This window comes from Nomascus leucogenys, chromosome 6 (genome assembly GCF_006542625.1).
Source record: "Nomascus leucogenys isolate Asia chromosome 6, Asia_NLE_v1, whole genome shotgun sequence".
Taxonomy (NCBI): Eukaryota; Metazoa; Chordata; class Mammalia; order Primates; family Hylobatidae; genus Nomascus; species Nomascus leucogenys.
Genome location: NC_044386.1, coordinates 88,501,112 through 88,721,365, shown reverse-complemented (window position 1 = coordinate 88,721,365; position 220,254 = coordinate 88,501,112). Strand labels below are relative to the sequence as shown.

Genomic DNA, 220,254 nt, shown 5'->3' with positions numbered 1-220,254 from the left:
CTTTGAAACCTTAAGCTAAGTGAAGTGAGCCACTTACAAAAGAACGAATATTGTACAATTCCACATGTACAAGGCACCCGGAGTAGTCAAATTCCTAGAAATAGAAAGCTGAAAGCTGGATGGTAGTTACCAGGGGCTGGGCGTAGAGAATGGGGAGTTAGTGTTTAAAGGACACAGAGTTTCTGTTTGGGATGATAAAAATGTTCTGAAGATGGATGATGGCAATGGTTGCACAACAATATCAATGTACTTAATCCCACTGAGCTATACACTTAAAAATGGTTAAAATGCTAAATGTTATGTATATTTTATACCAGTGAAATAGTGACATACGATTTCAAATAGAATAATAAAGAAAATAACGTTTTAAAGCTCACCTACATTTTGCCCAGGCTAAAAAATAAAAGTTAATACTTTGCAAAAAATACAACACTGATGTAAATGAGCCATGGTACACTTAGTTTTTCATGGCCAAATCACCAAGCCTTGCACACTCACAGAAGCACCACTAATTCACCTAATGGCAGGACAAGAGGCAAAAGTCCAGTACTAGGGAAACTCAAACACACCAGAGAAGACTCAGACAACAATAGAAATCAAGACTGGGTCTCCACAGACCTGCCTACCTAGGTCCCCTAGTTCTCTCTGGCTATGACTCAATATCATGGGAAGGAAAAGAAAGACACAGTCTCTACTCTCACACTATTTAGGTAGGATGACCATACTAGCCATGCAAAAATAAGGGGTAATACAAAGTAGTGTAGGATTCATTAATTTCTTCATTCGTTCACTGCTTACTGCGTTTTAATCAGGGATAAGTGAATAGCTTAAGAAAGAAAGGGTAAGGGATAAGTGAATAGCTGATTATTCTCTGTGGGCTGCTGCAGATTTAAGGAAAAGCTGAGAATTTAACTGATATAAAAATTGTTTAAGTTTGTGATACGCACAATAGAGGGGAGTAGTCATACTTTATATCATTCTATTCCTTCATTGCACAGGGGAAAAAAGATGAATAAGACCATCCTTGTCTCCAAGAAATGTATAAAAAAGAAATAAAGAAATAGGACAGGCCAGGCACAGTGCCTCACACCTGTAATCCCAGCACTTTGGGAGGCTGAGGCAGGTGGATCACCTGAGGTCAGGAGTTTGAGACCAGCCTGACCAACATGGTGAAACCCTGTTTTTACTAAAAATACAAAAATTAGCTGGGCGTGGTGGTGAACACCTGTAATCCCTGCTACTTGGGAGGCTGAGAAGGGAATCTGTTGAACCCAGGAGACAGAGGTTGCAGTGAGCCGAGATCTCGCCACTACATTCCAGCCTGGGCAGCAGAGTGAGACTCTGTCTCAAGAGAAAAAAAAGAAAAAGAAAAAGAAAAAAAGAAAGAAGGAAAGAAAGAGAGAGAGAGAGAGAGAAAGAAAGAAAGAAAGAAAGAAGGAAGGAAGGAAGGAAGGAAGGAAGGAAGGAAGGAAGGAAGGAAGGAAAGAAAGACAAATATACTCCTGTATTAGAGTTCTCCAGAGAGGCAGAACCAAGTAGATAGGTAGATAGGTATGTGGATAGATGATAGATAGATAGATAGATAGATAGATAGATAGATAGATAGATAGATAGATAGAGATGGGTGACAGGGGATTTATTAGGGGAATTGGCTCACGTGATAATGGAAGCCAAGAATTCCCACAACAGGCTCTCTAACAAGCTGGAGACACTGGGATGCCCACAGTGTGGCTCAGTCCAAGTCCTGCAGCCTCAGAATAAGGGAAGCTGATGGTTTAACTTGGGCTGAGGCAAAAGGCTCTGAGAACTCTGTGGGGTGGAGGTGAAAGTCCTAGAGTCCAAGGGCCAGAAAGCCTGGAATTCTGATGCCCAAGGGAAGGAGAAGAAGGGTGCCCCAGCTCCAGGAGAAAAAGAGAGAGAATTTGAATTTCCCCTTTTTGTTCTCTCTGGGCCCTTGTTGATTGGATGGTGTCTGCCCCCACTGAGGGCGGATCTTCCCCACTTGGTCCATGGACTCACAACCCAGTCTCCTCTGGAAACATCCTCACAGACAAACCCAGAAATCATGCTTAGCAGTTCTCTAGGTATTCCCTAATCCAGTCAAGTGGACACCTAAAATTAACCATCACAAGTCTACCCCCTGTCAACTTGGCACCCATCTGCATCTCCTAAATCATATTTAATCTCCAAATAAAAACAATAACAATAAGATCGTTCTGCAAAACATGATACAATTATCCTGCATACAACCCAAAATGCACTCATCCCTTCCACAGAAGAGGAGGTAAAGTTCTTGGGTAATGTTTACTCTTCTCTTGATATCTCATAACTTAAATACTACGATATAACATTAATAATACTTAACTACGGATACAAGGTCAATAAATCTTATATTACATGATGAAGAAATAAGAGAAGCACAAAAACAAAGATATTTGTTAATATATGTATATATACATGCAAACATATTCTTAGCAAAACAGGGAGGAAATACTCATGACAATTACAGTCCTTGGTTCTGTAACTGATCATGTTTGTAGCTGGTATTGATAACTATCTTCTTCTACTACCCATTCTGCATTCTCTTTGCCTTCAGTAAGCACCTTAGTTGGTCATGGTTCTTTACTTAGTGGGTTGGCCTAAACCTTAACTCCTGAAGGGTCTGGGCCATTTGTTAGTACTGCCTAGATTGGGTTGTTATAGTTTCCCATTGACCTTAATCACAGAGCAGGATAATTCTAAGAGAGGCCCAAAGAGCTTTCCTGTATTCCAGACATACTCTTCCTCACTCCCATTGTCAGGTAGGAGTGCAATTTCCTCCTGGTCATCCACATCAATCATCCCAGCCCAAACCATCACTCCCTTCTTAGCCTGTTGATTCAGAGGCACAAGAAGCCCAAAGTGGCTGGGTGGCAGTCTTAACTTCCAGCTCAGTGGAATCATTGTTGTGTCTCTTGGTGGAAGCATTCTTCCGTCTGGAACTAAGACCATTAGACCAGCAGAGCATCAAGTCTTCTTGGAAACAGGAAGCAAAAATTTGTTTGTGGGTCGCTAGGGATAATAGTGATGCCCCCCACCCCCCTCCATTTCTACCCCTTGATTCCTGCACCTGTGAATCCTGGTTGTGGGAGAAATAGTACCATATATTGAACACTGATTCAGAGCATGTACAGCCTTCTGGACAACCTTGCCCCAGCCCCGCAAGGTATTGCCACCTAGCTGGCTCTGTAATTATGACTTCAAAAGGCCATTCTACTGTTCTGTCAAGCTAGCTGCTTTGGAATAACGGGAACATGGTAAGACCAGTGAATTCCATGAGCATGGGCCCGCTGTCACACTCTGGCTGTAAAATGAGTTTCTTGGTCAAAAACAATATTGTGTGAACACCGTGGCAATGGATAAAGCATTCTATGAGTCCATGGATGGTAGTTTTGACAGAAGTATCACATTTAGGGGAGACAAATCCATATCCAGATTAAATATGTATTCCAGTAAGGAAAAAACACTGCCTCTTCCATGATGGAAGGGGTCCAGTGTAAGCAACTTGCCACGAGGTAGCTGGCTGATCACCCCAGGGAATGGTGCCACATCAGGGACCCAGTGTTGGTCTCTGCTTCTGGCAGATTGGGCACTCAGCAGTGGCTGTAGCCAGGTTGGCCTCAGTGAGTGGAAGTCAATGTTGCTGAGCCAGTGCATAACCTCTATCCCTGCCACCATGGCCACTTAATTCATGAGACTCTGGGATGATGACAGGGATGGGTGGCGAAAGAGGCTGACTGGCATCTACAGAACAGGTCATTCTATCCACTTGACTATTAAAGTCCTCCTCTGACGAGGTCACTCTTTGGTGACTATTAACATGAGACACAAATATCTTCACCTCCTTTGCCCAATCAGAGAGGTCCATCCACATAACTCTTCCCCAAATTTCCTTGTCACAAATTTTCCAGTCATGTTTCTTCCATATTCCTGACCATCCAGCCAAACCACTGGCTATAGCCCATGAATCAGTATACTATATACGTCTGGCCATTTCTGCTTCCAAGCAAAGTGCATGACCAGGTGCCCTGCTCGAAGTTCTGCCAACTGAGAAGAGTTCCCTTCACTACTGTCCTTAAAGGATGCCTCATAGAAGGGCCACAGCACTGCAGCTGTTCATTTTCAGGTGGCCTGCATATCATGCAGATCCATCTGGACAGCAGGCCCTGGTTTTCTCTTCCTCTGTCAACTGATCATAGGGCACTTCCCATGAGGTCATAGGTGCAGGATGGAAAAGAGAAGGCAGAGTAGCAGGAGTAGAAACCATGGGCATTTGTGTCACTTCTTCATATAACTTACTTGTGTCTTCAGGATCTGTTCAGGCCTGATCATGTATAAACCACTTCCATTTGATGATGGAATGCTGCTGTGCATGCCCAACTTTATGGCTTGGTGGGTCAGATAACACTCAGTTCATGATAGGCAGCTCAGGTCATATGGTAAATTGGTGGTCCATGGTCAAGCGTTCAGTTTCTACTAAGGCCTAGTCCTACTAAGGCCAAGAGCTGCCTTGGGTATTTATCTGTGGTATTTATCTGTGGATAAATAAAGGAGGGTATTTATCTGTGGATGATGGCAAGGCCTTGCTCCAAAAGGCCCTCTAAGGGCCTCTGCTGCAGTTCACTTATAGGGGCCTGCCAAAGGCTCCAGACAGCATCCTTATCTGCCACTGACACATCAAGCACCAATGGATCTGCTGGGTCATATGACCCAAGTGGCAGAGCAGCTTGCATAGCAGCCTGGACCTGTTGCAGAGTCTTCTTCTGTTCTGGGCTCCACTCCCAGCTAGCAGCTTTTCAGGTCACTTGGTAGATGGGCTAGAGTAACACACCCAAATGAGGAATGTGTGTCCCTAAAATCCAAACAAGCCCAAGGTGTTCACACACTTCTTTCTTGGTTGTAGGAGGGGCTAAATGCAACAACTTACCCCTTGTCTTATAGAAGGGATATCTCAAGATACCCTACCCACACCACTGGATCCCTAGAGATTACACTGAGGTAGAAGGCCCCTGAATTTTGTCAGATTTCTCACCCTCTATGTAAGCAGATGTCTTACAAATAAGCCCAGAGTGGTTGCTACTTCACTAGGTCCAATCAGCATAAGACCATCAATGTAATGGGCCAGCATGATTTCTTGTGGAAAGATAAGGTGATCAAGTGCCCTGCAAACTAAATCGAGACAGAGGGCCGGACAGTTTATATACCCCTGAGGTAGGACGGTGAAGGTGTATTGTTGGCCTTGCCAGCTGAGAGCAAGTTGCTTCTGGTAGGCTTTATAGACAAGGTTAGAGAAAAATTTGCCTGATCAATGGCAGCATACCAGGTACTAGAAGATGTGTTATTTTGCTCAAGCAATGAAACCACATCTGGACAGCAGCTGCAATTAGAGTCACCACTTGGTTAAGCTTGTGATAATCCACTGTCTTCTGGATTCTTCAGAATCCATCTGTCTTTGGCACAGGCCAAATACATAAGCCGAATAGGGATGTGGTAGGAATCTCCACCCCTGTGTCTTCAAGTCCTTGATAGTAGCGCTAATCTCTGCAATCCCTTCAGGGATGCAATATTGTTTTTGATTTATTATGTTTCTAGGTAGAGACAGATCTAATGGCTTTCATTTGGCCATTTCCACCATAATAGCCCTCACTTCACAGGTTAGGGAAACAATGTGGGGATTCTGCCAGCCTCTAAGTATGTCTATTCCCTTGGACCCACTGTGAGTCAGACCCAAGCTAAAACTCCACCAATCAGCTCACCTCTATGAGCCTCGCCTCTGACTAAAGGGCCACAGTAACATTTCGGGCCTCCTGGAATCAGTGTCAGCACAGAGCCGGTGTCTAGCAGTCCATGAAACCTCTGATTACTTCCTTTTCCTAATGCACAGTTATCCTGGGTCACAGATCCCTTTGGCGAAGGCTGGGAGAAAGAGTAATAGTATAAATTTTCAGTAGTGTCCCCCTCCCTGAGGGAACTCAGCCTCTCCTATATTCAAGGGTTTTTGGGTCTATAAACTAGCTCATGTCTGGGAATTGATTGAGGGACTGTGAGTCTGTGTTCTTACACTCTGGTTTTTTTTGTTTGGGGTGTGTGCGTGTGTGTGTGTGTGTGTGATTTTTTTATTTTTTATTTTTTTGAGACAGGGTCTCACTCTGTTGCCCAGACTGGAGTGCAGTGGCTCGATCTCGGCTCACTGCAGCCTCTGCCTCCTGAGTTCAAGCGATTCTTGTGCCTCAGCCTCCCAAGTAGCTGGGACTACAGGCGTGCACCATCACACCTGGCTAAATTTTGTATTTTTAGCAGAGACAGGGTTTCACCATGTTGGCCAGGCTGATCTCGAACTCCTGACCTCAAGTTATCTGCCTGCATCAGCCTCCCAAAGTGCTGGGATTACAGGTGTGAGCCGCCATGTCCAGCCTGTTCTTACACTCTGAATTAGGCCTTTGTTGACTTGATCTGGAAGTTGTCTGCTTATACAGATCAAGTAAGATTGTAGTAGACTTTCTATTTCACTTCTAGACCAGCCAATGCCATAGATCTGCATGAAACAGACAATTCTGATTGGTTCTTTGCCTCTGCTGTCCACGACCATAACTATACCCACTTTGCCGTTGGAGCTGAGTGCCGCCACGTGGCCCCTGCTACCCTGGGATCCAGTTATTCCCACTGCATTTAACTTTTCCAATTGAGCGACTGCTTTTCCCATTGTAAAGTCTAGCCTACAGAAATGAGCAGTCAGAGCTCTTTAGGATGAGTAAGTCTTAAGTGAAAAATCCACTCAAGCCTTCCAATCTCCCTAAGCCTGTGGATCCCTTCCTCTGCTTGAAACTAAGGGAAGGCCGAGTGCCGTGGCTCATGCCTGTAATCCCAGGACTTTGGGAGGCCAAGGCGGGCCGATCACTTGAGGTCAGGAGTTCAAGACCAGCCTGGCCAACATGGTGAAACCCCGTCTCTTCTAAAAATACAAAAATTAGCCAGGCGTGGTGGTGGGCACCTGTAATCCCAGCTACTTGGGAGGCTGAGGCAGGAGAATCGCCTGAACCCAGGAGGCAGAGGTTTCAGTGAGCTGAGACCACGCCATTGCACTCCAGCCTGGGCAACAAGAGTGAAACTCCGTCTCAAAAAATAAAAAATAAATAAATAAACTAAGGGAGATTGAACACCTCCAACTTGTTAATAGTGGCCCATGTTTTGATTCATGTTTCAGCCAACCAACCAAAGTGTTAGTGCTTTTCCTAACTCCCCACGCTGGAACATTACATGCAGAATCTCTGTTTAGTGTGCCCACAGCAATAAATTCGGCCTGATCCAACTTGATGTTCCTTCCACATTATCCCACACCCTGATAGCCATCCCCACACATGTTCCCTGGATTTGGTTCTTGTGGAGGTTAGTGCAACTCCTTGTGGGTCACATTTTGGGCTTCACCTTCAGGGGCCTGCTGGGACTCACGTCTGGTTGCAGGTCTAGAAGCAAAGAGGAGTGATATGTGTGGGTCCTGAGGAGAATCAGAATTATCTTTCTTGGCAACTGCCTTGGAGAGGCCATTTCCGGTTCCTTGGGCGAGCAGAGTTTACCCGCAGACAGAGGTGGGAAGGCTATACCACTGTGGGTGGGGATGCCAATTGGATGGTGCCCACCCACATTACGGGCAAATTTTCCCCACGCAGTCCACCTACTCACAAGCCAATCTCCCCTGAAAACACCCACCCAGGTGTACCCCAAAATAATGCTTTACCAGTTCTCAAGGTAGAGTGCTCCCCACATCATCCAAGGTTTTGCCTTCCATGGTTTTAGTTACCTGAAGTCAATGGCAGTCTAAAAATATTAAATAGAAAATTCCAGAAAGAATTCATAAGTTTTAAATAGTGCATAGTTCGAGTGGCACAGTGAAATCTCACACCATCCCAATCCATCGGGCCTGGGCAGTGAATTCCTGTGCATCACCCTTTGCCTAGTGTATTCACTAAGTACAGCTACCTGCCCCTCTGGTCACCTAGTAGCTATCTTGGGTATCAGATCGGAAAAACCTACCATCTCTGGGGTCTAGTACTATATGCAGTTCAGGCCTTCGCTTGGAATGTCTTGGAACATGTCCCCTGCCAAGTTGACACCTAAAATTAACCCTCACAGTACCCAACTAACACATGCAAACCCTGAGAAGCAGGGAAACTCTCCCCTACTCTGAACCAAACCTATGCTGGTCACCTCGCCTGCCTGCCCCATCTCATTCACCCTCACCACAGCCATCTGAGAAATCCCAGCAAAGCGGGTAAGGGCCCAAGTGCTGGGTTCAAACCACCTGCGTTCAAAGACTGCTTCGCCATTTTCTATGCAACCTTAGGTAACTTACTTAACACCTTGTGCCTCAGTTTCCCTATTTGTAAAATTAAAATCGCAGTACTTTCTTCATAGGGTCCTTCTTATACTTAAGAGACATAACCCATGTAAAGGGACTGCTGTAAAAGTAAGAGTTCAACAAACACTTGCTATGATTAATTTTCAGGCAGGAAAATTAATTTTATGTTTTATTGAGAGGAAAACAGAGGTGTCCCAAAGTTGGGGACCTTGCCCGAGATCACACAGCCAGTAGGCAGTCTTTGGTTTCTGGTTTGCCTGAAGGTCTGTGGAGGGAGTCAGGGACAGGAGGGATGTTGGTGGTGCATGGAGCCCTGCCCTTTGAGCTGAGGACTGTTGGCTAAAGAGACTCAAGAGATTGGAAGCTTTGAAACTGTCCTCTGTGAGGCCCTTGGTTATGCTCCTGTGCTATAGGTTGAATGTTTGTGTCACCCTAAAAATTCATACGCTGAAGCTTAATTCCTGATGTTATGGTATTTAGAAGTGAGGTCTTTGGGAGGTAGTTAGGTCACGAGGGCAGAGTCTTCATGAAAGGGACTTACGCCCTGATAAAAGAGGCCCCAGAGAACTCACCTGCCCTTCAGCCATAGGAAGACACAGCAAAAAGACACAGTGTCTATGGACCAAAAGCACCGAATCTACTGAAGTTCCAGCCTCCAGAAATGTGAGAAATTTCTGTTGTCTATGAGTCACTCGTCTATGATATTTTGTTACAGCCGCTCGAACAAACTAAGATACCCAGAGACCACTTTTGGAGGGGTGGGGATTGTATTGGTGACCAGGGAGAAAGAGAGGTCACTTCTGTCCCTATTTTAACCAGAAGATGCCCACTTTTTTCTGGATTATAGTGAAAACATAATATAAAGCCCTCCCTTTGAGAAAGAAAATATGAGGTGTAAGTTTCCTTTTAAGAAGAGAATTGACTTTAATTAAAGGGACTTAAACCCTAGCAGATACTAGGACTTAATTTCTCTTTCCGACTGAGAGAATATGGAAAATACAGAATGTTTTCAATGATGTTTATAACTTAGATGCTAAACAATGAACCTCTTTGCCAATTAATTAGCTTGAGACAAACTATCAGGTAAGACCCAACTTGACCCTCCTGTTTCAAAAGTGAGAGATTTCTTGTGTCATGTTTTCTTGCCATCTGGATACATAAGAACTCTCTTGCTAATGCATGATTATTTTGCATTTAAAATGTAAATCTTTCAGTTTGTCAAAAATTGCAGCTGGAGGCCTGGCGTGGTGGCTGACACCTGTAATCCCAGCACTTTGGGAGGCCGAGGCAGGTGGATCACCTGAGGTCAGGAGTTTGAGACCAGCCTGGCCAACATGGTGAAACCTCATCTCTACTAAAAATACACACAAAAAATTAGCCTGGCATGGTGGTGGGAGCCTGTAATCCCAGCTACTCGGGAGGCTGAAGCAGGAGAATTGCTTGAATCCAGGAGGCAGAGTTTGCAGTGAGTGGAGATTACACCACTGCACTCCAGCCTGGGCGACAGAGACTCCATCTTAAAAAAATAAAAAATATAAATAAATAAATAAATAAATACAAACACAAAAATTAGCCAGTTGTGGTTGTGCATGCCTGTAGTCCCAGCTACTCAGGAGGCTGAGGCAGGAGAATTGCTTGAACCTGGGAGGCAGAGGTTGCAGTGAGCCAAAATCACACCACTGCACTTCAGCTTGGGTGACAGAGTGAAACTGTACTCAAAAAAAAAAAAAAAAAATTGCAGCCAGAAGTGGTGGCTCATGCTTGTAATTATATAAAAGGTGGCACTTTGGAAGGCCAAGGCAAGAGGATCACTTGAGCCCAAAAGTTTAAGACCAGCCTAGGTAACATAGTGATACCTCCTCCCTACAAAAAATATTAGCTGGGCGTGGTGGCACGTGCCTGTGGTCCCAGCTACTTGGGAGGCTAAGGTGGGAGAATGGCGTGGGCCCAGGAGGTGGAGGCTGCAGTGAGCTATGATTGTATCACTGCATTCCAGCCTGAGTGACAGAGTGAGACCCTGTCTCAAAAAAAAAAAAAAATTACAAAACATCCATGGCCCATCAAAGGAAGTAATCATGTGTGGCCACTGATTCCTATGTGGTTAATCATTTCAGTTATGATTGACCATAAAATGAACTCACTGGTCTTTTTAGCTTCTTTCCACCATAATCCAAGCTCTTAATTTCACCAATGCTAAAAAATCCAGATTGTAATTTCTAGTATTTCAAACAGCAGCTTGGCTTGTTATCTCTTTCTGCAGAGGTCTAGAAACATCTTGAATGAAACAAAAGGGCCTCTAAGAAGTCTGAAATCAAAACATAACTGTAAACCTCTACCAATGTTTTAACAGTGTATTTGTGTTCCATATAAGATTTCATTTGTTTTATTTTGTTTTTAAAGAAAGGGTCTATGTTGCCCAGGCTTCAGTGCAGTGGCTATTCACAGGTGCGATCACAGCACACTGCAGCCTCGAACTCCTGGCATCAAGCATTTTCCCGCCTCAGCTTCCCAAGTACCTGGGACTACAGGCACTCCCAGCTATACAAGATTTCTTTTTTTACCTAGGATACAGATCCTGAATGTAAGATTTCATTTAAAAGAGAGTTCCAAAGCTTTAAAATAAGTTTTAAACAGCTTCAAAAAAATCAAAACAAAAAGAGGGTGTGTGTTTAATACACTCTCCAGGACATGCTGAGTTCCCCTAAAATAGCCTTAAAAAAGAAAACAAAACAGGCAAATCAACAGCAAAACCACCATCAGGAGGTTTCAGGCTAAAACCTTTCCATTCAAGACCAAGCAAAATTACTAAAAGGTGAAATTTGCACTTGGCTATCTCATTCCTCTCAGGCTAGGGACCCATCCATAAAGATCCCCCAACCGTGAACTTTGGCCTACACTCTGTGGATCCTAGGCTTTGAAGGACACAGTTGGCAAATCTCATAACCTATCAAATATGTTTACATAAAAGGTGGCCAAATTATAAGCCTATGGACTATTTTCCCAGTGAGAGGGTCCAAAAACTTAATAACTTCTAGTAATACAAATGAACTAATAAAGTCTCTTCACAGTATTAATTTATTAATTTACTTAGGCATACTTATTCAGAACCCCTAAATATATTCAATATCTTAATTTTAAAATAGCTTTTCCACTCATATTTCCCTCCCTTCCTCCCTCCCTCCCTCTCTTTCTTTCTTTCTCTTTCTTTTTTTATTTCTTTCTTTCTTTCTCTTTCCTTTCTTCTTTCTCTTTTTTCTTTTTCTTTTTCTTTTCTTTTGAGACAGAGTCTCACTCTGTACCCAGGCTGGAGTACAGTGGTGTGATCTCAGCTCACTGCAACCTCCGCCTCTTGGATTCAAGAGTTTCTCCCACCTCAGCCTCCCAAGTAGCTAGGACTATAGCACACCACCATGCCCAGCTAATTTCCGTATTTTTTGGTAGAAGCAAGGTTTCACCATGTTGACCAGACTGGTCTCTAACTCCTGAGCTCAAGTGATCCACCTGCCTCAACCTTCCAAAATGCAGGGATTACAGGTATGAGCCACCGTGCCCAGCCTCCATTCATATTTCACAGAAATAACTGTATTCAAAATCAAAAGAGCATCTTCACAACTACAGCCACTCTTCTGAGTCACCTCACACAGTTTACTTGAAAAATACTCTCACCGCCAACAAAGTTATTTGAAATCTATACTTTTTAAAGCTGTGTTTAATGCTAATTGCCGAAAAGTGTGTCTGAAGTCACAAGTACTCATTTGCTATTATCATGCTGTTTGCAATTTGCTTTCAAATACTCCACTCAGATAACATGATATGAAAATGTTAGTTTTAATCCATACCCCTGGTGGGGGTGGTTAGTTAGCATTTGAAAGACAAATCATAAACTTATACACACATTCCGGAGAGTACAGCTTTGATTCAGTTGAGGTTATTTTTAATCAACACCAGAGGGCTTGCTAATTAGCAGAGTGAATGCTGTTTCTTTGGAGAAATGAGTGGAATTAGAGATATGTGAATTAGTGAGAAGGTTTCCTCTCTCTGGCGTGACAGCTATGGTATACCCCAAAGAGGCCACTCCTCTGAATGAGCCCAGGTAAACCCTTTAGGGAAGAGTCAATGGTTTGAATACAACTAGAAGTTCAGCTGAAGCATGCCACAAGACACCTGTCACATCAGCCATGCATGAACTTTCAAGCAAGGTGTGACTAAGAGTTCCTAAAAGAGTAGCTTGCTGTAGCCGGGCACGGTGGCCCACGCCTATAATCTCAGCACTTTGGGAGGCCGAGGCAGGTGGATTGCTTGAGTCCAGGAGTTCAAAACCAGCCTGGGCAACATGGTGAAACCCCATCTCTACCAAAAATACAAAAATAAGCCAGGCATGGTGGCATGTGCCTGTGGTCCCAGCCACTCAGGAGGAAGAGCAGCTTGTTGGTGTTTGCTGGGTCATTATACTATTTCTCTGTCTGCTTGCTCAGCCTGAATCTTCCACTGTGCTGTGCCACCTGGTGCTGAGATTGTGGGGGTCCTTCTAGTTCTCAGGTACCTGCAGATACTGAATGAGCCTAGGATTGTATTTCAATCAACTTCAGACACTGTCTATCAGCTGGAAGTCATGCCGCTATTTTTGCCTACCACTAACACACACACACACAAATGCTGCCAATTTTATCATGAGGCACCACTGATGGGAAATGAATCCTGATTTCAGAGCTGTTAAAATGTCACAAAAAAGTGCATGTTGAAATTGATTGATGAAATACAGTCATTGTGAATAAGCAATTGGCTTAAGTTCATCTGCAATGATTACTTTCTCCAAACTCACTACTCTGCTCTTTAAAGGGGTCTTTAAAGTCTCTTTTACCACAAAACGAGGACTTGCAACTGGAAGACCATGTTCCTGGAAAAAAAATCTCAATCTGTGTTACATTTTTTTGCCTCTATTTCTTTCCCTCTCTCGTGTCAGGTGCCTTCTGAAAGGATCCCAAATAAGAATTCACTGGGAAAGTCCAGGGTTGCCTGGCGTTCCCCAGAAAGCCTATTATCCTAATAAAGGAACACAGTGACCCTGAATATGAAAAGCTCTGGATAGACCCAGCTGTAATGCCACTTCCTTGTTCCTGAAAAATATATTGGAAAACAAAATACTCAACTCATAGTCAGGTACCGCATAGCAAAGGCAAAGAATACTGTTTGGTAGGAAATTTCTCCATGCTTGCTTTAGAATGGAAACATGAGACCAGGAAGCTTCTGAGAAGCCATCCAGTCTAAATCACCACTGGATGTCTCGATTTTGCTGAAGGCATTTCAGACAAGTGGTCATACATTTGACCCAAAGAAGCAAGGTTAACAGAGGGGTTTCAGGTTCTGTGAGAAGGAAGCAAGGAGATGTCAGGAGAGGGAAGCCAGCATCACCTTTCTGCTTATCCTCAGAGTGGTCTGAATGCCTCCTGCGTGTGGTAGGAGGAGCTGGCTTCTTTAGCCAGTGCTGCAAGGTGCGGGGTCTGAGCGTGGCTGGAGAAGAACAGAGAGTGAGAGGTGAAGGGGAGGTCCTGCGTTTAGGCAGGCTCTGGGTGGCTGAGCCACACTTCTGATCCTCTCCTTCCCCTGGGGCTCCTGTCTAATCTCCTTCATGTGGACAGAAAACAGCACAGAGCCCAGGAGGTGAATGAGGCCAAGTCTTGATCCCATCACTGTGCCAGAAGGCCCCGGCAGTCCTCACCACCTCCAAGGACTGCATAGCACCCTGGGGGAGGATGGAGGGAGGCAGAGCCTAGGAGCAGGGGCCCCAGCTGCTTTCAGACCACCGTTTTACCTGAAGACATGTGATCAAAATTGAAAACCTGTATGCATCAAAGGACGCTATCAAGAGAGTGAAAGACAGACCACAGAATGGGAGATTTGCAAATCAGATGTCTATAAGAGACTAATATCCAGAATATATAAAGAATTCCCAGAACTTGACAAAAAAAATTCCAAACAAGCCAATTCAAAAATGGGCAAATGGCTTGAATAGATATTTTTCCCCAAATATACAAACAACCAATATAAAAGAAAAAATAACAATAATAAAAAAAGAACAAATAACCAATAGGCACATGAAAAGATTCTCAGCACCACTAGTCATTAGAGAAGCACAATTCAAAACCATAATGGGATACCGCTTCATAGCCATTAGGATGGCTGCTAGCAAAAAACCAAACAAAAAACACAGAAGGCAAGTATTGGCAAGGGTGTGGAGAAATAGAAACTAACGCATTTCTGGTGGTACTGTAATGTGGTGCAATAGCTGTGGAAAACAGTATGACAGTTTCTCAAAAAGTTAAGCACAATTACCATATAATCCAGCAATTTCACTTCTACGTATATACCCAAAAGACGTGAAAGGGGCTGAAACAGATTTTTTTTTTTTTTTGAGACAGGGTCTCACTCTATTGCCCACGCTGGAGTGCCTCACTGCAGCCTTGACCTCCTGGGATTAAGTGATCCTCCCACCTCAGCCTCCTAAGTAGCTGGGACCACAGACACATGCCACCATGGCATCTAATTTTTGTATTTTTTGTAGAGATGAGGCCTCCCTATATTGTCCAGGCTGGTCTCAAACTCCTGGGCTCAAGTGATCCACCCACCTTGGCCTCCCAAAGTACTGAGATTACAGGCATGAGCCACTGTGCACGGCCTGAAGCAGGTATTTCTAAACCAATTTTCATAGCAGCATTATTCACAACAACCAAAATGCCCAAATGCTCATCAGCAGATGAATGGATAAACAAAATGTGGTATATCTATACTACAGGATATTACTCAGCCTTAAGGAAGAATAAAAGGCCCAATGTGGTGGTTCATGCCTGTAATCTCAGCTACTCTGGAGGCTGAGGTGGGAGGATTACTTGAGCTGGGGAGAACAAGGCCACAGTGAGCTGTGATCACACCACTGCACTCCAGCCTGGGCAACAGAGCAAGACGCTATTTCTTAAAAAAAAAAAAAAAAAAAAAAAGGAATAGAATTCTAATACATGTTTCAACATGGGTGAGGCTTGAAAACATTAAGTCAAATATGCCAGACACAAAGGGACAAATATTGTATGATTCCACTAAGATGACATGTCTGGAATAGGCAAACTTATAGAGACATTTATGTAAAGACAGTCTGGCAGGGGGGCCAGGTGGGCAGGTAGGGGGGATGGGGAATTAGTGTTTAAGGGATACGTAGTTTCTATTTGGGAAGATGAAAAAGCTGTGGAGATGGATGGTGGTCATAGTTGCACAACAATGTGAATGTACTCAATACCAATGAATTATACATTTTTAAGTGCTTAGCATGATAAATTTTATGTTATGTATATTTTACCACAATAAAAATGTATCATAAAAAAGCATGTGCTTTTTGTAGTCTGCTCCATAATTTATAGTTGTTTTAATACAAAAATTTATTTTCTCCAAATCTTCCAGAAAAAAAATACATATTATACACATCCTGTTGCTGCAAACTGCCTCCCCCTCTACTGTGAGAAGCGCAGACTAGTTCAATCCACCCTTCTTCCTATTTTAGAGACAGGTTCGACTCCCTATGATTTCATGCCTGAGCAATCACCACTCCTGGCTCACTGGCTACCCCTGACCCCCACCCACCAAGTTATCCTTCAAAACTCTGCTCCTCGAATGCTCAGGGAGACTGATTTGAGTAATAATAAAACTCCAGTCTCCTGCACAGCCGGCTTTGTGTGAATTACTCAAGGGGGGACTATTTTATATCTGAGAACCTCAGACAAGAAATGACTTGTTTGAGGTCACTCAGTGAGGGCCTGGCAAAGTCAAAAATAAGGAAGATCTCTAACGAGCAGTGGGAACATGTGCATGGGTCCTAGAGTTGGAAGGACCAGAAGCCCATGCTGCCATGCCAACGCCTGAATCCACCATGGGGAGAAAAGGGCCAAATCACAGGGCAGGGAGCTGGGGGAAAGCTGAGGTCACGCATCAGCTGAATGACACGTGCCTGAACTTTAGCCTCCTTGCAGCATGGGTCAAATGCCCACCTCAGCAAGATTATAAACAACTCCCAAGTAGTTTGCCATTCATTAAAGCCATGATTATGTCTCCTCACGCAGTGCTTTCCAAACTGCAGGTCACAACCTCTCAATGGATCGTGAAATCTATTTAGTGAATCATGATTAACATTTAAAGATAGAATCGTATGGAAAAGAATAGACAGAAAATATCAGTGTATTGCAGAGTAAAGGTAAGTACTGTTTCGTGATATTTGTTACATATGTTTATAGATATTGCTTGCTATGTTATGTATGACTGTATGCGTGTACTAGATTATGACAAAAGGTATTGCTTACTAAAAGCCGTAATCAAAAAAGCTTGAAAAGAAAAGGTGTCAATGTGAGGCCGGGCACAGTGGCTCATGTCTGTAATCCCAGCACTTTGGGAGGCCCAGGTGAGTGGATCACTTGAGGTCAGGAGTTCAAGATCAGCCTGGACAACACGGTGAAATGCTGTCTCTAATAAAAAATACAAAAATTGCCAGGTGTGGTGGTGTGCACCTGTGGTCCCAGTCACTTGGGAAGCTGAGGCACGAGAATTGCTTGAACCTGGGAGGCAGAGGCTGGAGGCTGCAGTGAGCTGAGATTGCACCACTGTACTCCAGCTTGGGTGACAGAGAAAGACTCTGTCTCAAAAAACAAACAAACAAACAAAAAAAACAAAAAAAACCCCAGAAACAACAAAAAAATTGTTGTGTGGGGGGACTAAGGCCGTCAGGTACCCAGACAGATGCATGTTTGGACAAGAAGCCTCTCCTAATGTAACCGCCCAAGGGGTTCACCTTGTCCGCTGCCCAGACAGAGCCAATTCATCAAGACAGGGGAATTGTAATAGAGAAAGAGTAATTCACACAGAGCCGGCTGTGCAGGAGACTGGAGTTTTATTATTACTCAAATCAGTCTCCCTGAGCATTCGAGGAGCAGAGTTTTGAAGGATAACTTGGTGGGTGGGGGTCAGGGGTAGCCAGTGAGCCAGGAGTGGTGATTGGTCAGGCATGAAATCATAGGGAGTCGAACCTGTCTTCTTGCACTGACTCAGTTCCTGGGTGGGGCCCACAAGATCAGAGGAGAGAGATTACTGATCTGAGTGGTGCCTGCTGATCCGTCAAATGCAGGGTCTGCAAAATTGCCCAAGCACTGATCTCAGGAGCAGTCTAGGGAAGGTCAGAATCTTGATGCCTCCAACTGCAAGATTCCTAAATCGTAATTTCCAATCCTTTGGCTAATGTTAGTCTAGTCCCCAGGCAAGAAGGAGGTCTGCTTTGGGAAAGGGCTGTTACCATTTTTGTTTAAACTATAAACTACAAACTAAGTTTCTCCCAGAGTTAGTTCAGCCTATGCCCAGAAATGAAAAAGACAGCTTGGAGGTTAGACGCAAGATGGAGTTGGTGAAGTTAGATCTCTTTCATTGTCTCAGTCATAATTTTGCAAAGGCGGTCTCAATCACTCCCTTAATCTTAAGGTGTAGGCTATGAAGATGGGAAAAGGTTGTCAATCGCTCTGGCTTCTTCCTGCTGATAGGGGAGGTAGTGGGAATGGGAGTGAATCCCAAGGTGAGAAGAGTGGCACCGCTTTGTAACTGTCTGAGTGTACTCATGCAGGCCTGGCTGGGCTTCCAAGGCTTGTGTGGGAAAAGCATTAGTGTTCTCATCTATAGTTTTACTACAGCGTTTAAGTGAACAGCCTACTATAAGGTAAATTACGAGTTCTACAATGAGGAGTACGATTCCCGATTTTAAAAGCAAAGATTTGAAAGTGTTAGCTTGGGGACTTCTCACCCACAAGGAATTTGGAATTCAGTCTAAACTGCAGGAAAAAACCTCGAGAACAGCTAACAACAGTATACTATAGTTTTCTTTTGGAGTATAATTTTGCCACTAGACAGTGGATAAGGTGAACCCCTTGGGCAGTTGGGGCTTCTTGTCCAGACATGTATCTGTCTGGGTACCTGGTAGCCTTAGTCCTCCCACAACAATCTTTTTGTTGTTGTTGTTGTTTCTGGTTTGTTTGTTTGTTGTTTTGAGACAGAGTCTTGCTCTGTCACCCAGGCTGGAGTGCAGTGGTGCAGTCTCAGCTCACTGCAGCCTCTGCCTCCCGGGTTCAAGCAAGGCTCGTGCCTCAGCTTCCCAAGTAACTGAGACCACAGGTGCACAACACTATGCCTGGCTAATTTTTGTATTTTTTTTTAACAGAGACAGGGTTTCACCATGTTGGCCAGGCTGGTCTTGAACTCCTGACCTCAAGCGATCCACCCACCTGGACCTCCCAAAGTGCTGGGATTTCAGTCCCCATTTTTTTAAAAGCAAATCATGATAGAACTGATTTGCAGTTTACAAAATAAATTTTAGTCTTACTCTACTTGGCCTGATTATTTGCATAAAGTGCAGCAAGAATAATTATTTTTCACTTAGGCTTTTTAAGTTGGCTTTGATAGAACTCTGTTCCATGAAGAATCTCAGATAAAATTTTTTAAAAGCTAAGCCCAGCCATGGGTTTGTACCCTCAAATACCTATGAGTTGAGCAAAATCCTCTCCTCTTGAGGTCCCAAGATAACTTGGGGTTCCTGGGCCTGTTAGAAAGTGACATTCTTTACTTACCACAGGTCAGGAAACTTGTGCAGGAACTCTGTGGACAAGGTATGAGGCCAGATTCCCCAAAGGGCTTTAATTGGCTGTATAAGTCAACTTTAATTCTTTAAAGGAAGCATGCCATTCCAGTCAAATCCTTGGTAAAATGACCAGTTTCTCCAATGGCGTCCTGTGACAAAAGAAAACAGATTCTTACTGCACTTATACAATTAACTATACTGCCATAAATTGAGAATACACACAAATGGTTTCCAAATTCTAGAGCAATCAGGTAGAGAGAAACAAATATGCTCCAAAATTTTCCACAGGAGTATATTTTACTCACTTGTTAAAAGTTGCAAATAGCTCTAAAGAAATAAGTAATCTTGACTCTGAAAACAAAAGGATTAGCAATGTTTAACACACCAGCTCTCCATGAGAGTCCTAAAAGTTTCCTTTTTTCCTCTATTCCAATAGCACAATTTTTAAAGTTGTCTGAGACCTGCACTCAGAGTCTTATATCTGATTATAAATTGCCTTTTGTAAAGGACCAAAGCAAGACAAAATGTCTATGGATGACAAAAGTCTATAGCCACTATTAAAGCTACAATTGACTAGGAATTTTGGTTCTTCCACTTCTGTGGCATACAACAATTTTACATAACAATTATAATTATTAATAATGTACACTAAATCATATCAGAATTATAGAAGTTTCCCATAATTTTTGGAACACATACTAATAACATATTTATACAAATGCAGTCCAAAGAAAACCAAACACCATTCTCTCTTTCTTTTGAAAGTTTTCTGTCTTTTGTAATGTCACAATCTCCAGAGTTATTAATTAGAAATCTGCATTTAAGAGCACCTGTTAAACTTTACAGCTGATTATAAAACCAACTTTTAGGAGGACCAAAATGAGACAACAATTTTCTGTGGATGACAAAAACATTTTAGGGTAGCCACAGTTAAAGACACGATCGACAAGGAAATTTGTTACCTCTGTGGCACACAGCCATTTAACATAATTATAATTATTACTGATAACATATATGAAGTCATATTAGAATTTTAGGAGTTTTACATAATTTTGGAACTTATGCCAATAATACATTTACACAAATATAGCTCAAAGAAAGCCAAAGACCATTTCATACTTGACAAGCCTTCCTGTATGATTTTTATGTCAAATAAGCCAAATGTCATTTTTGGACTTTAGAGGACATAATATCTAAAATATTAGGTTAGAAAGAGACATAATTTATAATTTGATTTTGGAAAGTTTGTCAAATATCCAAGATTGAAAACACTGGATATCACAAAATAGAATCTCAGGTCACCATAAGTCATTCATTTAGCCAAAATGAAAACTCCAAAAAAAATTTTTAAAAAGAAAACCTTTACTCTGATAGAGGAGACTTAGCTTTCCAAACAAGGCTCAATGAAGATAGCAGGAAGCCAATTGAATCTGTCTCTTTTCTCTCTCCTCCTTTTTTTTCCTGCCATTTACCCAAAGGAAAAAGCCAAATCGCTTTCATTATCTTTTAACATTACGTAAAAATCGTCTTCAAAAGAGAAAACCAAATTTCAGGCTTGCATTAGTGCATCTTTAATGTTAAAGCTAGTTTTTTAAATAAAATTTTACATCTCTATCCAGTTGTAATTAGTTTGACCATAAGGTAAGATTTTCTTAAACTTTTTAGAACTGTTTACAATTTTCCATCCAACAGCAGATCAGTTTTCTAAGAAAACCATGTTAATTGGACACACAGCCCCATATTCTGGCCCCACATCAGTATGATTTTAATGTTTTAACCTAAGGGTGGCATGCATCTGTAATCCCAGCTACTCGGGAGGCTGAGGTAAGGAGAATGGCTTGAACCTGGGAGGCAGAGGTTGCAGTGAGCCGAGATCGTGCCACTGCACTCCAACCTGGGCGACAGAGTGAGACTCTGTCTCAAAAAAAAAAAGAAGCTGGATGTGATGGCTCATACCTGTAATCCTAGTACTTTGGGAGGCCGAGGCAGGCGGATCATCTGAGGTGGGGAGTTCAAGACCAGCCTGACCAACATGGAGAAACCCCATCTCTACTAAAAATACAAAATTAGCCAGGTGTGGTGGTGCATGCCTGTAATCCCAGCTACTTGGGCAGCTGAGGAAGGAGAATCATTTGAACCCAGGAGGCAGAGGTTGCGGTGAGCCGAGATCGTGCCATTGCACTCCAGCCTGGGCAACAAGAGCAAAACTCCGTTTCCAAAAAAAAAAAAAAAGCTAAAATTTCTTTTAAATCTTTTTTTTTGGTTTGTTTGTTTGTTTGTTTTTTGAGACATGGTCTCACTCTGTTGCCCAGGCTTGAGCACAATCTCAGCTCACTACAACCTCCACCTCCTGGGTTCAAGCGATTCTCCTGCCTCAGCCTCCCGAGTAGCTGGGATTGCAGGCACCTGCCATCACGCCCAGCTAATTTTTGTATTTTTTCAGTAGAGTTGGGGTTTCACCATGTTGGCCAGGCTGGTCGTGAATTCCTGACCTCAAGGGATCCCCACTCCTCGGCCTCCCAAAGTGCTGGGATTACAGGCATGAGCCACTGCGCCCAGCCATTTTCTTTTAAATCTTAGCCAACTTGTTTATACCCACAGAATTTTTTTATAAGGTCAACCCTTTACAAACCCTTTTCCCTTTGCTTAAACCTTCAGTTTTGTTCCATTACTCTTTTAGGTTAAGACAATCTTTAAAACCCTCTGAAGTAGACAAAATTACATTCCCTTTAACAAAAGCCATGTTCCCATGCCTTCTTATCATCTTTTACCAAAAACACACTCCCTACACACCTACTATGTAAAACTCTTTCTCCAGTGGTCTCAACTACATATTACAATGTTAAATCTTAGCAACTTTTATTTTTAGTGAAAAACCTGGTAAGTAAGCAATTTTAATTATGTACTGGGGTGGAGCCTAGGACATCAATCAGAAATGAAGATAAGGTCTGACTCTTAGCATAGCTGGCGGGCCTGGCTCTCCATATGTCCCCAGGACTTACCTATCATCTAATGCTCCAAAGTAGGGAAACTGAACAATTTTCAAAAGTCAAAGAAACAGTTTGACCTTAAAGCGTTTAGCAAATCTGATACCTGACCTTAATTTAGACCAAATGTCTACATTTTCAAGACATTTTATTTTACCAATAATCTTTAAAACTGTCTTTATTTCCAAGGTCGGGTGCAGTGGCTCATGCCTGTAATCCCAGCACTTTGGAAGGCCGAGGTGGGTGGATCACGAGGTCAAGAGCTGGAGACCATCCTGGCTAACACGGTCTCTACTAAACCCCGTCTCTACTAAAAATACAAAAAAATTAGCCAGGCGTGGTGGTGGGCGCCTGTAGTCCCAGCAAATTGGGAGGCTGAGGCAGGAGAATCACTTGAACCTGGGAGGCGGAGGTTGCAGTGAGCCGAGACTGCGCCACTGCCCTCCAGCCTGGTGAGAGAGCGAGACTCCGTCTCAAAGAAAAAACAAAAAAACCGTCTTTATTTCCAAAAGACTACTAAAGTCATGTGAACAAAAAGGTATTACAGTTTCTATTTTTCTGATAAAATATTTGATTTAAATGCTTATATTTCTAAGCCAATTAACCAGAGCTCTTTTATACAAACATCACACACACACACACACACACACACACACACTCACAACACATATGAATACAGACGGACAGAAGATTCAGCACTTGTAAGATTTTTCATTTGCCAGTTTCTTAATTGGATGTCTGGCTTCAGGGTGGAGCCCTTGGAGGAACAGGGCCGGGAAAGCATGCATTTCTAGGGCCAAATAAGCAGCTGAAAGCAAAGACAGATCCCCAAAATTAAGGGTGCCATTTTATACTGGATCCTGGATCCCCAAAAAGAGGGAAACACTGTGGGAGAGGACCATGCAGTGCTTCTACCCTGCATTCCATTCAGGGCAACCCAAAGCCAGTCAGCCCAGTTTGTAATCGGCCCATCTCTCACGGGAGTCTCATCTCCCAGTGGGCGGCGGGGAAGCCTCCTTATCTTCCAGGTGGCCAAGAGCATGTGTCTCTGATCCAGGTGTGCAGAGTCGAGTATCCCTCCATAACTACTATTGGCCATCCCCTAAAGTGTATTTCCTACCTAGTTATTACACACCAAAGCTCTCTCATAATGAGAAGTAATTTCTGATACCCCTAAAACTCAAAACTGTCAGGTAACACAATGAAAAACAGAACAGAGCCTTTGATTTTGAGAGGGATCTATCTGCTTTTAATTCCTGGGGCTCCATGAGGAAAACAGAGCTTTTTCCAAAACGGGGTCCATGGTGCCTCCTCTGTTTTTCCCAAGGAGTCCCAGCCTACCAGAAGTTATCTTAGGGCCTCTCATGTGTGTATTAAGATTGGCAAGATGAAAAAAAATGGAAAAAAATAATTCAGTCAACTGAGAAGAAAAAACCTTTCTCCAGGACAAAAAGAAGATCCAAAAAGAGAAAAACATAAAGGCCTTTTAAATATACTTATTGCTTGTTTATCCACTTTTAATTAAGCTGACTTTTAACCATAGCGCTCTTTAAAAAATATCCTTTTAAAGTTTTTATTACCCGACTTTAACCACACTAAGCGACCAGTATTTTTGGCTTTTAAATTCTACCACAGTTAACTTCCCACATGAAATTAATAAGTTTTAGCTAAGGTTATAACTTAACCATGGACACATGCATGTCTCAAGGAGATGGTAAGCAGTTTCTTTTTTTTTTTTTTTTTTTTTTTACAAGATTTAGAATCTCCCCCAGGGTAGTTTAGAGAAAGGAAAATTCAAGACAGGAAATCAGAAGCTATCCATGGGTTGGCCGCGGTGGGGGTGGGGTGGGGAACCTCAATAAATGGCAAAGTTTCATAAATAAAACCCAGAAAGGAATCATTCCGGAAGCCAAGACTAAAACCCAGGCTGCCATTGTCAAAAGGCAAAGCCTCAGCTACTGAGTTACAGCATTGAGCAGTTTCTATTGCTCTCCCCAGAAGGAGCCTAGAGAAGCCAATTTCAAGCTTGCATAGGCTTTTAACTGCTCAAGAAAAACATTTTAGGACTATGACATGAACCCCAAAATTCCTGTCCTCTGGATGGCAGAAACCAAGAGAAAGTATCCCCACATGGTCAAAAGCTCTTAAGGACACAAAGCAAGACAGAGAAATTTCATCCAGTATTGGTTTCAGGGAACTGTAGCAAGGTTTGGAACTGACCAGCCTGCCAAGCTGGCTTGAAAAGCGGGCTTATAGGGCTCCTAAACCCACATTCTATCCTGTGATACCCCTCTCTCCATTACAGAACACAGAAAGACAAATTCTTAGCACAAAGTACACCAGATTTGCTACAGCCGAAGATTAGTCTCACAAACCCTTTTTTCTATTAATCAAACCCTTGCAGAGGAGACCAATAGTTTACTGTTTTACCCAGACAGAGAAAGAGAGACCAGAAACTTGGCTGGTAAGAATTTCTTACCCTTTTTGCTGGCATACGAGGCTTCTGGGTTCCCTTTCTCTGCAGCTTCCAGAAGAACGGAGTGGCTTCTGATGACCCTGCTTGCTTGTGCTATAGCTGTGGGGTTCAAGCCACTTTACAAGAAAAAAAAAAGCCACTTTACTGTTTTATGGAACCATAGGCAAGATTCTTAATTTGCAAGATGCTAACCAACGGGTTGCATGGGGAACCAAATTAACGTTTTCCATCCCAGCAAAATACACATAACAAAACAAACATTAGTCACCTCATTCAGCACCCAATATCAGTCTGGTAAAGCTCAAACTTTTTCCTGTTGCTCCCTGTTTCTGATGCACTCCAGGTGGGGAGGGACGACCTCCAAATGGTAATTCACAATGGGGTCTCTGGGCAAGGCGAAGATCAGATAATCACCCCGAGAGACAGGTCCTGTTTAGGGCTCACCAAATGTAACCAGACAAATAAGGAGGGATCTCTGAGTTAGACCTGCTGGACTTCCATTAGCAACCCCTCCTGAGATCCCTTCCACATATACAAACACACACAAAGATGAGATGGACAGAAGGCCTTCCAAATCAGATCTCTAACCAAGAACTCCAAGAGTATCCCTTCCAAACTATCCTCCTATTCTCCATCTGAGAAACCTCCTCAAAATCTTCCTGATTGACAATAAGTCTCTCAAACCAAGACTCTTCTTACTAGTTAGAAAGAGCGAACCGAGACCCCACAGTGGCTGAACAGACACCCTGCAATGGGGCTAGAGACACAAGACACCCCATGGTGAAGCTACAGACACCACACCATAGGGCTACAGAACCAGTGGGGAGAAGGAAGGAGGTGTTGACAGCACCTAGGATACTCACCAATCCAGACACCCCACAATGGGGCTACAGTCACCCCATCATGGGCTATACAGACACCCTGTGATAGGGCTACAGTTAAGGGATGTCGCCCCAGGACTATTTCTCCATTGCAATTAGATCCATGCACACTGGGTTGGCAGTGCTCCACCAGTAGAGAGAGTACCAGAGTCAGCCCCCAGTCCAAGAGAACTAGGTGGCTTCTTGGGCTGGCTTCTGGATCCATCACTGGAGTGGGGCCACTGAACCGTGGGCAGGTAGCCACAAGGGCAATCCTGGATGAGCCACCAAATTTGTAAGTGCCCAAGGGGTTAACCTTGCCCGCTGCCTAGACAGAGCCGATTCATCAAGACAGGGGAATTGCAATAGAGAAAGAGTAATTCATGCAGAGCCTGCTGTGTGGGAGACTGGCGTTTTATTATTACTCAAATCACTCTCCCCAAGCATTCCTGGAGCAGAGTTTTTAAGGATAACTTGGTTAATGGTTGGGGGGTGGATAACCAATGAGCCAGGAGTGGTGGTCAGGGATGAAATCATAGGCAGTCGAAGCTGTCTTCTTGCACTGACTCAGTTCCTGGGAGGGGGCCACAAGATCAGAGGAACCAGTTCATTGATCTGGGTGGTGCCTGCTGATCCATCAAATGCAGGGTCTGCAAAATATCCCAAGCACTGATCTTAGGAGCAGTCTAGGGAGGGTCAGAATCTTGTGGCCTCCAACTGCATGACTCCTAAACCATAATTTCTAATCCTGTGGCTAATGTTAATCTAGTCCCCAGGCAAGAAGTAGGTCTCCTTTGGGAAAGAGCTGTTACCATTTTTGTTTAAACTATAAACTACAAACCAAGTTTCTCCCAGAGTAAGTTCGGCCTATGCCCAGGAATGAAAAAAGACAGCTTGGGGTTAGAAGCAAGATGGAATCAGTTAAGTTAGATCTCTTTCACTGTCTCAGCCATAATTTTGCAAAGGTAGTTTCACTAACATTCCCTGGTGTATTGTAACAAGTACCCTGGACTGCCTAAGCTTGGAGAATGTTCTGTGAAGATGGGGAGAGGCACATAGAGCTTGGGATTTTGGGTCACCAAGGTCAGGTCTCCTCCCTACCATCTCCTAGATATGAATTTGGCTGGGCTTGTTCCAAATGACTTTCATTCTTATCATCTGTGAAATAAAAATATTAATACCTACCTGGCCAGGGCTATGGGGGAGCTAAAATGAAATAATAATAGATGTGAACAAATTTTGTTAACTACAAAACACTGAATCAATGCCAGTGGTATTTACCACTATGGCTACTATTGTGGCTACTATTACTACAAAGAACATATTCAGGAGAGTGAGCCATCAGTGGCAAAAACTTTTAGGATGATTTAAAAACCAAAAATTGAGGCTGTTTGCAGTGGCTCATTCCTATAATCCTAGTACCTTGGGAGGCCGAGGTAGGCAGATTGCCTGAGCTCAGGAGTTCAAGACCAGCCTGGACAACATGATGAAACCCTGTCTCTACTAAAATACAAAATATTAGCCGGGTGTGGTGGCATACACCTGTAGTCCCAGCCACTCAGGAGACTGAGGCACAAGAATTCCTTGAACCTGGGAGGCAGAGGTTGCAGTGAGCTGAGACTGCACAACTGCACTGGTAACAATCACACAGAGCAAGGTGACAGGGCAAGGCTCTCTCTCCAAAAAAAAAAAAAAAAGAAAGAAAAAAGAACTTTAGGTAAAATATACAGATATAATTTACCATCTAGTTCAGTGATTGTAAATACATTTATATTCCTCTTTTTTTCCCCCTTCATTCCCCACCTCCTTCCCAGCCTCTGATAACCACCAATCTACTCTCTATATTCAAGGATGGGGGTTTTTAACCTGAGGTCCATGAAAATCCACGGATAGGCCTCAGGGAGTTTATCAAATTATAGGTTAAATTATGTGTGGGTGAGTGTATATGTGTGTGTGTGTGTCACTGGGGACAGGGGCCATGGCTTTCAACAAAGTTTCAACAGTTTCAGTGGCATCTGTGAGCCAGGAAAGGTTCAGAACCACCAGCCCCCTGCAGTGCCTGGTGAACAAGGGCAAAGCCACATTCCCAGAGTAACCTGGAGTCCAGACGGAATCCCCAGTCCAGGGCAGGATTTGTTGGCATGGCTCCAAGTGGTGGGACAAAGTCATGCTACCAGTCAGTGAATGAAGGGAGTGTCACTTCACAGAAACCTGTTTCTGCCTGACTGCCCCACCCTGGAAACTGGAAACTGGTCTGGTGGCTGGGAGAGACATTCCCTCAGCAGGCATGATCCAGGGAGAAGCGGCTCTGCAGGCTGCACTGGCCTTGCCCTCTGACTTGGGTAAAGTCCACACCCAAGGCAACCAACCCACACCAGAGGCAATGGGCCTGGATCTCATCTGCAGACCCAGGGGGATGGGTGACAGAGGGAAAGGCAACGGGAACCTGGCAGGGCCCTAAGGAGGGGTTGCCATCCATGTCACTGTGGGCCACTCAGGGTAAGCACAGGCTGGGATAATGGCCACCCCCACCCCCATCCCGTGCAACTCCCTGTGAGTCTTTCCAGGCTGGCCAGGCTTCAGGCCTGCCCCCAAGCCTCGAATACCCTCTAGCTGGCCACTTCCTTGGCAGCCTTTCAGGCCCAGCCCACAGTCGGCCTCCTCCAGGAGGGACACGGGCTCCAGTGACTCCTCTCCTGCTGCTCTCCTCCTCCCTGAACGCTCTAGCTGTAGGGAAGTGGCTGAGACCAGACTTCAGGGTCACAGTGATCTGGGTTTCAGACCTGGCTTCTCTATTCACTAACTGGTGCCCTTGAACATGTTGCTTAACTTTCTCAGCCTTGGTCTTAGCTTTCTCAGCCTTGGTCTTAGCTTTCTCAGCCTTGGTCTTAGCTTTCTCAGCCTTGGTCTTAGCTTTCTCAGCCTCTCTGTCTTTAGCTTATAAACTGCATGAAGATTAAATGAAATAATGTACATAAGGTTCTTTGCATAGAGTGTGGCTGGCAGCAAACAGCTCAATCAAAGGTCATTATTATTATTAGCTTGATTTATATCATTCTCTGATTCTTTCAAGTGTTGTCATTTTGGTAGCCACAATTTAGATTCCTGAAAGACAGGACCTGGATCTATTTTCATTATAGAAGAAGAGACTTGGCTAGGCGCGGTGGCTCACACGTGTAATCCCAGCACTTTGGGAGGCTGAGGCTGGCAGATCACCTGAGGTCAGGAATTTGAGACCAGCCTGGCCAACATGGTGAAACCCTGTCTCTACTAAAAATACAAAAAATAGCCAGGTGTGGTGGCAAGAGCCTATAATCCCAACTGCTTGGGAAGCTGAGGCAGGAGAATTGCTTGACTCTGGTAGGTGAGGGCCCTGGGAGTCTGAGATCCCAACTTGGGCGGGCATTCTATGGGGCAGCTCCCAAGGATTCAAGCATCCTCCCACCCAAAGCTGTTTGTCCCCTCACCTCTCCTTTCTCTAAAACTGTTCTTGCTGGAAAACCTCCTCTCTCCTCCCTGCAGCCACTGCCACTGGAGATGTACCCAAGTCTTCATCCCTTGCCACATGCTCTCACTTTCTCTGTTGTCAACAGGACCTAAAGCATCTTCCTGGAAGCCTCAGAGCCAACACACCTGCAGGCACTTGCTCAATATGCCTGCAGGTGAATGTTAGTGAATCTCAAAAGCACCCTAGGCACTGGGGAGACTGAGACTTCTAAATTAAACCTCCAAATGCCTCCAGGAGCTTAGAGTTTGGTAGAAAGATGACACAAATGAAAAGCTGACCATGTATAGGGACAGGAGGCTCTAAGGAGTGGAGAGAGGGGGAAAGAGCTGAATACTGTGGGGTAGATACAATGAGAAGGAGGGGCACACTAGGATGAAAGAGCGTAGAAAGCAGAGACTTTTGATGCCTAAAGTGTTTAAAAGATGCCTAAAGTGTTTAAAAGACCCACAGGTGGGCCCAGTGGCTCACACCTGTAAGCACTTTGGGAGGCTGAGGTGGGAAGATCACTTGAATCCAGGAGTTCAAGACCAGCCTGGGCAACATAGTGAGACTCCATCTCTAAAAAAATTAACAATAATAATAAAGAAATTAGCCAAGTGTGGTGGCGCATGCCTGTAGCCCCAGCTACTAGGGAGGCTGAGGCAGGAGAATCACATGAGCCTGAGGTCGAGGTTGCAGTGAGCCATGTTACTGCCTCTGCACTCAAGCCCAGGCAACAGAGCAACACCTTGTCTAAAAAAAAAACCCAGCATGATACTGTAATGGTGGAAACATGACATTAAGCATTTGTCAAAGTCCATAGAATGCACAACATAAAGCATGAGCCCTAATGTAAAGGAGGGACAATAGTTAATAATAATGCATCCATGTTGGTTCATCATACACACTAATATAAGATGTTAATAACAGGGGGTGGGGAGGGAGAGAATGGAAACTACCTTCTGCACAATTTTTCTATAAACCTACATCTGCTCTAAAACATAAAGTCTACTAAGAAAACAAAAGCCCAGGTGTGGTGGCTCACGCCTGTAATCCCAGCACTTTGGGAGGCCAAGGCAGGCAGATCACCTGAGGTCAGGAGTTTGAGACCAGCCTGGCCAACGTGGTGGCAAAACCCCGTCTCCACTAAAAATACAAAAATTGGACGGATGTGGTGGCGGGCACCTGTAATCCCAGCTAATCAGGAGTCTGAGGCAGGGAGAATTGCTTGAACCTGGGAGGCAGAGGTTGCAGCGAGCCAAGATTATGCCATTGCACTCCAGACTGTGCAAGAGAGTGAGAGTCTTATCTCAAAAAAAAAAAAAAAAAAAAAAAGACCAAGAGCTGTCAACATAAAAATCCTGCTCCCAGTTTCTTTTGATAACTCTGAAGATCTACAGCCCTGGGCTGAATTTGCACATGGAAAGAACGGGCTGCAGCCCAGGAGACACAGCTTCTTCACATAGGTACTCACCCTTGGGTTTGCTGAGGCCTCACTACTCTTGCCAGGCTTGGCTGGGAGCTTTGGGGAGTTTGGGGCCCTGGTGATAAAAGTCAGGTGTCTGATCACAGAGAAACAGACAGGCAAATTTGGCTGGCATCTTTGGAGCGCCATTTCCCAGGCACTGGAAAATGATGACATCAACGGGAAACGATGAAGAAAGTGAGGAAAACCAGGACAGTTTTCAGACAAGTTGAGTTTGATTTGCACGTATTTGCAGTTAAAAAAAAATGTGACTGCATCTTGGAGGAGAAGTTGAGGCTGCAGACACATTTCAGAGGGAGAGAAAAGTGAGTTTCAAAGCCCCAGGGAATACTTGAGGTCCCACCAAGGAGAGGAACACAGACAGGGGAGCCCAAGGGATAAGAAAAAGCCAGGTTCATGGGATGATGTGGTAGAGGTGATGATACGCGTTCACCCAGAACCTTAGTTTCCCGGACAATGGCTGTGAGTAGAAACTGCGGTGGGTGGAGAGGTAGATGAGGCTTAAGGAGACAGGAGGGGTCAGGTGTTTGGGGAGTGGTCAGGAACCAGCCAGGTGAGAGGCATCGAACTTGATAGGCTGCTTGGTTTAATGTAGTTCCGAGTTTGCACCTGCCCTGGGGCTGGTAGCAGAAATGGAGAGTGGGCAGGAATATGCTTGATCATTCATTCATTCATTCATTCATTCAGTACACATTTCCTGAATACCTACTATATGTCCAAAGCTATGGTAGGAAAGATATGGGGATGAAGAAGCAGACACAACAGTTCTAGCCCTTAGAGCTCACATTCTAGTGTAGATCTGCACTCACAATTGCCACACGGCACATCTAATAGTAAAGCAGTGGTTATTGCAGACTCACTGTGCACCTGGCTGCAGGCCCAGGTGTGTGCTCGTTCTCTCTGCAAGAGAAACAAACATTCCAGGGTGCTGTGGCCGCCTGACCTATAAGGGTGATGCAGCTGCCTGGGGATAGACAGTGCTTAAAAAATAGTGATTATGCCTCTAGGGGAACACAGAGGAGGGCATTATGCTAAGGAGTCAGGGGAGACTTCTTGAAGAAATGAAGCTTGGGGCCAGGCGCGGTGGCTCACGCCTGTAAGCCCAGCACACTGGGAGGCTGAGCTGGGTGGATCACCTGAGGTCAGGAGTTCGAGACCAGCCTGGCCAACATGGCAAAACCCTGTCTCTACTAAAAATACAAAAATTAGCCAGACATGGTGGTGGGCACCTGTAGTCCCAGCTACTTGGGAGGCTGAAGCAGGAGAATCACTTGAGCCTGGGAGGCAGAGATTGCAATGAGCCGAGATTGCCCCACTGCACTCCAGCCTGGGCAACAGAGCAAGACTCTACCTCAGAAAAAAAGAAATGAAGCTTGGGATAAGTCTTGAAGAGTCAACAGGAGTGCCACAGCTATGGGGGAGAGCTGAGGGTATAGCAGGACAGGGCCATGGAGGTAGGAAGAGGGTGTGCCATTCGAGGACCCGTCTGTAGTTCAGCGCGGAAGTACGCAGGGTATGGAGTGGCAGGAGGTCAGAGTGGAGCCCAGAAAACAGAGGCCAGATGAAGAATTGGTGTGAGCTGCATATGAATGGGGCGAGAATGAATGCTCTAGTGGGACTGGGAAAAGAGGACCTGAGCCTCAGGGATGGTGATGAGACAGAGGCTGGCCACCCCAATTGTGGTGGCAAGGAGAATGCTGAAGAGTGAATGCAGACTAATTTCAAACCCTGGCTCCATCATTTACTGTGTGCCCTTGGACAGATTCCTTAATCTCTAAGTTTCTAATCACTTGAATGAGGATCATAAAAGTTTCAACGGCTCTGGTGAGGATGAATACCCATGGTATCTACCAGATGACAAGGACTCAATAAAAAGCTATTATCACCATTGCATTTTAAGCTGTCTCAGGTCTGCATTAATGCTCTCTCCGGTGCCTTCTGGCCTTGGTTTATAAAACTGCTTGAAAACAGACTGTTTCTCCTCCAGCTCTGACCCACCTCCCTGGCTGAAGCCGTGGCAAATGGGCACTCCCTGTGTGAGGATGGCAGGGGGTTGCCATGGTGACCTCCCAGCTTGGCTTAGGACTCTGAGTGTACTGAGCCTTTTTTCTTTTTTCTTTTTTTTCTTTTTGCCCTAGCTATCCCAGCTATTGTAAATATTTACTGCTAGGCGATTATTACATATCTGAAAAAGCTGAATGATATTTCCTAGCACATTGCAGAGAAAAATGGAAAACAATCCACATTTCTGGCAACAGAGAACTGGCTGGGTAACTTACGGCACATCCATGCAAAACTGTACCGTGGGGCTATTAAAAATGGTACAGATCTGTGGTAACTGACAGGTAACAGTGTCATGACAAGTTGTTAAATGAAAAAAAGCAGGTTATAGAACAGCCTAAATCTCATAATACTGTCTATATAAAATGGTGCTACATTTAACTGCTCTGTATTTATGAACAGAAGAAGATTTAGAAGGCTATTCATTGTGGCTCTCTCTAGATGGTAGTGGTAGATCAGCAAATCTAGGGATTTGCTTTACTCTTTCTCCTTTTCTGTAACAACAGGGTTTGCCCACAATGAGCATGTATATTCTTTTTTCTTTTTCTTTCTTTCTTTTAACCCAATGCTATTAGAAGAAAATAAATGAATGAGTCCTCTAACTCTTGGCCAGTCTTAAAGGGATTAATTGTGTCAGCCAGCCCATGGGTTGCAAATGCTGGCATTTGCTTGTACACCCACCTGAGAAGGTCACAGGTGAGCCTTACCCTATGTGCCCCCATCCTGCCTGCTGGCCCAGGAGCACCACTGGCCATTCAGGGGAGCTGGGGACCAAGTCCTAAAGCCTAACAGCTCATGCATTTGGAAAAGCCACCCCATTTCCCGGAGCCAAAGGCGTAAAGAGGAGGATCCCTCCCTCACCACCATAGGTGAAGGTGGAGGCCAGTGGGAGCACTCTCACTGGGAGCATGGCAGAGGCCATCTGTTAGTAGACCTATATCAAGCACTCACTGTGAGCCAGCCTCTGTGTTATCCCTGGAGACTCATGGAGATCCAGGCAGACTCTTGGCCTAGTGGACAGAGGGCTCCAGGAAGGGCTTGGAAATCCAAATCCTCCTCATTGTTCCTGCAAGGTTCTGTTCTCCTGCCCCATGGTCCACACTTTATGTTCAAACAAGAAAATAGTGCAGTCCCCAGCAGTAGGTCCTGGAAAACTCCACTCCTTAACATATCCCCAAGCCCTCGGCAGTCCCCCAGCCCCACCTCCCACCAGCCTTGCCATATGCCTGCCCACCTCTCATCTCGGTCCTTAGTGCACCAGGAACTTCCCACCCCCATGCGCTCTTTGTGCTTGCTATTTGCACTAGATGAGACATCTCTTCCTCCATCTTCTCTTCTTGATGAAATAATTCCTCCTCCTCTTCTTCTTCTTCTTCTTCTTCTTCTGCTTCTGCTTCTGCTTCTTCCTCTCCTCTTCCTCTTCTTCTTCTTCCTCTTCTCCTTCTTTTTTTTTTTTTTTTTTGAGACAAGGTCTCACTCTGTCACCCAGCCTGGAGTGCAGTGGTGCAAACACAGCTCACTGCAGCCTCGACACCCTGGGCTGAAATGATCCTCTCACCACAGCCTCCCTCCTGAGTAGCTTGGACCACAGGCAGACGCCACAATGCCTGGCTAGGCTTTTTTTGTTTTTTATTTTTGTTTTTTTTTTTTTGAGATGGAGTCTCCCTCTGTCACCCAGGCTGGAGTGCAGTGGTGCGATCTCAGCTCATTGCAGCCTCCGCCTCCTGGGTTCAAGCAATTCTCCTGTCTCAGCCTCCCGAGTAGCTGGGATTACAGGTGCCTGCCACCGTGCCCAGCTGATTTTTGTATTTGTAGTAGAGACGGGGTTTCACCATGTTAGCCAAGGTTGGCCAGGCTGGTCTCGAACTCCTGACCTCAGGTGATCTGCCTGTCTTGGCCTCCCAAAGTGCTGGGATTACAGACATGAGCCATCGCACCCAGCCCTGACTAGTTTTTAATTTTTTTTTTTTGTAGAAATGGGGTCTCGCTATGTTGCCCAGGCTGGTCTTGGAACTCCTGGGCTCAAGTGACCCTCCCACCTTGGCCTCCAAAAGTGCTGGGATTATAGGCATGAGCCACCAGTCTTCTTGACAAAATTCTTCCTTTCCTTATGACTAAACGCAAATGTCACTTGTTCTATAATGCTTTCTAGGGCAAAATCAGCTTCCACTCTCTTCTGGGTTCCACTACAAGGATATCTATCATTTCATTTGCAAACTTCAGTTAGATGCCAGTGTCCTGGTTTTCATCAGGTCAAGACAGACCGAGCATGTCTTGGTCATTGCTGTGCCCATGGTGCCCAGCCCAGGAACACTGTCCAGTGTTCCTGTTCAATGAATGACTGTTTGCTGAGCCACTGAATGACTTCTGCTGTCCACTGCACTCTGAGCCCTAGAGGCAGGGTCTGGCCCGGTTGTCTGGCATCTTCTACACAGTGGTTGCCACGCTGTGTTCACGAAAACTGCACTTCACTGCCAAAATTATACATCTGTTTGGTCCGAAGATATTTATTTCAGAAGCTTAAACATCAGAAATCTCAAACAAACTAATTGTAAAACAAAATGTAGGAGACAACTGGGAAAATGTGAACATTTGCTCTTTTATGATAATGAGGAATTATCCATTCTTAAGGTACAGTAATAGCACTGTGGTTATGTGTTTTATTGGGCCATTTTCCTTTGGAGATGTATACTGAAGTAATTGCAGATAAAATGATATGATATCTCAGATCGGCTGTAACAGAATCTGGTGGGGATCCAGGGGACTGAGTAAGAGTACAGATGAAAAACACTGGCCATGAGTTGATAATTGCTGGAGCCAGGCATGGAAATTAATCTACTAATCTCCCAATCTTTGTATATGTTTTGAAAAAGAGAGAATAACAATGTCAGAAAAAACCCTGAAATATGAAATATGCCTTTTGAGTCCTACTCAGACGTTGCATGCGTATAGACAAAGCAAAACTCTGCTGCAAGAATAATTATCACTCTATTCACAGACTTTCCTAACATGTGGGATATCAACATGACAGTTTTGAAACTGATACAGGAAGTGTGCATCAGAATCTCCATCTGAACAAGATAAAACCAAAGAACTTAAAGGCAAATCGGAAATGCTTTAGAAACAAAAATCGTGGCTCCTTATAAATAAAAGACGGCAGTCTCTGAAAAAAAGCCAAAAGGCCTTCTCAGCAGAAAATATTCGAAGATATCACACAAATATATCTTCTCACTATTCCCCAACTAGGGTAGAGTCAGGAAAAGCTTTTTCTAGGAAATTTTACAGGGAAAAAAACATACTTGTGACATAATGATATTGCCAACATCCTTTGATTTTAAATTTCTGCTTTAAAAGGGATCAAATAGTATCCCTTCTTGAACTTTCCATGACTGAATTTTGAGTTTTTGAGGTGGATAGGTTTTAATGTTTTGAATATTTCATTTTTGTTTATTTTATCTGCTAACATAGACCAGAATGAGAATGTGTATTTTTCTAAGTCAACCTTTATTGGAATTCTAAAGCATTTTTATATTTAAAATTATTAAATATTTGGGTTTCCTGTTTTACATTTTTTAAATACCTTTTTGTAAAATGCAAATACTGATTTCAGCATTATATGATATGCATATTATCGGCCCTGGTGATCTTACTCCAGCATGTAATAACTATTTCCATGTATTGTCAGAGCTGGAAGGGGATGCTAGGCACCTCTCTGGATGGACATCAGAACCACCCAGTAAGTAAAAAAATACTAGTGCCCAGGCCCAACCCTAGCTCATTTAAATCCAGCTCACCAAGGGTCGGGGAGGGGAAGTGGGACCCACGTCAGTGACTGTAAAGCTGGTCCCAGGTAAGAGGAGCAGAGCCCACCTGGAGCCAGTCTGCTGCTGAGCCCTGTAGATCTAGCACCAGGGTGCCGAACGCCAGCCTGGGCTCTTTCTGGCTCTATGCTACCCAGCTAGTTGGCCTCCAGGGTGGGTGCAGCAGGCGGGGTCCTCCCCCAAGGCTGGGAAAGGGCGAAGCCCCTGCCAGGCTGATGGAAGGTGACTCCAGGCCCTGACTGTTGGGTTCCCCTCACCCCAACAGGGAAGCCTCTGGCCGCTGGGGAAGGCGAGATCCTATCTCCACCCTGCTCTCAAGCTTCTAATCTGATCAGAAATTTGAAGTCTGAGATAGAGCTGCCAGCTTGTGGAAGCCAGCCCAGACCGCAGAGGAAGGAAAGGAAGGAGACCCAGAGAAGACCTGGGCCGAGGGTGAGTGCCTTCACACGTCCAGGGGCAGCAGGCTGGGAACCTGGAGGAGGCCATGCAACCCCTGAGAGCAGACCCAAGACCCCCAGACAAGAGCTTTTAGGAGATAGGCTTCATTCAGCTCAACCCACAGAGGCAAGGCACCGCTCCCACCCGCATGCTGCTCCATGGGCACTGAGCTCCCTGCTCCAAAAACGTCCAGATCGAGTCTAAGGTTCTAACCCTGGGAAGAGGTGAGGACTGGTTAAAGCTAGGGTAGAGACAGGAGCCTGGAAACCTCTCGGCAGCAAGTGCCAAGCCCGGCTGTGTTTCCAAATAACCTAGAGGCTTGTCAGAACCCAGAGCCGCCAAGGTGGGCCTACCTCCAACCTTCTGAATGAGGGTCCCTTGGGGTGCTGCCTGGGGGTCACCCTGTTATCAAGCTCCAGTGGTGAGTCCCACGCTCAGCCCAGGGAGGGAACAGCTGCTCTGAGCTGTGCTCGTTCGGGTCACATGGCCTAGAATCCGTTTGGGAGACAAGACACTCACTACCAAAAGCAAGCAGAAGTACAAGGAGCTGGGGACCCACAGAGCAGTCCCCCTTATCCATGGCTTCAGTTTTTGGGGTTTCAGTCACCTGCAGTCAACGGTGGTCCAAAAATAGGTATTACAGTACAATAGGATATTTTGAGAGAGTCAGAGGAGAGACCGCATTCATATATATATATATATATACTTTTTTTTTTTTTTTTTTAATGGAGTCTCGCTCTGTCGCCCAGGCTGGAGTGCAGTGGCACGATCTCGGCTCACTGCAACCTCCGCCTCCCGGCTTCAAGCTTTTCTCACACCTCAGCCTCCCAGGTAGCTGGGATTAAAGGTGTCTCCCACCACACCTAGCTAACTTTTGTATTTTTATTAAAGACAGGGTTTCCCCATGTTGGGCAGGCTGGTCTCAAACTCCCAACCTTAGGTGGTGATCCCTAAATTCAATACCACATCTCTGCAGTGAGTGTGTGCTCAGTGCTGGGATCCGAGCTGGGCAGAGTGTCAGAAATGTTGGCTGCCCTCAAAGAGAACCCCATCTTTCTGAGGAGACAGACATACCCAGTGGACCACGAGCAGGTAACAGGAGAGAGGGAGACAGACATCTCTGAGGGATCACCTCCCTCCACCTGGCTGTTAAACAGGTGTCTCAAACATGACATGGCTGCAGCTGAGTCATTATCTGACACCAAATCCTGCCTTGTGCTTCGAACAAGCTACCCACTCTGCTTCGAGATGCATTCCTTGCCTGCCTAGACAATTCCACCACACCATCTGTCCCAGCCCGAGCCCCACTTCATCAGCCTCCAGTGCACCCCTCTTCTTTGAGCCCCTGCTGCAGCTCAGGCTGGCTGGGTGCTCCCAGAGCACACCAGTGGCCCTCTGGATGGCAGGGCTCCTGCCTTGCTCACTGCTGGGTCCTCGCAATTAAACATTGCCCAACGTATGGGATAGCACTCAGAAAAGATCTGCCTGGTGGCTCGGAGAAGTTCAGAGAAGAAAGCCTGAGCAAGGATGCTGGTGCAGTCAGGGCAGGCTCCTGGTGGAGGCAGTGCTTTAGGTGGATACCAAAGCGGCTGAGGACTTGCTTTGGCAGAGGAGGGAACGATGTCCCCAGGGACAGCAGAGGTGCAAGGCAGGGAGGCAGGCGGCAGAAGGCAAGCAGGGAGGCCTGCTGGTGCTAAGCTCGGAGAGGCAAGAGGTGGGAGCGCAGCATGGGGAGAAGGGGAAAGGAGGGTGGGCACGTGGAGAAGGCCATGACATAGCACTCCGGGTGCATTTCAATGCCAGGCCAGTGAGGGACCGTCCAGGGAGCCACTGCACCTCCCTAGATGATTTGCATTTGTGGGAAGCTTTTCTAGCAATCATTAACTCTGAGCTTCACCCGCTGGGACCAGGGGGATTGTAAATCTATAAAGCTGTAGGTGAGCCATTTCACGTAATCATTACCCAAAGAGCACACCTCACAGGTGAGGGGAAAATGGTCAGGGCAGCCAAGCAGCCAGGGAGATGTGAACTGGCAGAGGGAAGAAGGCTGCATGGACCTGGGTAGGGCGGTGGACCGGCATGGGCCCAGACCCTCAGCAGAGACTGGAGGGTACTAGAGGTCAGAGAAGGACGCAGGGCCCAGATGGGAAAGGGCGTGTCTTGTAAGTGGCCCCACAGCCAGTGGGGAGCTTAGATGGGGTGGGGGAGCCTGGGCGGATGCCCCTGCCTGCATAATGTCCAACCAATCCCCCTGGTGTGTATGGCATTTGGGCTCCAGAGTCAGCTCACCCGGGCTTTGAGTCCCGAAGCCCCTCTGGGCCTCACTTTCCTCCCTTGTGAAATGGAGATGATGATGTTTGATTTGAAACACCACTACTGAGCGCTCAGTCTATTCTCAACCCCTTATGGGCTGGGCGCAGTGGCTCACGCCTGTAATCCCAGCACTTTGGGGGCTGAGGCGAGCGGATCACCTGAGGTCAAGAGCTCCAGACGAGCCTGGCCAACATGGTGAAACCCCGTCTCTACTAAAAATACAAAAATTAGCCAGGCCTAGTGGCGTGCACCTGTAATCCCAGCTACTTGGGAGACTGAGGCAGGAGAATTGCTTGAACCCAGGAGGCGGGCATTGCAGTGAGCCGAAATCCCACCACTGCGCCCAGCCTGGGCGACAGAGCAAGACTTCATCTCAAAATAAATAAATAAATAAACCCCTTATGGGCATTTTACACCCCACTTAATTTTCACAGCATCTCTTTAGGTGGACACTTTTATAATCCCCAGAGCAACTACTTCTTTGGGGTGTTTCAAGCATTAGTAAGTGTAAGCCCCATGTGTAAGCCCTTGATGCATAGCCGGGACTCAAAAAGAGCAACTGTCATTCTAACTTATGACCAGGGACATGCCTTCTCTGGCCTGTCCCAGGCTACAAGATAAAACGGAAAATGTATTCTCCTTCCTTCTTGCTAGGACATTATTTTTCCTGCTAACCCAATATCATAAGTAACACATTTCACAACATTCGAATGCAGTGGTGGATTAAAAGCCCCAGTGGCTGAAATGTGACACAAGGCATGTGTCACATTTTTAATTCTAGCATTAAAATAATTCTGGCATTATTAAGCACAGGCTTTTTTTAAAAGGGTTGAGGCAAAATGCATTATTTAAAACCTTATGGCTAGGCGCGGTGGCTCATGCCTGTAATCCCAGAACCTTGGGAGACCGAGGCAGGCGGATCACCTGTGGTCAGGAACTCCAGATCAGCCTGGCCAACATGGCAAAACTCCATCTCTACTGAAAATACAAAAACTAGCTGGGCGTGGTGGAGCACACCTATAATTCCAGCTATTCTGGAGACTGAGGCTTGAGAATCACTTGAACCCAGGAGGCAGAGGTTGCAGAGAGCCAAGGTCACACCATTGCACTCCAACCTGGCAACAGACAGAGACTCTGTCTCAAAAAAATAAAAAAATAAAAAACTCTATGAATAATGAGATTAACAGTTCATCTAAATCAGCCCCCGAGAACGTGCAGCCTGAGCTCAGAAGGTGTAAATAGTAAGCCCTCCGCCTTCCCTGAGCCTTCACTGCCCAGGACCACCTCTGAGGCTCCAGGCTGGCCTTGAGCTCCTGACCCAAGGACTGCCCCGAGCCCAAGGGGAAGGAAGCGGCATGGGACTGGCAAGTGCATGACAGTGGAGGGGCTGGAGGGGAAGACTCTTACTACAGCTGTCCCTAAACCCAGGTAGTCCCTGCCCCCCAGAGCTCCAACTGCCATTGCTTGTCATGGGAAATGATTCACTTTGCCCAGGGAGAAAACGCAGGGCCTCTATATGAAAAGTGAGAAGAAAAGAAATCACTTCCATAGTTTAGACACCTCTCCCAAACACGTGTCCCTGGGTATGTGAGGTGGAAAGTGCCGGTCAAGGTGAAACACACTTGGAGATAGGTCCTTGTATTTCTTGGCACAGGAATGTCACTCAGGGCTGGCTGTGGTAAGAAAGTAAGGCTGGGTAAAAAGGTGGAAAAGCCGTCACCTCTGCAGTGTGAGTCAGGGGCCAGCCCCTATGCCCTGAGACTGGAGATTTCCCCATTCGAGACCCATTTCCTTGGGTCTTCAAGGATGCTGGAAAACCTGAAGATGTGCTGATGCTTTGGGGAGAGGGGAGGTGTTGTGGGGATTCACTGGAATTATTAGAGCAAACTTTTCTTTTCTTTTATTATTCATGCAAAGACCCAGATCTTCCTCCCCGAACAAAGCGAATTCATTTCCTCAATAATTGGCAACCATTGATGCTGCAGGGGACACATGAGAGCAGAAGGGGTGGAGTGGAAGGGCAGAGAACGCAGTAGCAGTCGTGTGTGAAAGCCCATCGTAAACAGTCTGTGGGGAAAGGAGCTCTGGGCAAGGATTCCTAAGACGTGGTTCAAGTCTGACTTGAGCTGTCCCCTGAGAAGCCCAAGGGATTCTGCACAAGCTGCACACCCTTCAGTTTCCTCATCCCAGGCTGAGAAAATAGATATGACCACTCCTGCTCTGCTCTCCAGAGTGGTCCCTAAGATCACATTTAATAGAGCGCCCGGCACCAGCAGGTGCCCAGACAGCGATGCTGAAGGCACAACCAGGCACAGCCCAGGCACATGAAACCCTTCGGCTCCCCCAAAGCCGGAGTTGTCTAACCCCCTAGAGACCCGATGCAGCCTCTGTTCTTCTCATACCTGCAGGACACTGGAACAAAGCCATCTTTCATAGAACAAGACCCACCTTATCAGGAGAGCTGTTTTCCCTTTGAAAGTCAAATCTGAGGCCTTGAGACAATGCGGGGTGTTTCCAGGACACCAGGCCTGGTGGAGGAGGCCCAGCCAGAGGCTCCCTCTCCTCCCCAGCACACTGCCCAGCCAGCCTGCAAGAGCATGGCTGGAATTCACCTCCTCAGACTCCTCCTCTGTTCTTTTCAGGCCTTTAAGGTAATCCTGAGGGTGTGAAGCAAAGACTTTATCATCCATGGGAGGGAATGGTCCAGATACCTAAAGGCAAAAATGATGCATCCAGAAGAGAGGCCAGGTAGGAATCCAAGGCCCAGAGATGTTGAGTGGCTGCTCAGGACCACACAGCGAGCTGATCACGGGTCCAGAGGCCATGGTCTTGCTAAGCTACACCCAGAAGTAATGTTCCAGCAACTGGGCATCTGGAACTGCCTCTAGGACAAAGGGAAGATTAAACCAAACCAGACTAGGAGGGACAGGAGGGAGAAGGGCCACTGGGCCAGTCACTTTCCCTTCCTGCTTGGTTAAGCCCATGCTTAAGCCAAATTTTCATCCTCCTGCACAAAATTTCCTTTTGTTTTCCACTTACAATTTGTAAAAAATGATTAGTCAGGTTCTAGAAAGGATGTGTACCAAAAACACCGAAGAAATGAACTATTGACATCCTCTATTTCAGAAACGGAAGCCCTCCTCTCGGAACTCCCTGCTCCTTATCACTCCCTTTCAGCAAGCCAGGATTCCAGGCAGGAGGCATTGGTGAGCCCTGATCTGGGAGAACGGTTGTTCCCTGCCATGGGGTGCTTGGGGAGGCGGCTGTGAAGGAACTTCAGTCCCTCACAGAAAAGCAAGGTCCCTGAGTCCACCCACTCCCCACCCTGCCCATCTAGTTTGCAGCCCCCCCCAGGACTCCCCAGCAGGCAGAGTGGGGGCGACATTCACAGACCCCCACCATCACTGTTGGCAGGAACTCCATTGCCTCCTGTCCCTTTCCTTCTTAGGTGGCTCACCTGCTCACCTGTCACCCCGCAACCCCAGGGTGACCAGTCGCCATCCACTGGCCACCCTGAAGGGCTGACACTCAATCTCCCCTTGGGGACACCTGGCTCTGTAGAGTGCCGGAAATGGGGCCTCCTTGGTGGACTTCCTTTTCTCTTCCTTCCCCTTTCCTACCTTTTCTAGAGGTACTGTCTGCTCGAGCTCTTCCTTTTTTCAAGAAATCTTCTCTGCCAACCACAGCCCATCTAGGTTCCCTTTATTTATTTATTTATTTATTTATTTATTTGGTTGTTGTTGCTGCTGTTTTTGAGACAGAGTCTCACTCTGTTGCCCAGGCTGGAGTGCAGTGGTGCAATCACAGCTCACTGCAGCTTCAGCTCCCTGGGCCCAAGTGATCCTTCCACCTCAGCCCCCTTGAGTAGCTGGAACTACAGGCACACACCACCATGCCCAGCTAATTTTTAAAATTTTGTAAAAATGGGGGTCTCACTATGTTGCCCAGGCTGGTCTCAAACGCTTCAGCTCAAGGGATCCTCCCTCCTTGGCCTCTGAAAGTGTTTGGATTTTACAGGCTTGAGACACTGTGCCTGGCTGGGTTCCCTTATTCTCTGCTTTGGCAATGGGGACTATAAGCCATATCAGGGAGTCATGACAGGGTCTTTACTGGGGAGGTAAAACACATACAACAAAGGTTTAAGATCCATGCCGCCTGGCCCAGTTCAGGGTTCGTGAGAACTAGGCAAGCACTTGCTGAATATGAGATGACTTCCCCACAAATTCCACTCTCAAAAAGGTAAATAACTGTGTAAGCAACAATACAAGAGAAATTCCAAGGTAGCACGAGGAATTGCCAAGTAGGTGCATGCGTTTGTGAACTTCCCATGGATTTACTGATTTATAGCACATAGGACTGTGACCTAGGCCAGCATTATTAGAACGGGCAAATCCCCACCCCCCAAAAAGAGTCTCTGCCATTTGAGACAGTGTGGAACAAGGCCTCAAGTTTCAGTACAGCAATGCCAACACCCATCATCCAACCAGTGTTGCTCGAGTCTTCATGCTTTAAAGACTTTTTGGTCTTCCAGTTTCTTTTTTTTTTTTCTCAAGTCAAATGCCCCTGGAAAGTCAGAAGCAGTCACCAAGTATGGGCAGCTGATCCTGGGGGAGGGTGGGGGACTGGGCGGGAGAAGGAGGGTTTTCATGGGGCGGAAGAAGGCACCAAGAGGGCTGAGGCTCACTTCAGATAGGAGGGAAGTTCCCCTGCTGCTGTAACAAGCAGAAGAGAGAGAAGAGGATGACTTTTTCCAGGGTTGAAGGGCAAAGTCAGATGATTGAGCTCAGCCAGGAATGGGGTTTTGTTAATGTGGTAACCAAAAGGTAGCAGGGTAAGGGGTTTACTGTATAGCAAGAGTCAAGTTGGACCTAATGCAAGGTTGGAACACACATCTAGGTCCTTCATCATAGGCATCTTCAAGCCCCACTCTGAGCCCCCAGAAGGAGTTACCACAAAATCAATCATTCTTGGAAAGAAAGATTCTGTTTTCAAAAAGCATCTGCAGGCTCCACCCTACCTCTTGGACCCTATCGCCCCTGCCTCCTCTATACACCATCAGATTAACCTCCTCATTGTAGATTTTCTTCCAGCCTCCTTCAGTTCTGATTGCTGTCCTCCTGGACACCCAAACACACCCACACACTTCCCTGCACCCCCCAGCTTGCTCCTGCCATTCCCACTACAAGGCATCTCCTCATCTCCATTCTTCAAAATCCATCTGCCCAGCCCACCTCCTCCAGGAAGTCTTCCTGGAGAGCTTGATTTTTTAACCACTCATGCTCTGATGGCTCTGGAGCATCACTGGGCCTGCAGTTTATTGACCCTTACATTCTATTCCTGTTTGAGGGTCCTTTGTGGTCTCAATTGTACCTGCAGGATTTTAACTGATGGAGGCAACTGAGTGATAACAGAGAGAGGCAGTGCTGCTGAAAGAAGAATGTATTACCTGCATTTCCTAAGAGGAAGGGCCACACCAAACCCAGTGTGTGGATGCAGGGGAATCACCAGGCTTTGGTCAGTGAGCGGGAAGCCTCGGTCAGATCCTTTATTGGGTTTCAAGGGGAAAAGCACAGCAGGGCAGGTTGAGCAGGTTAGGAATGGCTAGTTTAAATAACCCCTGTGGGCACTGGGGCATAGAGGCTGTCCCAACTCATTTGGTACCTCGGCCTGGGTGACTAAGGGCAGGGAAAGATTGGCAGGGTGCAACAGAGTTAGATAAGGAAGTGATTCAGAGCATGGATTTTAAGTTGCAGGGGAGATGGAAACAACTTGGGCTGATTGTTTGGCCCTGTGACTAACAAATGCCATACAAACAAATACAAAATCTAAGCAAACGTCAGAACACCATCCACTCACTTCCCTCATCTAACTCAGGTTCCAGGCTTCATCAGTCCAATCACTCTCGCTACATCAGTGAACTCTCTCACCCCTCTAACTTTTGCTCTCTCGTGAACACAGCCCCTTCCCTAGATGAACTCACGATCTCCTTCACTCTTTCAATGTGTAGCCATCCAATTCCTGGCACACAGCTGCCTCTTCCCTCCTTTCTACCTGTCATGACAGCGAGGTATCTCCCTTCCTGCCTAAGGACAAGCCCTGGTTCATTCTGGAACTCACCTAAATGCTTCCTCAGGGACCTCCGTATCAGAGATCCCCTCTCTAGTGAATCTCTTCCATCAATACTCATAATTCTTAAAAAACAGCAGTAACAGCAATAATAATAATAATAATAATATAATAATGAATCGCTGACCAGATGGGTAAGGGGAAAATGTATAATGTATATTCCAAAGACTAGTTTCCCCAATACATCAAGATTCCCTCTGATTCCTCCGATAAGAAAAAGATCAACAACTTCAAATAAAATTGATAAAACATATAGACAGTTCACAGAAAAGGAAATTCAAATGACTTTTATATCTGTGATAATATATTTAACCTTATTCAAAAATGCAGGTTAAAACTATATCAAGAAATCATTTTTTGTCTTCCAGATTGGCAAATATTGGTGCGTTTGGTAACACTCTCTGTTGGAGGGTGTGGTAAATGAGTATCCTCATCCACTGCTGGTAGGCAGGTACATACTTACAAACTCGATGGAGAGCACATTGCCGATATCTTTCCAAATATAAACGCACATACCCTTGAACCACCAATTCCACTTCTAGGACTTTATCCTACCTATAGCCACCTACATTTGCAAAATGACTGAAGTACAAGGGGATTCTGTGGGAAATCATTTGTGGTAGCAAAAGGCTCAAAACCACCTCCATGTCCAAAAAACAGATTAGTTAAATAAGTTCTGTGACATCCATAAGCAAGGAAGAAGCAGCTTTCTTTTGTTGTTGTTGTTTTTTTGTTTTTTGTTTTTTTTTTAGACGGAGTCTCACTCTGTCACCCAGGCTGGAGTGCAGTGGAGCAATCTCAGCTCACTGTGACCTCCACCTCCCAGGTTCAAGTGATTCTCCCACCTCAGCCTCCCGAGTAGCTGGGATTACAGACACCTACCATCATGCCCGGCTAATTTTTGTATTTTTGTAGAGACGGCATTTCACCTTGTTGGCCAGGCTGGTCTCAAACTCCTGACCTCAGGTGATCAGCCGCCTCAGCCTCCCAAAGTGCTGGGATTACAGGTGTGAGCCATTGCACCTGGCCAAGAAGCAGCTTTCTATGTACTGATATGGAAAAACCTCACAGTAGGTAGCTAGGTGGAAAAATTAAGACTCAGGGGCAGAGTGCATGCATGTGCCACCATCCGGGGGAAATAATCTGTATACATCTTTTCTAACACATGCGTGGAACTGGTAACGTTGCCTCCAAGGAGGGAGGGAACCGGGAGATCGGAGGAGATAGGAGGATGAAAACTCTTCCCAGTGAGATCCTAAACCCACATCCCTTTCTGGCTTCTTCACTCTCTCCTCACATCTACTGACACATTTTTGGAAAAACTGTCTTCCAGCTGCCTCTCTTCCCACCTGCTGCCCATTCCTCAACCATCTCAGTCTGGTTCCTCCTCGTAGCACTTCAAAATCCCCAGCCACTTCTCAGTCCTCATCCACTTGCTCGGGCTCCACAGGCTTCACAGTGGCCCATGCCCTGCGCCTGGAGCACTCTTCCATGGGCCTCCACAGCACCATTCTCCATACGGTCTTCCACTATCTCTCTTGGAACTCGTTCTCCATCTCTAAATGTTGGAGCTCCTGCTGCTTCCTGCCAGGCCCTCTTCTCCATGCTCCACTTCTCAGTCTGCAGGCTCTCCCGGGGCTTCTCTCATCACCTGTATGCATGTAGCTTCCAACTGTGTAGCTCCAACCAGACCTCTCTTCTGAGCTCAGGACCCCACCTGCTGTCTCCCAGGTATCTCCAACCCAGCATGCTCCAAATGTAATTCACCAGCTTCTAGTCGGTTTCATTCTCTGCACCTGGAGGATTTCCTTAGCACTCTCATGTCTCATCAGAACCTAGAGTGTTCCCTCCGGAAGATCCCCGGAATCTGATCCTTCTCTCCCACCTTCACCACTGCTTGCCTAATCAAAGCCTTCCCCATTCATTCAGTGAGGAAGCTACACCAGGTTCCTCACTGCTGCCTCCATGCTTTCTCTCACCTCAGGGCCTTTGCACTTGCTGGAACCTGTGCCTTGAATACTCTCCTCCACTCTCCATCCCTGCTGTATCCTAACTAATTCTTATCTATCTTCTGGAATTCAGATTAATATAACTACCTCAAAGAAACCTTTTTTGACCCTTAGGCCAATGGATCTCACTGGGGGGTGGTTTTGCTCCCCAGTGGACATTTGGCAATGTTTGGAGATATTTTTGGTTGTCACAAGCAGGGAGGGGTTGTGTGTGGCTACTGGCATCTGTTGCATAGAAGCCAGGGATGCTGCTAAACATCCTGCAGTGCACAGGACAGTCCCACACGACAAAGAATTATCTGGCCCAATATGTCAGCAGGGCCAAGGTGAGAAATCCTGCTCTAGCCTGTCATGTGCCCATGATACATTTCCATAACACACTCCATTTCTCCTGCAGACATTCAGTCTTTAGCTGTGCAAAGGTATGGGCCAGATTCCATTCTCTGAGCTTTATGGGATGAATAAATAAATTAAAGTCACTAGGTCATGTTGATCTCTGGGTCTCTACCCACAGTGCCCAAACCAAGCATGCAGCCCCGAGCTTGGCAGTGAAAATTTGTGGATTGATATGACATGCCCAGGGCAGGGATTGAGCCACACTGAGCAGAGGCCACCCTGTGTCCTGGCTTTCAACTCTGCAGGGCCCTCCAGGTCATCTGATGGCAGTCCTCGCCCTGGCCCTTGACTGGCTTCTCACCCTGTACTCAGCAACTATCTCTGCAATGCCTTTTCACACTTGTCAATGCCTCGTCTCTAAGTTCATCTCCTGGTGGTTCTGTGGGCCCCTCAAAGTCACCAGGCCCAAGTTTATCCACTCCTCATGTTGTCAAGCTGGCTGCTCCTCCAGTGAGCTTACCCAGCTGCCTGCACCACCATCAACCCAGCCAGCAAACCAGAATCCTGGGCACCCTTGTGTGGCACAGCACCCTTCAGACTTGCTCCCTCTACCTCCCCACCAACAGCCACAGGGTCCCCCAGTTTTCTCCCACTTGGTCTTCTTGTCTGAAGCCTCTTTCCCTCTCAGTCCACCTGGGACATCCCTCCCAACTATGTCCTTCTAAGTTGGCCATCGGCCTCACTTCCTGATGAAAACTCATTCGACACCTCTCACTGTCCACAGGGCAAAGCCCAAGTTCCCCAGCCTGGCGGGGGATGAAGGGTGCAAGACCTTCCATACTCTCCCCAGCCCCTCCTACCCTCATGGCTTCATCTCCAGCCCCAGGCACAAACACCTCGGTGCCACTTTCTTCATGCAACCTGGGCTTTTTCCTTCCCTCCTCTTCCCTCCCCTTCCCTCTGAGCTGCCCAGAGATCCCACGCTCATCCTTAAAACCTAATTCAAACACCTCTTCCTTAATACTCTGATGATTCCTCGAGAACTTAAACATAGAACCACCATATGACCCAGAAACTCCACTTCTAGGCATGCATCCAAAGGAAGTGAGAGCAGGGACACAAACAGATATTTGCATTTCCATGTTCATAGCAACATTATTCACAGCAGACAAAAGGTGAAGCAACCAAAGTCAGTAACAAATGATAAACAAAATGTGGTATATACTGGGAGGTGGAGGATGCAACGAGCCGAGATCGTGCCACTGCACTCCAGCCTGGGTGACAGAGCGAGACTATCTCTCAAAAAAGAAAAAAATGTGGTGTATACATAATGGAATATTATGCAGCCTTAAAAAGGAAGGAAATTCTGTCACATGCCACAACATGGATGAAACTTGAAGACACTATGCTAAGTGTAATTAGCCGGTCACAAAAAGACAAGTGCAGCATGATTTCACTTACAGGAGGTATCTAGAGTACTCAAGTTCATAAAAAGACAGAAAGGAGAATGGTGGTTGCCAGGGGCTGGGGGAGGGGGAATGGGAAATTATTGTTTATTGGGTACAGAGTTTCAATTGAGAGACGATAAAAAAGGTGTGGAGATGGATGGTAGTGATGGTTGCAAAACAATGTGAATGTGAATGTACTTAAGGACGATGAATTGCAGACTTAAAAAATGGTTAAATGGGCTGGGCACGGTGGCTCACGCCTGTAATCTCAGCACTTTGGGAGGCCGAGGCGGGCGGATCATGAGGTCAAGAGATCGAGACCATCATGGCCAACATGGTGAAACCCTGTCTCTACTAAAAATACAAAAATTAGCCGGGCGTGGTGGCACGCGCCTGTAATCCCAGCTACTGGGGAGGTTGAGGCAGGAGAATTGCTTGAACCCAGGAGGCAGAGGTTGCGCTGAGCCGAGATGGTGCCATTGCACTCCAGCCTGGGCAACAGATCAAGACGCCGTATCCAAAAAAAAAAAAAGGTTAAATGGTAAATGTTATGTTTTGTATGTTTTACCGCAATAACAAAAGGTAACAACAAAATAACACAACAAAAATTCCACCTCTTCCTCTCGGGAAGCTGCCTGAACATTCCCACCACCTCCCCAAGCACATGTGTTGCCCCAGCTGCCCACCCCCAATTCCCCGCAACACAGCTGGGTGGAGCTGCCCACACCCCACTCCATGCCTTCCATGTACATTCCCAGTACCCTGCAGGGACAGTCTGACAGCCATATCTGCCCTCCGAGACTGAGGGGTTCTGCAGGCAGGCACTATGTCTCATTCCCTTCTCCTGCCCCACATCTAGCCCACAGTCCAGAGCACAGTTTCTTCAATGAAGGAATGAATTCCCCAAACCAGTAGCTCTGGGTTAGTACTATCCCAAACCTCACAGCCTGTTATTCCCAGAACAGTGATTTACTTCTAATATTCATCAACAAACCCCTCCCCCTGCCAAAGATTGTCTGCCCTTCCATTAAGCAACAAGGTCAGAAGGAGGTTTCCGTGGACGAAGTTAATAAACAGCTAACTTGGAAGGAATAAACAAAATAAAACCCAGGGTAGGCCGGCGCAGGCGTGCCCTTGCATCTAACAACACCACACTCCACCCTCTCTCCCTCCTCTGCTTGGTGGGTGGGCTGATTCACTTCCTATGTCCCCTCCCAGGGCAGCGTGAGAGGGGAAAGTGGGTGGAATGCTGAGTCCTCGGACATGGATAGATGATTAGTCACCACGCTGCCCCGCGCTGGAAGGCCACTGACCTTAGTGTGCGGGCCCGAACCACAGGCCTCTCTCCCCCTCACCCCGAGCCTCGCCCCACCCACCCCGACTTATGTAACCCAAGGTCTGGAAGGCGAAGAGAACTGGCCTTGGCTCTCAGCATGAGGTCCAAGGGGCCCCTCCACCCATAAGTCCTTGCACACCCCACCTGTTGACTCTTCATTCACACCCAGTCCACATTCATGAAACAGGAGCTGGAAAGAGAAAACGGTCTCCCCTGTCCTGAGGATGACTGTTGGGAGGGTCTTTATAGATCATTGAACCCAGGGGTCTCACCCAGAGATTGGGCATCCCCAAGAGGACATTTGGCAACGTCTGGAGACAGTTTTGTTTGCCAGGAAGGGAAGGGAAGGTGATGGTGCAGTGTCTGGTGGGTAGAAGCCAGGGTTACTGCTAACCTCCCACAATGCACAGCACATCCCTCCTCTCCACCGCCCACCACAAACAAAGAATTATCCGGTCCCGAAAGTCAATAGTGCTGAGGTTGAGACACCATGATGAATCCAAGCTGTACAGAAGAGGAAACTGAGGCAGAGGAAGTGACAGGATCAAAGTCACACTATGCATTAGATAATGTCTGAATTAGAATCCAGGGCTCTCTACCAACCACACTAGCCTTCAGCTCCCAGGAGTGCAGTGATCAACTCCAAGACAAGTGGCAAGCTAGTGAAGTGGCTGAATTTGGGACTCTGGGGTCTAGAAGCTATCATAGTTGGGCTCTGTGTCTCTGGCAGGCTCCAAATGAATCCCACCAAGGTGAACCTGACCATCTTGGTCACAGGGTTCCCAGATAATCAGAGGAAGACTGTCTGAAGGGGCTGTGGTGTGTCTTGGCAGAAAGACCCTCTCTGAGGCTTGGGCAAAACTCACCCCTTAAGTCCATAGCATGCTGGGGGTGGCCCTGGCTGAGGTCAAGGTCAGAAGAGAGGATGACTATGTAAGGCAAAACCTGGATCGGAGGACAGGGCATGTGTCAGAATTAAACCTTGGATCACTGCTTTGGGGGCACTATCTTTTTTCCTAGATGCCAAAAATGATTGTGTCTCTCGCACCTGCTTGATCCTCACTGCCATACTGTGCAATTTCAAACTGACGTCTAGAGTCACCCTTACCCTTTTCTCCAAGGAGCCAACACCATGTCTCCAACTATGGGCCAGACACCAGGGCATCAGAGCTGACGGTGCAATCCCATTATTTATGAACAACTGACTCACATCGTGTTGCAACAGGCGTACTTTTCCATCCACTGTGGCTGAAAGTCAGCAAACTTGTAGTAACAGTGGTAATAAAGAGAAGGCCAGGGCAGCAGTGCATGAAGCTCTGTCTTAGGTCAGGGACTCACCCTCTTCGGAGCAGGGAGCCCATAGAGGGTGGTTGGGGACAAGGATGGTGGGGTAGGGAAGGGCCTACAATGGCCTCAGTCACAGAAAAAGGCTCCATTACAGATTCGCTTCTTCAGGCAAAGCATTATCACTGCTCCCTCACCTGCCTGTCCCCTTCCTCCCTAACTTTTCCGACAAGCTCGAAAACTCCTATATATCCTTCAAGGCCTAATTTCTGGAGTCCTTCCCCCAGCTCCAAGGTTCAGGTGCATTCCAACCCTGAATTTGGCAAACCACAATCACGATGGGAAAAGATGTTTGGGGTCAATAGCTGGGCTTGGGGATAAAAGCCAAAACTCCCCATGGACGGAATGTAGAGGCCTGCACAAGATCTGCTCCTCTGTGGGGGGCATGCTGAGCACTGTGGCCTCTAGGCTCTCTTGCCAGATTCCCAAGTGAGGCCTCAGAACCCCAAGGCTTCCCTGGGCCTCTGGCTGCACTTCTCAGACGGGTCAGTTATCCCTAGCCCAAGTCCATGGGAATGCCACTCCTTTTTCCATGGCTGCCTGGAGCCTGGCTTTGGACTTCCTTAGTTCTCCAGTGCACTGGAGAATTAATTAATATATTAATTAATATATTAATTAATTTGCTTATTTAATTTATTTATTATTTTTATTTATTTATTTATTTATTTATTTTATTGCACTGGGGAATTGTAAAAGGCTGCCTGCAGAGGGCACTATTTTCACCAAGAGAGAACTCACTAGCAGAGGAACTGGCTGCCTTGGGAGAGCAGCCCTGGGAGGTTTTCTTTGAGGATGGAGGTCTGATGGGGATAACTCCTTTCTGGAACTCTCCAGTCGCCTCATGTGGCAGCTGTCCGTTCAGTCTGGGAGCTGCCCCTTTGGGTAACTCTGGAGGCAGCTGGCCTGAAGGTTCTCGCCAAGGGCCTCTTAAGCACCCCTAGCAACCAAGGTAATTCAGAGTGGGGGACAGAGACCCAACTTTGAATTAACTTGAGTCTAATTAGGAAAAGCTCCAGCTCTGCCTCCAAGAGTCACTCCTCGCCTCTGGGTCTCAGTCTCCCCATCTGTATACTGAGAAATGGTGCATTGGATGTGTTCATCTACTCAGCACATGTTAACTGAGCACCTACTACACTCTGATCTCTGGGGAGAGACCATGGAATGAGAGAGACAAAAGGCCTTGCCCTCACAGAGCTGCTATTCTAACAGGGAGGACAGATGGCAAACAACATTAAGGAGTGAAATCTATAGGCCATCAGAAGGGGATGCGAGCCATGGAAAATGAAGCAGAGAAGGAGCAGGGGGACATGGCTGCTAAGGATTAGTCCAGCTTAGAGACTCTGGGTCTAAAGCTCTTACTCTGCTGGATCCTTGTTAGGAGTCAAGAATGGTGGCAGAAAACTGGGCAGGGCCATGCGTGAGTACAGGGACAGCTCTCAGGGGTGGTGGGGATGATGGGCTTGTTCACGGGCTTGAGCCCCAGTCAGTCTCTCAGCGGCTTCCTCCAGAAACAGAACTGACCAACTCCGGGTGTGCTGGCCTGTTCTCAGGTAAAGGCAGACACCTGGGTCTGCTGAGGAGTCCAGGGGTCACAGAGGGTTCCTGGCAGGGCCCCAAAAGTCCTGACTGAGGGGAGGATTTCTTCAAAGCAAGGTGGGCGGCATCCTCAGGGCACTGCCAGGGACTCTTCTACATCCCTCACTCTGCCCTGACCATCGATGAGCAAGACACTGGCCACCTCCAACTACAGGGCCTCTCAGACCCTTCCTTCCCTCCTACTGATCCTCCCCTGCATGGTAGGATGTCCCCTCCCCTTACATGGGGAGGGAGGGAGAGGAATTTGAAAGTCCCCATTTCTGGCTGGGCATGGTGGATCACACCTGTAATCTCAGCACTTTGGGAGGTAGAGGCAGACAGATCGCTTGAACTCAGGAGCTCGAGAGCAGCCTGGGCAACATAGTGAGACCCCACCTCTACAAAAAATACAAAAATTAGCCAGGCATGGTGGTGCATGCCTATAGTCCCAGCTACTAAGGAGGCTGAGGTGAGGAGGATAGCTCGAGATGGGGAGGCGGAGGTTGCAGTGAGCTGAGATCATGCTACTGCACTCCAGCCTGCTCTGTTGAGACAGAGCAACACCCTGTCTCAAATATATATATCTGACCAACCCGGAGTTGGTCAGTTTTGTTTCCTGGAGGAAGCCACTGAGAGACTGACTGGGGCTCAAGCCCATGCACAAACCTACCACCCCCACCACCCCTGAGAGCTGTCCCTGTACTCACACATGGCCCTGCCCAGTTTCCTGCCACCATTCTTGACTCCTAACACTGGACTTAAAAAAAAAAAAAAAAAAACTCCCCCCATTTCTTATGAATTCACAATTTTTCTCTTCCTGTAGGGATCATATTTGAAAATATGTCTCGCAAACCTTCTGTGTACTCAGGATGAGTGAGGCATACCAAGATGCTGAGAAAGGACTTACCACCAACCAGGGAGGCCAGGCTAACACACAGGAGAAAATAACAATCTGCTCTTACAGTTTGCTTTGCAGCCCACAGAGTCCTTTGGAACAACTTATTATCTCCTAAAACCACACAGGGTCTGTTGTTCTCATTTTACAGATGAGGAAATTGAGGCCCAGAGAAGCACCTTCTCTTCGCCCAATACATAGCTGCCCCGTGGAGTGGTAAGGAGAGAGAGGAGACAATGAAGATTAAAGTTTCCAAATAATTCCAGTTCCAATTCTTACCCCTGGAGGGATGCGTAAGAATTCCATGTAAAGGGACAAAGTTGCTCTGTCTCCAATCTAAGGTAGGGCCAAGCTGGGCATGGAACCCACCAGCCCCGGCCTCTCCTTGGCGGGACAAGGGTAAAGCGAAAGTCCCCTGTCTCTCTGGAAAAGCACATGGGGGCTGGGCGAGGTAGCTCACGCCTGTAATCCCAGCACTTTGGGAGGCCAACGTGGGTGGATCATCTGAGGTCAGGAGTTTGAGACCAACCTGGCCAACATGGTGAAACCCTGTCTCTACTAAAAATACAAAAATTAGCCAGGCGTGGTGGCAGGTGCCTGTAATCCCAGCTACTCGGGAGGCTGAGGCAAGAGAATTGCTTGAACCTGGGAGGCGGAGGTTGCCGTAAGCTGAGATCTCGCCCTTGCACTCCAGCCTGGGTAATAGAGCGAGACAAAGAAAGAAAGAAAGAGAGAGAGAGAGGGAGAGAGAGAAAGAAAGAAAGAAAGAGAAAGAAAGAAAGAAAGAAAGAAAGAAAGAAAGAAAGAGAGAGAAAGAGAGAAAGAAAGAAGGAAAGGAAGGAAGGAAGAGAAAGAAAGAGAAAGAAAGAAAAGAAAGAAAAAAGAAAGAAAGAAAAAGAAAAAAAGAGAGAAAGAGAGAAAGAAGGGAAGGAAGGAAGGAAAGAGAAAGAGAAAGAGAGAAAGAAAGAAAGAAAAGAAAGAGAGAAAGAAAGAAAGAAAAAAGAAAAAGAAAAGAAAGAGAAAGAAAGAAAGAAAGAAAGAGAGAGAAAGGAAAGAAAGAAAAGCACACAAGATTAAGGATGTGCCCTTGGTGTAAGGGGAAAATGTTGCCCCACGTGGGTAAGGGTTTCAAAGGATCTCAGTGGTGGGGCTGGACACCTTTCTGATCCAACTTTTCAGAGTGCCCTTTCTGCTTACCAAGGGCAAAGATAAGGCAGTTGGAAAAGAAGCTTTGCTGTTGCAGGCTAATCATTCCATTCTCGCAGAGCACCTTCCGTGTGCCAGGTGCTATGGCTACCGCAGGGAACAAAGCAAGTCCCTGCCCTCCTGCAGTTCTGGGAGCTTAGCAAGGCTCTGGCTGGCTCTTGGAGGACTTTCCTGACTGGAGTTTGTGTCTGCTTGGAGGTGCCCTCTCCCCTGAACCTCTTTCACAGGCAGAACCTAGGGGGGTGGGGAGTGGGGGCAAAGAAACAAACCTCTGCTGAGTCAAGGGCACTGCAAGAATGCAGAAGCAACCATCCGGCCCTGGAAGCATGTGGTGGGAAATCCGCCACTCAGTGGTGGAGAAAAGTCCACCAGTTTCTCCAGCAAATGGCTGAGCCTCGTTGGGCCTCCTTGTCTTCTCATCTGCTCATGTGCTAATATCTACTCGCCATTGGTTTGTTAGGTTCAAATGAAATCAGGGATGTGTCCCTGTTGGCTGCTAGCTCTTCTCAGATCCCCTGACCTCTCCCCATCTCTTCTCTATGGCTCTGCGTGGGAAGGGGCAGTTGTCACCCCCGACTCCCACTAAGCTGAGCCCTCCTCCAACCTAAGCGGGAGGAAGCCGGTTCTGCTCATGGATAAGAGTTACCCGGCTCCTGAGTTCTCACTCTCCTGGGCTGGGGTCCACCCCCTCTTCTGGGCTCATCCGACTGGGACTTGGGAAGTGCTAGGGGAGCCAAGAGATGCCCAGCTGGGGGCTGTGGCCAGGGGAGAGGCCAATGACAGAGCACGGGGAACTCCCTGTAGCTGGGCACCCACTTCAACAGGGCCGGGACCGACCCCCGCAGGCAGTGGGCCGCCCCTCACCCACATGGTCCTGCTCAGCCCAGGCTCACATCTGGGCTCAGGAGGCGGGAAGCACAGGTGTAAAGAAATCGCCAACTGTGCAGCCCCAATCCAAGGGTTTTATTAAAGTGGGGATGGCGGGAGGGGTCGGTGGAGGAAGGGTAAGCGGCGCAAACGCCCTGGAGAGTGAGAGAAAAGGTGCGAGAAGGCAACAGCTCCCCTCACCGCCCTCGATTGCAGCAGAGAGCCTTCTGCACGGCGGCGGCCGCCCCACCTTCACACTGGCCCCGCGTGCGGTGAAAGTGGCCGAGCCGCACCGCCGCCGGATCAGGGCCGCCCCGGCGCAAACTTTCCCAGACCCGCCCTCGGAGCTGCCACCCGGGCTCCACGGGCTCCACGGGCTCCACGGGCGCAGGGCTGCTGGGGCGGCCGCGGAGGGCGGGTGCGCGTGGACCGGGAGGTGGGGAGGCGGCGCGCGGCTGGGAGTCCCGCCCCGGGTTACCTGGGTTCCGAGGGTCTCCGGAGTCCAGTGGACAGGGCGCGGGGACAGCACAGGCAGGCCGGAGACCAGACACACTCCTCCCGGGCTGCGGCGACCCCGGAATCGCAGGCCCTGCACCTGGCCCTGCGGGTCGCCGCGCCTACCCATGCCGGTCCCCGCCCGTCCCCTCCCGCGCGGGGCGGGGCGGCCCCGGGGGAGGAGCCGAGGGCGGTGGGCACCACTCCCTGAGCCAGGCCTGCGCCTCATCACGTGCCACCGACCCTGGGCTCTGTGACTTCCAAAGACTCGCCACCCCATTCCACAGCCTGAGGTGCCACCAAAGCCATGAGCCCAGGGGAGTCTCTCACACCCCATTCTCCTAGGGCCCATGTACCCCACGCCCACCTCCACCCCAGGAGCCTAAGGCCAGCAGGGAGCCTGGAGAGACTCCTTGATGGGAGAACTGCGGAGCTTGCACCTCGGTAAAGTGCATGGGGTGGAGCACAGGGAAGGAGAAAAAATACAAATGGGTACTCGCAACCCCACCGCGGTGTCCCCTTCGCCGGTGGGAGAGGCTCCTGGCAGCTCCAAATCCTTGAAGTGAGTTCCACCCCTGTCTCTTGGAGTGCTCAGGGTGGTGGGCCCTTTCCCAGCCCTCACCCTTTCCCCAGGGATCCTGTCCCAGGTCACAGGCTCCTAGACTGGAAGGTGCTGGGCCTGGACCTCTGCCACTCAGTGGACACAGCTATAAGAGATGAAGGGACACAGAGGATAAAGAAGAAACATTTGGCTTCGGGGAACCAGACTCTGTGTCTCCTCCCAGGTGCTGAAGGAACACGTTGCAGCTACCTGGTGCCCCCACCCGGACCCTGCCATAGAAAATTTGGAACAACCACCCCTGTGGACCGAAGTCCCCCACCAGGCTCCTTCCTCCCACCCTTCAGCCCCAGGCTTTCTGAGCTCCTGCTCCTCCCTGCCTTGCCTTGTTTGCTGAGGGCGCAGACAGTGGAGAGAGCACAGGACTGGGAGTCCAGAGACCTGGGCTCTAGTCTACTCTGTGACTTGGGTCACGTCTCTGGCCCTCTGTGGGCCTAAGTTGCCCCATTTGCAGTGAATAGGTTGCAAGTCAATTATCTCTGGCCATTTTTATGGATCCTGAACCGTGGTCTTGGGCATCTTGCTTCATTAGGCTTTTTGGTGGCTGTGCATCTTGTAAGGGTGTGTGTGTGGTGTGTGTGTGTGTGTGTGTGTGTGTGTGTGCGCGCGTGCATGCACTTGTCCTCTCAGACCTAAGTTTTTAAAGGGAAAGAGACTGGGGCCTACACAGAGGCAGGCATGTATATTCCGCAGACTGGAGTTTGACAAGAATGACTGGACACAAGGAGAGTGGAGCCCAGTTCCAGCCCTATGCTGAATTCAGAGTAGCCTTGGACAAGTCCCTCACCATCTACAAAATGGAGATTAACAATCCCGGCTTTGCCTTTCCAAGGCTAGTCGGGGATCTCAATGAGATATTAGATATGAAGCTCTTTGAAGGGGAATAGCACAGGGATGTGTGCTTTTGATGCCACCTTTTGATGCCTGGGCCAGTGATGGGTTTGGGGGAAGAATAGGGTGTGAAGCGTTCTCTGTGAGGCAAAGGCTGGCACTGGCCTGATTGCCCACCCTGCTGAAGCTGCAGCATGCACAGCACAGGCAGGCACCCCACCACCCGCAGCCAAGATGAGCAGAGATGCCTGGTGCCCCACCTGGACTCTTGCCTGCTGTAGGTATCCTTGTGTGCACCTTGAAGAAACTAAAGAGGGAAGATAAAGAGGCTCCCAACCTAAATGGAGGTGGTCAGTGGATTACTGATGAATCGATCTCCGCATCTTGGCCAAAAACACCCTCCTCTGCTCTTAGGGAGTTTAAAGTCTAACTGAATGATTGAACATGAACCCTTTGGAGAACGATGTGGAGCCAGGAGAGGGGATTGTGGATGGTGAGCACACAGGATAATCAGAGGAGGGGGAAGGGCAGGGAGGGGCCGGGGAGGGGGCTACTTAGACCACATAGAGATGCATTTAGAGAGTATTGTGTTCAACACTCCTGTTTCATAGTGATGAAATGGAGGCCCAGAGAGGGAAAGTGACCTGTCCAAGGTCACACAGTCACAGGAAGTTAGTAGCAGAGCTAGAACTTGGACCCAGGACTTCAGGAATCTATGCTGGATTTGGGCCTCCTGTGCAGCCGAGGGAGACCTGAAGTGTGGGAAGGACTGGGATATGTACCAGTGGGCAGGAAGAAGGAGTGGGGCAAAGTGCAGAGGTGGGAATCTTGTACAGCAAGGGAAGGGAGCTGGAATCACAGGCGAGATCTGGAAGGAGGGAGCTGCCCAGACCTGGAAAGCCAGGCTGAGCACTGCAGACCACAGAGGGTTTCCAGCTGACACCATTTGGGAAGATACAGGCGTGGGAGAGGCACACGCCCAAATGACCCAGTGAGACAGCAGGTGACGTGACAGCAAGGCAGCAAGGAGACAGGGAAGAGCAGCTCCAGGAGTCAGGCAACCTCCAATCAAATGGCCTTGAGCAAGTTGTCTCTCTTCTCTGACCCTCAGTTTCTTTTTCCGTGGAGTGGGAGACAATCATCTTTTTTCCTTTCCGGGTTATTGTGGTGACCACAGAATGCATTTGGAAGTGCTCTGTAAACTGCAGAGTTCTGAGTAAATTTAATATTTGGAGTTGTGTTTTATTTTCCAAAGGGCTCAGTAAACATTTGTGGAACTGACTGATATTGGATTGGACAGTGTCTCCTCATGGCAATGGGTGGAGGGACCACAAACAGAGGGGGCAGGGATTGGGGGCCATCAGAGGGAGTCCTGGCAAGGGTGTGAAGGAAGGAGAGCTCCAGTCTTCAATGTCAGTCTCCCTCTGTCATCTTTACAACATTATTCAAAAAGTATTTTTGAGGGGAAACAGTCCTACCCCAATCCATGTGACTCAAAATGCCCCATCTCTTCCTTTGCCTGTGTGTTCAAGGGGCGCCATACCAGACGTCACTATTCTATGTGTTCTTCACCCATCCCCACTGGCCATCTACTCCTCAGGCGCTCACCAGCTCCTCCTGGGTGGGCCCAGACGTTGTATTTGTTTACAAGGCCTTGTTGGATAGCAGAAATGGTACTACAGAAACCATCGCCCTCAGCTAATATGGCAAGACTCAGGTCCCTCACATGTGTTCTCAGCCCCCTGACACCCAACCCTACCCCAATCCATAAGGCCGCTCCCTCCTCCCCTCTCCTTGGCAATGGAGTCACCAGGGCAGGGCTTACTGCCTCACTCGGCAGATGAGCAAACGGAGGCTGGGAGAGAGGTGCTGCCTGGCAGCGCGAAACCTAGAACAGCCTCACCCACACCGTCGGAGTCGCCCTGCTGATGAGGCCATTATCTCATCAGGGCTGGAAGTATTCGCCTCATTTGACAGAGGAGGAAGCGGGCACTAAGGGCGAGGACATGCTTTACGGGAACTTCTTGCAGAGCTTTCTTTTCTGCCACTGCACCCAGATAAGGGGTCCATGTTGCCAGTGGTTTCCCAGTGCTGCCGTGACAAATTATCACGCACAGTACCTTCAAACGACACCCGTTTACTCTCCCACGGTCCTGGAGGCCAGAAGGCCCAAGTTGGGGCATTGCAGAGTTGTTTTCCCTCTGAAGCTTCCATGGCTCCCCCTGACCGCTGCCCACCCCTGCCCCCTACATTTATGGTCCCTCTGCCCATGGCTGTGAAGAGACACAGTGCCCAATCCAACACCGGTCAGTTCCACAAATGTTTACTGAGCCCTTTGGAAAATAAAACACAACTCCAAATATTGAATTTGCTTATCACTCTGCAGTTTACAAAGCCAATTCCAAGTGCATTCTGTGGTCACCACAATAACCCTGAGAGGGAGAATCCTTCCTTGTCTCTTCCAGCTTCTGGTTCCCAGCATCCCTGGGCTCGTGGCAGCATCACCCAACCTTGCCTGTCTTCACATGCCGTCTCTGTGTGTCTGTGTCCTCTCGTCTCTGTAGAACAGCAGTCACTGGAGTCAGGATGAGCTCATCTCAAGATCCTTAGCTTAAGTACATCTGCAAAGACCCTTTTTCCAAATAAGATCACAGTCACGGGTAGAGGAAGTTAGGATGTGGACATATATTCTGGGGACACTGTTCAATCCACATCAGTGTCTTTCCCCCACTGGCAGCACAAGGGGGTCCAGCAAGGTCAGTTTCTTCCTTTTGTCCTTCCCTCAACTTCTCACTGTGTCAGAGAGGGTCTCCTACAGCATCTTCTCCTGTCTGGTCATGTTATGGAGGAGAAAGGAGGGTAAAGCCATATAGGGTCCTTGCTGGGGATATTGAGTTGGGGGACTTACCTCCCTCTAACTCCCTTTCCTACTACCTCACAGTCTGGCCATGGCTTTTTTTGTTTTTTTTTTCTGTCACCCAGGCTGGATTGCAATGGCACCATCTTGGCTCACTGCAACCTCCGCCTCCCAGGTTCAAGCGGTTCTCCTGCCTCAGCCTCCTGAGTAGCTGGGACTCAGGTACCACCACACCTGGCTAATTTTTGTATTTTTAGTAGAGATGGGGTTTCACCATGTTGGTCAGGCTGGTCTCAAACTTCTGACCTCAAGTGATCCACCCGCCTCAGCCTCCCATGTGCTGGGATTACAGGCGTGAGCCGCCGTGCCTGGCCTGGCCATGGCCTTTCAAAAGGACCCTTGATGCCCTTCCTCTAACATCTTCCCATCATGGGGTCCCTATGGAAAGATGCCCCTTCCGGTGAATAGGCTCAGAGAAAATGCCTGTTCTCCCTTCTCACCCCACCTGTGCCCCAGCCCTTCTTCTGATGCCCAGGTCCTGAGACCCCCTTTACCAGGGATCCACAAAGCTTTGAATTCCATGCGGAAAGCACAGACTTTCAGGCAGAACCCCTTGGGGCAGGGGACACTGTGACTGGCATGGATCCCCAGGTGTGACCCTGTCTTGAGAGCAGGATTGAGGGAGGTGGAGCATGGGAAGCTGGCCTTTGGAGAGTGTGTGTCAGGGGAAAGATGCTGAGACAGGAGGAGGGTGACCTGCCTTGGCCAGAGAGAGAGATCACAAGGGCCTGTCATGTCTGGTACTTGAAGGAAGCCCCAGGCGTGCCCTGTGCCAGGTGGGCTCCTGAGGGCCAGTAGCCATCAAGGACCAGAACACTCAGCAAGGCCTTCAGGGCCATCTGACCTGGGGAGGAAAGCTGCTTGCAGGGAAGCAAAGATGCAGTGAGGGGACCAGCAGGCTTGTAGCATCCAGGTTGCCTCTGTCTCGGTGCCAGCTTCCCAGGCCCAGGCAATACCTTTACAGCAGCTGAGGGTCCTCGGCGCCTCTTGGGCAGCCCCCTGCTTGCAGAGGGGGAACTGGGGGGCTAGGCTTGAAGCTACAATAGGCTAGAAGCAGGCTGTTTCATTTAGGCAGAGGGTTTAATTGGGATGGCTTGGAGGAGGGTGATTATAGAGGCCTCTATGAAGGGAGGTTAGCCTACCCTCCCCCGCATGCATCCTGGTCACCCACAGTAATTTCTGTTTTATCCTATTAGCTTAAGAGGGTCTCTGTTCCTGCATCCATAATTGCCCTAATAAGAAAACATAACATCTGGTCGATTGGTTCTCAATCCTGGCAACAAGTTAGCATCCGACACTATTTAATTCGAATCTCTGGAGGTGAGGCCCACGTCGGTGTTCAGGCTCCCAGGGGATTCTGATGTGCAGCCAGGGCGGAGACCCCCAGGTAGTCCAACTACCTCGGCCTGCTTGATTCCTGGGGCATCTTGGAGGCGAGGCCACGGCTGCTTCCTTACCATCTCGCTCCTACAGTGCTCTGGGTCGGGCCTAGCACACAGCAAAGACATATAAATATGTATGTGTGGACACATAGAGCCTTCTGCTGCTCCAGCAAATAGCCACGGTGGTGGATTCTTCCCAGCAGCAATTGCAATTGCCATTACTGTCTGAATCACGGGCCATCAGTTACACAGTGCTTGCTGTTTCCCTGGGTTTCTCCTTGTTGCCCTTGCCCCCTCTCCCAATGAGTGGATGCTACAGATGCTGAGGCTGTCCCCACTCAGGGAGGAACGGGAAGGAGGGAGCATCTTCTGGGCAGCTTCTGGGATCTGCTCTCAGCCTGAAGCCACTGCCTCTCCTTTAGGGCTAAAGTCCTTTAAGGATTGCTCCAGGCAAAACTTCCACTGCCCCGGCAAGCACAGAGACTCCTTCCCTGACCCCAGCTCCCTCTCAACCCTAAGGTACCAGCTGTCTGCAAGCCCCAGGTAAAACCTCTACTAGGCTGTCTCTTTCAAGAGCGACAAAAATAATCACCACTTTTCATCCAGCAATCACACACCTGAGAAGGTAGCCCATAGAAATAATCCTCAAAAAATGAAAAAGCTCTTTGAACAAAGTTTCAGCCTTATATCTAATAGCCAGAAACTTGAAGCAACCTAAATGCCCAGCTCAAGAGCGCTGGTAAGCAAAGCATGCTCATGTTAAAAGCTAATTGTGAAGACTGTGGCAACGTGGAGAAATGCTGATGATATGGGGTTCGGTGCAAATTGCATTGCGCTGGAGCCCAGCTATGAGAAAATTGTGTGTGTGTGAATGAGAGATGGAGGGGAATTACCAAAGTAAAAAGAAAACCAATGCCCATTTACTAGGTTTGGGGGATTGTAATTACTTTTTTTTTTATTTGTGGTGGTGTTATAATATTGTTTGTGCAATAAATATTTTATATGAAGAAATAATAATGATAATAATTTGTTGTATATCCAGGGAAGCCTCTTGAATGCACCTATTCCAGCACAGGTGCACCTGAGCATGGATCCTCACATGGACTGTCTTTCTGGAATGTTTGCATTTGAAAGAAGCCTACATTGCAGCCAGGCTGACAGCTATTTTATTGTATTTATTTATTTATTTTTGAGTCAGAATCTCGCTCTGTCACCCAGGCTGGAATGCAGTGGCATGATCTCCTGGCTCACTGCAACCTCTGCCTCCTGGGTTCAAGTGATTCCGGTGCCTCAGCCTCCCAAGTAGCCGAGACTACAGGCGCTCACACCGAGGCCTGGCTGATTTATTTTTTGTATTTTCAGTAGAGACAGGATTTCACCATGTTGGCCAGGCTGGTCTCAAACTCCTGACCTCAAGTGATCCTCCCGCCTTGGCCTCTGAAAGTGCCGGGATTACAGGCGTGAGCCATGATGCCCGGCTGGTGACAGCTATTTTATTATGGGCAGGGAAAGGCCCTGAGCTCACCACCCGTAGCCGACCCTTTCCCCACACAGCCACCCACAGGACCACCAGCCTTCCTAGCTCAGTGTACTCTCCTTTGTGCAATGCAGGAAGGGGCAGATGGTCATGCAGAGCTTACAGGCAACTCAGGCTCCGAGCCTCACTTTCTCTGGGTGGTATTTTACTCCATATTAAGAATATCCGGGCTGGTGCGGTGGCTCATGCCTGTAATCCCAGCATTTTGGGAGGCCAAGGTGGGTGGATCACCTGAGGCCGGGAGTTTGAAACTAGCCTGGCCAACATGGTGAAACCTTGTCTCTACCAAAAATACCAAAATTAGCTGGGTGTGGTGGTATGCACCTGTAATCCTAGCTACTCGGAGGCTGAGGTAGGAGAATCACTTGTATCGGGGAGGTGGAGGTCGCAGTGAGCCGAAATCATGCCATTGCACTCCAGCCTGGGTGACAGAGTGAGACTCTGTCTCAAAAAAAAAAAAAAAAAAAAACATTATCTGTAGGGTCAGATGGGGATACTTTGAAAGAGTAAGAAGGGGGCCGAGGGGCCACAGCTTGTGTAAGGCAGGGCTGAGAGCTGAACCCAGGTAGTCTCAGCCAAGGGCAAAGGCCTTCTACTCTCTGTTTCTGGGTCTTCCCCCCGATACGGGGTAGGGGAGAGGTGACCAGCCGCTATCCTGAGCCTCTTCTGCAGCAGGCTGGAGGGCTATGGAGTCTTCTAAGGCTGAGACAGGGTGCTGACTCCAGGCAGGAGGGGGCTGGCCCTGGGCCTGGGGCTTTCTTAACATCTGGGTGTGAACGTTTTGAAGTTGTGTTCTCAGGAAAGGCTGGAGGAAGCCTTGCTGTGTTCTCTGTTCCCACCCAGCTCAAAAGACGTAGAAAGTTCTCCCTGGCTGCTCTCCTGGGGCCTGGGCTGGACTTGCTGGCTGTGGGGCAGTTCAGGGCAGGCTGAAGAACCCGATGACATACCCAGCCTGCTCAGGGTGTGGAAGTCAGATTTACACAAAACATTCCATGGGAAGGGAAGGCTTCACTTTGATAAGAGGATTTAAAATGATAGTAACAGCCAGTGTTTACCAAGCTCTTACTACAAGCTGGGTGCCAAGAGCTTTGCAGGATCAGTAGCTCATGTGGTACTCACCAAATTCCATGTCTATCACCATCCCATTTTATAGATTGGAAAGTCGAGGCTGTGATGTCTACAAGGTCACACAGCTGGATCTCAAATCAGGACTGGCCCAAAGTTTGTGTTCTCAGTTGCTGTCTCCCACCCTGAGGCCCACTGGCCTCCAGCCATGGCAAGCCTGGGCGTGAATTACCCAGTAGGTTTCACACGGTTCTTAGTACCACTTCTCTTAGTAATCAGAGAATACATTTACATTTTCAAAAATTAAATATAGATATAATTCTTCCTTGAACATATATGCTCTGAATTCACCACCACATATATCCTATAGCTAATGTTCAAAACAGGACTCCTATTCACTTCAACCAGCCAATCTGGAGGCTTACAGGATCGTGCCTTTGAGGCAAAAATGGTGAATATTCAGATAATGTGAGGAGCAGGCATTTTGTCCACTGTTCTTTTGGGAAATATAGACTACTTCTAGTCCATTTTATACATTAAACCAGAAGGGACCACAGAAATCTCTTAGCTATTCTAGGAACAGTAAGATCCTAAAAGGGCAAGTGACTTGCTTGTCACTTCATGAATTAAAGGCTGACTTTGCATTCGTTGCCACCTGTCCAGCTGGGGTTTCTTCCTCCTTTAACATTTTTTGTGCAGTTATTTTGGAGGCAGTTTCTGACACTTGTATTAGAGAGTCCCTTTGGGTCCAGCTTGTCTCATACCTACCATACGCAGTTTATTTTGGTTCTGTTGTAAAAATCCAAGTGTAAAAGCTTCCATCTAACACCCCCATCTGATGAGCCATGTGGATTATCCTGGGCTCCAATGAGAGCCGCGGCCACTGGGAATCTACTAAAAGCAGTGTTCGCAAACTTCCTGGCTATTAAGTAACTTTCTGAACCATAGCTGGATTTCAGAACACTTCTGAAATCCCTGCTAAATATTTTAGCACGGGGAGGGAGTTGCAAAAGAGAGGAAGAAGATAATCGAGGGCTGTGTAAATATTTAATTTAGCCCCAAGCTGGTAGCCTTAATTACAGAACATTAACGTTTTTATCATAATATTCCCAGGTCTAACTAATGATAAACAACTCTTTCTCAGGCTCACTATCAAAACCCCCGATCAGAAGTCTCCAGCCAGAGCCTCTTTCTATTGGTCCCAGGTTCTGCTCCCTCCATCCTGCCAGGTCGCATACTCCTTCACCTCCTCGGCATGTCCTTGCAATGGGGACGGAGAGGGAGGAGGGACAGATTGCAGATCCCTGCTTACAGACAGGGAAACCAAGGTTTAAAGGGTCAGGGAAACTGGTAAGTGCCAGAGCCCAGGTTTCCTCATCCACATCCTGAGCACTTTCTGTCCCAGTTTGGGGTCTGCAGGGAGCCCCCCCAATGACTCCTCCCTTCTCTGAGCTCAGTTCTTCTGCAATGAATGACTAAATAGAGTCAGCATATCACACAGAGAGGAAGAACCGTGTGAAAACTAGAAGGTAATTCATGCCCAGGCTCGTCATGGCTGGGGGCCAGTGGGCCTCAGGGCGGGAGATTGATCTCCAGGCAAGCCAGAATCAAAGCCAGCACCCAGCCCACTCAAGCGCAGGTCCGAATGCCAGCTCCCCATTTACCCTACTTCCGGCAGCAGCATCTCCACATTCATTCACCACTCCAGGGCCAGGTACTTCGTGTCCTCTAATTCTCAGGACAACCTGGCAAGGCTGCTGTTACCATCCCATATGCAGGAGGAAGTAACCAAGGAGGCTCATAGTGGTTAAGTAGCTTGTTCCAGCTCACACACTAGGCAAGTGGCTGAGTCAGGACTTCAACCAAAAGCCCATGTTCTCTTGGTGCCCCTAGACACCATGCCTACCAGCTAGGACCCCAGAAGCCCCTTCACTGCTGACCTCCACAGCGCTGGCCTGGTTGCCCCACTGCCTGGTTGGTGCTGCCTGTGGAGCTCAGTCCTGAGGGCAAAGCCTCAACCCTGAGCCCCACCTTGAACTGAAGGACTCATGTGTTAGGGAGCACTGTGGGGCCTCATTGCCTTTGACCTGGAGCATTTGATGCAGGTCAGATGCTCACAGGTGGACCAGGGCTCAGGGGGAAAGAAGGGGAGGCTTCATCTGGCTCCTGATTTCTTTGTTTATTCATTCATTCATTCATTCATTCATTCATTCATTCTTTCTTTCTCCAGATCCTGGCCAAGCATCTGCTCTGTACAGGCCATGGACTAAGTGCTAGAGAGATGGTGTGGGGTAGATAACGGCTTCCAAAGATGTTCACGTCCTGATCCACAGATCCTGTGAGTATGTTACCCTGCATGGCAAAAAGGATGTTGCAGATGTGATTAAGTTAAGAATCTTGAGATGGGAAGGTCATCATGGATTATCAGGGTAGGCCCAATGTAATCACAGGGTCCTTTTAAGAAGGAGGCAGGAGGATCAGAGTCAGAGAAAGAAGTGTGGCGACGGAAGTGGAGGTCAGAGCAATATGGCCATGAGCCAAGGGATGCCAGCAGCCTCTGGAAGTTGGAGAAGGCAAGGAAACGGACCATCCCCTAGAGCCTCCAAGAGGAACACAGCCTAGCCAGCACCTTGGTTTTAGTGCAGTGGAACTGCTTTCAGATTTCTGATCTCCAGAACTATAAGATAATACACTTGTGTTGCTTTAAGCCACTACTTTTGTGGTGATTTGTGATTGCTACAATTGGAAACTAACAAATAGTAAGATAAATGAGATGTGGTCCCTAGCCCTGAGTAGCCCTTTATGGGACTGTAGCAGAATCCCCTGGAGGGCCCTCCATCAGTTGGAGGACACAACTGATGTTGGGCCCCACCCACAGAGCTCCTGATTCAGTAGGTCTGGGTTGGAGCTGAGAGGCTGCACTTCTCAGAAGCTCCTAGGAGAGCCGCTGCTTGGGAACCACATTTTGGAAACCACTGGTGTAGGGCAGTGGACCTCAAACTTTAATGTGCCTTCACCTGTCCTGGGGAATCTTGCTAAAATGCAAGTTCTGAAGTGTGAATGAGCTTGTTGATTTGTGGATGTGTCTATTGCCTGACTCCTCTGTTAGAATGCACGGTCCCTGAAAGCAGGGCCTCTGCTGTGATTGCCCCTGCTGGGTCCCCAGACCCTGGAGCTGAGCCTGGCTATAGATACCCAATAAACATCTAAGGCATGGATGGACTTGGAGCCCATGAGAATGGTTTAGGCCAGACACAGTGATGAGGGTGTCTTGGGTGCCCTTGCTGATGCCACAGAAGTAAATGACATCCCACAGGGACAGAATGAGGGCTGTGAAGGAAAAGGGGAAGGAGGGGATCCCCAGGGACCTCCATCCCAGGAGAGGGACTCAGCAGGAGTGTCAGTGAAGGAGACAGCCAGGGGAGGAAGGCGCTCCCGTTGGAAGGAAAGGCAGCAGCACCAAGAGCTGAGAGCCAGAGGAGGCCTCTGGGAAAGGCTGTTGAGAGGGAAAACTGGGGTAAGTGACTCCCACTGCTGGGGGTCTCCACAGCGGCATCTCTTACAAAAAGGGCTGAATGATGCATGGAGGGGGGGCTCAGATACATGGCTATGTTTTTCTCTCATCTTAAATAATTTATAAAAATAATATGTGTGTGTTGGAAAATATTTAGGAAAAGTCTGAGAAATAGAAAAAATAAAAATGAAATTTCTGTAATTGCCACACCCAGAAATGAGGCCTGTTTATATTTTAATGTATTTCAGTGTTTGTTGAACACATGTATGTAACATATACACAATTTTCCTTCAAGTTTGGAGTAATATTCTGTATATCTTTAAATTCTCTTTCTTTTACTTGATACATTTTTCCATAACTATTTTTCATGTTAAAGTGCAAAACATAATTCTTAAGGGATGGATAATAACCTTTTGCACAAATACACCCTAATTTATTTAACTAATCACTTATTTTTAAATATTTAGATCATTTTGTTGTGGTTTTAATTTATATTACCCTTAGACTATGATGTTCTGCATCTTTGCATGTGTGTGTGTGTGTGTGTGTGTGTGTGTGTGTGTGTGTGTGTGTTTTTGTCATTCTCATTTCTTCTTTGGTGAAGTATCTATTCAGTCTTCTGCCTATTTTTAATTGGCAAAATGTATTTATTTTCTCACTGTTGAGTCTTTTTATGTCCTTTGTCAAATATATGATTTGTAAATATCTTCTGCCAGTCTGTGGTTTGTGTTTTCATTTTCACTTTTTTTTCAGAGCAAACATTTTTAATATTGATAAAATCTCATTTATCATTTTTTTCTGTATAGATTATTCCTCTAGTATCTGAAGGTCACGCATATTTTCTCCTATATTTTCTAGAAGTTTCATAGGTTTATGTTTTACACTTAGGACTACAATCCATTTTGAGTTCATTTTTGTGTAAGGTGTGGGTATGTGAGATCCTTTCTTTTTTGTTTTGAATATAGATATGTGAGTGGAAAAAAGACACAAATTGAAAATGTTTTTTATCTGCTCTCACATCACAACAATCAACACAGACTTCTGTGCCCACATATGTGAGGATTTCTCTCACCAGCAAACGAGCAATCAGTTCTGCAGTGGACACCAGCTGGGTGTCCTACGATTCAGTTCTGACACTCTCTACCTAAAGACTGCGTCCGATCCCAGAGGTTGAGGACTCAGTCTCACAAGACTGCACCCTGACTTCCACCACCAATCACAAGCCCCTGGTTGTTCTACCTGTGCTTCTGACCAAGCAGCTATAAATCAGGGTCCCCACTACCCTTCCCTTGGGTTTGATTAATTTGCTGGAGTGGTTCCACAGAACTCAGGGGAAACACTGCTTATGTTTACTGATTTATTATAAAGAATATTATAAAGGATGCAGATGAAGAGACACATAGGGTGAGGTATGGGGAAGGGGGACAGAATTTTCATGTCCTCCTCAGATGCAGCATTCTCCATAAACCCCACGTGTTCAGCTACCGAGAAGCTCCTGCACCCCTTCCTCCTGGGCCTTTTTTTTTTTTTTTTTTTTGAGACGGAGTCTTGCTCTGTCTCCCAGGCTGGAGTGCAGTGGTGCAATCTCGGCTCACTGCAAGCTCCGCCTCCTGGGTTCATGCCGTTCTCCTGCCTCAGCCTCCCAAGTAGCTGGGACTACAGGTGCCCGCCACCACGCCCGGCGAATTTTTTTTTTTTTTTTGTATTTTTAGTAGAGACGAGGTTTCACAGTGTTAACCAGGATGGTCTTGATCACCTGACCTCGTGATCCACCTGCCCCAGCCTCCCAAAGTGTTGGGATTATAGGCGTGAGCCACCGCGCCCGGCCTGTTTTTTTTGTTTTGCTTTGTTTTGTTTTGTTTTGTTTTTTTAGACAGGGTCTCGCCCTGTGGCCCAGGCTGGAGCGCAGTGGTGCAGTCTTGGTTCATTGCAGCCTCAACCCCCCAGGCTCAAGCCATCCTCCTATCTCAGCCTCCCAAGTAGCTGAAACTATAGGCATGCCACTGCACCCAGCAAATTTTTACATTTTTTTGTAGAGACAAGGTCTTGTATGTTGCCCAGGCTGGTCTTGAAGTTTTGGGCTCAAGTGATCCTCTTGCCTCAGCCTCTTAAAGAGCTGGGATTACAGGCATGAGCCACTGCGCTCAGCCCCTAATTAATAACTTTTAAATAACATTTAGACATATGGTGGGCAGCCTCCATTTGTTCTCTTGTTCCAGGGCCCAGAGGCATCGGGAGCCAGCCCAAAGACCTCTGCCAATGGCAAAGTGTTGTACTGACCCTCACACCTCTTCTTTCGAGATGCTTCAAGGCATGATAGGACAATCACTGGGTTTGAAACAAGATGACCCACTTTAGCTTAATTTTCTTCCATCATCATAAGTCGAAAGCGATCCTGCCTGCCTCCCGGCACTGCTTAGAAATCCTGTGAAAGAGTGCACAGGTGGCCGGGCACAGTGGCTCTCACCTGTAATCCCGGCACTTTAGGAGGCCGAGGTAGGTGGATCACTTGAGGTCAGGAATTCGAGACCAGCCTGGCCAACATGCTGAAACTCTGTCTGTACTAAAAATACAAAAATTAGCCGGGCGTGGTGGTACGCACCTGTAATCCCAGCCACTCCGGAGGCTGAGGCGGGAGAATCACTTGAACCCAGGAGGTGGAGGTTGCAGTGAGCTGAGATTGCACCACTGCCCTCCAGCCTCAGCAATAGAGGGAGACTCCGTCTCAAAAAAAAAAAAAAAAAAAAAAAAGAATGCACAGGCAAGGGCACCTCCCATGAAGAGGACCGGACAGATGGAGACCATTCTTCTTGTGCCCCAAGACTGGGGCTCCTATGCCTTACCTGCTTTCTAAGGCACTCCTGTTGGATTTTGGTGGCAACTCTGGGTAGTCATTTTTCATTCCGCAGGACTCCTCCTTACTCACAGTTGAGCCAAGGACAGCCAAGTGACCTGTGACATAACATTGTTCGCAAAATGAGCTGGAACAGAAAACAGCGTCTTGATACTACCACTTGTTTCTCTCCTCCTCCCCAGGACATCATGACCTCCAGTGTGCATTCAACCTAGCAGAACTGCTAAACTCATTGCCTTTCTGCTCTGCCTCTCTTCTCTCCTGCAACAGCCTCTCTGTCTCATAAATATAGTCACCATTTTCTCATGGTTTAAGCCAAGAAACAGTTACAAACTCTAAAATCTTTTATCCAATGCATTAAAAAACTGAGATACTAAATTAGATAAGTTGTTATCCGGTAGAACTCACGAAAGAATCAAATGTTCTTGACAAAATTTAGAACAAAATTTGACCCTGGAAAATGGAGGTGATAGAAATGAAGTCCACAAAAGGAAACTTGCCACGGCAGCAGCTATCATTGGTGAAATTTGATATTGACAAAAATCGAGTTCTGATATAAAATTTAAGTGAAAAAGAATTGGACCCAATGAAAATAATTTCAGTCCATTGGAAATGAAAAAGTGAAAAAATTGGAAATAGTTTAACTGAGCTTTTTACAAAATTGATCAAGGAATTAAATTGACTTAATGGAGTCCATCCTGGAAAACCCTTTCCTAAGAAAAATTTGTCAAAGTCAGAGAACTTCTGAGTTACATATTTGTATTAAAAATACCTCCATAGGCTGGGTGCAGTGGCTCACGCGTGTAATCCCAGCACTTTGGGAGGCTGAGGCAGGCGGATCACTTGAGGTCAGGAGTTCGAGACCGGCCTGGCCAACATGGTGAAACCCCGTCTCTACTAAAAATACAAAAATTAGCCTGGCCTGGTGGCAGACGCCTGTAATCTCAGCTATTTGGGAAGCAGGGGAATCGCTTGAACCCGGAAGGTGGAGGTTGCAGTGAGCCGAGATCACGCCACTGCACTCCAGCCTGGGTGAAAGAGCAAGACTCCGTGTCAACAACAACAAAAACAACATCTCCATAGATATTTGGTAGTAAAAATGAAAAAAAGACAGAGAGAAAAATGTCTCCAGTGGATCCTCCATGAGATTTTCATGAAGAACCCAGGAGTGCTGGTCTGTGGTGGGAGCTTCACCTGGGAGGAGTAGAGAGGGCTGGGAGGGGGTGATGGCTGGTACCTTTGGGCCCCTCTCCATAAAAATGTAGAAAAAATTAGATTATATGACTGCATAGGTATACAGATGAATGCAATCCAGGCTGGATTCCTTATTTTAGATTCATTGTTATTATGTTCTTTTATTCTTCTGATTTTAAAATAAATTAAAATTAAACATTTTTAAGGGCCCCTAAGAAGTATTGTGGGCCCTAGGCACTGTGGCTAACAGATAAATTGGCCCTGGTGGGGTCCCAGGGCAAAGGGAAGCAGAAATGTCTGGGTGAACCTGGGGTGGGTGGGGTGGAGAGAAGAGGTGGGGCTGTCTCTGTATCTCCTTAGTGGACAGTGCCCGTGTGACTGCCCCAGCCCAGCTTTCCCATGGATGGATGCTCTGCTCTTCCCAGGGCTGGGGCGTTCATTCAGGTGTCTCTTCGCAGTGGATCTTTCACCTCTTAAGGAGCCCTGAGTTCATTTCTGTATTGCAATAAAGAGTTCAGCTGAAACAAACACCCAGTCCTAATGTCCCCTCCTGAAAGTGGTGAAGCCCCTCCCAGAGCAAACTCATTTCATGGTTGTCCAGCCTTGGTTGCATCATCCACTGCAGAGGAGAGCCAGCTGGACATGTGTTTTCCTCTCTGATCTAGCTATGAGCTATTTGGGGCTGAGATTGGGTCTTTCTTTTTTGACCTAGCCTGCTACCATTAAACCCCATCTACATGCCAGTGTTGAGTGCCTATTGCATGCCAGACCCTGTATCCTAGGCTCTGGGAGGACCACATTAAGCAAGACACAGCCCTGCCCTCAAGGGGTTTATCCAGGGCTCGCTGAGGATGGTTTTTCAGCTTCAGCATTGACATCTGGACTGGGTAACTCTTGGTTGTGGGGGGTTGTCCCGTGCTTAGTAGGATGTTTAGCAGCATCCCTGGCCTCTCCCAACAGATGACAGGGGCATTCCCTCCCTCCAATATGTGACCATCAGAAATGTCTCCGGACATTGCCGAATGTCCCTTAGGAAGCAAAATAGCTCCCCAGTAAGAACAACAGCTTGGGGAATGGGTGTCAACAATCAAGTCAGAGAGGACTCAGGGAGCACACTGCAGTGCCAACACATCCGTGGCTAGGAATGGAAGGGCGAGGGATGCGGGTCTGGCTGTGGGTGCGCGGCTATCAGGGATGCCTCACGGAAGAAGGGGCTGTTTAGCTTGGGCCTTGGAGCTGGGCAGACCTCTGGAAGAACTGACAGTAGTGTGGAGGAGGAGAATTGAGAGAACTCTTGCCAAGTAAAACTGAGGAGAAATAAGCTCATGTTCCTGCAGAAATGATTGGGCTTAGATACTAGGTAGATCTCATTATCAAATGGAGGGTGCAGGCAGGTATAAATACCTAGAAAATTCTGAACAATACACGGGTTACCCATGGGCTAAATCTAGTCTGAAGATATATATTACTTGGTCTATCTGGTAATAATTTATGAAATGACTTTAAATGGTACCCACCATTCCTTATCATCCATGGACTCAATTATTCACTTACAAATTTTCACCTGCCTGGTTTCCGAAGTCTTGTGACAAGTCTTCCCCTGCCTGGTTTCTGAAGGCTTGTGAGTTTGTAGTTTGAATTTTTAAATATAAAAACTGTAGTGATTTTTCACTTGGGGTTTGTGGACCCTTTTCAGATCTTTGTATGAAATTCAGAGTATCTGGAGGCCCAAAAATTGTGGACAGGGACCTTAAATGTACCTAAATTCTCTGAGCATTATTCTGGTGAGAGAGTCCCTGGCTTTTGTAGAGTTCTGCAAAGGGTCACCCCTTAACCTCCTGAAAGAGGCCTAGCCGGGTGGACAGAGGTCTCTGCAGGGCCCTGGAGGAACTCTGTGCAATCAGCAAAGAAGAGACCCAGGGCTGACTTCCGTAACCTTTTCCTCTCGGTCTATTTTCATTCAGTTGGTGATTTTTAAAAAGTGAATACACTATGAGATCTGTTTCCAGTTACAGTAGGCACTATGACTGTCACCAGAGGGCTGGGCACGTTGATTTAAGGCAGCTGTGCAAAGTCACTAACTTTGTGAACCAGAGAGGAAGCCTTAGATTAGTGATTTCTTCCGCCCATTAAGAGGCAGCTCTGGAGGACAAGGAGCCAGAAAGGGAGACAAGAATTGCATCGTGGAGGTGGGAGTCAGGCCGGGAGAATGTGGGAGGCTGTTGTGAGCCCCACAAGGCATCTCTCCCCTGGCCGGGGCCCACTGGCTATGCTGCCTCCCAGCAAACCGTTCTCAATAGAGGATCTGGTTACTCCAGTTACATCGAGGTGTAGATGATGAAAACAACTTACAATTTAGTCTGCATTTTAACCGCAATCATGGTTCAGCCCAAGTCTCTGATTTCAGGCATAGCTTGCTAGGGGTTGAGGGAAAGGTAGGGAAGACCTTTGTGGGGCGGCCTGCAAGGTGGGGTGGGGGAAGAGGCAGGAGGCCTGTTCTTGGATCCAAAAGCTTTTCCTCAAATGGGAGCTGGAATTGTTCTTTGAGATCCAGCCCTGAGGTATTTCTTCTGTGTGGTTCCACCATGGGCAAAGCCTCGTTTGCATTGAAAACACATCCGGGCGCGGTGGCTCAAGCCTGTAATCCCAGCACTTTGGGAGGCTGACATGGGTGGATCACGAGGTCAGGAGATCGAGACCACGGTGAAACCCCGTCTCTACTAAAAATACAAAAAATTAGCCGGGCGCGGTGGCGGGCGCCTGTAGTCCCAGCTACTCAGGAGGCTGAGGCAGGAGAATGGCGTGAAACCGGGAGGCGGAGCTTGCAGTGAGCCAAGATTGCGCCACTGCACTCCAGCCTGGGCGACAGAGTGAGACTCCGTCTCAAAAAAAACAAAAACAAACAAAAAAAAAAAAACACGGCAATGGAGTGTGATTTTCCTGGCTTCTCTTGGTTTTCTACCACTCCTACCTTCCTGCAGCTTCTGCCTGAGCATCTGCTGGGCCCACCAGGCCTGGGCTAAGCTCTGGATTCCCCGAGACGGTAGTCAGGCTGCACTGTGTGTGTGTGGTGGAGGAGGGGGGCGGTTATGGGCACACACACATGGGTCTGGGTCTCACCTTGACCCCTGAGAGCTTCTTGAAGGGCCTAGAGCACCTTAGGAACCAGGAGAAAGGCACCTGATATAATTAATGAAGGTGAACAAGTACTTTGCAGACAGCCGAGTCCCAGCGACAGGGAAGAAATGTGTATTTCCCTTTCTTCTCTTCACACTCTCCCAGCCTCTCTCCTGACCATTCCTTGAGCTTTGCTCTCTGCTTCCCAACAAAACAGAATGCTAGACATCAGCCAGTTCTCAACCTTGGCCAAACATTAGTGTCAGCTGGGTAGTCAGTGGAATCAGCTGATAGACTTTAATCAGTCCAAGAACTGATTAGCTCACAATCCCTGGCAGGAGTGGCCCAGCCATCAGTGTTTTTAAAATTTTTTAAAGGCTTTAATTTTTAGAGTAGTTGTAGGTTCATAGCAAAATTGAGGAAGGCACAGAAATCTCCCACAGATCCTCTGCCCCCACAGGTGCACAGCCTCCCTCATTATCAACGTCCCCCGCCTGCATCGGTGACTTTTAGAACTCCCCAGGTGATTCCAGTGTGCAGGCAAATTTGAGAAACAGTGCTCTAGAAGAGCTTCTTAAACTTCACTGTGCACAGCAATTACCTGGGTTCCTGGTGACGTGTTAAATGCTGATTCCGATTCAGCAGGTTTGGGATGGAGCTGGAGATTCTTCATTCCAACAAGCTCCCGGGCCATGCTGATGCTGGAGAATGTAAAGAACATGGTCAAAGTGTTGTGAGGAGAACTCTAGCCCCCAGCCCCCTCTCCATTCTATGGGATCTTTCATCCATCCATCCATCCATCCATTCCCCCATCCATCCATCCACCCATCCATCCAGTTAACCAACCAATATCTATTGATGTGCCAGGGCCTGTGCTAAGATGCTGGGTATGAGATGGAGACCAAGGAGTCAAGCCCCTGTCTTCAAGAAGTCACATTCCAGTGGGGGAAGAGAGGCAGTGTGCAGGTAAACCTGCACAGGTCCTTAGAGCAAGGTATTATGAGAAGGAGCACCTGGGTATCCGCCTTGGCTGGCTGGGCAGAGATGGCCACACCAAGCTGACACTGGAGCTGATGACTGAGTGAGGAGAAGCAGCCAGCCCCATGAAAACTAGAGAGCCAGGGTTCCAGGCAGGAGGAGCATGGCAGTCCATGAAGCCCTCCGAGGGAGCCCAGTGGTGGATTGAGGAGGCTGAGAATGAGGGAGGGTAGGGGCAGGGGACAGCTCACTGAGGGCCTTGCAGGCCTGCTGAGGAATTCCAATTCCATTTTCAGGCATTGGGAAGCTATTGGAGAGTTTTGAACAGCTGATGTTATTTTCCAAAACAATGACTCTGCTGGCTACATGGACACAGGCTTGCAGCGGGGGAGGCAGGGGCAGAAATCCCATTGGCAAACAAAGTGGCATCCGAAATGTCACACACACACACACACACACACACACACACACACCCCAAATCCTGTTTCCTCCACATACCTTAAAATGGAAGCAGTGCCCTTCGAAGAAGCACTGCTCTCAGGCTCAGGAGAAGACCCAGTCTTTCAAAGACTCCTTTGGGAATGTCCAGACTTCCCACTTCAGACAGTGGCCCTTCTGCCATCCACAGCTGGACATCCTTGATTCCCCATTACTCCTCACTCCGTACAGCCAGCACACCAGCTCTGCCATGTGTCCTAGTCAACCCACCTCTCTCCACCCCTCCTCAGCCCTGGCCCCCCTTCCCTCTCACCACAGCTCCAGCATCCATCTCCTTAGGAGGCTTCCTGCTTCCACTCCTGCCCCTGCAATCCTGTGTCGACACAGCCACGGAGTCCCCAAGGTGTGAAGAGGCAAAGTCACCGGCTCCACACCCCACAGCTGGCCAGCAGGGGGCAGTCGATCCCCAACACGAGGCAGCTTTTCTCAGGGCTACTCGAACGCGAATCACAGGGAGGCACTCAGGAGTATTCCCCAGGAATAAAATATAACTATCTTAAAGTTTATGAAGTAATTGGCACCTTAAGATGGAATATTTTTGGTCAGGCGTGGTGGCTCATGACTGTAATCTTAGCACTTTGGGAGGCTGACGTGGGTGGATCACTTGAGGTCAGGAGTTCCAGACCAGCCTGGCCAACATGGTGAAACCCCGTCTCTACTAAAAGTACAAAAATTAGCCAGGCATGGTGGCACATGCCTGTAGTCCCAGCTACTTGGGAAGCATCTGTTTGCTGGTTCTATTGTCAGATCTGATTTTCTATACTTTTTTTTTTTTTTGAGACACAGTCTCACTCCATCACCCAGGCTGGAGTGCAGGGGCCCCATCTCCCAAGTTCAAGCAATTCTCCTGCCTCAGCCTCTCGAGCAGCTGGGATTACAGGCTGCGCCACCATACCTGGCTAATTTTTGTATTTTTAGTAGAGATGGGGTTTTGCCATGTTGGCCAGGCTGTTCTCGAACCCCTGACCTCAAGTGATCCGCCCGCCTTGGCCTCTCAAAGTGCTGGGATTACAGGCATGAGCCATCACACCCCATAGAAAATGTATTTTTAAAAATTAAAATACAGCTTTAAATAAGACAACCAGGCAACATGTAGACAGGCCTTTGGGTGGGTTCCTGTTGGTGAGAGCTCAGATGTAATGAGACAGAGAAGTGCTGACAGCCAAGGAGAAACAGAAACACAAGAGAACGGCCCCATTTCCCCTCTCCTTTCAGGCCAAGCCTAGGGCCAAAGGAGACAAGACATGGCCCTGCCTAAGTGCACACCAGGAAGCTCTTTTCCAGATTCCCATAGATGTGAAGGCACCAAGATGAAGAGAATCCAACTGTGAGTCTACAGACCTAGGGTTTACTCCAGCTCCGTCACCAGGACGTTGACCCCAGACAGTCCTCACACACCCACACCACTGCTCTGCCACTGAGAGGAGGTGCCCACTCGGCCAGTCTCTTAGGGCCATTCTGAGGATAAAATATGTCATTATTTTCATGAAACGAGCCTAAAAAGTATAACGTAGGAAGGTTCTTTAGAATCTCATTAATTCAAACTCTAATTTGGAGTTTGAAAAATTTTAAACGGTTTCATTTTTCACAGCAAAGAATAAAATTATGTACGTCCCAAAGCTGTCACTTCATGGACTCGCAGAGGGCAGACTTCATCTCACTCATCACTGCATCCCTTGCAGCCAGCACAGTGCATGATAACTGTTTGCTGTGCATCTGTGTATTCACTTGTGTGTGTGTGCGTATTTGCATGTATTAAACACATGCTGTGTACATTTTAATTTGTAATAGAGGCAGCTTTTTGAAAGTCCACTAGGGAAGACAGCAAATAGCAGGAGAGGGCTGGAGAGAGGCTAGAGGGGTTTTTATGTTGGAGTATTCAAAAAATAACGTCAACGGAAGTTGAAGAAATGGGGGCACATGCTAAGAGACTCAATTGCTGAAAAAACTTCCTGTCTCTGCCTTTGGGCTTTTCTAATCATTTAGTGGAGCAAATACTGATTTCAGCAGATCTGATATAGAGTCCACAGACGAAATGGACTAATTTTCTCATCTGGCGAACGTGGGAGAGCTCTGGGGCTGAGATCTACCTCCCTGGTTGAGCTCACTGTGTAGACGGTGGAGTCAGGAGATAGTGGATTGTAGTTATTGCCTGCCTGGGGATGACGGGTCAGAACATGGAATTTGGAGTCAGACATACCTGGGCTTGAGACCTTGTTTGTCAAATAACTAAATGGTTTCTGGCAAGTCGTTAACTTCTCTGAGTTTGTTTTTTCATCCATGAAGTTCACATACTTCCTCCCAAGGTTGTCAAAAGGATTAGAAAGAACACCCGTGGAGTCTTCTAGCAAGAGCCCGACCCCCTGTGGGAGCTTAGACACTCTGGCTCTTCGTGTTGGCCCCACTGCTCAGACTGTGATTTTGGAAAAGAAAGGCCATCCAAAGCTTACCCCAGGGAAGAGCACTCCAGGCCAGTCAGCTGTGGACTCGCTTCTTTATGTTGACTAGTTATGACTCATGAAAGGGACAGGTCTCATCTTTGCTTTTGGCAGGTAGCACAATCAGTAGGAAGGTGTTCAATAAATACGTAGTGAAAAGAACTGCATGAGCTTCAGCAAGCTCCTTAACCCATTTATGCCAGGGGTTACAATTTTTTGAATTTTTGCGTGAATGAAAAATCAGACCTTGGCGATGACCTTGAGCAGTAGGATATAAATAACTCCCACATGCTTAGCGTTCCGATAATGGAACACTAGGCAGCAGTGTTTCTTTTTCTCACCTACCAGGAGTCGGGCTTCCAGAGTCATGGTGAGCAGTTAATGAGAGTTAGAGGAGCACCTGTAATGGTGCCTGTTTCCTCTTCCTATTCCTAAATGCTCGTTAGCAAGAAACACTAACCCAGGACCATGGTTTCCTGTACCCCAGACACTGAAACCTGCTAATTCAAGCTCACAAGAAGTTGCCTAGGTAATTTCTTCTGATGGATATTTCCAGATGGAGAGAGTGCCTCTCTCTGTTGCTTGCAGTAGCTGAGAAGATAGACAGACACTTTCCCTAAGACTACCTTGCCATGCCATTGATAGGATTTGGGAATCTGTTTGGGGCCTCCCACTGTATTCAATTGAATTGCAGAGATTTAACTTCATTGGTGTTAAAAAGGAAAGATGACAGAATAACAGGCATTAAGTTAAGATCATGCATCTTGCTATATGTTTGCTTAAAAACAAGACCTCTTCCTCACCCCACTTCAGAGATTTACTTCCTTCTCTAATCCCCAGAGAGATGAACTCTCTTTACTAGATTTTCTGAACTGAAATGGAGCAGCCATTCTTATCTCAGTGATTTCACTAGGTGCTGACAGAACAGAGCAAAATCCCAGGGAGACACCAGCTCTTCTGATGTTAAGCTTAGATGCAATGAGCTTTGTGTTGCTTAAGAATATCTTATCTAAACTGTGTATTTAATACTAGTTGTCCACTGCTCTATTTCTGGTCCTTCACAGGACTTTTTTTCTGCCACTTCTGCTGTTCTCTTTGCTACTTCTCTTTGATGGCTTGCTTTGCAGTCCTGTCATTTTGTGAAATCCTCCTAGAAAAGGATTAGCAAAATTACACAGTGTTGCTGCTACTTAACATTCAGGAAATGCAGCATACGCGTGCAAGTTATCAGTCATTCTTACCAGATGGTAAATGTATCTCTTTTCACCAGAAATTGAGCAGCAAACATTCAAATTCATCACCAATACAACATTTACATTCACATCCATTTTCAGTTTGACATCCTTAATGAGCTGGTATAATGAAAATCAGTATTTTATCCCTATATTGTTGACTATTTGTAAGTTACGATAATGCAGACTTGGGATTAAAAAATAATCATTAAACAAAATCTCACCACTACTTGCACTTTTATATACTCTGTATCTATACTTCCCCACCACCCCCGCAGTACCCCAGAGTTCTGCATTCCGAATGAGCTTATGAAAAAGGCATACAGGTAAGAAGAATAAAAACCTAGAAGTTGTTGTTGTTGTTTTTACCACTGCTTAAATTTAGTGGTTACCTTTTGTTAGTTTACTACAAACTTTGAGAGCAGAGTTCTCTATTTATCGGATTGTACCATGAGGCAACTGAAGTCTACAGGGTGAAAGAGTAAATTCTTCTTTTATTGAGACAGAGTCTCACTCTGTCACCCAGGCTGGAGTGCAGTGGCATGATCTCAGCTCACTGCAACCTCTCCCTGCGGGGTTCAAGTGATTCTCCTGGCTCACCCTCCTGAGTAGCTGGGATTATAGGCGTGCACCACCATGCCTGGCTAAGTTTTCTATTTTTAGTAGAGACAGGGTTTCGCCTTGTTGCCCAGGCTGGTCTTGAACTCCTGACCTCAGGTGATCTGCCCACTTTGGCCTCCCAAAGTGCTGGGATTACAGGCGTGAGACACCACACCTGGCCTGAGTAAATTCTTGATGCTCTAATGGCTGAGCCAGGGAGCCCTGTATTCTGAGTACCAAGTCTAGATTTCTGCCCAACTAATGGTCCCTAGAGATTTGAGTTTTGTCCTTCAATGATTATCATCGAATTAAATGGCAACCCTTTGAGCGGTTGCTACTGGCTGAATTGTGTCCCCCTCACCACTCACACGTTAAGTCCTAACTCCCCGGCATCTCAGAATGTGACTGCATTTAGAGACAGGCCTTTAAAGAGGTAATTAAGGTAAAATGAGGTCACATGAGTGGGCCCTAGAAACAGAGAACACAGTTGGAGAGACAACCTTGAGGATACAGCAAGAAGGCACCATCTGCAAGACATGGTGAGAGGTCTTGGAAGAAACCAACCCTACCAACATCTTAATCTTGGACTTCAAGCCTCCAGAATTGTGAGAATAATAAATTTCTTGTGTAAGCCACCCGGTCTGTGGTATTCGTTAGAGCTGCTCTAGCAAGCTAATACAACAGGGTCCAGATTGGAGGAAAATGCAGAATTTACACTGTATTTTCCTCTATAATGGAGATACATTATTAATTAGGGCTCATCTGTTGCAAGTAACAGCAACTAAATCCAGCCAACTTCAGCAAACATAAGAATTTATCCTAAGGATACAGTGGTATCTCACGGAACCTGAGAGGAATACAGCTGGCCTCACAAGGGCATTGGATCCAGGGCCTGGAGCATTGTCAAGATTCTGTTTTTTCATCTCTGCTTTTCACTGTGTTTCTGCTTTAGTTTTTTAATCCATCCCATTTTGAATTCCTGGGGAAAAGACTGATTGGCCGGCCAGCTTGAGTGAGGGGGACTCACTCCTCGTCTAAGTCACGGCCAGAGGAGGCAGGGTCACAAGGCACACAGTGGCCGCCAGAGCCTGTGGCTATGAAGGGAAGGAGCACTCATCAGACTACCAAGTAAGTTCTCAGGAGTATGGAGGGCCCACCCCCTCTCAAGGGCAATGGGGAGATGAATATGAGATGCTCAGCGCGCTAAGGCAGAACAGCCAACGTATTAACAGTTTGGCTACAAGCAGCAAAATCAAAGCAAGAGCAGCTGGAGAGCTCATTCAGCCCAAGACTTCTTGCAACCTTACGGCCATTTCCCAACTGAAGACAGTGGGGAAGGAAAAGCTGCCAAGAATGTTGATTAGTAGCCTGTCAAAATCTGTGCACCCATCAGCTGGAAAAAGTTGATTGGTGATCAACTGTAATTGCATTATACAAATGGTGCAGAATGTTTATAATCCAAAAAATACTGTGCAATGAAACATAACATGAAGCCAGACTCTGGTCTCTGGTTTCATCTGTTTGGGAGGTTAAATCATTATTCTTTGAGAAGGGGGTAAACATTAAATAATGCTAATTGTTCTGAAGAGGCAAGTAGAGAAAATATATGAGGGACAAACTCTCAAATAAATCTAAATAAAAAATGGTTACCCAGTCTGAATGAGCATGAGAAAGGCCATCCTCTCACCTGGCATGGACACCTGTTTTTGCTCAGGTTACTCCCTCCACTTCTTCCACCTGGACTCCACCCCTGGAACACCAGCTTAGGCTCTGTCTCTACCCTAACACCTTCCCTGAGTACAAAATTTAGCATTTTATTTTTCTTCAAGTGTTTAGTACACATTGTGCTCCCCCTTGTAGACTAAGGCTCCTTAGGATTAAAGCCCATGCATACTCTTTGTTCCCACACATTGTCTGACAGGGCTTGGTATGCCTTTGATGAACAACATTTGTTGTCTGACTTCTGGTCACGGGTTGAACAGGAAATGGTCAGAAATCTGCTTGCTGGGCTCAAATAACCTTAGAATAATTTGAAAAGAAAGAGAAATATCCAGGTATATTCTTTTTAAGAAAAAAACTTTATTTTACAGTTTTATAAAGCAGCTTTACATTAAGCACAAACAATCCATTTACTTTGTATAGAAACAAAATACCTTTCCATCTGCAAAAAATCAAGTTTTGCTGTATATAAAACTAACATGTGCACATTGTGCTTAAACTGCAAAGTCTGTACAGCTTTACAAAGGACTACCCTTCAGAAGGGCATCCTGTAAACACTTTATTGCATATTTAACATATGGTATATAACCCACATGTACAATGGAAGAGAAACAAGAAAAGCAACCACAAGGAGGATGAAAATAGCAGCTTTCAGTGAGAGTCTGCACTGAGAAAGGAGAAGGAGCCACGTCTGGAGAGTTGTGCTTGTGTCATTTTTGCATTTGCTTCTGTGCGCCGGATGGTTCTTGGATGAAGCCTTTATGTACAATAACTCCTAAAAGGTCAAACTTGACCTTCATCCAGAAACTTTTGGCTGGTTTTACAACTGAAGTAGCAATAGATTTAACATCAAAGTGAACTCAAGATAAGTGGAAAAACAAAAACAAACCTAACACCTATAATCTTAAAGCAAAGAAAAATTTAAAGAAACAAAACAATAAAATTTAAAAATACCCTCCCCATTCTCTCTAAGCTCAGAATAAGTAAACATTTTACATAATTTAAAACCCTAGAAAATTCTGTAGTTGTTTAGAGGCAAAAATGCAATGGATAGTCTAGGGCAGTGTTCCTCCCTGTATGCTCCCAGCTCACCTGCATCAGAATCACTTGAATGCTCATTACAAATGCAGACTATCATACTTCACAGGCAGATTTACTTACTCTGGGATCTGCATTTCAATAAGCTCCCAAGTGGTGCTGAGGCATTTTAAAGTTTGAGAACCACTGGTCTGTACTGACAATGCTGCTATAGGTTCAACTCATCCTCTTAGAAATTCTGGGATCACAAGACAAATCGAGTTGCTGTTGCAATGTGAAGGCAGTGTAAAACCAACAGCAAAGAAATCACAACGCTATTTCTAGATCAAAAAGTCTTTCCTTCATTAGTGGAAAAGGACAGCCACATTGTTAAGGCACGATATTTGTCACAGAAGCAGTACCATACTGTTATCATCGAGTCTCATAATCTGAAGACCAGTATGCAAACAAAGCAGACGTTATGAACCATTCTAAATAACAAATATGGGAAAGTAAAAAAGGTTCCCAGATTGGAGAAAGTTTATTTTGAACATCGGCACTGGGAATAAAAATTAGGGGAGACCAGATATTCTTGCTGAGACATCTAACATATGTGAAATGCAAAGGTCAAAAGCTAGGGGTAAGCCTAATAACTCAAAAGTGTTTTTATTGTGAGCAAAATTAAGAAGAGTGTGATCACATCAATTGGGAGTTCAAGCTTACTTTTCTATGGCCAGTTTAATGTCTTCAGTGCAGATCTGTATCTTCTTTGCTTCTGCCCCCTTTGATGCTAACATATATATGTTTTCCAGTTTCTAAGTAGTGCTTGGTAGTTTGAATTCAATTAAAATATAGTGTGTAAGCAGGTAACCTACCTGGCTCCTAAATGTGTACTTGATATAGGTCACAGATAAATGCATTGTGTTTGTCAGACTCCGTCCCCTGAAAGTGTAGGGTATCATATTTTCAAACTGTATAAGATATAGTATTGATTTAGAATACTGTCACAGCAAAATCAACAACCCTCGGTTTTATTTAATGCCTGAAGCCCTATAGCAGACACTGCCCATTGTATGGGGGCTCTGAAATCTATTTATGTGTGGTATAGGGGGATATGTGTACCTAAATAAAGATCTGATTACATATAAATGCAGTAACATCCCTTCTATCTAATAGCTGGAATAATTTAAAATTAAATTTTAAAAAAAACCCAATGATGCACAGACTCACTAGTTTGGGAAGCTGATGATCAAGAATGATCTTGGTAGGAAAAAAAAAAACTTTGCTATGATTCTTGTATATAGTATTTGATCTAATATTTTTATTTAAAGGGGGAAAAATCCTAAAAAAGTAAAACATGGTGGTGGCCTTAAAGCTACTAGCTCCTTTCCAAATTTAGATTTGTAATAAGTTTCCAAAATAATGTCCCAAAAATATCTTTCTCAAAATATACAAAACTCCAAGGTATAGTCTGAAATAAAATACAAAATTCTAGATAGTGACAAAAAGACACTGTCACAATGGGGGTTGGGGAGGGATATACTGATTATCAAACTTTTACTGATTGTAGATAAAGTTTCAAAACAGAAACATTTTTGTAATTTCTTGTGCAGTCAACAAGTTTCATTTTAGTTGTGCTTACATTATATAACTGTGAAGCCTGAACACTGATTGTGTTTTTAATTTACACATTTCAAGAAAACCATAATTAAATATTCACCATATACAACAAATTGAACAAATGCAACAAATACTCATTTGCTCCCAAGAAATTAATCTATAGAAAGGAAACATCTTTTTAAAAAGTTGAACACAGTCTGCTATCCAGGCTACAAGTACATATTTACTGTATTACAGCACATTATTTTTTTTAAAGTCTGCTTTCAACATAAATATAAATAATCACATTTTAAAAGAGCTCCATACTAAGTTTTCAGGTAAGTGCTAGACAGTTGGCCAGTAGCATCTACTTACCATTATCTTTCTCACATAGAGTGACTAGACTATCTGCAAAACTGTATAGGGTGATGGGCAAGGCAAAGTGAAGCATCTTTGTTCAGCCCATTGATTAAACATTGTGTTCTAAATGCCACCTACATTTCTAAATACACAACCCATGGAATGCAATTATTTTAGAAGGCTGGTTTTAAGGATCACTTATCACTTTGATAGAATCCACAAAAACCTAGTACATAACCTTTTAAAATGTGCCTATGCTCTCCTGAGACAGAGCTTGTAGTTTCTGTGTACAGCAGAGGCTGAAGTATAATTTTGGTTGTGAGCTCTAGTTGTGCTTTGCCCTGCTGCCTTTAAGGTAGCTTTTCCACCTCTTGACAAATTCTTTGAAGATTGGGGACTCATCAATGGTACTGAGTAGCTGCAACTGATTGATGTGGGTGGTATGATAGTCCCAGCGAGCCAGGTTAGGAGCAATGCCAAGCATGAAGTGACGGAGGTCATAGATGGTTCCTGAGCCAGTGTCATACAAGGGCAGCATGGCTTTAAGAGATTCCATGCCACGCTCATACAAGGACCTTGCTTCTTTTCCGAGTTTTTCCCCTGCAGTTTCTTTTAAGTCATACAGCCCAATTAAAGAATACATAAAGCCATTTAAAACAAAAGAGCTAGGTGTGGTTGGATATTCTTCATACCAGTCATGTTTATTCATAAACACAGCTTTAACTCCATGCTGCTCAGATAGAAACTTATAAGGGGCTGTTGCCCTTAAAGCTGAATTGAGGAATATATGGTCTTTTGTTAACAGATAGGCCCTGACTAATGTAGAAATGGCTTGCCCTTGGGCCATGGCAGAATACCAACCTGGCTCTAAAGACTTGAACCCTTCCCCTAACTTACGGGTCACCATAATTGGCCAGCCACCTTTCTCATCCTGATTCCTTACTAGCCAATCACTAGCAGCAAAAAATGCAGCCATGTGGGCTGTGGTAGAGATGGTAATGTTGTCGAGGAATCCCTTACCTTTTGCAATTAACCTAACCACCTTCTTGGGCATTATTTTGGTTGGCTTGACAGCTTTTGTGTTTGAAAGACCCACTCCTTTCCTGAGGTCAGTGACCAGGTCCCTGGTAACTGTGCTCCATGAAGTTCTGGGCCCAATGCCATAGTATATATCTCTTTCTTTAAAAGCAATTAGCTGAGCATTTGAGACATAATGTATAGTGAAGAGCTGATTCTTTTCTGTGGTCTCTAGAACCACGGACACACTTCCATTTGTCAAGAACTTGAGGTCGAATGAAATAATAAAATCTTTTGTGTTTCCCAGTTGCAAGGATACACCTTCACTGGTTTCTGCAGGGGAGAATATACCAACAGACTGGTTAGAATAAAAGCACTTTTGTATTTGAAAACGAATTGCAATTCATCCTTGAAAACCCTGACCACACAAAATTAACACTTAAATATTTTTAGTATCAGATCATTTGTAATTGTATTTTTTACTAAATTAACCAAAAACAAATGACAGAATTGGTGAGTTCATGATGGCTTGTGAGCATCAGGACAAAGCTCTTCCCTTTTGCCCTGTCTAGTTTCTAGTAGAAACTAGATTTGATTGAGAGCAAATGGCTAAGGTATTGTTGATCAAAACTGCCTTTCCTAAATCTAGTACTAGCTGATCAGTAATCAGGGTATACTATTCTAGTATATCCATTCTGCAAACAGAAAAAAAAAAAAAAAAAGCCAAAAGCTGGCTCAGCACATAATATTGCAAGAAAGAGGCTAGAAAAAATGGTTTTACATGAATTTTAAATTATTTAACATTTAATATGTACTTACTATGTTCTAAGGGCTTTACGCCTACTTACCCATTTAATCCCCTGAACAATTACAAGGGTAGGTGCTATTACGATTCCTACTTTATGGATGAGGAACTGAGACCCAAGGAAGTAACTTGCCCAAGGTACAAGACTTGAACCCAGGTTGCCTGGTCTCGCTTCACAACACATTATTAATTTGATTTTGAAAATGATAGATTTGCTTTCACATACTTGCTAGAAGTGCTAATAAAATTTCTGGAAATTAAGCAATGGGCTCATGTATACAACAAAAAGTGAGAGAATGGTGGAGTAGGCAGGCTTTGGAGTTTAAAAACCTCAGATTTGAATTTTTGTTCAACCACTAGCTTTGAGAAGTCTGGCAAGATGCACCTCTTTGAGCCTCAGTTTCTTCACATGTTAAATAGAGATAATATTACTTTGCAGGGTAATTGTGAGGATTTTAAAAAAGACAATGGAGTGGAATATAGTAATAAATGATGGTTATTATTCCGAAGCCACTGGCTTCAGAGGCTAAAAAAGTAGTTAAAGCTGTTTTATCTGACAAATTATTAAAGAGGAAATTTCTCTTGAATATTTATAGTATTAATGATGGCTGATTCCCAGAAAGATGACTTTTTGAATACTGCTCATCTAGATCTACCAAGAAACTGAGCATATTAAAATAGCAGCAGCAAGAATAAGAACAACAAAAATATACGTAGTACAAATTTAAAAATATTAAAGGGAAATCTTAATATCTTGATTTTTTCACAGCTTAAATGTCCAAAACGCATTCACATGTATTATCTCATGTGATACTTAATCTTCTGAAGCTGGTAGGGCAGGAATTATTATGTTACATCTCCATTTTAGAGGTGAAGATATGTAGGCTTTGCAAGGTTAAATGGTTTGCCCAATGCCAAAAGCTAATTAGTGGTAGAGCAGGGACCAGAATCCACGTTTCCCGGACTCAGGTTCAGACTGTGAAAAAGACAAATGATATTGGAAATGGTATTCTTATGAGAATATTCAATAGAAAGGTTCTCTTAGACACAGCCATAGAAGCAGATCTCTGCTTTGCAGAATCCTTGAAAAAATCTTTAGTGTGTCACCAGGAGCAAAGATCAGAAATGTGAACTGGGCCAGGCACAACTGGTCACACTCAGCAGTTTGGGAGGCCAAGGCAGGAGGACTGCTTGAAGCGAGGAGCTGGAGACCAGTCTGGGCAAGAAAGCGAGACCCTAACTCTACAAAAAATACAATACAATAGCCAAGTGCAGTGGCATGTGTTGTCCTAGGTACTTGGGAGGCTAAGGTGGGAGGATTGCTTGAGCCCAGGAGTTTGAGGCTGAAGTGAGCTATGATCACACCACTCTTGTTCTGGGTGACAGAATGAGACTCTGTCTCTTAAAAAAAAAAAAGAAAGGGAAAAAGAAATGTGAAACTGATGATAGTGTATACTTGGAGGGTGTCACTATGTTATCATTTAACTCTTGCAACACTGGACTCTAGCAGTATGGTTATATTTGTCCAAGGCTCTTAATTACTTCATTGGATGGAACAGACAATTCTGAAAGTTGTATCAAGAATGAGAACATCCTCATAGACTTATGCATCAAACAATGCTCTGAGTAACTTAATAGAAAAACTGATTTCAGAAGTAAACTTCTAATACAGTAAAAAATCCATTTTATCTGGCAAAATGTCAACATGTACTCTCTCTCTTAACTAGTATTTTTCTGCATCTATAGTAAAATGGGATCTGAAGTTCAGGACAACATCCCTGAAACATTGCAGGATTCTGAATTGACTTATGAACCACTCAAGATTAAATTATATTCAGTGGAGCACACTATCTTGAGTGCTACTTATTTTTTCATTCTCATCAGACGGGATTATTAACTATGACATCTATTCTGGCCAAACTGGATAACAATGACCCATCTTTAGAAGTCCAAGTGTGAGGAAGCTGGAAAAGTACCTATTTCCTCCCAGAATTTCGGAAGCTGGAAGAGTACCCATTTCCTCCCAGAATTTCAATTTTATTTACACAAATTTAATGAAATGACATGGTTTAATCAGTCTCCTTATGTCTTCATATGACAAACCAGTCCAAAGAACTCAGTAATGAACGATGTCAAGGGATGTAACCTTTTAAAAAGCCAATGTATTAATTTCCCTAAGACCTTAACACCAGCAGAGGGGGTTACTGAGTCATCTAGGAGAAGTGACAGAAGTCACAATCCTCAATTTAAATTAACCAAAATCTTACAAATCTTTTAATTCTCATTTTATAGACATACAGAGGAGGTTAAATAACCTCCCGGCATCATTCAGGAGGATCTGAATGGGAGCAAATGGGATGGTGGCAACCAGTTTGGCCATGTGCCAGGTAAGGTTCTGAGCTCTACTGGAAGTACTAGACTATCTGAAGATTCCTCCTTCAAATCTAATAGAAAGTTTTGTTTTTTTTATTGTTTGAAACCCATGACCCATCCTCTCCTGACCAGTTATTCCCAGGAGTTATTATAACTGTTTATTTTTGGCATATGTGACACATATATATGCACTTTAGGCAATAAAGGATGATCAACATTTAAGAATACTTTTGACATTGGTCTTAGCAATCAATGATTGTTTAGATTTGACATCAAATGTACAAGCAAAAGGGGCACAGACAAACAAGTGGGACTACATCAAACTAAAAAGCTTTTGCACAGCAAGGGAAACAATCAACAAAATGAAAAGCAACCTATAGAATAGGAGAGAATATGTACATATTCTGATAAGAATATCTGATAAGAATATCTGATAACATATCTGATAAGAGGTTAATATCCAAAATCTATCAGGAACTTATACAAATAGCAAAAAAAATCTGATTAAAAAATAAGCAAATGATCTGAATAGACACTTAACATCCAAAATCCATCAGGAACTTACACACATAGCAAAAAAAAATCTGATTAAAAAATAAGCAAATGATCTGAATAGACACTTTTTCAAAGAAGATATATGAGTGGCCAAAAGGTATATAAAAAGGTGCTCAACATCATTAATCACTAGGGAAATAAATGCAAAGCAAAACCACAATGATGTATCATTACCTTACACCTGTTGGGATGACTATCATAAAAAAGGGAAGAGATAAGAAGTACTGGTGAGGATATGGAGAAAGGGGAACCCTTGTGCACTTTGGCTGGGAATGTAAATTGGCACAGTCATTAGGAAACAGTATGGAGGTTCCTCAAAAAATTAAAAATAGAACTACCATATGATCCAGCAATCCTACTTCCTGGTATACAACCCAAGGAAATGAAATCAATGATCTCAAAAAGATACCTGCACTCCCATGTTCTTTGCAGCACTATTCACAATAGCCAAGGCACAGGAACAACCTAAGTGTCTAGTATAGATAAAGAAAATATGGTGTATATATATGTGTGTGTGTGTGTGTGTGCGTGTGTATACATACACACATACATATAGAATAGAATATTAGCCATAACAAAGAAGGAAATCCTGCCATTTGTGACAACATAGACTAACCTTGAAGGCATTATGCTACGTGTGACAAGTCAGAGAAAGATACTGTATGATCTCACTTATATGTAGACCCCCAAACAACTGAACTCACAGAAACAGAATGGTGGTTGTCAGGCTGGGGGGTGGGAAAAATGGGGAGATACTGATCAAAGGGTACAAACTTCAGATATAAGATGAATAAGTTCTAGGGGTCTGATGTACAGCACGGTGACTACAGCTTATAATACTGTATTGTATGCCTGAAATGTGCTAAAATATCTCTTAAATGTTCTCACCACCACCACCACCATACTACGAAAGGAAACTATGAGGTGATGGATGTGTTAACCAATTTAATTATGGCAATCATTTCACAACATATATGTATATCAAAGCATCACATTGTATACGTTTGCCAGTTATACCTCAATAAAGCTGGGAAAAAAAGAAGAGCCTTTAAATCAATGCTTCACATCCAACAAAAACTGTTATCAATCCATTCATTTAATCAACAGATTTACTGTGTAGCAGGAGAAGAGGCCCTACTCAGAATCTTGAGAAACACCAAGAGAAAGAAGAATCAGGCAGAAGAAGAGAAGCTCCCAAGAAGTATGAGCAAGAATGGCTACAGAAATAGGAGAAAGTGAGGTCGTGGAAATCAAATGAAAAGAGTGCTTGGGGAAAGGGAAAGCTAATTTAATTTAATAGAGTAGGACAGGCCTAAAGTTTCAATTCATTCAATTTTAAAATTAGAAAAAGGAATAAAACACTATCCAACAAATAAAACAACAAAAATATGCTGCAGAACCGTATTATATGACTCTTTACTCATATTTGATTTTATCCCCTTTCAGAAAAAAAATTCAAGGCCAAGAAATAAAAATAAAAAAAAAAAAAGGCCAACAGCATTCAGTTTGTGGTCCTCCAGGGTCTCACCTCACTTGGGCCTATGCTTTTATGTACAAATTCCAATTTCCTCTTAATGGTGATTCTCTGAATTTATCTCCCATGAGGTCTATATCCTCTAAAAAGCCTCATTTCTCATACCTATGCTTCAATAAAATAGTCTCACCTCTTTGATTCCCTTCTGCTCTGTTCTGAGCAATAACTCCCATGTAACTCCAACTCACCTTCTCTCATACTCTTTTTTTTTTTTTTTTTTTTGAGACGGAGTCTCGCTCTGTCGCCCAGGCTGGAGTGCAACTGGAGATGCAGCAACCTTAGTTCAAAAATCCGAAAACTGAAATGCTCCCAAATCCAAAACTTTCTGAGTGCTAACATGATGCCACAAGTGGAAAATTCCACATCTTCCCTCATGATGGGTCGCATATATTATTAAAAATATTATAAGAAGTTACCCTCGGGCTATGTGTATAGCATATGAAATATAAAAGAATTTTGTGTTTAGACTTGAGTCCCATCTGCAGGATATTTATGTATATGTAAATATTCCAAAATGTGAAACATTTCTAGTCCCAAGCATTTCAGATAAGGGATACTCAACCTGTACACGCACACAGAGAATTCCATTCCCAACTAGCACGCTTCCACCAACAGGGAGTTCCAACTTAGAACAGCTGTGTCCCACTCTCAGAGTGGCTGTTAAGACACAGAGTTCTTTCCTCTATATGCTTAAAACCATCTTAGGAAGTAGTTTTATCTCCAGCTACTGGCTACAGAATGAGGGGCTAAGGTGAGGATCCCTCACTTAAGATGTGGGGACCTATCTTTTGTATTACTCAGAGCACCCAAAAGTACACAATGAAATCTGTTGCTCTAAATAGGACAGAGTTCAAAAGACTGTCCTAGAAAACCTTCCAAACACTCAAGGAGATCAAGGTGAGGGCTGCTGATTCCACCCTAATCCAGACAACCATTATTAACTAGTGCAAAAATAAGTTTCTTGAGTGCACCCAAAAGTTCTTTTGCATAGTCTAATCATTTCCTGTTGCAATAACCTCTTAGGTATCACAAGCTAAATATTCTTAAACATTTAGTTGTACTTTCTCACTCAGCCAAACTTGTTGTTTACAATAAGCAAAGATGCTCTGTGTACCAGAATATCACAGAATGCCATGGGAGAAAAGGAGTTCTGGTGACAGAATAAAAATTAAAGGTCATCTCTTATTTGCACTGCATTCAGTACTCATAAATTCATTACTTAAGGCTATCTAGAATGAGTAGGATTGTATTGTGGCTTTCGGGGTCTGTAAATCACACCGTCATCAATGAAGAACAAGGAGAGAATACAGAAGAGGTCTTATAACCCTTGCTCTCTTTTTATTTACCAACTGCAAGATTGGTGGGAGGGTGGAACAAGTTCTGTACTTGACAACATTCCCCCATAGAGAATTAAACCTGAGGTGCTAACTAAAATTATTTCATTGTCTTCTTAAGTAATGGACTCATTAATTCTCATTGATATTGATTAGTGCAGGAAAATGCATTACATTCTAATTAATGAGACTGTCTTAGTAAAAGGGGAAATGTTACATAAAGTTAATTTGATTTTGTAAATTATTTTATTAATGAAAATGACTTTACATGAAGTTTGAGATAATCTACTACATTAACAAAATCCAATATGGGAAACAGGCCTCTTTGGTAATGCTACATTATCCTGAAAAAATTAAAAGCTATTGGCAAAAAATAGGCAAAGGAAAGGATGGCTGTCTCCTTAAACCATTCTATTTACTGCAAAAGTTTAAAAATTAAACTATACTGTACTGAAATATTAAATGGAGGAACTTCATTCCTATCCGATATAGACCCCTGGAGGCAGGTACACATTATGCAGTAACCTGGACCTTACCATTCAATCTATGGCTTGGCTCTTTACATAGTAAATATTCCTTTTATAACCTTGACTTTTTAGCTGTATCTTTTTTAGAGATTTCATTGGGGTGACACCATTTGTTACTTTATATATCTAATATAAAGGGTCTGCTTATGTGTTTTTTTAAACCATATTAAAATTTTAAGGGAATATCAGGGTCCCATAAATCAACATAAAATTAGCAGGCACATATAATACATAACTTACCTGGTGCAATAAACTGTTTGACATTGGTGAATCTAGACTTATCAGCCACATTAGCCATAAAGCAGCCCTTTGGCACAGTCCAGTCATTAGGCTTGTTGTTTTTGTCTCTGTCTTCTGCTGTTTCATATACCTCTACGTGAGGAGGTTTCTCAGTTAGATTCTTGCTGTAATGACTTAACCCATACTGTGCAATCTGGATTGGATAGAAATAGCCTTGAGGTCCCCATTGTGTAGATAATGGCACACCTATAAAATAGAGAAACAAAATGACTAATCATATCCAGACATTTACAAGCCTACTCCTAATACCATTCCTCACTGATTTACTGCTGGGGAATCTTACAGGGTTATCAGGAAGTTGTCGGCTTCCTTATAATACTGCTCTCATAATGACCAGATCTAGTACACCAAATTAACCAGATGTGAAAAACAAAAATTAAGTATTCTTTCACTCTCATTATTTGTTAACAAATAGTACAACGCTATAAATTACCTTTTAAGGACTGGCTTTTTATGTGTGTTATTTTTGCTCATGGCTACAGATGTCATGTTTCATAATCCTGTTTCATACATTCAAATTCTGCACAATTTAGATGCATATTGTTAATGTCACCACAGTTCTATTTTCTATATTAATCCTGAAATTTTCTTAAACATTTATACTTAACAATCAAGTTACTACATACTCATCTTTCCCTCCAATGTCAAAGTGTGGTCTACTAATTAGGTATGTCATCTGATGGTTAATGTATTTGCTTAAAAGGCCAGTTGTGGCCAGGCACGGTGGCTCATGCCTGTAATCCTAGCACTTTGGGAGGCCAAGGTCGGTGGATTGCCTGAGCTCAGGAGTTTGAGACCAGCCTGGGCAACACGGTGAAACCCTGTCTCTACTAACATACAAAAAGTTAGCTGGGGGTGCTGGCAGGTGCTTGTAATCCCAGCTATTTGGGAGGCTGAGACAGGAGAATCGCTTGAACCCAGGAGGCGGGGGTTGCAGTGAGCCGAGATGGCGCCACTGCCCTCCAGCCTGGATGATGGAGCAAGACTCTGACTCAACAACAACAATAAAAAAGCCAGTTGTGACTTGGCAATTTAAAATATAAACACAGCTTGAAATTCTTTTTCATATCTTTCCTGTTAAAATGTAATTCTTAAGAATAAGAACTGTTTTTTAAAACATGAATTTAGTTTGTATATTTTACCACAGATTCTTGAAATAATTCATTAATGGATTACCTTTTGTAAAGTTCTAAGTACAACTTTTAAATGTTTGGTATTAGTGTTTATCTTAGTAATTTACTACTTAGGAGCTACAAATCCTACATTTACATAATGTTGTATTGCTGAATCATGTATGTATTGAGAGACAAACTACTATCTGTAGTTCTAAAATTAATAAGAATCTGATGAGCACAGCAGAGACTGGGAATCTACAAAATTTTATGTGTTTTGTTGTAGATTCAAAACAATGTTTAAGGAATTAGGTAGGCTACAGATAAGCTTTTTAACATTTGTACCTTTCCTCCAAAAGGGGTATCCCCTCTGTAATTCAAATAGAATTATCATCAATTAATAAAAGGTGGTTTATACAACCTCATTAAACATCAGTGGTGACTACAATAATGTGCAACTGGTGTAAGAACTGAGACTGATCAATGAAACCAAGTAGCAGTCCAGAAACACATTCTAGTACTCCTAAGAATTTAGTATAATGACGAATATTCCACCAGACTCAGTGGGAAAAGAGATGATTCAATACATATTGGGGAAAAACATTTAAAATTAGGCTGTGACCTTGTACCATTTGCCAAAATATAAATCAATTTAGCAGGACTAAAAAAGTTAAATGTAAAAAAATGAAACCATAAAACTATCAGAGAAACTAAAAGTGAAAAGCTGATCATAATGTGGTGTGGCAAGTGCCTTTCTAAGCATAAAAAGAAGAGGTACAAAGATCCAAAAAACCCCGTCCTAAGTTTAATAAATGGAACTAAAAACTTCTACAACCAACAAATCATATGTAAAATGAAAAGACAACCAAAATGAAGAAATATCTTTAACAAATGTGAGTACTGCTACCCTTACTACGTAAGTTCACACAAATACATTTTTAAAAAACTCCACTTATCACATTCGAAAAAGGGGTAAAGAAAATGAAAATACTGCAAAAAGCATAAGAAAAAGATACCTGATCTCACTAGCTGTTAAAGAGAGAAAATTATAATATCCCTCTGTAACCAACAGACAAAAAAACAACGTTCCATGATGGCAAGAGTTGGGTGACAACGGCACCCTCATACTCTGCTGCTGGAAGCATGAGCAAGTTCCACCTTTCTGGAAAACAGCTGGCAAAACAGTGCAAAGGTTTGGCAGGTTATTTGACATGGCAGTTAATTATATTCTCAGAATAGGAATACACTACAATGAGAATAAAATTAAAATAGCAAGTAAAGATTAACAATGAAAATCTGTACCATTTATAATAGCAAAAAAAATGGAAATGTAGTTAGTCACCTTTTGTGCTACTGAATACCAGATTTTATTCACTCGATCTTAATTTATTATACATTTAAAAATAACTAAAAAGAATATTACTGGATTGTTTGTAACACAAAGAAAGGATAAATGTTTGAGGTGATGGATACACCATTAACCCTGATGTGATGATTATTATACATTGCATGCCTGTATCAAAATACCTAATATACCCCATAAATACATACACTTACTATGTACCCACAAAAATTAAATATAAAACATTAATTAAAAAACATAAAAAACCTGGAAATGACTTAACTGTACAACTAAAGAGAAGGGTCTCATACATTACATATATCATGGCATGTCCTTACTACAAATATTAGTTATTAAAATGTTCAATAAATATTCAGTGAGGGGAAATAGTCAAAACATGTTAAGTAGAAAACATCAGAATAAAAATTGACCATACAGTATGATCTGAATTTTTTTTTTATTATTGTACTTTAAGTTTTAGGGTACATGTGCACAATGTGCAGGTTTGTTACATATGTATCCATGTGCCGTGTTGGTGTGCTGCACCCATTAACTCGTCATTTAGCATTAGGTGTATCTCCTAATGCTATCCCTCCCCCCTCCCCCCACCCCACAACAGTCCCCGGAGTGTGATGTTCCCCTTCCTGTGTCCATGTGTTCTCATTGTTCAATTCCCACCTATGAGTGAGAACATGCGGTGTTTGGTTTTTTGTCCTTGCGATAGTTTACTGAGAATGATGATTTCCAGTTTCATCCATGTCCCTACAAAGGACACAAACTCATCATTTTTTATGGCTGCATAGTATTCCATGGTGTATATGTGCCACATTTTCTTAATCCAGTCTATCGTTGTTGGACATTTGGGTTGGTTCCCAGTCTTTGCTATTGTGAATGGTGCCACAATAAACATATGTGTGCATGTGTCTTTATAGCAGCATGATTTATAGTCCTTTGGGTATATACCCAGTAATGGGATGGCTGGGTCAAATGGTATTTCTAGTTCTAGATCCCTGAGGAATCGCCACACTGACTTCCACAATGGTTGAACTAGTTTACAGCCCCACCAACAGTGTAAAAGTGTTCCTATTTCTCCACATCCTCTCCAGCACCTGTTGTTTCCTGACTTTTTAATGATGGCCATTCTAACTGGTGTGAGATGGTATCTCATTGTGGTTTTGATTTGCATTTCTCTGATGGCCAGTGATGATGAGCATTTTTCCATGTGTTTTTTGGCTGCATAAATGTCCTCTTTTGAGAAGTGTCTGTTCATGTCCTTTGCCCACTTTTTGATGGCGTTGTTTTTTTCTTGTAAATTTGTTTGAGTTCATTGTAGATTCTGGATATTAGCCCTTTGTCAGATGAGTACGTTGCGAAAATTTTCTCCTATTTTGTAGGTTGCTTGTTCACTCTGATGGTAGTTTCTTTTGCTGTGCAGAAGCTCTTTAGTTTAATTAGATCCCATTCGTCAATTTTGACTTTTGTTGCCATTGCTTTTGGTGTTTTAGACATGAAGTCCTTGCCCACGGCTATGTCCTGAATGGTAATGCCTAGGTTTTCTTCTAGGGTTTTTATGGTTTTAGGTCTAACATGTAAGTCTTTAATCCATCTTGAATTAATTTTTGTATAAGGTGTAAGGAAGGGATCCAGTTTCAGCTTTCTACATATGGCTAGCCAGTTTTCCCAGCACCATTTATTAAATAGGGAATCCTTTCCCCATTGCTTGTTTTTGTCAGGTTTGTCAAAGATCAGATAGTTGTAGATAAGCAGCATTATTTATGAGGGCTCTGTTCTGTTCCATTGATCTATATCTTTGTTTTGGTACCAGTACCATGCTGTTTTGGTTACTGTAGCCTTGTAGTATAGTTTGAAGTCAGGTAGCGTGACGCCTCCAGCTTTGTTCTTTTGGGTTAGGATTGACTTGGCGATGCGGGCTCTTTTTTGGTTCCATATGAACTGTAAAGTAGTTTTTTCCAATTCTGTGAAGAAAGTCATTGGTAGCTTGATGGGGATGGCATTGAATCTATAAATTACCTTGGGCAGTATGGCCATTTTCATGATATTGATTCTTCCAACCCATGAGCATGGAATGTTCTTCCATTTGTTTATATCCTCTTTTATTTCATTGAGCAGTGGTTTGTAGTTCTCCTTGAAGAGGTCCTTCACGTCCCTTGTAAGTTGAATTCCTAGGTATTTTATTCTCTTTGAAGCAATTGTGAATGGTAGTTCACTCATGATTTGGCTCTCTGTTTGTCTGTTATTGGTGTATAAGAATGCTTGTGATTTTTGTACATTGATTTTGTATCCTGAGACTTTGCTGAAGTTGCTTCATCAGCTTAAGGAGATTTTGGGTTCAGACAATCTGGTTTTCTAGATATACAATCATGTCATCTGCAAACAGGGACAATTTGACTTCCTCTTTTCCTAATTGAATACCCTTTATTTCCTTCTCCTGCCTAATTGCCCTGGCCAGAACTTCCAACACTGTGCAATAGGAGTGGTGAGAGAGGGCATCCCTGTCTTGTGCCAGTTTTCAAAGGGAATGCTTCCAGTTTTTGCCCATTCAGTATGATATTGGCTGTGGGTTTGTCATAGATAGCCCCTATCATTTTGAGGTACGACCCATCAATATCTTTTATTGAGAGTTTTTAGCATGAAGGGTTGTTGAATTTTGTCAAAGGCCTTTTCTGCATCTATTGAGATAATCATGTGGTTTTTGTCTTTGGTTCTGTTTATATGCTGGATTACATTTATTGATTTGCGTATGTTGAACCAGCCTTGCATCCCAGGGACGAAGCCCACTTGATCATGGTGGATAAGCTTTTTGATGTGCTGCTGGATTCGGTTTGCCAGTATTTTATTGAGGATTTTTGCATCAATGTTCATCAAGGATATTGGTCTGAAATTCTCTTTTTTGGTTGTGTCTCTGCCTGGCTTTGGTATCAGGATGATGCTGGCCTCATAAAATGTGTTAGGGAGGATTCTCTCTTTTTCTATTGATTGGAATAGTTTCAGAAGGAATGGTACCAGTTCCTCCTTGTACCTCTGGTAGAATTCGGCTGTGAATCCATCTGGTCCTGGACTCTTTTTGGTTGGTAAGCTATTGATTATTGCCACAATTTCAGAGCCTGTTATTGGTCTATTCAGAGATTCAACTTCTTCCTGGTTTAGTCTTGGGAGGGTGTATGTGTCCAGGAATTTATCCATTTCTTCTAGATTTTCTAGTTTATTTGCATAGAGGTGTTTGTAGTATTCTCTGATGGTAGTTTGTATTTCTGTGGGATCGGTGGTGATATCCCCTTTATCATTTTTTATTGCATCTATCTGATTCTTCTCTCTTTTCTTCATTAGTCTTTCTAGTGGTCTATCAATTTTGTTGATCTTTTCAAAAAACCAGGTCCTGGATTCATTAATTTTTTGAAGGGTTTTCTGTGTCTCTATTTCCTTCAGTTCTGCTCTGATTTTAGTTATTTCTTGCCTTCTGCTAGCTTTTGAATGTGTTTGCTCTTGCTTTTCTAGTTCTCTTAATTGTGATGTTAGGGTGTCAATTTTGGATCTTTCCCGCTTTCTCTTGTGGGCATTTAGTGCTATAAATTTCCCTCTACACACTGCTTTGAATGCGTCCCAGAGATTCTGGTATGTTGTGTCTTTGTTCTCGTTGGTTTCAAAGAACATCTTTATTTCTGCCTTCATTTCGTTATATACCCAGTAGTCATTCAGGAGCAGGTTGTTCAGTTTCCATGTAGTTGTGCAGTTTTGAGTGAGTTTCTTAATCCTGAGTTCTAGTTTGATTGCACTGTGGTCTGAGACACAGTTTGTTATAATTTCTGTTCTTTTACATTTGCTGAGGAGAGCTTTACTTCCAACTCTGTGGTCAATTTTGGAATAGGTGTGGTGTGGTGCTGAAAAGAACGTATATTCTGTTGATTTGGGGTGGAGAGTTCTGTAGATGTCTATTAGGTCCACTTGGTGCAGAGCTGAGTTCAATTCCTGGGTATCCTTGTTAACTGTCTCATTGATCTGTCTAATGTTGACAGTGGGGTGTTAAAAGTCTCCCATTATTATTGTGTGGGAGTCTAAGTCTCTTTGTAGGTCACTCAGGACTTGCTTTATGAATCTGGGTGCTCCTGTATTGGGTGCATATATATTTAGGATAGTTAGCTCTTCTTGTTGAATTGATCCCTTTACCATTATGTAATGGCCTTCTTTGTCTCTTTTGATCTTTGTTGGTTTAAAGTCTGTTTTATCAGAGACTAGGATTGCCAACTTCTGCTTTTTTTTGTTTTCCATTTGCTTGGTAGATCTTCCTCCATCCTTTTATTTTGAGCCTATGTGTGTCTCTGCAGGTGAGATGGGTTTCCTGAATACAGCACACTGATGGGTCTTGACTCTTTATCCAATTTGCCAGTCTGTGTCTTTTAATTTGAGCATTTAGCCCATTTACATTTAAAGTTAATATTGTTATGTGTGAATCTGATCCTGTCATTATGATGTTAGCTGGTTATTTTGCTCGTTAGTTGATGCAGTTTCTTCCTAGCCTCGATGGTCTTTACAATTTGGCATGATTTTGCAGTGGCTGGTACCGGTTGTTCCTTTCCATGTTTAGTGCTTCCTTCAGGAGCTCTTTTAGGGCAGGCCTGGTGGTGACAAAATCTCTCAGCATTTGCTTGTCTGTAAAGTATTTTATTTCTCCTTCACTTATGAAGCTTAGTTTGGTTGGATATGAAATTCTGGGTTGAAAATTCTTTTCTTTAAGAATGTTGAATATTGGCCCCCACTCTCTTCTGGCTTGTAGAGTTTCTGCCGAGAGATCCACTGTTAGTCTGATGGGCTTCCCTTTGTGGGTAACCCGACCTTTCTCTCTGGCTGCTCTTAACATTTTTTCCTTCGTTTCAACTTTGGTGAATCTGACAATTATGTGTCTTGGAGTTGCTCTTCTCGAGGAGTATCTTTGTGGCGTTCTCTGTATTTCCTGAATCTGAATGTTGGCCTGCCTTGCTAGATTGGGGAAGTTCTCCTGGATAATATCCTGCAGAGTGTTTTCCAACTTGGTTCCATTCTCCCTGTCACTTTCAGGTACACCAGTCAGACGTAGATTTGGTCTTTTCACATAGTCCCATATTTCTTGGAGGCTTTGTTCATTTCTTTTTATTGTTTTTTCTCTAGACTTCTCTTCTCGCTTCATTTCATTCATTTCATCTTCCATCGCTGATACCCTTTCTTCCAGTTGATTGCATCGGCTCCTGAGGCTTCTGTATTCTCATGTAGTTCTCGAGCCTTGGCTTTCAGCTCCATCAGCTCCTTCAAGCACTTCTCTGTATTGGTTATCCTAGTTATACATTCGTCTAATTCTTTTTCAAAGTTTTTAACTTCTTTGCCTTTGGCTTGAATTTCCTCCTGTAACTCGGAGTAGTTTGACCGTCTGAAGCCTTCTTCTCTCGTCAAAGTCATTCTCCGTCCAGCTTTGTTCCGTTGCTGGTGAGGAACTGCATTCCTTTGGAGGAGGAGAGGCGCTCTGCTTTTTAGAGTTTCCAGTTTTTCTGCTCTGTTTTTTCCCCATCTTTGTGGTTTTATCTACTTTTGGTCTTTGATGATGGTGATGTACAGATGGGTTTTTGGTGTGGATGTCCTTTCTGTTTGTTAGTTTTCCTTCTAATAGACAGGACCCTCAGCTGCAGGTCTGTTGGAGTTTGCTAGAGGTCTACTCCAGACCCTGTTTGCCTGGGTGTCAGCTGCAGTGGCTGCAGAACAGCAGATTTTCGTGAACCACGAATGCTGCTGTCTGATTGTTCCTCTGGAAGTTTTGTCTCAGAGGAGTACCCGGTCGTGTGAGGTGTCAGTCTGCCCCTACTGGGGGGTGCCTCCCAATTAGGCTGCTCAGGGGTCAGGGACCCACTTGATGAGGCAGTCTGCCTGTTCTCAGATCTCCAGCTGCGTGCTGGGAGAACCACTACTCTCTTCAAAGCTGTCACACAGGGACATTTAAGTCTGCAGAGGTTACTGCTGTCTTTTTGTTTGTCTGTGCCCTGTCCCCAGAGGTGGAGCCTACAGATGCAGGCAGGCCTCCTTGAGCTGTGATGGGCTCCACCCAGTTTGAGCTTCCCAGCTGCTTTGTTTACCTAATCAAGCCTGGGCAATGGCGGATGCCCCTCCCCCAGCCTCGCTGCCGCCTTGCAATTTAATCTCAGACTGCTGTGCTAGCAATCAGTGAGACTCTGTGGGCGCAGGACCCTCCAAGCAAGATGCGGGATATAATCTCCTGGTGTGCCGTTTTTTAAGCCCGTCGGAAAAGCACAGTATTAGGGTGGGAGTGACCCGATTTTCCAGGTGCCGTCTGTCACCCCTGTCTTTGACTAGGAAAAGGAACTCCCTGACCCCTTGTGCTTCCCGAGTGAGGCAATGCCTAGCCCTGCTTCGGCTCGTGCACAGTGCGCTGCACCCACAGTCCTGCGCCCACTGTCTGGCACTCCCTAGTGAGATGAACCTGGTACCTCAGATGGAAATGCAGAAATCACCCGTCTTCTGCATCGCTCATGCTGGGAGCTGTAGACCGGAGCTTTTCCTATTCGGCCATCTTGGCTCCACCCCCCTGAATTTTTTTTTAAAGATGCATTTCTACCGCAGCCATAAAAAAGAAAGAGATCATGTTCTTTTTAGAAATATGGATGGAGCTAAGGCCATTATCCTTAGCAAACCAACGCAGGAACAGAAAACCAAATACTGCATGTTCTCACTTCTAAGTGGGAGCCAAATGATGAAAACATATGGACACATAGAGGGGAACAACACACACTGGGGCCTGCTGGAGGGTGGAGGGTAGGCAGCAGGCGAGGATCAGAAAAATAACTGATGGGTCCTAGGCTTAATACCTGGGTGACAAAATAATCCGTAAAACAAATCTCCATGACATGAGGTTACCTATATAACAAATCTGCACATGTACCCCTGAACTTAAAAGTTAAAAATAAAATAAAATAAAATAACATAAAATAAAATAAAAAATATATTTCTACAACAAAAAAAGATTGGGGAAAAAAGTCAAAATATTAATAGTGGTTATGGGTACTTCTTACTTTTTTATTTTAGAATTTAGGCACCTATTAATTTCATGCATTTAAAAAATTGCTGAAAAAAAGGTTTGACTCTGAATATCTTTGAAATATCTATTACTCTCCTGAATCACTGTATAGTAAACATCATTACGATTATGCTAAAACATATGTCTAAGTACAAAGGCCTCCAGAGAATATATAAAAATAATAATAATTATATTGAGGTGGTAAGAGTATAGGTGAATCTGGTCGATTCTCTCTTCTAAACATTTGGTAAGGATATTGGCCAGGCACTGTGCCTCATGTCTGTAATTCCAGCACTTTGGGAGGCTAAGGCGGGAGGACTGCTTGAGTCCGGGAGTTTCAGACAAGCCTGGACAACAAAGTGAGACACTGTTTTTACAAAAAATAAATTTTAAAAAATTAGTTGGGCATGGTGGAACATGCCTATCGTCCCAGCTACTTGGGAGGCTGAGGTGGGAGGATCACTTGAGCCTGGGAGATTGAGACTGCAGTGAGCCATGACAGTGTCACTGCACTCCAGGCCTGGGTGACAGAGTGAGATTCTGTCTCAAAATAAGAGAAAAAGATATTATAAAAAATTTATCTAAGCAGTAAAAACAAATGAAAAAACTCCTGCATCAGATACGTAAATTCCAATTTCCAACTTGATGAATAAACACACCATTAACTTCACAGACATGGGTGGGCTATAATCCTTCGGTCTGTGGGAGTCTGAAAATATCCACATGGTCACCAAGTGAGCACAAACTTCTTTCCGGAGCAAAAAATACATACTTAGTTAGTTAAAAGCTTGTTTCAATACAGATTTTAAAATATTAAGATCTTAAAATCACTTTATAACAAAATGAGGAAAGTAAAACCCAAACCAATAAATCTCAAAACACATTAAGCTCTTTCCTCTGTTTAAGTGATATACTTTAAAGTCAAATTCAATTTGACTTTCTGGTTTGAAAAGCAAATTCCAAAGCATATTAATTGTATCCACAAGGAACTCTTACTGCCCCAGGTTTTAAAGACAATGAAAAACGTAATAGACTAGGAGTTCAGTATAAAGTCCAGAGAAAAAGCATCTACGTATTGTCTTGTTCTGAAGACTTGAAACCTCCTTCCAGAGATGACACCTGACTAATTAGGTAACCAGACCACACTGGTACATTGATGGGTCCACTGGATGGTCTCTCTCCTTTTCCCATCTCTCACAGGATTCTAGCTATGCATTTTAATGCAAAATTCTGGAGAAGCAGTGCCTTTACCTTACTGGTGAGAATTTTAGAATCTGAGTTAGGTTAATAAAATAATTCTATTTGCCCAGGTATGGTCTTATGGCAGCCCTTAAGTCATAGCACCTAGGAAGTTGCCCTAGGTTCGGGCTTAACCTGTTCCTCCCTGCCAAATTAGAGTGATGAAAGGTCTTTTGACAGTAAGCTATGTACTTGATGTATAATTAACAACATTTTCTTATTCCTCAACACAATCATGCTTGAAAAATGCAAGTGAAGCAGACAGATACCAACCTTCAACCCCACTTATGCACTTGACTCTGTCTCGGACTTCCACATTGTAGCCTTCAAAAGACATAAACACACCATCGGGGTGATAGGGGGCTCTCTGTGCATAGACTTTGGAATAGCTATGAGAGAATTCAAACCGATCATAGCCATCATACTGAACCACCTTTCCATAAACATCAAAATATTTCTCAACCCAAGTGAATGGAAGAAAGACTTCGTTCCCCTCTCGTCTCCCTTTAATTGTATGTTCATCATTTATGAGACAGTCAATTTCTTCATATTTGAGCCCTAACACCTTACTTCCCACATTGCTACTGAAGCCCCCAACAACAGGGGGTGCTTTCTGCTGTTCCTGAGGGAGTGCTTCCTCAGACTGTTGTTTGGCCACGTGGTTCATATAGTTGTTACTCTCAGATGCTGCTGCTCTTTTTTCAAACCCATCCACTCTGAAGCCACTACTCAAACGCCGTGGAAACTGGATCGCTTTGTCACTGGAACACTTATTCCACAAAAGTACTGTGACCAAAGTGAAGAGTGCGCAGATAATAATCAAAGTCTTATAGTTGACCCGAGCTGCCAAGCAACGCATATTCAGACCATACCTATGGAGGCAAGAAGAAAAAAAATCATGCAAAGATGTACTACCGGCATTTCACAGGATAAAGTTTTCTTTGCTTTTTTTTTTTTTTTTTAAATGCTGAACAACTGTATTAGGACAATTTTGGATCAGATTTAAAACTGCAAACTCAAACTTTTCAGCACAAAAAAGGGTAAGAGGTACTTCCTCCTTTTGGTGAAATCCTTAGTTAGGTCAAGCTTCTAAAGCAGAGATGTTCAAACTTTCTTAAAGAGTTTGTGGCTCCCTTGGTATCTCAGTAACTTTTCACAATGCCCCCTAGGCCAAAAGAAATACCTAATACGGTTTGATTATGCTGTACCCAAAATGCTTGGGACCAGAAGGGTTTTGGATTTTGGATTTTTCTCAGATTTGGGAATATCTGCATTACACTTAACAGTTCAGCACCCCAGATCTAAAATCTGAAATGCTTCACTGAGTATTTCTTTAGAGCAACACGTTGATGCTCAAAAAGTTCTTGATTTTGAGGCATTTTGTATTTTGTATTTCTGAACTTGGGATGCTCACCATGTAGCATTTATTAAATAGTTGGGGCCAAATAACTACTTACGTACAAGTGTTTATGTCCTAACACCTTAGTAGCTGTCTGAAAAAACACAGTAGACCTTTTCAAGGTAAACATCAACATCCATGTTGCTAAATCCAACAATGAATTTTTAGTGCTCATCCTACTTGACCTCCTAACAGCATAAAATAGGCAATAGCTCTTTCGTTCTTGAAACATTTTCTTCCCATGGTTTCTAGGGCACCATTCTCTTTTGGTTCTCCTAAAATCCCACTGGCTGTTCTTCTCTTCTTTGAATCTTCCTTTTCATCTCCCTAATTCTTAAATGTTAGAGTACCTTAGGGTCCCAGTCTTTTGACTTCTTTATCTCTATTCACTCTATTCACTTTGATCTCACCCAACCTCATGCCTTTAAATACAAGGCTGACTATCCCCAAATTCTCTCGCCAGGCCAGGCCTTTCTTCAGAGCTGCAGATACATATAACCAAATACATATATCTTTATTTGCAGGTCAAATAAATTTCTGAAATAACATCCAAAACTTAACTCCCAATCTTTTCCTCAATCTGTTCCACCCTTCCTACTGCTCAGACTAAAAATCTTGACCCTTTCTTATTCACTCAATATCCCATAAGTCAGGAAATTCTGTTGGCTCTACCTTCAAATTATACCCAGAATCTGACCTCTTTTCACCAACTACATTGTTACTACCATGTCAGAACCACTGTCATCTTTCACCTGGAACACAGCAGTGATATTCAAACTGGTCTCTCTCCTTCTACCCTTACCCTACTACTCCACCCTCAAGTCTATTCTCAATACAGCAGTCAGAATGATGCTCTTAAATTTAAGTCAGATCATGTCATTCCAGTCCTGATGGGAGGAAAATGTCATCCTGTTGCTTTTTCTGGCCATATAGTGTATGAGCCTGTTGTGATTGCAAAGCAAGTAGTCCTGGGTTACTTTTTGCTGGGATGATTGGGAAACATGGGAAATTATGGATAGTTACATGTATAACATATGATACATTTCAGCCTGCTGAGAGAAAAGGGAGTAGTTTAACTGCCGTTTGCCACAGGAGCTCTGTAACTTATTGTATGGTGTGAATCAACAACTAATTTTATTGTTTTTAATCCCCCCTTCTCATTTTCCCCTCAACCCTTTTGGCAGCAATGATATATTTAAAAAAAATCAAATGCTAAACTTCCGTTTCTCAAGAAGTTGATGGTGAATGTGTAATTCATTCATTTCTTTTACTTCCAATGGAAAGCAAACTTTGCACCCTTCAGTGTCTGAAAACAACTGTATTCTGCTCTCACCCTTGATTAATAGTTTGGCAGGTTGTAGAATCCGTGGTTGCATATTATTTTTTCTCTAAATGTTGTAGGCAATACTTTACTGTCTTAAATCATTAAGAGTTATTCATAAGGGGTTTGATTTCAGTCTCTTAATTGTTACTATGTGTGTGATTTCTTTCTGGATCTTTGTTTATCCTAGGAATTCTGCAGTTTTGAGATGTGTCACAGTACCATGTTTGATTCTCTATTTCAGCGCTTGGTGTGCCCTTTCAATCTAAAAACTTGTGTCCTCCTATTCTTGTTTAATGGATATAGTATCTTCTTGGATCTCTGAATATATTAGATGATTTCTTCTTCTTTTTTTAAAATAAAGTTCTTTCTTATTAGTTTTACTTTTTCCACTGGCCATTTTCCTGGTTATTTAGTCTTTCATGCCATTAGTTTTTCCCACTATGCCTGGTGATCTTCGGTTACTCGTTCACATTTAAGGGAGAATGACTCATTAGCCAACATAGATTTCCTGTGTTATTTTGAAGATAGTCTGATTTTGGCTAGATTGTTCCCCTGGAGGGGATAAAAAGAGGGAGCTCTGTGTGGGCTGGACATAAGCTGACTGGCAGTGTTCCCACAGGGTGAGTGGGTGGGAGCCAGCAGACCTTTCAAATGCCAGAAAGAAGATGGTGTTTTCTCTTTTGTTACACGAACACAGCACACACTTTAGAAGCCTTCGTCTTTCTCATGCTCTCTAAAGAAAATCTGCTTAGTGTTTGCCTGGGATTCTTGCCAGCTATCTGTATTCAAGTGTAGGGGTGAAAGAGGTATGAGGAGGGGAGAAGAGGGTATAGTTGGGCCTACTGGTACTCAACTAGAGATCCGGAAATCTGTTCAACTATCATCCTTGGGTAGTCCTCCTATTTACTGTTACTGGCTTCTCCATTTCTCATTTTTAGACATTTTGTTTTGGTGGGGCATCAGAAGGGAAAGGAGGTGAATACAGATTTTAAGAACTGGAAACCCAATAATGCATTTTTAACCCTATTAACTGAGAATAATTCATTTCATCATCTGCATTATTACTATGAGAAACCAAAACGTGTAACAAACAAAACTTTAGAAGTCATATAAATTGAGGATTTCCTTATATTGTAGTGGGGACAAACTGATAACACTAAATGTTTTTTTTTTTTAAATCCTTCATTAAAAACACTTAAATGTCAACAGCTGAGTAATCTGTCAGCTATGCCATACATTTTGACCAATTAATATAGAAATATAAAGAAAGCTTTTTATCCTATCTTTGAGAAGTGCCCTTCCTCCACTATTCAAATGCCTGTAACCCTGCTTATGGAACAAGGTTACTGATATAGTTTGGGTATTTGTCCCCACCCAAATCTCATGCTGAAATGTAATCTTCAGTGTTGGAGGTGGGGTCTGGGGGGAGGTGTTTGGATCACGGGGGTGCATCCCTCTTGAATGGCTTAGCGCCATCCCCTTGATGATGAATGAGTTTGTGTGAGATCTGGTTGCTGAAAAGTACTGCCCACACTCCCTTGGCTCCTGCCCTGGCCATGTGACCTGCCTGCTCCAGTTCTGCCTTCTGCCATGAGTAAAAGCTCCCTGAGGCCTCACCAGAAGCTGAGTGGATGCTGGCACCATGTTTGTATAGCCTGCAGAATTGTGAGCCAATTTTAAGCCTCTTTTTTTAAAAAAATAAATTACCCAGTCTCAGGTATTCCTTTACAGCAATGCAAGAACAGACTAACACAGCTACCAATATGTTGAAGCACACGATGGGAAAGTAAAGAAAAATCAAATTTAAAAACTTCCAATAATCCTTATGTTCAGGTTTTATTGTCTGATGTCATTCGTTACTAAAGACAATCAGGGCTTCTTAAAGAAATGAGTAATTCCAGGTCTAGGGATGGGACACCTTGCCACACCAGAAAACAAACTTTCGACGACCAATGAGATAAAAATCAAGGGTGTCAAAAAAGCAGCAGGAGATGGATAAAATTAGAAAATTATTGCTAATTGCTAAAACTGAGAGTGATAGATATATTGGAAGTTCAGTATACCACTCACTATATACTTTTGTTTAAACATTTCCATAAATATATAACATCATGGCAAAATGACACAGGAATCAGTCTAAAAGATCCTCTTCCCTATTAGTCAAATTTGTAAGAATTATGACTGAAGTAGACTGAAACACAACGAAGCAATAAAAATCCATGAATCTGCAATAATATTTAAAAAGGAGAAAGCCAGCAAAAAACTGACCTAATCATCTGAGCTGACAAAAATTGGCAACTGAGTGAAAAAAATTATTTACTGGTCTTTGTAGGAGCAACCATATTTCAGAACAAATCAATAACCCTAGTAAATAAAATACTCTGTTGTACAAAAGGCTATCTAATAATAGTAAGTAAATTTTTTAAAAAAATCAGAAAGTTAGCATTATGTAATCCCTCATGATATTACAGATTCAGGCAAGTGTTAAATGCAGGTATATGTTTGCCATGACCTAGAGATTCATACTGTGCAAAGTAACACCAAATACATTATTTTCTAGTTGAAAGAAGAAAAAGATTAAACTTGACAGTGAAAGGATCAGACAGTCATACCCTAATTCAGTGGTCAACTTTAGTCTCCTTAATTGTGACCCATCCAGAAGCTGTCTCCTGATAAGTCATAATAAGAAATATATCACTTATCATATATTCCAGCCCAAAATGTTTCACTTGGATCTCTCAGGACATAAAATTTAATCTCTGGTTAACAGGAAATACAAGGGATAGAGGAACAAGTTAAAGGAGGAAGCAACCAGACATTTCTGGAAGGTGAGACATCCTGCAGGACAGCTGGTCCTGTCTCCTCAACTCAATTAGTGATATGAAAAGAAAAAAAGAGGTGGCTGTTTTGTGTGTGTGTGTGTGTTTTAAGAGACTTAGGGGCATAACAACCAGATGTGAAACTTGGTCCTAGACTGGGAAATTCAACAATGGACTTGATAAAATGGAAAGATACTGAAATGAAGACTGTTAACTGAAAAAAACAGGTTACAAAACAGTGCATTTAGTATTATTTTAAGTAAACAATGCATATATAGGTCTTTATTTTCTAATTTTCCATGATCATGCTTACTGTTTTGTTTTTTTTTTAACTATAAAAAATGGCATGTGCTTGCAGTCCCAGCTACTTGGGACTGGGGTAGGAGGATCACTTGAGCCCAGGAGTTCTGGGCTATAGGGTGCTATGCCGATTGGGTGTCCACATTAAGTTTGCCATCAGTATGATGACCTCCCGGGAGTAGAGAACCACCAAGTTGCCTAAGGAGGGATGAACCAGCCCCGGCTGGAAATGGAGTGTGATGATCAGTAGTGGGATTGCGCCTGTGAAGAGCCACTGTATTCCAGCCTGGGCAACACAGCGAGATCTCATCTCTTAAAAAAAAAATGAAAAACTAAGAAGGACAAGGTTAACTTTGTTAAAATATTGAAAGAAAAAAATGTCAGTTAAAAATCTGTAGAAAAATTTAGCTTTCAAATGGGCACAGGGTTTTTTCACGGGGGCAGGGATAAGGGAGATGGAAGGAAGATGAAGAGAAGGAAATCTCTGAGTGTTGACATACAGTATTAACTAAAAAATAGGCTCATTTAAAGAGAAACACAGTAATTTCATTATAATGTTGCCAAATTATAGAAAACTGACACAGATACTCTGAAATTTCAAGAAGTAGATTGCACTGACATTCTGCTAGGTATAAATGATGGTAACTTTGAGTGGTGAGAGGCTTCCTACTTATTTTGAAGCTTTTGCCACATCTACAAAATAGATTGATGTTTTAGGTAAAACCAACAAATGAAAAACTCACAAATAAAAAAAAAAATCTTGAAACCTCACCTACTGCTGACCCTAAAGATTTATTTCATTAGAAATAGAATCCAATAAAAATCAGGTCTTACAATGCTGGATATCTAAAACAGAAAATGTCATGCAGTAAGCATCATAAAGAAACTGTGGAAAAACTTCTTTGTAGAAATAGTTAAAAATTAGGGAAAGTAAAATATAACTTTTAGGGGTTTTTTTTGGAAAGTAAATTGTTCTATTCTAAAGCGATTTGCAATTCAACTATCTTTTCTGTGATACTTTACTTTTCAGATTTATTTTCCTAGTTACTCCAAGTAACTATTAGAGTAATTCACTAAATATCAGGAACTATGGATAGCATCATGAGCTTTCAAAATATGAAGGTTATATTTCAGTAAAGAACAACCTTTCAATAGGTTTTTTAAATATTCACTTACATTGTTATTGGCTTTTTTTCCTCTGAATAACGTAGGCCAAGGTTTCCCTGCTTATTTCTCTTATCTACTTACGCATCTATTTATGTTTCCTATAATTCCTTGATTGAGAAGAATGCTTACTCTTATTGAAAAAATAATTTATTGATACTGAGTAAGTAGATGAAATAGTAATTGCTCAACAAATAATCAAACTCAGTGATTGTTTTGATCAATATTTGTTCAGCAGCTACTATGTGGCAGGTAAGGCATTATCCATGTCTCTGAAGGACAAATTAGCAGGCAGAAAAAATAAGAATGCTAAGATTTAAGAACTGTAAAAAAAAGTTATGTAGACTACGCTATAAAACACCTTAACCTTTTAAGGTGTTAAGAAAAGCTTCCAGGTAGAATGAATTGAAGATTGACAGTTAAGCATGCTCCCAAGTCAGGGTATTTGCACTTGTCATTCCCCATGCCTAGCACTCTATTTCTCCAGATATCCATTTGGATGGCTCTCTCACTTCATTCAGGTCACCGCTTAAATGCCAATACAATAGAAAGGGCTTCCCTGACCACCTTATCTAAAATACCAGTTCTCACCCCATCATTCTGTAGATCCTTACTCAGTTTTATTTTTTTCATAGAATTTATCACCATTTGACATATGATACATTTAAATTATTCATCCCCAATCCACTAGAATGCAAATTCCATGAGGGCTGGGGTTTTGCTTCTCCTGGTCACTGTTTTATCCCCAATACTTAGAAATGTGCCTAGCTTGGCTCATGCCTGTAATCCCAGCACTTTGGGAGGCCGAGGTGGGAGGATCACTTGACAAGGTCAGGAGTTTGAGACCAGCCTGGTCAACATGGTGAAACCCCATCTCTACTAAAAATACAAAAAATTAGCTGGGCATGGTGGTGCGCACCTGTTGTCCCAGCTACTTGGGAGGCTGAGGCAGGAGAATTGCTTGAACCTGGGAGGCAGAGGTTGCCACGAGCTGAGATCGCCATTGCACTCCAGCCTGGGCAACAGAGTGAGGGGGCAAAAAAAAATGTGTGCCTAGCTCAGAGTAGATATTCATTAAAGGTTTGTTGAATAAATGAACATTGTTAAATATTCTTTCCTCTCCTTTGCTGCCTCCTTTCCTTCCTTTCTTGAAAGGAAGCAAGCAAGCAAGCACTTGCCCTATATAATTAAAAAAATAAAAATAAAAAACAGACATTTGAACCAGACAACTTTGTTTTCTTTCCAATATTTGGGTATTCAGAAATTGTAATCCAAATAAAAATGAACATAACTGACATAACAGAATATGGACTGTGATGCTGTATATTGGCCAATTTTAAAACAGATTTACAATTTAATTACTGCTGTTAGTAATGTTCCATCTGTTTACTGCTTAATAGACCAAGATTTAAATTATACAGTCAAATTGTTAAATATCCAGTGATAGTTGTAACTCAAAGGAGAACTGCCTAATATTTTTGGTTGTTAGGATCCTTCTAGTAACATAAACAAGTAGAATTCTCTGGTAGCTACTCACAATAAGGCAAAACAGGAAGGAAATTTTGCAAGTCTCTTCTATTTTTTAGTAACAAAATTGAAATGATCTGTGATACAAGTGCTCATAATACTTCAAATAAGATTGCATTTCTAGGAAAAAAATCCCAAAGAAACTGAGTAGGAGGTATATATATGGACATGCTTTATGTTACCGAATTCTCACAGTATTTCTAATATTTTCTCATAATTATATGTTATGGTGATCTGTGATCCGTATCTTCAATGTTGCTATTGTAATTGTTTTGGGGTACTATTAACTGTACTCATGTAAGATGGCAACCTTTATTGATAAATGTTGTATGTGTTCTGACTGCTCCAATGACCAGCTGTTCCCCGATTCCCTGTTTCTGACCTTCTCCTTGGGCCTTGCTATTTTCTGAGACACAATAATATGGACATTAGGCCAATTAATAACTCTACAATGACCAGTTAACTATTCAAGTGAAAGGAAGAGCCACATGTCTCTCACTTTAAAACAAAAGCTAGAAATGATTAAGCTCAGTGAGAAGGGCATGTCTAAAGCCAAAATAGGCTAAAAGCTAGGCCCCTTGTGCCAAACAGCCAAGTTGTGATAGCAATGGAAAAGTTCTTGGTGGAAGTTAAAATTGCTACTTCGGTGAACACATGAATGAAAAGAAAGTGAAACAGCCTTATTGCTGATACAGAGAAAATTTGGGCGGTCTTAAGGTCAAACCAGCCACAATATTCCCTGAAGCCAAAGCCTAATAATCCACAGCAAAGCCCTAACCCTCTTCAATTTTATGAAGGCTGAGAGAGGTGATGAAGCTGCAGAAGAAAAGTTGGAAGCTAGCAGAGGCTGGTTTATCAGGTACAAGGTAAAGCAGCAAGTGCTGATGTAGAAGCTACAGCAAGTTATTCAGAAGCTCTAGCTAAGATCATTGATGAAAGCAGCCACACTAAACAGATTTTCAATGTAGACAAAGCAGTCTTCTATTAGAAGAAGATGCCATCTAGGACTTTCATAGCTAGAGAGAAGTCAATGCCTGGCTTCAAAGCACCAGCCGACTCTTGTTAGGGGCTAATGCAACTGGTGACTTTAAGTTGAGGCCAATGCTCCTTTATAATTCTGAAAATACTAGAGCCCTTAAGAATTATGCTAAATCTACTCTTCCTGCACTCTATAAATGGAACAACAAAGCCTGGATGATAGCACATCTGTTTATGACATGGTTTACTGAGTATCTGAAGCCCACTGTTGAGACCTACTGCACAGAAAAAAGATTCCTTTCAAAATGTTACTGCCCATTGACGATACATCTGGTCACCCAAGAGCTCTGATGGAGATGTACAAGGAGATTAATTCTGTATCCATGCCTGCTAACACAACATCCATTCTGCAACCCACAGATGAAAAAGCAATTTGACTTTCATGTCTTTTTTTTTTTTTTTTTTTTTTTTTTTAGATGGAGTCTCACTCTATGGTCCAGGCTAGAGTGCAGTGGCATGATCTCGGCTCACTGCAACCTCTGCCTCCCGGATTCAAGCGATTCTTCTGCCTCAGCCTCCTGAGTAGCTGGGATTAGAGGCATGTGCCACCATGGCTGGCTAATTTTTATATTTTTAGTAGAGACAGGGTTTCACTATGTTGGCCAGGCTAGTCTCAAACTCCTGAACTCGTGATCCACCCACCTTGGCCTCCCAAAGTGCTGGGATTACAGGCATGAGCCACCACACCCAGCCAACTTTCAGGTCTTAGCATTTAATAAATACATTTTGTAATGCTATAGCGGGCCATAGATGGTGATTCCTCTGACGGATCTAGGTAAAATAAATTGAAAACCTGCTGGAAAGGATCCACCATTCTAGATGCCATTAAGAATATTCATGACTCATGGGAGGAGGTCAAAATATCAACATGAACAGGGTTTGTAAGTTGATTCCCACCTTCATGGATGACTTTGAGGGGTTCAAAACTTCAGTGGAGGAAGTAACTACAGATGTGGTGAAAACAGCAAGAGAACCAGAATTAGAAGTAGATTCTGAAGACGGGGTTGAATTGATGCAATCTCATGGATGAGCAAATAAAGTGGTTTCTTGGGATGGAATCTACACCTGGTGAAGATGCCATGAACACTGTTGAAATGACTGGCCGGGCGCAGTGGCTCACGCCTGTAATCCCAGTACTTTAGGAGGCCGAGGCGGGAAGATCACCTGAGTTAAGGAGTTCAAGAGCAGCCTGGCCAACATGGTGAAACCCTGTTTCTACTAAAAATATAAAAATTAGCTGGGAGTGGTGGTGGGCACCTGTAATCCCAGCTACTTGGGAGGCTGAGGCAGAAGAATTGTTTGAACCCAGGAGACGGAGGTTGCAGTGAGCCGACACGGTGCCCCTGCACTCCAGCCTAGAAGACAGAGTGAGACTCTTGTCTCAAAAAACAAAAAAGAAAAGAAAAAGAAACGACAACAAAGGATTTGGAATATCACATAAACTTAGTTAATAAAGCAACAGCAGGATTTGGGATGATTGACTCCAATTTTGAAAGAAGTTGTATTGTGAATAAAATGCTATCAAATGGCATGGAATGATACAGATAAATCTTTCATGAAAGGAAGAGTCATTCTATGTGGCAAACTTCATCGTTGTCTTATTTTAAGAAATTCCCACAGCTACCACAATCTTCAGCAACCACCACCCTGAGCATTTAGCAGCCATCAACATCAAGGGAAGACCCTCCACCAGTAAAAAGATTATGACTTGCTAAGGGCTCAGACAATCTCTAACAATTTTTAAGCAATAAAGTATTTTCAAATTAAGGTATGTACTTTTTTTTTTTTTTTTTTTTTTTTGAGACAGAGTCTTGCTCTGTCTCCCAGGCTGGAGTGCAGGGACGTGATCTCGGCTCACTGAAACCTCTACCTCCCGGGTTCAAGCGATTCTTGTGCCTCAGCCTCCCAAGTAGCTGGAATTATGGGCATATGCCACCACACCTGACTAATTTTTGCATTTTTAGTAGAGATAGGGTTTCACCATGCTGGCAAGGCTGATCTTGAACTCCTGATCTCAAGTGATCCTCCCCACCTTGGCCTCCCAAAGTGCTGGGATTACAGCCATGAGTCACTGCGCCCAGCCAGGTATGTATATTTTTTAGACATAATGCTATTCTACACTTAACAGACTACAATACAGAATAAACATAACTTTTATAAGCACTGGGAAACCAAAAAATGTGTGTGAGTCACTTTATTGTGATATTCACATTATGGTGGTCTGGAACTGAATCTGCAGTATCTCCAATGTATTCCTATAGTAAGTTATATTATTTTAATTTCATAGATGAAAAGACTAAGGCATAAGAACCCACAAAAAGATTTACTAAAGGAAAAGGACAGGAACAAAGCCAAGACGAGAACTTAAACTTGATAAAAAAATTTTGTGCATTCCCTACTTACAGATGATGAAACTGAGGCACTGTGATGTTAAGTAATTTACCTGAAGCCACATGATTATTTGATGGTCCACATATCTAGTATTAAGAACGGTATTTTAACTCCAGTTTTTCAGTCTGACTCCAAAGCCCGTGCTCTGATATGTCACAGGGTATCTTAGAACAGATATATAAATATTATATTTCAGAAGCTGAATACTCCCCTTCCCCAGAAGATTTTAACTTATAACAGGTTACTAGAGTGCGAACTGAATTCAGACATTCACAGGTCTTGTTTTGGTTATAGTTTAATTTTACCATAAATCAACAGTTCACACAGGTAAACACAATTTTAGGAAAAGTTATCTAGTTGTTCTAAAAATGTATTAGCATTTCTGAATGAAGCTACTGAAATTTTTGAATTTTCTTTAAATCTAACAGTATAATTAAATGCCATATTAATATTAGAAAGGGACAGAAATGAGAGTCATGATTGTGAATGTTATGTATATATATTCTAAGAAAGCTACCTGGTCCCCAGGGATTAGAATAATTAAGCTCTTGACAACAGAATCCTCACTGGCCCCACAAATCCAGCAATAGCTTACAAATGCATTATAATACCTTATTTCTGTTAATAATTATTACGATGTTCTGGCATAGCTCATTGAAGCAAAACTTTCCCCATGTTAATCTGAGGCTTTGAAAATGTACTCATGTTCTAAAAGCCCCAAGGTGGCAGTATATATGAGTAACTAACATTAGTACAAGAAATTAGGGTGTAAAACAGAAGAATGTAAAGATAAAGCTATTTTTTGGGCTGGGCATGGTGGCTCACACCTGTCATCCCAGCACTTTGGGAGACCAAGGTGGGAGGATGACTTGAAACCAGGAGTTCCAGACCAGCCTGGGTGACCTGAGGCCCTGTCTTTTTTTAAAAAAAAATTATTTTATTCTATGACTTTTTATTAGCCATAGCAAAAATAAAAATAATTTTTAAAAAGGCAAGAGGTCAAGGGGAATAAAAAGCTTTAACTTTTTTTTTCTACTTAGTTTAATTTCCGGCAAGAACATATAATCTTGAATACAGACTGTAATTACCCTTAGAATGAAAATCACTAGTGACACCAAAGGTCAAATTTATTTGCTCGTGTCACGCAACACAAATTGGCTGTTTTTTTTTTTTTTTTTTTTGAGATGGGGCAGTCTCATTAGTTACTCAGGCTGGTCTTGAACTCCTGGGCTCAAGTGATCCGTTTAGCCTCCCAAAGTGCTGGGATTACAGGTGTGAGCCACTGAGCTGAGCCAATAAATCAGCTTTGAAGCTATGAAAGGAAAAAGCAAAACAAAAATAAAAAATTTCAACACTGTAGAGATAAAGGAGAACCATCTAAGGAAAGCTAATTTTATTAACCTTTAAAGATAATGTATAAATAAAAATGCAAAACAGAACTAGAAGTTGGGGTAAGACACATTCGTGGTTATTGCGTTTTACTCATAAGACCTGAGACCACCTGGTGGCTTCTATTAGCTCAGGTGTGGAAATTCATATTCTAAGCCTACTGGGCCTCCTACCTGACATACTTTTGTAGGAAAATCTGTCTTACCCCTAACAGGACACCAAAGCAATTTCAGTTTTCTTTTTTTCTTTCCTTTCTCCTTTCTTTTCATTTTTTTTTTTTTTGGACAGGATCTCTCACTCTGTCACCCAGGCTGGAGTGCAGTGCCATGCTGATAGCTCACTGTAGCTGCAATCTCTTGGGCTCAAGTGATCCTCCTGCCTTAGCCTCCTGGGTAGCTGGGACTACAGGTGCACACCATCATGCTTAGCTAATTTTTATTTTTTATTTTTATTTTTAGTAGAGATGAAGTCTCACTATGTTTCCCAGACTGGTCTTGAACTGCTGAACTCAAGCAACACCCCATGCCTCGGCTTCCCAAAGTGATGGGACTACAGGCATGAGCTACCACACCTAGTTCCAGTTTTCTTAACTTCAGCAACCATAAACTAGGCAGAAAGAATAATATGATGAACCTTTAAAAAACAATTTTAAGAAGTACAGATGTTGACTGGTTCCAGGCCAACCACCTTTTCATACTACTAGAAGGAAAGCTGTTTGCATCAAAGCACTAAATTAATGAAATAGAAAAAGAAAATCCTCATCAATTCCTACAACAGTTAATGACAATGCGCTAATTAACAGATTAAATTCAATAAGTGAAGCATTTTACTTAGTATTACTATATATCTATAGTATATAGATATATATAGATGTATAGCTTAGCTTAAGATCTGATACTGAGGAAAATAAAAATATATATAGAAACGATTTCTGCTCTCAAATAACTTAGAACCTTGAAGATACAAGACTTGAACATACAGAAAGCAATTGAAAAAAAATCCACATTGAAAAGGTGGTAAAATAAATATAATAATTGAATTTGAAAATCAAATAAAAAGTAGTGTGGCAGGTAGTTTAGTTAGGAAAGGGAAAGATACTAGGAAGAGCTGCATGAGGAGAACACTTCACTGAAGCCCAACACAGATGGTATATACTGGTCTCCAAGAGAATATTAACAACCATTAAGTGAGGCTCTTTTCAAACACAGGATAATGAACTTGTAGCTATGGATTTCCTTATCTACACTGCAAAGTACTTTTACATTCATTTCTTCATTTAATTTCTGCAACAATCCAATGAAATGGTCAGGAAAATGAGTGCTATTTTACAATAGAAAATACTAAGGCTCAGAAATTGATATGGTGGTCTTTTGGTTCTAAGCTTTATCAGACCAGTGGTTTCCAAATCCAGATAATTAAGTCTCATCTGGACTGGGAAAAGATGTTTCAAAGTCTTACACAAGTGATTCTGACGATTAATTTGGTCTGAGAACCAATACAACTGGCTCTAAATTTCACTGGGCATTAGAATTACCTAGAAGGTTTGTTCAAACACAGATTGCTGTTCCCAAACCCCACAGTTTCTGATTTACTAAATCTAGGTAGAGACCTAAAAACCTGCTTTTCTACCAAGTTCTAGGCGAAACCTATGCTTCTGGTCAGGGAATCACACTTTGAGAACCACTGTTAATATACCATATGCATAAAGTAGGTACTATGTGCAAGTGCAAATACATATGCTGCCCAAACTCAGAACTATCTTAGGCAATTCTGAAAATTAGGGTCACTAGCATATTGATTTTTGCAGAATAATTAGTTTGTGCTCCAGTGAGAATGACTTTAGTTAACTCTTGAATCAATTTACGAAGCAGTGATTCAAGAGTTAGCTAAGCCCTAAAGTCATGCTTGGAAAAAATTTGTAAGTTTTGGCTTTTGCCTGTATGTTGCAGAAATCTCTCAGCTACAGTATGTTTTGAAATAATTCTTTTAGAAGGGTAGGTGGGTGGTATATATTTTGAAGTCTTGCAGAATTGAAAATATGTGTTGCTTCTTCATCAAACAACTTGGCTGAATAAAGAATTTTAGGGTCCAAATTGCCTACAGAACTCTGTATACACTGCTCAACTGTTTAATGGTAAGAACAAGCCAATGTTTAATGATAAGAACAATCAATCTAAAGCTAGTCCACCTTTTCTTTCCTTGTGAACAACTTATATGTTTTCTTGTTTTTCTCCCTTCCTGGATGCCTGATGATCATGATGATGATGATGACGACGACGATGATGATTTTAACAAGAGAAAGTACAAAGTTTCACCAGAATAGATTTAGTTGTTAGGCTGTTTTCATTAATTTTTCCTGGTGTTTGGCAACAAGCCTGTTCGAATTGCAGGCTCAGGTCATCCTTCATCTCAGAAAAGTTTTTATCCCATAGCGTGTTTAATAATTGTTCCTGTTGAATTTGTTCTGGTCTCTTCCAAAATGTCAATTGTATATATTGGATCTCTGTACTCTATCCTTTATGTCAATCATCTTTTTCTTCAAATTTTCTTTTTTCATCTCTTCTCCCCCTTTTCCTCTGCATTTTGGGAGAGCTTCTCAAATTTGTAGTCTGTATCACTAATACAATTTTCTAATCCACTCTCTGTTGCTTCTGGTGCAGTTTAATCTATATACTGCCTATTTAGTTTCTATTTTATTGTTTCTTATTCGGATATTGCATTTTTTAGTTTCCATCCTATAGGCCTTACTTATTAATATCCAACACCCTTTTAATGTATGCCTCCCCGTTAGCTAGCCCCCACTTTCATCCCAGCCTGTTGCCTTATGAACTAATTTTCTACGTCTCACTCCAAAGACTCCACAATTTAAAAAACCTACAAGCATAAAAAAAATGTTTTCTACAATTTTCTTGTTACAGAAGTAATCTGTTATATCAAGAGTATGTGCTTTTGCCCTGGTATTGAGTGCAACATTCCTGTATTTTTAAGGTTGCAGAATCTTATTTCAGAGTCTGTCTCCTCAATATTTCTTACATATCAGTTACTAGATATCTAGAGGTTTGATAACAGTAGAGCTTGATTTTTCACAAGGATACTTCATGATAAAGATGTGAACTTTCATCAGGAAGTATATAATGTTCAATTGTCTCTCTTTTTATGATGTTAAGATTAATCCCTATTTTTAGCCTAATCCATTATAACGCCATTATATGACCCAAGAAAGCTACTGAAGCCTCAGCCATGTCTGTGTTGTAGCCAAAAAAGAAGAGGAAAGCCATTATAAAGTTACCCTTTAGCAGTTCACCCAATATTACTTTTAGCAATCACTGATGATCGTTTCATTAAAAGTTGCAAAATGGGTGATATTCTATCAGCCCTTCTTAATGTATAGTTAAAATATTTCTATAAAGAAAATCTTGCTCTTGCCAACTACTTGGTTACCCTGAGATATACAGTTTGTATAGGAAGGGCAGAATTAATGATTAAATCTTTATCAATTTTCAAAATAATGAATTGGCTCCCTAGTCTCCAAACATAAGGAGCTTTAAAAAAAAGTAACATATGAACTCACAGATTTTTAACATATTTGATAACATTTCAACCTACTGCAGTTATTTCTTTTTCTTGGGATGTTGGTATTTCAGGTATGTGAACACTTCCTTTTCGGTGTTTTCAATGCTGGTACACGCTATTTAGATATATTTATAGTCATTTCAGTGGTAACTAGATGTGGGGTTAGAGGGAGTCAGATGCTTGTACCACACTGCTATCTGTACCTGTGAGGAACAGGTTTTGCTATTAGTAACAGACACCAGAAATAAACCATCTTATGTTCCAGCTTGGGTTTTCACTCATATAAAATATACCTAGAAATAGGCAGTCTGGAGCATATATGCAGCTACGTGCTCATCAAGGACCTAGGTACTTTCTATCTTTCTACATCACCTTATGCCTCAAGAAAGCTACTGAAGCCTCAGCCATCATGTCTGTGTTGTATCCCAGGGAGAAAAAGAAAGGCAAAAGGGCAAAACAGCACATCTCTCAGTAGAACTAATTCACACTAACGAGACTTTCCTCAAGCTTCACACAACATTTCCAACATTTCATTAGTCAAATCTTAGTCATATGGCCACCTCTAGCTGCAAGGGAAGCTAGGAGGCACCTCTGTTCTAGGCAGCCACATGCCAAGTGGAAAAAAACAGGGTTCTATTATTAAGGGGAAAACAGACCCTGAGAGGAAACCCACAGTCGCTGTCATACCATCTCACCAGAAAGTTTCTCAATGTACAAATTAATCACTCTCTCCCCATGTAGCCCTTTACTATATCTCAATTACACAAATTCTTCAAGTCTGGTTTGCATGTAACTATGAATCTGTGGGTATTTTTCTCTAGATTGAATTCCTTGAAGATGCAGGGCACTTTTTATTTATATATATATCTCCCTCTATCAATGTCTATTCAGGCATTCAACTCAAATGTGCCTTATTCAGACACACTGAAGGCATGTATTTTGTCGCCATGTTTATAGTTATGTATGTTCATTTTCAAACTATTCTATCGGGTTTTGTTACCTGTATGGCAACCTATTCTTCCCACAATCCAGAGCTTGTGCTGAATGAAAATCATCATCAGCACTTCATAAGTAGGTCAACCCTGCTACTCTCATTTATCCTCAAACCTTAATAAAACATATTTAGGCTAAAAAAAAATCTTCATTTCAATGAGAAAGGAAGTTGTTCCTTTTTGGGAGGGTGGGGAAGGTCACAGAAAAAGGAAAGGTTTAACGAGTAGTTTTACCATATATGCTAAGCATTAGATATACTTTTGGTTATTGAAATCAAACCCTAAGAAGATTTTTTTTTATCACCCACATATGGTTGCAGAAACTGAGTAGTTCTTAATTCTGCTGAAGAAAAATTATTAGTGAGCACACAGTGGGATTTAAAGCTAGATTTAATCTGGCTTTGAAGTGTAAGTTCTTTACATCAGACCATAGTATCATAGTATGGCTCCAAGTCACCATATACTTTCACACCAACTAGATAAGAGCAGAAAGATTTACCCTTGGTTGTGCAGACACAATCTTAAACTACTAGCATTATGCATCAGCTTCTGAAACTAAAATACGTTTTTAAAAAGAGCTTTTAAATACATTCAGCTTACTTTTCTCTAGCATTGAAAGCCATAACATAAAAAAGTGGGACAGGAATGTTTTTTTAACAGCAAAGAGATGCTTTGTATCCAGAAAAGCTGAACAATTACAGTGTAGCTAAAATGTTCTTTGAAGTACTGTGTAGCACTTAACTTTAAAAGCTCTCTGCTTGCTTCTAAGCAATGTGTCAAAATAACCATATGCTATGTAAATAAATCAGTTCAGAAAGGAGTTCCAGGCTTCTCCAGCTGTGTTAAGATTTCTCCACTCATTAGGAAAGCCAAGAAAAAGAAAACTTAATGATGTGTTTACTCTGCATGGTTCAAGCACAGGTTCTATAGAATAGTTGTTGACAATAAGTTTTTATGAAACGTCTTTTACCAAGTTTGGTGCTATCCTGCAAACTGGAATGTCTAAAGGAGAAAGGTTCATCAAGAACCCTGCTTATAGTAATTTTAAAAATCATAAGATACAGAGTATTAGCTATGCAGAAGAAATTATATGTGGAAGAAATCAGTGCCCAATTTTTTTTTTTTAATTTTTTTGGAGACAGAGTCTCGTCAGTCACCTGGGCTGGAGTGCAGTGGCACAATCTCGGCTCACTGCAACCTCTGCCTCCTGGGTTCAAGCGATTCTCCTGCCTCAGCCTCACAAGTAGCTGGGATTACAGGCGTGCACCACCATGCTTGGCTGATTTTTTTTGTATTTTTAGTAGAAACAGGGTTTCACCATGTTGGCCAGGCTGGTCTCGAACTCCTGACCTCAGGTTATCCACCTGCCTCGGCCTCCCAAAGTGCTGGGATTACAGGCATGAGCCACCGCACCCAGCCCCAAATTGGTTTTTAAATGAGTTATTAGGATAATTTTTTATATAGAATGCAGTTTTGAGCTACTTCACAAAGCAATGCAGAAAGCATGATATCAGAAAAAATGATTGAGAGAATATGCTAATGGAAACGTGAGGATAATCTGGTATAATAAACAACACTGCAAATTCTACTTGCAATTTCAAGTAATTTTTTTCTAATGTTTATGATAAAAAGAAACATTTAATATACAGCCTTCAGACACTGCATAATCTTGTGCAATTTTAAAGATACATAAGAGTAGTATCCATATTATAAATTTCTCTTAGTAATTAATAGTTAACAGAATGGCAGGTCAAGAGACTGGGAAGTGGGGACCTTTATAAAAAGGGGGGTAGAGGAAGAGACTAGCAGCAGTTTTGAGTCCTTATTAATGTAATCCCACTTAATTCTCATAACTACAAAGTGGTATTACCTTTGTTTTTCAGATAAGGAAACTGATATAGAGGCAACTGTTGACTCAATCACTTACTAGCTTTTCTTCCACTGCCAGTTATTTCACTTCTCTGAATCACGGTTTTCTCATTAGTACACTAGCACTAGTACTATCTAGTGCACAGGTACCTCACAGGTGTCTTGAGGACTAAATGAGATCAGTGTATATACTCGAGAATGTGGAAATGTAAGTTCCATTTTTCTTTCAGAGAGGTTACTAATTTTTTCAAGTCTCAACTTGTCCAAAATCTATTAAGAGATACAGCTGGAAAATGAAAGCAGATTATAGGCTCAGAACCCAAATTTATCTTAGTCCAGTGTTTGCCATTATACTACATTTCCCTGCATTTTTCATATCATTTATTTCCTACTACTACATGCTAATTTTTTTAAAAGGCGTGTCTCAAATGTCACCTCCAAATTTTGAAAGCTATCAACAAATTCATCTCCAATTTCTAACAAAGGGCTCACAGCCTTCAATTATGTATCTCATATCTAAAACTAAGGAATCTATGAACTCGTTAGAAGGCCATATGACTCCAGAGAATGCCATAATAATCCAGAAATTTTAAAACTAAACAGGTTATGAACATGTATGGTTATAGCAGTTTATTAACGATAATTCCAAGCTGGAAACAACCCAAATGTCCGCCAAATGGTGACTGGATAAACTGTGGTTCATCCATACACTGGAACACAACACAGCAAAGCACTGATACTGATACCTGCCACAACATAGATGAATCTCAAAAGCATTTCACTAAGTGAAAGAAGTCAGACACAAAAGCATACTTACTATATAATTTCATTTATGTGACATTCTGGAGAAAGAAAATCATAGGGATAAAAGTTAATCAGCAGTGGCAGGAAGGGAGTGACTTATAACGGGACATAGATGAGGGGCTTTTGAGGACGATGGAAATGTTCTAGATTTTGATTGTTGTGGTGGTAGTTAAATGACTGTATTCATCCGACAAAACTCATCCAACTATAAATTTTAAAGGGGCACATTTTATTTTATGTAAACTATACCTTAGTAAAATTAATCTATAATGGGTTTCTATAGTTTTGTTTTTGAGTAATAAATGTTATGAAAATATAGAAGAAACTAATTAAATAGGTCATATAAACAAAGGGAGAAGGTATATTTTTGGGACAACCTGAGCTTTTTAGTCTGATAGGCCTAAATTTGAAACCTGGTAAGCTTGACAATCTTGGACAAGTTAGTTGACCTTTCCAAACTTCAGTTTCCCCATCTGTTAAGCTGATATCATACTTTCTGCTTTATAAAGTAGTTTTAAGATTAAGAGAACACATAATTTAGTGCCTAACACACAGTAGGCACTCATAATAGGCAAACAAAGGAAAATGCTTATGGATGAAGTGATATCTAAGTCAATTAGAAAAATAATAATCTTCAGGAGAGGCACAGTGGCTCATACCTGTAATCCCAGCACTTTGGGAGGCTGAGATGGGCAGATTACGTGAGGTCAGGAGTTTGAGACTAGCCTGGCCAACATGGTGAAACCCCGTCTCTACTAAAAATACAAAAATTAGCAGGGCGTGGTGGCATAAGCCTGTAATCCCACCTACTTGTGAGGCTGAGGCAGGAGAATCGCTTGAACCCAGGAGGCAGGGGTTGCAGTAAGCTGAGATCGTGCCACTGCACTCCAGCCTGGGTGACAAAGCGAGACTCTATCTCAAAAAAAAAAAAAAAAAAAAAAAAAAAAGAATAATCTTCATCTATCTGTATCAGTTCATTTAATCAACAAATATTTGTTAAACATCTGTTATAAGGTATGTTAACATTTTCCCAAATAAGCAATCAGTAAAACCAGAGTACATATTCCCCTGAAAAAATCACCTTTCTCTAAGCTTCTGTAATTTTTATTTTCTCATAAAAGTTGGTAAGAATAGCAATCAAGAAACAAATACAATCTGCCTTTCCACAGAATTACAAATGCATTATATATATTGGTAGGTAACATAAATTTTATCAGCAATAAATGTGAATTAAATAATATTTAAACTAAGATTTCCCAGCTGCACAATTTTCTAAGCAAATAAGAAGGTTACCAAATTGAATTAACTTCAGCACTGCAAGAACTTTCATTAACCTCCTGCTTAAGACCTTACTTCATGCTGATCAAAGGGTGTAGATACTTTCTGTTGGTTTTTAAATCTGAGGTGAATGCAACTTGCAGCACAGAAACAGCATTTACCTAAAAAAATAAGGTGGTGAAGCAGAAATGAAATTTTACCTAAGATTATTTCTTAATGCATATAAATATATTCCATATATATATATCAATACATTTTCTAAGAGTTGAAACTAAGTTTTCACTGACATTTATATAAATAACCTAAAATCTTGGCACTAGGATTATTTACAAAGGTAAAACCTGAATTACAAATATTTGGCAAGGAGAAAATTATACTTCGTCTTTCTTCCCAAATCAAAATCATCTTCTATGGGGCGGCATCCCCACCTCGGCTGTGGGAACGGTGGCCCCAGAAAAAATAAGGTCAAAAAATTTTTTAAAAAATAATCTTCTGGCCGGGAGCGATGGCTCATGCCTGTAATCCCAGCACTTTGGGAGGCTGAGGCGGGCGGATTACCTGAGGTCAGGAGTTCGAGACCAGTCTGGCCAACATGGTGAAACCTCCTCTCTACTAAAAATACAAAAATTAGCCGGCCGTGGTGGCATGTGCCTGTAATGCCAGCTACTGGGGAGGCTGAGGCAGGAGAATCGCTTGAACCCAGGAGGCGGAGGTTGCAGTGAGCCGAAATCATACCATTGCACTCCAGCCTGGGCAACAAGAGCGAAACTCTGTCTCAAAAAAAAAAAAAAATCTTCTCCATATATGTATGTATATGTGCATCACATATATTTCATATGTACGTTATGTGTTTTCTTCCTGCAACAAGCTGTACCATGTAGCCTACACACTGCTTCATGTTTTAAAAATTGCTTCCTTAAGACAGAATTTAAATTATTACTCACACATCATAATAAACTCTAGGTTTCAAACTGTGGCAAATGTTGATTAAGAAATTAAGATGTTATACAAATCTTTCCTTCTCTATTAAGCCAACCACAAAGTAGCTATGGTCTCTAAACAGTCTAATAGGGTACCTGGGTTATAAACTGAGCTTCTTATCACACCCTACAATGCACACATGTAATAAGGATAGAGACTGTTCTTTTTCCTTAGTGCTGAAACTCCACCTCTAGGAAGCAAAGTGACTTTAAACAGAAGTTTAACATATACTGAATTTGAAGACATGACACCAATGTTTCCCCCCATTACTAGTGCCTGGGGTGGGGAGGGAGAAAACATTTAAGTATGTTATTGATGTCTATTTCTTGACTTAAAATGTAATTTTTCTAGCACTTTCTTGGTATAAATTTACAGAGCCTGAATGTAGAGATAAAACAAGGGGAATTTATAAACTAAAAACAAACATAAAGTCAATAAAATTTTGATTTCTCTTTTCTCCATGTTAGTCACACGAAGTGACTGAGGAGGTCAAAATTCAAGACTTTTGGGGGCTTTATGGAATCTTTTACATGTTTTTCACATACTTTACACCTAAATCCTTAGAGGTTATAGAGCACCCAAAAGTTAAATATGTCCACTTTGAACATACTTTTTTTCTGAAAGGAACCCCTTAAGATGACTATGAAATTTTAAGCCAGTATGCCCTCTTTCAGCCTTTCTGGGAAAATGGGAAACTATCCTAAAATGCCCAATATGAATATTCTACAATCTTTAATAATAAATGTCAAGTAAGTCATCTTACACTGTTAGAAAACTGTTTCTCAATTGTGTATTCTTGGCTCCTTTCCTACTGTCTGCTGCTCCTCCCAAAACAGCATATTCTCCACCCAAACAGAAATACTCTCATTTAGTCTATGATATTAGACTAATCAAAAGCTTACTCTCAAGGATAAATGTCTTACACGTCCTTGCTGTTGCATTTATGTCAAAAAATAAACTCCTTGAGAGAAGAAGCCATGTGTGGATAGATTTTTCCCCCTTGTTTTCTATTTAATTGTCTAATTGTTTCTAGAATACATATAAACAAATTATATGAATATAATTCCCCCCTCAAATTCTACTCTGCTATTCTAAACACTTATTTTTTCCCTGTAAGAAGCTGCAGCTAGTTTAGGAAGTACAATTGTTCCAAGCTCTGCAACAATAAAAACTGGAAAGCAATGCATCAATTTTTTAAAAAGTACTTGAAATATTTTAGACAACTGGCAAAATAAAGGCATAACTCAATGATTTCTATTTTCATGACAAATAACTCAGGAGTAAGAACATACGGACATATTAATATACACACACACACACACACATACACATGATTCATGTAGTCATATCAATCCCATAAAACCAAGTGACTAATCAAGACTTTTGTTCCTAGGAAGACATTTCGTAATATAACACAATATGTATCTCAGGAGCCATTGCCTGAAAGTATCACTGATTACTAAGAACATAATATTAGTCCTAGATTAGCACTAGATGTTAGAAAGGCATTAATGACTATTCTACCATACTCTCCTACCAGACTGACACTATGGCTTCACTCATTAACATACCAGACACAGGAAGTTGTTCATTCTCAAATAATTAAAATTATTTTCTTGCAAATAAAAGGAAACTATAATCACTCAGACAATAGCCTACTTTACTCCATCCAAAAGTATATATAAAAATCTAAGGCCAGGGGTGGTGGCTTGGGCCTGTAATCCCAGCACTTTGGGAGGCCGAGGCAGGTGGATCACAAGGTTAGGAGTTCAAGACCAGCCTGGCCAATATGGTGAAACCCTGTCTCTACTAAAAATACAAAAATTAGCCAGGCATGGTGGTGTGCACCTGTAATCCCAGGTATTTGGGAGGCTCAGGCAGGAGAACTGCTTGAACCCAGGAGTCGGAGGTTGCAGTGAGCCGAGACCGTACCACTGCACTCCAGCCTGAGTGACAGGGCAATACTCCGTGCCAGATTAAAAAAAAAAAAAAAGATAGATAGATAGATATCTGAATCACATGTATATCCTAAACAGGAAAAACTCATAGGCATATATAAAAATATCAAAAAGTCCTTTAAGATCTAAAGAACAAACAACAACAAAAAAATGAAATGAGGGCATTTGCTGAGGATATTGCCAAGTGCTCAGGGAATAGTCCATCAACTGACTTAACATGTGATTTTTAAGAATGACTGGACAAGGCCGGGTGGCTCACGCCTGTAATCCCAGCACTTTGGGAGGCCGAGGCGGGCGGATCACGAGATCAGGAGATCGAGACCATCCTGGCTAACACAGTGAAACCCCGTCTCTACTAAAACAACAAAAAATTAGCTGGGCGTGGTGGCGGGTGCCTGTAGTCCCAGCAACTCAGGAGGCTGAGGCAGGAGAATGGCGTGAACCCAGGAGGCGGAGTTTACAGTGAGCCGAGATCGGGCCACTGCACTCCAGCCTGGGCGACAGAGCGAGACTCCGTCTCAAAAAAAAAAAAAATGACTGGACAAAAAACACTAGGTAGCAAAGGCAAAATCTCTGGCTGCTCATAAAAACTTGGTAAAATTAGATATTTTGTCTTCAAAAGTCTAAAGTATAATAAAATCTGTCTCACCCCTGCTTACCCATACCTCAGCAGAGCACCAGAAGAAAAACTGTCGTCAGAATTGCAAAGGGGATTCGAATTGAAAATTTGTTTTCTTTTTCAAAACTTTACTTTCATGGTCTTGTTTCAATAAACCAAAAAAGTGGTTTAATCTACTTGATGGATTACACAGATCAAGTATTCCATCTGAAATACAGGCCTTTTTACTTCTTTAGGAGGGAGCCACGAGCCAAGGAATGCAGACAGCCTCTAGGAGTTAGAAAATGCAAGGAACAGATCCCCACTACAGCTTCCAGAAGGAATATAATCCTACTGGCCCCTTGATTTTAGCCCAGTGATATGCATTTTGAACTTCTGATCTCCAGAACTGTAAAATAAATCTGTGTTGTTATAAGCAACTAAGGTTGTGGTAATTTGCTATAGTAACAACAGGACACAAATACATCTAGAAATTAGTAAGCCCCAATAAGTATTTGCTATTTTTACTGACCTCTGGTTGTTGATACTTAGAATAGAATGTGCACTTTAACACTACTTTGATAATCAGGGTTAGCAGGAATAATCTTTTAGCTAACGAGAGAGCAACTCCCAATTAGAATGGAAACATTAAAACTAATGTAACAAGGATAAATCATGCCTCTTGTGGTAGACTACAGTTCAACTGAATCAATTATTGAGAAATAATGTTGCAGACCCCAATTATAATTGTATATTTGTCTATTTCTCCTTTGAATTCTATTAATTTTCCTTCATCTATTTTAATGCTCCATTATTAGGGGCCTACATGTTTAAGACCACTATATACTCTTGGTAAACTGACCCCTTTTATATTATCAAATGTCCTTCATACTTCTTGCTCTAAAATCTACTTTATCTGATACTAATTGTGGAACTCCTGTTTTCTTTTCATTAGTGTCTACATGGTATATCTTTTTTCATCTGTTTATTTATTTATTTTTTAAATCAAGATGGAGTCTCTCTCTGTCACCCAGGCTGGAGTACAGTGGCACGATCTCGGCTCACCGTAACCTCTGCCTTCTGGGTTCAAGCGATTCTCCTGCCTCAACCTCCTGAGTAGCTGGGATTACAAGTGCCCACCACCATGCCCAGCTCATTTTTTTAAATTTTTCATAAAGATGGGGTTTCACCATGTTGGCCAGGCTAGTCTCAACCTCCTGACCTCAAGTGATCCACCCTCCTCTGCCTCCCAAAGTGCTGGAATTACATGCATAAGCCACCGCACCCAGCCTCATCTGTTTACTATTAACCTGTGTTTTTATATTCAATGTGAGTTTTTGTAGACAATATGTAAATGAAATTTTTTAAAAATCAAATTAGATAATCTCCATTTTTTAATGGTATTTAGACCATTTACATTTAATGTGATTATTGCAATGATTGGGTATATATCTGCTATCTAGCTATTGGTTTACTATTTGTCTCATCTTTTCTTGGTCACTTTTTTTTCTTTTTGTCATTGTTCAGTAAGTAATTTTCATAATTCCATTTTATCTCCACTACTGGTATATTAACTATACTGCTTTAAAAAAACAAAAAAACCTCCACTTACGTGAAAAATTCCATAACATATTATTAGTCTTGTTTTAAGCAATTATCTTTAAGAAAAAAGTTTCTTAAATGAGAGAAAAAAGACTTTCATATCTATTCATATACACTCACCATTTCCAGGGCTCTTCATTTATTTTTGTAGATGCAAATTTCCATCTGACATAATTTTCATTCCTTGTCATCTCTGAACCCCAAACTCAAACCTGTGTAATTCCTGAGCTGTTTGGGTTCCCTCTCCCTGTGCTATGGCCTGGAAACATTGTGGGCTCACTTCATTTGTTCTAAATCACACAGCTAGACTCTCTGGTTTAGCTTCTAGAGAAATTAAATTTGTGGCCACACTCATTTTAGCTCTGTCATATTTTGCTTTATATCTTTAAAGCCAAATTATTAAGTTCACACGAATTTAGAATTATTATGTCTTTCCAGTGTACGGACCTTTTATATTATTATGAAATGACCTTTTTTATGTCTAGTATTGCTTTTTGCCTTATGTCTACTTTGCCTGATATTTGCATAGCTTCTTCAGCTTTCCTTTGATTAGCATTTGCATGGTATATTTTAATCCTTTTAGTTTCAACCTTTTTGTGTTCTTATATGTAACATGTATCCCTTGAAAATGAAATATATTTTGGTTTTAAAGAAATTTATAATCCCAGCACTTTGGGAAGCCAAGGTGGGCAAATCGCTTGAGCTCAGGAGTTTGAGACCAGCCTGGGCAACATGGCAAAACTCTGTCTCTACAAAAAATAAAGAACATTAGCTAGGTGTGGTGGCATGCATCTGTAGTCCCAGCTACTTGGGAGGCTGAGGTGGGAGAACTACTTGAGCCGAGGAGGCAGAGGTTGCAGGGAGCCGAGATCGTGCCACTCCAGCTGGGGTAACACAGCAAGATTCTGACTCAAAAGAAAGAAATTTAGTCTTCCAAATTTTTCAAACAAATTTGTCTTTAACTAGAATATTTAAACCATTTACATTTGATGTCATTAATATATTTTAAATTTTATCCATTAGCCTATTGTTTGTTTCTTCCAATTAACCTGTTTTATATTCTTTCTCTTCTCTCTTCCCTTCTTTTGATTTTATCAAGTAGTTTTCATTATTCAATTTCTTTTGCTAGCTAATACATTCTTTTACTGTTTATGATTAAAACCATCCTTGCTAATTACAGTCTAATACAAATCAGTACTTCTATCACTTTATAGCTAACTCTAAGACCTTAAAACACTTCATGTATACCCTTCCCACTTTTTGAGTTGCTGATATCATGAGTTTTAATTCCACATGCATTTTAGAGCTCATAAAAATTGTTTGATACAATTAATATAGTTCATCTATATATTTACACTTTGTCACTCTTCCATACATACTGGTTTTGACAACTTATAGTTCCTCACAGTGCTATAAAATACAAAGAAGATATGTAGAAAATAAAAATGTTATCAGACAGATTATGGGAAGGAAAAGCATAACACTTCAGTACAGAAAGAACATAATGCCTTGGAGAAGAAAAACTTTCCTCCTAGCTTTCTCTACTATTTTAAGAGTAGGCTTAAATGTCAAATGCTAGCTTTCAATGCATCTATTAGCAGATCAACTGAAAATACTTTATGTGACAATTTTCAGTACTCTAATAACTCTTCCTAGATAACATGCAACTTACCTACATTTACTTCTACTAGCAGTCATATTCTTACGTATCATTGTTTACCTTACCCAGTTTCCACATAAGCTCATAAAAATAAAGGCAGAATTTTCTCATGTATAAAAATACAAAAGGGATTAATACTACCATACTAAACCTATATTCCTTAATGTGCTTTTATAACCATACAGATTAATCAGTCATATTTAACTCTATCATGGACAACCAACAAAGGGTGAGAACAAAACTGAAATTATCAGTATAAGGTCAGCATATATGCCCAAGTTTGCTGCACACAAAGACTGTTTTTTAAATGGTTTAGCTATACTTGCAGACCTTGCTGCTTCTTGCAAGGTTTATGTTTGGCTCACAGCATTCACTCAAAAAAGATTATCTAATTTTTTTTCTGTCATATGAAAAAAGAAAGTTGATGACTCTCCTGATTTAGTTATCTAACAGTTCATTCTAACAAATACTGTGTTTTTGTGCATACTTAAAAAGCTTTCTCTGACACACCTACTCTAGTATCAGCTCTACATTGAACAAATCATATTTAAGACTAGTGACTTGAGTTATCATAGGGCTTCACTAATACTGATGTTCTCTCTCCAATACAAATAGGGGTCTCTAATGATTATCTGGATACCCTTTCTACAGGGTATTAATTAGTCAGGATAATCTAGGCCTGGGGTTGTAACAAATATTCCCCATAATCTTAGTGACTTAGCAAAAATTTCTCTCTTACACATGGTCCACTGACTCAAATTACATTTAAACAATAAATCATTCTTGATTTAGTTAGGCAATAATTATATATATTTTATACACATACACATTTTTCCCTACTGACATCCGACTCAAGAATATACTAATTAGAAAGCTCACGCTTGGCTGGGCACGGTGGCTCACACTTGTAATTCCAGCACTTTGGGAGGCCGAGGCGGGTGGATCATCTGAGGTCAGGAGGTCGAGACCAGCCTGGACAACATGGCGAAACTCTATCTCTACTAAAAGTACAAAAATTAGCTGAGTGTGGTGGTGGGCGCCTGTAATCCCAGCTACTCAGGAGGCTGAGGCAGGAGAATCGCTTGAACCCAGCTGGGAGGCAGAGGTTGCAGTGAGCCGATATCATGCCACTGCACTCCAGCCTGGGTGACAAGAGAAAAATTAGGTCTCAAAAAAAAAAAAAAAAAAAAGCAAGCAAGCAAGCTCACTCTGTCTGAAGAGATGAAATCCATATTAAAAGTCTTGATTTATGGATTAGGGATGTTCGTGAACATGAAATTCTTATACTTTCTATGAAATCAAGTTTTGATTTTCACTAAGAAATTGGAATCCATTTTAGTATAAGCTTTCCTATTTGGCAACTGAGCTTTACTCTTAAGACCCCATTATTCCTATGCTGTTTTGCAATAAACACTATGGACAAAGTAAAAACCTACATTTTAGGAGTGACTGATTGACTATAACATTTCTCAGATTTTGCTATCTTCTGCATTTGTACACTTGTAGGACAGACTGGGTTTATACAGACCAGAAGGCTTATCAGATCTTTATAAAAATATTCCTGTCAGTGTCTACTTAACTTAATAAAGTACTCAGAATTCTATCTAGCCTAACACTTCCAACAACAGCAGTGTTTGGAATATTGCCAAAATCATGTTTATTACTCATGAAATAGAGTTTTGAAATGTTCATAATCTGGAATAGAAGTAATATTTGTGTCAAATACTCAATTCTAACTGAATTCACCTAAAGGTAGGTAGTTTAAGTTACAGAAAAACGCCATGATCCCAAGATGGTCTAATAACTGTATCTAATAACAAAGGATTAAAATAGGTGTGTGTGTGTGTGTGTGTGTGTGTGTGTGCGCGCGCGCGCGTGTGTGTGTTTAGAGGAGTGAGGTTTGATGAATTTAGGCCCTTAAATCCAATAAAAATTGGAAACGTCATATACGTAACACTGGGAGGCAGTATAACATAGAAGTTAAGGATGTAGGCTTTTAGCTGTTTTTTTCTGGATTTGAATCCTGGCTCTATCACTTATTAACTCTGTGTATTTAAGAAAAGATTTAACTTGTTTATATCTTAGTTTCCTCATATACCATATGGATTTAAAGAATACTTCATAAGGTAGTATTAAATGAGTTATTGTACGTAAATTGTTTAGATCGATGCCAGGAACAGAGAAAGTACTCAGTAAATGTTAGGAAATATCAGCATTACCACTCTAAAAACAGTAAAAGAATCCTTAGTACGCAAGTCAAAGTTCAAATCTATAAATTTATGCATAATTCACAGGGAGTTGTGCATACTTTCAGTCTAATGTCTACTCAAGTTTCAAGACCTTCATTATTCCACAAAAAAATTATTGCTTATACATGATAACCTAATCAACAAGTGTTTACTGAATACCTACTAGGCACTGTGTGTACAAACAAGAGGCATAACAACTGCCCCTCAAAACCTTATAATTATTAACAAATTATTTAGACTATGATATAAGACCATATTTAATTGAATGCTGAACTCTGTGGTACAGAATGTAAGTCCTGGTATATCCTAATGTTTACTGAAAACTAAGAGGACAGACACTTCTATGAGAGCTGATGCAAGGATGCCTAGCTTACTGCATACATTCCCAAAACTAAGGGCTTACTCTTTATTATGCCAACTGTAGGGTAGATGAAATCATCTAACCCCTCTCCACCTCTGCCCTGCAAAAAAGAAAAAAAAACAGCTTTAAAATATTTGGCTAATGAAGCCTTTTATTCCTAATACCAAGAATCATACCTTTTTAGACATATTATATCACTATGGGTATATGTAGTACCATAAGCCATAAAACCACAAGCATAGTTACCTTGGTCTGCCATTCTAAACACAAAAAGCAAAAACCTAATTTATTAAGAACCAAAAAACTATATCACTTATGTTGAGTTTACTATTAACATAATTTCTGCCATAAGAAATCACAGAGGGATTCAAGAAAGATGACAAAGTAGGAACCACCAGGAATCTGTCTTCCAACTTAGACAACAACTGCACTGGCAGAACCTGTCTCAAGTAACTATCTTGGAACTCTGTAGTCCACTGAAGGCTTGCAACTTCCAAGAGAAGGACTAAATGATAAAGTGCATTAATTTGGGTCATTTTCAGCTCTTAACACAGTTGCAGTAAGCCATCCTCCACTCCTAGCTCCCTGGCAGGCAGCTGTGCATGTGCTCCTGGAGCAGTTTGTACTAAGCTTGCAGGAGCCCACGGCAAAAAGGACCTTGTCCTCCAAGTATAGAGATCTGTACTCTGATCACTGATTGTTGCCAAAGATCACATGGGTGTAATCAAAGAGGGTGCCAGCCATTGTTGTTGCACCTCCTCCCAGTGTTGCAAGAGCCCCTCTGCTCCCCTGAAATGACTTCCAGAGAAGTTAAAGGGCCAGAGCCAATTTTTCTTCCTGTATTTATTTTTCTCTTTTTCTCCTTTTGGGAGCCAGATATTAAAGACTGGGACATTCAAAAACAACTGTAAATATGGACAAAATTGGAAAATGATCATGCATGCCCAGGAAAAGATGCAAAGAAAATACCTGGGAAGACCTTAAGTTTATATTTCTATCCCTGACATAGGCTGATCCCTGTTTCCTTACCCAGTCTACAAAAACCAAAAACAATAAACAAAAATAATACTAAAACAACAAGCCCTAGTGAAAGGAGAAAATCTGATTTCCAGACTTATCACATTAATAGATTTAAATGTCTAGTTTTCAACAACAACAGAAAATCACAAGGCATACAAAGAAACAGGAAAGTATGGCACATTCAAAGGCAAAAAATAAATCATAGAAATTGTCCTTGAAACAGACCTGATGGCAAATCTACCATAGCTCTAAAAATGCTGTCTTAAAGATGTGCAAAGAACTAACGGAGGATGCAGACAGAATCAAGAAAATGATGTATGAAAAACGTGTAAATATCAATAGAGCTACAGAACCTAAAAAAGAACCAAAGAGAAATTCTGGAGCTGAAAAATACAAAATGAAAAATTCACTATACAGTTTCAAAGGCATATCTGAGCAGGCTGAAGAATCAGCTAACTTCAGGATAGGACAATTGCAACTATGACTCTGAGGAACAGAAAAAAAAAGTCTGAAGAAAAATGAAGAGAATCTAAGAGATCTGTGGGACACCATCAACTGGATGAGTATATACATTGTGGGAGTTTCAAAAGGAGGAGAAAAGAGAAAGAGGCAAAGAGATTACATGAATAATGATGAAAAACTTCCAAAGTTTGATGAAAGACATGAGTATAAACATCCCAGGAGCTCAACAAACTCCAAGTAGCATGAACTCAGAGACCCATACTGGGATATAGTATAATGAAACTATCAAAAGCCAAAGACAAAGTGAGGATCTTAAAATCAGTAAGAAAGAGACTTATCATATACAAGAGACTCTCAAGAAGGTTATCATCATGTTTCTCATCAGAAACTTTGGAGGCCAGAGGCAGTGGGTTGACATATTCAATGTGCTAGAAGGAAAACAAACAAACAAAAAAATCTGTCAAACAAGAATCCTATATCCAGCAAAAGTGTCCTTCAAAGGTGAAGGAGACATTAAGATATTCCTAGATAAATAAAAGCTGAAGGAATTCATTACCACTAGACCTGCCCTGCAAGAAATGATCAAGGGAAACCTATAAGGTAAAATGAAAGAACACCAGAAATAAATATCTCAATAAAGGTAACTACACGGGCAATTATAAAACCTACTATTACTGTAATAATGGTTTGTAACTTCACTTTTTGTTTTCTATACAACCTAAGAGACTAATGCATTTAAGAGTTTGTTTGTGGGTACATAATGTATAAGGATGTAATTTGTGACACCAACAACTGACAGGTGTGGGAAGAAAGCTGTAGATGAGCAGGATTTTTGGATATTATTGAAGTTAAACTTTTATAAGCTCAAATTAGAGTGTTATAACCTAGGATGTTAATTGTAATCCCATGGTAACCACAAAGAAAGTAGCTATAGAAAATACACAAAAGGGAATGTGAAATTATTTTAAACCTTTCACTATAAAAAAAATCAACTATGAATTCAGCAAAGGAGCAGGATATGAACAGAAATCAGTTGCAGAGGACCCAAACAAGATGGCTGACTAGACATAGCCAGAAATAACTTCTCCCACTGAGATAGACCAGAGTATCAACTAAACCAGCATAATCCAGACAGATCATCTGAGAAATCAAACTGAAAGAGGTTAGAGAGATGACCCAGATGCCAGGACTGAAGGGGGAGGAAACTGGGAACCCCACACAGGGTTGCCAAGTGCCAGGATATGTTCAAGGCCCTAAACAGCTCCTTAGGAAGGGGTGGCTCTGACCTGTGTAAGCTGCCAGACCTGGAGAGAACAGGGCTTTCTTTCCTGTGGGACCAGGGTGAGCCTGATCTGTGCACCCTGCTGTCCACCAGCCCCTCGCATAGTCCCTGTCTGGTTGTGCCTACACACAGCACAGCCTCGACTATCCTGCTGGGGCACTTCCTGCCCGTGGTGCCTCCACCACCCCTGCCTCCCACCCATGGTGCCCCTGCCAGAATGCCTCCCACCTGCAATGCTCCCACAGGAGCACTTAAGCCCATGGACCTGTGCTGCCATACCTTATGGAATGCTGTTGTCAGCAGTCTGGGAGTACCTCAGACCCTCTAGCCCAGCCTGGGCTCAGCTTCCAGGGACCAGTGGACAAAGCTGTGGACTTGGTCCAGGCCACCCAGAGTTAGAGCATGCAGCCCATGAGTGTAAAGCTGAACCTTGGCCCTTTGAAAGCATTCAGAAACAAAGCCATTCAACCACATGCAACTTGTGCCACAGTCAAACCCTTGGGGCAATAAAGATCATAAAAACAAAAAGTCCCATTCGAAGGACAGCAACTTCAAAGGAAAAAAGAACATCAGCCCTCACCAATGAGAAAGAACCAGCACAAGAACTCTGGCAACTCTAAAAGCCAGAGCATATTCTTACCTCCAAATGATCATACTTGCTCCCTGGCAATGGTTCTTAACCAGACTGAAATGGCTGAAATGGCAGACAAGGAATTCAGAGTCTAGATGGCAAGGAATCTCATCAAGAAATAAGAGAAGGTTGAAACCCAATCCAAGGAAAGCAGTAAAATGATCCCAGAGTTGAAAGATGACGTAACCATTTAAGAAAGAACTAAACTGAACTTCCAGAAATGAAAAATTCATTACAGGAATTTCAAAATAAAACTGGAAGCATTAAAAACAGAATAGACCAAGCTGAAGAAAGAATCTCAGAGCTTGAAGACTGCTCCTTTGAAGGAACACAGGCAGACATAAAACACAGAAATAAAAAATACTTTTAAAAAATGACCAAAACCTCCAAGAAATATGGCATTATATAAAGAGACCAACCCTACGACTCACTGGCATTCCTGAAAGTGGAGAGAGAGCAAGCAACTTGGAAAACATACTTGAGGATATAGTCCAGGAAAATCTCAATCTCACTAGAGAGGTTGACATGCAAATTCAAGAAATTCAGAGAACCTCTGTGAGATTGCTATGCAAGACAATCATCCTCAAGACACACAGTCATCTGATTCTCCAAGGTCCACATGAAATAAACAATTTTAAAGGGAGCTAGAGAGAAAAGGCTGGTCACTTACAAAGGGAACTCCATCAGGCTAACAGCAGACCTTTCAGCAGAAACCTTGGAAGACAGAAGAAACTGGAATTTCATATCCCACCAAACTAAGTTTCATAAGTGAAGAAGAAGTTATTTTCAGACAAGCAAATGCTAAATTAATTACCACTAGACCTGCCTTACAAGAGGTCCTAAAGGGAGTGCTAAACATGGAAATGAAAGAACAATACCTGCCATCACAAAAACACACTTAAGCACATAGCCTACTGACATTATAAAGCGACTATACAATCAGGTCTACATAATAACCAGCTAATAGCACAGCAGGATCAAATCCTCACCTATCAATATTGACTCTGAACATAAATGGGCTAAATGCTCCACTTAAAAGGCATAGAGTGGCAAGTTGGATAAAGAAGCAGAAACCAACTGTCTGCTGTCTTCAAGAGACCCATCTCACAAGTAACAACACTCACAGGCTCAAAGTAAAGGGGTACAGAAAAATCAGGCAAGTGGAAAAAAAAAAGAGCAGGGGTTGCTATCCCTGTATCATATAAAACAGATTTTAGACCAACAATGATCAAAAAGGACAAAGAAAGAGTATTACATAATGATAAAAGTTCAATACAAGAGGAACACTTAACTATCCTTAATATATATAAACTAAACATTGGAGCACTCAGATTCATAAAACAAGTTCTTAGAGATCTATAAAGAGATTTAGACAACCACACAGTAAGACTGGGGGATTTAAAAAAAAAAAACATTGACAGCATTGGACAGATCATCAAGGCAGAAAACAAACAAAGATATGCTGGACTTAAACACGATACTTGACCAATTGGACCTAGTAAACATCTACAGAACACTCCATCCAACAACAGAATATACATTCTTCTTATCTGCACACAGCACATACTCTAAAAGATTCACCACATGCTGGACCATAAAGAAAGTCTCAACAAATTAAAAAAAAATCGAAATCATGCCAACCACACTCTCAGACCACAGCACAATACAAACAGAAATCAATACCAAAAAGATCTATCAAAACCATACAATTGCATGGAAGTTAAACAACCTGCTCTGAAATGACTTTTGGGTAAAGAACAAAATTAAGGCAGAAATCACAAAGTTAGTTGAAACTAATGAAAACAGAGACACAACATAACAGAATCTTTGGGAAACAGCTAAAGCATTGATTTTGGTTTTTCAGAGGAGTGTCACTCTGTCACCTGGGCTGGAGTGCAGTGGTGCGATCTCAGCTCACTGCAACCTCCGCCTCTGGGGTTCAAGCGATTCTCCTCTCTTAGCCTCCCGAGTAGCTGGGATTACAGGCACCCAACATCATGCCTGGCTTATTTTTTTGTATTTTTAGTAGAGACGGGGTTTCACCATGTTAGCCAGGATGGCCTTGAACTCCTGACCTCGTGATCCGCCCACCTTGGCCTCCCAAAGTGCTGAGATTACAGGCGTGAACCACCGCACCCAGCCAGCTAAAGCATTGTTAAGAGGAAGGTTTAAAGTGACAAATGCCTACATCAAGAAATTACAAAGATCTCAAATTAACAACCTAATGTCACACCTAAAGGAGCTAGAAAAACAAGAGTAAGTGAACACCAAAGCTAGCAGAAGAAAAGAAATAACCAAAATCAGAGCTGAAATGTAAAAATCTATAGAAAAGATCAATGAAACCAAAGTGGGTTCTTCAAAAGATTAAACAAGATTGTTAGACTGCTAGCTAGATTAATAAAGAAAAAAGAAAATCCAAATAAACACAATTAGAAATGACAAAGCTGGCATGTCAACTAACCCCACAGAAATACAAAAAACCCTCAGAGACTATTATGAACAGCTCTATGCACACAAACTAGAAAACAAAGAATAAATGGATACGTTCCTGGAAACACACAGGCTTTTAAGATTGAGCCAGGAAGAAGTGAAAATCCTGAGTAGACCAATAATGGGTTCTGAAATTGAATCAGTGATTAAAAACAACAACAACAACAAACTACCAATCAAAAGAAGCCCTGGATCAAATAGATTCACAGGTGAATTGTACCAGATGGACAAAGAAGAGCTAGTACTAATCCTACTAAAATTATTCCAAAAAATTGAGGAGAAGGGACTCCTCTCTAACTCATTCTATGAAGCTAGCATCATGCTGATATAAAAGCCCTACAGGGACACAAGGAAAAAAGAAAACTTCAGACCTGTATTCCTGATGAATACAGACACAAAAATCCTCAATGAAATACTAGCAAACTGAACTAGCAGCACATTAAAAAGTTAATTCACCACAATCAAGTAGGCTTTATTCCTGGGATGCAAGGTTGGTTCAACATACGCAAATCAATAAATGTGATTCACCACATGCAAATCAATAAATGTGATTCACCACATAAACAGAATTAACAACAAAAAGAACATGATCATATCAATAGACACAGAAAAGGCCTTCAATAAAATTCAACATCCTTTCACGATGAAAACCCTCAACAAATTAGGCACTAAAGGAACATACCTCTAAAGGAAATAAGAGCCATATATGACAAACCCACAACCAACATCATACTGAAAGGGCAAAAGCTGGAAACATTCCCCTGGAGAACTGAAACATAAAAAGGATGCCCACTCTCACCAATCCTATTCAATACAGTACTGCAAGTCCTAGCCAGAGCAATCAGGCAAGAGAAAGAAACAAAAGGCATCCAAAGAGAAAGAGAGGAAGTCAAACTATCTCTCTTCACAGACTATGTAATTCTATACCTAGAAAACCCTACAGACTCTACCAGAAGGCTCCTAGAACTGATAAATGACTCCAGTAAAATTTCAGGATATACAATCAATGTACAAATATTAGTAGCATTTCTATACACCCATAATGTCCAAGCTTAGAGTCAAATTAAGTGCATAATCCCATCTACAATAGCCACAAAAAGAATAAAATACCCAGGAATAAAGCTTACCAAGGAAGTGAAAGACCTCTATAATGAGAATTACAAAACACCAAATAAAGGAATGAGATGACACAAACAAATGGAATAACATTCCATGCTCATAAATGAAAGAATATTGTTAAAACAGCTATACTACCTAAAGCAATGTACAGTTTTAATGCTATTCCTATCAAATTATCAATGTCATTTTTCACATAATTAGACAAAAAACTATTTTAAAATTCACATAGAACCATAAAAGACCCCAAATCACCAAAGCAATCCTAAGCAAAAAGAACAAAGCCAGAGGTATCATACTACTTGATTTCAAACTATACTACAAGATTACAGTAACCAAAACAGCACGGTACTGCTACCAAAACAGACACATTAACCAATGGAACAGGATAGAGAACCCAAATAAACCCAGACAAAGTTGACAAACAATGGGGGAAAGGACTCTCTAGTCAATAAGAGGTGCTGTGATAACTGGCCAGCTATAGGCACAAGATTAAAACTGGACCCCTTCCCTTCACCATATACAAACATTAACTCAAGATAAAGACTTAGATGTATGACCTAAAACAAGAAAAACTCTAGAAGAAAATCTAGGAAGTACCATTCTAGATATTGGTCTTACCAAATAATTTATGACTAAGTCCCCAAAAGCAATTGCAACAGAAACAAAAATTGACAAGTGGGACCTAATTAAACTAAAGAGCTTCTGCACAGCAAAAGAAACTATCAACGAAGTAAACTACAAACTACAATGGGAGAAAATATTCACAAGCTATGCATCCAATAAAGGTCTAAACATCCAGAATCTATAATGAACTTAAACACATCAGCAAGCAAAAACCAAATAACCCCATTGTATTAGTCCATTCTCATGTGCTATAAGGACATACTTGAGACTGGGTAATTTATAAAGGAAAGAGGTTTAACTCACAGTTCTGCAGGGCTGGGGAGGCCTCAGGACGCTTACAGTCATGGCAGAAGGGAAAGCAAACACGTCCTTCTTCACAAGGTGGCAGGAGAGAAAAGAATGAGTGAAGAGGGGAAAGCCCCTTATAAAATCATTAGATCTCATGATAACTCACTTACTATCATGAGAACAGTATGGGGGAATCGCCCCCATGATCTAATCACTTCCCCCAAGGGCCTTCCCACCACACATGGGGAGTATAATTCAGACTACAATTCAAGATGAGATTTTGGGTAGGAACACAATCAAACCATATCACTCTGCCCCTGGCCCCTCCCAAATGTCATGTCCTCACATTTCAAAACACAATCATGCCTTTCCAACAGTCCCCTAAAGTCTTAACTTATTCCAGCATTAACCCAAAAGTCCAAGTCCAAAGTCTCACCTAAGACAAGGCAAGTCCCTTCTGCCTATGAGCCTGTAAAATCAAAAATTAGTTACTTCCTAGATATAATAGGGGTACAAGCACTGGGTAAATACACCCATTCCAAATGGGAGAAATTGGCCAAAACAAAAGGGCTACAGGCCACATGCAAGTTCAAAATCCAATAGGGCAGTGATTAAACCTTAAAGTTTCAAAATAATCTCCTTTGACTCCATGTCTCACATCCAGGTCATGCTGATACAAGAGGTAGACTCCCATGGCCTTGAGTAGCTTCACCCCTGTGGCTTTGCAGTATACAACCCCCCTCCTGATGGCTTTCACAGGTTGGCATTGAGTGCCTGCAGCTTTTCCAGATACACAGTGCAAGCTGTTGGAGGACCTACAATTCTCTGGTCAGGAGTACAGTGGCCCTCTTCTCACAGCTCCACTAGGCAGTGCCCCAGTGGGGACTCTGTGTGGGGGCTCTGACCCCATATTTCCCTTCTGCACTGACCTAGCAGAGGTTCTCCATGATGGCCCTGTCCCTGCAGCAAACTTCTGCCTGGACATCCAGGTGGTCCCATACATCCTGTGAAATCTAGGGCAAAGGTTCCCAAACCTCAATTACTGACTTCTGTACATCCACAGGCCCAACATCATGTGTAAGACACCAAGGCTTGGGGCTTGTACCCTCTAAAGCTACGGCCTGAGGCTATATGTTGGCCCCCTTTAGCCACAGGTGGAGCTGAAGCAGCTGGGATGCAGGACACCACGTCCCGAGGCTGTATAGAGCAGAAGAGCCCTGGGCCCAGCCCATGAAACCATTTTTCCCTCCAAGGCCTCTGGGCCTGTGCTGGGAGGGGCTGCCATGAAGGCTTCTGACATGCCCTGGAGACATTTTCCCCACTATCTTGGTGGTTAACATTTGGCTCCTGGTTACTTATGCAAATTTCTGCAGCCAGCTACAATTTCTCCCCAGAAAATGGGGTTTTCTTTTCTATTACATCTTCAGGTTGCAAATTTTCCAAACTTTTATGCTCTGCTTTCTCTTGAATGCTTTGCCACTTAGAAATTTCTTTCACCAGATACCCTAAATCATCTCCCTCAAGTTCAAAGTTCCACATATCTCTAGGACAGGGGCAAAACGCCACCAGTCTCTTTGTATAGCAAGAGTGACCTTTACTCCAATTTCTAACAAGTTCCTCATCTCCATCTGAGACCACCCAGCCATATCACTATCAGCATTTTGGTCAAAACCATTCAACAAGTCTCTAGGAAGTTCTAACTTTCCCATATCTTCCTGTCTTCTGAGCCCTAATATGTGGGGATTATAATTCAGAATATAATTCAAGATGAGATTTTGGGGGGAAACACAGCCAAACCATATCACCCATTTAAAAAATGGGCAAAAGACATGAACAAAAACTTCTCAAAAGAAACCATACATGCAGCCAACAAATATATGAAAAAATGACCATCCTCACTAATCATTAGAGAAATACAAATACAAATTGCAATGAGATACCATCTCATAGCAGTTAGAATGGCTATTACTAAAAAGTCAACAAACAACAGATGCTGGTGAGGTTGTGGAGAAAAGGAAACATTTAAATGCTGCCAGTGGGAATGTATATTAGTTCAGCCACTGTGGAAAGCAGTGTGGAGATTTCTCAAATAACTTAAAATAGAACAACCATTCAATCCAGCAATCCCACAGTAAGGTATATACCCAAAGGAAAATAAATTGTTCTACCAAAAAGACTCATGCACTTGTATGTTCATGGCAGTGGTACTTATAATAGCAAAGACAGGAATCAACCACAATGCCCAACAACGGTGGACTGGATAAAGAAGATGTGGTATATATACACCATGCAATACCATACAGCCATAAAAAAGAATGAAATCATGTCCTTTACAGCAACATAGATGCAGCTGGAATTCATTATCTTAAGTGAACTAATGCAGGAACAGAAAACCAAATACCACATGTTCTCACTTATAAGTGGGAGCCAGACACTGACTACACATGGACACAAAGATAGGAAAAACAGACACTGGGGACTGCTTAAGGAGGGAGCGTGGAGGGGAAAATGGCTTGGAACGTACCTACTGAGAACTGTGCTCACCACCCGAGTGATGGGATCATTCGTACAACAAGCCTCAGTGACATGCAATTTACCCATGTAACAAATCTGCCCAGGTACTCCCTGAACCTAAAATAAAAGTTAAAACCTAAGTTTTTTTAAAAAATGATGATGAGAATTTAAATAAATCAGAATCCTCATTTTTTGCTGGTTGGAATGTAAAACAGTGCAGCCACTTTAGAACACATCTGGTAGTTCCTCTAAAAGTTGAACACATAGCTACCATATAATCCAGCAATTCCACTCCTAGATATATACCCAGAACAAATGAAAATGCGTCTTCATACCAAAACTTGTACATACATGGTTCATAGCAGCATTATTCAAAATAGTCAAAAACTAGAAGCAACATAATGCCTGTCACTGATGAATGAATAAATAAAATGTGGTATAGCCATACGATGGGATACTATTCAGCCTTAAAAATGAATTTTAAAAGACTATTTGGCTGTTTAAAAATGCTGCAATATAACATGGATAGAGCTGGAGGCCATTATCCTAAGAAAATTAACTCAGAAAAAGAAAATCAATTGCTATATGTTCTCATGTATAAGTGGGAGCTAAACAATGGCTATACATGAACATGCAGAAGGGTCTAATAGACACTGGGGACTCCAAAACAGGACAGAGCAGTAAGGAAGTGAGAGCTGAAAAATTATCTACAAGGTAACACCATTCACTATTTGGGTGACAGGTTCAGTAGAAACCCAGACTTCACCACTGCACAAGATAGCCACGTAACAGAATTAAGTGCATATGTACCCCCTGAATCTATAAAAATAAAAATAAATAAAAATGCTGTAGTATGAGTGAACCTTGTAAATATTATGTTAAGTGAAAGAATCCAGTCATAAGAGACTGCATATTGTCTGACTGCATTTATGTGAAATGTATAGAACAGGAAAATCCATGGAGACAGAAAGTAGATTTGTAGTGGCCTGGTGCTATAGTGAAGCATGCGGTGAGATGCACACAAGCAGGAATGAGTGCTAATGTGTACAAGGTTTCTTTCTGAACAGTTGAAAATGTTCTGAAGTTAGACTGTGGTATGACTGCATAATTCTATATATTCTAGAAACCACTGAACTGTACATTTTAAATCAGTACATTTTATGGTATATGAAATATATCTCAACAAAGCCTTTCAATTTTTTTTTTTTTTTTTGATGGAGTTTCACTCTTGTCACCCAGGCTGGAATGCAATGGCGTGATCTCGGCTCACTGCAACATCTGCCTCCCAGGTTCAAGTGATTCTCCTGCCTCAGTCTCCCAGGTTCAAGCGATTCTCCTGCCTCAGCCTCCTGAGTAGCTGGGATTACAGGTGCCCACCACCACGTCCAGCTAATGTTTGTATTTTTAGTAGAGATGGGGTTTTGCCATGATGGCCAGGCTGGTCTTGAACTCCTGACCTCAGGTGATCCACCCACCTCAGCCTCCCAAAGTGCTGGGATTATAGGCATGAGCCACCGTGCCCAGCCTAATTTTTTTTAAATTAATTAATTTCTATATACTAACAATGAACAATCTGAAAAGAAAATGACAAAAGTAATTCCATTTATTATAGCATCAAAAAGAATAATATACTTAGAAATTAACCAAGGAGGTGAAAGACATGTAAAATGAAAATTACAAAACACTGCTGAACAAAATTAAAGAAGACATAAATAGAAACATATCCCATGTTCATGGATTGGAAGACATAATATTGTTAAAATGTCAACACTACACAAAGCAATCTACAGATTCAATGCAATCACTATCAAAATCCTGATGACATGTTTTTCACGGAAATAGAAAAACCTATCCAAAAATCCACATGGAATCTCAAGGGACCTCAAATAGCCAAAACAATCTTAAAAAAGAACCAAGTTGGAAGACTCACACTTTCTGACTTCAAAGTTAGAATGATCAAAACAGTATGGTACTGGCATAGACATATAGACCAATGGAATACACTAGAGGGCCCAGAAATAAACCCTCAAATATACAATCAAATAATTTTTGACAAGGGTGGCAAGACCACCCAAAGGGGAATAAAAGCACAGTCTTTTCAACAAATGGTGTTGGGAAAACTGGATCTCCATATGCAAAAGAGTGAAGTTGGATCCTTACCATATGCAAAAATAGATGAAAGACTTAAACATAAATTCTAAAACTATAAAATTCTTAGAAGAAAACGGGCAAAAGCTTCACAATATTGGATTTCGTAATGATTTCCTGGATATTACTCAAAGACACAAGCAACAAGAGAAAATAGACAATTTGGACTTCATGAAAAATTTAAAATGTTGTGCATCAAAAGACAGTATCAGCAGACTAAAAAGGCAACTCACAGAATAGGAGGTAATATTTGCAAATTATATATCTCATAAGGGATTAATATCCAGAATATATAGATAACTTTTAAAACTCAACAACAAAAAGCAAACAACCCAATTCAAAAATGGGCAAAGAACTTGAATAGACATTTCACCAAAGAATATACACATAATTGGCCAAGAAACACATGAAAAGATGCTCAACATCATTAATCATTAATGAACACAAATCAAAACTACAATGAGATACTGCCTCATACCCATTATAATGGCTACTATCAAAAAACAGAAAATAACAAGTGCTGACAAGGATATGTAAAGAAAATGGAACTCTTGTGCAGTGTTGATGAGAATGTAAAATGGTACAGCCACTTACATGTGCAGGTTTGTATAAAAGAAAGAAAAATAAATTTAAAAAATAAGAAAAACAAAAGGGTACAGCCACTCTGGAAAACAGTATGACAATTTCTCAAAAAATTAATAATAGAGTTTACCATATGATCCAACAATTCCATTTCTCAGTATATCCCTAAAGAACTTAAAACAGGCTCTTGAAGAAATATTGGTAAACCTGTGTTCACAGCAGCATTATTAACAATAGCCAAAATGTGCAAGCAACCCAAGAGTGTATCAATGGAATGAATAAGTAAAATGTGGTATATACATACAACAAAGTATTTTTCAGGCTTAAAAAGAAAGGAAATTATGATATACGTTACAACATAGATGAACCTTGAGGACATTATACTAAGTGAAATAAACTAGTCACCAAAAACACTAATACTATAATTCCATTTGTATGAGGTACTTATTCAAAATCATAAAGACACACAGTAGATTGGTGGTTGCCAGGGAGTGGGGGAAGGGGAAACTGGGGAGTTACTGATTAATCAGTACAGAGTTTCACATTTACAAGACTGAAAGAGTAATGGAAATGGATGCACAACATTATGAATGTATTTAATACCACTGAACTACATACTTAAAAATAGTTCAGATGGTAAATTTTACATTATGTGTATTTTAACACAATTTAAACAACTGAAAACAAAAAAGAATCACAGAACTGGCAATAATCTTAAAAACCGTAATCCAACTAGCTTATTTGTAAACAACAACAACAAAAAAATAAGATCTAGAGTTTAATGACTTGTCCAAAGTCATACAACTAGTTCTGGCTGCACCAACACTAGACCCAAGTCTTGTGATTACTTACGAAGGCTTTGCTTTCCATTGCAGCTTTCTAACTTTGTTGTTCTACCTATAACACTGAAATAAATACACAGACTCAGATACTACTTTTATATATACTACTTAGTATTAAAACATACTTTTTACCCTGGGATGTTGTAAAAAAAATATTGAATTACTGGACTTTTTCCTTACCAAATGTCAACTAACATTTATCACTTTTTCAACAGAAAATCTACAGTTTGACTGCTTATATATACTGAAACAACTGTCTATACAATTTCATTATCCTTGAAACATGTTCTGTATTTTATTGATTTGAGAATATTAATATGCTGGAAATAAATACTAAATAATGACTGGACTATAGATAAATTTATATTAAGTGTATAATAAGACTGCTAATATAACAAAAATGTTAAGAAAAACTCTTACAACTGACAATTCTATATGAAGTTATTAATGTTCACAGTATAACATTACTACATTACTATTAATACCATTAAGATAAAGACAGTTTAATCACTATGCAAATAGAATTTACTGATCTACGATAAAATGAGTTTATTGACAAAACAGTTTAAAAGTATTATTTGCGGCTATATAAGTTTGTTTTGCAAATATTATATTAAGTATCATTTTAAGAGTTTAACTGGACTATCAGAAAGTTACATTTGCAGTGTTAAATTTTTGAGATGAGTATTTTTACTGCTAACAGCAATGCAGATATGTGTGTTATTTCTGATTCACAGATAATTTGTTTCTAAGAAAACAATTATCAGTAATGTTATTAATCTTTTCCAAGATATCAAATGGATATTTAGCCATATGATTAGCATTAATAGGTATTATACTGACAGTTATCTTGTATAACACACATAAAACAGGTTTTCCAAAAGTGAAGCCCCGTGAGGTTGAGAAAAATACTACATAAGGTTGAAATTTCAGTCTTGTCTAATTATTAGTTTCCCTCCCACAGGCTTAAGTTTAGAGAGATTTTCTAACAATTCTCATCATTTTTCTTTTTCTGTTTGTTTTCTTTTTTGAGAGTCTCACTCCAGCAGCCTAGTTGAAGTGCAGTGGCTTGATCTTGGCTCCCTGAAACCTCTGCCTCCCAGGCTCAAGCGATCCTCCAGCCTCAGCCTCCCAAGTAGCTGAGACTACAGGCATGCACCACTATACCCAGGCAATTTTTTTGGCAGAGATGGGGTTTCGTCATGTTGCCCAGGCTGGTCTTGAACTCCTGAGCTCAAGGAATCTACCCGCCTTGGCTTCCCAAAATGCTGGGATTACAGGAATGAGCCACCGTGCCCGGACTACTTTTCTAGTTTTAGAAGAAGCAATATAGTATAGTTGATAAAAGTGTGAATTTCCTTTTTTTTTTTTTTTTGAGACAGTCTCGCTCTGTCATCCAGGATGGAGTGCAATGGCACAATCTCAGCTCACTGCAACCTCCGCCTCCTGAGTTCAAGTGATTCTCCTGCCTTGGCCTCCCGAGTAGCTGCGATTACAGGTGCGCACCACCACAGGGTTTCACCATGTTGGTCAGGTTGGTCTTGCACTCCTGACCTTGTGATCTGCCCCCCCTTGGCTTCCCAAAGTGCTGGGATTACAGGCGTGAGCCACCGCGCCTGGCCTGCTGTGTTCCTTTGAGCAAATTTTGTTTGTAAAATGTGTGTAATCACACCTCCTTTGTAGGCTAATTGTGAAGATTAAATAAATTGTGAGGATTAAATTTAAGAATTCAATAAAATAATAAGGAAACAAAGTGCCTGAGTCAGAGTCAACCAAAGAACAGCTGTTCAAAAGAAGTTAAATTCCATCCTTCTTCAATACCCCAATTTCAGAAGTGCTGATTTCAATAATGAAAGTGAAATTGATAATGTCACTGTCATACATGCAAAACTGCTAGCAGGTGCCACTTTATTATGTTTCAGGTTCTAAAGCATACTCAATTGAAGTCACAAAGTTCACCTTCCTAGTCTCCTATAAACAAAGAAGTAGGCTGCTATTAAGGCCTTACAGAACAAATAAAAAACCACATTCTTTGTTTTTTTTTTTTCCTGCTTTTCAGGAGAAAGGAAAAAGGAAATAAAATATATATTTATAATAGATGTATATATAGTAATTTTTCACTTTTACAAGGCTTGGAAAACAGTTTGTCTTATTTACATCTCATTTACATTTCTAGGAATAAGGATCAATAAAAAACAAACAAAAAATACATCTCATTTACAAACATGGCCTGAGAAGGGACAACAATGTAAGATATATACAATGACTACAGCAGTCATTAATGTAAGTTATACATACACAAGTTACATCCAATGTAAGTTATATATATATAAGTTTTATACTGGAAAGAGTAGACCTTTCTATAATGGCTTTGGTTTAAATCAAAGACTGTCATCATCATCATACTAACAACACTGGGTTTAGCCATTAGAAATATCAGTCATGTGATCACACTATTAAATAGGACATTTAAAGAGGTATGCTTATTCTAAAGCAGAAAAAGCCATCTTCCCCTATGTAATGACTTCTAATACTAAAGTTATTTTCAGAATCTGAATATGTAAACAAAACATTGTTTCGTTTGGCTTTCTCCTACTGAAATAGGAAATGATCTCCTACTGAAATAGGGAACTCACTTAGCTAATTAGAATTACCAACAGAATCAATCATAATTACCCACATAATGTGACAGGAATGCTATCCTTTAAGGCATATAGTATTTTCCAAATCTAGGCATATAGTATTTTCCAAATCTAAGCATATTATTTTATGTAATATAGTAAGTTATTAAAAGGGCAAGAAGTATACAGCAGTTATACAGTTTGCTGTATAACTTTCTATTTGTTATACAGCAAACAAATAGAAAGGCCTAATTAAATAACACAGCATCCCCGCACATATTCTAATGGGTTAAACATAGGTCTTTACAAAAAGAAATAGTAAATATCAGGCTTAAATAGGGTAGAAAACTACCACTGAAACTTGCTGTGTCTTCATTCCATTCTGACAGAAACTAAATATAAGTCCTAAGTATTTTTAGTTGCTAGTTTAAATGTTTATATAAAGTAGCCCAAATTTAAAAACATTCATTTCTAATCTCTTTCACCTAATATTAACTGATTAGTTGTAAGAACATACCAAAGTTTGTCCATATTGACAGATATCCCAAGAGAGTATCAGGTTTCTTTGTTCATTTGATACCCAAGGTGAAAAGATCTCACCAAAGACCCTAAAATTTATTTTTCTAAAGTAACATTTGTCAATCCCATGCCAATCTTCAGCACTAGCAGCATTTATTACACTTTGTCTTGTCTTACATGTTTTTTCAGTCACAGATGTAATCTTTGGATAGATTCCTATAATGCAATCTAGCTTTAGACAACAATAAAATTATCATTCAAATACTCAGCTATATAAAACTATACATACATTCCCTTGGAATAGGTACAGATAACCAAAACTCATATATGAAAATGTGTATTTTATTATAAAGCACAGCCAAATAGTCAGAGATAATGGCAGCTAATTTGGTAAAAAAGATATTGGAAAGACTATCCACCTGGCTGATCATAAAAGAAGAAAATACAGAGAAATAAAAGAGACCAGCTACCTTTTCACAAACATATAAGGATGACATATGAAAAGGTGCTCAATATTATAAGTCATTGGAAAAACACAAGATGCCGCTACTCATACATTAGAACAGATAAAAGGCAAAAATATACTGCACAACATCAAGTGCTGAAAAGGATGCAGAGCAGCAAAAATTCTTATATATTGGTGGCAGGAATGCAAAATTGTACATTCACTTGGAAATAGTTTAACAGTTTCTCATAAAGTTAACTATACACTTAAAATAAGGTCCATAGTCCTGCTCCTAGGTATTCACTCAAGTTCATGAAAACTTATGTATACATACACCCACACAGACACACACACAGACACACACACACACACCCTTTATGTAAATGTAGTAGCTTTATTCATGATTGACTGAAACTGCAAACAACCCAGATGTCCCTCAACAGATAAATGAATAAGCAAATTGTGTATATATAATAGAATACTACTCAGCAACAAAAAGGTACAAACTAAGGATTTATGCAACAAATGGATGAAACTTAAAATGTATTTTGCTAAATGAAAGAAGCCAGATCTAAGAGGTTACATATTATATGATTCCATGTATATGATATTCTGGAAAAGGCTAATAACTAAACGGATAGAACACACATTAGGGGTTGCCAGGATTTGGGGCTGGGGAGAGAGGCTGACTACAAAGTGGCAGCACAGAAAAATTGAGGGGGGGGAGGGTATTGGTCACAGAACTGCTGTTGGTAGATACGTGACTCTACACAGTTTTCAAAATCCACAAAACTGTACAACACAAAGAATGAATTTTACTGTATACAAATTAAATGCAAACAACCAGGATATCAGGGAAATCCAAGATGGAATGCGAACTGTGACAAAATGAATCTAACTGTGGTACAAATGAAATGGCACAGTACACTGATGGGGATATACAGAAGAAAAGACCTGACAACTAACTTTGGAAAAAAAAGCATTCTGGCTGGATAATGTGAGAATAAAGATAAAAATAACTGTACACAAACACTGTATTCTACTTGGTAAATTTGTTTCTCACAGGAGTATGGGTTAGCAATTTGGAAACTACTATATGTGTATAATAAATACATAAATATAGTGTAGAGAATGAGAGTCAGGTTTCTCACTGTGGGAGAAAGAAATTACAAATAAGCAAAGGGGAAATGCTAGAATAATCCCTGTGGTGCAAAACTGGAGTTGAAGGTATCAGTATGAATTAATACTTTAAGTGTGTATACAGAAAGTAAATACAAATAAATATAGATGTATGTATGTATGTGAGTTGGTATATGTATTCGTCCATTTTCACACTATTATAAAGAACTGCCCAAGACCGGGTAATTTATAAAGGAAAGAGGTTTAATTGACTCACAGTTCCACATGGCTGGGGAGGCCTCAGGAAACTTACAATCATGGCAGAGGGGAATGTCTTACACGGCAGCAGGCAAGAGAGCAAGTGTGTAAGGGAGGAACTGTCAGACACTTATAAAACCATCACATCTCATGAGAACTCACTCACTATTATAAGAAATGCATGGGGACACTGCCCCATGATCCAGTCATCTCCCACCAGGTCTCTCCTTCAACATGTAGGGCTTATGGGAATTACAATTCAAGATGAGATTTGGGTGGGGACACAAAGCCTAACCATGTCAGTATACATTTCCTAACTCTGACCCCTGAAAGGCCTAAAAGCAGTAACTCCTCAGAGCAACGAACATACCTAGCACCCAGATGTTGGTTTCTAAATACTATTCTCCAATAAGCTGGACTTGGGTTCCTTGGAGAGGTAAGTGATTTCAGGGCTAAAGCAGGGAAAATACAAGATGAGCCTGAAGCATCTCATAAAGTCAGAAAATAAGGACTTGCTTTAAAAAAAAAAAAAAAGAAGAAAAGAAAAAGACAATGACATATTGAAAAGTGCTCCCAGTGGCCGAAGCTGGAACAATTTAAGCAACAAAATAAATAACAACAGAATTTTGATTCTAATCCAGAGAATAAAATAAGTATCTATGAGTTCACACTGATACAAGTAAATGATTAAGCAAATAAATGTGAGGAGGGACTACTCTGTATTACAGAAGAATTATAACTGATAAATGTAGAGGAAATACAGAGAATAGAAAAGCACCACTAAAACACCACAGATGCTGCAGGCAAGATCCACCTATAAATGCTAAAATTAGTGGCCAAAAATTTAAGGAAAAACAAGATATTTGTGAAGCCTCAAAGCATTTTCCCCCAAATATTTATTAATTAAGGGAAAAGTATTAACTTTTTAATAGAGAAATCTGGCAGACACCACCATAATCAAGTGATCAAGGTTAACATCACCAGTAATAGGACATTCTGACACCACGTAGCCTCTGATATTGTGTGCTGAGAAAGGCACATCACCTCTGTGGTATTCTGTCTCAAAATCTGTACCTTCAATCTAGTTATGAGGAAACATCAGAGAAACTCAACTCTAATTGAATGACATTCTACAAAATACCTGACCAGGAGTCTTTCAAAGTGTGAAAATCATGAGAGACATGGAAAGACTAAGGAACTGTCAGATCGGAGGAGACTAAGGAAATAACACAACTAAATGTAATATGGGATCCTGGAAAAAGAACATTAGTGGAAAAACTGGTGAAATTCTAATAAGGTCTGTAGTTTTAGTAAGTCATTATTGATTATTTAGTTTTGATCATTATACCATGGTTATGTAAGATGTTAACATGAGGGTAAGCTGGGTAATGAATATTAAAAAAACTCTCTGTACTGTATTATCACTGTAACTTATTTGTACATCTAAAATTATTTCAAAATAAAATTTTTTAAGAGCTTTAAAAGAGAGAAAAAGAGACTTTATTCCTCTCCTTCAAATGCAGTATACCTTTCTTGATAGCAAATTATGTGTATAAAATTGATTTTTTAAAATTTATTTGGTAGAAGATAAAATGGTTACAAAAACCAAATTATTCAAAAACATTATTTAACATTTTAAAGAAAACCCCATAGTGGTCAACTAAAGTAAGATTTTTAACACTGTCTCCTATGAGGATAAATCTTGGAGGTTTACTTCCAAACTAGTTTCTTGACTGCCCTGACAGTTACATGAAAATAATACACATGTCTACATCGTTAGCAGGAAAAATACTCATCTCAAAAATTCAACATTGCAAATATCTACTGTAACTAACAGCTATGCGGTAATATGGACCATGTTTTACAAAGTTAAAAAGCTGACATTCTCTTTTAGTCTGAATACCTTCAAAGACATGAACAGAGAAAATTCCAAATCAAGTCCATTCAGGTCCTTTCTTATCTAGCCACATATACTTTAAAAGATAAGCAGTATATTCAATTAAAAGAAAAAATTATATGCCTGTCTTTAAAGTACACATATTTAATTCTAATGATACTGTCAAATTGGCAATGACTCAGTATTTGATTTTCATAATGAAATATTTTACGCTGTTAGAAAAATCTAAATAATCTAAGATTATATGAAAGAGAAAATCAAAGTATAAACTTTCCTATGAGTTTATTTCCCCTTGTTTTAAGTACCACAACTAGAACATCACTCAGGGAAATTTAAAAAAGATGCCTTAAGATATGATTTTAATAGATGCAAAAAATGTTAGCATTACCTTCTTATATCATCCATCATTTAAAAGGAAATTTTACTTATTCATAAGAAATTGATTATTTTATTCATAAGTCTTAGTTTACAAATCAGATACTCTCCACAGCTAAACACACACAATGCTAAGGTGGCCTCATTAACATATTAAAGCTATCAAGATTTCCATCCCTTCTGCAGCTTAATTTTATCACCTTTCATAATTCAAATGTATAAGCACTCAAATTCTAAATCCATACTGATATAAATATAAAATGCATGATGGCACAAAAAGATGCAAAGTATTTTCTTTCTGATAAGTTTCCAGATTCCCTCCTTTAAAAAGTAAATTTTAAAAAGTTTTAAATTGACTTTATAAAAATGCAAGCAAAGATACCTCACACAAGTCTATTAGGAAACCAAATATATTTCAGGTTACACAGGATATAAAAGAGGCTGTTTTCAAATCAAATAATCATTCTTTATGAGATGAAGATTTTAAAAACTTACTTTATTTTCTTAAAATTACATGGAAAATAGCAAAAATAATTTGTTTCTAATTTTGGTGCCCTGAACACAGAAATTCCTTTATGATATTGGTTGGAAATTCTAACTTATATGGCATGTTTTTAAAATATACTTTTTTTTTCTTCAGCCAAGAGACTTCTGAGGAGTGTAGCAAAGATTTTATAGACTTTCTAGGCTCTAATTTTATTTTCTCCTTCTAATGTTTATTTAAACACTAATAATTTTAGGAATCACAAACAAGTGTAAGCGTTTCCATTTAAACCTCAGAGAGAAACGTAACTCCAACTTTAGCCACTAAATGTAGTTTTATATTAGCATGTTTTCATTTAAGTTTATATATGCTAAACCACTTGCATTACTAGAACAGATATTAAAAACACACAATCATCACTCTCAAAATATTATTTGTTCAGTTTAAATTTAGTAGGAGAGACAAATATAATTAAATACATTCGTGTGAATAGTTTTTAGAATGAGAACAAGCTTGACCTTTATCATGTAAACTTTTATTTTTGAAAATCTAAGCAAAATGAAGGCTTCTACTTAAAAAATAAGCACTTAGTATTTAACTGCTAACATTAAGCCTTATTTTAAAAATCAATTACTTCAGAAAACTAGCACCTCCTAAGAAATAATACAGACCCTTCACTTCAAGAAATTAGAGTTCCTGTATCTGCACATATACTTATATGCATATTTAAATCTCTAATAAGTTTTCATACAACAAGCCTTACTGACAACTAAAATCAGTTAGCTACCATTTCATGTATTATAATTACATAACATAATAAGATACCCTGCTTCAGTTTTCTAGGCCAAGGGTCAGCAAACTTTCCTAAAAGGGCCAGATTTTAGGCTTGTGGGCCATACAGACACTGTTCCAACTAAAAACTCTGCCAATGTGCCAATGTAGTGCTAAGATGGCCACACACAATATGTATTAAGTGGGTGTGGCTGTGTTCCAATGAATATTTACCAAAATAGGTGGCTGGCCTGTAGGCTGTAGTTTGCTGACTCCTGCCCTAGGCAAACAGATGTGATATCAGTATATAACACTTCCAGCGAATGTATAATCATGTTTCCCTTGAATCTAGTAGTTGTTACAAGGAACATTAGCTATTTAAGTGGTAAAGAAACCATAAAAATGTTTCCTGAGGTCAGAATCTCAGATTGGACTGGGAAATTTAAACGTGTTAATAAAATACACATTAAAATATAAGTCTAAAAATGCATAGTAAGGGTATAATTAAATTTTATTAAACAATCTTACCTTAATCAAATGAAACAATCTAAGTTCTAGCACATCTCTGAAAATGTAAAGGTATGATTAAATTTTATCAAACAATCTTACCTTAATCAAATGAAAGAATCTAAACTCTAGTACATCTCTGGTTTCAATTCAAAATATATCTGAATCAAAACTTCAGTTTCTTGTCAAATTCCTAGAGAAACAAAATTGAAAACCTTAAGTCAGCTTCCAGTTCCAAATAAGATGGGGTAATCACATGCCAACAAATTAATGTAGCTATAAGACCTGGACAGAATGCATGGAACAACTACTAGGAAACTTTGAAAAGTAACAGTAGCAGGCAGATTAAGACAACCAGAATTTGATGTACCACTGAAGCAATCACAGGTTTACCATTTATTTCTCCCTCTGCTTTCATCCAGACTGAACATATGCAGCCCAAATGGAAAGCTTCTGAGAGAGGGAAAGCGGTCTTCTAAGACTCACAAGAAAGTGTGCAAATATCCCCGTTTTTTTCTCTTTACTCTCTCAAGCCCAGCCACCCATCACAGCTGTGGCAGCAGTGGCAATGGAGGTTATTAGGAACTAAAACTCTGAGAGAGGGAATCTACCTCTCTGATCACAGAAGCTGTGGTCCCAAGAGGATATGGTGAATCCCTTTTGCTTCTCTCTCTGTCCTCCTGCCACTTGGCCCTGAATATGGGCACAGCTGCAGGGAGTGAACATTAAAGAGGGATAAAGACCCACTTTCTGGTCAGAAAAGGGGAGCCATGCAGAATTATAAATTACTGGGAGATCACAAACAAGGAACATGGGTGAGCAACACCTCAAAGTTGTTTTATGAACTCCTGGACTCACCCTCGAGTGGCACATGCATACATCTGAGCCAAACAAACATACACAGACTTTGAGAACTATGGAACAGACCACTCCTCAAGTTCCAGACTGGCAATGGGTGGTACACATGTGGGACAGAACCAAGTAATATGGCAAAAGCTTTGAAAATCAAACTGATGTTGTAACTACAACCCACAGAAATTTGCAGTGTGACTCTAACTGGGTTGACTGTCTACTAAAACAAATATATCAACATTTTGCACAGTATTTAAACAAGGCCCAACATCTCCTAACGTAATAGTCAAATGTCCAGGATATAATCCAAAATTACTAGGTATACAAGGAATCAAAAAAACACAACTTGCACAGGAAAAATACCAACATCAAGAAAACAAAGATGTTGAAATTATCTAAGACGTTAAAGCTATTTAGAGCCATTATTACAGAATGCTTTAACAAGTAAGTGCAAACATTCTTGAAACAAAGAGATAAACTCAGAAAAAAAAAAACAGAAGATAAAAGAAGAACCAAATGGAAATTTTAGAAGTGGAAAAATACCAATAACCAAAATAAAAAGCTCACTAAATGAGCTCAATAGCAGAATGAAGATGACAGAAGAAAAAGTCAGTGAACTTACCACAGATGAATAAAAATGATCCAATATGAACATAGACAAAGATTGGGGAGAAAAGGTCAACATCAATCACATTTCTGTACATTAACAATGAACAGTTTAGAACCCTCAAATTTAAAAATAATACCATTCAAAATAGCTCCATAAAAACCAAATAGTTGAGCATAAACCTATTAGAACATATACAAGAGCTATATGCTAACAACAACAAAATGCTGATGCAGGCATCAGGAAAATCTGAGTAAGTCGAAAGATATCCTGTGTTCATGGATCAGAAAGCTCAACATCATAAAGATGTCAATTCTCCCCAAACTGGTCTAGAAATTTAATGCAACTCCAATAAAAATTCCAGGATTTTTTGTAGTTACAGACAAGCTGATTCTAAGATTATTATGGAAAGGCAAAAGAACTAGAGAAGACAAAACTATTTTTAAAATAAATAAAGTTGAAGGAATTATACTACCTAATTTTAAGGCTTTAAGCTACTTACCAAGACAATGTGATATTGCTGAAGGGAGAGATCTGTCAATCAATGGAAAAGAACACAGTGTTCACAAATATATCCACACAAACAGGGTCAACTGATTTTTGTCAAAGGTTCAAAGGCATACAATGAGGAAAGGATTGTCTTTTCAACAAATGGTGTTGGAACAATTGTGCATCCATATGCAAAGAAAAAAATAAAATTTCACCTAAACCCTCATGTTACACAAAAATTCACTCAAATGTAAAACAGAAAACTGTAAAACTTGTACCCAAAAAATGACAAAGAATAAAATCTTTGTTACCTGAAGTTAAGCAGAGTTCTGAGATATGACACCAAAAACATAATCCATAAAATTAAAAGTTATAAATTGGACTTCACCAAAATTAAAAATTTATGCTCTGGAAAGGTATCTTTAACATAACATAAGGACAAGCTACTGACAGGGAGATAATACCTGCAAATTGCTTATGGAGCAAAGGACTTCCATCCAACAAATATATAGAACACTCAAAACTCAACAGTAAGAGAACAATATAATTTAAATATGAGCAAAAGCACATGATTAGAATAGCTTAAAAAACAAACAAAAACAACTGGTAATTCCAAATGCTGCTAAAGATACAGAGCAATAGAAATCTCATTCATTACTGGTGGAAATAAAAAAAATGGTACAACCACTTGAAAGACAGTTTGGCAGTTTCTAATAGAGCTAAGTATACATTTATCATATGACACAGCAGTCAAACTCCTAGATACTTACTAAACTGAACTGAAAACTTGTATTCAGACAAAAACCTGTACACCAATATTTAATGAAGCTTTATTCATAATCACCAAAACCTGGAAGCAACCAAAATGTCCAGGTGAATGGATAAACAAACTGTGGTATTCCTATACAATAAAATACTATGCAGAAATGAAAAGGAATGAACTATTTGATTCATGAAACAACATGAATAAACCTTAAATGTATTTTTCTAAATGAAAGAAGTCAGATCCAAAAGCAATATATTATATGATTGCATTCAGATGACACAATGGAAAATGCAAAACACAGGAGATTTTGGTTGTCAGGAGAGGAGTTGGGGTATGGAGTAGTGGCTGACTACAAAGGGGATGCATGGAGAAATCTTTTAGTGTGATGGAGTCATTCTGTATGACACTGAGGTGGTGTATACATGACGTTGTGCATTTGTCAAAACCCACAGAACTGCACATCACAAAGACTGAACTTTAACGTATGCAAATTTTTACAAATCAACTAAAATGTTGGGGGAATTTTAAGATAGAATGCAGTCCACGACAAGTGAATCTGGCTGTATTATAAACGAATGGCATAACCCAACTAAAGCAGGTAGGGTAAATTTATTTCTCACAGGGGTACTGGTTGACAACTGTGAACTCGCTTTACTGAGATGGAACAAACAAGTAAATGGATGGATGATCAAGGCCAGGTTGCTGTTAGAAAGGAAAGTTACAGATAAGCAAAGTGGGGAAGCCTAGTATGAACCCTGTGGTACTGGATTAGTCACAGACGTCAGTATGAACTTAATATATATTATATATACAGCATAATATATAATACAAATAGATAGGTACAATTATAGTTGTACATAAATACGTGATTAATATACAAATGTATTATTTCCTAGCTCTATCCTCTGAGAAGGCCTTGAAATGGTGATACCCCTGTATCAACAAGTATATCCAATACCCAGAGAGACAATGGATCTAAACACAATTCTCCAATACAAGAAACCAGGGCTCCTAGTAGAAATGGCTGATTCTAGGGCTAGGGCAGAGAAAATATATGATAAGCCTGAAGTATCTTGTAGTACCAGAAATTAAGGAAGTATTCAAAAAAGAAAAGGACGGGACATATCAAAGGAATACAGGGACCAACACTGGAACAACTTTAGCAACAAAATAACATAGTATTGAACTATAAGCCAATGTATAAAATAAGTATACATCCTGATATAAATGACTGAATAAATAAATGGAAGAGAAGGGACAAAGGTTTACTTACAGAAGAAAACTTAATAGCATATAGATATACCCTATCCATAAGATAAAACAATCTCCCACCCTTTTGGGTGGGAGAAAATTAGCAACTGATTGGGTGGGCTGAAATTAGCAACTGATTTCTAAATATAATACAAAGAGACAAAAATATCAACTTTACAGTGAGGAAATCTGATAAAGAGTGCCTTAGCCAAGTAATGCTGTCATCATGCACTTTGATAAGATGTGAGGAAAAGGGCATTTCCCTCTGTGTATTCTTCCCTAAAACTCATAACCTCAGTCTAATCACAAGAAGAGCATCAGACAAACACAAATTGAGAGACACTCTGCAAAATATCTGACTGGTACTAGTACTCAGAACTATCAAGTTTACGAAAAACAAAGGCAGAGACACTGTCATAGACTATAGAGATTTAGGGAGAGATGACAAATGTAACGCGTAATCCTGGAATGGATTCGAGAACAGGAGACCCAGTGGAAAATCTGGCAAAATCCCAGTTTGGAATCTGGAGTTTGGTTAGTAGTAAGGTACCAGTGTTGGTTTCTTGGTTTTGAAAAATGCACTTGGTTTCGCAAATTGTTATTATTATGGCAAGCTGTGTGAGGAATATACAGGAACTCTTTGTATTATCTTTGTAACTCTTCTATACACCTAAACCTCTTCCAAAATAAAAAGGTTGTTTTTAATGGTCAAAAGAACTGAATAGATCCTTCACCAAAGAGAATATAACAAAACATACAACAAAATGTGCAACATCACTAGCTATCAGGAAAGTGAAAATGAAACTCATTATCAGGTACCACTACAAATCGATTAGAATGGCTAAAATGAAAAATATTGAACATACCAAGTGCTGACAACTGTGCAGAACAACTAGAACACTCACACATTGCTGATGGAAATACAAAGTGGTATAGACACTTTAGAAAAGTTTGTCAATTTCTTGACAATAAACAGTTACCATGACCCATCAATCCCATACCTATGTATTTTTACCCAACAGAAATGAAAACTCATTTGCACAAAATCCTATACACAAATGTTTATAGAAGCTCTATTCAAAATAGCTAAAAACTGGAAACAACTCAAATGTCCTCCAATTAATAAACTTATAGACAAACTGTGGTACATCCATACAACTGAATACTGCTCAGTAATAAAAAGGAATAAAATATCAATACACAGAACAACTTACATGAATCTTATAAGGCATTATGCTGAGTAAATGGATATGTAACAGTCTTAAATGGCTTCATGCTCTATTATTCCACTTCATGACCATTTTTGAAAAGACAAAAGTAAAATGGCAGAGTTACCAGATATTGAGGGGTAGGGAGGGAGCACAACTACACAGGGACAACACAAGGTAGTTTTTTGAGCTAAGGAAACTATTCTGGATATTGACTGTGATGGTGGTTAGATAAATCTATACACGTTGAAATATATCAACTATACACAGGAGAAGTCAGTTTTACTGCATGTTCATTTAAAAAAATAAAATTTATGATACTTAAAAGACTTTTAAATCATCAAGGCCTTTTCAGGATTATTTAGTTTGGATCTTACAGTCTGTAAAAATCCTCTTGTTTATTCTGCCTACTTTTCAGATAGAGCAAGTGACAAATAGCTCAGTCCTGACATGTAAAATCACTAGAGGGATCAATGGTCTAAATGTCAGTTCCCTTAAGCAACGTATCACCTGCAAAGGAGTCTGATCTGCTCATCACCACTATCCCACCTAATTGAAAAGTAAATCCTGACATCTGCTTAGTGGTATCATAAAAGAACTTTCATTAAAGATTTTTTAAAAATACTGATTTACAGTCAGTAGAGAATTCCACATTGTTGGTCAGGGAGAGGAATGTGATTAATTCTGCTTCCACTGCATAATAAGCATTCTGAAAATAAAAAGTAAAACAGGCCAGGCAAAGTGGTTCATGCTTGTAATCCCAGGACTTTGGGAGACCAAGGTGGGTGGATCACCTGAGGTCAGGAGTTTGAGACCAGCCTGGCCAACATGGTGAAACCAAAAATACAAAAAAATTAGCTGGGTGTGGTGGCATGCGCCTGTAATCCCAGCTACTCGGGAGGCTGAGTCACGAGAATCACTTAAGCCCGGGAGACAGAGGTTGCAGTGAGCCGAGATCGCACCACTGCACTCCAGCCTGGGTGACAGAGTGAGATTCCATCTCAAAAAAAAAAAAAAGTAAAACAATCATTTGTTTCTACCTTTTTTATCAGGGAAAAAATAGTCGCTTTATTTGAATAAGTAGGATGAGGAATGCAAGCTGGAAAACACAGTATTTCAGAAGTATTTCTACTCTTCTGTAAGAATTTCTTTATTGTACTTCAACTAATACAGTACACTACAAGCTTACAGTGAATTATTACTATACTATACATGCATGTGGGCATAAAACATAAAAATCTACATACTACAGGAATTTAAATTTTTTAAAACTAAGTATAAAGGTACTACCTCTTCTGAACACTTTTTATCATGTTATTTAATCTATCTGGTTCCTACATGTACCTTAAGTATTATTTTTAAAAATCATATTTAGCCAACTATTTCCATTTAACCTAAACTCGATTATTTGTTTTTAAGGATACCGTTGTTCTCAGTTGTGCTACTAAATTCAGCAACACCTTCAGATTATTATATTTAAAAGAATATGAGTTTTTTTTTAAAAGTCGATCAGCAATTGCACTAATTTCAAATGAAAAACAAAAAGCCTCTATAAGGAACAGTTTTTGCCTTAAGGCCTTTTGTTGTCATAATATTACATCCAATTATAAGTTAAATGATCTGCTTCAAGAATTTAGATTATTTTCCCCAGGAACACATTTGGGAAAACTGATGACATTACCTGGTACCATATCCTTTCTAACGGAAGCCATGTGCGTGTAGTAGCTATAATTCACTAAGGTCAGTTTAGGTTTGACACTCATTAAAACCCACTGAATGGAGTACCTATTGCAAATCTGTATGCTTACTGCTCCATGTAATCTTCTCACTTGATGTTCAACTTACTAAACAAAGGCTGTTTTATTAATAATAATCAAAATCTGACTTCCGAAGATGCACTGCACCTGTCAAAAGTTTCAGTAGGTTAGTAAAGTTCCTGTCTCCTCTCTGTAGCATTGAATGTGTTTAAGTCACTACTATATTTTAATGTCCATAAACACGGAGTTTTTTCCTGTCTTTTTCAAAGAATCAAGAAAACTTCGGTTAATTAGTATTACACCACTCACAGTTAAACTTCCAGCTCTCTTCAAAAGTTGCCAATTAATAAGAATTTTTACATATGAACTAAACCCAACAGGATGCTTTCCCTTACTGGCCACTGAAACGCTAAGTTCACAGAAATCAACATTACCTAGTAACATTTTGAAGATTAAACCACCTAGCTCTATAAAAGTAGCTACTACTTTCCTTCATCGAAATTAGTATCATCCAAATTTAAATATCACAATAGCCATCTCTACACTTAAGCAAATCAAACGAACTTTCCACCCATTATTCCAAAAGTTCTTCTTTGGGAAATGAAGTTTTATATAAAATATATTTAGGCTATTTGTTTAGAAACATTAAAGGTCAGAATAAGAAATTATCCATAAATAATGTTAAATCATCAAAGAATCAAGAAGGGATTTGGGGTGGAGAACTTGATATATACTGAAATTAAGAAGACCTCATGTGACATTTACACTAATGTAGCCCAAACCTGTGTTACAAGTATATTTAACCACTTGCTAACAGTTCTGATAAAAAGTTCTATGATTGAAATCAATGCCTGTGTAGACTATAAATCTCATATACCTATGCTTACTCCAATCCACCATTACTGAAGTTCCCTATTGCTACATTGGGAAACTACATGATACAGAATTGTAACCATGACTATCACTAAGAAAACTACAAATAACTGTCTTTAGAAGGCATTTAATAATTGGTAAGAATACCGCAGTTTTTCCATGAAGAGTAGACCCACACTCGGCACACAGTGGGAGCACAAGAGAGAATTGTATATGAGGAAGACAGAAGCTCTAAGAGCAGTGACCAATAGATAGCAAATGTCTTCCACTATTTTAAAAGTCTATCTCATAAAAGACATATTGAGAAATTTATTTTAATTTGCTTCTGAGTTGGCAGTTCTTCACTATAGGTGGATACTGGTTTAAAGCAACTGCTGATTTTTTTTTTTTTAATTGGGTAAGTACTCTCTGACTGTTGAATCTAGGAGGTGAAAGCAAGGCTGCGAACTATGGTTCATGCCTATAATCCCATCATTTTGGGAGGCCAAGGTGTAAGGATAGTTTGAGCCCAGGAACTCAAGACCAGCCTGGGCAACATAGACTCCATCTCTACAGAAGATTTAAAAAATAGCCAGATGTGGTACAGTGTGCCTGTAGTCCCAGCTAGTTGGGAGGCTGAGGTAGGAAGACTGTTTGTGCCGAGGAGGTCAAGGCTACAGTGAGCCTGTGCTCATACCAATGCACTCCAGCCTGGGTGACAGAGCCAGACCCTTTCTCAAAAATAATAGTAATAATAATAATAGGAGGAGGAGGAGGAAGAAGAAGCAAAGCAGAGCTGCCTTTAGCACTTTAGAGTCTTTACCAAGAAAAGTAAAATGGAGTACATGGTCATTCTTAAGGCCTTTTTAAAAATTCCTCAGTGGGTATCTGATTAAGTCTTAAATCGTCCTCTAAGTCTGGATTTTTGAACTCAAAATTCCTCACTGTTTTTGAAGCAGAAAATAGAAAAAAAAGAGAGATAAATGAGGTTCCTAACTCAATGCAAAGAAAAAACAAAGTAAGCCTTTGTTAGCAGTATCTGTTAAGCATCTAGTATGTAAAACACTACTGTAGTGATGGGATGAGGAAAGGGCCAAAACAAAGAACACTAGTACTGGCTTTCAAAGAGCTTACATAAATATGGAATACATGAAGAATTCTTTATAAAGCAATGCTGTATGTTTTGCTTGTTTTTATAAGTATACTGCTAGACACACAAGGGCAGATACTATGTCTGTCTTGTTTACCACAATAGCCCCAGTGCCTACTACAATGACTAGACATAGCAAGCACTAAAAAAAATTGGTTGTATAAATGAAGACTTTCAACAGCTATGTCAATACTGACACTTGGCTTCCTTGACTCCAGTGATCTAGCCCTCTTTGACAGGCAGAACAATGGCCCTCCAAAGATGTCTGTGCCCTTAAGCACTGGAACCTAAGTTACCTTACATGGCAAAAGGGACTTGCAGTTATAATTAAGGTTAAGGAACTTGAGATGGGAGAGATTACCCTGTATTATCCAGGTAGGCTCAATCTCATCACATGAGGCTTTTAAAGTGGAAGAGGAAGACAGCAGGTGGATCAGAGTTTAAATCAAAGGAGAAGGAAATATTGGAAGCTTCAGAGAGACTTGACCTTTGTTACTGGTTTTGAAGATGAAGGAGGGCCACATGCCAGGGAACGAGGGTGGAATGTAGGTGCTAGAAAGGGCTCTGATCAAGACAAATGCTACAACCATAAGGAAGTGAATTCTACCAAAACCCCAAATAAGCAAGGAAACTGATCTTGCCCTACAGCCTCCAGAAAGGAACATGGCCATGCTGAAATTTTTATTTTAACCCAGTGAGACCTGGATTGGCCTACTGACTCACAGAACTGTAAGATTAAAAAACTTTCTGTTGAAGCTACCAAGTTTGTATTGATTTATGATGGTAGCAATAGAAAACTAATATGCCCCTTATCGCTTCTACTCTAGCAACCCAAATATATAGCTTTTCTTGTCAACACCCTGATACTGGTTCAATACATGATTTAACGTTCTGAAATGCTTTGATCTGATCATAATCTCCTATTCTTACCTCTTCTACTTCATATTCCCTACATCTGTCATTATTAAGGAAAGACCTTGTTTAAAAGAACAATATGTAGAAACAAAATGCCACTTATCAATCATGAATTAGTATTTTCTAGTTAGAATGTTTGGTCAGCTTTATATCCAAAAGTATAAAACGACACAACAGAATAGTTATAACAAACTGCAAATTTCATATGCCTTGCAACATTGCAGTACCAAGGACCCACATTGAAATGTGTAATTAAACAACCCAGTGTGTCAAATGCTGATTTACTTTTAAAGAAACTGTATTTTGTTTTTAAATCTGGACCCATTTCTTTGCCTCTTTATATTTATGCACTTGCTCTAAAATATTAAAAACAACTTCATAAACAATCTGTTTAACAGTAATTAGAATTTTATCTAGTTAAAACAACAGCAAAGCATGCCACAACACAGATGGCACGAAACTTTCTCCTTGCCTGATTAGTGTCAAAAAATTGTTCTCCAATTTCATAATTAGGAAAAATTTTGTCACAGGCTATCTCACAAAATACTAGTGAAAGGACAGTTTTATTAAGAAAGTCTTTGCTCAGCATATATCTTAATTATTTCTCAATGTAAAAAATTGTCTTACTACTCTGATAAAACCCTGCCAAATAAGTGACTAAGGAATCATAATGGATAGAAGTCTGTACCACTGATTTCACTCTAGTTCCAATTCCTTAAGCACACTAATTCTTTGTGGAGTAGAGGTTCCCAGACTATGATGCATGAATCACCTGGCGAGTGTTTAAAACTTCCAATGACCAAGTTCTAACCCATACCAATTAAATCAAAAGGTCTGGAGATAAGAGAAGCATAAAAGTTTTTAAACTCCCCAAGCGGTTCCAGTATGGTTTAAGGCATGGTACAGTGCACTGAATGGAGTCAGGAAGCCTGGGATCTGGCACTGGCTGTGCCACCAGGAAGCTTGGGTACGTCACTGGGTAGCCATTTCCTCATCTATAAAAATATAGGATTGGACAAGTTATTTCTAATATCTAACATTTTATAAGTCTAGGAAGAGATTCCTTAGTTTTCTTCAAAAGATTAAATCACCTCAACATTTAAACTATGCAAAAAAATTGAAATCCATGATCTGATGATGCTTATTCCTACCTGTTAAAATCTTATTTTTATAAAGATTATTTTATAGTAGAGATCAAATTCAACTACATTTCAGTTGCACAGATTTTTATATATCCTTATGCTCATCCATGTCATAAAAGGGTATATATGTTAGGAATGACTGGAAGCTTGAATTATCTCAAAATACAGCTTCCTATCAGATTATTTCTAGAATTCCTATTAAAATATACTGCATGTATTCTGATTTTCTTGAATAGCATTCCTGGTTTTGCTTAGCTCCTGAATATACAAAATGACTTGAACTTTTTATTAACGTTATTTCATAAAAGCAAATCATTAAGGAAACAAGAAACAGTTGAAATAATCCCTGAGTATCAAGTTATTCTGTATACAGTCTCAAACCGAATTCTTACCCTTGACCAGCCCTCTTACAAATGTACACTACCAGTTATGAGGGTGCTTGGAAAAAGGTTAATTCATTCAACAAGTTAAGCATTTTTATAGTTCCAGAGTTTGGGGACTGGGTGGCGGACTTCTAATATGTCCCTGCAGTGATCCCTGCCTTCTGATAGTCGCATGTTGTGTAACCCTCTTTAAGTGTGGGCCAGACCTAGTAACTTGCTTATAAAGAAGAAAATATTGGCCAAGCATGGTGGTTCACACCTGTAATCCCAAGACTTTGGGAGGCCAAGGCAGGAGGATCACTTGAGCCCAGGAGTTCAAGACCAGCCTGGGCAACATAGTAAGACTCTGTCTCAATTTTTAAAAATAAAGAAAATACGGCAACAGTGATGGGAAGTCACTTCTGTGATTAGGTTATAAAAATTGTGATGTGCTTCTTGCTAGCACTCTCTTTTGCTGGCACTTTTTCTTGCCCTCTTGCTTGTCTGCTCTAAGTCAACTGCCATATTGCGAGATGCTGTATGGGGCCCTTTGGCATGGGTCCAAGGGAGGCCTCTGGCCAACAGCCTGAGAAGAAATGAATCCTGCCTTATGAGTGACCTAGAAAATGGATCCTTCCACATCAAGATTTCTGATGAGACTTCAGGCCCTGTCAACATACTGGTTCATAACCTTGTAAGAGACCCAGCACCTATGCTGTTCCTGGATTCCTGACTCACTGCAATATAATAAATGTGTGTTTTGAGTGGGTATGTTTTAAAGTAATTTGTTTTGCAACAATAGGTAACTAATATAGGCATGTAGCAATGAATAAAAACACTGCAGTCAAAGAACCAATAGTTGAGTAATAAGATAGATCAAGGTATCGACAATCCAGTAATGGGTGAGACATGTAAATAAATGTAATAAAGTATTTTAGGGGCTCTGATAAAAGCATACATGTGTTTGAATGCCACATGCAGCGTTTTTTTAAAAAAAGAAAAAAGTATACATGTGAGTGGTAAGGTACAGACATAAGAAAGGATATGTATATTAAAAGGCTCAGGCACTGATGTTCTTTAAAAGGGAAGAATGTGAATTATAAGCATCAAAGAAAATATAATGGTCACTTTGGAAAACTAAAGGTAATCCCAATTATTTCCCACCTATTCAAGAAAACTGCTGCAGCAATTTTCTCTTCCTTCTACTGCATTGTCAAATATTCCCTCTCTACTGGATTATTCCTATCACATTAAATATAGAACCAAAAATTTTTTTAAAGCCCACTCTCTTAACTCTACACACCAAATGTGCATAGTTCCCCCTTTACAATAAAATTCAAAAGTGTTGCCTACACTCACTGTCTCCACATCTCCTATTTTCTCCTGAATCCATATCAACCAAGCTTTTCATCCCATCTGTCTACCAACTTGCCCTTATTTAAGGTCACCAACGTCTTACACATTGCTAAACAAAACAGTCGATTCTCCAACTTCCTCTCATTTTACCTATGAGCAGGAGCTGACACAAACAATAATTCCGTCCTTGAAATACATGGCTCTCAAAATACCCACCTCTACTGGTTTTAATCTTATTAGGTTGGCGCAAAAGTAATTGCGGTTTTGGACCGTGAATTTTAAATCATTATATTATAACTAGGCTCAAACACATCTTTATTCATCAAAATAGGAAACATTACAATCAACACATTTTTGCCAATGAGAAATAAGTTTATTTATTCCTGTAGTGTAAAAATGCGTGATCTGGGATTCGATAAACTCTTGGAAAGCTTTTTCTGCATTCTGGTTGTGGAAACATCTTCCCTGCAAAAAGTTGCTGAGATGCTTGAAGAAGTGGTAGTCAGTTGGCAAGAAGTCAGGTGAATACAGTGAATGAGGCAAAACTTTTTGCCCAATTCATTCAACTTTTGAAGCGCTGGTTGTGCGATGCACCGTCAGGCATTGTTGTGGAGAAGGACTGGGCCCTTTATGTTGATCAATGCTGGCTGCAGGCATTGCAGTTTTCCATGCATCTCAGTGATTTGTTGGGCATACTTCTCAGATGTAATTGTTTTGCAGGAACTCAGAAAGCTGTAGTGGATCAGACCGGCAGCAGACCATCGAACAGTGACCATGAACTTTTTTGGCACAAGTTTGGCTTTGGGAAGTGCTCTGGAGCTTCTGCTCAGTCCAGCCACTAAGCTGGTCATCAGCGGTTGTCATATAAAATCCACTTATCATCGCAAGTCACCATCTGATCGAGAAATGGTTCATTGTTGTTACACAAAGTAAGAGAAGACAACACTTCAAAATGACGATTGTTTTTATTTTCAGTCAGCTCATGAGGCACCCACTTATCGAGCTTTTACACCCTTCTAATTTGCTTCAAATGCCGAATGACCATAGGATGGTTGATGTTGAGTTCTTTGGCAACTTCTAGTGTTGTAAGAGGATCAGCTTCGATGATTGCTCTCAATTGGTCGTTGCCAACTTTCGATGGCCGGCCAGGACACTCCTCATCTTCACGGCTCTTGTCTCCTTTGCAAAAGTTCTTGAACCACCACTGCATTGTACCTTTGTTATCAATTTCTGGGCCAAATGTATTGTTGATGCTGCGAGTTGTCTCTGCTGCTTTATGACCCATTTTGAACTTGAATAAGAAAATCACTCAAATTTGCTTTTTGTCTAACATCATTTCCATAGTCTAAAATAAATATAAAATAAATAGCAAGTAATAAGTCATTAGCAAAACAAAGCAAGAAATGCACATTAAAATGATGTATGACATAACCACATTTATTTAAGAATGTACTCCAATATCAAACAGCAAATTTAAACAATGCAAAAACCGCAATTATGTCTGCACCAGCCTAACGCTCCATGCTCACTCCACTTCAGTCACACTAGCCTCCTCCTTGTTCCTTGAACATACTAGGCACACACTTTCCTCAAATCTGTTACCCTTGCTATACCTTAGAACAGGGATGTTCTTTCCTGAGATATCTGTATAGATTCTTTTTAGGTCTTCACTCAAATGTCACAATCCTTCCCAGGCCTGCCCTCCTCCAATCGCCGTGCCTTCCAACACTCCCCCAATCCCCTTTCCCTCCTTTATTTTGCTATCTGATACAGTATATATTTTATCTGTTAGTTTCAGTTTCCCTCTCAGCTAGAATGTAAGCTCCATAGAGGCAGGAATTTTTGTCTGTTTTGTTTACTGTTGTATGTGATACAACAGTACCTGGCAATAGTAGGAATGGTATTAATATTTGTTTAATGAATGAATGAACCAACCAAGGGAATTCTCTCACTGATCTAATGTAATATAGAGGAGTAATTTAATAGTTTCAAAGGTGCCAAAATATTACATTCATATTTCAATCATTGTGATTTGTGTTCTGACAGATTTAACAACCTCATTATACATACCAGGGCTATATTAAATTAGTTTGCATTCCCCTGAAAACATACCAATCAGGAGAAAACATCCAGAATTGTCTTAGACAACAAGGAGCCACAAGACTGATTTTAAAAAATAGTTTTCCATGGATAATCTAAAGTAGAAAGTCCACATACAATATGTCACAAAATCTGATATGGATTTTCAAAGTCTAGAGGTGAAAGAGAAGGTAAGTAAAAATTTCAAATTTTGTTAATACACACACACACACACAAACTCTAAGGAGATTTTATCAATTCTTTCATAGGTAACTTGTAACCTTTGATGTGTTTTCCATCCATTTTCCAATATACATATTTTTTTACTTCTCTTTTTCTAAGCTATCAGTGATTTAAAAAGAAAAATTTAGCTGAGACTATATTTACACAGTGTCCCAAAGATAAAAACAAGACTTGATTGCGCTGAGATAAAATACTTATAAATATCATTTTTACATTTGTATGTATATGTTCTTTACACATTTCCCAAGTGCTTTCACATCTTTATTATGATCTTCACACTGACATGAATAAATAGGCAGGCAGATTTTATCACATCCTCCCCTACCTCCCACATACATACACATACTTTGCAGATGGAAAAAAGTGACTCTCAAAGAGATTAACTGGCCTGCTCAAGGTCACAGAGCTACAAGCAGTTCAACCTGAACTATAATTAGGTTTTTTTGAATCCAAGTTCACTATTTTCTTCCACAACATATTACCTCACCCAGTAATTAAAGAAAGGTACATTGCATGTATCTATAAAGACTTGACTATATAAGTATCTTCCTTCTGGATTAGAGATTTTTACATTCCAATCCATTAAAAAAGTGCTTTGCAGATGGTACAAATATGCTACTCTTCTTATTTTTTAAAAAAGAAAAGCCCAAGAAAATAAAAATGAAGAAAATTGAGTCCAGCAGTAGTAACATGAGATTAATGGTTACTTTCTGCACACAGGATCAATGTTTTAGAACCTCTGAACTATCAAACAGATACCAAATACCACTTCAAGTGCCAGAGGAAGATATTTAACAGAGGCCATTCTGGGTAAAATCGCCATTTATTACTGCCAGAACCCATACCTACATCACTATCTGAAAAATCCTGGTAATCTGGACTAAAAATAGTAAGGATGAATTATTTTTACCCTTCTCTCCTAAGATATAGCTCAGGTTCAGATAAACAAATGGTTCCATGAGTCACTTTATCTAGACTTCTTCCTGTCTCCTTTAATATTCTAAGAAGACAGAAAAGAGATTCCCTTATCATTCCAGCTGCAAGAACACTCTAAGGCAATCCAAAAGTGGGTCACGAACCAAAGACCTCAAAGAGAGTACATTTTATGTAAGATTAAAAACTTTGTTCTTCCCACCATCAGAGACCAACTGCATGTCTCTGACCCATATTAAAATTCCTTAGTATAAATCTAGATTCATTTTTGAAGCCTGGTCAGGCTTACTTGGGACTCTCAAACTGCAAATATGGCTGCATGCCCAGTGGGCAACAGCCCACATGGAATTAATGGAATCTGGCCTAGGTAGGGAGAGCCACTGTTTTCTAGGGCCAAGGCCGACTAAACTAAAAATAGGTAAGGCTTCAGTACACATGGTTTTGGCTTTGCGGGACAGTATTTGCTACCCTGAATACTCTTTTCTTTTCTTCTCTCATTTCTCAGCCAATACTAAAGAACTGACATTTTACATCAGACTTTATTACAACTCCTCCAAAAAAAAAATAGATGGTCAGAGAAGTTTAAATAATTTAACTATGAAGGTAAAAAAGACACCTACTCCAAAGGAAATATGTGATCTAGTTAATAATGGTTTGAGATTAATGCCCTAGGTAATAAAAGTGATCTTAGTCTGGAATATCCACTGCAAAGCCTGTACTAGACTGAGGCAAACAAGGCATCTAGGGTACAAAATTTAAGGAGACACTTACTCTCCAGGTAGTACAAGTACAGGATTGACACCTGAGAGAGAGTGTCTCCTTAAATTTTGTACCTTAGGTGCCCCCCTTGCCTCATCCTCCTTGGAGCTCAGATCCACAGTGATACCTAGATGTTCATCAAAGGCATAGGAGATTTTTTGTGAATACAAAAATTTGAAACAAAATCTGAGCAAAATCTGAAGTTTGAGATCCTGATCACATGCATCATTATTATCTTCTGAATATAATAAGAAAAAAGTAGAGGCTTGACATTTTCACACATTACGAGGATGAAGTTGCTTCAGAAAAGGGAAACATTTATGGTATAAATGGAAATGTATGCAATGTTTATAGGGAGATTTCCACTTCTGAATATGAAGGACAAAGAGGGTCTGGAAATATCCTTCTCCCTAACAACCAGAAATTGGACAAAATAGAGGAAACTATTTGCTGGCACTGAACAAAGGCAGCACAAGTCTATGATACCAGACTATTGCCCTAAAAGGGCAATAATAAGAGGGCCCTCCAGCTTCTGCCTGGAGGTAATTTACAAACAATGGCACAGGGAAAGGTAACCTCATAAGAACCTAGGAACATTGCTGAATTGAAAAGACACATATCAGCGTTTAGGGAGGCCAAAACAGCTAGAATTCAGGGGGAGGGGGAGGGGGCAGATGCCTGAGAGAAGAGATCAACAAAGAAAGAGATCCCAAAAAATGCACAGCAGTCCTACTGGATCTTTGGCTGAATACAAGTTATACATGTGGAGGGTGAACCCCCAAGAGGCTGGGCAAAATAAAAAATCAACCCTTAGGAAAAGAAAATTACCAGGAGTTCTAAGATAAACAACTGTCAGTGCTCACAAAAGGCCAGGAATTGTTAAAATTTGTATTACCCAAAGTGGTGAAATCTTGCTGAATAGCAGGGCAGCCATGAGTGACTCCAGAAGGACCATGCATTAGAAGTGAGGTTAAATTAGTCCTTAAGGCTACTCTAGATTCTCCCTGAAGCTGCATAAAAATAAGCCTTGAAAGGATCGAACTTATCTGTAAGTAACAGTGGCATACTAGAAAAAAACCAATATCATTTAAAATGCAACCAAATCCAGCAAATAACATAAAATTCACAATAATGAGCATTCAATAAAAAACTATTAGACCTATCAAGAAGCAATAAAATGTGACTTGTGAACTAGAAAAACAGTCAATATTAACAGAACCAGAAATGAAAGAGATGATCAAATTAAGAGAACATAAAATAGCTATAACAAATGTTTCCTCAACAGCATAAGAGAAAACCCAAACACAATGAGTAGACAAAGAAACATAAAAGAATCAAATAAAACTTCTACATATAAAAAAAAATTGAAATAAAAATATTATTATGTAAGATTTGTAGCAGATTAGCCACTACAAAAGAAAGTATTAGTAAATTGAAGACACAGGAATAACGCTATCCAAAAATGAAGACAGAGAGAAACACACACACACACATAACCCCTCCAAAAAATAAAGATGCCATGACCTCTGTAACAATGTCAGCAATCAACATAACCATAATGAAAGCATGAAAACAAAAAGAGTAGGGCAATATTGGAAAAAATAGCTACAGAAATTTCCACCTCATTGAAAACTACAAACCCACGGTTCCCAGAAGTTCAAGCAATACCTAGCAGGATAAACACAAACACACATTCACACATACATTGCTGAAAATAATGATAAAGAAAACATTTAAAGCAGCCAGAGGTAAAAAGGTACATTACATTCAATGGAGCAAAGATAAGTCATCACAGATTTCTCCTTGAAGCTATACAAGTCAGAAGACAATAAATTAAAATCTACAAAGTACAGAAAAGGAAAAAAACAAGGCAACCTAGTATGCAGGAAAAAGGTAACACAGCAGGCTCAGGAGTGCTATCCCTAGAAAGGCCTACTTGTAAGGTTAGGCCTTGGCTGGTGTCTAACAACTTGAACTTCAAAAGGGTTCTTGACATTCCCTAACTAAAAAGGGTGGTTTACTGTACCTGAAGTATTTATGCAAACAATATTCTGAACATCTGCTTTCCTTCTTGAAAACTGGAATTTTGCTACATGCTATGCAGAGGACGCTTACCTGACCAGTTCCCAATAAAAACCTTGGGCACTGAGTCTCTAATGAGCTTCCTGTTCAACTGTATTCACATGTGTTGTCACAATTCATTGTTAAATTAAATGTATCCTGCATGATTCCACTGGGAGAAGATTCGTGTAAGCTTGTGCCTTGTTTCCTCCAGACTTCACCCATGAACCTTTCCCATTTGCTAATTTAGCTTTGTATCCTTCTGCTGTGATAAGTCATAACCATGAGTTTGACTATATGCTAAGTCCCGAGTCCTCCTAGCCAACCACCAAACCAGAGGTGATACACTACAATTTGGTACCCAGTAAAAATATCTTTCTGAAACGTTGATGTAATTTTTCAGACACATAAAAGCTGAGAAAATCTGTCACCAGTAGAACTGCACAATAAAAAATGTTGAGAAAGATTTTTTGCAGAAGAAAAATGATACTAAACAAAAACATGGAACTATACAAAGACATGAGGTACAGTGGAATAAATATGTGGATAACTATAAAAGATATTTCTTATTTTTACAAATCTTTAAAATAAAATGGTTTAAAACAAACATAATTACAATCTACTGTGGGGTTTTTAACAAATATAGAAGTAAAATATAGAAGTGGTATAATATAATGTGTAGGAACACTGTGTAAATTAAAGATATAGAATGTAATCCTAGGACAACCACTAAAAAAGAAAAGAGGCAAAGTTCCTAAGACAATAGTGCAAGTAAAATAGAACACTAAAAAGTTCTCAATCCAAAAGAATGCCAAGAAAAGAGAGAAAAATGCAAAGAACAGATGGGACAAATAGAAAACAAATAGCACAACAGTAGACAAAAGTCTAATCATACCAGTCATCATATTAAGACTAAATGGTCTAAACTCCTGATTAAAAGGGATAGAGATTGTCAGATTGTATTTAAAAAGAAGTAAGACCCAACTATATGCTGTCTCCAAGAAACCCATTTTAAATATAAAAACACTTAAAGGTTAAAGGATTGTAACTGGGCTAACACTAATCAAAGGAGAGCTAGAGTAGCTATATTAATATCAGATAAAGTATATTTTACAGTAAAGATTATTACTAAGAATAAAAAGAATAATTTCATAATGATTAAAGGGATGAATTCATCAAGAAGACAAATCCTAAGCTAGTAACAGAGCTTCAAAATGCCTAAAGCAAAACCTGACAAAATTACAAGCACAAATAGACAAATCCACAATTATTGTCAGAGATTTCAACAAATCTCTCAATGACACAACTAGTAGACAAAAACTTAGTAAGGACATAGTAAACTTGAACACCACTAGCAACCAACTTGATCTAATTAACATTTACAGAATACACCACCAAATTACAGCAGAATACACATCTTTTCAAGTACACATGGAACAATACCCCAACACAGACTATATTCTGGGCCATAAAACATTCTCACTAAGTTTCAAGGATTTCGAAGCATGCAAAGTATATTCTCTGATCACAATAAAATTATATTAGAAATTAAAATCAGAAAAACATCTAAAAAAAATCTCCAAACATCTGGAAACTAAACAATATACTTCTAAATGTTAGAAAAGAAGGTCTCAAATCAGTGACCTAGGCTTTCACTTTAGGAAATTAGTTGGGGCCTATTGGAGGGTAGAGAGTAGGAGGAGGGAGAGGATCAGGAAAAATAACTAAAGGGTGCTAGGCTTAATACCTGAGTGACAAAATAATCTGTACAACAAACCTCCATGACACAAGTTTACCTATATAACAAACCTGCACATGTATCCCTGAACTTAAAATAAAAGTTAAAAAAAATTAGAAAGAGAAAAGCAAGCTAATCCTAAGCAGTAAGTGTGTCCTCCTCTTCTGAAGAGAAGTACGCAGAAGGAAAAGAAAGTAAAGATAGACGAGCAGGAATGAAAAACATACACATACAACAGAAAAGAAATAGAAAAAAGTCAACGAAACCAAAAGCTCGTTCTTTGAGATCAGTAAAATGCAAAATGGTAAAGCCACTTTGGAAGACAGTTTGGCAGTTTCTTACAAAACTAAATATACTCTTACCATATGATCCAGCAATCATGCTCCTTGGTAGTGACCCAAATGAGTTGAAAACGTATGTCCTTATGTTTATAGCAGTTTTATTCATAATTGCCCAAACTTGGAAGCCACCAATATGTCCTTCAGTAGGTGAATGGATAAATAAACCGTGGCACATCCAGACAATGGAATATGATTCAGCGCTAAAGAGAAATGAGCAATCAAGCCATGCATGAAAAGACATGCAAGAACCTTAAACGTACATATTACTACGTGAGAGAAGCCAATCTGAAAAGGTGACATACTGTATGATTTCAACTGTATGAAACTTTAGAAAAGATAAAGACTATGGAGAGAGTGAAAAGATCAGTGGTTGCCAGGGGTTAACTGGGAGGTAGGGATAAATAGGTGGAGCACAGAGGATTTTTAGGAGAGTGGAACTATTTTGTATGATAATATAATGGTAGATATATGCCATTACACATTTGTCAAAACCCACAGAGTGCACAACATCAAGAGTGAACCCCAATGTAAATTATGGACTTTGGGTGATAATGATACATCACTGTAGGTCAGTTGTAACAAATATACCACTTCTGGTGTGAAATGTTGAAGTGGGAAAGGCTGGTGGGGGGGATATAAGAACTCTGTATTTTCCAATCAATTTTGCTGTGAACCTAAAACTGCTCTAAAAAAATAAAGTTTATTTAAAAATTTTTATTAAGTCAATGAAAGCAAATGCTGGCTCTCTGAGATCAATAAAATTAATAAATCACTAGCCAGACTAATGGAGGAGGGGTGTGGAGAGAAAATACATAAATTACCAATATCACAAGTGAGAGAGATAAATTAAAGACAGATTAAAAGGGTAAGAGAATGTCATGAGCAACTTGATGTCAATAGATTTAACAACGTAGATGAAACAGACAAATTCTATGAAAGACAAATTATAAAGCTCACTCAAGAAGAAACAGATAACCTGAATAACCTTACATATATTAAAGAAATTGAAATTGCAGTTAAAGAAAACTTCCAGGTCCAACTGACTTCACTGGTCAATTCTAACAAACATTTAAGGAAGAAATAATACTAATTCTAAAAGGCTTATCCAGAAAATTGAAGAAGAGAGCACACTGCACACTTCTCAAAGTCATTCTACAAGGCCACCATGACCCTGTATCAAAACCAAACTAAGATTATTATAAGAAAACTATAGACCAATTTTCCTGTGAATATAGATACAAAAATACTTAATATAACATAAATCAAATCCAACAATATGTAAAAAGTACAATACCTCATGACCAAGTTGTGGTTTTTTGTTTGTTTTGTTTTGTTTTGTTTTTGTTTTTGTTTTGAGATGGAGTCTCACTCTATCACCCAAGCTGGAGTGCAGTGGCGATCTTGGCAACCCCCACCTCCCAGTTCAAGTGATTCTCTGCCTCAGACTCCTGAGTAGCTAGGACTACAGGCACGCACCACCAGGCCCAGCTAATTTTTTTTGTTTTGTTTTGTTTTTTGAGATGGAGTCTCGCTCTGTCACCCAGGCTGGAGTGCAGTGGGGCGATCTCTGATCACTACAACCTCTGCCTCCCAGGTTCAAGCGATTCTCCTGCCTCAGCCTCCTGAGTAGCTGGGACTACAGGTGCGTGCCACCATGCCTGGCTAATTTTTTGTATTTTTAGTAGAGACGGGGTTTCACCATGTTGGCCAAGCTGGTCTCGAACTCCCGACTTCAAGCAATCCACCCGCCTGAGCCTCCTGAAGTGCTGAGATTGCACAGGTGAGCCACCATGCCCGGCCCCAAGTAGTGTTTATATGAAAAAAAGCAAGGTTGGTTTAACATTTGAGAATCAATCAATGTAAACAAAACCAAACAAAAACCTTTTATATGGGTTTCTATTCCTTAACGTAGTACACATTTTCATTTTCTTATTCTTTAAATTGTACATTCATGTTAATGTTTTTCTTCATCTGCAAAATGATAATAACATCTTCAAAGAGTTGTATAATTAAATGAAAGCAGGTATGAAAAATGCCCACTGAGGGTAAAAGGGAAGGAGAAAGCAGGATTTCTCCATGATAATAATTTTGTTTACTTAATCTCTATGTTTCAATGTTTCCTTTTGTAAAATGGGGACAATAAGACTCTCATCAGGTTGAAGGGAGAATTAAATGATACAAATGTTAAATGTCTGGTATGCTTGTACATAGTAACACAGTCAACATACATTAGTATCCTTTTCCTCTCAAGGCTTATATATATTAACAGTATCTCTAATGTAAAAGAAAAAAAATATGGTAAGATCAGTCTTTTCATTTAGAAAAAGCTATGGCCCCAAGTCTAACATGACAGATAACAGTGACTAGCTCAAAACAAAAAGGTGAATGTCAACAATTTAAGAAGCATATATACCCTGTTTCAAACCAATAGTAATGAGATACAGAAACTATAGTTAATACAGTTTATTAACATACTCAGATTCACCATGAACATTAACCTAAGACATGAATGGATATATTAGTTTTTTATAAGTCAAATTCTTTAGTGTCATCTTAATTTCATTCTACTCCAAATATGAAGTCTTGCTCTTGAGGGTTCTCAGCAATGAAATGTGCTATCTCTTTTGGTAATAACAACCAAACTTCACCCAGTGTGAAACCCTGGGGTTCTTCAAAAGAATGATATTCCAAGAAAGGGAAAAAAAAAAAAAGTGTATATGAGAAAACAGTCAATAATCTGAATAAATGTATCTGTCATACCTTGTAAGCTACATAAAGCCCTAAAGCTTACAATACCTAGTTGACACCTTTAAAAACAGCTTTAGCCAGAAAAGGGGCAAAAATTTAAGTAAAAAAAATTCTAGGGAATACTTGAGAAGTAGCCACTGGATACACTAACTAGTAGCTAACTATTCATTAAGCATCTACTTTCAAAAAAGCTGCACACACCCTTATCTTCTTCTGATACACCTTAGATACTCAGAAACTAAGATCAACTATTTATTTTTTAGCATCAGAATTTTCTGTATTCAGGTTTCCTCTCTTTAACTGCCTACAGTTTACTATTAGAATATACTAATTCAGGCAATTTAAAATTGTTTGCTACTCTATATTTATCAAATTTCTTTCATATTAGTTTATTTAACTCTGCAGCATTATGATACATATACATTGGTTTTCATTCATGGTTCCTGGCTCCTAACCCCCATAGCCCTTGTTTGTCTTTTGTTGTAATGCTGAGGGTGTGAAGCCTCAGAGGCAGGCCTCCAACCTTCCCGTCTTCTTTTACCGGCTCTATAGCAGGACTTTAATCTTCCCAGCCTTTCTGACAGTAGGTCTTAAGACCCTCCAGAGAGGGTCCTGCCTCATACCCTGGAGGAAGGAATGTTGATGTCATGAGGCTTCTTTAAAAACCCAAGAAAACTGGTTCAGAGAGCTTCTGGATAGCTGAACATGTGGAGGTTCCCAGGGGGTAGCACACCCAGGGAGGACATGAAAGCTCCGCACCCCTTCCCCCATACTTCACCCTATGCATCGCTTCATCTGTATCCTCTACATATATCCTTTATAGTAAACCAGTAAAGGTAAGTAAGTATTTCCCTGAGTTCTGTGCACCACTCCAGCAAATTAATTGAGCCCAAAGAGGAAGTGGGCCCAAAGAGGAACCCAACTTGAAGCCAGCTGGTCAGAAGTTCCAGAGGCCCAGATTTACAACTGGTGTCTGAAGGATGGGGTGGCCCGGACTTGTGACTGGTATCTTAAGGATAGGTTGGCATGTTCTTAAATTCTCCAGGTAGACAGTGCCAGAATTGAATTGGAGGATACCCAGCTGGTGTGCACTGCTTGGTGTGTAGGGAAAAATCCTCACACCTTTGGTCACAGAAGTCTTCTTCTGTATTGATGATTATTTTTGTGGTGGTGTGGGAGTAGAAAAAAACATGGTTTGAGAGTTTTCGCTACACTAACTCCAATAAAAACAACTTGATGAGAAGACAGGTAGTTCTCTCCAGGTTTACAGAGAAGCAAGCAGAAGGTCTGAGATGAAGTTATCTGCCCATGATCACACATATCTGGAAAGCAGTGGAGCTAGAAATAATTAGAAACTTAATCACAACCCAGTCCACTTTCTGCTTTACCACAATGCTTCAGGCAACTTTTGACAGAGAGAAAGGAGATACAAATCAAATTACTAAAGTTTCTATGTAAATGATAGCTAAGTCAATTACTGGAGGTGAAAGAGGTTAAAAACTATTGGTTATAAGGAGGTACAGATTCAAATTTGCCAACTATCTTCAATCTTTTCACCATTCCAGCATTTTTCCCTTTTTGCAGAAAGGAATGCTTAATAATTGCTGTACTCTCTATATGACAGAAAGCTCTGAACATGGCAATTAAACCAATAAAGTATGATGAGGCATATTTCAACTCACTATAAAAATATAACAGATAAGAATGAATAAAGAACCTCAGAGCATTAGAACACAACCAAGGCAAACACTGTAAGCAGACATTTTGACTGTGTTCTCCAATATCCATGCCACAACTCTGAGTGGCAAAAACTGGGAGAACTAACTTTAGCTCAATGGTGGATCTATCCTCACTGCCAGAAACTGACTCAGATATGAGGAGGAATCATGTCAATCAGATAGAAGAGGCAGAAGAGGTTTGCTGGTGGCCTCTGGTTAAGGTTGTCCTTTCTGTTAGGAGGAAGCCAGACTTTTTCCTCCTTGTAGAACATATAGCTCCTTCCTGGTAACCACTGTATGAAGAGAATCTGAGAATCCCACCCTAGAATAAAGCCAGCACTGTGGACAGCAGAGTGGAACAATGGAAATGATCTGAACCTTTGGTGTCTTCATTAAGGTACTAACTGACTAATCCTGAAGACTGCCTTTCCTCTGGACTTCTAGTTACGTTAAGATAATCAATTTCTTCATTGTGTAAGGTTGCTTGAATTGGGCTTTCTGATACCTAAAGTTGAAAGACACCTAACCGAAACATATTAGTGATATAATACATTTAGCTGATGGACAACAAAAGGTGCTTAAGAACCAACATGGTCTCTTGGATTTCTAAAAATATTTTAAGAACACTGTTATTCTATTAGTGGGTAATTTAAATGTAGTAATATAAACTAGGTGAAAAAAATTCTAGAAATACTTTGGGAAAGAGATGAAAGAACTCTATGCTTATTTTTTATAATTAATATTTTTCTCTGATTTGGGTATTCCTGAAAGACTTGGTAGGAGGTAGGGTTCATAAGGGAGGAGAGATGTCATTATTCCACATTGCATGCCCAGAGCTACAACTAAATTGAAGAAGTGGCTGGGAAGCTGTAACAAAAATCATTATTAATGGTTCAGGATCAGTATTAAGCCATGTCCTACTGATTTCAATATTGGGATCGATGTTCATTCTTATGAAAAATTCCTGGATGTTAAAATATAGAGAATGCCTATAAATTCTACATGATACTAAAAGGGATGTGACTACGAAGACATCAAACTGGAATAAACCTTAAATTCTAAACTGCACTAGAGTTTTTGCTATTCTCCAACATCAAATAATGTACCTTTTGTGCCTCTGTTTCTGGTGTTTCCTCTATTTGGGATGTTCTTCACTGGTTCTACTAGTTAAAGTCATTCTGCTCTAACTACAACTTGGTTCTCTGTTATCAGCATTTCCCCCGAAGCTTTCTCAAGTGTTATGTGTTTTCCCTCCCAACTCCTCATACCACAGGGCCTGGATGTGAAGGTAGGTCTTCTTGATCCTATTGACCTAAAGGAAGAAGCTGAAGTAAAATTAATATAGAGAATTTATTTGAGCCAAGGTTGAGACCTGCAGCCTAGGACACATTTCCAAGTTGTCTTGGGGAGTGCCCCATTCAGCCTTTGTTGCCAGCAGGTTTTTAAAGGCAAAGGGGGACAAGGAGCAGACTGATACACAGTTGTTTGACAGGAATTCTCATTGGTTTACAGAAATAGCACTGATTAGTGATTCACTATATATTGTTGAGCTATAGGGTATGAGTTATGGTGTCTAGCACATGGCATTTTATGGCTACTTGCTATCAGTCTAGAGCCCACACAGCATGTGGCTTCCAGAGGTAATTATTTCATTTCAGTGCCTCTCTAGGCCTGATAATGGTGGCTCAGTTCCTCAGATTAAAAGCTTCTATTCTTTCTCAATCCTAGTTGCCCATTCCAGACAATTCTTCCTAACTCTTCCCTAAAAGCATCCAAACTGAAATCTCATCATCAGACTGTAGCCGTTCTTTATTGCAATTATCTATCAAGCTCTCCACTTTATTTCTTGAAGATTTTAGCTGCTTGCTCATTACACCATCATTATTGTCATAATGCTTGAGAATCTCATCATCCACACAATCCTTTCCAAATTCTTGCTTGTCAGTTTCTTATTATCAGAAAGGAAGTTCTGCCCTTCAGTAAATCTAGGATCTTCCACTGATCCTACCCTCAACCCTATTTTATACTCATTCCCATACAGTCAAACCTTAAACCTTCTCAATTTTAATAAATGCAACCCTTCCAAAATGCCATTTTTTTGTTTTGTTTTGTTCTGAGACAGGGTCTCACTCTGTCGCCCAGGCTGGAGTGCAGTGGTGCAATCACAGCTCACTGGACTCAAGTGATCCTCCCACCTCAGCCTCCTGAGTAGCTGGGACTACAGGCACACACCACCACACTCGGCTAATTTTTGTATTTTTTGGTAGGGACAGGGTTTCACCATGTTGGTCAGGCTGGTCTCAAACTCCTGACCTCAAGAGATCCACCTGCCTCAGCCTCCCAAAGTGCTAGGATTACAGGCATGAGCCACTACGCCCAGCCTCAAAATACCATTTTTAAGTATCACACTCTGATACCAGCTCACTACCTCTAATATCCTAACTCCAAAAATCTGCCAACCCAACAGACCTGTAGCCCACTAATCTGATGACTTCTGCACTTCCTTTTACCTTCCCATGTCCTCAATCCCCTTCTTACCCAAATTAAATCCATATTCAACCATTTACTCACTTCCTTCCTTTGCATACATGCTTAACTACTTGTCTTCCTTCTGACTGTGTCAATCTTGCTTGGCTAAAGTTGTTACCAATGCAATTTTCTGCCTATTCTATGTTGATACCTACAGAGCTGCATGTGGCTGGATGGATTCTCTCTCTCTCTCTCTCTCTCTTTCAACGCAATTTTCTGCCTATTCTGTGTTGATACCTACACAGCTGCATGTGGCTGGATGGACATGTGCTCTCCCTCTCTCTCTCACACACACACACACACAAATACACAATGTCTGATAAATTGGTTTCTCTTCAAATTCATGGCCAGGAGCCTCAAATGAGTTTCCTTAATGCTGACTGACAATTATACCTTATTTTCCTGATTCATCCGTTCTGCCACTCTCTTACATAACTATTTCATACTTTTTGCTCCTCAATCTTCCATCACCTTCCCTCTCATCCTCACTTTTATCTTATGACCCTGTGTCCTATTTTACTAATAAAATACTAGAAGCAATAAGAAAAGAACTTCTACAAACTCTCAAACCACATCTACCTAACTACATCTGTGCCCACATATTCTGATTCCTCTTTCATTACTAGCGTGAACATTTCTGCTCTACACAAGACCCAACCTTTTTACTTACGCACTAGATCTCCATTAACCACCACTACCTCTTCGCCTATCCCATCGAATTTTCCATTTTTTTCTCAGCCTCCTACAAACACATCAAAACAAAAACAAAAAACAAAAAAATCTCTTTAAACATCTCTCTTAAGTTACTATCTATTTCTCTCCCTCCCTCTTCAGCAAAATTCCTCAGAAAAATGATTCTTTCTGCGTGTCTCCAATTTCTCACTTCCCTTTCTCTTGAATCCATTCCAATGAGTCTATTTCCCCACCACTCTATCAAACCTGCTCTTGTCAGAATCACTAATGAATTCCACATTGCAAACTAGAATGACCAATTCAATTACCAGTTCTCTTACTGGAATTATGAGCAGCACTTGACAAGAGGTTCATTACTCCCTCCTCTCAAAACACTTTCTTCATTGGCTTCCAAGATTCCATGTTCTCCTGGTTTTCCTCTTGCCTCAGTGATTTCTCCTTCTAAGTTTCCTTTGCTAGTTCTTCATTTCCCAACCTTTAAATGTTGTAGTGCCCCAAATCTCTGTCCTGGACCTTCACCTCTTTATGCTTACTCCCTTAGTGCAGTCATCTGATTTGATTTCTTTAAATAGCATCTGTACATAATTCCCAAACTTAAACCTCTAGCCCATTCCTTTCCTTTGAACTCTAGACTCAGATAGTTAGCAGTCATCTCACTTAGAATACCTAAGATATATCTTAAATTTACTTTGTCCAAGATCCAACTTTTCTCCTCCAAAATCTTCCATCATAGTTTTACCCATAACAGCAAATGGGTAACTAGCCTTCTAGGTGCTCAGACCACAAACTTTGTATCACCCTTAACCTCTGTGCCTCCCTCTTTTTTCTCTCCCCGCTTCCCGGTTCCCCAAATCCTGTTGACCTCAAAATGTGAATTACTCACCACCTCCAATACTATCATTTTGGTCCAAGCCATCACCTCTCACCTGAATTACTGCAACAGTCTCTTGGGTGGTTTCACTGCTTCTGCCCTTGCTCTTCTTTAGCCTACTCTCAACAGTTGCCAGACTCATTCTTTAAAAGTCCAATCATGTCACTCTTCTGTTCCAACTCATCCAATGTCTTTCTATATCACATATCACTTAGTCTAAAAGCTGAAGTCCTTAAAATGGTCTACAAGACCTTCCTTGACCTAGCACCACGACCAGCCCATCACCAGTGCCATCATTACCTGACTTCCACCTACATTACCCAGTCCTTTACTCAACTCCAATGACAAGCTTCTTCAAATGTAAATACCGCAGGCATGCTCCTACCTCAGGGACTTGGCATTTGCTATTCCCTGGGCCTAGAATGATTTGTATTTGTGTCCTATCTCCTTCACTGACTGGCTTCATGTTATTTAAAAGTCACCTTATCAGTGAATTTTCCTGGCCATCCTTTAGAGAAGTGTAACTCCTCCCATACTTTATTCCCCCTTCCCTGGTTTATTTTTCCTCTTTACTACTTATCTTCTAACATGCTGTAAACTTACTTTTTTTTTTTAATTGTCTCATCTAAAATGCATGTCTTATCAGGGTAGGGATTTTTGTCTGTTTTGTTCACTGAAGTATTTACAGAGCCTAGAGCAGGGCTTGGCATAAAATGGTCAAATATTTGATAAATGAATAAAATCACAGCCCTCCTTCAAGGATGATGCCAAATTATCTACAGTATTAAGACTATACTAAAAGGGACCACTAAAAAATCTTTCTCTCAACTTTCTTATTTTATACATCTAGTTAGTGGTGTTTAACGCAGAATCAGAACTGTAGCCAGTTCTCCTTATAACTATACTAATTATTTCCACGAAGATTTTTCTGATCCTTTTTTAATACTGGATCACTCATAACTCTCAAAGCAATAAATATGTTCTTTTGGCACTTGTTATGGTTTTGGTTTTTGAGACAAAGTCTCACTCTGTCATCCAGGCTGGAGTGCAGTGGTGCATTCTCGGCTCACTGCAACCTCCATCTCCCGGGCTCAAGCAATTCTTGTGCCTCAGCATCCTGAGTAGCTGGGACTACAGGCATACACCACTACGCCCAGCTAATTTTTGTATTTTTAGTAGAGACAGGGTTTCACCATGTTAGCCAGGCTGGTCTTGAACTCCTGACCTCTCAAGTGATCCGCCCGCCTTGGCTTCCTGAAGTGCTGGGATTGCAGGCGTGAGCCACTGCACACAGCCACTTCTTTTTTTCTTTGTACTGAATTGTTGGTATATCTCTATTATCTCCCCTATAAAACTATATGCTCTTTAAGGCCAGGAGTTACGTTGCCAGTGGTTAGGATGAGAGATATGACTATATAGGGATGGCACAGGGATTTCTGTTGTGATGAAACAGTTCTGTATCTTGACTGCAGTGGCCAAAACTACATGTGATAAAACTGCAAACAATTACACACATACAATGAGTACCTGCAAAACTGGTGAAATCTGAATAAAGTCTTTGGATTGTACCAACATCAATTTCATGGTTTTGATAGTGTACTAGGGTTATATGTTACCAGCAGGGTTTGAAATTGGATGAAGGGTATATGGTACCTCTCTGCACGAATTTTCCAACTTCCTGTGAATCTATAATTACATACTACAAATTTTTTAATGTAATATTATCTTGACAAGAAATACTCAAGTAGTATAAAAGTGTACACAACCAAACGCAACCACAGTCATACCGAGATCTGATTTCCAATCTCCTGGTCCCTTATTTTAGTCCCTCTTCAGAAGGAACTATTCCCTTTCTTGGGTATCCTTCTAGAAAAGTCTATGCATTTTGAAGCAAAATATGTTTATTAATGTGTGCATATGCATGCATATTTACATCAACACATACACAACTTATTTATAGCAATATAAGCGGCATACCATAAACACTGCTCTGCAATTTATTTTTTTTAACCCAATAATGTGTCTTAGAGATGAGCTTACGGAGAAGTGCTCCTTTTTTCTTTTTTTATGACTACATGACATCTCATTGTGTGGCTATATCATCATTTATTTAACCAGACCCCTACTAAGGGTCATTTAGGTTTTTTGACAATATAATTAATACTATAAAGAGCAAAGATAAAGTATTTAAAATTGAATGAAAAAGTATGAACATTTATCATTTTAAGATGTAAAATCAACTTGTCCTCCAAAGAAATTGCACAATTTGTGTTCCTACCTACAGTATATAACAGTGATTCTAGATATCTTTGCCAGTGTTGTGTATTATTGAGCTTTTTAATCCTTGTCAATCTGATAATCAAAAACTGTTCTCTTGTTTAAATTTGCGTTTGAATAATAAAAAAAATAAACTTTCATAGAGCACTTACTGTGTGTCAGATATTGTTCTGAGAACTTCACATATATTAACTTATCTAATACTCATAACAGTCCCTTGAGGTAGATGATATTGCTATTATTAGCCACATTTTACTAATGAGAAAACTGAAGCCCAGGAAGGTTAGGGAACTTGATTACACTGATTGTTAGAGAACATGCAAACCCAAGCAGACTGACTCTAGAGGTTTAAATTTTAAACAATATATTAAGTTTTTTGTTCAGCTTTCCAAAAATATTTTCTTATGCTTAAAGCCATTTGTATATTTTTTGATATTAGCTACCTGGTTTTGTCCTCTGCCCATATTCCTGTTGGATTTTTTATCTCACTCTTACTGAGTTACAAGATCTCTTTGTGTATGAAGAAAATTAGCCCTTTATGATAAATATGTTATTCCCAAAAAAGGTAAAACAGATACCTATCCTGTGACCTAGCCATCCTAAGTATTTAACCAAAAGAAATGAAAATATATGTCCATATAAAGACTCGTACACTAATATTCATAACAGCTTTATTTGTAAATAAAACTGTAAATAACCCAAATGTTCATCAGCAAATGAATGATAAATTTTGGTATATCCATATAATGGAATATTACTACAAAAAAAGAATGAATTATTTATACATGCAACAGAGAAGAATCTCAAAATAATTATGTTGAAAGAAGCCAGACTATAAAGAAAAGTACATACTGTGTAATTCCATTTATATAAAACTCTAGAAAATACAAAACAATCAATCTGTAGTTACATCAAGTAGATCAATGGTTACTTTGAGATGGTGGAGTGTGGAGGGGCATGAAGTAAAGATAATAAAGGGGCATGAAGAAACTTCTGGAGATGATGGGTATGGTCACTATTTTGAATGTGGTAATGATTTCACAGGTATATACCTACATCAAAACTTACTAAATTGTGTAATTCACTATATGCCAGTTATACTTCAGTGAAGCTGTTAGACAAAGGGACTCATAACATATTGTACTATTGTTTTAAAAATTATCAAGAAATGGTGATGTCTCCTGTTTGACTTCTTTTATATTTATCATAAAGAACACAAGCAAGGCCAGGCGCAGTGGCTCACGCCAGTAATCTCAGCACTTCGGGAGACGAAGGCAGATGGATCACCTGAAGTCAGGAGTTTGAGACCAGCCTGGTAACATGCCAAAACTCTGTCTCTACTAAAAATACAAAATTTAGCTGGGAGTGGTGAAACCCCATCTCTACTAAAACACAAAAATTAGCTGGGCGTGGTGGCGCATGCCTATAATCCCAGCTACTCAGAAGGCTGAGGCACAAGAATCGCTTGAACCCAGGAGGCAAAGGTTGCAGAGAGCCGAGATTGCACCATTGCACTCCAGCCTAGGTGACTGAGAGACTCTGTCTCAAAAAAAAAAAAAAAAAAAGCAAATGTGAAATGTTACTGATTCAGCTTTGAAACATTATCCACTTCTTTTTTCAAAGTCATAGTTCAATTTGAGTGTCCTGATTCTACTCTAAGTCTCAAGAACCAACTAAAACAACTCTTCCAGTTGTGGTGGACATTGTACAATCAAAACAAAATAGAAATTTAATGCAGAGATTGAGAAACTACAATCATTATCAGTTATTCAATTTCAAATTCCTGAGTATATCAAAATGTCCTAAGTCATTCATTCATTTATTCCACTAAGATACATTTGGAATCTGCTATGTATGAGGCACTGTTAAATGCTAGGAATAAAGTGGCAATAGAATGTTGTGAAGACAAGACAATTTCAGAGCCTACCCTGAATGTCACTGATCCGCTTTATGCTAAGTTAATGTTATAAATATGTACTTAAAGTTATACAAAAATGTTACTTTTTATTTGTATTCTATATTGCAGTGCCATATAGATGTTAGGGGGAAAAAAAAATGGGCCAGGGGTGGCGGCTGATGCACTTCTGTAATCCCAGTACTTTGGGTGGCTGAGGTGGACAGATCACCTGAGGTCAGGAGTTTGAGACCAGCCTGGCCAACATGGTGAAACCCTGTCTCTACTAAAAATACAAAAATTAGCCAGGTGTGGTATTGCCCACCTGCAGTCCCAGCTACTTGGGAGGCTAAGGCAGAAGAATCACTTGAACCCGGGAGGTGGAGGTTGCAGTGAGCCCGAAATCACACCACTGCACTCCAGCCTGGGCAATAGAACAAGACCCTGTCTCCAAAAAAAAAAAAAAAAAAAAAACAAGGTTCCACTGAAAACTACTAGACCACAAAATTTAACTCCTTTTAGACTTTAATATGTGGTAATGCAAAAACTATCACATCCCATGCCAAATAAAAAGTGGCTCTGAATTATCAATTTTTCATTATTTCAATTATTTGAGAGATATACCATTAGTATATAATGCACATATAGCTTCTAAAAACGAGTAAGTGAACAGTGTTACATGACAAAGTACAATGTAAGATTTGCCAGCCAGTATACTCACCTCCCTAGTTGTGATTTGATGTTTTCCTGCTCAAGGGTTCTAAGGTTACACTCGGTAAATTCACACATTTCCTGAGTGTCTTCAGAAACTTTATTTGTTTTAACTTAAGTAAAATAACTGGAAAATAGCAATTTACATTGCAGAGATGCCCCCACACGAAGAAGCAGTGAAAGCCTATCATATAACAGGAAGTCATTAGCTTCAATGAAGAAGGCAAACAGATCTCTGACATGGATCCAAACTTCCCCTGAGCAAAAGCCAATCAAAACAAAATATGACAATGCTACCTTGATTTTAAAACATGCTAAGTCTGGAACACCCACTGAGTATGACAAGTATTTTGTACGGGGAATGAAGAATATAGAAAACGAAGCTGATGACTACAAACTAATTTCATCAACAGCTCAATTAGATGTTGTCAGAGACATACTTCTTAAACATGTTAAAATATATTCTATTTTATTCATTAAACTTTTCGGTGTTCATATGAATGTAACAAAGTAAAAAGTACACTACTGAGGTACAGTAAGTACATTTACTAGAATGTATCTCCTGATTTTTATTTCTAATGAGAAATTTCATTTTGAAATACACATTTTAAAATTATTTGCCACTTCTGAGAGCTAATGACAAGGACACTGGCATATGCATTGAAAAACAACAAAAGTGAGACTCCAAAATTTAGGAGATGGTGGTATTAAGAATGTGAGGATAATGGAAAAATCTTTTTCTTATTTTTCAGTTTTAAAGTGGGTATATTACTATTACTTGTAAATTTTACAATACATCAGATGAAGACTAAAGATCATATTGCTAAAGAAAAAAAGTAGAAACTAAACATGGAAATTCTGCATAGGCTTTTTCTTATGCTATTAAGTGTTTCAACATTAGCTAAAATTCAACCACTGAGTCTCTAAATTTTAATTTCATTAAGTAGTTTTCAAGCCCCAGTAAAAGGGGCTTGAAATCCTGTTAATTATAAGCCCCTCTTCAAGGGGCTTATAATCCTGCTAATTTTTTTAAAAAAAACCTTACATATTATAAAGCAATTAGTAACAGTATACGATATAGTACTAATAGATTACCAAACTGTTAGAAAAGAAAGAAAAATATCAGTGTTGGATAGAGGAACCTGAGATGACTTTAAAAAAAATGGATCAGGGTTAAGTCCTGAAAATTAGACTTTAGATGGGCTTAAAGAAAGAGAGTATTCTCAGGATAAAAAAATATGAAGGTCATGAAAGCCAAAAAAAGGCTCTTGATTTGTGTAAGGGATGACAGTGAATAAAATGGTTTATTGTTCCATTTTAGATTTAAACAACTGAATCATTTAGAAGTTAATAATCTTTGGGTTTTTTGTTTGTTTGTTTGTTTTAGACGTAGTTTCACTCTTGTCGCCCAGGCTGGAGTACACTGGCGCGATCTCAGCACAATGCAACCTCCACCTCCCGTGCTCAAGTGATTCTGCTGCTTCAGCCTCCTGAGTAGCTGGGATTACAGGCGCCCACCACCATGCCCAGCTAATTTTTGTATTCTTAGTAGTGACGGGGTTTCACCATGTAGGCCAGGCTCGTCTCAAACTCCTGACCTCAGGTGATCTGCCCACATTTGCCTCCCAAAGTGCTGGGATTACAGGCATGAGTGGTTTCAGTTTTTGACATTAACATTTTTTTAGATATGCAGAAGAGAAACCACAAGCATTTGAATATAATGATACTTATGCCATCATCTTTAAAAGCAACTTCAATTAGTCTGTGACATTTCTAAAACAAGACTAAAATCTTGTTTCCTTTGGAATTGTGAATAAACTTCTTAAAAATCATCTAAGGCCAGGTACGATGGCTCATGCCTATAATCCCATCACTTTGGGAGGCCAAGGCAGGTGGATCACTTTGAGCTCAGGAATTGAAGACCAGCCTGGGCAACATGGCAAAGCCCCATCTCTACAAAAATAGAAAAATTAGCTGGGCATGGTGGCACGTGCCTGTAGTCCCAGCTACCTGGGAGGCTGAGACTGGAGGATCACTTTAGCCCAGGAAGCAGAGGTTGCAGTGAGCCAAGATCACACCACTGCACACCAGCCTGGGTGACAGAGTAAGACCCTGTCTCAAAAAAATAAAAAATCTAGTTAAATTATTTCATATTATAATTTCAGATTTTGATTATCAGGAAGGTATCAGTCTCCCTAATAGAATCTGATACTATATGAAGCCATAAGTATTATAAGTGTGAATAAGTGCCCAAGAAAATGTTTTGCCAATTGGAATTACAACCAATGAAGAAAATTTTAAAAATTTTTTAAATTGGAAAAGTCCTTAAAGGATAGCTTGATTAAACCCTACTGAATCTATGCTTTAGTGCCTCAGTAAGTGAATGTTTACTCCGTTCAAACTGTCTCCAGCCTGGGCAACAGAGCAAGACCCTATCTCTTAAAAAAAACAAAAAAGCTTCTTCATTATGAACCAATACTTTCCTTCCTCTAACTTTGATTCATTGTTCCTAGTTCCATCCTCCAGACTGCAATGCAAAAGATATGCTTAATCCTTCTTCCATGTGCCATCCCTTCATGTTTCACAGAATCCCAGATTTGAGTCAGGAAGAACATTAAAGAGCATCCAGTTACCCAATCTAAAAAGTATTATCATATACCCCAAGTCTTCTTTCTTCCATGCTAAACAACCTCAATGTTTCAATTACTTTGCAACTGTTTCAAGACATGCTTCATTCTGATTGCTCTCTTCTCACTACACTATTTATCAATGCCTACCTTAAAATGTGGCAAACAGAACAGAACTAAGCTAGATGCAGAGTAGAAGAGAATAATCAACTGTTTTGGACAATATGCTTCAAAATGGTGTAGCTTAAGCAGGTGCTGGCTTTTGGGATAGTTATAATAAACCACTGACTCACCAACTGCAGACAAATAAGGAGACACACCCAGGCACACACCTCTGCTTAAACAAACACACATCTACTGCTGTTAGCCCTCCAAGATCCCCATCTTGTATTTGTGCAGACTTCTGGAAAAAAAATCAATTATAGGCCTGTCTTTATCAAATATTTACACATCAAACATAAAATCTTATAACATATTTCATAACAAATATTTTCTAAATACAGTCTGCCATTTTAACTATTAGAAATAAGGCAGTAAGAGTGAGTGAAGATCCTGATTCTGTATATATACCACCATCCCCTTACAATTTTAAGAGTAACTGATAAAAATCTTAAATAGGACATGATAGCTTCTTGAGGCACACCACTAAGAATGTACTGCAGTTTAATTTTAACACCAGCCCAGTAATCTTCAAGCTCTGGATATGGCCATTTAAGCAATTACTAATCCACCTACCTATGTAACTATTCGGACCACATTTTCTATCTAGTCTAAAAAGATATAATAAGAGGATGTCAAATGCTATATGTATAACCTTGAGGGTCCCTTTCCTCATCTGTAAAACAATAATTTAATGAGACAACCTATGTAAAAGCATTTAATCCAGTGCCCAGCACGTAATTTAAAATCCAATAAATGTAGCAATAATTCTATATATATTATGGCCAGAGTATCTTCTGATATATCTACTATTAATAGTTCACTTAACCTATAAAAAAAGAAGTGAATCTAGGTGTCATTACTTGTTCTTTGTGAACCCATGCTGGCTCCTAGTGATCAGTGCCTTCTTTTGTAAGTACCGACAAACACGTGTTCGAAAATCTGTTTAAGAATTTGTTCTCCCATCAAAAAGTGGGCGAAGGATATGAACAGACACTTCTCAAAAGAAGACATTTATGCAGCCAAAAAACACATGCAAAAATGCTCATCATCACTGGCCATCAGAGAAATGCAAATCAAAACCACAATGAGATACCATCTCACACCAGTTAGAATGGCCATCATTAAAAAGTCAGGAAACAACAGGTGCTGGAGAGGATGTGGAGAAATAGGAACACTTTTACACTGTTGGTGGGACTGTAAACTAGTTCAACCATTGTGGAAGTCAGTGTGGCGATTCCTCAGGGATCTAGAACTAGAAATACCATTTGAGCCAGTCATCCCATTACTGGGTATATACCCAAAGGACTATAAATCATGCTGCTATAAAGACACATGCACACGTATGTTTATAGAGGCACTATTCACAATAGCAAAGACTTGGAACCAACCTAAATGTCCAACAATGATAGACTGGATTAAGAAAATGTGGCACATATACACCATGGAATACTACGCAGCCATAAAAAATGATGAGTTCATGTCCTTTGTAGAGACATGGATGAAACTGGAAACCATCATTCTCAGCAAACTATCGCAAGGACAAAAAAACCAAACACCGCATGTTCTCACTCATAGGTGGGAATCGAACAATGAGAACACATGGACACAGGAAGGAGAACATCACACACCAGGGACTGTTGTGGGGTGGGGGGAGGGGGGAGAGATAGCATTAGGAGATGTACCTAATGCTAAACGACGAGCTAATGGGTGCAGCACACCAACATGGCACATGTATACATATGTAACAAACCTGCACGTTGTGCATATGTACCCTAAAACTTAAAGTATAATAATAATAAAATTTAAAAAAAAAAAGAATTTGTTCAAGGAATGATACCAAGCTCTGATATCAGTCTATTATTATCTGTAACCTTTATTTGTTTTCCCATATTGTACATACTTCAGCAGCCAAAATACTTTTATACATAATAGGTCTTCAAAAAAAAAGGTTAATTGAATTCCCTTTTAAAAAATCAGTATGAATTTCTTAGTTTTGATCAACACAACATGATTATATAAGATGTGAATATTAGAGAAAGCTGAGTGAAGGGTATATGGCACACGGAAATCTTCTGTACTATCTTTGCAATTCTCCTATAAAGATATATTTCAAAATTGAACATTTTTAAAAAATCCAGCACTTTGGGAGGCCGAGGTGGGCAGATCACGAGGTCAGGAGATCGAGACCACGGTGAAACCCCGTCTCTACTAAAAATACAAAAAAATTAGCCGGGCGTGGTGGCGGGCGCCTGTAGTCCCAGCTACTCGGAGAGGCTGAGGCAGGAGAATGACGTGAACCCGGGAGGCGGAGCTCACAGTGAGCCAAGATCGCGCCACTGCACTCCAGCCTGGGCGACAGAGCGAGACTCCGTCTCAAAAAAAAAAAAAAAAAAAAAAAATCAAGATGATCTCTTCCCTCTGACAAATTCTTTCTTCAAATTCCCCAAATATTACCAATCACGATTAGGTGTAAATTCTTTCAGCAGCCCTTAGAGCTTTATAATCTATCCTCAGTAGGGGACATGAATTCCAGTAAACAGGAACTCTTATAATACCACTAACTTATCCTGGGCTACATCAGTGAGTTAGTTTTCAGTAAACAATAGTCATTCCCAAATTTTAGTTTTTGAAATAAGGGCCTTAAAAAGAATCTATCCCAGAGCCGGGCACGGTGGCTCATGCCTGTAATCCCAGCACTTTGGGAGTTCAAGGTGGGTGGATCACGAGGTCAGGAGTTCGCGACCAGCCTGGCCAACATAGCGAAACTCCGTCTCTACTAAAAATACAAAACGTTGGCCGGGCATGGTGGCAGGCACCTGTAATCCCAGCTACTCAGGAGGCTAAGGCAAGAGAATTGCTTGAACCTGGGAGGCCGAGGTTGCAGTGAGCCAAGATCATGCCATTGCACTCCAGCCCGGGCGACAGTGCAAGACTTCATCTAAAAAAAAAAAAAAAAAAAAAAAGAATCTATCCCAAAAGCAAATATCTTTTCTCTAAACCATTAAAATCCTGCAGAATCCAATTAAAATTTCTGACTCTTGTTGCTCAAACCATTTATTTAACAGTGACATTCAAGTCAAGCTCAGAAATATCTTTTATGTATGAGACAAATTACTACTACATATTATCATGAAAAAGTGTCTTAAAATATTTTTAAAATATGCTTATATTGAGGCTGATTGGTTTTAAAATTAGGTAAATAAAAGTTTAAGTAAATGAAGAATTTTATTTGCAATTATTCAAACTCAAATTTTCACTGTTAAACAGTAGTCATAGGAATTCTGCAAAAACTGTAACTGTCAAGCAAATGAATCCTAAAATGCTTAAGAATAAAGTATCTTTCCCCTAAATGTTCTCCTAAATACCTCCAAATAGCTTTCGTACATTTAAAGAGCTTCTTTCAGGTATCATCTGTCTAATTTTCAAACACTTGGCTTTTCACTTTGGAACAGTACTACAGAATCAGTACTATAAACAGAAGTGCTATTGTCAAAGAACTGATCCAATATTAAGGAGAGCTAAGGCCACTTGTCTTGTAGAAAATTACTGCCAAATGCTGCCAGACCCTGCTTTTCTTCCTTCTGGGCCGGTAGCCAGATACGAATCATAGCTAGACCCTTTCTAATTTTTAATACACAAAACGGTACACAGTAACACATCCAAACCAGAAAGTATTTTAATGAATGGTTTCCATAATTCATCTAATGTTTTGGCATATATACACACACATTACACATATGCATGCACACACACAAATATATATACATACACTTACACACATATACATATACATATATTTATACACATATACATATACATGCATAGTCTATAATATCTTTAGAAGTATACATAAAAAACTGTTAACAATGGCTGCCTCTGGGACAACTGTTTCTGTCTCTGAATTTTGTTATGTTTTTGTAATAACTATTCAAAATTTATCTATTAAAAGGAGAAACTACAATAAAGAACATTAATTCTAGTTAAAATATATTTTACAAGACAACATCTGAGGCATTCTTTTAAACATTGTTTTGTTATAAATATTTTAACATCTAATTGTTTATGAAACAATTTACAATGTTTCAACTTCACTTATAACCAAAGAAATACAAATTAAGTAAGATATTTTGCTTATCAAATTGCAAAAGTTTTTTTAAAACTAATGTTTCATATTGGCATATAAATTAGCATCTTTCTAGAAAGCAATATGGCAATGTCTAATTTTTTTAAGTTCTTATCTTTTGACTAAATGTTTTTATTCCTATTATTTAAACAAATCAGGTATGGAGAAAGATTATGTACTAAGATTTTCATAAATGTTATTAGCAGAGAGAAAAAATTATTTTAATACATTTGAAATAATCTTATAATAAAAGATTAGTTAACTCATCTTTAATCATTTAATGATCATCTAGCATGTGATAGGAACCACGTGAGCTTAAGAATTATGTGTGTACGTATGTTTATTGCGGCACTCTTCACAATAGCAAAGACTTGGAACCAACCCAAATGTCCATCAGTGATAGACCAGATTAAGAAAATGTGGCACATACACACCATGGAACACTATGCAGCAATAAAAAAGGATGAGTTCATGTCCTTTGTAGGGACATGGATGAAGCTGGAAACCATCATTCTCAGCAAACTATCGCAGGGACAAAAAACCAAACACCACATGGTATTATTCATAGGTGAGAATTGAACAATGAGAACACTTGGACACAGGAAGGGGAACATCACACACCGGGGCCTGTCGTGGGCTGGGAGGAGGGATAGCATTAGGAGATATACCTAATGTAAATGACGAGTTATGGGTGCAGCACACCAACATGGCACATGTATACATATGTAACAAACCTGCATGTTGTGCATACGTACCCCAGAACTTAAAGTATAATTAAAAAAAAGAATTATGTGTGTATATGTGTATATATATGGAGATATGTTTTATTATATATTTAAATGAAGCGCTTTGCCAAAAAACGAATTTTTATGGCCACCAAAACACATGCACAAAATTGTTTATGGTAGCCTTGTTTCTAAGAACTAAACACTGGAAACAGCCCAAATGTCTGTCAACAGAAGACGCAAATAGATACTCGTACAATGAAATAATACAGAGCAATGAAAAAGAATTACTACCACTAATTCAAAAAACATGGATCTCACAGATGTAATGTTCAACACAAGAAATTAGACATAAAAGAATGATTTGATTCCACTTACATGAATTTCAGGAATAAGCACAACTAATCTATAGTGATGGGTATCAGAAAAGTGGTAACTTTTGTTAAGCAATGACTAAGAGAGAACAGGAGGGAAGCTTTCAAGGTCCTGGAAATGTTCTCTATCTTGATCTGATTGTTGGTTACATGTTTACATATGTAACTCACTGAGCTGTATACTTACGATTTGTGTACTTTATTGTATATATTTTTTTCTTCAAGTCCTATCAATTTTTTTAAAAAATAGAATGGATGGGCCAGGCGCAGTGGCTCACGCCTGTAATCCAAGCACTTTGGGAGGCCAAGGCAGGTGGATCACCTGAGGTCGGGAGTTTGAGACCAGCCTGACCAACATGGAGAAATCCCATCTCTACTCAAAATACAAAATTAGCCGAGCATGGTAGCACATGCCTGTAATCCCAGCTACTCAGGAGGCTGAGGCAGGAGAATCGCTTGAACTCGGGAGGTGGAGGTTGCGGCGAGCCAGATCAGGCCACTGCACTCCAGCCTATGCAACAGAAGAGAAACTACGTCTCAAAAAAAAAAAAAGGAATAGATGGAATGGAAAGTTCCTCTTCCTCCATGCCTGCCAGCAAGAAAGAAAAGAAGAGATGAGAGGCTTAGATCAAATGATCTTTTAAGCTCCTGCTTTAAAGTTCCACTGTCTTATTAATTCAACAAAAATTTGAGCACCTACTTTGTAAAAGGCACTGTTCTGTATGTTGGGGATATAATATTGACTAAAATGGGTAAAAATCCCTATCCTGGAGGGTCTTATGTTTTTTAATTTTTCATTTAATTTAACTCTTTTTTTTGAGACAGGGTCTTACTTTTTTGCCCAAGCTGATCTCAAACTCCTGGGCTCAAGCAATCCTCCAACCTCAGCCTCCCAGGTAGAGGCATGCATCACCGTGTCCAGCTCTTACACTTTTTTTAGTAGGGGTAGAAAGACAATAAAAATCTAGAGTATGTTGGATAGTGAAAAGCCCAAAAAAGAAACAAAGCAGGCAAGAAGGATAGGAAGAGTATGTGTGGAAGAGATATTGTCATTTTAAACAAGGTGACCAGTAAAGTTCTCAGATAAAGGATAATACTTTAATTAAGACCTGAAGTGAGGGAGGAAGACATTTGGATATCTGAAAGAACATGTTAAAGACCTTATGAAACAGTGAGGAGTATGGCTGAAGGAAAGTAAGCAAGGTAAGATTAGTAAAAACTGAGATTAAGAAAAAAACAAAAAAAAACTTTTCCCAAGTCTTTCTCTCCTTCCACACCATTCCAACTCTTCATTTAAAGACTTAAGTAGAAACTTTTCTATACAGAAATTTCTGTAACCACTAGCCCAGCCCACATTTATCTAATCTTCTGAGCTGCTAAAGTTATACTACTCATGGTTATCTTTATATACTACCTTGCAATTAGATATAAACTGCCTTCCGCTCCCAAACAGACCAAGCTTCTTCATGGCAGTGACTAGATTTTATGCATTTCTGTATTCCTATTAGTTAGCCCATGGTTGGCACTTAAATGATAACTGGTAAGACTGATGCTAATAACAACTCAACAGGCATAAGATCAGTAAACTGTGGACAAATTTTAAGAAAGAAAAAGAGGAAGGAAAGGAGCCAAGATTAGGGAACCACGTGCTTCAGGCACTGGTGTGTCTCCATGTGTCATGCATGATCCAAAGTCAGGATTTTCTCTGATTGTCCTTAAGACTCTCAGATCCTCAACATTACTTTCATAAAAAGTCATTCTAGGCTTTTGTTTCTTCCCCTTGAGGGGGAAAATCAGGCATCTGGTATCCCTTTCAAGCAATAGTTTTTGTTTTGTTTTGTTTTGTTTTTGAGACGAGTCTTGCTATGTCACCCAGGCTGGAGTGCAGTGGCACAATCTCAGCTCATTGCAACCTGTGCATCCCGGGTTCAAGCAATTCCCCTGAGTAGCTGGGATTACAGGTGCGCACCACCATGCCTGGCTAATTTTTGTATTTTTAGTAGAGACAGGGTTTCACCATGTTGGCCAGGCTAGCCTCGAACTCCTGACCTCAGGTGATCCACCCGCCTCAGCCTTCCAAAGTGCTGGGATTTCAAGTGTGAGCCATCGCACCCAACCTTTTTTTTTTTTTTTTTTGAGACAGTCCAGGTCTGTCGACCAGGCTGGACAATCTCGGCTCACTGCAACCTCCATCTCCCAGGCTCAAGCAATTTTCCTGCTTCAGCCTCTGGAATAGCTGGGATTACAGGCGTGTGCCACCACGCCCGGCTAATTTTTGTATTTTTAGTAGAGAAGGGGTTTCACCATGTTAGCCAGGCTGGTCTTGAACTCCTGACTTCAGGTAATCCGCCCGCCTCGGCCTCCCAAAGTGCTGGGATTAGAGGCGTGAGCCACCGCACCTGGCCTCAAGTAATAGTTTTATAACACCAGTGTTCACAACCAGCTTAACAAATAAAATCTTATAGACCAACTAACTGTGTGATCTTCAGCACACCATTCCACCACTCTTGCATATGTGCTTCCTCATATGCTAAAGGAAGGAGTTGGATTAAATGGTCTCTAAAGTCTAATCAATCTCAAATTGTCTACTTTAGCTTTTTTGGAAGAACTGAACGGACAAACCTTACAACCTACTTCTTCAATTTACAAAATGAATTAAATATCTGTTAATAATTTTAAACACTGAATAAGCAGTCATATTCAGAAAACAGTATAGTATTAGAAAAAGCATAGAGTCTGGAGACAGTCAGACCTACATGTAGTCATAGTCTGCATCTTAGTAGATAATGACGCTGAGCAAATTATTAAATGTTTAGGATTTATTTTGAAAATTAATGGCAATGTATGTAAAGCAATTATTAAAGCCTATATAAAAACCTGCATACATCAGCTACTATCATTTTCCAAGTAAAAAGCAGCCAAGGTAAACTATCTACCAAATAATGATGTCCAAGATTTAAAACACCCAAACTAGTTAATATCTCTCCTAGCAATTTTAGAGATAAGGATTAATAGTTGCCTCAAAATTCTACAAGACTTTTCTGCAAGTTTAACAGTGTAACCATCACCTCTTAAAGTGGGAGAAGTCTTATTTCTTAAACACAAAGCTAAGAACTACCATTCTCATATCAGCTTATGGTCACAGGGCAAGAGAGAATAAGATACTTTAGAAACCCCCAAATTTTAGGAAAACAGGACAAGACTGAGATTTGAGTTTAACTCATTTCTGACATCATGAACACATCAATCTTGGTATTGAGAGTTCAACCATGTAATGATAGCCAACTATGTGTAAACAAGCAACAGGAAGTCAAAAGTAATAAGACAAATATAAACCTGCCTTTGAGTCCAGGAGGAAAGAGAGACATAATTACAACACATTAGTAGACACAAGAGAATGAATGAACATGACACAGTGAGTATATAACACCTAGGGTTGGGAAGAGGGAGGACCAGAAGACTTAAAAAGCAGACAGTAAAGAAAGAAAAAACGGTAACTAAAAAAGAGCTAAAAAAAAGCAGACAGTGCTTACGTTGTATCTTAAAAAATCAGTAGACTTTGCCAGCAAGACAAGAGAAGGAAAGACATTCTAAACAGTGGAGAGAACATATGTGAAGGCTCTGAGTCAGGAAACAGTATGGCTCATTCAGTAAACTGCTCGTATTAGTACAAGTGCAGCTTTAGATTTATGGTGGGGGAAATGCATAAGATTAGCCAGATGATGAAAGGCCTTGTAACGATAGAGAGTTGGGCTGATAAAGTATGGGCTTTAAGAAAGAAGGGCAGGGAGAGAGAGCATCAGGAAGAGAAGAATAGCTAATGGATGCTGGGCTTTATACCTGGGTGACGGGATGATCTGTGCAGTAAATCACCATGGCACATGTTTACCTGTGTCACAAACCTGCCCATTCTGCACATGTGCCCCTGAACTTAAAAGAAAAGTTGAAAGATAAAGAAATAAATCTCAGTAACATTTCTAAGAAAGAGAGAAAGAAAGAAAAGAGAGAAGAAACAAGAAAAGAAGCAATGAATAGATTTGCACTTCAGAAAAATCACCTGTGCAGTAATGTAAGGATGGATTAAAGGGGGTCAAGTCTGGAGGCAACAACTAGAGACCTCATTCTATATCCAGAGTTAAGTAAGGACATATTATTATATAGATAATCTACCACAGAACCAGGGATCGGAACTAAAAATAATAATGCTTTAACAGATAAAGCTAAATTATCCAAAGAAAATCATTCACCTTCATGAATCTATATTCTGGAATTAAATACTTGCCATGTATCTTTAAAAAGAAGAGGCTTCTAAAATTAGGTATAATATGTAAAAATTACGTGGAACTAGTTGTATCCTGAGAACTAGCTACTCTTAAGGTATCTCTTCCTTTTTGCACATATAATACTTCAGACTTGCAACATAAAAACTATACGTATGTGTATATGTATATCTTTTTATACACATATTTTATATATTATACATATTATATACATATGACATATGTATATAACTACACATGTCATATATGTATATATTAAAGCAAAAGTATGTATTACATGTAAAATGTATGTAAGTATAATTCATGTATGTATATATGAAAACTGGGGCCCTGAAAGATTAAGGAATTATCCAAGGACACACCATGAGTAGCACAGTGAAGACTGGAATTCATGTCTTATGATTTCCTTTCTAGAAACTGCTTTAGTATATCATATGTATGATTCTAGAACTCTCAATGATAATTCAAAAGACACTTTGGTACTGTCATTTTCAGCAGTGTAATAATGAAACTATAAAATTACTTGTATGGTTCATATGCTTCACAAGCAAAATATATCTATCAGATGTGTATATGTTTGACAAAAAGAAATTTCCTGAAGTCTGTACCACAATAAGAATACCTATTCCCCCACCCTATTCTCCTCTAGGAAATCTAAAAACTTCCTTTTTCAAACTCAGGAAACAATTAAATTTGATAAAAGAAAGTCCTAAAATTAATTTATTTATATAATTAAATATCCAACAACCTTAACATGTTTTAACATTTTACTTAGGTCTATGTCTTTTCTTATTTTGTTGTGCTACCCACCCCACCCTGCACACCCTTATAATTTTCAGATACTTGAAATACCCTTTTCCTTCATTAGTATACACAGGTGCAAGAGGCAACACTGACAAAAGCCTTATAAATACTGTACATTTCACCATTTGCATAGTAACTGAAATGTTTTAATTTTGGGGTTTCTCTAACTTGTACTTAAAAGTAATGTCTGCTCATTGAAATAGATTCAAGTAATATAAAACTATAAAATTAAACCGCTCTCTTCTATGCCTCTGCAACTCCCTCCTGAAGAATCCAAACATGGTTAAGTCTGATGTGTATCCTTATAGACTTTTGTATGCTTACGTAGCACAAGCATCTACAAAGAGTCAACATACATTTAACACCTAAAACTCTACTGATTGTAATTTAATCTTTCTTTACTAATTCAGAAGGCAGTTAACTATTTTGCTTGGTTTCTGATTATCACAACATACATCAATTGTATCATCATTCAGGGGTTACTAAAAAAAAGAGAGCTGAATCTTATAAGTACCTTGTGTATTTCTTCCTTAGCAGTACCACAATTTTTAACTATTTGTTTTCTTCCTCTCTCTGGACTTAAAGGGAAAAGTCACATGACAGCTTTAATCAGTGTACCTCCAGAGCTGTGACACCTAGCAGATAATCAAATATGTGTTGACTTATCAGTCTATGCCTTACTTAGAAATGATGAAAGCTGCTTTTTAGAAAAAAAAAAAAAGTTTCTGAAACCTGCTTAATTTGTTCTTTGTCTTTCTCTCAAAAATAGGAAAAATAAGATCTGCTTACAGGTTTGGGGGCTGTCATTCCAAACAAATAACTGCTCAAGCAATCAGTTGTGATAGCTGTAAATGTCAACCAGGTATTTTGGTCTGAATAACAACAACAACAAAACTTATGTTAACCTCTTCAAAGTGTTAAATATTGCTGTGCGGGATTCCTTTGTTCTTCAAAATGATGTAAAATTCCAAAATTAAGTACATTATCCCTAATCTGTCTGGTTCTAAGATCAGAAGAAATGACATCTTTTAAAAAAATCGTATCTAAGAGGCCTGGCATGGTGACTCACGCCTCTAAATCCCAGTACTTTGGGAGGCTGAGGCTGAAGGATCACTTGAGGCCTGGAGTTCAAGACCAGACTGGGCAACAGCGCAAGACCTTGTCTTTAATTAATCGAATAAATAAATAAATAAAATTAGTGAGGCGTGGTGGCACATGTATGTAGTTCCAGCTACTCTACTGGGGGTGGGGATGGGAAGCTGAACCGGGAGGACTGCTTGAGCTTTGGAGGTCGAGGCTGCAGTGAGCCATGGTAGCGATGCTACAATCCAGCCTGGAAGGCGGAATAAGTCTCTGTTTCAAAAGAAACAAACCAAAAAACAAGAAAAAAAAAACTGACACGAAGAAAAAGACTAAGGCAGGCAAAATTATTTGCTTTGGTATACTCAAATTTGTCTGTTAACCCCAGATTACATATTTACAGAATAGCTCTGGGTAAGGACTTCACTGCCTGCCACATTAAATTTCATATACAGGCCTCTGTGATAGAGTAATTAACCAAAAGAAATGTCAGGCAAACACATAGGCTTTCTGACCTATACGCTGTTTTTTTTTTTTTTTTTTTTTTTAACCAATACACACACATACAGGTCATTTTATTTAAATCCCACCTACGCCTACGCTAGTTACCAAAACCTCTGTAATATCCAAGGCTAAATACACTTTTACAATACAATGAAACTGTTAAGCAGAATTCTCTAAAAGAACTCGATTAACCATCCTTACAGGTCACAGAAAACGCTTTTGCAGAGTTCTAGCTTTGGGATTTCAAATTCCATTGTTTTCTAGAGGCTGAATTTGACGTTATCCCTCTCTACAAATGCTTTTCAAAGGACAGAAAGAAGCCAGACAGAACACGCTTCCCAGCACTATCCGACTCTGCCTAACACTCACTCAGGCAAGACTTCAGAACAGATCTAATAATGCAGGATGAGCAAAGCAGACCACCACCTAGGAAAGCAAGCCAAAATCACTGTCTTCCCCACCTTCAACAGATTCCAGTTGCTCAGGAGCTGTATCCACGCTCAACCTGCGGACACCGGCCTCCTAAAGAACCTGCAGACCAAACGCCCACCTAAGGTGCTGCCACTCTTAGCTCCCGGAGCTCCAGCGAGACCAGCGCGCCCCCACAGGGATCCCGGGGCAGAGAAAAGAAAACTGCAGAACAAACGCGCTGCTTCTTCAACTAGGCAACAACATCGATCAATCCTCCAACTAAGCACTGAGTAAATCTCATCCAGAGAGAAGGAGACCTGAACAAAAACGTTTCAGGATGCTGCCCAGCCTGCACGGTAGCACTAAAGCCCTCTCCCGCCCTCAGCGGACCCAGCGCCCGCGGAGCCGCGCCCACCCCGAGAGATTGCCCGGGGGTCAGCTAACTCGCCCCGTCGCCCCCAAAAGACTGGAGACTATGCCAAGTTACCGCCCCGCTCTGGGCAAAGCAGAAACCCCGGCACAGACGCTGGTCGCCGCTGTACACCCTCAGCCCCCAACAACCCCCCAAGGCGGCCCCGGCCCCAGCGGAACGGATACATCGCTCTCTCACCCGGAGACACCGATGAACAGACCCCTCTCCCCAGAACCCGGACTCACTGCTTCTTCATCCCAGCAATGCGAAACGGACGCCCACGCCCGCTCAAAGAACCCCCAAGACCCCGATGATCTGCCTCCAGAGACAAGGTTTACACCGGTGTAAACCTTGCTAAACTGCATTCTCTGCCCCAAAGAGCTCGGGACCCGGATAAAAAGACCCCTTGTCCCGGAACCCCGCTACACCACCTCAAAGAAGCTCAAGACCCTGATAAATCTCCCTCGATGTCAAAGACCTAGGACCCCGTGTGCCGCCACCCACCCCCACCCCAAGCCGGAAGAGCCCCCAGGATCCCTAATACATTGCCCCCTCACCTCGGGAGCTCCGGCACCCGCTACACCGCCCTTGGGCGCCCGCGCCCGGATCCCACTGCACCGCCTCCTCGCCCCCCGCACTCCCAAACCCCGCCAAGCCTCGCGCCCACCAGGCAGCGCCGCGCAGCCCCCGGAGCCGCCCCCGTCAGGAGCCCGCCTGCTCCGGCTGCTCCGTGTCCCCGCTCCCCGACCGCTCCTCAGCCGAGACGCGCTCCGGGCTTTCTAACCTGAGCAGCGTCGGAGGGCGAGCAGACACGGGAGCCCTGAGGAAGAGAAGGAGACAGCAGAGAAGGGGTGGCTCAGGCCTGCGGTGCCGCAGCTCCAGCCTCTCGGCAAGGAAGCGCTTGTGTGAGGAGAGCCCTCCCGCTCCGCGCGCAGCCGGGAGACCCAGCCACCGCCGTGCCCGCAGCTCTTCCCGCGAGATCCCAGCCACGGCAAGAGGCGGGGCCACGGCGGGGCGGGGGGGGGGGTGCGGTAGCGGCAGCTCCTCGAGTGACAGTCCTGGCAGCCTGTCGGCGGCAGGACGGGCGGGAGGACTCGGAGTCCACTACGACCAATTGTAAAATAGGAAAGGTGATTCTCCCCGCCCCTTCTCCGCCCCGCCCCTTCTCCGCCCCTCCTCTTCTCCGCTCCTCCTTAATAAACTGTGAGCGAAGGTAGTAGTGACCAGAAGTAGTAGGAGGCAGTGGACGTTCGCGGCAAGGTAGCTCGAATGACGTGACGTGCTTGGCTTGTCTGTGGTCCTGCTAGGCCGCCGTAGATACACCTGGTTTGGGGAAGAGGCTGGTCTTCACACCGGTGTAAACCGAGGTGCGGTTACCCTTGGTTACAGCGCTGCCCGAAGTGCGCAGGGGATTCCCATCTTCCAGGTTGAAGGCCCACCCACTCCGGTTACCCGCGTCTAAACCTCCATTTAATTCCTTTCCCCGATTTGGGCCTCTCCTCCCTCTCCACCTCAAACAGGGCACCATTGTTAAGATGCCCGTGTTTTCCAAACCCCAACCCAGGACATCTGGTCTGACAAAGGACTCGTCTGATGACTGTATTTATTTCTACGTACAGCCTTCCAGAAGAGTGAAAAGCAAATCTCGAGTTACCAACATAACAAAGTCCAAAATTAATGAAAAGTCGCACCTTTGTAGACCCCAGTGCCCAGTAGTATTTGGCACACCCAGGGCTCTGAATAATGTGAAAGGAATGAATTAAGACTGTTACACTTAAATATATGCAAATCTCGAGTTACCAACATAACAAAGTCCAAAATTAATGAAAAGTCGTACCTTTGTAGACCCCAGCGCCTAGTAGTATTTGGCACACCCAGGGCACCGAATAATGTGAAAGGAATGAATTAAGACTGTTATACTTAAATATATGAAATCTGGACCTGGCCCCAGAAAATTCGGCTTTCCTAGCCTTTCCTCTATAATGGGAGCCAGTGGCTTCACACTTAAATCCAGTCTCTTCATTATTATGCCTATCCTGTACCTTCATTCATCTTACCCTCTTCACTCCCTTACCCACAGCAAGAAGTGCCCTTTCTCCTCAAGGTTAAATCTTGCACCTGTGCCCTGGATCCCAGCCAGTCCCAGATTTTATTCAGCTGTTTTTTCTTTCCCCATTATTAATTTCTTCCTCTAACCTAAATCTTTCTCCCACAAACATAGTCTCTCCCATCCTTTGAACAGAACAAAGCCACCCAATCTCTTCCACCCAAACTGCCTTCTCCTTTCTAATAGGAATCGCACTTCTTGAAAAACATTATATTTGCTGCTGGGCACTGTGGCTCACACCTGTAATCCCAGCACCTTGGGAGGCCAAGGTGGGAGGATTGCTTGAGGCCAGGAGTTTGAAACCAGTCTGGGAACATAATGAGACTCCCGTATCTGCAAAAAATAAAAATAAAAAATTAGCCGGCTGTGGTGGCACACACCTATAGTCCCAGCTATTCGCGGTGGGGGAGGCGGGGTGCTGAGATGGGGTGATCGCTTGAGTTTGGGCGGTTGAGGCTGCAGTGTACTGTGACCAAGCCACTGCACTCCAGCCTGGGCCACAGATTGAGGCCCTGTCTCTAAATAAATAAATGTAAGTATGTTTGCTGTCTCCACTTTCTCATCTCTTATTTTTCCCACTACAGCGTTGCTTTTGGTCACACAATCTGCTATTCTCTCAATGGTTAGTTACAAAAGACCTCTTTCCTCCTAGAAGAATGGTCTATTTTGGGGTATCTTTCTCGTGACCTCTCTCAGCTTATTGACAATGCTGACATCTCTTCCCTTAGTAGCTGCCTAACTACATTCTCCTGATTCTTTGGCAACTTTTCTTTTTTTTTCCCCCCCTGTCCCTTGTCCTGGTTTGAAAACTTGTATATTTATGTCTCCTTATCTTATAGCCACACCTTGTGCATAATATGAAAAATGGCCACACACAGTTGCACACTTTGAGTGCCAATAAGTGGCTGAGACAAAAGCTGTTAGAAGAGTCCAGCGGAGGAGACATAGCTGTGAGGCTTGAGCTGGGTCATAATGAAACACTACGTTGGCCATATAAATGCAAGGCAGAAACAGAGGCCTTTCAGAGGAGAAAAATAATGTGAACCTGAGCACAGAGAAAAGGATGTGGGCTGAGCCTGGGCTGTAGGTCGACAGGTTTGACAGATAGAAGATTCCTGCAGAAGAGTAGCGGGAGGTAAGATTAGAGAAAAATCAAATAGTAAAAGGCCTTAAAAATCAGGCCAAGCCAATCTGACTTGGATTCCATATTAAGTGGGGAACCGGGACCAATTTTAATATTTGTAGGGACCACGAGAGGGCTACACATGGAGACCCACATACCAAATGTCTAAATATGTAAAAGTTAAAAAGCTAACAAATGGAGTACTAAAAGCATTATATCCTTTCACCTTGACAAATATACTTTCATAACAACTTGGAAGACCCAGTTTGAATTGAGAATTCTGAGACTTCTCAGAGGTCCTTGCTGGAACAAGGCAGGTCAGAGAGAGCTGCTCCCCATATGGAGCAGCCTTTACCCTTTGCTTCCCGTGGCCCCTTCAGCCCTACAGTGCCAGGTACCCTCCACTCCATGGACACACTAGCCCACATGTCCAAGCTCTGTCTTCGCTTTCTCCCCTCCAAAACAGTCATTTCTTGGCTATTCCACACGTCCAGGGGTGCATATCTCAGGATCTAGGGGAGAAGCCTATGCAGGCTCTGGAAGTGGCTCAGGGCCATTTGGGCAGGGAATACTGGCTCCTGGGTACCTGATGTGAGGTCTGAAGGGATACAGTCACCTCCAGGTGGATACATTTTTGGCTTAATGGACTCCTCAGATGTAGGAGCACAGCTGGGGAAGAGCCAGAGCAGAGCCTTTAAAGGGAAGTCCTGCCTGTCTGCATCTAAAGGTGGTAGCAGCAGAGCCACTGAATTTCTTGGTAGGGTAATGACATGTAGAGTTGATCTATATCTTGAAGTATAAATATGTACATTTTCTATGTTTGCCACCCCCTCTGACCTTGCACGGGTGTCCTAATAGCAAGAATGTACTGGAAAGACTCTATCCTTTTCTCCAATGCTCAATTTCATAAATTACACCATTCTATGATTCCCTTATTAATTAGTGCATCAGAAACCTGGTAGTCTCTAAATGTGAGAAAATAGAAAAGCTATGAAGTGCTCTCAGCCTGGAATCAAGCTTGAAACACTTACATTTGACTTCTAGATAAAAATGCTTTGGAAGTAGAAGCTTTTGGAGAGGCCCATGTGAAGGGTACACAGGCAGTAAGAGTACTGAAAAGGCAGTGAGCTGCCATGGAGGGGGGCACCCCTCTCGCCATCTGTCTTTATGGTGCGATGTTTCACTCTGTGGTCTGACAGTCATGCTCTGTTCCCGCAACCTCTCCATCTGGTACCAAGTGCTCCCTTCCTCATGTTGTGCACTTAGAGCCACCAAGGGGCCGGAACCACTGTGGTCTCTGTTTTAGCTATCCAAGCCTAGAATTCTGTCTATGGATCCTGCACGTCTCTCAGCGGTGCTGCAGATAATTTTAGTGTGAGGCTTTGGCACTTGCTTGATCCCAGAACTGGGATCTACTTGTAGCCTCACTGTTGCCATCTGTGAGTGGCCTTTGCCAACCTGCAGAACAGAACTAGCTAGCTTCTTACTTAGGTCTTACCATCTGCTGCCTGCATTCTGACCTATTAGTCTAAGTGAGTACAGCCAAGCAGTTCTGTCCCTGTTCAGAAGCCTTCCTGGTGTCCCATTCTGAAATTCAGTGGCTCTGCTGCTACCACCTTTAGATGCAGACAGGCAGGGCTTCCCTTTAAAGGCTCTGCTCTGGCTCTTCCCCAGCTGTGCTCCTACATCTGAGGAGTCCATTAAGCCAAGAAATGTGTCCACCTGGAGGTGACTGTACCCCTTCAGACCTCACATCAGGTACCCAATAGCACTCCCCTAGTAAAGCTACCTCCTGGCCACTGCATATTCACAAGGGCACAGAAGACAGTATTGTTTGAAAATCTGGCGCTCTCAGACCGAATTTCCACTTCATCTTTTTAGAGCTTTGGGGACCACCTATTTTGTTAGGTTGGAAGTATGAAATTCTGTGTAAATTACCCCAAGACTGAGGGAACAGTACTTATCTGTCTATTTGCTGACTCCAGACTACACCCCTGACCTTGGTTGGTTTGTTCATCTGTTTGTGTTTTGCAGATAGCCAATCATAAAGGAGGGAAATCAAAAGAACAGTGGCAGTTTAAAAATATATCCCCAAATTATTTGATATACCATCTCTCAAAAAGTAGGCCTCAATTCCCCTCCGCCTGAGTATGGGCTACACCTAGTGACTCACTTCTAGCAAGTAGAATATGGACAAAGTGACTGCTTTTGAGACAAGGCCATAAGAGGCATTGTAGCTTCTTCCTTGGTCCCTCTCTTTGATCACTCATTCTGGAGGAAGCCAGCTGCCATGCCTTCAAGCAAGGGTCTCCGTGAGCAAGAAACTTAGGCTTCCAGCCAATACCCATGTGAATGAGCCATCTTGAAAACCCCAGTCCAGCCCCACCAAAGCCTTCGGATGACTACAGCCCCAGACCAACACCTTGACATAACTTCATGAGACATCCTCAGCCAGAACGACCCAGCTAAACCTCTCCCAGATTCCACACAGAAAATGTGTGGGATAATACAAGTTTATTGTTGAACACGTTTATTATGAAGCTACTTCATGTTGGGATCACTTTTTACATAGCAATAGATAGCTAATACAGGTGTTGAGCATAGTTCAGTCTACTCTTACTCCTGGACAAAAGAGGTAAAAACTTAACATCCTTCTAATCATCAGGCCCTAAACATTATGTAAAGAGCAAAGGAGAATGGCTCTGTAGCCATAACTCTTTACATCGGAAACTCAAGTGGAACTGCTCCAAAAGTAGGTAGAAGAAACCATTTCTTGGTGGAAACGATTCCAGTGCCTTCAGACTCTTTAAAGCATCACAGCAATTAGAGATAACAATAACCACGGAGCCATTTGGAGATAGTTAACAGTAGGTCTTGAGGAGCAGAGAAAACTTTCTCTCTCCAAAGCTTAGAACGCTTCACAACCAGACTATTTTCATCTAGTCTTGTGGGAAAGTATGTTTTTATGAAAACAGAGGAGAAAACTCAAACATCCTCTTACCCATCCATATTAGCTAAGAATAAAAAGTTGAAAATTCCATCTATAAGGACTCTGTCAAAATAGAATTTACATCCTGACAACATTAAAGTGCCCATGTAAGAGCAAGAGGTGTTTGACAGCAAGAAGATTGAAATTCTTTCTGAATATAATACTATATTTCTGAAGTCTTATCATTGTGAATTAAAATTCAGTGAAAGAATGATTTCTTTATAAAATTAAAAATGAGGAAAATCTCCACAAAAAGGAGACAAGCTGGCTGAGTTATGTACATTGCCTGTATAACTTCATTTTACATATATAAGAGCCATACAGATGGGCCATACATACAAAGAGTTGAATGATTTCCAAATTGACGAGGAGTTAACTTATAGCTAAGAAAATATATTTGAGACACATTTGGATCTCCATGATTCAAATGCTGTAACACAAAGGTGTTGACCTTCGATTTCCTTTAGCAGTGGGGCAAATTTAAGTTTTTGAACCACACAATCCCAGAGAAAATCTGAGTCTTCCACCCTTCTCTCAACCCCTCATTCTGAAATATAATGAACAAATACTTATTGGATGACTCCTACGTGTAAGGATGCAAGTATAAGCTACAGATCTTGCCAGAAGCTGTAGGAAGAAGGAAGCAGATGGAGAGAGGACTTCCCCCAGAGACAGAAAAAACTTCCACTCCTGGAGCCCATGGGTGGGGTCAGCCTCATGAAACTGCATGAATGGAGCATGAGATGTGAGTGGTTCCACAAAGGAAAACTGAGACACTGTTATCATAGGAATAGGTAAAATATCTCCATTTTCCCTTGTGGGGGTGGGGGAGAACTCGTGCAGACTAAAGGAAAAATTGGAAATACACAGTACCTTGCGTGTATTAACAGTAAGTTCTCTTTTTCACTTAGAGCAATTTGAGATCAGTCTCACCACTTGCACCTGAAAGAGTCCTAACACTAGTGGCCTGAGACTATTGCACAGAGAAGATGGAATATGAGTTGTTCTCTCAGAATATGAGTTGTTCTCTCAGAAGATGGAATATGAGTTTTATAACCAGAAGGACAGGAGGTGCTTCTGGGTAGAGAAAATAATGTAAACAAAAGCTTAAAGTCAGTGAGTAAAAATGTCTGGTGAAGGAAGAATTCATCTTAGGAAGTTAATACAGAAATAGAAGTCAGGATCAACATACAAAAGGGCTTAAAGAAGGCCAGGTGGAGTCTGAACTTTATTCTGTGGAGTCTGAACTTTATTCTGTAGCCAACTCCAATCCATCAGAGGCTTTTGAGCAGAAGAATGACCTGGTCAAACCAGAGGTTAGGGGAAGATTAATCTGGTATGATCTCACGAGCTGAAGTGGGGAAATCCTAGACATGAGACAATGAGGGCACAACCCAAGTACAGATTCTGTCCAAGATGGAATTACCTTCACAGTAGGTGACCACTCAGCAAGGCAGAGCTAATCAGCTTATTACCAAACTGCAAGGGGACTCTTGATGAAGTTTTGACTTAGAGAATTAGTATTCAAGATTGGTTATGTATACATTCCACAGATATTTACTATGAGCCCAGCACTCTGATAGATGTTTGATACAAAATAATAGACAAGACAGTGTGAAAACTAAATGAAGTATACTTCTGTGAAATAAATAACTAAGCACAACTATGAGAAGTGCTATGAAAATTACTGGTGCTCAAATGCCCATCAATGATAGACTGGATAAAGAAAATGTGGCACATATACACCATGGGATACTATGTAGGCATTAAAAAGGATGAGTTCATGTCCTTGGCAGAGACACGGATGAAGCTGGAAGCCATCATTCTCAGCAAACTAATGCAAGAACAGAAAACCAAACACTGCAGGTTCTCACTCATAAGTGGGAGTTGAACAATGAGAACGCATGGACACAGGGAGGGGAACATCACACACCAGGGCCTGTCGGGGGGTGGGGGGCTAGGGGAGGGATAGCATTAGGAGAAATACCTAATGTAGATGACGGGTTGATGGGTGCAGCAAACCACCATGGCACGTGTATACCTGTGTAACAAACCTGCACGTTCTGCACATGTATCCCAGAACTTAAAAGTATAATTTTTTAAAAAAAGGAAAAATAATAAAATTATTGATGCTATCAGATCATGTATCGGGGGCCTAATCCCAGTCTCATTAGGTTTCTGGGAGTCAGTGAATGCTTGTCAGAAGAAGTAACATCCAAGATGAGACGTGAAGCAGGAGTAGGAGTTAGCATAGTGAAGGAGGTTGACAAGCGGAACACTCCAAGCAGAAGCATGCTAAGATTAGATGGTATTTTGATCAAAGATCTGACAAAATTCCAATGTGGCTTTCCTCCAATGACAAAGAAAGAGTCTAAAGAGTTAGGTAGGAGGCAGGATTATGCAGGGTCTTGTGTGCTATGGAAAAGGCTTTGGGACTTTATCCTAATAGCAATGTTGGCATGTTTTTCTGAGGTTGATCAATTCCATTATCTCTTCTGATTATACAAGAAAGCCAAGGAAAGGACCAATCTCATGCATATTCCAAGTAGGTGGTCAACAGATGGTGTGACTCTGAGGTTTTGGAGAAGGGCTTATACTTTGAAAATATCTCCCCTGCTTGCAAACTGATGTCTAAAATTTCTTGAACAGGGAATCATTTGATACAACAACAGAAGATTAAATTAAAGCAACTTACATTTGCACCAAAGTGCAAACAACTCACAGCTCAACTTTCCTGAGAATAGGTTTTGAGGTCACAGGGAAGTGGAGGACAGGAGGAAATATGATACCTAAAGTAGGAAGAAGAAAAGCTACGGAGAGGGAAAAGATGCACACAAAAGAAATACTAGTGGCACCAGAGAGAATACCTAATACATAGTACGTGCTCATCAAATATTTGTAGGAAGAAATGAGAGAAAGGAAGAAATAGAGCTCATAATTTTATCAAGACTTGCCTTCTATTTCACATAAGCACACTGGCTCTTTTCTCCCTCAGCCCACACATATCATGTACTGAGAAGACTAAGGCCAAGGAAAATAGAGAACAGAGCACAAATCCATTTTCCAAGCCGAAGGTGGTGGTTCATATCTGCAATTCCAGCTACTGAGGAGGCTGAGGCGGGAGGATCACAGGAGTTCAAGGCTGCAGTGAGCTATGATTGTGCCACTGCACTCCAACCTGGGTGACAAAGTGAGACCCTGTCTCTAACATATACACCATACATATAAACTTTCCAAAAGGCCTCAGAATGCATAGTTGGTAACTTTCTATCCTGGGATTATCCGATAAAAACTCTGGCCTTGCCTTCCAATGAGAAAGATATCCTTGCTTTCAAAGTGTATAATGAGAGAGAGAGGGAGAGAAACTTTTCCCCAGAAAGACTGGGAACCTGGAGAATGAACAGGGATGAAGCCCCATGAGACTGTGGGCAGATAACCATGGGCAGACACTACATTTCTGTGCCTGCAAGGTGGAAGCCCAGCATCTAGATGGTGGTGACCCTCCATCTCTGAGGTCTCACTTGCAAAAGCCACTGCTTTTCTTCTGACATTTCTTTAGAAGCTCCTAGAACAAACTGTTCATTAGCAACACCCAAAGGTTTTGTTTAAATGGCCATATTGAGTCATTATTATTGACCAACAGTCATCCATACCTGTAGACTTTTTCACGTATATTAGGGCAGAAAATTCTAAGAAAAACTGCTTTTGAGTAACTAAGAATGGTTTCTCTTTTTCTTACCATGCCATACAAAAGACAAACCTCCTATTTTCCTTGTTCACATTTCAACTAAATATTTTTACCATATTCTTATAAGCTTCTGCTGTCAGAATAAAAATACTTCTAAAATAGCTTAGTAAACTCTCTGTGTTAATGGTAACTTGACCTTTCACTGATTTCAAATTAAACAACGGGGAAACAGTAAGTTGCCTTAATTAAGGCTTTATCTTCGTTAAAGGTTATTAGTTGAGTAAGAGGAGGGATCCCAGAAAATCAGCATGTTCTGTGGTCATAACAACCCTGGCATTTAGAAGGCAGCATGATTGAAAGGTCTAAAATTGAATTTGGTGATTGGATATCTCTGCAAAATATGAACCATGTTAACAATGATTTCTTTTCCTCAGTGTGTTCTAAAGATTGTTTCCATGGTGATCTACATTGTTTTTTCTAAATTTTTTCTCATGCCATTTTCCCCCTCCATCTAGATATTTGCAAAGCACCTATCACTTGAGTATCTCCTTTCTGAACAAGTCCCTAGGAGAGGAAAAAGAATATTTTTTGGAAGAAATGAAAGGCTGTAGCTTGTCAAAAAGATCCCAATTTGCAAGATTATGTAGGGCTTGAGGTTCTCCCTGGGCGGGGGGGCTTCCCCCTGGGATCCACCTTCTGCTCAGGTGGTAGGAAGGCAAAAACCCTGGTCCCCATTTTCTGTCACTTCTGAAATGTCTTCTCGGGAGTCCAGTCATTTCCAGACTTTGGACTGAATGATAAGCTGGAGGGGGAGAAGTAGGCTGGGTTGGAAAGAGATAGCACTTAGAAAACAGATGTTCCACTGCACAGCAGAGGCAATGCTACTTGTACACCAGATTTTTTCATTTTCTCCTGGCACTCAGGAAGACTTCATTTTCTAGGTGAGGTTAGGTACTAGTTTTAACCAGTG

The 220,254-nt window shown here is 41.3% G+C and overlaps 1 protein-coding gene and 1 non-coding gene across 9 annotated transcripts; one reads left to right on the top strand and one right to left on the bottom strand.

Moving 5' to 3' along the window:
• The first annotated feature begins 31,195 nt into the window (after positions 1-31,195).
• LOC115835759 lies at positions 31,196-31,323 on the top strand. Its single transcript, XR_004030780.1, has one exon. It is a non-coding gene; the product is annotated as a small nucleolar RNA SNORA77 (small nucleolar RNA).
• A 52,127-nt stretch (positions 31,324-83,450) lies between these two features.
• Positions 83,451-210,334, bottom strand: GLCE (glucuronic acid epimerase). 8 transcript variants are annotated; one of them, XM_030814657.1, is made up of 7 exons: positions 210,162-210,334; positions 161,535-161,566; positions 159,676-159,766; positions 127,242-127,327; positions 105,573-106,171; positions 94,472-94,717; positions 83,451-87,436 (listed from the first exon to the last, which is right to left on the bottom strand). In XM_030814657.1, exons 4-7 carry the CDS (start codon positions 127,244-127,246, stop codon positions 86,412-86,414), a joined length of 1,875 nt encoding a protein of 624 aa, XP_030670517.1. In that variant the 5' UTR covers positions 127,247-127,327; positions 159,676-159,766; positions 161,535-161,566; positions 210,162-210,334; the 3' UTR covers positions 83,451-86,411. The 8 variants fall into 8 exon arrangements, with proteins under 8 accessions (XP_030670517.1, XP_030670519.1, XP_030670516.1 ...); XM_030814659.1 differs by lacking the exon at positions 161,535-161,566 and having other exon boundaries at positions 127,182-127,327; XM_030814656.1 differs by lacking the exon at positions 161,535-161,566.
• Between the last annotated feature and the right edge of the window lie 9,920 nt (positions 210,335-220,254).

What these genes read in the sequence shown, in the direction of transcription:
- GLCE (XM_030814655.1), bottom strand. An exon ending in CACCCTTTGATCAGCATGAA is followed by an intron (nt 106,172 to 127,241) that starts GTAAGGTCTTAA and finishes TTGCCTCCATAG; the next exon opens with GTATGGTCTGAATATGCGTT. An exon ending in CAAACAGTTTATTGCACCAG is followed by an intron (nt 87,437 to 94,471) that starts GTAAGTTATGTA and finishes TCTCCCCTGCAG; the next exon opens with AAACCAGTGAAGGTGTATCC.